General features: G+C 47.0%; 4 protein-coding genes, 1 non-coding gene and 1 pseudogene across 6 annotated transcripts in view; 2 read left to right on the top strand and 4 right to left on the bottom strand.

Annotated features, from left to right (window-relative positions):
* The first annotated feature begins 23,113 nt into the window (after positions 1–23,113).
* LOC119382063 (tigger transposable element-derived protein 6) lies at positions 23,114–23,851 on the top strand. The gene has a single exon (XM_037649797.1). The coding sequence runs from the start codon at positions 23,114–23,116 to the stop codon at positions 23,849–23,851; it is 738 nt and encodes a 245-aa protein (XP_037505725.1).
* A 1,395-nt stretch (positions 23,852–25,246) lies between these two features.
* LOC119381405 (uncharacterized) lies at positions 25,247–26,259 on the top strand (annotated as a pseudogene).
* Positions 26,260–35,330: 9,071 nt separating this feature from the next.
* On the bottom strand, positions 35,331–93,423 carry LOC119383891 (uncharacterized). Of its 2 annotated transcripts, none has more exons than XM_049412704.1 (7): positions 93,083–93,423; positions 70,453–70,524; positions 61,863–62,102; positions 57,101–57,259; positions 51,902–52,037; positions 39,445–39,798; positions 35,331–38,223 (listed from the first exon to the last, which is right to left on the bottom strand). In XM_049412704.1, the coding sequence occupies exons 1-6, from the start codon at positions 93,371–93,373 to the stop codon at positions 39,584–39,586; spliced, it is 1,113 nt and encodes a 370-aa protein (XP_049268661.1). In that variant the 5' UTR covers positions 93,374–93,423; the 3' UTR covers positions 35,331–38,223; positions 39,445–39,583. The 2 variants fall into 2 exon arrangements, with proteins under 2 accessions (XP_049268661.1, XP_049268660.1); XM_049412703.1 differs by lacking the exon at positions 93,083–93,423 and adding an exon at positions 73,815–74,284.
* On the bottom strand, positions 66,657–66,729 carry Trnak-uuu (transfer RNA lysine (anticodon UUU)). Its single transcript has one exon. It is a non-coding gene; the product is annotated as a tRNA-Lys (tRNA).
* Positions 93,424–104,626: 11,203 nt separating the features above from the next.
* LOC119383890 (lysine-specific histone demethylase 1B) lies at positions 104,627–225,910 on the bottom strand. Its single transcript, XM_037652161.2, has 18 exons — positions 225,828–225,910; positions 222,220–222,429; positions 212,362–212,451; positions 197,884–198,109; positions 196,781–196,822; positions 194,389–194,530; positions 178,288–178,368; positions 172,757–172,881; positions 171,789–172,022; positions 159,604–159,788; positions 153,042–153,232; positions 141,552–141,610; positions 127,240–127,440; positions 122,893–123,123; positions 122,333–122,473; positions 119,393–119,515; positions 112,323–112,475; positions 104,627–111,924 (listed from the first exon to the last, which is right to left on the bottom strand). The coding sequence occupies exons 2-18, from the start codon at positions 222,405–222,407 to the stop codon at positions 111,802–111,804; spliced, it is 2,535 nt and encodes an 844-aa protein (XP_037508089.1). The 5' UTR covers positions 222,408–222,429; positions 225,828–225,910; the 3' UTR covers positions 104,627–111,801.
* A 22,405-nt stretch (positions 225,911–248,315) lies between these two features.
* The window catches only part of LOC125757407 (keratin-associated protein 4-11-like), a gene marked incomplete at its 5' end in the record, with an annotated part of 6,372 nt that continues 4,577 nt past the window's right edge, over positions 248,316–250,110 (bottom strand). Inside the window, 1 exon segment of the mRNA XM_049412991.1 lies at positions 248,316–248,512. Coding sequence (XP_049268948.1) covers positions 248,316–248,512 — 197 coding nt within the window.

Here is a 250,110-nt window from a genome sequence, read left to right as displayed (position 1 = left end):
GCTATTAGCCAGTTTTACCCACAGCCTCAATGAATGCCCAAGGTAAACTTAAAATATAACTCTAATTTGACAGTGCATTAAAAGAAAACATGAAGTAAAAAGCATCGAACTTGCAATTGGCAATGCTGCTAGTTTAACACAGCTGTGCAATGAATAGACACGCTTCGGCCAGAACTTGCACCTAAAGTGTTGTGAAAGTTTGTTGTGCATCAGAACGTTGCAGTCAACAGTTGTCGCAAACAACTCGCATTCTTGCACACACATTTTTTTCTTAGAATAGTCGTACAAGAACAGGTGCTTTGACGATGTCACAATTCACAAGAGAGAGCTTGGCAAGAAGCACCTATTCTTAGAAAATAGCCGACACCTTATTTATTTTCTTTTTTTCATCATATCTATTTCCATTCCTAACCTCTCACACTCTGTGTGTATTTTCAGTTTCTTGCGTATCTTGTTTCTATCGCAAATTTTTCTCATACAGTTCATTTGTGTACATGCCCTTGCACTGTTCTCAATTAAATACTTGTTCTTTTGTTTTTACTATCAGCATCTGCTCTAAAGTCCCTCAAGTCCCTCGAGAGTGATACTCGTGCAACCCACACGGGTCGACCGGCGAACTAAAATTTGAAGGGGAGAACTTTGAGGCCTTTTTGAGAATCGACCACGCCTAAGTGTAATGTGGAAGCCTACGAGTCCACTGCGACATCGTCGTGGGACAGTAGGCCTCAGTTAAGTTTGCGTCACATTCTGGCGTCGCACAACAGGACACCACCTGGCACGTACACGTGATTTTGCGACCTAATGTGGTGTCCGCGACAGGGCTGGTTGACCATGCAGTTGTGTATGGGAGATTGACATGGCTGTTCAAGCACTCACTGTGTAGCCATCCAGATAGATATAAATTGTTTTAATTTTGTGCCTGTTGGTAGCAATGGATGGGATGGATTTAGATCAGGTTACTGAGAAGGGCAAAACCTTGGGTTTCCTAGGCAAGCAGATATACAATTTCGTCAAAAGGGAACGAAATAGAGTGCCACTACACGGCTCGGAAAAGCGCAATCAGGAAAAGAGAAAAATCGAGTATTAGGACACAGGGTTTTGGTGGGCTGCAGAGGTGCTGCCAAAGGCAATAAAGTGTTTTGTGCTATTTAGAAAGAGCATTGTGTATATTGCTGCTCGACACTTTTACCAGCCGAGTGCGTGCGGAGCGGCGTACTACATGTACCCAGGTGACAGTGGACACAGCCCTGTGGCTCGCTAAGCATGAACCCATGCGGGTCTTTACTGCGGTGGGTATCGAGGCTACCACAGTGCACACCCCAGAATTGAAGGCTTTGTTGACTTGGTGCGATATATACCTATGGAGCAACAATCACTTTTCTGCAATCACGAGCTTCTCACCATGCTGAGGCCACTTGTAGGTAGCTGGACAAAGGTGCCTGGAACATTTGCAAGCCACGAGAACGTCAAGGGCAACCTATTAGCCAAGACTGTGAGGCAACAGTGCTGGCACAGAAGGCAGGCTTGTGATGTGGCATTGTGGAACAGGACGATGTGGAGAAAGTTCAACATACATGCTTCACCAAAGGAAATCGTCTGCACGACAGTGCAACCTCTTGACAGAAACCACTTGCTTCACTCTTTCTCTGATTTCCCACATCTCGTAAAGAATGTATGCTTGTACATCGCATTCGACACACCTGAGGGACAAGTTTCATTGCAGTTTTTTTAAAGAAGCATTCATGCTTGACAAAGCTTTAGTCGCTTTGAAAGAGCTATTGTGTATCACCACTGTTCTGTTGACACCCAATGATTTCGAGAAAATGAGCGTAAGTTATGCCTTTCAGATATTATGACAAGGTCCACTGCGGGTCTTCTGTATCATGCACAACTGCAGAGATGATTTGGCAAAATCGATGCCAGAAAGAAGTTTATTAAAAGAATGAAACCTTTGACTGCTATTATGACAGGTAGATGTACTCCAAGTGTCCAACCAAACTCTCCTGGTGTAGAAGTCATCAAGGAAATGCTTGACTTCCTAAACAAATGGGAGGACCATGCAGACAAAAGACGTTCCTAAGCCAATCCACAGCAGAAGGGCTAAGAGTCACCTTTACCAGGACACTTGAGCACCTTGACTACCTACAAAAGAGTGTCAGATACACCTATCTGCTGACTTCTTGACTAAACCAAGACAAAGCTAAGAATCTTTTTGGAATTGTAGGGATGTCACCAGGCTGCAATACGCAACCTAAACCACAGCAGTTTCTGCTCACAGTAAACTGCCTGTCATTTTATAAGCTTGCTCGCAGTGTAACAGGTGGAAATGCAGTGGGACATGCAATGAGCTCCCTCCTCGGCATTGAAAACGATGGAGTAAAAGCAAAGCAGAAACTGGTGGATACAGTGAACTTGTACATGAACAAACAGGCACCTTCCACCTGGTCTACTTGAGGAAATGATGCACAATATCAGTCACATGCGAGGAGGAGCGACTCAAGGGTGATAAGCCAAATTGCTGGTTAGGTAGCCAAGAAGTGTCACCAGTCCCGCTCATACTGGCTGCCTTCAGCTTACCGCACAAGATGGGCACCACACACTTGCAACAGAATTCATCAAGCACAACGAACTTGGTGGCTTGCATTGATGGCTTGCATCACTCAAATTGTTCAAGTCCATCACTACTCTCGAAGATGTGTTTACTAACTGCTTCAGTGGACGTAAAGTTCACTGGGAGAGTGCCATGGATGTTTTGCACATGATCCACCATGCTTCCCCCCTTTGCAGGTCATCTGTAAAGACTGTGCTAAGAGCCTAACACTATTGTTAGGTTTACATTATCATGAGACGAGATTATTTTGTGAAAAGCAAAAATGAATCCAATCTGCTCAGGAAACGTAATTCGGCCAAACGCCTTGAGCTAAGCAGGCTAAACTAGGTGCACTGTAACTCACTCATCTTGAGGAGCACATGCACTCCACCATTTCCTAAACAATTATCGCCAAATACTATGGCTCCACCTTCAGAGCAGCACCATTCCCTCCCAATTTTCTTTCCCACATCCACCCTGGAGCATACACCCTGTCCTGTGCTCAATGCGCCTAACTCCATGCGCCTCACCCAAATTCTCCTTGAATGCTCGGCAGACCCACCCCCACGAGGCCCAAAGCTTCTGACCACCCGGGAGGAATGGGAGACCCTGCTGCGCTCGACGGACCTGGCCAAGCAGAAGATCGCCACTGACCAAGCCGCCTACATCACGAAACTCCACAAACACATAAACGTACAGAGCAGTGTGGCTGCGCGGTGACACTGGGACGTGCGTGTCTGAATCCTTTGGATAAATAAATTTGCATCTCTGCCTTTAATTCTCTCATATTGTATATTGCATTATTGCCTGCCTAAACAGCTCCGCTACTGGTTACATGCACTGTCAAGCTATGGTTACCAAGTCACAGACAGAACAGGATGTGCCAATGGCAACACTGATGACTTGCCAAAGCTACCCCTGCCCAAATGCAGAGGAAGCCGAAAGCATATTTCATTTCACACCTCCCGAGTTGCTATGGGCATCAATATAATGGACATCAAGTACCACATCAACTATGCTGACTTCAGTGTACTTTTTCCTGTAAAACCCAGTTGTCAAACATATTAGATGCCTACTAGAGCCACCTATCATGTTTTGTCAGAGCTGTGCCAGAGAGCCCAGCAATAGACACAAAAACATGGCAGCATTCAGTAGAGTGCCATTCTATGGCAAACACTTGAGCAGCAACTTTTGTTTTTAGTAGAGTTTAAACTGTTTTAATGCAATGCGCAACATTTAGTGAAAAGGCAGCAGTACAGGAAATAGCGGCAGCTGACACAACGCTATGCAAGGCCGTACGTTGCTCAGCAGCGCACAGTGGTGTTTTTACCTGCCAACACGACGAGCCGTTAGCAGCCTCTCAACGCTGGTATAATTAAGAATGTCAAACATTTGCACTGGAAGTGCACTGTGCGATGCTTTCTTGCTTGCATGGCAAAGACCGCGGAAAACTATCACTTCTCAATGCGACGCATTACTTAAACACTTTTGGGGAAAAGTATGACATGTGAAACGGTTATTAACAGTTTCAAGAAGTGCGGCTTTCAGCATAAGCCTGCAGCCAAGGATACGGAGTGCAGCGAGGTGGTGGGCCTCTTGACTACGACAATGACATGGATGAGGAATACCTGTCCACCGTCGCCGATGTGCTCTTTGCCGAGTTCATCGCGACAGATGACAATGTTCCAACTTGCGAGCCGCAAAGTTTCGCCAAGATTGTAGCGGAGGTAGTAGCAGACGAGGCAACAGAACACAGCGGCGACATCGGAAGCTTGAACCAATCGGCTACCTTCGCCGAAGCCCTTGTTGGACTGGAAGACTTCCAAAGGTTCTTTCGTACGATAAACAATGAGAATGCAGACAAATGTCAGCAATCTATGCAAAAGGAACTGTTCCTGTCGAAGGGCGAGACACACCAGCAGAAAGCAACTGTCTTTTAGGAAATAAATGTTTTTTTTTGCCCTTGCACCTCAATATGGGCTTATTGGACAATTTTGACTGAATTCCTACCAGCAATGGGCCGTCCAGCAGGCCCGCGAAGCGGCCGCCAGGTATTCCCTGTCGGTCCCTACGTGGGACACACCCGCTATGGGCTAAGCAAGTCCTGCAGGACATAAATAAAATTTTCCCAGTCCAGTCAGACTGCATGTTTTCCCAGAGAGTATGTTTATTTTTCGCACTTTTTTAAAAGAAATGAACGAGGTTCTACTCCCACTGGCAAGCCTGCATGATCCAGATGCTTCAAGGGGAAACAGAAAATACCTGTGGAGTACATGGCAAACGTGAAAGCTTGGATGACACGTCAAAACGTGGATGACAAGTATCTCATCAAGTTCGAACACGTCTGTGAAAGAAATGGCATCGAGCTCTCTCTTTGGGCACAGAACCTGTTAGCTCTGCTTCCTGGAGAAGTATCAGACGTGATAACATTCTTGTCAAGCAAGACGCTTGAGAGCTCCGACTGTGTTGAGAAGGCTCTGCTGAGGAGGTATAAGTTGTCACCCGAGACTTGCCAGCAAAGGTTCCAGTATACAAAAATGGGCAGTGAGCCGCATGCTGACTTTAAGTTTCGTCTCAAAGCCATTTTAATTGAATGGCTCAAGTGCTATGAAGTTTATGACAATCGAGATAAAGTGGTAGAGTGCATTGCATTGGAGTAATTCAACCGCTGCATCAAAGGTGACTTCAATGTCTGGCTCCAGGAAAAGCTTGGAGAACTACAGCTTAGCAAGGCAGCTGACTTAGCTGAAGAATATTACACTCATTGAAGCTTGCACTGTAGGGCAGTGTGTGTTGAAAAAGCTGAGAGACAAGAGGGTTTTTCAAAGAACCCTGATGAATGGAAATCCATTCCGCACCGTAATTTCAGAAAAGACTCGTCTCTCACGAAGGAGACTGTGAGGGAAAGGCAAACAGAAGTGCAGAAATTGAGTGAGGTTCCCAAGCAGCGCACCGACGCTACACAGGCATTTGGGTCACGGAAGCCACTAATCTGTTACAACAGCAAAAAAGGGTACATCGCGTTAAATTGTAAATAAAAGGTTGCTTTTGCAACAATCCGGGAATTAGAAAAGAGCATGCGGTTGTTGGGACCAAATATTCAGGAGATCACTGTGTATGGCATGAGGTGCTGAGTACCTCGAGACACAGCAGCAACCCGGATGTTGTCCATCCATCTTGTTTCTTTGAACAAGTTTACAGGAGGATGTGCGCGGATTACACAAGCTGCCAAGGAGCAGAGTGCTTGCTTACCGATCGCTATGGTGATCACAGAAGGTGCTTCTGGTAAGCTTAACACCGAGACGGCTCTCTACCGCCCTTCCGGATTATTTTGCTTATCTTTTTTCGAAAAGCTCTGAGCAGCTTCTCAAAGGACAGGGTAAATCATTCTTTGCAAGTGTGGCATAAATGACCCTCATGCGAATGCAAGCGCAAAAGCTCTCGCAAGAGCTTGATCTTGTTCAGTTTGGTAAAACACTACCTGCAAATGCGGCTGAGCTACATGACCTAAGCAGCAAGCCAACTAAGCCTCAGGTAGAAAACTCTCAGAGTGTGTTACTCGAGCCACCTGTTGCTGAAGTGGGTAACGTCGGTGGGTGTTTTCACGTGCTTTTTTTAAAAAGCGCAGAATTCTTGCTTGCGTTGATTGTGTAAAAATTTGCACTGCAGAAATCTTCGACCCCGAAAACGAAGACAACACGGAGGAAATTATGAAGATGTTGGAATCATCCGACATTGAATGTAGCAGCGATGATGATGACCCAGACTGGGAGTTACCAGAGTGCCAAGTTGTGACTATCGACGACGACGAGGAGCAAAGTCAAGAAGACTTTAATGATGCTGCTGACACAAGTGTGCCATCAGGCAAATATATCTGGAAGAAACAGCCCTTCAAAGAAAGTCGCTCCCACCCTGCGAGCACGATCGCAGTGAGCTGCTGAGCAAGGTGCGTACGCCGCTTGAATATTTTTATGAATACTTTAATGACTCTTTCTTCCAGAATGCAGCTGAGAAGACCAACATGTACTGCATGTCGACAACTGGCAGGATATTAAAAGCAACTCCACAAAAAATTCCGCAACTTTTTGGCATGCACATAATCATGGGATTCCGAAGATTCACATGTATTGGCGCAGGGGCTTTCAAGTCAACCAACTGACTAACGTGATGCCACGTGAAGAATTTAACACCCTGAGGTCATGCCTTCATTTCGTGGACACAGAAATGCCTCCAAATAAGCCAGAAGGGAACTGGCCGTGGAAAGTACAGCCAATCATTGATGCTGTGCGCAAGCGCTGTCACAAACTGGACAAAGCACTTGTCAGTTATTCAATTGACGAACAGATAATTCCGTTCACCGGCAGATGCTCGCTTCGGCAATACATGAAGGGAAAACCAAGGCCACTTGGCTTGAAAAACTTCGTTTTGACTACCTCTGCTGGATTGGCGATGGATTTTGAGGTCTACCAAGGAAAATCGACTCCTCTTGCAGATACTGCGCTTGGCCTTGATCCAAACGTTGTCCTCAGGCTGGTGGAAACACTGCCAAAAAGCTCATCGGTCTACTTTCACAGATATTTCACGACCATTCCACTTTTGGATGCACTAATCGACAAAGAGATTGACGGGACTGGAACAATCATGACAAACTGCGTCAAAAACATTCATTTTCAAAGCGACACGGCGATGAAGCAAGGCAATTTCCAGGAATTCCAAAGAGCGCATGGGAAGGCTACTATTGTAAAATGGAAGGACAGCAAGTCTGTTACCATTGCCTCTATATGTACAGGTGCGAATCCAGTGGAATCCATGAAGCGCTTGTCCAAGAAAACCAAGGAGTACATTGATGTTCCATCACCAGCGGTTGGCGTCATCAAGTAACTGGTAACGGCCAAACTGCGATGAACGAAATATTTTCCGCAATGGGGCTGTGCAGTCGAGCAATGCATAAAAAGACTTTTCAGCGGCATTTGAAAAATAAGCTGGAGCCCGCTGCTATGCAAGCAGCTGAAGATGCTATGCGGCAGCGCGCGCGTGAAGCTGTCATCGCTCTACAAGGACTTGTGCTTTGGACACTGTGGTAACATTGCAGTGTGTTTTGATGGGAGCTGGATGACCCGGGGTAACTCTTCGCACACTGGCGTCGGAGCTGTTATTGAACTATTCACTGGTTATGTTCTCGACTACGTCGTACTTTCAAACTTTTTTTGGGGCTGTGAGGTGGGACTGAAACCCGGTAGCGAGGGCTATGAGCAATGGCAAGATGCTCATCGCTGCCAGAAGAATACCAGTTGTAAATTTGGTCAAATGGAGGTAGAAGCAGGCCTCATTCTTTTTGAAAGGTCCCTTGAGTGGCGCAATCTTCACTATACAACAGTCTTGTGTGACGGCATTAGCAGAACGTACAATGCTGTAAGGGATGCCAAAGTTTATGGTTTTATCGACGTAGAGAAGGAAGACTGCACAAACCATGTGCAAAAGCGAATGGGGACGGCTCTGAGGAACTTAGTTCGAAAGCAGAAAACCGAAGGCTGTAGTCTGGGAAGAAAGGGGCGACTCACTGCCGACCTCATCACCAGATTGAGCACCTACTATGGTTGTGCGCTCAAGTCACATCAAGGGGACGTGGATGAAATGCAGCGAGCTGTGATGGCCATGTACCATCACATTACATCCACTGACGAAAGGCCAAATCACAGTTTGTGCCCCATAGGCGAGTAGTCGTGGTGCCGGCACAATGCCACAAAGGCCAAAGCTATGCAAGAGCCAAAACACAAGTACAGCTTGCCCAAAGAAGTTGCCGAGGCGTTATTGCCTGTTTATGAACATCTGTCTGACAGGAGTCTGATGCAAAGATGTCTAAGAGGGAAAACTCAAAACTTGCATGAAAGCTTGCATTCAGTTATTTGCAGTCTCATCGCCTAAGAGCAGCACTTCTGTTTTTGCTGTTCAAGCAGCAGTTGCTGAAGCTGTGTTGCGTTTCAATGCAGGAAACAAACACCCTGCAGCATCAATTCTTCAAGAACTGGGAATGAATGCAACCAGCACTGGCAAGATGCGAACAGCTGAGAAGGTGTCTTAAAAAAGCTTAAAGACTCCATGCATCCTGATTACACACCTGGGTCATTTTGAATGACTTCAGTGACATTTACACTATTTTTCTGCTAATAAACAACTTTTAAAACATTTTTCCTAGTTTTCCCAAAATGGCTATTTTGGTAGTTTTGCTATTTAGAAGCGATATTTCAGCTTCTGGTCATGATATTACTCTAGTTCTTGTGTTGACAGCTTGTTAAACTAATGTAGATTGAAATAAGACTGAATTGAATATTGCAAGTAATAGACATAATTTTAAAAATCACTAACGATTTCATGTCAAGCTGGGATTTCACTTCCAAAAGTTTGACATGCCATAACTTTTGTTCAAATGGGCTTGGAACATTCATGTTTGTTTTATTGCATACAGCCATCATTCTAGATTATAGCGGTATGTTGATTTGTTTTGTAACTATCAGAGTTAAAAAAACAGACTTCTTGCTTCCAAGGAACATGAAAAATGTGATACCTCGAAAACTATATAATGCACAAAAAAAAATTGCATATTTGAAATCTGCATATCAAAATACGTAAGGTGTGAAAGCTTCATAAAAATCGACTTGAAGTTAAGCAAAATTTTTAAATAAAAGCCCAACCCACAGATATGTATGGTTTCATTTTGAAAGCCAAAAGCAAATATTTTCATTTGGTGACGCTGGAGTTTACTTCAGAGGTGCAGAGAGAAACACAATTGCAGAAAAAAGAATCTGTTTATAGCGCAGTTTGCGTTTGGGCAAGAAAGGGATAAAGAACATGAATGATTCCTTTTATGAGAAATCTGACTTATTCTGTCATAGTTACACAGATGTGCAAGTTCGCAAGTATGAGCACATGAAAACGCGTGAGAAGGGCATCTTGGCTTGAAAAAGACCAAAGCTAGGATTTCCCTAGAGTTTTACAGGCCAAAATGTTGGAAGGTCATTGGAGACTTTGAGCACCCTTGTGACAAATGTCAGTGGGTGGGGAAGGTGACGCCCATGAAGCTGGTGCCAGTTATAACAGGACCTTTCTAGCATCTAGTAATCGACATTGTAGGACCATTTCCGTAGTCGAGGAAAGGTTGTCGATACATACTGACGACCCTTTTTGTAGCAAAAAAGTTTCCAGAAGCAGTACCATTTCGGAAGATAAATTCCCTTTAGGTCGTGGACACTCTACTCTGGATATTCACGTTTCGGAGTTCCTCCTCAAAATTCAATGCGACAACGGCAGCGTATTCACCAGCTGCCTTACCTCTACCTTCTTGGATAATCGCGAAATCAAAGTGGTGCACAGCTTGATACAGCTTGAAACGAAGCATGTATTCCTCACGCTATGTTTGCTTTGAGGTCTGCTCCCCATGAGAGCACTAGCTTTATTCCTGCAAAGCTTGTATACGGCCAGAGCTTCTTATGTCTATCTGTGCTGTGTGCGCTGAAATTGTGCCATAATTAGGAACACCACTACGAATGCTACACGAATCCTGGGAAGGACACGATGAGGACTCGAATGTAGTTTCTTATGTTCTCGACCTCCTTCAGAGGCTCGGAAAAACAAAGGATCTTGTGGAGAGCCACATGAAGGCTGCACAAGTATTGTCGAAAGAATACTATACAAATCGGCAAAAAAAAGCTTACCTTCGAAGTGGGAAGTCAGGTAATGTTTCTGTGGCCTCAAGTTTGTTTTGAACCTGCTAAAGTAATAAGGCACTGTATATACTCGAGTAAGGGCCACCCTCGTCTAAGGGCTGCCCCCCTACTTTGCAGGAGGAAATTTGAAAAAAAAAAATTCAAGAAGTCCCGCCAGAAAAGTGTAGTTAGTTCAATTGCAGCTACACAGCACTGCCAGCTTTTCCACCTCCGCCGACTGCGACGAACGGCGCCAATAGGGAGTTTTAAAATAGCGTTCACTAAGTTCGCAGTCCTTGCGGTCGCCCGCTATTTCCATCCCTTAATGGGGGCCCGCAAGAGGATAGCGTACAACGCATGTGCAGTGGTGACAAATGCTAACACAAAGCTTTGCGTACGCTGTTCTAAAACTGCCTATTGCTTTGTGTGGCGCATCGTTGGCATTGGTCGCTATGTTGGCTGTGTTTCTTCAGATCGGTGTCGTTGGTGTCACTTTGCCTGTAGTAGTGAGCTGTTTGAGCCAGCGCAGGTGAGGGACAATGGGCTGGCATTTGAGATCATTCACTGCAACACTTAACTCTTTCGTTACCACGCCTATTCAAATCGATCACCGGCGATCGACGAAAAAAGCTGCCGATTTCGACGCGTTAAAAATTTTTCCCGAAATGCTACAGCATCTCGCGTTTAGTTCTGGGACTGCTCTTCTACAATCCGTTTAAATTTTCCCGCTCTGACGACGTTGAGATTTCTGACGGAGTTTTTCGCGAACGAATGCGCATGTATTACTGAAAAAGGGGGCGTGGCTGCCACACTCGGGAACAAAATGCGCTGCTCATGTTTGTGCTCCGTTATTATCAACATTTTCGTATCAAACGATTCCTAAGAAGTCAATTATCAAATTGTGTCGTCATTTTTGCGAGGTAATAAATTTTGCCTGTGATAATTACATGAAAACGACACCTGCTACTCACTAGTGAGCGTTGCTTCCGAGTTTGCGCAATATTATTCAAATAAAGCTCGTTTCTGAAGGTCCGTCGCGCCTCTAACTTGTTGATCTGGCCTTTTTAGCCAGTTTGCAGCAGTTTTGGTTTCGTTTCTCTTTACCTACGTGAGAGGGGCGCATCGGGTGTTAGCGTCGGCGCGCGCGGTAATCTCTCGGCCGCTCCCATGGCGTCGTCAACCCGCGGGGCTGCGTCGCGGGAAAAACACTCCACTCGAAAGTGTGCTCAACCTGCTCACGAATTTAGTGAAGCTGAGTCGAGCTATGAGTCCGAAGACGACACCAGCTCATCTTCAAGCGCTGACAGCGACGATGCTTCGAGCCAGCCCGGGCCATCCTCAGCTGTGTACCGGTAAGTTTCGTTTTCGGCCTTGAGCGGTCTCGTTCGTCTGAAGCGCTTATCTGCCGATCTTGGTGCACGACCTTTGAGATGTCCTGGTTATCTGCAGGATACGCACAGCGCTTGGATAGCATGTGCTGCCGCCGGCAGCCAGAAAGCTTTAATTTTCACCAAGAAGGCCGCCCGGCGCGCATCTCGGCCCGGCACACCGGAGCAGCGCAAAACGTTTCACGACGGCGCGCGATTTTTTTTTCCTGTTTTTCACAGCAGAGGTCATCAGGACCATCTGCGAAAATACCAACAAATATGCTTGGATGCATATCTTGGGCCTTCAGACTTATGCCGAAAAAGATGGCTCGTGGAAACAGGTGACTCCGGAGGAACTGGTGAAGTTCATTGGACTTCTCATTTATATGGGCATTGTGCACGTCCCGCGCATTCACCTGTATTGGAGCACCAGTTCTCTTTTTTTGGGCCTTATTCCATGGAACATCATGCCAAGGAGACGGTTTTCAGCACTTCTGCGCTTTTTAAGTGTAACTGATCCGGAGGCGACTACTGTGGCTTCCCACGGCAAGCTTCACCGGATTGCGTGGCTTTTGGAACACATGAACAGCACATCCGCGGAGCTTTACCAACCTGCGCGGAACCTCTCTGTCGACGAAAGAATGGTAAAATCAAAAGGAAGATCGGGTATTCGGCAATACATGCGTGATAAAATTGTAAAGTGCGGGTACAAATTGTGGGTGCTAGCTGAGTCGCACACTGGTTATTCGGTCCAATTTTATGTGTATGCAGGCAAAAGAGAAACGTCTAGCGCCAGTGGACTAGCATTTGATGTGGTGACAAAGCTTTGCGGGAGGTACTTTGATCAGGGATATATTATCTTATAGACAACTTCTACACGTCGGCGGCACTTTTTGTTCACCTCTTGGAAAAGAAAACCCTCGCTTGTGGCGCTACACGGAAGGACCGCCGGTGTTTTCCGTCCGAATTGAAGGACCCCACATGGGAAAAAAAATCAAAGAGAGGCGAAGTTCGGTGGCTACGCCGGGACAGCATTCTGTACATGCAGTGGAAGGACAAGAGAGCTGTCCATATGATGTCCACTGCACACACTGCCAACAAAAGTGTGACAACCACAAGAAAAGAGAAAAGAGGTGGTGTGTGGAGCCTCGTTCCAATTCAGAAGCCGCTCCTGATTGAAGAATATAATTATGGGATGCAGGACGTAGATCGATCAGATCAGCTGATCGCATCTTACAATGTCTTGATGAAATGTGTGAGGTGGTGGAAAACTCTCTTCTTTCACTGCATTGACATTGCAGTTGTGAATAGTTTCATTATTTTTCAAGAACACCGTCAGCGACACCTCTATGCCCCAGAACTTCAGAGAAACTCTAATTTTGACCAGCTATCCTTCCACTTGGAGCTCGCTCAACAGCTTCTCGAGGTGGATGCAGATGATGTTCCACGAGTGGAGCCTCCGCCAAAAAAAGTGCAGCACCACCCCAAAAAGATGCCAAAAAGGAAAAACTGCCGCAAGTGCTATGAGGAATGCAAAGTTAAAAAAAAAAACAAACGTTCTTTGTGAAACCTGTGGCGTTGTGAAACCCCCTGCCCCTGGTCAATTGTGAGGTAACTTACTGCCTCAGGGCCGGACTGCGAAGCCACGAGAGGTGAGTCGAGCCTTATCGCTCTAAATCTTGTGTGCTTCCCATTTTGTTGTTGTTTTCACGTTGTCATGCGGAACTTCTCCGCCGCTTCGTTTTATCTGTATTTTTGTTGCGTTGGTGGCGCTTTTGGCACAATAAACTGTGTCAGGCAAAGAACTCGTCTCTGTTACCACTGGCCTGAAACCTGCCGTGGTTGCGACTCAACTCGAACCACGGGTCCAGCTCTGACTGTTAGGGCTGCTGCGTAGCACTAGTAGCGAGTAACTACACTCCTCTAGTGCGCAGTGTGATCCAAATTCTGGACAGTTTCGCACGCGCGGATCTGTTTGTTACAATGTAACCCCTATAACGAAAGCCATGTGCATCACGGCAGAAAGCTTCTGCCGTACGTCGTATTTAAGATAAAGGCTCTCGCAAAACAAAAGTTCCCTCAGGGAATCATAGTACGTGCTCAGGAAAAGCGTGCGATGTGCGAGGAACTCGTCGTAGACTGGATAAAGGCCGTTGGACAAACAGACCCGGAGGCCTGTTACAACGGAAAGCCCTCCTTGTTCTGGACAGTTTCAGGGGCCGCTTGACAGACCGCGTCGGGAACAGACTCACCATGACTCGTACGGACTTGGCTGTTATTCCTGGAGGACCGACGAGTGTGCTGCAGCCGCTCAACGTCTGCATTAACCGTCCGCTCAAAGCGAAATTTTGCCAATGCTACTCTGAATGGACGGCTGGAGGCCATCATGAGAAGACCCCTACAGGATGGCTGAAGTGGGCATTGCTCCAACAAGTGTGTGTGTGGATTTTGAGTGCGTGGCGTGCCCTGTCATTTGAAATAGTTACGAAAAGCTTCAAGGTCACTGGAATTTCAAACTGCATGAACGGTACTGAGGATGATTGTCTCTGGGAGGACCCCGACACCGAGGCGAGCTCTTCCGAGAACAAGGACACCGATAGTGAAATGGAATCGTAATAAAAACATTCTTGGCGTGTCATTTGCGACTCTCTTGCACTCTGCTACTGTTGCGGAAACAGTACAACCGGCCGTTTCCCGAAAATCGAAGAGGACCTGGCAGAATTCGTGCGCCAACGTCGCGGCCATTTTCTGCCTGTCAATGCCGAACTCGTCCAGATCAAGGCAAGGGAGCTTACACGTGAGGCTGGCGTGCCCCATGACACCTCTAAGGCCAGTCACTCGTGGGTGCAGAATTTTATGCATTGTGTGGGATTCTCGCTTCGCCAAAGGACTTCGAGTTGCCAGAAGCTTCCGACCGAGTACGAAGAGAAGCTCATTGAGTTTCAGCGCTATGTGATTAAGATGAGGAGAGAGAAGTACCCCGTAGGCCAGATCGGAAACGCGGATGAGACGCCAATCTTTTTGGACATTCCGGCTGGCTACGTGATTGATGAACTTGGCACCAAGGAGGTACGCGTCTGCACAACGGGCAACGAGAAGACCCGGGTAACGGTAATGCTGGCTTGCACGGCGGACGGGCGTAAGCTGCCGCCTTTTCTCATATTTAAGAGAAAGACGCTCCCCAAGAACGAGACATTCCCACTCCGGATGTACGTCAGGTGCAACGATAAGGGCTGGATGGACAGCATCATGATGGAGTGGATCCATGTTGTGTGGGGAAGACGTCCGGGCGCGCTCCCGAACACTCCAGCTATGCTTGCGCTAGACACATTTAGAGGCCACTTGACCGATGAGGTCAAGGAAGCGCTCCGCAAGTCCAACACCGACCTTGTTGTCATTCCCAGAGGAATGACGTCGCAGCTCCAGCCACTGGATGTCTGCATAAATAAGCCCTTTAAGGATCTCGTACGACAGGAATATGAGCAGTGGCTGGAGGCTAGCAATCGCCAACTGACTCCATCGGGTCGCATGAAGCGAGCGTCAGTGAGCGAGGTCACTCGATGGATTCGTAATGCTTGGGAGGCCTTGCCGTCGGCAATAGTGTCACGGGCATGCCTGAAGTGCTGCCTCTCGAACAGTCTGGACGGCACGGATGACGATGCGGTTTTTGCCGACAGCAATAAGGACCCGACCAGCGAGGAAGAATAGTCAGGCGAGCAAGTGGTTCTAGCATTTTCGACGGTTGTAAATATAAATAAAACTCTGCAGACGACCACTTTTTGATTGCTGTTTACAGTTGCATCACTTCGTGTTATAATCGTAATAAACTTTTTTTTTTTTCGTCGAGACCGATAGTACCCCCCTCGCGTTATATTCGCAGTCGCGTTATTTACGTGCAAATACGGTACTTAATGCGCATCATTGTTGAAGAATGTACTCTACTCGCATTTCAAGAACGACCTTACTATACGGACATCGGAAAATGCAAATTCAGCATCATCACCGATAAGTCTGCTGACGTCAGTGCGAGCAAACTTGTAAAAATAGTGACAAGTTTCCTTTCACTCTGTGTCCTTGAGACATGCACTACCAATGGGATCGTTGGAGGCATCAAGCGCACTTTCCAGGAGTTCAAGATTGACTTGAGCAACATGGTCAGCATCAGAACAGACAATGCAAGCGTTATGACTGGAGTGAATAATAGGGTGTACCAGAAAGTTGACAGCAGAAGTGCTGAATCTGATCCTTGTATGATGCGTCTATTACTCCTAATGGTTGGCCATTTTCCGCCACTGTGGCAGACCGTCATCCTCGAAGCCTCGAGTACCTTGTCAGCGAGACATACAGCATAGACTATTTATAACGTAACCGCCTATAGTGCGGGACCGGATATAATGCGGTTTTTTGTGACCACCAGTTCACCTCCCATCGAGTTCAATGTATTAGCATACCGCTCAGTATGCAGGCGTGCACAACGACAGACCGGGTACAGTGTGATTCCTCCGAAGAGCGCACCCCACTGCACCCTCTACAAAAAGAGAAAACGAAGCGATGGAACTCATCGCCAACCCCCCTGAAGGAGGGAAAAAAGAAACGCACAAAGAAAAGAAGTGCGACCAGCCTCTCTTTTCTCTCTCTTTCCTTTTTCTTTTTTAACCGCCTTCATGCGGTGCTGCTGCCTAGCTGACTGAGCGGCCTGTGTGGGCTAGAGAGAAGTCGTCGGGAAGGTTCATTCATTCGTGGGGGGCGGCCAGTTGACACTCCGACACATTTCAATCTTTCACTCTCTGGCTCTCTGGTCTGTGGTGTGTGCATGCTTGCCTCGAAGAGTGTCGCCAACGTCGTATGCCTAGCCATCGGAAAACGTGTGTTTGTGTGCGTTGTGCACGGCCGGTACACGTGTTACGTTATCGATCTTCTAGCTCCTTGTGTCGCGCTGCACTGAGCTGCCATGCCGCCTGGTCCTTCCAACCCATGAAAGCGGCAAGCTTTATCTCTAGAGACAAAGCAGAGCATCGTAAAAGATGTTGAAAGTGGAATGAAGAAGGTTTCCATCGCTCAGAAGTACGGCATCGCCGACACAACAGTGTCGGCTATTTGGAAAAACAGAGAGAAGGTGCAACAGCAGCTTTAAGGGGATGCTGGATCTCTCAGGAAAGCGGATTCGTGTATCAAAATATGAAGACGTGGATGCTGCTTTGTACAAGTGGTTTTGCGAGGTGCGAACCCAAAATGTACTTGTGAGCGGTCCGATGCTGCAAGCGAAAGCTAGGTCATTTGGCACCTTACTGGGAATTGATGGCTTCAACCCGTTAAACGGGTGGATACAGCGCTTTAAGGACCGACATGGAATCAGCTGTCGTGTTATCTCCAAGGAGAGTGCAGAAGTCGATGACTCGGCTGTTCAGGCGTGGCTCAATGTAAACATCGAGACCATGTTGTCTAAGTACGCCGAGAGGGACATTTAAAATGTGGACGAGGCTAGTGTATTTTATAATCTCGTTCCAAACCAAACTCACATTACCCCATGAGCGCTGCTCCGGCAGAAAGGCTTCAAAGGAGCGTTTTATCATTCTCTTCTGCCTGTGTGCGAGGGGGCCAGAGTGAACGGACGCGTATCGTATCGTCTCCGTCAATTTCTGGTTCCTGTGCCCAGCTAAATCCTTCCAAGGGCCCACCAAGAAGCTCAACGGATCCGGGAAGGTACACGGACACTGTCCACGACCATCTTTTGGATGTGCCCTGTGATCTCCGAGAATTATCCAGTGAAATCGCCTCTGACACCCACGCCGCTGCGCCAAGCCGCGCCTCGTTGAGGCGAGCCTCGCAGGCGCACCGTATTCCTCCTCACTCCCCAACAACCATGGAGGAGACAGTGGACGAAGAGACAACCAACCAGCAGGACTGTCACTCTGGTGAGTGGCAAACTGAGCTCCGTGCCTATCGAAATCGAGCCCAAGGCTCGCATTCGGCCCCAAAACCCCTCTCAACGGCCTCGGTTCCAGCACAGCCAAGTGCCACCAACGCCAGTGCACCACTGGATGCTGCCTCCGCGTCCTTTCGAACCACGTTCGAGCAGTAGCCGCAGCTGCTACGCACAACGCATGCGGTCGTACAAAAAAGCAAACAACTCACCGCGCTGCTGGCAGGAACGATCCGGGTCGTCTTTCGCCCGCGAGGCGGGCTCTTCCTGAAACAACACCCAGCAGCAAGTTTATTACAAGCACTGCATACCGGTGTCGACGGCTCAATGCCGTGTGAACTGCACGTCAGAGTTCATCCCACCAACAACACGTTCATAGTGGCGACTGCAGAAGAAGCAACAGCTCTGACTTTAGTAAAAGTACAGGAAATTGCTTTACATGGGAAGCAATACCCTGTAGCTGCGTACATCGCAGCCTCTCCTGCGGCAGTCAGGGGTGTGATTTCAAGAGCGTACTGGAATGAGACACCAGAGCAGATTCTGAACGACTTGCGCTATCGAAACCCGGACGCCAACATCATAGCCGCCAGACGCATGGGAAAATCAGCCTCAATTTTAATAACCTTTGCCTCCGGTCCCGTACCCCAGACCATCAAGTATATGTGTGTGGTACACCGTTGCACCAGGTACAAGGGCAGCCCTGATGCATGCACCAACTGCCGGAAGCCTGGTCACAGGTACGACGTGTGCACGCTCCCAAAAGTGGACTCTGCCCGCGATGCGGTGAAAAACACGACAAGAAAGAGGCCCCTGCACACCAACATGCATCCTTTGTGGTGGAAATAATCTTACCGGCACCGGTTCGTGCAAGGCCAGGACACCCCAGCTCGACAACAGACACTGCCAAAAACTAAGCCACCAGTGTCCACGACAAAAGACTTTCCACCCCTAGCGCCCCATTAAGGTCACCAGCGAGCGTGGACCAAAGCCACAAGTGCGCCCAAAGCATTACTGCGGGAAGAAGAGGTAGCCCTCCTGCGGGAAGAGGTAAGGCACCTGAGGGCAGCCATTGACTATCCCACCCAGCACCCCTGCAACCCCTCTAACTTCATCAACCCAACCCTCCACCCATCCAGTCCCTCTACCATCAACACCCCAATCTTCCATAGCCCCTCCCCAAAAGAAACGCCGCCCAGATGACACTCCAGATATAGACATAGACCCCAAATTTAAAGCATTTTCCAAACGGCTAGAAGCCAATATTATGGCTCAGACTCAAAAATACATTGAAACTGCCTTCGCCACGCTGACAGAAAGGATAATCAGTCAGGTAACCACAGCCATTCTGCAACAACTTCCTCAAATAATTGCTGGAGTGTCTTCCCACGGCCCAGCTGGCACTCCCACAGCAGCTCCCATCCTTCGCCCTCCTACCCTCCAATATGGCGCGGCTGACAGCCAGTAATCTCCCACTACGCATTATGCAATGGAACTGCAGGAAGTTTCACCACAAACGAGACCCCCTGCAGCAGCCACTCTGTTTCCCTCCACGGCCCCGAATATAGTAGCACTTCAAGATGCCGGTACAGCCATATCACTGCCCGGATACGCTTTGGTGCCCTCTGACGTCACTCCAAACCCCAGGGTTACTACTTATGTTCAAAATTCTGTACCATACACTTGTGATTTACTAAACTCTCAGGTTGCCCATACATTCATCGAATTAATCCCGTCCACTCACAGATCCCGTCCCCTCTTTATCCTAAACTGTTACCTTCTTCCAAAGCAACCGGTTTCAGAACTAATTGCTCTCATTAAAGCCGCCTCCACTGCTGCAAAGAAAGACCCCCTAATTATCTTAGGGGACTTTAATTGCGCACATGTAGACTGGGGATATATACGGACAAACAAGAGAGGGGCGGCATTATACAACACCCTTCAGATGCAGGGCCTATCCATATACAATGACTTCAGTGCACCTACTCGAATCGGCAACAGCGTCAGCGCCGACACTAGCCCCGACCTCACTTTTGGCCGCAATTTTCCCACGTTGGTCTGGAGAAACTCAAATGAAACCCTGGGCAGTGATCATTATATGACTACTATAGAGGTTAACTTTGGCAAAACATTTAGAACCCACCGTGTCCGGCAGACTCGCTCGGATAATTGACGTAAACACCGAGAGGCCAAACCACTCCGAGTCCCCTTTTAACCTCCACACATGGATGACAGAGCTCAAACAGGATGTCCAGGCTTTCACGCAAACTTTCGACGCCACCACCGAGACCCCCACTATAGATAGTAGGTTAGCGCACTTACTCCAAGCACAAGCTAGTATACTCACGGGCTGGAAAACCCAGAAACTCAACCAGAAGACAAACTCAAACTGGTCCAACTTCAAAAAGAAATAGAAGAACACAGCGCCGCTCTCAGCAAATCTAATTGGCACCACATATGCGACGGACTCAGAGGTAATGTCTCCTCATCTAGGGCCTGGCATCTTCTTCGACATATGATAGACCCCGGTCAAAATAAAAAGCAAACGTGGCTTACACTCAAAAGGCTTGCCCATCAAAATCGGCATAATCAACAGGCACTGTTAGACCAACTAAAATCAATTTATACTGCTGTGGGCCAAGCGATATCATATCCCGACTATAGTGGTCCCGAACAACGTTCCCTCGACTCCCCGATTCAGGAGGCCGAAGTCGGAGCAGCCCTCCTTAAGCTCAGGAACTCGACCCTTGGAGAGGACCAAATAACCAATGTCATGCTCAGGAATCTAGATGACCGTTCTATTTCTCTTCTTACCGATTACTCCAATGAGTGCTGAGAAAAGGGGGAGATACCAGCGGAGCGGAAGCAGACAAAAACAATTTTTATCCCTAAAACCAATAAGCCCATTAACGTCCACAATCTCCGTCCCATCTCCCTTACTTCGTGCCTGGGCAAACTGTTTGAGCATGTCGTCCTCACCCGTCTCACGCTCCACATGGAATCTCAGGGACTATATCCCCATAGCATGGTGGGATTTCGATCGCACCTTTCTGCACAGGACGCCCTGCTGCAGATTTCACACGCCATCCTCAGTGGCATGGTGAACCTTACAAGAGCAATTATGGCAGTAGACCTCACCAAAGCGTTTGACAGGGTTACGCACAGTGTGATCCTGCAAGGAATCCAAGAGCTGCAATTAGGGCCTAAAACCTATAACTATATCCAAGCCTTCCTAAATGGGCGCACTGCCTCCCTGCATATAGATGACGTAAGAAAGCCCCCCTTCACCCTTGGTAACATTGGCACCCCTCAGGGGGTGGTTTTATCCCCACTCCTTTTTAATATCACTCTGATCCCCTTGGCGAAAATTCTCAGCCGCATTCCACACTTGGGGCATACACTTTACGCCGACGATGTAGCGGTTTGGACTACGTACGGCTCAGATGGTGACATCGAATCGACCCTTCAGGACGCAGCCACAGCTATAGCTACACACGCGGCAAGCATCGGCCTTGAATGCTCCCCCACAAAGTAGGCAATCCTCGTACTCCGACCGCGCCGTGTCCCTACGGCCCCAATCACAATTTATTTGCATAACACTCCAATACCACAAACCCCTACCCTCCGAATCCTTGGTCTGTACTTGCAGGACACGGGAAAAAACAACATTACTCTGAAGGCATTAAGGCAGTCTACTTACTCCATCATCCAGCTTCTTAGACGGGTGTCAAATTCACGCGCAGGTCTAGATGAAGCAGATAACGTCAAGGTGCTACATGCCTTTGTGCTTAGTCGCATTCTATATATGCCTCTCCTTACTTGAACCTATCCTGCACAGATAAAGACAAAATTAACGCTCTAATCCACATGGCTCCGAAAGCAGCGCTTAATCTCCCGAAAAATACTAGCACGGATAGGCTTCTAAAACTCGGAACGCACAACACAATACAAGAACTGATAGATGCACATATACAATCGCAGTACCTTCACCTAGCTGGGTCCGAAACAGGGCGGCATATACTGGATTCGCTTGGAATACGTATACCAGCACATACTTCAGAATTAGTCTCGCTCCCTCGTGCCATGCGCGCCACGCTTATGATCAAACCTCTCCCTAGGAACGTTCATCCAGAATACCACCAATCCCGCCACGTCGCGTGCGCGGTGACTCTGCATAAGGACTACGGTACTTTGGAGGATGTGCGCTGGGTAGATGCCGCGTGTGGTCCAGACCGTTCGGTAGGTGTCGCTTACCATCCTTCAGCCCCCCCACTCACCCACTTTTTGGACAACCCATTGTTGTGTAGGGCAGGAGCGCGGCATAACCCGCGGCGGGCCGACAGAGAGGCCGAACGAGACGCAGAGACCAAGCTTCGGCGAGACTGACGGGAGACTGCTCTCCCGCGTTTATTGCAGGTGGTTTTAAGGACGGGGAAGAAGGGCGATTGGTTAGCGAGGCACGGGTCACATGACCGGCATGGCCACGCCGGATTGGTGATAGCAAAGAGGCATGGGGGAGACCCAGCTCCACCCAGTGGCATGTACAGGGACCTTTACTGCCCTGGTGTTTCCGCGTGCCACGAGGGGTCGTACGACACAACACCCCTGTACCCCGGAGGAAGCAGAGGAGGCCGCTATAGTGTTAGCAATCGCCAAAACCAACGTCACTTACATACTTAGCGATTCAAAAACAGCCATTCTTAACTTTGCCCGTGGTCGTGTCCATCCTCCCGCATGGCAAATATTGAGGGTGTGTACCGTAAATTCCGATAGGCTTATTGAACTCGTGTGGGAGCCAGCTCACTCTGGCAATCCCGCAAATGAGGCCGCCGATAACATAGTCTGAGGACTTTTATCCGGGCAAATGGCGACTCCAGCCGGGATTTCTCGAGAGAGCGGGCACACATGTTCTCTGAACTCACCCAACAAGCACGCCTTGCCTGTCGCCTCTACCCCCTCCCCACCCCCTCCTTTCCCACTCGCAACAAATCACGTGGAGGCGACTGCAGACCCGAACTCTTCCCGGCCCTCAAGTCCTATCGCACTTCCGCCCCATTTCTCCGGAGTGCACTCTCTGTGGAGAATCTCCCGCCACCTTAGACCACATTCTCTTTGACTGCCCTGCCGACCCTCCCCCGCAGGGGCAGCCCGCCATCAGTACATGGGAGGAATGGGAGGTCCTCCTCGCGTCGCAGGAAACGAACGCACAGCTTGTGAACCGGGGTGCCAGTGCCCTGGCCCTCCGTGGTCTGGACACATAGGCGCAGTGCGATGGCCTTGCAGTGGTCCAGGGCCCGTAAAGGGCCCAAACTCACTCGCCCAATAAAGTTTTTCCTTCCTTCCTTCCTTCGTTCTCTTCTGCGCCAATATGGATGGCAGCGACAAGAGGCGCTTGTTTGTGACTGGGAGGTCGGCGTGGCCATGCTGCTTCAAAAAAAGGGAGTGCCTTCCAGTCACATACAAAGCAAACAGTAAGTCTTGGATGACACGAGAACTGTTTGCGAACTGGCTTCAAAAATTTGACGAAGAAATGATGTCAGAAAAGTGGCAAGTCGTCTTGGTCCTTGACAACTGCAGTGCGCTTCATGTAAATTTGAAGCTGAAGGTGGTGAGCCTCAAATTCTTGCCCGCAAACACGACTGCCAAGAGCCAGCCAATGGACCAAGGCGTGATTGCGGCAGTGAAGGCGCATTATAAAGGGCGCATATGCGAAAGGCTGCTGATAAACATTCAGCGAGATGAACCAATGAAGGTTCATCTGCGTAACACCATCGACATGGTCACGGCATCTTGGTGTCAGATAAAACTATCGACCAACGCCAAGTGCTTCGCTAAGGCTGGGTTCGTTCGCCACACCGCAGCCGGCAATCAGGATACGACGAGCAATGATGACGACGAAGCCGTCGACGTGGATGATGCGTGGTCGGACCTAATGAGAAATAACATTGTTGGCCAGGACGACACCTTCAAAGGCTTTGTGAACGACAACTGTGACGACATTGTCTGCGAACAAGCAGACAGGGAAGAGGCAATCGTGGCAGCTGTGCAGGATCACGGTGACGAGGTATCGGACGACGATACCAATGAGGAGGACCGCACACCAGAACTTTCAGCCAGGAATGCTCTGGATTATGTCAGTAAACTTAAGGTGTTCTGCGCGCAGAACTTGAGCGAGAAAGCTCTCCAGCATATCATCGCCGTTGAAGACAAAATGGTGCACAATGCTGTGAAGGCTCGGTGCCAGACAAAGATAACGGCATTTTTCCACTGAAAAATAAATTTTTGTTTGTTTGGTGTGCATTTCAATGCCTTATTGCGTGTTGCCTTGTCAAAGACTTATTAAGATGTGGGTCGAAAAACGCAAGTTTTCTAAAAAATTATCGGTTTCTTGTTTTCACCTGTTGTGTTAAGATTAGTACCTCTACTGTTCTGAAAAAAAAAAAAATCTATGTCCAGACTCAACTGGAAACGCTTTAAAAGTGCGTCTAAAGAGCACAAGGTGGCTGTCAAAAGGCCGAAAGTGTGTCATCTTCGAGCAGCTTGCCGCTGATAATGTGCCGCCGCTCACCATTGTCGACCGCATGAGGCGAAGAGCCGAGCCTCACTCTTCCAATAACGACGGTTTCCCGCGCTGCTGCAGCGCAAGAAATAATAAAGAGAAGCACGCTTTTGCCGCCTTTTTCGAGCGCCGCGACTGGCTTTAAATCACGTAGTACGGATCGGGAGCCGCCATTGGCCGCTGCACACCTGTGTGTGCTGTGAAGCCTACTTGCAGGATCCGTGTCTCGTCGAGCAACGCAGCTAACAATGCTTTTCTCGAGTGCTTATCCGTTATGGATGAAGAAAGCCGTAGGAAGCGCGGTCACCGGCCTGTGATATTTCACGCGGCACACAAATTTTGAGCACGCCGGCGCAAATCAAAGCTGAACACTCAAACCACGAAAAGATCGCCTGCTGCCGCAAGGCGTAGTGGCAGTGACGCCGATGCGTCCCACGAGTTTGCCGCGGCACTCGAATATGTGAGCGCCTCCCAGAAAAAGATCGGACTCTTCGAAGACGAAGAAAAATCACAGGATGAGTCTTCGTTGATTGCTGATATGACAGCACTGAACATGCTTGTGCACGGTGCAATGTGTCCGACGTGTCGCCGTTTGGGATTACGTGTCCGGGAACCGGCCGACAAGCGGAAAGGACTTGTGTCGTTTGTGGAACTGCACTGCCCAAACAGTGAGTGCCCCGAAACTATTCTTTCGGCGACATATACTTCGCGGCGAGTAGCGTCAGGCAGGGAGGCCAGCGTGAGCGCGGCGGGTGACGAACTGACCACGAGGAGAACATACGACAGCGGGAGCTCACGCGATAGCTACGCTGTCAACGTGAAAGCTGTTGTGGCGGCGCGCTCTGTAGGCATGGGCTACGAGCAGCTGGTCTGATCTGCGGCAATTCTTGGCTTGCCAAAGCCAATGCACCATAAATCATTTACTGCAATCAGCCGGAGAGTCCGTGATGCGGCAATGGATGCCATCGGCGCCAATCTTGCGAGGTCGAGAGAGCTGACAGTGAAGGACGTTGGCGGGGACGACATTGCCGTTATGTACGACGGTACGTGGCACAAACGTGGCCACAAGAGTCACGATGGCATCGGCACTGTTGTGTCACTCGACACTGGACTTTCTTTGGATTTTGAAGTCCTGTCAAACTTCTGCCTAGCTTGCAGTAGGCACAAGGCTCTGCCAGATGAAGAAAGAAGTTTGGCAAGCATTTCATAGCTCTGTCTGCGAGCGAAATGTTGAATGCTCAGCCCATGTGATGGAAGCAGAAGCTGCAGTGCGCATTTAGCAAAGGAGCCAAACTTATGACACACCATTGCGATTCAGTAAATTCCTCAGCGACGGCGACTCAAAAGCGTACACAGCAGTTGTTGAAGTGAAGGTATATGGTGATGCTGCGATCATTGAAAAAGAGGACTGCACAAATCACATAGCCAAGTGCCTCGGGACCGCTCTTCGCAAACTCAAGGAGCCACTGCCAAGAGGGGAGAAGCTGAAAGATACGGTAATACAGAAGCTGCAAACCTACTATCAAGTGGCCATCACAAGCAGTAGGGGCAGCATTAAAGCCATGCACCGGGCGATTTGGGCCTCCCATTTTCATTGTCGTTCAACAGATGATGCGAACACCCACGAATTCTGCCCAGATGAACCAGAATCCTGGTGCAAACACGAGCGCGCTAGAGCCTTGGGCGAACCTGCACCGGCTCACACACCCCTGCTCACCAAGGCCCAGGGAAAGGCAATTTTCCCCATTTACAAGAGGCTAACCGACGAGAAGCTACTGACCCGCTGTATTCAGGGCAAAACTTGGAATGCAGCGGAGTCGCTAAACAGTAAAATTTGGCTCCTCTGTCCAAAGACACGATTTGCCTCAAGACATGTTGTGGAGATGGCCACTGCTATGGCTGTTCTCTGGTCTAATCGAGGGCACTCCAGTTTTGAACGTGTTCAGGAAGAGCTTGGCGTACTCCCGCCTCATGATCTGGTTTCTCTTGGCACATCACGGGACAGCACACGCCAGAAAAAAATGCCTCAAAAACTAACAGGAGAAGCAAGGGCTCGTCGGCGTGCGCTGAAAAAAAAATCTCTTGTCGAGGAGTCAGCTCGAAAGAGCCGTGAGGGCCAAACCTATGGTGGCACCAGGAAGCAATGGCCGCCTCACAGAACTTTATGGGTGTGATGTCAGGCAAGAAATTACTCGTTGTACAGCAGCTAAACAAAGCCCTGCACGAGCAAGTTGAAAGGAACCGCCAGAAACTATTTCCGATCATTTCCACCATTATATTTTGTGCAACGCATGACTTGCCAGTATGCGGGAAGCAGTCTGACAGTGGAGTTTTCAATGATCTCCTTGACTTTCGGGTAGAAGCAGGAGATACCCGGCTTCAAGAACACTTTGCATCTTCTCCTGGTAATGCAAAGTACACTTCCGCCCGAGTGCAGAACGAGATCATCACAATCTGTGGCGACATCCTGAGGGAGGAAATAGTGGCTGAAGTTAACACAGCGTTTGCTTTTTCCGTCCTTGCGGACGAAACTGCAGATATTGCAGGAACAGAGCAGATGTCTATAGGCATTCGCTTCGTTGACAAGAGAGGAACGGATGCCTGCGTTCGAGAGCATTTTATGGGATTTGTAGAGTTGAAGCTGAACTCAGCTTGCATCGCCGCCTCAATCTTGAAGTTTTTAAAGGATGCTGGGCTGATTCTTTTGAACCTCGTTGGACAGGGGTATGATGGATGCTCCACAATGGCTGGAAGAGAATCTGGAGTTAACATAATAATACAGAAAGAGCTTCCAAAGGCATTATTTTTCCACTGCGCAAGCTACAAACTGAATCTCGTGATCAACGATTTGAACGAAGACTCTGAAATTCGCAACACAACAGGGATCATCAAGCAAACCATAAACTGCTTCAGTGAGAGCGTACTTCGAAGGAAATTGGTGCCCAACATTCCGATGCTGTGTGAAACAAGGTAGTCTGCAAAATACAAGTCAATTAGGATCTTCTCCCAACATTACGTGGCCATAGTTGAAGCCCTCGAGGAGCTCGCATCAATGGAATCAACCTCGAATGCTGCAGCTAGGCAACGAGCTCACATCCTCTACTGTGCAACGACAAGCTCATCTTCCATTGTCTGCTTGCACATCGTAGCGAAGTACAGCGCACGACTGGAACCTGTTACGAACGTTCTGCAGAGTGTAACCATGAACTTTCATCCTCTACACGACCACATCACTGAGCTGCAGAATATATTTCGCGACCACCGGACTAACGCTGAACAGCAGTTTTCTGACATCATGAGAACAGCAAGTGAGGCAGCCAATCGCTTAAACATATAGTGATATCTGTGCCAAGGCAAGCCTCTCGTCAGACCCACCGACACAACTACGGGATTTTTCATGTTTCTAGCTTTGCGCCACAATTAACACGTTGAGAGCGGTGCTATGTTTACGCATTTTGCTTATTACGTTTAGTTATTTGTTCATTAACAAAATCAAATGTATTTTCCAATCCAATGATTCGTTGTTTAGTTTTTTTTTCGCACGTGCGTAACTCAGACCATAAATAGTGCCTTTTTAGTGCTAACCCACCAATACCCCCCCCCCCCCACCCCCACCCAGCGGTTGCCTCCCCCTGAAAAAAGTTCTGCGGACGCCCTTGAATGAAGGAAATCTATTTTCTAATTAAGTAGACCAGAGGGTGTAATAAGCTCGCACATCGTCCACCGTGGTTTCGTCTCCGGCCTCGTATCGCTCATCTTTCCAATGTAGAAATGCCGAAAGCACAGTCAAAGGTTCAGAGATGAACAGCTCAACGATCTAATCTTACGCAAATGGCTGGTTTGCAAGACAACGAAGGATGGGACTAAAGTAGCAGCAGAGTGTAAATATTGCAGATGTGAGCTTGAGACCAAGTACTCTGATCTTGGAAAGCACCAACTCGAGAGGAGCACAAAGCCACCGCGGAATCTGCGGCAGTGACGCAGTCACAGAACCTTTCCGAGGGCAGCGACCTCTTCGTCAAACATGGCCGAAGGTACAGTGGCATTTTTCATCGCTGAACATTGCAGCATTGCCACTGCCGATCATGTGTCCGGCGTGATCAGGAATTCGTTCTCGGACTGCCATTTGGAGAGAAAGCATCACAAGAAAATACCACATGAAACGTACTTAATGCGCATCATTGTTGAAGAATGTACTCTACCCGCATTTCAAGAATGACCTTACTACGGACATCGGAAAATGCAAGTTCAACATCATCATCGACAAGTCGACAGACGTCAGTGCGAGCAAACTTGTAAAAATAGTGAAAAGTTTCCTTTCACTCTGTGTCCTTGCGACAGGCACTGCCGACGGGATTGTTGAAGGCATCAAGCGCACTTTCCAGGAGTTCAAGATTAACTTGAGCAACATGGTCAGCATCGAAACAAACAATGCAAGCATTATGACTGGAGTGAAAAATAGGGTGTACAGTGCAGACCACTTATAACGTAACCGCATATAGTGCAGGACCGGTTATAATGCGGTCTTTTTCGACTCCCGTTTACCCTCCCATAGAGCCGCATGTATACGCATACCGCTTATTGTGCAGTCCCCAAGATGAAATACCGTTTATAATGCAGTTGCGAGAAAATATTTCTGACAAATGCGGTAGCGAGTGCGGTTCTCAAAGGAGGTACGCCGCTGGGGAGGGAGCGACGAAGTCGTTACGAAGGGCGAGGGCACGCACAGTGAACGAACGAGGGGCGGAGGGAGGAAAAAGACCGCGGCAGCGCTGTGCGGGCTCGCCGACTGGGGAAGGATGGTGGTTGCCTAGGCGACGGAGTAGCCTTTGCACCGGCGGCGGCAAGGCTCCGCGGCCGCTTGCCGGCAGCGCGTTACGCGTGGAACGTACGATCGCGTCCTCATCAAGTGCGCTTTAAAGTAAGTTTCCTGTCGGGAAAAGCGTCGTCGTTATCACAGATATCGCGTTTGCTACCTCGTCCGCAAATTGAAAAGTTTTGCGGCTTCATGACGCGAGCTTTCGCCTTTTCTGCCAGTGCGCGGACTTAAACGAGCTTGGCGGGCTTTTGTCGCCGTTGATCTCCCAGCCGCGAACATAAACCGCGCAAACTTCGTATCATGCGCGCTGTTCTTGGGCTAGTGCTTGAGTGCGATCTTTTCGACGTCCGATCTTCATGTTGTCTTGGAGAAACTTCCCACGACAACATGCTGAACCGCACGCTAGGCCTAATCAGCGTTGGTTGCTTTTCGGTAGCGGGCGATGAAAGTTGCGGTTTGGTGCAGAATCGACGAAACTTTTTGCGATCGCTGCACTTGAAGGGAAGAGAATCATATCGTTAATGAAAACGAGGGCATGGTTGGCACATGCAACTCTCGAATGGTGGTTCCGGATTCGATTGCAATGTCTTGGACATCGCGTGCGCGCCCCGTGAAATCGAACGATCAGTACCGCTCAGCACGTGAAATTTCGGTCACGATTCGACATGGTTTCTGTGTAATGCGCATACCTCAAGGTGGCCTGAAACGTAGTCGGCGAGTTTCCGCGATGGCACTTTGTTTTGTTTGCTTTTTCCCCCCGTGTTCATTTCGTTGGCAATGCGGGTCTTTGGCGGTTAATTTTTGAACATTCGGAGATTTAAGTGGTTGTAAGCGCCCGAAATCGCATATGTCGATTATCGGACACGCGAGGCTACATGCTCAACACGTTTTGCGCAAGTGCAGCCTTTGTAGAAGGTCGTTTTGGTTATAGTGCGGTACCGCTTATAGTGCGGATATTCGCGACTCCGGCGACTTACGTTATAAGCGGTCTATACTGTACCAGAAAGTTGACAGCAGAAGGCTGAACCTGATCCTTGTATGATGTGTCTATTATTCCTTATGGTTGGCCATTCTCCGCCGCTGTGGCAGACCGCCATCCTCGAAGCCTCGGGTACCTTGCCAGTGAGACATACAACTGGTTTGTAAGGTCAGCTTTATGGCTGCTTGCCCTATAAGAGGCTATAAAACTCGTTAAACAATGGACAAGACCCACTGAATATTGTACAGGTATGCTCTACATGCTGGCTGTAGCAAGAATTGTCGATCAGCTCAGCGCAGATGCGGCAGCAAGCTGAGATGCCTAATACCCAACAATATCCACAGGGCCGCAGAATTTGTCTATTCATAGACAACTGTACTGCAAACCATGTCGAAAGCCTTCACCTGTCTAACAGCGAACTCCAGTATTTACCTGCTCACTCAGCCCCTTGACAAAGTAATTATTAACAGTGTAAAATATGTTGCTACCGGCACAGAATAATCAAAAGGCTCCTTCTTAACATTTGTGCTAGGTGGGAAACAAAGGTGCACATTTTTCAAGTCAAGACGCTTGAAACATCCCGGCAAGATACAAGAGCATACGTTATTACGCACTGTTTCAGCAAGGCCCAGATTGCAAAAGATGTTCAGGCTGCGGAAACTGACAGTAGAGAGGGTGAGCCTCCTGGCTTACCAGATTGGGATTCACTGCACACAAATGGAGCAGTCCCACACAATGTACAGCTTTGTGATCTTTTGTATGTGAACGACAACACATTCACTACAAAAAATATGTCAGATGCGGCGCCGATGAAGGGTTCGATATCATGATGACAGATCTTCGGAGGCCAATTCATCAAGGAAATACTGGTTGACACAGGTGCTTGACACCATATACAGTCGATCCCAGATATATCAAACTCAGATATATCGAAGTATTGGCTATATCGAACAGCTGAGAAATACCCTTGAATTACCCATGCAAAAGTATAGGGCTGGTGCACACGTATATCAAACTCCCGCACAGTGAAACATCCAATATATATCGAACGCTGCACCGTGCCGCACCCCAGAGAGTGCATTTTTCCTAACAAATGTTCGTGATTTTTCGGCCAGGTTCTAAGTTCCGATCACTCTTCGTGCGCAGGTGACGAAAAGGCGGTGTCGATACACTACGTTGATCTGGTTGGTTGTGTAGCATTTGTGAGGGCATCGGTTCGTTTGATGTGCGATCTGTAGGTTGCAACGCAGGGCATAGTGTTTTTCGAAAGGGCCGATTCCCGATGGCACCAAAATAACATGAATGCGGAATGACTTGGCAGCCTCATTTCAATGTTCGCATTCCCTTCCCTGTTTTTTCGCACACAATGTCATGTGGGCACAAAAAGCATGGCCTTCGAGATCCTCAACCTCGTGATATTAATGAGAACTAACGGACAGTAATGTCCCTGCCGGTGGCAAGTTATCTTTTCGTCCACTTTACTTTCTTCACAATTATATCCCAATTATTACAAATAACATCCCCTATACTTTCCTTGGCATTACTGTCTGTTAGTTCTCATTACAGTGAAACCTCGTTAATACGTACCTGCCGGGAACGCGGCATAACTACGCACTAAACGGTAGTACGCATTAACCACCATGTACAAATTTGCCTCTCCTGGCGTACGCCATCGCCGCCAGCAGAGAAATAGAGTGCCACAGCAAATATTGTCCAAAGTACCCATCGCAAAGCCTTTTCTTTCTTTTTGCCAAAGTGGAGAAAATATCCTAGCACTCTCGCACGACCGCCCGATAGCGCGCGGTGGCCACGCCAAAGAGCATTTCGAAACTATTAAAGGGTCCGGGATACGCAGTGACCGACATGGCGACAAAACGGACAGTGTCTGCATTCCACAATATATGTGTGTGCGTCTGTACCGCGATCTGCTACTAAACGAAAACTGACACGCTATACGGCCGCGTGGAGCCGATCGTCTCCTGGGTAGTTGCGTGCAGCGCGTCGCCTGCTCGGCTCATGTACGCCGTCACTACCGGGCCGCTTGCTGTACCGCACGCGCGCATTAGTCGTGGGATTGTTCTTCGTGCCCACTTCGTTCCAGACCGTGCACAGATGCGGCGAGTAGCTTGTTCGGTACGCGGCGATGTCGAGCTTCCTCCGCGACGCTGTAGCGGTCCTGGCAGCGAACGGAGGCGCGTTGGGTAATCGCCTAATAAAAGCGTGCACTATGGTTACAACAGCGCTACGCTTGCTGTACCGTACGCGTGCGTTTAGCGTGATAGCGTCAATGCAGCGACGTTTCGCGGCGTCCACGACCCGCAATGCTCAACTCCGCAACAGCGATCTGCTTTCGTTTCTACAAAGCGGTGCGCGCTTGAACACAGCCCCACACGAGGCGGCAGCGATCGGCGGCCCAGCGTATTGAGGTTGTCGCCAAGTAAAAGCGTGCAGTAGGCTTAAAGTAGCACTGTGCTGCACGCGTGCCCGGGCAGATAGCTGAAGATACTTATTGTGATAAGGTTGTCGGCGATAAATCATGCTGGCACGTTCGTCGGTGGCCGCCGCTTAGCCTTCGTTCTTTCCCGATGCTTACCCGCAAAGGCGTCGCCGCAATCGCGCGGAAGTCGGAATCGGTGATCGACCGATCTCCGCACTTTTAGAAAAGACGGAAAACCTTTGGCGGCACATTGTGGCGTCGAGAATTTCAGCGGTGCAGTAAAATTTTATGGCACAAAAAGTTATCTCGGGCGCAGAGTACGCACTAACCGGTAGGCATAGGGCGAACCACTACGGCTTAAGCGGTCAGCGAATGCATTGGGCTCTATGGGGCTCGGTCGGGGATTCCTCGCAACTACGTTTTAACCGTTAGTACGTTTCAAGCGGGTACGTACTAACGAGGTTTGACTGTATTATTGTGTCTAATCTTCTTTCTTTCATTCATAGCGAGGGTCTCGTTCTGGCAGACTTGATGCCTTCGGGTAGCACGCGAGGGATTATTGGTCAGCTGCCAGCTCGTAAAAAGATCACACGCTACGTGACGCCAAAAGGCAGAAAAAGAGTGTTCCACACTCGCCACCATGGCTGCGATCGGCGCTACCACTCCTAGGTATTTTAAATGCACATATATACCCTATTAAGTGGACAGGGGGATGACCGCCACTGTAGCTCAGTGGTAGAGCATCGGACGCGTTATTCAAAGGTCGCAGGTTCGGTCCCTGCCGGTGGCAAGTTATTTTTTCGTCCACTTTACTTGCTTCACATTTATATCCCAATTATTACAAATAACATCCCCTATTCTTTCCTTGGTATTACTGTCTGTTAGTTCTCATTAATATTGTGTCTGACAAAGAAAAACGAGCCCTTAAAAGCAACCTCGTGATGTATTTTTTGGCATTTCCGGTTATAAAACACACATCTCGAAGGCTGCACTTTTTCTTGCTTTTCACACCAAAGCAGTGGCTGCTTGCTACAAAGCCACAAGTGACATCGCCAAGATGTGGACGGTGGGGACTTGTTCCTTTGTTGTTTGTGGGCAGCGTTGTCTCTTGCGACTTGAGGACCTTGTCTACTTCTCGCTTCGTTCGTGACAAATCCTCACTCGGGAGTCGAACTAAACAGCGACACACTCGTAGCAATAAAATAATATCTGGGGTTTAACGTCCCAAAACCACGATATGATTATGAGAGACGCCGTAGTGGAGGGCTCCGGAAATTTCGACCACCTGGGGTTCTTTAACGTGCACCTAAATCTAAGTACACGGGCCTCAGACATTTTCGCCTCCATCGAAAATGCAGCCGCCGCGGCCGGGATTCGATCCCGCGACCTTCGGGTCAGCAGTCGAGCGCCATAACCACTAGACCACCGTGGCGGGGCCTCGTAGCAATAAAAAATGATGACTGGTGCTTGGAACGACGTCAAGCAAAGCACCGTCATGAACTGTTTTCATGCGGGCTTTGGTGCCTCAGTGAATTTTGTGACTTCTTAGCATTTCTGGGCGCCACCTCGGATGGGAGTACAGCAAGCGACTTCATCGGTGTAGATGACATCGCTGTTTCTGACCGCATTGATACTGATATCATGGCTGACGTTGCTGGTGCCGCGGAAGTGGACCGGTGCGATTATGAAGATGCCACCGCCGCCGCTAAACAACCTTTTACCGCGCTCCAGAGCTTGCATCGGCGTTCAGCGTCAATCACCGGTGTTGTGGCCGAAGGTGCTGAATTTGCTTATTTGGAAAGCTTCAATGATATTTAGGATGACTTGATACCTGACAACGCGCAAGAAGCAAGACAAGTTTACGGACTATTTTCACGCGAAATCAAGTGTGGTTACTTGCAAAAGAAGAAGTTGTCACCTTCTAATTTAGCATACTAGTTGTGAGCAAATTGTCATGTTAGTGCTTGTTACGAATTCCGAAAACTATTTCAAGACGTTCAGTGCATTAATATAAGCCTTAACGCATATACGCATATTTTACATTTCAAATTATCGATATATCGAACTATTTCGCGATCCCCTTCGAGTTCAATATATCCGGATCAACTGCAGTGCTAGTCGATGACGAAGCAGCATTGTGTGCCTTGATGTCTTACGAGCGTAAAGTGTTGCCATTTCTCAAAAAAGGTAAAAGACCGAAATCTGAGTTCTCTGCCCCAAAATAAATGTGTTTCAGGTAAAGTCAACCTCCAGCTCTCCCTTTCGTTTCATTTGTGCATTTCTTTTTCGAATTTTCAAGCTAGAACTCCAAATAAGAAGAAGAAGAACGGAAACTTTATTGCAAGGAACCCTGCTTGTAACAAGCATTATCGAGCATTTGTCAATTTCCTTATATTAACAATTTCAGGGTCAATTACGTACATGCACGCATAGAGTTTCTTACAATACTTACTAGAGGGAACTCTGGCGTTAGTGTCTATGGGAGCTGCAACGCATGACGCTTCAGCCAGCATGGGAATGATGGGTAGTACACAAATTTGTCTAAACTTCGTTCTTTCGGCTCCGTTTGGCTCCGCGTCGGCTGCATCTTCTTTGTCGCAAAACGAAGTTCAGCAAAAGTTAGCAGTTCCACCTTCACCACTTTAACTTTCTTAGGCTCACCAAATCAAAGCTGGTCACGAAGTTCACAACGGTCTATTTTTTTACCCGAAACGAGCGCCAAAACACAGCAATAAACAAAGCCACAAGTACGTTTGAAGCCGCAAGCACGAAGACTAGGCAAATTTGTGTACTACCCATCATTCCCATGGTAGCTGAACGATCGCAGCGCCAGAGTCCCCTCTAGTTAATTTTAGGAAACTCTATGCATGCATGTCCTCTGCAAACACCTTCAAGATGGACATGTGCGTCATCGCTCGTCGCTTGTATGTTTAAAAAAGCGCGTATTTTTCGATCATTTCTCTTGGCATGTGCTGCCACATTGCGAAAATACAGGGATTTTTTTTCTTGCACCTATGTGTCTCTTCGTTGTCTCTTCGACAAAACCGAAACTGGCTAGTTTCGGTTTTGTCCTTCGGGTGGTTCCCACTTCTCGTGCCCGAAAAACTGATGGCTGTCTGGTTTAGAATCTCTCAAGGGGTGGCCATTTTGTTACTCTCGTTTATTGCTCCCCGGGGCGTGGTTACGCCAGTTTCTGTGCAGGCGCTGACTGACACAAACGATGCCGCTGTGGTTGCATTTCCTCTTTACAGGACTCGCAAAGACCGCTTCCGTCTCGTTGGTGATAAGACAGAGGATTATTATAGGTTTCCAACTTGTTTTTGCTTTCCAGACGTGTGCACAACCATAGTTTTTTTTTTTCAGTGCGCTCACTCGCGCAGTTTGCTTGCGCTATGGAAATGCGCAAGGAATGGCGTAGGAATCACCACTCGAATGCTGAATCAGAATCTGATTCATTGGATGCCAGTCCATCCTACGAGGAGTCAAGTTCAAACTCAAATGTTGATGAGTGAGTGACATCTCAAAAGCGTGCGCGGCGAGACTATGCTGACTTGATCAAAGGGGACTTTTCTTCCACAGTGTTTCCACTTGACGCCACTTCGTGCACTTAATTTTGCACATGTACGACTACACAGACATTTATTGCAACGGATAATTTTTAGCAGTCATATTAGCTTTCTTTTTTTTTAAGATTTTATCTTGCTGTTACTCGTGAATAGACCATGTGTATGTAACAACACAAACAATTTTTTTGTTGCTTTATGGCTGCCCTAAAAAAATTAGGACACTTTTTTCTGAAATAGATTTACCTGAAGGATTTAAATCAGCCATAAAAAAATTGACCCTAGCGGGTCGCATTTGGCAAGAAAATTGGACCCTCAAAGGGTTAAGGCTTAACTGTAATCCTTTTTTTTTTATTGCAAGACTGATGAATCCATGCAGTAGCGATACTGATGCGAAATAGGCTGGCAAGAGCAGTTGCCGGCCACAAGAACAGGAATGACAAAGTGTGCGGTTGCGGGCATGCATGGGGGTGTCGGCCATCACTCTGCCAAGCTCTCGCTTCTAAGTTGAGACATCCTCAAAGCTCGTACTCCCAAGCCTGGCAACAATATGCCCCTATTCAAAGCAATATTCTTTCCACAAAACTTTTTGAAATTGGATCACGTTCGGTATGTGATTATAGTTTTTTTTTTTCTAGCGAATCTGATGAGCTCTTAGCTCTTGCCCAAGTTGGTTGGGTACATTGATTTATATAACATTCCTTATGACATAACTTACGACATTCATTAAAGTTCAATATGGTTTCAATACTCTGACAACCGTACTGTGGTTTTCCATTTAGAAAATGATTTTGCTCCAAACAAAAATTGGAGTTTACAAAACGCTTTTACAGTATATTACAATCTGCTTGTCTTATGTCCTTATACCACAATTAAATTTTTAGAATCAGGATTCCAAAACACACAAAATATGAAGATTTCATTTAGACCTATATCACAAACAAGAAATCGCCCCTGAAATGTAGCATCCCCAACCCCTAAAGAATACTGGAACGGAAAGTTAAGCACTACTTATTAAACAACTGTGAACAAGAAAGGTCAAGCTGTAGAGCTTCCATAGCATTAAAAACACTCAAGTTTAGCTCATACGAAAACTCTCTCTACTCAATTTGGTTCATTAGGCTTTTGGTATACGCTTTTCAGTTTATTTTTTCCTTCAATCTAACCCGCTTGATACACTTTCACAAGAGCACCTAGTGCAAGATGAACATGCTGGATTTCACTGTGCAGTATCATTACTTTTCGCTTATTTGTTCATTGAGAGCAAGTGTATGCATTGAAAGAGAAGTCCATTTGTCTCGAGGTTGAAGTGGCCCAACCTATGGCTGTGTGGTGGAACAAAGGGCACAATAGAGGTTTAAGAAAGATACACCGCACGTTGTCCAGTTCTGTGCACATATGTGCATGTGCATATGTGTGACAATTCACATGCAAATGTGTGGCCATGTGTTTCAAGGATGCCCTAAAGACATGATCAAGTAACTAGTGAAGCAACAGTACTATATGCAAAGCTCAAAAAACTGCAAATGTGCACGAGTTGGTTATTATATTCTATGCATTGTATGCCCTAAATACTAGTTTCGATATCTAAACATAATTTACGTTCCTGTCAGAAGCAAGCAGCCGCATGGCCACAGACAACACTTGAATCACCATTTTCCCTGCAAATGCGTCCTACTCTAGCCTCAGCCAAAACATTCAGAGAATGCTGGAAGGGTAGCCTTGCATTCGAGATTCATTCAATGTTTTCCTTGGCTACGTTTAGCAAGCCTTATCCTTACTGTTTCACATGAACTACCACATGACACAGCAACAACAACAAAAAAGTTAAAATTAATAAAACCGAGGAGGCTTGTTTCGTGGAAAGTCCTACAGGAAAGGTATTCACAATTTCACGCACGAGGCAACTGTCATAATTGTTTGGTTACCTTAAAAAGATGAGCGCCCTTTCAAGAACAGTCTTACATTGTCCAAAAGCAGCAATGTCTGAAGAAGATTAGGAGTGCACCTGCTGCATATGCAGAACACCTTGGAGGCCACACACCACTTTGCGACCAGGTCGCAGACGCAGGACGTAAAGGGTCACTCAAGCCACAACCACGACGTACAAGGACAATGAGGTGTACGACTCTGGAACTTGGCTCGCTGCAGTTTTTCAACGAAGACACATGCCGACACACTGCACTCGTGGTTGTGCAGGTCCACTAGAGTATGGTTCGGTGGCAAGGCTTCCTCCCAACGACCAAGTTGAGTGACATCACGAGCTAGATGCTGCCAGCGTGAAATCTGCAAAAATGCACACACACACACACACAAAAGTAAGTTAAAGCCCTAAGGCCCTGTTGATCCTGAAAGATTTCCGGTCAGAGACAAATCAGCCACACGTTGCGCATGTCGCACGACACACAAAAAAAAAAAAGCCGTTGTTGTGCCGATCGGTCCAAGACCGATTTTCACCGCCGAGAAAGAGTAGCATCACTTGTCATAAACCAATCGGAACACAGCATTGTGAGACATAGAAAAGGAAGGCCCACAACAAGTAGCGCTGTTTTCTCACTGACAAAAATCTGTCTCGGACTAACCGGTTCGACGAGGAATATTTTTTTCTGTCATGGTCTCATCGGTGACCAGAAATTATGCAGGGTGAGCGGGACATAAGCGCCAACTAACACAACAGCAGGATTACAAACACAAAACATACCTCTACTTTAGCACCCCTGAACTTCATTATAACGAAGAAAAAGGAAACACTGAAGTTACTTCTTTATACACATTATTGCCCTTTATTGCAATATCTGCCGATAAGGTGCAAAACTTGAAATGCACAGAAAAGAGGGCATTGTGACCTGCAAAACTGCGCAACAAAGTACCGAGCAGACAGCTTCGAGAGTACCATGCAAAGTCCCATGTGATGTCACGCTACAACAGCTGCCACTGATCGGGTGATGTGTTGCAAGTTTCGCATGCATAAAAAATAAAGCTGAATAAGAGTTTACAAGGCTCCGATTGACTTGGAAAAATCATTGTTGATTTCCAGATGCGCAAACACATGACAAGCCTGACAGTTCACAATGTCTGCAATGTTCCAGACAATCCCTTTAAGGCCGCTGCATCCATTCGGCAATACACCATCTAGGGCAAAACAATGTGCAGGTTTATTCAACAAAGACAATGACAAAGGCAACACCACACTCCTCCAATGCAGAAAATGGGAAATACGTGGTATCATGGTTGCCTGCAACAAGTGAACTGCTACCACCACATAATGGCAATGAGAATGGTCTGCGATGGAGGCCAGTTTCAGCTTGTACCCAATTCTAACGTGCAAGAGACTGCACGTTAGAATTGGGTTTCAAGCGAGGAAAGACCCGTCCTTATCCCCTGAAAAAGGGGTGTACGGTAAGTGTTTTACTTTAGTGTCTCTCTTGGGGATTGAAAGAAAAAGCAAGCTCCACCAGATACCAAATAGTTTCCACTGCAGGTCAATTCAGAGCACGCTTCACAAACCTCATGTCGCAGCATCCCAGCTCGGACCATCAGCTGCCGACAAGGCCTCTCCTTTCGTCCAGCCAGTGGGTGTGGACCGATGACAAGGTGGCTGTAACTTGATGGGCGTTCAGGGGAAATGGAACACAGTCCAACTCCCTCATTTTCTACGCTTGACGACTCTTCTACGAGAGCCCTTGGCTCCTCTGCGAGAGCCCTTGGCTCCTCTGCGAGAGCCCTTGGCTCCTCTGCGAGAGCCCTTCACTGGTCTGGGAGAATCCTCGACAACTGGTTCGCAAGGGACAACTGGTGGCTTAGGGTCGGTCTGCACTCGCACTGTCACACAAATGGTGGCGTCTAGGCAAACCTGCAAGCCTGCCAACATTTTCTGAGGGTTACCACCCTGGTACCAATCACAAATACAATCCATACTTAAGACGTACTCAAGGTTTACTTAAAGGGAGCGCCATCATCATCAACGGAGGGTGGGACGGGACAGGGGTTAATCCCCTCTCTCCCCAACCCGCCCGAAAGAAACTGCCAGGCTGACATCAATTAAAGTTTATTCATTCATTCTCTTATTCGTAAATTACTCTATCAAAATTCAAAAAACCCCACACTTGCCGCGAGAAGACTCTTGATAAATGAGAAAACACGCAAGAAGAAAATGTCGGTGGCGACGCCACCTTGAAGTTCTCACATCGATCGCCATGACATCAAAAATTTTGACAGTGCCTACTAGGACCTATGTCACTTACAATAAGTCAGAAGGAAGTACATTGTCCTCTGACGGGGCCATACCAAGCTTCAGGAAATTTCGTTGGGAAAAGGTTGCCGAAACACGAAAAATACACTTTAAAATCTGTGATGTCACACGCGGAGATTTCCAACGTCAGATTTAAAAATGACACTTCGACCCTGGTTTTCTCCTCTATTACTGACACAATTTTGAGGCACCCCAAAGGGGACATTTTTTGTTTCCATGATGCGCACTATCAACTCCCTCTACACACTGGAGTTAGACAACACGTATAAAATATTTTACATTGATTTTAAAGGAGTACTGACACAACATTTTGAAGGCAAGACAACTTGTGAGCATGATTTGTGGGGACACACACATGATCTACGAAATATCAATGATAGTATAGCCTAGAACATATCTCAAATCAATTTTGAAGTGCGTGTCGCATCACTACACGCAAAACACGCCTTTGGTTTACATGTAAACAACCAACCGTCACGTGCGTCCCGAGTTAGTGGTGGCTGCCACTATCTTTGCGAGCGCTCTCTCCTAGCAGACCTTTTCAACGAAAAGAGGGAGCAGACTTGCACGGTAGTACAAAGGCTGATGTCCTCACCTTGGCAGTTCATTTCTGGGGGTCACGCATATTTACAACGCCTCAGAGGGGATTATAAGAGCACCCAGGAAGCCTTCCTTGAAAAGAGTTCATGTCAACGCTGCGCTCATGTGCAAACAGTCTTGCGTGCTCACGTAGCCCGCTATGTTCACACGAAAGCCACTCTGGGTCGCGCCTCACTCGGCGCTCTCTGAAACTGACACTGCAACTGAGTGCTATAAAGCAGCCTCTAAATAATTAACCGTCGCACGCTCAAGCAAACGAACTTTCCAGCCGCGATAAGGGGGTCGTTAGCTAGCTATTGCAACAAAAAAAACAAGATGCGTAATTTTTGCGTCAGTGCTCCTTTAAAGTTTTCGTCCACCAGCATCTGCAAGCCAGTCCCACTGCAATGGACATTATCACGACAAGTCAACACAGTTCACTGGGTCTGTGTCTGCGTCCTGCATGCAGCCTAAATCGCAGAAATCGCTGTTGGAGTCGCCGGACCACAATGCACTCTTCGTTGTTTACGTGAACCACGCGTGACTGACAGCAAATGACAGAGCTGGCGCTTGTATTTCGCGAGTTGCAGTGTTCCCGTAACATCAGACTTGTGTTGACACATCACTGCAAAGCCGCTCCGTCAATAGCGAAACCGAAAGTGCTTTTTTATATGGTGGCGATATTCAGTGCATTCTTAAGCACTAGGACACTGTTTTTAGGGTTCTCGACACCCGTGTTTTTATTCAGAGCAACAAGCCGAAAACATTTAAGTTTCGTGCCAGTACTCCTTTAAAGTTATGATGGTGAAATTAACAACATTAGAGTTTTCACAGTAAAATTTGTCAAACAGATTCATTGTTTCACTTTCCTGTCCCTTTAAGACATACTGGTGTAGGGCTAGTTGGGTTAGTCATGATTGAATATGGCAGTGCATATCGAAACAAGGATGACATTAATAGAAGAGACAACTGCCTTGCCTTCCACTGTAGGGACTGCACCTGCTTACCAGAGTTGAAACATATGTAAGCCGTGCGCAGAGAAGAAAAAAGCAAGTTGACACAGGCTAGAAACACCAGAGATTTCTAAATGGAACGAACAGTGCCTTAGTTGTCCCCTGGTTACCTTGTCTGACAAAAAAAAAAAGGGGGGGGGGGGGCTCTTATGTACAATTAAACCTCAATATTGTGACTTCGTCGAACTTAAGTCGCCGACCGTTTATTCGGACACTGAAAATTTGGACATGCTCGTTCCTTCGGACACCTTTGCGGCACCGCCACTCGTTCCATTGAAGTAATGTAAACTCACGACCGAAAATTCGGACGCCCCACAGTGCGCCGTTCGATTTTTCCGGACTCCGGCTGGCAGATTGCGTGCAACATTGAACGCCACGACAAGCTGTCAGCAATGTTTACAATATTTTTGCTAGGTTGCTAGCACTGAAATGCTGCACTGGCGATAGCTGTAGATCGTGCCAGTGTCAAAATCCACGCAGAAATTGCCGATCTCCAAGGCTCTGTTAGCTACACGTAATGGTTGCCTTTTGGCTTTAGCCAGTCAAGTATGCATTGAACGGCTATTGCGGCCAACAGCAGGCCAAGCCAAGCCGAGATCGAAATCAGCTCCATAGAATTAATATACAGTAAAAGCTCGTTAATTCGAATTCCACGGGAACGCTGAGCAATTTCGAATTAAACAAAATTCGAAATAATGAAAGTGAGCAAAAATGGGTGGATTTCGGGGGTGGGGGCACGAAAAATATTTATTGGCCAAAAAAGTCGGTGATGACCATCTGCTTCTTTTCTCTGAATGCCACAGCTGCGGCTCTCTGTTCCAGCGCGCGGACGCGGCGCAGGGAATCCTCTTCACCCTCTTCAAAGCTGAAGAAGAGACGCGCCACATTAAGTGCCTCCATCACCGCAGAAGCTGACGGGCGCACAGGCGCTTCGTCATCTTCGTCTTCCTCACCTTCTGGCTCTTCAGCAACAGGCTGCGCACTGGCTACTTGAGCGATAATGTCCTCATCAGTCAGGGCACCACACACCGATGCACCGGTGTCAACTTCAACATAATCGGCAAAACGTACGCCCCGAAGAGTGTCGCGCAATGCCACTGGCATGAGCTCCTCAGCCCCGTCCACGTCGACGTCACAACTATCCTGCGCACTTCCAGCTGCAAATCCACTGTGGCGGAAACAGTTTGCGATTGTGGTCGCGGTCACCTGTTCCCATGTGCGCACCAACATGTGCATGGCAGTGAGCAGCGTAATGCCGAAGTCCTTCCTGTCGCCCACGCACAAAATCATTCTCTCCAGCATGTGACGCCTATAAAAGCACTTGATGTTCCTTATCACACCCTGGTCCATTGGCTGTAGGGCCGCAGTCGTATTTGCTGGAAGGAACACTAACTTTGTTGCTCTCAGCTCAATGTCGACGACAAGAAGAACGCGTCTGCCGCCCAGTTCCATTCGCCTGTCGAATTTCAGTAGCCACTTCCTGAATAGGTCACCTGTCATCCAGGCTTTCTTGTTTGCGGCGTACTCCGTCGGCAGTGACCGAATGTTTTTGAAGCACCGTGGCTTGAGTGCTTTGCCAATCACAAAAAGGGGGACCTTTTCCGTACCGGTCATATTTGCGGCGACCAGAACAGTGACACGCTCTTTGCTGCGCTTGCCGCCGGCACAGCTGTCTCCCTTGTAGGTGATCGTCTTGTCTGGCTGCAACTTGAAAAATAACGCTGTCTCGTCAGCGTTAAACACATCCTGTGGTGAGTAGCTTTCCAAGTACTGCTGCAGGGTGTCGCTTCTCCAAGTAGCGCATGTTTCGGCGTCCACTTCCTTTGCCTCGCCGGATAACGTGCGGAATACGAGATTGTGCCGCTCCCTTAAACGATGAAACCATCCCTCGGAGGCGACAAAGTCTTCAATGTCCAAGCGCAGGGCGAAATTGGCTGCCTTGGCCATGATGATAGGGCCGCTCAATGCGATACTCTGGGCTCTCGTTTCTTTAACCCAGATAATCAAAGCTGACTCCAGTTCCGGGAACTTCGCTGTCCTTAGCCTTTTTCGACTGGCGCCAAAATCCTCAGCTTCATAGGCGTTTTCAATGGCCGTCCTGTTGCGTATGTAGGTTGACAACGTGCTCAGAGGTATGCAGTGCTTCCTCGCAATTTCGTATTTGCTCGAGTTCCCTTGGTCAACCTCTCGCAAAATCTCCACCTTCTCCTTGACAGTCTTTGCGCAGTAGTTTCCCCGCGGCATCTTGCAACTTCGATGCGGAATAAGACGGCTTGACGGCGTGAACGAACAACATGCTCGAGGAACAAAGTGACGCTGCCGGGTGCGGCCTAGGACAGCTAGGACTACTCCGCCGACTCCTCAGCGTCCCGCGGGTCCCGCGTATACAAGTGGCGCCAGGCGCTGAGATAGCGGGAGGGCTACGGAAAAAAAAAAAAATTGCTCCCTGGATTTCGGAGGCCATACTTTGCTCGCCCTTTGCTCGGAGGCCACTTGAAGCTCGAAAAAACCGGTCGTGCTACCTATCGTTCGGCCGTAAAAGCTTCCACTAGTGTTTGACGATGATGACGCTCGGCGGCGCGCGCTTCGAATTATCCGTAGAGGCGGCAATTTCTGTTCGAATTAACGAATCGTTTTACACATGGTCTCCTATGCACTGCGGACCGGACTGCGGCAACCATTTCGAATTATCCAAAATTTCGAATTAATGAGGTGTGAATTAACGAGCTTTCACTGTACTGACTAAGTCAGTATATTAACTCTATGATCAGCTCGGTGCGGCGTTTGGTTTGAGGTGAATGACAGCGCGTACGAGTACAACGCGGATCCTAACTCGTACAAAGAGAGTACGCCAACACAAGTGCTGCAACATCAACTAGCCCAACGTCGTTCCCTTTTCGCGTTTGAGGGTTTGCGTTGTCAGATGTGTCTGTGGCTAAGCCTGATCTGTGTCCCAAGCTTTGTCTCACTCCCTTGTTTGTTGCTTGGCGTGCGAGGCTTGACTTGCTGAAATTGCTCCAACGCCGCCCGTTCCATGTGCGCCGTAAAAACTGAAGAAACGCGGCAACTACAAGGCCCTGACGATGGCGAAAAATGCAGCAATTATTCACCGGGTGGAAGGCAGCCGACCTCAATCCGAAGTTGCTTGAGAGTTTTCGCCAAGTTGCGCGATGAGATCATCCGTCAGCTAATCGAACCAGCGCATGTGGACAGTGACTGTCGTGATAACGCGCCTCCCACCACAGCGATTAAATGCGGATTTAGCGTGGGCCGTTGGAGTGCTATGGCCGACCCACAGGAGTGGCCAAACATTGGCTGAAATACAGGCCGACTAGCGTGCATGTGTACAGACGCGCATTGACAAGTTTTTTCTGGCCGCTGGGTCAATACAGGTGCTTTTTTCTGGTACTAAATCCTTTTTTTTTTCGGACTCCCGATTATTCAGACTTTACGGTAGTTCCCGCAGAGTCCGAATAAACGGTCAGTGACTGTATAACGAAAAGGTCAATTTAACGAAGTATTTCAATTTGTACATCTCCATGTCCATAGAACACCATGTATTTCAATCTTCCAAACAACGAAGAATGTTTACCCGCAATTTCAATAGAACGAAGTCTGACTGCCACCGCAAAGGAAGATGAAGGCAACAAAGCAAAACTACTTCTGCTGGTGCTCATGGCCACATGGTTGACTTACACGCGTTTTTTGTGGACATGTTTTTCAAAAGGCGCACCACACAAGAAGGAGCGTGCACTGCTGCTGCATGCAAAGGGTGCACCTCAATGCTCTTCTCGCCTTCAGAGCGGCAGAACAGGAGTGTAAGCGACTGATGCATGGCTAGAGACCGTATGCTTGGCATGCAGAAACTCTGGCCACGCTGGCACATCGCATCGCACACAATGCAGTGTCGTTCTGTATGCTGCGTCGCGCATGCCTTGCGTCAGCGGCTGATTCAGTGACAGTTATTCCTGCGTGTCGAGTAACGAGCACGAGTATCAGCAAAGGCGGTACAGTGAAACCTCGGTGATACGAATCTCATGGGACCACTAAAAATATTCATATCATCCGAAATTCGTATCACCAGAAAGCATGGAAAATTACCATGCGACAAAGGAAAGATGGCGTACATTTTCATTTATTGTTTTTCAGGGCCGCAAGAACATCAGGAAGAACCCTGAATGATTTTAATTCAAGTTTTTAGATGTCGGCAATCCTACCAGCACTCGTAAATATACAGCCCCTACGCACGTATTCAACTAATAAACTAGGTGCGTTGTGACCCGCAACAGCAGCAGCCCCTTCCAAATTTTAGTATGCTTTTTAGCATGACACCTGAGTACTGCAGCGAAAGTAACAAAAGAAGTGCTTTGAAGCGAGGGATCAAGGCCACAAAATTACAGAACCACGGTCCTGTGTTATGATGTTGTTATCGCGGAGGTGTTGGGGGATGTTTTTTTGGAGGTCTGCGGCGGTGCCCGCACAAATGCGACCTCGACGGTCGCGCATGTTGACGTTGTGAGGCCTGACCCCTTCGCTAAGACCGTCCTCGCCTTCTTTCAGTCCTCATACACATTTCATAGGATGCCTGATGCACGAGGCAGGCACGTGTAAACACAGTACGACAGCAGCCCGCGTCGACGCGTTAGAAGAAAAAAGCATGATGCTAATGTACTCTGTAATCTAAACGCGAAGGCACACGAAGGCACATAAGAGCCTCAAAAATTTCGCGCACACAATCTCGGAGGCCGTGACGAGTCTCTGAATTCTGACCGTAGCATTTCTGAATTCTGACCATTTATTCTGACCGTAACAAAAATTTCTTCTTACACCGTGCTTCTGACGATTTGGTGGTGCGGCGCGCATGCCCACGCTTGCGTTCCCGCACTCGCACGTGCTTGGCGCGTCTTCCGCGACAGCGTGAACAGCACCTCTTCGTACCTCGGCGGTAGTGTATGTTCGTATCGAACGTCGCTGGGTGAAAATCGGTTCGCAACAACCGTACTCCATTACATTGCAGGCCAATAGGCCTTGGCCGGGACCAACGAAAAATTCGTATCATCCCGAAATTCGTATGAACTGTGATCGTATCACCGAGGTTTCACTGTAGCAGTAAATGCAACAAGCTCTCAGTTATCTTGCAAGCGGTCGCAATTGTTTAGGAAACAGTCGTAACTGACGAGGCTGGTATCTTGCAAGCCATCGCAATTGGCGACAAAGAAAACGTGCCGCCACTTGTTTGGGGATATCGGAGCTCGCTCTCCGTGATCCCAAACTCGAAAAAAAAAAGAAAGAAAGCCTATTCCAAGAAATGCTGCGCGCAGGCTCTCCTAGCAGAGCATTTTTGCATTATGTTCGTGTAAAATTGAAAACCGACAGTAAACGAAGGCTATTAGAAGCTACACCAGTACCTCTATTAAGCGACAAGGGCGGATTTACTCGCCAGCAAGAGATATTTTTGAATAAGGTTATAGCCAATGCAGCATACACACCACATATAATTGACAAATGAATTAGACCCAGACAAGCAATTGCAAAGACTTCTCCTCGATGCCCAAACTGTCAACAATTATGCAGAGCAGATTTACACCACCTCATTTGGATTTGCTCAGCTTTCTCGCGAGGAAGAACACACATCCAACACTTGCCACACGAGGACATAAGCGCTTTAGGAAACATACTACAGTCGAATGATGAAGCACAAAAAGCACTTGCGAACTATGCTAGCATAAGTGGCCTGTTTCAAGTTGTGTAGAAGAGGTCGACCATCTCGCGCAAGAGCGACTCCATTGAACCTCTACCGCAAATGGATTCACGCCAAGTGATGTTTGTTTATTGTGCTTATGCTGTTCACCCAACAATCCCTTCCCCACCTATTCCCAACCTGCGGCCTAGAGCCTCCCTCTCCTGCGAAATAAAGGTTCAATTCATTCGTTTTATTCTGGACTCTGTGAAGAAAAGAATAAATTCCCAGGTGAGAGAAATTTAAGCTAACAGGTGTACTTACCGCAAGTGACAGTTTCTTCAGAAAGTACACTGCTACAACAACTTTTGAGCAGCCGACCAATATTTCTTGGAGCTCCTCGCAGTTACCAGCCGCCCAACTACGAGCTTTATAAAATTATGTGGATGCTTTGCCATGAAACTGACCTGTGAGACTTCTGTTAACCCTCTGTGCATCAGCAAGACACATGCGTCCCACTTTTCCTTCTGCAGAAAAATGTTTCCCACATCACCTGTCGCAATTAGTGCAATGCGAAGTGGCTGCTATGTTACCCAAGTCTACGGAAGTTCAAGAAAAACTGTTTTACCGCGGTTTCAGAACGTGGCAGTAGTGCCTCAGTGCCGTTGAAATTTGTTCCATTTTTTACGGAAGCTTTTGAATTTTCCTTTTGTTCAGATAAAAAAAAAAAAAAAGCTGTCACTCAAAATGCCTGGTAATTTTCTCTTTTCCTGGTTTTCTAGAGAGGCAGTTTCAGCTCCCAGTTATCATGTGTTTTTGTAGACTTGTGCAGTAACTTGACTGATAACTGCACCGAAACAAAGTCCTTTGCAAAATCGTCACGCTCTTCGCTAAGCCTAATTGTGGATAACGGTGCATGGGAATCATTTTCTTGCTATTATATACCCCTTGAAAAGTGGCCAGATAGTCAGGGACAGCATCAGTTCTCGCCCGTTTCGACAGCAGTAGAAGGGACAACAAAATCAACAAAAAATGGTTGGTGTATGCGGTGAAGCAAGCTTCACAAGAACAGACCACAGCCCTATGAGGGCTCTAGACGAATGTGCAGGTGCTGTTCTGCTGCTGGATACGAGGTGCTCACAACGCTCCTCTGCACAACTGGAGACGTGCCCTTCTGTGCCACTTGTTTTGGCCGTCTCATCCCAGATACCAGCTCATGTGATCGCATGACGGCACCTTCATGAGTCAGTGGGGTATGTGTGTCACACTTTTTTCCAGCAAAGTACTGGCTTGATTTTGGTGAAATTTCTTTTGAACTAATTCTTTGTGTTTTATATGTATATACCACAGCCGGTTTTTAGAACGTCGTGTCAAAAATATAGGCAAACCTACAAAGGGTTAAACCAATTAATAGCAGCTGCTGAAATTTGCAACACCAGAGCGGCTCATAGCTTGCTCGATTCAGCATGCAATGTCGCAAAAATGGAAACGTGGCCACCAGAAACAGAGGTGCATAATTCAGGTTGTCCCTATGCTTTCATGCGATCTTAGATTTCACCTTTATTGCTTTTGTAACGTGCAAGGATTTTGATGATGTGCATTTAATGGACTGAGTAAAACCTAATGATTTGGTGAGGTGAACAGTACAGCATCTGATCGCACGACTCTGGGTAACACCAGAAATTTTGATGACGAAAGCGTCGGCAGAACGAGCGTCATAGCTTTGCTTAGCCCACCTGAAATTCCCTTGGCTTTCTGCGCGACGCAAAGAGCAAAAGGATTCACAGCTGCGAAATCCCCTTTGCAGCTGTGAAGAAGCTGAGAAGGGGACTTCACGGACACAGCATCAAATCGCCATTGCCGGATCTCGGGTTCAACAAAATTTAATGTAAACGACTGATTTTTTTTCAAACTGCCATATTATTCCAAGCATTCTTGTGGCGCTTTCAATGTCTGAAATTCTTGGGCGACTGTACTTTGCATAAAAGGCCAAATTTTAATTTGACAAAGTAAACTGCCAATTTTACTGACTTCCTTTATATAGGGGTTTAATTGTATCTGCACGCAAGCCCACATACACCTGACTGCTCTTTTGGCAACAGAAGAAGGCCTCAAAGGTCTTACTTTCACCCAATTGTGCACACCAAAGCCAATTTCACGGCCAGAACATGTCATAGTGATTTGTATTTGTTATCCCCATGTTTGGATAACAAATACACATTTCAAAAGCCGTGCTTTTGCTGGAAGTGACCAGAAACATATCATGGGGGTCACATCCACCACTTGGTCTGGCTAATCACTTCGTCAATCCAGGCCAAGCTGAATGAAAAGTCGGCACTACCCTCCATGACTAATCAGCGCAGCTTACAACGTAACAGCGGGGTTCCCAGTGCACTGGTTCCTAGTGGAGCTACACAGGAACCGGCCGAAAACAACACAACAGCCAGAAAGACACGATAGCTAAGACCATAAAGGCAGAGCTACACTGTTAAGATGGCAAATACCATTAACATCTCACCACAGTTCTGGCATGCGGGCCATATGCTAAAAGACTGCAGCAGGTTTGTCTTGTGTGCCTTATCCTCAACGGAGGAAGCGGTTCTCCGACATTAAGTGTTCTATTATTTAAGCTAGGATGATGGAAAGTTTAGCGATTATGTATTTTCATGCGCCGATATCGAATATAAACACAGTTTTAACGTACACTGTGTCATAATTTGAAAATTGGCAATTACTGAAAACATCATTTATCACATTTTTATGGAACCAGCAGCAGAGATCTTGCCGTATCAAATGTTGTCGTTGGATTCTATCCATGCCACAGAGTGCGACAAGTGTAGTTTTATGGTTCTAGTTTTTCTAGAACAACAGTTGCAAAGTTTGAAATTCCCCACAACTTTTCTAAACATTCATGACTGCAGAAAATAATCGTTGACACCCTTTAGCACTTTCTAAAGTTCAGCTTCATTTGCACAACAAAAATGATCAAAATTGAGTGTTCCAAGGCAGAGAAAAGCTTGCCCATATATGTAGGGTTACAAAAAATGAAACAAAAAAATCAAAAGTCTGTTCGTCACTGATGCGACATAAAAGGCCGCTATGGCTAAAATTATGTCCTAGAACACATGAAAATTAGTGAGGTTAAGCACCAAAAGTGGCAGAATCTGAAAAAAAAAAAAAAAAAAAAAAAGCTTTCTAAAAATGTATTTCTATTTTTTACAAGCTTTGGTCCCAAAGAGCACCTTCCCCCTTTAAAGGGCCCCTAAACCACCTCCAATAATTTTTTAACGTTTCAAGTAAACGTACACATCCAGTTCAGAATGCAGTCACAACGGATAATGACAAACGCAGCAGCGCTACGAGCAACAGGCACACCACAACTTCCAAGAAACAATCCCCTGTCCTCTCTGGGCCTCTATAGTTAATCCACAGCGTTCACCGTGACGTCAACATTCACGCATGGTCATGTCATCCACAAAACGAACATGTTTGTCCACTCGCAGGTATGCGTGCTTGCCGCTCTTCCTCCTCGCCATGCGAGGAAGAGCACTCGGCCAGGAGGAGAGCCGAGCCGATGAACGGTATTTAGCGAAAGAAAGAGAAACCAGCCGGGCTACTTTTGGATCATCAAACATGTACATAACTCTTATTATGGCCCCATTTCGAAAAATTCTCATGGCTATGTGTTCACTGTAGACTCGAGCACAACTGCAACACCACAACTAAGTTTCGACCTCCGGGTGGTTTAGTGGCCCTTCAAACGGCAAAGGACACCTTCATAAAATCTCTCTTTATGACAAATGTGCCATTAAAAAGCAGGCTTGAGTAAATAGAGATCACGTTTTTTTCCTTATTCACAATTCAATCTACGTCTCTCGATTGCAGCACAAGTGTTAGGCCAAAAACATGATGAGTAAAATATCAACGTAAGGGAAATAAAAGTTGTGTTTTGGAATTTATGCGCCAATACTCTGTTCATAGTGAGGAACTCTAGATTAATTATGACCCCCTGGGGTTCTGCAATGTGCACCTAAACCTACATAAACGGGTGTTTTTGCACTCAGCCTCCATCAAAGTGTGGCCACCATGGCCAGTAAGATTGAATCCACACCCTCATGCTCAGCAATGCAGCTCGCGCTCAGCACCTTAGCCCTCTAAGCTACCATGGTAGGTAATATGAAAACTTCCCGAGGACAAATTCTCACAGAGTGACTCTTCACTAAAACATCAGGGCAGGTGACTTTTGCTAAAGCAACCAAAAAGTTAACAACACTGACGCCTTGTCCATGAAACCCAATTGGTCCCATGCTTCCGTGACCCTTTTAACTACTCATTACAAAAGGCCCCCGCCAACATACGAGCACTCGAGTCTCGTTGAAACTGGCGAGTGCAGAGTTCAGTGAGACGAGCACAAGTGGTCAAGTGAGAGGTGTGCCTCACCAGCATCCACGTGAGTCGCTTTAGCATAGAGGAAGCTGTCATCGGTTTGTGCACAGCATGTACACCTCGCAATCGGGGTTGTCTGCACGGCTGCTGTACTCATCACACAATGGCAGCTGCAACGGCACGTGTTGACCTGAAAGAGCAAACAACCGTCACTGCACTGTTACGTGCACTGCTCAAACATTAGCAATGATGTATACAGTGAAACCTTGTTACTGTGGAATTGCATCAGACATGGCGGTGCCTCCGTTATATCCAATATTCATCACAGGCATGTACTTCTTGCACAGTAATAGTATCAGTGAAAAATATTTCAGATTTTTGTCGTTATATCAGTGTTGGTTCTACTGAATTCCAACTGTAAACAAAAAGTGAGGAAATCGCAAAATATAATTCTGCATAGCCAAGCTCTGTTGCACAATATTACACCTGTAAATCTGGAGCTGCTCCAGCTGCAGCAGCTTATGCACGCATCAACAGGCCGCGACCTGCTCCTACGCCTAGGCTATACCGGCCAGCATCACGAAGCAGCTCGCCGCAAGTTCGCTCCCAACCACCTTTGTACAACTAATAAGGTCACCCCCCTACCTCGCAATACGGATCCCCGACTACATAAGGGCAGGCGCGAAGCCAGAGTGGAAGCCCTCGAACGAGAACACTGGCACAAGAACATTACATGCTATGTTGACGCCACCCACTACAACACTGCGAACACCAAGGCTGTAGCCACTGTTGTGGACCATTCGCTCCTAGAACGTACCAGCACCTCTGTGCGGTGCCACAATATCACCGAGGCTGAAGAAACGACCATTGCACTCACTCTTGCCCTCGGCTACAAACAGAGACGGTTGCTGACAGCTATGACGGACTCTCAAGGGGTTTGCCACACTTACCTACGTGGACGCATCAGCCAACCTGCCCTCAATATCATCCTGAACGCTACAGACACTGGCGAGCATCCCAATACACACACACATCCCCGGATTTGGCATTGGATCACACGTGCCCCGGGTCAAGTAGGCCTGGAGGGAAACCAGGCAGCAGATAGGGTAGCTCGATGGTATGAGAGCGGAGCACCCTCCAACACTGCCGTTCCCGTCCTGTGTGACTACTCGGCCATCTTCAAGGGGTCGTGAACAACTCCTCGGTCTTGGTCAAAAAATGCATCCTTCGGAAAGCAGACACTGCTATGAACAGCTCAGCCAAAGCTTGCAGTTTAGACGCGGAGCGTTAAGTCGCCATTTTCTCAGGTGCCCTCTTTTTACACAGAGGACCGTCCCGACTCTCTTCGTTAAGTGAGGCGCCTGCTGTTTGACGTCACACGACAGACAGCATGCTATTGGCCGATAGCCGACATAAATCGAGAGCGGCGTTCGGATCAGATGCACTTCTTGCCACGGGGTGCCGCCACTTGCCGGTGCCGCACTCCTACTCGCGTACACAAATCACAACGGGAGAGAGTGATAGAGTTTCATCGTGCGCGCTCGAGGGTCAAGACGCGTGCTGACGTAACTTCTTTCCCCCATGCCATCCATCCCTGTGTAGCTTCCAGTGCGCTCGTCGGGACAAGAGAGAAAGCGCTGGGGGCGTGTGCCAAACCCCCGTAACTCTGCTCGTTCTTGACGGATTCGAGAAATTTTTGCGGCACTCGATTCGGGAGGCAGTAAACTCCGATACTGAGGTGATTAGATCATTACTTGAAAAAGTGGTTCATGACCTCTTTAAACCATTAGAGGACTTCGGAGAACCTATTCCCTACCCCACCGAACACTAAATAAAGAGGCATTGGTCAGTTGGAGATGAATTCCAAGTGGCGCGTTTTCAAATTTGCACACCCTCTGTAAGATGCATCCTTCAGCATGCTCTCCTTGCTGCCCATGGTGCTCAGCCAACACTACCCTATACAACATCACATGGGCATGTCAGACCATTATTATTACTATGTTTTATTGGCGCAAGGACATCTAAGGCCAAAGAGCGCCAGCGCAAGTCTCATAGTTTCAGTTTAGTTGTCTAAAATCACTAGTTATGATAACTGCTGTTCAGGGGCATATCTATAAAATATATATAGCTACGGTGTCTCTAAAAATGAATGTCTATTCCATTACAAGGCCTTGAATTCGTTGGCTGCAGGTTCTCACAGTAGATGAGTCAGCAAGGTCCAAGTACCTCACAGCCGAATTCTTGCCTGCGCAAGAACTGCGAGGGCTCGGACGTACTTCAACACGCACGGCAACAGGCTGTACCTCACATGTGAGGCCCAGCCTGGTGACTAGGTTGGAATGATACCATTTCTAAAAACGTGATTTTTGCAAGGTATTTAAGAAGTCGCTTATGGTAAACATTGGCTCGAGTGATAAGAATAGCGCGGGATGAGGTGGAATATGATGGCGGTAAAGTTCTCTAAAATGGGTCAGTCGCTCTTGGTGAAGTGCGGGGCATTGAATTAGGACATGCAGAATGGATAGATTCTCTGCACAGTGTATACATGTTGGTGGATCACTGCCTGTCAGGACGTGTTTACATGTGGCATAGGTGTGGCCTATCCTGAGCCGTACTAGGGTGACTTCGGTGAATCTGTTGAGTTTTTGTGGGATAGGTTTTGTTATTTGCGGTTTTACTAGATGGAGCTTGTTGTCAACTTGTTTGTCCCATTCAGCTTGCCAGTGTCTACGTAGCGCTCTCCATACAACAGGTTTTAGGTCCACACCAGGAACAGAATTTACATCTATAGTGTGCCAACTAGCTGCTTCTCGGGTATTCTTGTCCACTATTTTATTGGCTGCGATCCCAGAGTGACCTGGCACCCAGCATAGAACTATAGAAAGGTTTAAGTTATAAGCTGCATTGATAGTATTAAGAAGCTTGTTGAAAACAGTGTTTTTGCTGTACTTGCCACAGGACAAGGCCGTGTCAGACCATTACAGCTTTACCCCCAATACAACATCCTGCAGAGGAACGAAGGGAAGAGCTGCTGGCCAGCAAGAACCTGGAAGATCAGCAGAAATCTGACTGACCGAGCCCGCAGAGCGCGTGCTGCAAACGAAGTCCTGGACTGAGGGCCCCTCCACCACAGGCCAAGAACCAACAACTATCTGGAGCTTCTCCACAGAAATTGTACTGCAAAAAAGTTTTCACCACCCCTACCCAAATACACCTTCCCACAACATATAGATCCCATACAGATTACCTAACAGAACTATCACAGCAGCCATTACATCGAAAAACACAGAACAGGATTATAAACTGATACACACTAAGCACACTGTATGATTTTTCGTCCAAACGCAAGACAAGTGCACTCTATCAGCCATGACAAAGATTGGTGGTGCTCGTAGATGCCAACGCATGTCCCACCAAAATAATGCGAGAATCTCGTCAAAGTTGTTGCATCCCCAAAAGTGGAGAAAGAATAATACTGACCCTGTATGCAATGAAGTTTTGGAAATAATTTGTTGCCTTTACATAGGATTTCAGACTGCACAGTTCCTGCTTGGTCGCTTGTGGTTTTCCAATATAAAGCCACTCACTTCAATAAAACTTCCTCTTATGCTCCTTCGCAAAACAATGCATTCTACATCATTACAAAAGAACATTAATGTAGTGCATAGTGCGCATTTGCACCCAAACTTGAATCACCAGCAGATTAGAGTAAGATCAAGAGAATTCACTTTGCCTAAGACCTCCGCTTTTAATCTCGGACGTTAGTTCAGTGCCACGTTAATAAATACAGCAGTACTTGCAGTAGCTTTTGATGAAAGTTATAAATAACGATTTTCCATATCACTATTTCATGGATATCATAAGCTAAGGTTCCTTGAGTATGTGCACCTAAGGAAAGAACAGGTGTGCTAAATTCGCATGCAGAACAAAAACCAAAACTGCCTGCAAATAGACTACTTGGCGTATTAAAGGGACACTAAAGGCAAATATTAAGTCGACGTTGATTGCTGAAATAGCGGTCCAGAAACCTCGTAGTGCTGCTTTTGTGCCAAGGAAGTGCTTATTTTGAAATAAAATCACGTTTTTAGTGGTCCGCATCGCGTTAGCGCGCTTCAAATCTCCCGCCTGAAAATACGACTCTCATACGTCACTGCTGCCGTGCCCAACGTTGCCCGCTTTTACTGCGCGGCCGCCGACACTAGTAGCAGCAGAGCGGAAGTAGCGGGACCCACAGTAGCAACAACGGCGCTGCGGCAAAGACTTGATCGGATGGGCACATTCAAAGCCGTCACCAAGTTGCGGTTGGTCTCGTAATCCTCAGTACGAAAGTGCAGCGAGCACACACGCAGAGGTTTTGACTGTTTAGCACACTGGCGCAATGGCATGACACTAAGCCACTTCGAGCGTAAGGGTTCATTCCGCGGCACCCAGTGAAAAGACACACCGGTTTCCTTGCTTCAGCACTGGCATCGTGCACCATTCGAGCATCCGGCAATATCACACGCATGCGGCATTTCGTCGAACTTTCTGTCAGAGCGACTTTCACGAGCGCGCAAAACACGCACGGCAGTACGCGATCCCGAAACTACCACTGAGACGGGCGAGGCACAGTTCGGCGAAAACGGAACCTTTGAACCATGTTTGAACCACGCGCGCCGTTCCCCATGGCAACGCCACGGAGGTTTTGTTTTCCATGAATCAAGCGGAAACGAACAAACAGCATTTTATTACGTCTTTTGGTGCTCGGAATGTTCTTTTTTTACTGCTGCTAGTTTGATTACTAGTGATTTATTGTAGGCCGACTTCCCTACGTCATCGGGATCACTTCGAAAATGTCCCACTCGTGGCGCTCATCATGTGATACATTTAGCTTAATTTCTCGGTAAGTAGGGCACTGCTGTTGATAATATTGCCGTTTTAGAAGTTGTCATACATTGGGCTTTCACTCTGACATAAATTGTTATTTGCCTTTAGTGTCCCTTTAATATATGTACAGAGCTCCGCCCACACAGCTTTGGCTGCACTTGCACAGAAAGTTATCACTGGATGCATAAAGGGTATGACTACAAGTGAACGATGTAGCATGTAGTACCATCACATTCAAGAATACACAAGTGGAGATATCGTTTTCAGTGAGAAATGGAAAATTAAAGCACCAGGTAAAAGTAACACATATTTCATCAAGAGCCTACAGAGGGACCAAAAAGACAAAGCTTGAACTGAAAGGTTTAAAGCAAGTGGATGCACACTCACCACCTTAGTGACATGTGTCAGCATGCTGGGGACACATGTCTGTGTGATGGAGACATCTGTCTGCGTGCTGGTTGTGGATTGCCTCTGCACACCTCTTGAGTAAGTCTGCACAAACTTCGTGCTTGTCTCAGGATGGCAGCTACAGTAGCATTTCGAAACCTGCAGAATAAATTAAATGTACTGACAATAAGCAATGCAGAGTACTGCAAGAAGAGAGTAGTGGCAACACCCTATCAACACAATGGTAAAATGGAACGCAACGTAACAATGCCCCCCCCCCCCCCAATTCCGTTGCACTGAAACTGCATCGTCTCCTCTTTTTGTCCGGTATTGCTGGATACAACGGACACACGCGTCTAATTTACTCAGGATAAAACAAGCCATGAAGCCAGATGACTGGCTTGTAGGCTTTCGTGACCGCACCTATTCCCATCGATAGTATGTTATCGATGGACACAATTCCAAATTTTGGTGCTCTCCAAGCGCCTTTGTACAGCTAGCGCCATCCAAAGCGTAAAAAGGGGAAGTATTTTATCAGTTTCACTTTTCAGTTTCTTTTCTCCACCGCAGGGGGATTTTTAAGGTTCCTTCACAGTCGGGGAGGCGAGTGCTCGTGGTTTCGGTTACGGCATCGACGTCACTCGCTGATGCTCCACAGGAACAACGAATTTCAACAGATTCCAATGAATCCAAGCTGCAATCTCTGGATGATGGTAGTAGCACAGACACGGAAGACAACTTCGATTCGTCAGACTTCAGTACGAACCGCAAAAGTGAGTTTGACCGCCCCCGGAACATGAGCAGGTATCCACCAGCAAATATTGCTTTCTCTCGGGCTGTTTTATCGCTGCCACGCATGTGATGTAAACATAGCTAGCATGTTCTAAAAGTCAAAGCTCTTATCTGCAGGGTGTCAACTTCGTTCGAGCGTGCTGCACCGGCTGCACAAAGAGTGGAGTTCCCTCGCAAAGATTGCTTGGAGTAGACCTTGGCCTAGTACTCCGGAGTGACGCACATCAGTTTCTTCGCGTTGTTTTTCACCGCCGAAGTCACCAGAGAGATATGCAACCACACAAGTAAGTATGTGTGGATGGATATTTTCAAAAAGCAAACGAACAGTCACAGGGACGGATCCTTGAGGGAGGTCACTGAGGAGAAGATGCGCAAGTTTGTCGGACTTTCGGTGTAGATGGGAATCGCCAAAGTCCCGCGCCTGCATTGTTATTGAAGTCGACACGTATTTTCAGGCATTCTTCCACCGTCAGTGGTGCCAAGGAAAAGGTTCAAGGCATTGCTCGCCTTCTTGAGTGTCTCTGATCAGGAGAAAACGATCGACGCGTCCCACGGAAAGCTTCACCACATGTCTTCTTTACTTCAACACACGAACTATTCATCCTCGCTATTTTTTCAACCGCGTCAACTTTGCCATGGATGGCAGAATGGTGAAATCTAAAGGTTGATCTGGTCTTCGACAGTACATGAGGGACAAAGTGGTCAAATGGGGAAAAAAATTATGGATTTTGGCAGGTTCGGAAATGGGGTACACGATTCATTTCAGCGTATACAGTCGCCGGCCGATAATTCGGACATGCTCGGTAATTCGGACAGTCGCGCGGCACCGCCGATGATCCCATAGAAGTAATGTGTAAAGACGACTGATATTTCTGACAGCTGCGAGATGTACATTCGATAATCCGGACCCTGTCCGAGACTGCCACGCGCGCCAAATCGCCAGCCATTATCTCCTCCGGCACCCGTACCATACAAAGTATGGCCTCAGAGATCAAAACGAAAGCTAATTGGTGATCTATGAGGCTCTATTTCGATCGCTACTTTACGCCTCAGATTTGTGATTGGAAATGCTGATCTTGGAGGCACTGGTCAACTGTGGGAAATCGTATCGACATCGCGAACATCCGACATTCCGGTTCATGTATCCCCACGCTGCGCTGCCATGTGCTGCTATCACCGCCATTTTATCGAATGCGTCTGCGGTAAAGCGTTCTGCGCGCGCGTTTATTTTTATCTTGATACTTGCTTTATTTTACGCTCTGCTGTCTCAAAAGATCAGAGTTAAATGGTGCCAACGGTGCCCTCACAGCCAGCGCCGAAGGCCGCGCCGATGACAACGAAAGGCGGCAGATAGTACATGCAAAGGCGCCTCAGGGCCGGCCCCCAGCACCAACCACAAAAAATTGAAAAATACCTGAACCGCAAACTATGCTACGAAGAAAGGAAAGTTGAGCAAAAAAATGTTTTCTGTAAAACATGTGCAGCCAACCTTCGTTTCACCACATCGAGAAGCTGCTTCACGCAGTGGCATGATAAGCACCAGTACTCATACTTCTGAGTGTATGTAAATAACTTTTGTACTTACAGAGCTTATTTGCAGAGTTATTGTATAGGGCCTTATATTCAAAGTGAATATTTTGATTTTTTTTGCTTACTTTGTGTTACTTTTTTTTGCTTACTTTGTTATTTTTGCTACTTTTTTTGTCTTTATAACCTTTTTATAAAATTCATAATAAATCTTTTGCTTGAAATTAAAGGGCCAGTTACAACCCCGAGGTCCAAAAATTGCAATGAAGAAAAATATGGGCACTTTTGCGATGTGAACATGCTGCCGCAAGAATTTTGCACGTACGTGCTATAATAAGGAAGTTACACGGGTTAGAACGTCCGTTTCAGCTGGTTTCAAATTTTCACGCGGCCTCGCCACCCTTCTCCGCCGGGGAAGGCGTAGCCCGTCGTCACGACTCCGCCCACTTCAGCAATGTGACAGGACGTCAGCAATTGACGTCATCGGCGAGCTCGATCAGTCGCTATGCATTTCCGCTTGCTGTGGCTCCTGGTTGTTTATTGTTTACATTGTCGCACGTGGTCCATAACATTACGGGCAGTTTTCAGCTCTTCAATATTTTTAAACCTTTGTGACAGTTCACAATGCAGCAGGAATGCGTGCTTACTTTCCAAGACGACGAAGGGGCGCGAGAGAAAAGAACCCCGCTTGCCGCGCGTGTAATGGGAAAACCAAGCAAGCACGAACCGTCCGAGCTACAGGAGGTTCCCCGTCTCTTCGCTAGATTTGCAGCAGACAAGTGAACAATGCTTCCTCTATGTGTTGCTCATGTCGAAGGCCAAGTGCGTGCAGGTGCTACGCAGTGCGAGGAATATATGCGCAACAACCTGACAACTGCATGGCCGAAACCACATCACCACAGGGCCAAGAAACAAAGCGCAGTTTCGTAGCGGTGGGTGGGAACAGGAACTGACGTTGCTGAGGCCTGGTTTAGACCAATTGACGAGCTCAGTGGTACGTCAAGTTGCCCATGGGCAAGTTTGCGTCACTGCGCGTACAAGTGGGATCGGTCAGGCGAAGGAAAGAGGCGCGGGAATTGTTTTTCGAAATGGAGGGTCTGCGCGGTGCGCAGCGCTGTAATATTCGGAAAGTGTGATCACCGCGCTATACGAATTGGCGAGCTTGTTTGGAGGGCATAAAAAGAAAGATGGAGCCTGTTTACTGGCCCCTTAATACAGTTGGAATGAAGAATTCTTCCTTTATCATTTGGTACCCTATACTTCAGCATCAATCATTTTCTGCGGCAGGAAAAAAATATTTCCTGGACTACCCAAAAACAACAAATTTTTTTCACGGTAACGAAAGTGTTAAGAGAGACACTAATGCTGGATTCCAACAGTGCATTCCAATGGCGGAGTCTGAGCAAGTTTGTTCTAACAGAGTGAGGGCGTCAAGTGTTCAGAGTTTGGGTGGATTCAGAGCAAGAGTCACTCAATAGAGCAGGAAAAGTTGCTCCACCAAACTCAGTGGAGTGGTCCAGAACTTGTGGAGATAGGTTTAGCACAAAGCTTACCCTACGAGGCGACCGGCAAGGGACGCGACGCTCTCCACTGCCGCAGCGAACAAAGACGCTACAGCCGGGTTCGTCGACTCCGGCACGGCGCAGAAAAGGCACGCGAGGCAGGATGTCAACAAACAACACGGGTTTATTAACCCAAGGTGCAGCACAGTACGACAGTCACGGGCTTGCAGGCCGTAAGGGGAACTCCGCAAGACCGATCGAGTACGCTTGCCAGCGGCGCTACGACTATCACACAAAGGGCAGCAGTCGAGCACACGAACGAGAAGCCGCCTGCTAGAGCAGCGCGTCAACCTCACGTGCTAGCCTGGGAGCATCTCACGCGGGCAAGCCCGCGCGAGACAGAAGCGAGCTCAAGGGGGAAGGGGGTTGTTACTGGCGGCCAATGAGGACAGGCGTCGCGCAGTGACATAAGCTAGCTTGGTGGCGTGAGCATGTCGAGGCATGCCCGGACGCGTGCCCGCGCGCCGGGAGGCCGACGCATGGCTCGCACCAGACAAAGAGGCCTGGCGCTGCCGCTGTGGTCACCATACCGCCGATTAGCGGCGGTCCCCGGCGCTCGAGCCGCGCGGGGCCAACACGCGCGCTAGCTGGGGAACGAGGCGCCAAAGGGGAGGGCGCGCTCGATTCCCACATTCCCCCCTCCTAAAGACCGAGGCCAGCCTGTGAAAGAGGCTGTCTGAGGCCAACTGGCAAGGTCAGCTCAGCCGCAAGGGGGCTGGCCAACGGGGCAAAGTCCAACAGGAAAGGGGGTGTCGTCTTCCCGAAGGTACAAGCCCATTGGTCGGCCATGGCCACACAAAAGTTCCATCGAAAGTTCCACCACTCGGAGGAACGGGGGCAAGACTGCACAAGGGCGGGCAGCCAGCCCGCTTGAAGCTCACCGGACTGGAGAAGTTGGCAGCCGGGAACGTACGAGGCGTGGCTGCCAGTTGCGTGCGGCAGCCAACCGCCGAAAGTCGCTGGGACGGGGGCCACACAGGAACGGCAGGCAGGAACAGCAGGCCGCCAGGAACGGAAGCCGGAGTGACCACGCTCGGGCCTGGGCCAAAGCTTGAGTGGGGGGACCAGCCGCGGAGGGCGGCTGCCGAAGCTGTCAGGTGGGCCAGGCAGGATGGAGGTGGCTGCAGGGCAGAAGGCAGGAATCAGGCCACAGCTGGGAGGACCAGGGAACGGCAGGCCATCAGGTCTGGAACAGGCTGGTGGCATGGTAGGCGCAGGGAGACGACGGGGCGATGCAGGAGTGGACAGAAATGCCCCCGGCATAGCCGGCTTGCCAAAAAGGGGTGCCTGCCTGACAGTGCTGCCCAACAAAAGGGGGCGCTTGCCAGGTTATGGCTTGGACAACACACCAGAGGGTATTTTCGGCCAAGAGGGCATTCTACCACTTCCAGACGTGTGCTGCCGCACCTTAGCGGTTATCTCCATTCACTGTCAAGGTATGGAATAAAGTCCAGCTACCTGTTAGTGGGAGAAAGGTTGCTTAAGTGCGTTTCCACAGGTTCTACTGGTGGCGTGACTTGGGGCCAGCCTTACGGTTTTTCTGCGGTTGTGTGACCGCCTCCCCCCCTCCCAAGTCGCTGCTGCGGGCAACGAAAGGGTTTGAGGGCGGCTGCATGAGCCCGGGGGTCTTGCCCGCACGAGACTGCACGCATTGTCACATGAGGAGTGAAGAGTGTCACGTTTATGCCTGGCCAGGTAGCAGAGCGGCACAACTTTTAGAAAGTCTTACGGCCACTCGCATGTCCGGCCAACCGCGAGTCGTGGAAATAGCCGAGGGTGACTTTCCTTAGACTGCGGGGTACCCCCACCTTAAAATACTCCTTGGGAGGCTTCTTCCGGTGGGATGTGGAGCGCAGGCGAACTCCGCCGGCGACAAACAGATGCGAATCCAACGTGCCCGCAGCAATACCAGACTGCGTAAACGGCACACGGCGCCGACAGCAATACCAGGCTGTCAATAAGCGCCCGCTCCTTGGGAGCACAGCTCTTGGAGCCCACAACGGGTCGCACTCTGTGCCTTTGGTATCTCTTCTCTGCTTAACACGATACCGGTTGAAGTGACGTGCTCACCCAAGGCGATCGACTCAAAAGTCAATTCGCCGTCGGGGTTCGCTCCTTTCGACCCATTGGAGCCAGAGGCCCCGGAGTCTACTCGACGCGACTGCTCTCGGGAGTGGCGAACACAAGTGTCACACCGAAACGGGGGCACGCGGCAAGGCGTGAGCCACGAAGTATGAACTCCCTTTCTGGTAGCGCAGAACAAAGTTGTATCGCTGCATAGTCAACGCCCAGCGCGCGAGGCGGCCCGAAGGCTCACGCAAGCGCTTAAGCCAGACGAGCGCCATGGGGTCCGTTTCCTCCACCAATGGCACTACGTTGACAGCAGTCAAGCTACCGGCGAGCAAAATCTCGAGTGGCGTCCCGTACTTAAAGGCAGCGGTAGCCACTACGAGGATTGCAAGTGGTTGTAGGGCGCCAAAAGGGACGACCCCGTAGCCACCGATTAGGAAGTCATTCACGATACCCGTGCGCGCGAGAAAGACGCGATCGAGAATCACGGGTAGCGAAAGACCAGGGAGATGCACAAAGCGCTGACGGCGCGCGCGATTCTCCCAGCGCACAACCAACCGCGAAGCGCCGCACGAAACAGCGGTTCTGCTCGTGAGATGGAGGGCAATGTTTTGCCTGGAGCCGTGCCGCAATTGTGTGCAGCGGCTCCGAGGCAGGCGCCGCCGTTCGAGGGTCGTGCGCCTGTATCTCCGCCATGCACACCAGACCCAAAGGGGCCAATAAACGGCACTGAGAAGAGTAGGGTTTCCGCACCGACGCAACCGACGGATGCATGACGCCTCACGCGACGGGCAAAGAAATCGACAAGGGAGCACGGTGGCTCGCATTTGCCGAAAGCGTCGCCCAAGCGCGCATGAGGAAAATGATCGTCGGAAAACGCGGCGACGGTGTCGCCTATGCGAGCTGGCTCGCGGACGACACTGTCAACCCTTCACGCTCGTGACAACGATGGGGCAGCGAGCGTGTGAATGCCAGCACCATGTGGCCTAAGTAGGGACGCTCCGGTGAGGCGGTTTGGTCACTCAGCTGCGCTGCTAACCATAGGCGGAGAGTTTTCATTTTACCGGAGGGGGCGGGGGCCCGACTTGTTCTTCCACATTTCTCTCTCACTCTACCTATATATATATATATATATATATATATATATATATATATATATATATATATATATATATATATATATATAGAGAGAGAGAGAGAGAGAGAGAGAGAGAGAGAGAGAGAGGAGTCCAACTTCCAAATTAAAGAATTTAATGTAACTTTCGTCTCTTAGGTGCCCGCGATATCATAATGAAGATCTGTAAGTGGAAGACCCTAGATTTCCACCTCGTAACTCTTGGCTCGAAGCGAAAAAGGTCGCCTTCGTTGACTGCGTCGCGTAAAATCGATTCACGCAATGCGTGGGGTTAGGCTTTACTTTGTTAAAACATGCGCCACACAGGAGACAGTAGGCTAACGATATCACGGGAAGCTTTAATTATATGCCAGTGAGTTCAGTAGCAAATACCATTTGTACACCTTGTGCGAAGCTGCGGTTATGAATCTGGGCGAGTAATGGAGTTGCTCATTGGTGGCCGAACTTTTAGTAAAACCCTTTACTGATAAATCAAAAGTGCGTACAATCTTTTCTCGGCCCTTTTATAAGCAGGCATGTCGAAGGGTACCGATATGTAGGCAACCAAGAAATTACCCGCTTTCTTTTTTATTGGCGAGTAAGCTTGTGCCAAAGCGTTCACTGACTGACTGTGTCGTGATTGCTTTGTATTCTCAGTATCATTTTTGTGTTCTCAAAACCATTCACTACGGGGTTCAAGAAAAGTAGCGCAGCTCTTAGGTGACCGTTCCTGCGTTGAGCGGCATCGCCGTTGGCGGCGGCGGCGTAACCGATAGCGCGAACGACGACGAAAGAGAGCAAACGCGGAGTTCATCGATATCACGAGATACTGGCCTCTAACCTCGCTTTCTTCCTCTGTCGCGCGCGCTGGCCCCTCGGTCGGAGCTCGTGCGCATGCAGGGCTGGCACGTGCACTGCGGCTGGCTTCGCTTGTTGTAACGGGGCTGTGGGCGTTTCACTTGGTTCACGACAGCTGCAATGCACAGAGTATATAATGTGCGTAGCACTCAAGCGCTGGCAGTTTCTATGGCAATATGTAATTAATGTTAAATTGCTACAACTGCGGATAGTCAAAACTTCAACCAAAGCTGGCGTTGCCCGAACACGAGGCTGCGTTCAGAGAATTAGGCAGTATCGTAATCGCCGGTGAATTTTTTAATTTGTCGTAGCTTAAGTCGTCGCTTCAGTTGTTCGTCAGCACAACATATTCTGCACGTAAAAATCCGTTTGAGGGGCATTTTTCCATTGAATGTTTGACTTGTCACTGGCCCATGTGCCGAACTTTGAATGGCTGAAATTAAAAAGAAGCGTGCATGAACAGCCTCCTGTGAAATAGCTGCCAGACAGGACGACCCGGGGACCTAAGCCAAGCTCTTAAAAAATACCCTGGGCCGGCGCCAGGGGGGGCTCAGCCCCCCCATGAGGCAGTCCGGGGGGGGGGCCCAAGCCCCCCACCCCCCCGTACTCTCCGCCTATGCTGCTAACAAAGGAAGGCACGCGAGCGGAGACGACGCATTGGAGGGGCCCGAAAGCACGTGCTCCGCGTGTGTCTCGACCAGCTAAGAAAACCCGAAACTGGCTAGGCTAGGACTGTAGTCCACATTCGAGCGGCCATCACCAAAGGAGGCCCCAAAGACGGGATCTCTCCCGGTGGTCGAGAGCCGAGGGCCGCTAAGGCGAGCTTACCTCGTGCTGCCGGCGTCGTCCGCATCGAACGAGATCAAGTCTGTCGCCACGGGATCGAGCAGGAACGAGCGCCTCGAGGGGGACTGCTCTGATGCCATGCCGAAACCAAGTTGGGCGCCAGTTATGTGGAGATAGGTTTGCGAGACGCTTACCCCTTTGGCGCCTCGTTCCCCAGCTAGCGCGTGGGCTGGCCCCACGCAGCTTGAGTCGTGGGAACCGCCGTTAATTGGCGACATGGCTATCGTGGCTACGCCGCCAGGCCTTTTTGCTCGGTGCGAGCCATGCATTGGTCTTCCCCGGACGAACCACACGTCCAAACATGCCTGAACAATGCTCACGCCACCAAGCTAGCTTACGTCACTGCGCAACGCCTTCATTGGCCGCCAGTGACAACCCCCTTCCCCCTTGAGCTCGCTTCTGTCTGGCACGGGCTTGCCCGCGTGAGATGCTCTCAGGCTAGCATGAGAGGTTGACGCGCTGCTCTAGCAGGCAGCTTCTCGTTCGTGTGCTCGACTGCTGCCCTTTGTGTGATAGTCGTAGCGCCGCTGGCAAGCGTACTCGATCGGTCTTGCAGAGTTCCCTTTACGGCCTGCAAGCCCGTGACTGTCGTACTGTGCTGCATCTTGGGTTAATAAACCCGTGTTGTTTGTTGACCTCCTGCCTCGAGTGCCTTTTCTGCGCCGTGCCGGAGAATCGACGAACCCGGCCGTAGCGTCTTTGTTCGCTGCGGCAGTGGAGAACGTCGGGTCCCTTGCCGGTCGCCTCGTAGGGTAAGCGTCTCGCAAACCTATCTCCACATAACTGGCGCCCAACGTGGGGCCCGAACCCACAACCCTGAGATTAAAAGTCTTATGCTCTACCGACTGAGCTAGCCGGGCTGGTGCCGTGACCTATCTCCACAAATCCGACAGTGTTTTATGATGGCTTTCACGCATCAGTGAGCAATGCTTGGCTGCAAAAGCGGCGACTGGAAAAACGAAATGACGCGACGCATGTCACCATACGAGTCCATCATGTTGGTGATCCTTTGAAGGCGTGCGTGCAACATAGGGTTTATACTGGCAAGATTCGTACGAGCACGGACCGGCACGGCAACAGCGGCAAGAAGCACGGAGTTCACGGAGTCGCGGTGACCGGAAATGCCCGCTGTTTCGAAGAGCGTGTCCGTGATGACGCTATGTCACGTGAGATTGGAAGAGGCACTCAGCGAGGAGGGCAAAGCGGCTTTGGGAGAGGAGACCAGCAGATGAGTGGAGGGTAGCGAAGGAAAGAGTGAAACGAGCAATGGCAGCGTTTCAATCATAAAACGCGTGTAACTCAGCTATTACGGCACTGTTTCGAAAAATTCTCACGGCTACGTGTTCGTTGTAGACTCGTGCACAACTGTCACACCACAACTAAATTCCGAGCTCTGGGTGGTTTAGGAGAACTTTTAAGTGAAGGACAGCAGAAGGTAATTGCTATGTGCAAGATATTCTGGTTAACTCAACACATGCAAGATAGAACTTCCACGTCTGCCTTGCTCCAGCCACACAGGCTGTGTTCCAATCACGGATTCGGAGGCGTTACTTTATGTCAGTGTTAACTCATGGAGTCTATCAGTTATCAGACACAGGAATTCAACATCAAGAAAAAAGCGATTTAACTTGTCGTATTAGTGAATTGCCCTTCCACAATGCCAAAAAACGCCATTGTCATTGAAAAAAAAAGGTGCTTAGAAAGCAAGAAAGTGCGCAAGGAGGAGGTATAGGTGGCAAAAAAGCCTTGACCTGCCACGACAGTAGAGGTCTTGACGGCAGGCTGCTGGGGTATAACACCTAGCAGCAAAAGTTTACGGGACATGGGCACCATTGCAAATGGCAAATCCTGCTATGCTAGTGCATGACGCTTCTAATCTATCGGGTAACTGTGCAGGTGGCAATAACTACTACAGGCTGGAAGTTGACTGGAGGCTATTTTCCGCAATAAAAAAAAAGCAGGAATATAGGTTTCTCTAAAATTTCACGCCCCGCAAGCATTTGCTGAAGAGTTGACATATTTTTTTTTACTTTTTGTAAAACCCAGTTACGCTGTGTTCTAAGGTAGCCAGACACTTAAAACAGCAAGTTTGAGAAATCTTATTGAGCAAATGTGGCCGAAATACAAGATAAATACTTTGAAATCTGTGATGTCACAGTGACATTCATGTACTAGAGTTTCAGCAGGAACATAAAGGTGAGACACTGATTTTCTCTCTCAATAATGAACATATGATGCAAAATTAGCAACAGAGTTCGCAAAGATAATAATCCAGACTAAATTAATTTAGCATTTCACTTCGGTTTCCCTGCTTAGCTGGAAGCTCTCGTGGTTTCATGCACATCTCGCACTCTCAGCAACTGTTGGGGTGTGTTGGTCATGGCGCGCTAGGTCGAAGCAGTCGTGGGACCGACACAATCCAACGCTCTCTTCAATAAGCGATGGCGTGCACTCTCCTTTGTGTATGCACTCTTCTGCAACAGTGCACACTAAGACACTTGCTGCATCTTTCTTTTCCAGAGCAAACAGAGACTGGAACTGCCTTCCCTGCAACATCGCTGCTATTACAGTTGAACACCTTTATAAGAGACAGTTGGGTGTAAGAGACGCCTGTGTGCCTACGTAGAAATAGAGCTTGGTCAGAAAACGAGAACATGGTACCCTGCTTATGAGAGACTTCTCCCATAAGGGACAAGAACTGCTTCCCAGTGCGTGTCTCTTATAAAGGGGTTCAACTGTACCTGGCCTTTGAGCTTCAAAGCAAATGTGAGCAACCATTGTTTGCAAAACAATGCGATGACTTACATTTTACGTAAATGTGTAACCATCACCCCCCTTGCAGGGTCTTTCAGAAAAATGAAATAAGAACTCGCAGGGCATTTGCCCGAGACGACTCAAAGGTGAAAACCATTTTTTCAGTTGATGTATTAATCCCCCCCCCCCCTCCACCTCCTACAGCTTTTTGCACCTCTCATGGTTTCACACGACTTCTGTGATTGGCCAACCTTTGATCAAGCAATGATGTCATCATGTGACACCATGTTATGTGACGTCATGATGATGTCACAAATTTTGGTGATCTGTGATGTCGTGATGATGTCATCACGAGACGATTTTTTTGCATCACTCGTGTTGACGTCGCCAATGCCGACAGTCAAAACTCGCGTTTGATGAGGCATATAAGGTGTTCGCCTTCACCCTTATATGCCCAGTGTCCTACATATAGGATGCTTCTTTGATGCACTCTAACATCACTATTTCTTGAGCTGATGACTAGCGCCACCTACAGCACATCAAGCAGGTCTCATTCTAAACGTGTGCAAGCCTAGACATTGCTTGCTTTTCGTGCCGACCGCTTTTCTCCAGGTAAACGCATGCTTTGTATGAAAGACGTCACGGATGAAGAAGTGCAATGTCGGTATGCACATGAAATGCCGACCGCTTTCTTCTGGCAAACACATGCTTTGTATGAAAGACCTCACGGATGAAGAAGTGCAATGTCGGTGTGCACATGAAATGCCGACCGCTTTCTTCTGGCAAACACATGCTTTGTATGAAAGACCTCACGGATGAAGAAGTGCAATGTCGGTGTGCACATGAAATGCCGACCGCTTTCTTCTGGCAAACACATGCTTTGTATGAAAGACCTCACCGATGAAGAAGTGCAATGTCGGTATGCACATGAAATGCCGACCGCTTTCTTCTGGCAAACACATGCTTTGTATGAAAGACCTCACGGATGAAGAAGTGCAATGTCGGTATGCACATGAAATGCCGACCGCTTTCTTCTGGCAAACACATGCTTTGTATGAAAGACCTTACGGATGAAGAAGTGCAATGTCGGTGCGCACATGAAATGCCGACTGCTTTCTTCTGGCGAACACATGCTTTGTATGAAAGACCTTACGGATGAAGAAGTGCAATGTCGGTGTGCACATGAAATGCCGACCGCTTTCTTCTGGCAAACACATGCTTTGTATGAAAGACCTCACGGATGAAGAAGTGCAATGTCGGTGTGCACATGAAATGCCGACCGCTTTCTTCTGGCAAACACATGCTTTGTATGAAAGACCTCACGGATGAAGAAGTGCAATGTCGGTGTGCACGTGAAATGCCGACCGCTTTCTTCTGGCAAACACGTGCTTTGTATGAAAGACCTCACGGATGAAGAAGTGCAACGTCGGTGTGCACGTGAAATGTTTAGAGGCTTACTACACTCGCACACAGCACCCCTAAACGCCCAGTGTCCCATACGTAGGATGGCTTGAAAAACAGTGTTGCGTCTAGCTGGCAGTAAACAAAAAACTTGTGCTTTCTTTTGAGGGTAGAAGTGAACTTTTCTGGAAAAAAAAATATTTGTTTTGTCATTTTTTTCTGAGTTTGTACATATATGGGTTAAAAGATGCCCACACTTTTGAACAGCCCAAGCACTAATAATGCGTGAAAAAGAGTGCTTCTGACAACCTACTTAAGTGGTACCAACGTCCTCACTATTTTGCCCATAATCTAGAAGGCACAGAACACACAGGAGGTGAAGTATTCCTGGCAAGGTACTTCCATGGCACAGAAATGGCACGACTCACCCTGGTTAACTTGTTACCAGGATCATCACTTGCCACAGCTCCCTCCGTCCCCTGGATCTCAGAGTGCTCGGGCTGCAAGGTTTGAAAACAGTTAAGACTGGCCTTTTATTAAGCTTTTTTTTTTTACAGCTGACTGCCATCAACTGTGGACTTCTATAAGACATCAGAAATCAGAACAGCAAGCTCATGCACATCTGAAAATCAAATGGGAAAATTGCTGCAACGCCTGACAGGGCACTAAAGGCAAATAACAGTTAGGGCTACACTGATAGAATAGTAATCCGTGACGGCAATACTGTGTTGTGTAAGAATTCACCATTATGTGTGCCTCCTCAGGGAAATAATGGAAATAATGACATTAAACTTAAGAACATTTAAAATGTCAACACTATCGACAACAGCTCTTTAGTAGCAGATATTAAATTAATGGCTCAAGATGTCTACGGTGTTTGATTGTCTGAATGTGCCGGCCCTTCTGGCTGATTATTAATGGCCAACATTGCTTTAAGATATTTTAATTTCTTTTAATCGGCGTGAGGGCTCATCTCAGTTGGCAGCACTTGGCGACAAAGTAACAGCTACAACACTGTTAGTGGATGCTCAGGCCATCTCCAATGTTTCGTTCGTTCCACGAGTACTGTTGATGTCGCAGACAGGATGTTGTGGGGCGCACACAGAGGGGTGCAACAGCCGAAATATAATTTGGAACAATTTTTGGAGCAGGAAAATATATGTTGCTTTTAGAACGCAAAAGTCCAAATTTGGAGCAGCTTACGGGGAAAAAAAACTCCATTTTTTAGCACTAAATTCCAAATTTGGAGCACTATAACAAGGAAGGCTTACTTTTAAAAAAGAAAAAAAAACTGTTCAACATGAGTCAACTCGTGCACAGCCCACATGAGCACCGCTATTTCAATAAAAGCAATGCGTTGAACCACCCCACAGGGCAAACAATTAAGTCCACATTAGCATTCGCCTGTCAAATCATTTGACAGGCACTGCAAATGCTAATGGGGTCTTGCTAACCTGGCAACCTGAAAATCTGCGAGCTTCGTAAAGCAGGAGAAAGTAGGGGTGGAAAAAAACCCTGGCATACGTCTTTGTTTGTTTCTCGGGCTGCAGAAACGTCATACACAGCTCTGAATGATTGCCAGTAATTTTTATACACGTCAGCAATCATACTTGTACTGCTAATTACACGGCGCATGCACGCAATAAGGAACAAAATGTGTTGTGTTTCGTGACGGCTAGTACTAATAGCCCCTCGAAATTTTAGTATGCTTTTCTACAATGCAGTGGTGTACTGTGGCGAAAGTGGCTTAAAAAGCGCTTTGCACGTGATATAACAAGGCCAGAAAATTTCGGAACCACTGTCTTTTTTTTTCCTTTCGTGGAGGGATTAAGGTAAGGTTAGGGTTTGGCACTTCTGGATTGCACTTGATGGCCAAACTGCAAGTAGGGTGGGGGGGGGGGGGGTCTTGCCCCCCTGCAGGTGGGGGGGGAGTCTTTATCCCCCCATGAGGGGAACCTGCTCACACCTATGCTTGGCAGGCAGGTGTGCCACGTGTCACAGACAAGCTGATACCATCCTCTCCCCCCCCCCCTTTGATTTAAAAAGCCCACACTCAACATCGCCAAAGCTTGAATGTGTTGCCTTATGGTATTCCCCAGAAGAATGCGTCACATTTTCATAGTCTGCTGGGGAACCGTATAACGATTTCAGAAATGTTTGAAACGCACGAAGAAATATATAATCACAGTAACTGAATAGCAATATTTGGGGATGTTATTATGTAAGCTAGAAGCTGAAGAGCGTGTGACTAACAATTTATCTGTGTTCATGCTTCGTTAAGGTGCTAGGTGGTGTTGCAATTTCAGAAGACCTTTGGTGGTGGCGCTGGAAGCCATTTTCGCTGTCAGCGTGGCACTAGATTAAGTCAGACAGAAAGCAGTCCAATTCCCTTCTCCAGGCCTAGTGTTTACATTTCAATCCAATCCAAGTCGTCCGGAGACCATTCTATGAGACAGAACGGTGTCTCCGTCCATTCTTTGCACGGCAGGCGATAAAATGATTGGTTTCTGGTCTAACATCTGACCGTCACACATATGTGCATGAGCCTCGACCAATTTTGTGTGGCACAGCAGAATGAATACAAGATTGCGCCAATGTTACAATTCCACTGCACAAAACATGTGGCCAAGAGGAAAGATTGGCCAATGCAAGGTCGAATTTACATGTGCATAGGTAAAGCCGCATTAAAAAAATAGTGCAAACATTGGCCTGCATGGAAAATATTTCACGCAAGAACCTATGATCATTATTGGCGATTTTAACGCATGTACTGAGGAGCTTTAGTCACGAATGTAACTGGAAAACTCCTTATAAACTGGGCAGAGAAAATGGAGTTCGCCATAGTAAACGCCACAGAGAAATGCAAGGCCCCAATAACCTGGGTGGCACAAAACGGCACTACATGCATTGACTACTGCCTGAAATTATCAGGCCTCCTTTAGACAGCTAGCTGACACAACTATGTATGAGAACGAAGAGTACACACGTATAGCGATCATCACAGTGTCTAATTACTGTTTGCAGCACTATGCCAGTCCTCCTGTACCACACAACCGTAGTCAGACACAAACACGAGCGGTGGCACTGTGGCTGAAAGTGGAGGCAGACCGGAAAGAGTTTAGTGAATCGATAACTTCCTTCTTTGGGTGAGGACCACAACTGAAAAAGACAGTCAATCAGCACAGGGCCTGAGGAAGCCAACTATGCTTGCAGCATAGACTTGTTCTCAGACACGGTGCTGATGAGCCAGAAGTTTAGGCCCCATTCACCGAGATCTCCCTGCACTGGGTACCATTGCATGTGAGAACCTCAGGAAATGAGTAGGCAGGTGCACTGGCAAAGAGGCACACCACACCAGCACAGCAGTCAGTCGCTTCGACCGCTACTGTGACTACTGAGTTGCCACTCAGACCGATGAGTGGCCAGGTCGGAACCACCCACACTGCTGTTGGACTGGCGTCTCTTCTCCTGCGGCTACACATCGGCTGCTTATGGCCTGCTGCCCCGGGGCCACTGTCTTACCAAGGCTCAGTCTCCAGACGGAGGTACGGAAAGTCGGAGAAACGGCTGAAGTAACGTGCGTTACTTTTTATCCGGTAGCGATAACAGCAACGCGTTCCTTTCCTTTTGTATTTTTGTAGGCAACGCCGGGCGGCAACATCCTGTTTCGTTAGCGTAACGAGTCACGTAGTACTTAGCTACTTCTACGCGGTAACGGCTCGTGAAGTAATTCCAAAGCTGTTCTTTCGTTATTCTTTTTTCTTTAGCGAAACCTCTACACCACGCTTACCGGAGAGATCGGCAGAAATAGTGATGGCACGGCATTCCTCAACAGCAGATTTCGATACTGGGCCCCGAGACCGAGACCTTGCACCACGTCCGGTCTTCGCATGTAGTCGTCACTGGTGAAGTGCCGTCCGCAAATGGCGATTTTACTGTGTTTCGGAGCATACGGCGGCAGGCCCATGAGCTTCAACCACGCTTTCCGCCGCTCCGAATCCACAGGCAAGTAATGGAAGTTCCTCTGGTCGCCCTCCTCGCCTGTGCAGCCGACGACCGCACAGCGGTATCGACACGCCGAACTCATCGCCGCCTCAAACTTCGTATGGGAAAAATGAACAAACACACCTGCTGGTTCTCTCACGTAGCGCACGAAATACGCCTACTCCACAAACACAACGAAAGTCACAACGTTGCCACGACGCGCGCCAACCCAGGCACCTGCGCACGCCCGCACGCCTCTGCAACGCTTCCTCTCTCAAAAACACAGAGGAGACGTTGGCGCAGCCAACGTTGGCGCAGCAAAACAAATCGTGGCGCACTTTTGCGACGACGCCACCAAAGGGCGCTGCAAGCGACCAGTGTGTGTCAAGCGCGCGAAATTTAAATATGCAGGGCGAAAAACTGCATTTTCCCAAATAAAACCCCTTAACACAACTGCAGCTAAGACAATATGAAGAAGAAAAAAAAATTGACGCCACGAGCCATTAGCTTGCCTTATGCTGCAATAAATAAACAGCTTAGGAGTGCTGTTTCTTAGGCGAGTTGGAAATTGATACTTGGAAGGGTAGCGCTAGTGGACACTGACTAAAGGAAGACACTGTGTGTCCGTGTGTCTTCCTTTAGTCCGTGTTTACTCGCGCTACCCTTCCAAATAAATAGCTTCCACGTTTCCTTCAGAGATCAGAGTCCTGGACCTGGATTGTCTGTGAGCTTGCAGCTTGTTTCGCCACAGAGGAGAAGTAAACGCTCCTCTGGTCCTTGCATACGTGTGGCCTGTTTGCTTGTCATAGTGCTTTGAAGTTACACAACATAACACTAGAGAAGGTTCACTGCTTCAGGCAGATTGCAAAAGCACCCTTAGTCTTTGGTACATCAGACAGAGATGTGCTCACCAAGTTTTGCTTAGAAAAGATACAAACATTTTGCGAAGAGTGCTGCCACATTTCATTGATACAGTTCTACAAAGAGGTGCCAAACAGCAGGAGTATGTATCCAATGTAAAGAAGCCTGCACATGTAGTTTTCGTTCTGCAAGAACTACAATGCAAATAAGAAAGCTTTCGCAAACACAGCATCTGCCATGCATGCAAGAAAATTCGTGTTTGCAAGGTCATGCGAGTTCTGCACAGACATGACAGACTAAAGGGACTTAAAACAAGAATGTATACAATCATTGCATACTGCTAACACAGCATTTTGGGCTGCAACTTGAAGGATAACAAAGAAGCTTGAAGAAAAGTTAAGCATGTTAGGCAGGCAATGGAAAGAAAGATGACCGGCATAACATTAAGAGATCAAAAGACAGCATAATGGGTCCGACAACAAACTGGGGTAGCTGGCTGACACTAAGCAAAGAAAATGGACCTGGGACGGCTAAGTGACGCACAGGACAGACAACCGGTGCACAGTCAGAGAAAACGTAATGTATACCAAGGGAAGGGGAAAGGAGCAGAGGACAGCAGCGACTTAGATGAATCTACGAAATTAGGAAGTTTGCAGGGATAAATAGGAATCAGCTCTCACAAGATGGCATAAGTTAATAAGAGACCATTGAGAGGCCTTTGATCTGCAGTGGATATAAGATAGGCTTAGAATCAGTCTTGGGCAGTAACTAGTAACGTGTAACCGGTAACTAGTTACTTTTTTCATTAATTTCTAACTGTACGAGGGGCGTTCAATAAAGATTTCCCCTGACTGACTTCTATTTATTGCAGGATGCTGAAACTGCGCGTGTGTAATGACATAAGTCACTGTAGGTCACGTGCCAATGTGCAACTCTAAACTAGCAACGGTCTATCTTTTAGAGATGCTGAAGTGGTGTGAGGTGTGATAATGGATGCAGTGGATGACAGAGCAGCCGTCAAGTTCCCGTGCTTGAAAGGCCGCTCTCCAAGGGAGACGTTCGATGAGATAAAAGAGGTTTATGGGGAGGATTCCCCACCATAAGATGTAGTGAAGAACTGGCATCGTCAATTCAAATAGGGTCTGATTTCGGTGGAAGCGGCTCCGATTGCAGGGCGACCTCACTCCGCTGTCGATGAACACACCATCCAGCAAGTGGAGGCCGCCATTTTGGAAAATCGCCGCGTTAGCGTTCGAGACCTAACCCATCATGTCAAGATTAGTGTGGGGTCCATGGAAAAAATCATTCAGGACCATTTTCATATGCGTGAGGTATCCGATCGCTGGGTTCGCCGGCTGCTCACACCTTTCCAAAAGCAGGAACGAGTCGAATGCTCCCAGGCTCTTTTGACCATGTGCCATGGAAACCAGCAGGACTTTTTCAACAGACTGATTACACATGATGAATGCTGGGTCCATCACTATGATACGGAGACTAAAGTCCAGTCGATGCAATGGAAGCACTTGGACTTACCGCCTCCAAAGAGGGCACGCACCCAGCCCTCGGCGGACAAGGTCATGCTCACAGTCTTTTGGGACCAGCACGGAGTAGTCTTGATGGATTTCCTAGCAAAGGGTGCCACGATTACTGAGGCATACTATGCTTCACTGCTGCGGAAATTGCGAGAGACCATCAAAAACAAGAGACGTGGCATGCTCACCAAAGGCGTCCTCCTTCTGCAAGACAAAGCCCCAGTTCACAACTCACATGTTGCCCAGACGGAAGCATGCTCCTGCGGCTTTGAAATTCTACCGCATTCCCCTTATTCACCCGACCTCGCACCCTCGGACTTCCACCTCTTTCCAAAATTGAAGCCATATTTGAAGAACAAGCATTTTCCAGGTGATGAGACTCTGATTTCTGAAGTTATAACATGGCTTTCGCAGCAACCTGTCGACTTCTACAAGCGAGGTGTTTACAGTTGCATAAAAAGATGGGAGAAGTGTGTGTCCCTGGTTGTCACCTATGTAGAGAAGGACTAATAAATCTGCAAAGTTTCGTTGCTCTCCATCCCCAGGAAGTGGGTCAGGGGAAATCTTTATTGAACGCCCCTCGTAACTAGTTACTTTTATGTTAGAGCAACTTGCAACTGTAACACTGTTACTTTTTTACACAGTAACCGTAACGGGAAATACCGTTACAGTTAATTCTGTTTTTATAAACAAATTATCCAACAGCAGCAGTAGTGAAAGGCCAACGTTAAATGCTTTCCACTTTTTCAAACTTCCTTCTTTACCATATCCTCTCCACCATTCAACTTTCCACAATAGGGCTCTCCTCGCAGTTTAGGAGAGGCGGTCGCTAAGAGGCTTATCTTCACTGCAGAAGACCGAGGTCGGACGTTGGTCTTTAACCCCTTAACTGCTTTGGACGAGCAGAGCTCGTCCTGCCCAAACTGTCCCCAAACTGCTTTGGACGAGCAGAGCTCGTCCTAGCGGAATAGGTACTCCCCTCTAGCGTTCAGGGCAAGAGGCGGTCTTCTACAGCTTAGATTGCGTGTAATCCACCAGATGGCAGCATTTACTTGGCAATTTATAGTTCTCCTGCGGAAAGAGCGCGGTTTTTGTATGAAAAGATGGCTTGCGGTGGCGGGCACCTATGCATAACTGGCTCGTCAACAAGAAAAGAGGCTTTTCGTTTTCGTCATCTTCTTCGAGTGATACAGATGTTTCGGATACAGATGTTTATCTTGTGTCCGGAAGTGAAGACAGCGAAGGCGGTGAATTGAGCATCTCCTCCGGTGATGATGAAAACAGCTCGGAAGCGAACATCGCGAGTGCTCGCCAGTGGATCCTGCTTGATGCGGACAATCCTCCTGTGAAGCCTCCTCGCTTTCTATTCTTAGTCATTCCAGGCAAGACTTTCAACTTGTCATTGCCAGATGACCTTATGGAATATATTCAGCAGCTTCTTCAAATGTGCTTCGTTTGTTCTCGGAATCAAGGAGAAAACGGGAAAAAATTGAGAAAGGAAACTCGCTTTTGGTGCAGGAGCTGCAACAGGCCCCCTTGCGTTATTCCGTGTTTTGATTTGACTAAGTATGTGGTACAAATATTTTTTTAACATCGACTAGCTATTTTTTAGTTCAATCAGAGTCGAAATCAGCAATAAAAAAAAATAGGCACTTTTGGTTGGGAAATTTTCAAAAAAATAAAGCACTTAAGGGGTTAACGCAAATTCAAGTTTACTTGTGAGCTATATATAGTAAATCAATCATGTTGCAACTGAACAGCTTGCTAAGTTCACGTCCATTTTTTGTTTCGGCATATATATATCCTTTTTGTCACTTGAGCTTCTAGCTCTGTTCTTGGTGTACCGGTGGAGCATTAGGATGCATAGTCTCCTTCGTCCGTAGCTCTGAGCTAATCATGTTTGACAGGCGGCCAGAAAGCTGCAGCGCGTGAAACGGCCGAGAGTCAGCTATACCGTGAACTAGCGAAGTAATTTTTTAAAACCTCCTTGGAAGTGAATGTAAAAGGTTTACTCCGACTTGACACAACAATTATTAACAAAATGACAGACGTTTCGCCTACAACGCAGGTGGCATCCTTAGGTTGTTGCAAGCCGATGCGTTGCGGCGAATGAACCACGATTTCATGAGTTTTTTCCCCTGCCTTCGTTCACGAGCCAGCGCGTCCCATTGGTTAGGTCAAAGCTGTGCACTGTTGTCCAGCAGTGTTCAACAAGCCCTGTCCTAGAACGCGTTACATGGCTTGCTTTAGCAACATCCCACTTTTCCTGCCTGTTTCGTCCATGTAAGTCGCGTCATAGTCCCCGCATTGTACATGTATATAACCCCGCTCTGATCGTCTGCAGGTGTGTGGTCTGGGTTTCGCAAACACATGTCCCAAGGTATAACGGGGCTTAAAAACAGTTTGTATGCCCAGCGGACGCAGAGCTCTCCGAACAGGGTTTGACACACCTTGAACATAGGGAATACACCCAATGGACGTAGTCCTCACCCGTGACGCACTCCGTTCCTCTTTGCATGCATTTCTAGGTATCGTTAATAAGCTTCATACTGCTGTTGTTCCAGTGCATCAACCACGTTTTCCAGTTACAGTATCCTAGGACGTTTATTGATGCGACAAAATAAGGCGTACACAACGATTGCTTGTGTTGGGCCCCGTTTTAGGTTTCCTTCGTCTAGGGTTTTACCACATGCAATTTTGACTACTGGCATGCAATTTTGACTACCCGCATGCCTTTGCAAGTTTTTATCAAACAAATTCCATCATTTGTTTTGTGATCTATCACTTTTTTTCATAAAGTAACGAAAAAGTAACGACGTTACTTTTTGACTTAGGTAACTGTAACTCTGTTACCTTTTACTGGTAACATGCCCATGATTGCTTAGAATGATGACTATGATGATGAGACATCAAAATCTTCTGTGGTATCGAGGAACACGGGAGAAGATTCATTCAACCTGAGTGGTACTCCAGGTGACTCAATGTGCAGGTCAAGGGTGTCTCACACTCCCCGAAAGAAAGTGTGCTTGAATTAACTAAGAAACTTGCAATATTGCAGCACCCTTTGTGGAGAGTGATGCTGAAGCACGTCGTTGCGTTTTATCTCCGGGATGGAAATCAAGCATCGAATATAACCATAGTTTACGCATCATGAAAAATGAGGGTGTCCTCCAGAGAGAGCAAGAATACGGTTACTTCATCCAATTCCACATTCGATACTCATGTTCCAATATTAGTGAATGAACACTTGTGCCCAGCACGGAAACGGCTACTCAGAATGGCACATGCCAAATGGAGAATCCGACCGGAAGCACATCTGGTTGTCCAGAAGGAACATTTTTGTCCAGAAAGTCGGACACGTCAGAAGTGGTATGTATTGCCCACATTGAAGACTTGTCTAGAAATCTTCCTTCCAAAAAGAAAGTTCAGCACCCGACCTTTGTGCTCCTTCAGTCTGTTTTCTCGTCTGCACGAACCGGTTAGCCCAGCAACAAGTCATAAGAAACAAACGACACTTCATTTTCTACAGGCAGCTATTCAAGAGAGGAAGCAACAAAGACCAGTGAGATGTGTGTATTTGTTTTACTCTATAAGTTTTCATTTCACATTTTTGCATGTGTGAGGTTGTTGCATCTTTTAAGTGTGCCTCAAAGACTAAATGGCATCTGTGTCTTCAGGTAAGCACCCGTCACCTTCTGCCTCTCCTACATACTCAGAAACTCGTGCCAAATGCCACCCACAAGTGGATGTCTGAGCTGACAAAGCAATGTTTATGTCACAGAGCCATCACTTTCCAGAGTAGTACAAAACGCATGCCAGACCGGCCCACTTTCATGCAGTAGTACATGTGCCGAAGCTCTGGCTCCCGCAGCTTTTCCTTCATTGCCAAGAGGAGTTGTCTATGAGTATATCTCTTACTAGGAATACTAGGAACCACTGGACTAGACACCCATGCTTGCAGAATGTGAATACAGTAAAAGCTCGTTAAAATGACCAAATTAATCGAATGCCGAATTATCGAAAGTATCAAGAAAATAAAAAAATGTCTGTTACATCAATTCACTTAAATTTTCTTAATGAATACATAAATACTGCACTTATTTTGCATAAGAGCAGTGTAAAAGTCGCAATTTTCGTCATCCTGCGACTTCGTTCTCAGTGCGACCATGGAGCCAGACACCTGTGTTTAATTAGCCCGAAACGTGCTCTGCATCCATCCCTTATTACGTACTGCCACCACCACGCTAGTTCTTTCGCATGTGTGACAGATCCGCATGTGGACAAAAACCGTGGTCACTAACTGATGAAGATAGCAATGCGGACAGCGCTGCCTCATTTCGGCTGTCTGCGAACGCTGTTTTTGCTCTTTTGTGATGCACATTTATGGCGCTTAGTGCTCGCCGACGGTCTTCTGAATTAACCGGGTTGCGGGCACATATAACCGAATTAATGAGAGTTTGATGCCATTAAACAATGCACATGGCAAACAATGTACGTGGTGTCATTCATCTTCTTTCTAGCTTTCCTCAGTTTTCGGAATGGTTGCATTGAAGGTGCATCTCGGGACCACTGAGACACAAGCTTTGCAGTAAATTTTTGCAATATCTAAATTTTTCCTAGGTGTACAGCCCTCCATCTTGGCTGTACATCATGTCCTAGAGAGGGCTTTTATTCTGCTATCACGAAATCCAACGAAGCCTTCACAAAAAATGTCTTCTTTCCACATTTGGTCTGCATTGTGAATGCAACGCATTGATATGGTTCAGACATATCGACATGCTGCAAGTGTAGGTGTGTAGCCCAGTAGTCAAAACACTCATGGATTCCTGGGTTCAAATCACAAACCCATCGAGAATATTCTTTTTTTTTATACATTTATCTCCTTATAATGATGATACTCTTTCATGAAAGTGGAATGGACGGTCATACAGTTTTCTCGTTGAGTACACGTAGAAATGCTTACGCACCCAAAACAGAAATTCAAAAAAAGAGAGAGAGAGAGAGTTGCAAGTGCGGTGTCATGTATGCTCACAAATGGCTCAGCAGCATTACGCTAACCCTGAAAATATTTAAAACTCAAATCCATTCTCGCCACCTCCTCCAACTAGCTGTTGCCAAATTATTATTGGGGACGAATCTATTTTTACTCATTTCAAAACAAGACACAGTCCGATTACACCAAAAAAGTTCAGGCACTGTTCGGCATATTAAACATAATGCACTGTTCAGTGCATACACATCATTCTGATGTTGGGAGTTTTTGTCCTTTTGTGACGTCACGTGAAGGACAGGAGATAGCAGAGGCCCTTGCAATGAGTGGCAAGCTTTATGCCCCTCGCTCGTTGTGCAATTCACGTGGTGTGATGCCTGGTGAGATTCTATGCTTCTGCCACGCAATATAACGTCCGTTAACGTGAACTCTCAACCGACATGACACCGGTATAGGGTGTATTTCCAAAACAGTTTCAAGTACTGGCATAGCTCTGTGATAGAACATTTTACTGTCACGCAGAATACCTGGGTGCAATTCTGGCTCAACCTCTGATTGTTAGCAGATTTTTACTGAGGTTACATGACTTTTTGTGCTGCACGCCATGTTACCAAGGCCAGCCTCTGATGAGACACTAACCCCTTTATGGGACATAATGTTGCGAACAATGTACACCACCTATTCAGGGCGGCATTGTTGTTTCTATCAGCTTCTTACAATATGTACAAAATTTGAACTCTCTATTGTTAAGGGTTTTCGAGAAAAAAATTGGGCATATGTGTCCCATTGACACTCAAAGACGGTCGTTTCGGGGAAAAAAAGTACTTTCATTTTTTTATGTGAACTTGCTGCTGCCTTATAAACAAAGGACAGATCCTACAAACACCTACTCTCTATCACAAAAAATTTGGCAGATCCCATGCACTGTGGGAATCGATGTAATGCGAAGAAGCCAGCAAAAAGCTCTATACATTGCCTTGTTTGTCTTTGAGGCAAATGAAGTCATTTACGTCGTGAGATCTAGTTCACTGTATTTGACATGTTTGTCATGCATTCGTGCATGTACAATCTTTAATATAATGAAACGTATATTCTGGTTTATGCAATGTATGATCTGTCGTTTAGGTTCGTCACGCACTCATGCCATGCCATACCAATTTTGATGTATATCCAGTTAACAAAACGGCCGGAAGCGCACCAAGACAGTATATAAATCATGCCGTACATGATACGTGTTAGGATTGGTCATTTATGTTCGTCATACAGTCGCGTCACGCAAGACCGAACAAAAAGCAAAACAAGGTAACATACAGGGCTGGGCAAAGATACTTTGAAATTGTATCGCGATACGATACAAGATACTGAGGCAAGAAGTATTTGAGATACAGATACAAGATACTGCAACACTGATTGTATCCGATACGATACATTCCAATTGTATCTTAAGATACTTCGATACATTCTCAAATTTGTTATTATAGGTACATCTATATAATGCAGAATTAAACGCCTATGCACATCAACGTTCGCTTGCAAATTTATTTACTGCAACCAATTGTATTTCACTTGAATGGAAACTCTGTTAGTATCTCAAAAGTTTTGTACTTGCTCAAGGTATATCTGCTTCATTCCGAAACAACTTAATGGCGTTGTGTTAGCTGCTTAACATGACTGCTCATTATACATTTCGCTGATAGCGCTTCTTGCTTGTAGCTTTTGTAATTGATGGGAGTCGCTGCTCTGCTTGTTGACCAGTAAGCGGGTTGCCAAGTAACCATATGAACTTCAATAAGAAGCCTGCGCACGATGGCGCAAATACCGTTGTGGGGTTCTACCTTGCCGGTAAACATATTACGGCTTTCGCAATAACGGATCACTGGACAGGTGTACGTCATCAAGAACATGTGCAGCCCAGAAACGTTTCAGACGCATTGTGCAGTTGCACAAAGCGCTGCAGGGCACCACCGCTATTCACACTATTGCCACTTATACTAGATCCGATTACCTGGTGATCAGCAACAGTAAAAGAGTTCAGGGAAGCCTAAACAACGAAGACAAACATATCTAAGTAAAATAGAAAACCGGTGCCGTATCAAACACAGCGAATAAGTACAGAAACATGACACACGAAGCACCACTAAGAGCTAATACAAATTGTTGCGTTTTACGTCGAAAAACCGCGATATGATTATGAAAGACGCTGTATGGAGGGCTCCGGAAATTTCGACAACCTGGCGTTCTCAAACCTACATATAAACACACGGGCCTTTACCATTTTCCCTCCATCGAAATCCGGCTACCGCGACCTTCGGGCCAGCAGTCAAGCACCCTAACCACTAGACAACCGTGGCGGGTAACCCCTCATAGCTATGACAATTAAATTCAGTGCCTATGGAACATGGCGTAAAACGACTCTTTGGGACGTTCATGAGAAAAACGAAGCATTTGGTATAACTATGGTGGCTAGATGGGGAGGTGTGCGAAACGGAGCGCCGTGGAGAGAGCGGACCTTCAGGACGCTGCGGCGGCGCTGCTGTCGGCACGGAGATGCAAAAGACGCGCGACCGGTCGCCTCCGCTGCGAAATAGCGGACTTCGCACGCTCTGTAATCGAGCTATCTCCCAGAAATTTGTAAGATCAATGGCAGCGCGCATGTCGTACAGTTCATCTTCCACTAAATACACTTTCACGTCGACATCATGCGAGGTAAAAAAAGCATACGGTCGCCTTATTCTCCGTGTGTTAGACAACGGTGAAACAAGGGTGGTTGGAACCCTGTCGTAACTTTCAACTTCGCATGAGTATATATACACGCACGGACCATTGGCGTAGCAGGGGGTGGCACACCGGGCCCGTGCACCCCCCCCCCCCCCCCCGAATTTTTTTCTGCCATGGGATACGGAGCACAAAATGACGCTCGACCACATCTGCCTGCCCGGTACGCACATCATTCAAGGAGGTGCCTCCCCTCCTGGCACGGACAAGGGTGCTTGAACACCCTTACCCATCCCGGAAAAGGTTTCTGGCTACGCCACTGGTGTTAGACAAGCTGGTCCTGTACACTAGGGCTGTTCCTTGAAAATATTACAACAGGGTGAGAACGCCTTTTAGCCATTAAAGTGGTGAGTGCATGCCATTCTCATAAAATTAAGTTCTGGCAAGGATTGGCTGCCTTACCATTCAAAGTACACAACGAGCAACATGTTCGCTTGGAAGATCTCAGGACAGGGCCATGCTTAAAATGAACATTTATTCAAAAATCTATAAATCTTTAGCAAAGTACAAGTACATAACATAAAAAAAATATTTACAAATTCATATAATGCACAAAATTTTAACTGGTACAACTGGAATAATATAGCAAAACATCACATTTATGAGGTAAGACTTCACATTCGCAGTAAGGAATGTTGAATGCTTCTGGGCAGCAGAACTTCTTAATTATCAACTCTTCGAGTACACATAAAATAAGGCAAAATGGAACTTCATATTTATACAAACATTGAAATGTTCACAAGATAAATGCATTCCATCATGTTGTTCGCCTCATCTTAAGGTGCTTCATCTTGTCTCTTTTAGCCTGTCTTGATGCGTTCTCATCTGCCACTAGAAAATGAAGCCTAGTTATCACAAAAGAATATGATCACTTATTTGTGACCTATACATTGTGCTGTGCGTAGCCAACCGTGTTAAGCTTATTAATAGAGAGGCAGGAGATGAGATCTCTTATGCTGTTGCTCTTCAGCTTGTTAAAGCTAAAGCAGTGCGTAAAGGCATCTTCCATTTTCAAGACCAGCTCAGTGCTTGTGAAGGGTACATCAGTCCTCTATCCATGTGATTTGTTAAACATGACTATCTTGGACGCGGGCCCTGGCTGACCCCTTGTAGCAACAACTCTGCACAGTCACCACATTTGGTTTTCTTTAGCATTCTTCGAGCTACATACCTACAAACATAGTATGTTACACGCGAGTCACTTTTTCCCCCAACCAAATCACGGTGGTCTGGAAGGACATCACATGCATTTAACATCTCATGGACCTCATTGAGCTGCCATACATCTAAAAGATCATCAAGCTTGTTTTGCACAAATTTTAGGTCGCAACTGTTGCTTGGACCCAAAAGGCTATTTAACGGGCCCTCTGAAACATTGCCACGCAAGGGAGACCGTGCCAAGGTCTGAAAACTGAGGCAACCATTCGAAGCTGCTGTTTTCCTTTTCGGTGGGAGCTTCTTCGTAAGGTACGATGGAACATTCGGGAAAACAGTCCGTATGGAGTCGGGAGTCAGGCAGGGACGGTCTCGGCGAATTTGTACGGTTTCACCATTGATCACATGTTTGTACGTCCGAACGATCAATCGCTCATCTAAATGCGCTTCGCAAACGACACAGTTTTTCTCCAGTGGCTTGTCTGCACGCGGGATCAAGCCTTGCTTCGTTCGTCGTCTTCAGGAGCGGTGAAAAGGGACGCCTTGTTACCTTGCTTTCTGGCGGAAACATACCAGTGCATCCTGGAGCAAAGCAGTGTCTGTCTCTTTTCAATCACCGTAGCTATAACGAGCACAGCCACATTGCAAAAAGAAATCATTGAAGGCAGCGGCAGCACGGCAGCATTTCGCTAAAACATACGTGTTCCCCGATGCACCACGAGCATGAAGGCATCTCCGTGGCGACAAGCGCGCCACCTAGCAGCGTCATGAAGCACTGGCGCGCCTCCTCTTGCAGCACAGGCTGCCCGATGCTGACACCTCCCCATCTAGCCACCATAGTATGACAGTGTATATCGAATACCTTTGCGAACCTATTTAAGATGGCGCCTAATAATTTACGTTATTATAATGCCAACTCAATTTTGCTATTTTGCTTAGCAGTAAGCTGAATTATTGTTACTGTATACTCGAGGTGCGCCCAGATTATTATATATTTGTTGTAAACATCACCATTACATAGCAGTAAATTCAAGTGGAATATAAATATGTAAACAGTCGCAGAAATGACGCAGACAGTTAAAACTGGGAATAAAGCAGAGAGCTTACCTTGGCAGCACGCCATATTGCAGTAAGCAGACCGGCAGAAAAAAAATAGTCAAAGGTAATGTATGGAATGGACAGCTAAGAAAGAACGTCTGCTAACACTCAAATTACGATTTCAAAAACTCTTTGAATAATAGAAAAAAAGACGTACGCCAAGATAATGTCTGTTAGGTGAATGCTTGTTCTGTGAAATCCAGCATCGGTACCGTTGGTGCTATAGCTGTTGGAATCTTATTTGCATATTAGTCAATCTCTTCGCATGTAATGCAAACTTACATCCATGAGATCCATCAAATCGCCGATGTGTGAAAGCCACGAGACGCAAAGCAACACGCCATTCTTGCATTCTTCAGACTTCGTAACGAAGCACCACACAAGAGGAACTTCGATAATGACTCTACAGCGTCATCAGCATCTGAGTGAATGGCGCCGCACGCATTATAGTGTGCAGTACAGGAGAGTGGCTAAGTGCCAAGTGGTTATGGCACTGACAAAACTTAAAAAAAAGCGATTAAACAAAAATTCGGCTGGGCGCAGATATTCACGCGCTCGTCTGTCGAGACGTCACGAGTGCCACCTCGTAACTCGGCTCAACCAATATACAGGGACGCTCAGAGCTTATCGCATACCCTCGCTGGAAAACTCTTGCGGAAATATCAAATATTTTCACTGCCTTTAGTTTTATTCGGGTGACTTAGTGGCAGCAGTATCAGCTTGAGAAGCAAAGCTCAGCCAGCGTTTATTGCTTCGCACGGGGGTGGGGCGATCGCAGTATCTGGTATCTTAAGATACACGATACATTCTTCAAAGTATCGAAAATACAGATACAGATACTTGTTTTGCGAGACTTATCGCGATACAGATACAAGATAACCAAAGAGTATGTAAGATAGTATCGAAGATACATGTATCTTCGATACTGCCCTGCACTGGTAACATATAATGATTACAGCCAAAAATTGAAGACTGGCAAGTACCTCTATTACTGAACACAATTATTAGCTAACGACTTTTTGACATCAAACAATGCTCTCTAAATGGTTTTACTAACTGTACTACTCGGAAGGACACAATTAACATAAGCCTGTAATTATTCACGAGTACACTTTTTAGAATTTTTAATACTTATTGTATGAGAAGTGTTGGTTTTACACACTGACATGCATTATATGCACGATAATGTTTGTCTCAATGTATGCTATATAAAGTGCATGGTGCTTTTTTTTATCATGTTGCTGTACTTTGCCGCTGTGTGTGTAGGGTGCCCAATCTTCTCAAGCTATCTTTGGTAGTGTGTAACATAAATGCAAAACAAATTTAAATTCTCTCCCTCCCCTCTCTCTACACACACACACACACACACAGATAATATGAAGTGCAGGCACACATACACAAACAATGTACATCTGATGGTTCAACCAAGGACCAGTCTTCTTCAAGAGAGGAAGTGACAGTCATTCATTTCGTAACCGTTTGCTCAGAGAGAGCTGCGAGGAAAGAGTGCTATTACAATAGCAAGAAAATGGCCCCTGCAGCCACAGAAAAAAAACACGTTCACTCACAGCAAGAGGTGGGGGAAGTGCTTAAGCAGTAGTAAGAATAACCATTCTGTAGAAACGCAGGACGTGTCAGCAGCACTTAGTATTTTCAGTCACATGTCTCAGCAGCGTAGGTTGGCCAACTCACTCATGAGTCAACTCACTCAGACTCAGATCGGGCCATGCATGAGTGTGAGTTTGGGTGAGTAATATTTTGGCGAGTTTGAGTACGTGTGAGTGAGTCCGATTGAGGAAAATTTTAGTGAGCCTGAGCGAGTGCGGTTCACGAAAATATTGGCGAGTCTGAGTCCAAGTGAGCCCTAGCACAAAATATATTTCGTGAGTGAGTGAGGTCCACCTTTTATTGCCAACGTATGGTCCTATCTACTCATCTTCAGCATTACTATCAGCATTATATTGGCTTACGTTTATACTCAAGTATATTCACACATATCTCAACGGACCATCGTTCATTCACCACCCCAATATTTATAGATCAGAGGTATGAGATAGGGTGGGGAGGGGGGTGCGTCTTGATCTCCCCCCGCAAACTCTTTCAAAGAAATTTTAAATGCGAAGCATTTCTTAGTGATCTATCTATCTATCTATCTATCTATCTATCTATCTATCTATCTATCTATCTATCTGTCTGTCTGTCTGTCTGTCTGTCTGTCTGTCTGTCTGTCTGTCTGTCTGTCTGTCTGTCTGTCTGTCTGTCTGTCTGTCTGCCTGCCTGCCTGCCTGCCTGCCTGCCTGTCTGTCTATTTATCTGTCTATCTATCTATCTATCTAGCCGCCTACGTGCGAGTGCTCTCATGATCGCCTCCTTAACTTGGTGTCTACCAAAATTGGCATGGGAGGGTAAGAGGATTTGATGAATATGACTGTCGGGTCATGAGATCAATAACGTGAAAATACTGTCATGCACGTCATCAAACCCTTTCCTCCAGACACGTGTGGCACATACCCGTTTACCACGGGCCACAGTGTATGGGTATGCGCCACAGATGATTGAGAGTTTGTATCGACCCAGGAACGGCGAGAAGAGACATTGGTAATTTAAATGAGAAAGCGTTAGGAAAAACCGACATCGGCAGCGTTGACCCAACAAATGGAAAGAATAAGAATTAGGATCCCAGCAGGAATCGAACCCAAGCATTCTGCGTGGCAATCGGGCATTCTACCACAGAGCCACGCCAGGTCTACAAACTGGTTTCGAAAAAACAGCTTATGCAGGTGTAATGTCGGTGCAACGTCAGTTGTGGTTGTGGTGCTGGGTATCTAATTTTACAAGAAAGCAATAAACACTACATATGTAGCCCTACGATACAGGCGTCATATCAGATTAACGTCCGTGGTTCCAGTGTTGGCTCCGCTTTTATAGCAGTCTAATAAACATTACATTTGTATTCCTATGATTCAGCAAAGCTATGATTTTTCAAGGGCTCGTTTATCTTTGTTAGACACAATATTAATGAGAACTAACAGACAATAACGCCAAGGAAAGTACAGGGGGTGTTATCTGTAGTATTTAGAATATAAATGTGAAGAAAGTAAAGTGGACGAAAAGATGACTTGCCGCCGGCAGGGACCGAACCTGCGACCTTCGAATAACGCGTCCGATGCTCTACCACTGAGCTACGGCGGCGGTCATCCTCCCGTCCACTTTCTGGGGTATATATGTTGATTTAAACCTAGGAGTGTTAGTCAGCGCCAATCGCAGCCATGGCGGCGAGTGTGGAACACTCTTTTTTGCCTGTTGGCGTCACGTAGCACGTGATCTTTTTACGAGCTGGCAGCTGACCAATAATCCCTCGCATACTACCTGAAGGCATTAAGTCTGCCAGGACGAGACCCTCGCTATGAATGAAGGAAAGCTATGATTTTTCAAGGGCTCGTTTATCTTTGTTAGACACAATATTAATGAGAACTAACAGACAATAACGCCAAGGAAAGTACAGGGGGTGTTATCTGTAGTATTTAGAATATAAATGTGAAGAAAGTAAAGTGGACGAAAAGATGACTTGCCGCCGGCAGGGACCGAACCTGCGACCTTCGAATAACGCGTCCGATGCTCTACCACTGAGCTACGGCGGCGGTCATCCTCCCGTCCACTTTCTGGGGTATATATGTTGATTTAAACCTAGGAGTGTTAGTCAGCGCCAATCGCAGCCATGGCGGCGAGTGTGGAACACTCTTTTTTGCCTGTTGGCGTCACGTAGCACGTGATCTTTTTACGAGCTGGCAGCTGACCAATAATCCCTCGCATACTACCTGAAGGCATTAAGTCTGCCAGGACGAGACCCTCGCTATGAATGAAGGAAAGCTATGATTTTTCAAGGGCTCGTTTATCTTTGTTAGACACAATATTAATGAGAACTAACAGACAATAACGCCAAGGAAAGTACAGGGGGTGTTATCTGTAGTATTTAGAATATAAATGTGAAGAAAGTAAAGTGGACGAAAAGATGACTTGCCGCCGGCAGGGACCGAACCTGCGACCTTCGAATAACGCGTCCGATGCTCTACCACTGAGCTACGGCGGCGGTCATCCTCCCGTCCACTTTCTGGGGTATATATGTTGATTTAAACCTAGGAGTGTTAGTCAGCGCCAATCGCAGCCATGGCGGCGAGTGTGGAACACTCTTTTTTGCCTGTTGGCGTCACGTAGCACGTGATCTTTTTACGAGCTGGCAGCTGACCAATAATCCCTCGCATACTACCTGAAGGCATTAAGTCTGCCAGGACGAGACCCTCGCTATGAATGAAGGAAAGCTATGATTTTTCAAGGGCTCGTTTATCTTTGTTAGACACAATATTAATGAGAACTAACAGACAATAACGCCAAGGAAAGTACAGGGGGTGTTATCTGTAGTATTTAGAATATAAATGTGAAGAAAGTAAAGTGGACGAAAAGATGACTTGCCGCCGGCAGGGACCGAACCTGCGACCTTCGAATAACGCGTCCGATGCTCTACCACTGAGCTACGGCGGCGGTCATCCTCCCGTCCACTTTCTGGGGTATATATGTTGATTTAAACCTAGGAGTGTTAGTCAGCGCCAATCGCAGCCATGGCGGCGAGTGTGGAACACTCTTTTTTGCCTGTTGGCGTCACGTAGCACGTGATCTTTTTACGAGCTGGCAGCTGACCAATAATCCCTCGCATACTACCTGAAGGCATTAAGTCTGCCAGGACGAGACCCTCGCTATGAATGAAGGAAAGCTATGATTTTTCAAGGGCTCGTTTATCTTTGTTAGACACAATATTAATGAGAACTAACAGACAATAACGCCAAGGAAAGTACAGGGGGTGTTATCTGTAGTATTTAGAATATAAATGTGAAGAAAGTAAAGTGGACGAAAAGATGACTTGCCGCCGGCAGGGACCGAACCTGCGACCTTCGAATAACGCGTCCGATGCTCTACCACTGAGCTACGGCGGCGGTCATCCTCCCGTCCACTTTCTGGGGTATATATGTTGATTTAAACCTAGGAGTGTTAGTCAGCGCCAATCGCAGCCATGGCGGCGAGTGTGGAACACTCTTTTTTGCCTGTTGGCGTCACGTAGCACGTGATCTTTTTACGAGCTGGCAGCTGACCAATAATCCCTCGCATACTACCTGAAGGCATTAAGTCTGCCAGGACGAGACCCATTCTTTTCGCCGATGCTCGTCCGTACATTCTGCTTTTGTCACCGCTCAAAAAATTTTGCCAGAAGTGCGTTATGGCCACATGTTCATCCACATGCATAACGGCTATTGTTTGCTCAAGTCACCTCATCTGAGTGCGTACTTATGAGGACCGTCATCTCAACATTGCAATATGTGGCATGAATGTTGTCTACTCATGCAAGGGCAATGACAGGCAAGGGTGAGTGGATGTCGCGTCGTCTGCTCGAGTTACCGGCGGCTCAGAGATGTGCCGCTGCATGTTGCAAGAATTTGCCGCGAGAGGCTCAAGCGACTCCATTGAGTAAATCAAAGGACTGTGGGACGCCTCGCATTGGGCGCTCACGGGAAGACGACAAATGAGGCTGTAAAGGGCGATATGGGACGGGCAAGTTGTGAGGTGAGGGAAGCTCAGAGCAAAATGAGGTTGGAAGAAAGGCTAAGGAATATGAAAGAGAGTAGATGGGCAGAGAAGGTGTTCCGGTATTTGTATAGAAAGAGCGTTGGCACACAGTGGAGGAAAAGAACTAGGAGGCTCACCAGAAAATATAGCGTTGGCAGTGTAAGCGAGTATTTACTGCAGGACGGCAGCTATGGAGAAAAAACCGGCTCTGAGTGACTACCGAAAGGGCAAAAGGGAAACAAGGAGGGAGGCATTTTATGATAATTTGAGGGGAAGCACTTTACTGCTTGAAGCGAGGTCAGGCTGGTTGCCTTAGAACGCGTAGTTATAAAGCGAGAATCAGTAAAGAAGAACAATGCACATGATGTGGGGAAGATAAGGAAACGACGCAGCATGTTCTGTTTGAATGTGGAGATATCCACCCAGGTGTACGTTTGGGCACGAGCCTACATGAAGCCTTGGGTTTTAGGGACAACAATGGAAAGCTGAACAAGTCCGCGATAGAAATAAGTAAGACACGGTTAGAGTATTGGTGGCAGAAAACTAGAGAGAAAGGATAAATATAAATAGTGGGAAAAGTATTAACCTTCTGCCGTAGGAGAACTGGACTGTGAATTTTTCTTTTTCTCTATATATAGTAAGATTGATTTAATTGTAGTTGACGAGACATTACGCCAACTTAAGGGGAAAAAAGAAGCTTTTTCTTTTTTTGTCGAGCCTGGTGGCACACGTACGTCACCGCCCCGTTATAAAGGGTACGCTCATAGCATCCATCCATCCAGTGGAAAGGAGGACAACGGCAATGGTAGCTAGGGCAGTGCTTTTGCGGCTCACGTCCTAGGCATAGTTTTCTTAAAAGGAGGCGTTGCTTGGGTGCGAGTATAGTGAACTAGAATAGATATATATATTCTAGTTCACTACAGGTGCAAGACTACAACCGCACAGTGCACCATCGCGCCAGCACCGTTCGAGCGAGAGCACATCCCGGATCGACGGCTCAGCTGGCAGCCCGACTACAGTGGCCGTGTCTCGCATACGCTTGCTTACCGGCGGAGAGTTCGGGAGGAACAGGCTCGGTACCGCACCCTTCTTCAGACGTATGCGTTCGAATTGGAAGCCCGAGGATTGCATCACGTCCGGGTTTCGTGTATAATCATCGGGAGTAAAGTGCCGTCCACATACGAACATCCGTGCGCGCGTTGTTGTAGCAGGCCAACCCATGAGCCGTAACCACGTTTGCCGCATCTCTGCGTCATCGGGAACCCGATGTGTCGATTCGCCAGTGCCGCCCTTGCAGTTATCAATATCACATCGTACATAAACTTTCTTCCCCGACATCTTCAGCTTAAACGTAGTAGTACGCAGTGAAGGCACGCTTCGTACCAAAGATACGATGCGCGATGCCCGCCTGCGCTGCCCTACCAGGCCCCGGAAAGTCTCAAGTTCCAGCGATCGCCACAGAGGGTGAAAAAATCGACCGCGGCGAGTTCCAGCTCCAAACACCGGGAGTGGATCTACTAACCTCTGCGTTAGGATAACATGGCGACCTTGTGGTGGCCGCCATTCGCGCTATTTGACTTTTTATGTAGGGGCGCCCTCGTCGGGCCCAAACTTCAAATTAAAATATTCTTGAAATAAGGAAGTTTAGTTGTTTGCTTACTGTTACACTTCAATAAACAAATTGCTGTTTATACAAAGTGGCCTTGCCTCGCCAGGTACCACGTCATCAATCTTTTGTAATAGTTTTTGCTCCAACAAACTCGTAGTTGTCAGCAGCCTATCGGCATCATTATCTTCATTTCAAAATATACCGCGGCGCAACGACAGGTAACGGTTCGCGGTGCATTGGGATGGGTCTCGCGCTGTTTCGTTTCGCTGTAAATGTTTCGAGCCACTGCCGGCCGACACTCGCTTTTGTTCTGTTCGTTTTGACTCAATAAAATCCCTTCGCGAAGTGCATTCAGCTGACTTCAGGGGAACGAAGGGACCGTTGAAGCTTTCACCGGATGACACTCGTTTCAAGCCCGAGAATACACGGACCGGTGAGTAAAAACCCATTGCTTCAGTTTTTTTTTTAACCAATGGCTTTGTGCGGGTGTCACACGGAGGCGACGCACTGCAATATTCAATTTTTCAACGTCATACTCTGTCGTTGAGAAAACGTGCGTTCCTTGCGGCGTGGCTTCACGTGGGAGCGGGTTGCTGAGTTTTATCGTTCGGTTAACATTAACCAGGCCACTGCAATAAATAAAGGGAGGCAATTGCATCACCAACGCCTCGCATGTATCTTCGTAACTAGCCCGTATATCAGTGCAAAAAACATATGAGTTATAGTTTGCCGGATCGCATTTGAGAAGCCAGGGAGGTCTCATTTCTCCTGCTGTTAGTTTAGGTTACCTTTACTACACATTTAGTGTAACAAAAGCTTCACATAATTATGAGTGTACTTTCACTTCAGTGTGATAAAAAACCGTCACTATAATCAGAAATATTTTTTTTTCTGCTGTAGCCTCCTGGCCTGACAAGGAAACAGCTGTGTGCAATGAGCAAGGCACCTGTTACATGACACGCCTTGTAAAGAAGCTAGCCCGAGTGATACAACATGCATTATGAGGTACGTTTACATATATGTATAACAAACCACTGTTTTTGTTCACTATGTTCATATGTTTACTTTTGCAAAATTTAATATTTAATTGATTATGCTTATCAATATCTGGTGATGTCATTACTTGTTTTTCCAGGATTGTCAGGCAACGACAGGGTGACTACCCCCGAATGTCCACTCTGCAAGTGCGGGGAAACATGTGAACGTCTGCTGCTACAACAGGTCATCTTGAACCTCACGCTTGCAATGCTGTATTTGTGAATGGTTTACCAGGCATCTCATGGAGCTGTGCCTACAATCGTCTACAAGTATTAGCTGTCTACTGTGTCATGCAATCTACACCGCAATAGCGCTGAAATTGAGCACTAGCTCCGTGCATTAGTTACGTTACCTGGCACTGCTGAGGCGAAATGCAAAGACACTCGTGTGCTTAGATCTGCGTCTGAAGTTCAGGGAAAGACAGAAGCTTGAAGAGACGAAAAATTTGTGAACAAGAGGTGTCGCTGGAGCAAATGTTTCGACAAGCAGTCCTGTCTTCTTCAAGGCTACAACTGCGTTTGTTAAACTCCAGTCAGTTAGAATCAATCTAGAGTTGCCCACTACTGTATGACTCATAATCATATCATGGTTTGCATGTGAATCATCAGAAATTATAAATTTAAGGGTAAATATATAGAAGTCTGTCTGGCAGCCAAGATGATAAGAATAGAAAGACTCTCCAGCCACATTTAATCATTAGTCTTCTTAATTTAAAAAAAACTAAGAGACCAAATGAGTCTCGAAACGTAGGGTCAGTTTTTTTTTAAATTATAAATCACATTACAAAACGAACATCACGGCAGTGAGGGGAATTAACAGTCTTTCCAACGTCTAATAATATCTGGGGTTTAACGTCCCAAAACGACGATATGATTATGAGGGACGCCGTAGTGGAGGGCTCAGGGAATTTCGACCACCTGGGATCTAAGTACACGGGCCTCAAACATTTTCGCCTCCATCGAAAATGCAGCCACCGCGCAACATAAATGGAACATTTAGTTGTGTATTATGAGACAGTTTACAAACTATGCTCAAAACTGTTTTGCCTTAATTAACTGTGTTTAGATCATAGAAGTTTACAAAAAGATACGACAAAGCTTTACAAGGCTGTGCTCAATTACATTAGCCTTTGTACATATGTTCAATGGGCTCCTTCAAATTATTTACAGCTAATAAACAAATTATAAGTGTGACGAGCACTTCTTCCAGCACAGCTTCACCAAGCACGTTTACGTTGTCGTGATGAGTGAGATTGTGTTCAGTGAGTATGGTAGTGTTTTCTTTTTACATAGCAGAGAAACGTCCCAACTTTGTTTGAACACACCTAGTTCTGCTGTTTGATTAAATTAACATGTCACAGTTGTAGCACCTACCACTATGAAGTGAAAGTCTGTGAACTACTGTCACGAAAAAAACCTAGGAAATCGAAGAGGTAATTTAAAACATACATGAACTTGGACTTATCCACAGCCACACTACAAGATTTTACGTATTGTCACGGGGTCGTGACGTCGACGAAAGCAGCAGTCGGTGTGTCCAAGATGAAACTTTTTATTCGGCCGAACTTGTGGCCGGGAAACGAAAAGTCAAACTACAGCAATACACACTGCACACTGATAGCGGCGAACAGGCGTCGGCCGTCGATAAACTGATCTGTGGCAAGGCGCGTCGGCATTTGTACCTGCGGCATCGAACATTTGAGCATTATCACTGGTGGCTGCGTTAGTTCGACATAAAGTGAGCTGTTTGCAGTTGCACGCTCCAGCCTAACAGAAGATCCTAAAATAATCTGGAATGTTCCCAGACATTCTGGCACGGTTTGTGCAACGCAGTAACTACACGTGCAATTGGCCAATAACATAAAACATAGAAAGAAAGGTGCGCATGTGGCAGTATTTCAAGCCGGAGCTTCTAAAAGTGGCAGAGAGAATACATACTTGAGCTCCCAAGCCCAAATATATTGAAAAAGTAAATAACACAATAACAAGTATGCAATATATATATGACCTTTATTTATCCAGCATTGGCACAGGTTCACATCATGCCCCACAGCTTGATTTCGTGAGTCTGCTTGCAATAGAGTGCTCAAGTTCTATCGACATGTCTATGTGATACAGAGATTGTGCTTACGGCTGAGCAGTTGTTTAGTGTTCTGTGCGAACACCAACAAAGATGTACACTGCTTGCCTAAAGCTTATTTTCTTAGAATTGTGCTTCTAGAATCTGTAAGCACTCGCCTTATATCTCTGTTTCTTTAGCATTCATCTATGCTGCATACTCAGCAGTCCGATTACTACTAGCGCCAAGAAATTCTAGCTGTAGAAAACTGTGTAACTGAACTATATCGAGGAACAAAACGAGCCTGAAATATTTTCTACCTATTACCTGAATACGTAATACCTATGGTATGGCTTCACGGCCGAGAATATAGCCGAGAAATTCGTGCCTGCCCTGTAGACACAACGCGATATTCTTTATTTGTAACGCATTCAAGGTGACATCGCAGAGCGAGAAGGATGCAGAACTGTACGCATCCGCGATTGTTTACGTAAAAGATTAATCAAAACTACATTGCTCTCACTGCGCCAACTATCTGTCGGCGTAGCGCACGTTTCGTTTCCGACTCCACACCATGCACTCAAAGATCAACACAAGCTGGCAAGCGCCGCATAACTAACGGAAGGATAAGACCCTTGTCCTAAAGCTATGCTGTTAAAACTCGGACGCTGCTACACAACGAGAGCAACGTTCTTTCAGCGATCTCGGTGTTCAGTTATATGCACATATTTGTCAGCTTTCAGACTGATTACACACGTACGGGTTGAAAGCTTTCGACGTGTATGAGTGACTTGTTTTGCTTGGACCTGACTGTATACATTGCTTGTACCAGCTTGGGCACTCACAATAAACGATGCAAACCTTACTTGATTGACGTTGTTTTTGCCAGTCGAGGCCAGTTTGGTCACCTGGCGATAACTATTACACACGCGAGCAGCGATTTAGCAACGACAAAGAACAAAATACCATAGGGAACAAAAAGCGCAGTAGCGCGACCAGGGCGAACCAACCGTAAAAACGCGTTTTTCTAATGATGATGATAGTACTTGCAGCGCCATCTCGCCTCGCTCTATTGCAGTTCAGTACGCCGCCGCTACCCTTATTTCCGTACTACAGTCAAAGGTACAGTTTCCGTTCTCTAAAGTGGTAGATGTTCTCTGGCCCTACCTCCTCAATGAATTGGCGACCTGCCCGCACCACTGGTACCACGCCGCTCCTGCGCACCGGAATCTTAGTTCTGTTAGCTGCCACCTAAAAGTGTGGCGCTACTACTTTGTATTGCTTGTGCTGATAATGTGCTTAACATAAGTGTGCTAACACAGCATGACCACTCTATCTTTGTCGTGATCGTGAGCTTTTAGCAATGGTTCACAGTTGCATTCCGTTTTGCAAATCGAGCGGACGGACATCATTGAATAGGCATCTAGCGCCAGCATGTGGGGACGCGACGTTTTCGATGTCACATTAATGTTATCACAACATCACACGCAGGTTCTTTCATTATTCACGCACTGAGACGTTCCTGCCGCGTCGTTTTCACACAGACGCAACTTGTGTCATCAAAGCCGCCATCGTGGACCGTAGTCCCAGTTCCGTTCAGAAGCTGCGTCCATGACGTCACGTGAAAGCCATCATCTATTAGCATTATTAGTAAAGTAAATTTGTGAAACATTATCGATGGCTAACGAGGATGCGTTGCTCACTGTTCTAGAGTGTACTAGTAACTGTGCCGACTGTGCTTCGATGAATCGTTCAAGGTGCCAAGAGTTAGAGCACGGTGCAGGAAGGAAGGAGAGGTGACTCAACGCGGCGAGCGAGCATGGCCATGGCGAAATTTTGTTCGGTTTCACGTACTTGCTCGTAGGTAGCGCTACGCGAGCGGGGGCTGCCGACCACTAAGAGCATATCTGGATTTCAGACTCTTCTGCGCTGCTTCTTCAAAGGCGCGGTGTGTCCGAGCCTCTCAGCTGGCCTCTTTCGTTTTTTTTTTTTTTTTGGGGGGGGGGGGTTGTTTTATTTAGACAGATAGCCTGGGCAGTCTGGAAATATAGTGGGCGCTGCATCTTTCGAGAGGAAAGCTTTCCAGCAAAGGCGGAGAATTTCCATTTCCCCGGAGGGAGCGGGGGCCGCACTGGCTCTTCCACATTTCTCTTTCACTCTCTCTCTCCACGCACACACACACACACGTACGTATATATATATATATATATATATATATATATACGCACACACAAGGTGGGCGAATATTCGGGCGCTTCGAATACTAGAACGATTATTACGGTATTCGAATTCGCTTCGACACGAATTTTAATTCGTATAATCCCCCTGTAAAGGTGGTTTCGCTGCAGCGAAGGGGCGCTATGCCGTGAAACCACCCATTCAGTAGAAATCCGCACTGCTGCGAAGTCACACTTCAATGTACATATATTACCTTAACCTCAATTAATTATCTTTTGCAAGGTGTGTGACCGGGCTAGTTGGTAGTATACGCGCTGTTCACGTGACTATAATAATCTTTTAATGCGATAGCAATGATGTGGACAGTCTCGGCTGGTTTTTGTCCGTCCCCGTCGCCGTCATTGACCGTGTATATATATATACACACACACAGATATATATATATATATATATATATATATATATATATATATATGTGTGTGTGTGTGTGTGTGTGTGTGTGAAAGTCCCAAAGAAAAATAATTTAGAAAAATGCTTCCGAAGCGTGGAATCGAACCAGAGACCTCTCGCTCCGCAGCCCGTGGCGCTAGCCACTACGCCACGAAACGCCGATCCTCTAGAATTATTGCCAGCGAGATGGCGCGAGGAGCGCAACGAAGGTCTTTCGCTCGCTGCAGCGGCCGCGTTTGCGAAAGGAGCGCGCTGTTCAAACAGAAATAAGTAACAACTGCGACATTTAGTTCGCGCTCGTCCTGTGTGTACCTGTTTGTTCGTTTCGTGCGTCCTGCTTTATGTTTTAGCAGTGCGCTTCAAATATCGAGCTGTGACGCATGATAGTTCGCGCTCGTCCTGTGTGCGTTCTTTTCGTGCATCCTTTGGGCTCGAGCGACGCGCTGGCAATTTCGAGCTTCTTTCCGTTCTTCGCGGTAAATTCCAATTTGTTGCTATCGCATTCATTGCTTCGCCGTTGCGGCGAAATTGTTACTTTTTTTAAGTTCAAAAGCGTGTTATACAGGCTTATATATGCGCTAAGCATAGTAACGTAACCTTTAAAACATCACAATCGCGTCCGTGTTTTCTGCGTGAGATAAAAAACAACAACATTACTTTATTTTCTACGGGGCGCTCTTTGTGGCGCGCCCGCGGCTTCTAGCGCTGCCGCGTGTGGCATCGTTGACCGTGACGGCATTCTGCACACGATGCGCGTGTTTGCATGAAATGTTTGAAAAAATATCGGAGGTGGTTTGGGGCCCTTTAAGTCGACCCATGCGCTGCTTCGCATCCTCGCATAGTTCCCTTTGAGCAAATGCAATACCACGTCGTGTGTTTCTTGGTGCAGGGATCAGGGCTTAAAGTCTCCCTTCATTAGAGGGGGGCCCTCATAAAGCGGCAATATATATATATATATATATATATATATATATATATATATATATATATATATATATATATATATATATATATATATATCGAAGAAAAGATCGCCTAGCATCGATCTTTTCGCCACAAAACCGATGCTGTTGTGGCCTCAGCGGCTCTGCAACGTGCATATCGTGGGTTGTTGGAACACGGTGCGAGCTGGCATACCGAAGAATAAACGCAGGATTTCTAGATATATCGGTCAATAAGATCCACTTTCGTGGTCGTATTATCCAATTTTGGGCAAAAATGTGATCGTATTAAACGCATGAAAATGAATTAATTCCAAGGGATGTTGGCCGGGAATATAACAAAAACGTATTAGGCTGAAAAACGTGTTATGAAGAATCGTGTCAACGAGATTCCACTTTAGATTAAGCTTTAAGAGAGGTGTTTGTGATGATCACAGTGCAGTGAAGCCAACTGTCTCTAGAACTGAACTATACAAATGCATATATTCCAAATGTATTTCGGTCATTTATTTAACGTATCAAGCATTAAATGAAATTATTTTGGGAACGATTTTTCAAAAATAACTTGGGATGTAAGGCTTAAAGATACGCGAGCTCAAAGTAAGTAACATTAGTTGACTCACTGCATGGTTTCAGAACCTCAGGCACGACAATGCTATATTTTATTTTCACTACCACTTGCCTAATAAAGTAGACAAAATACATGCGTCTTTGCAATTACAGCAGACTTGTGATGCAGATCTGAAAGAAGGAAAATTGACTGGCAAAAACAGACCAAGGTGAACTATTACCGATTCTCGAGCAGGTATACCTTCACACTCAGGTGCCTCGTGAAACAGTACGCTCTGCCAAGACGCTCTCTCAAACAGGTTGGTGACCCGTGGTTTCAGGAGGCGTTGCCCGTGGTGTTCAGTGTCTCAGTGAATTGCATTCAGCAGTATGACGATACACTTGTTTTTTTTTTGTTTGTTTTGCTGACACCCCGTCAACCAAACTTTCGCAATTAAATCATTATTAGAAAAATTGCAGAGTATAATTTCCCCGCACAAAGCACCACTGCCAAAAGATTAAACTCCAGCGCTTGTCAAATAGGTGCTGCAGTGCCACCGTCGGACTGCCGAGGGGGTGGGGGGTGGGTGGGGGAGCGTTAAGCTTCATAAAAGCAATCCTCCCTGGTCCCTCTACTTTACTACAATAATCCAACCCGACTGTTGAGGCATCATGCTGCTCACGCTAGACATTTACAGCGTGGTCATTAGTTCAAATTTCCCATTTGCTTGCCTTCTTTTGTACGTACATTTCTCATAATAAACTGCCCATTACAACTACTGTGGTTGGCGTGCACCCTACAACGCTGAGTAGCGCACTAAAAAGAAAATGGCTCGTCTATTTTATATGGGTGTGTCCAGATAAGATAGAACACGAGGTCCCGGTCACCATTCCCGATTTTGATGAAATTTACTGCAGGCCTAGGCATTAGAGCCAAAACAAGGGTCTCGAAGTTAGTTTTGCGAAAAAAAATTTTGTGCGCCTCAAAAAAAATATGTAAAATTTTGGCCGCAAAAAACCCTTTTATTCTAATTTCGCGATTTCTGATATTTGAACGCACCTAGAGAAAAAACGGGTGCACTTCTTGGCCACAATATTTATTCCCGTCGAAGAACAAGTGAAGAACAAGTGAAGAACAACCTTATAAGCTTATTATTTTCCTTACCTGTCGAAGCACTTTTGAGTAAAAAAATCACAAACATGGCAATTAAACCGCACAAAATACCTGCAGTTTAGGAATTTATTGCTGCAAACAAGTTAAACTGACGATAATAAAACTCGGTACAGATTAGCTTTGGCATTTTCGCTGTCGTTTAAAATAATTTTCGTAATTTTATAGCGCCGTACTACTTTATAATTGTGCTGAAACCTAAGTGTTTTACCGAAAACGCTGAAGTTTGAAAATTGTTTTCTCAAAAAGGCCATTTTCAATTTTTTTTTTCATAATCGCTCTGATTGAAGCCAAGGACCTCATCTACCATTCTGCGTAAAAAAACGTTGCATTATTTTGGTTGCTAACAAGTTTTAATGGTTGAAATTTGACCATGTCAGCCTAGCGGCCGCGCCGTTCGTTATCTGCTGGAAATAGGACATAAGTTGTTAAAAATAATTGTACGCGACATAATCACAAAGGAGAAGCTCCACAAAAACGAATGCGCAGCCAGGTTGCATGGTACAAGAAGCTTTGTCTTGCGATCAGTCGCTTGACAAACCCGCAGCAGCGGCCGCTCGATGCGGCGGGCGCTAACATTACATGCGTGCCGCTTCGACTGCAGACGAGCTCCGCTAGCGCGTAAAAACTACACTCAGAGGACAAATGAAATAAGGAATGCATTACTGTCGAAGGTAAAGGCTGTTAAGTGCTAACAAGGGCCATAATATACAACGAAAACTCTGCCGGCAATTTTGCAGTGAGCGCCTCCAGTAGTTTGCTTCTGTGTTTCTTCCTCTAATCTGATTTCCTCAAAATAATTAGGTCCACTCCATCAGCAGCATATGACATAAAAGCAAGCCTATGACATCTAAAGAAAGCTGTCAAATGTGATCACAATGCTCAAACAGCTCAAACTGCAGTTGTTCTCCTCCTCGTGCCAGAACATTGGGTCCAAGTGCAGTGCTTTATTAAAGTACCGCTTTTTAAATTCTGTATTCTTGTGTGTCCGCAGATATAATCTTCAACGTAAGCCGCGCATTTATCACGATTTTTTGCGACTTCGCTCATAACAGGGAAAAAAATATATGCGTTTTGTGTATATTGAAGCGCTCACTGCAAAATTGCCGGCAGAGATTTCGTTGTATATTATGTACCTTGTTGGCACTTGACAGCCTTTACCTTTCACAGTATTGCATTCCTTATCTCATTCGTCCTCGGCAGGGGCGTAGCCAGAAATTTTTTTTCGGGGGGGGGGGGGGGGGGGGGGTTCAACCATACTTTATGTTCGTGCGTGCGTTTGTATGTGTGCGTGTATATATACGCAAGCCAAACTGAAAAATTTCGGGGAGGGGGGGTTTGAACCCCCCCAACCCCCCCCCCCCCCCTTGGCTACGCCCCTGGTCCTCGGAGTGTAGTTTTTACGCGCTGGCGGAGCTCGTCTGCAGTCGAAGCAGCACGCATTTAATGTTAGCGCCCGCCGCATGAGCGGCCGCTGCTGCGGGTTTGTCAAGCGACTGATCGCAAAACAAAGCTTCTTGTACCATGCAACCTGGCTGCGCATTCGTTTTTGTGGAGCTTCTCCTTTGTGATTATGTCGCGTACAATTATTTTTAACAACTTATGTCCTATTTCCAGCAGATAACGAACGGCGCGGCCGCTAGGCTGACATGGTCAAATTTCAACCATTAAAACTTGTTAGCAACCAAAATAATGCAACGTTTTTTTTTACGCAGAATGGTAGATGAGGTCCTTGGCTTCAATCAGAGGCATTATGAAAAAAAAAAATTGAAAATGGCCTTTTTGAGAAAACAATTTTCAAACTTCAGCGCTTTCGGTAAAACACTTAGGTTTCAGCACAATTATAAAGTAGTACGGAGCACTATAAAACCATGAAAATTATTTTAAACGACAGCGAAAATACCAAACTTAATCTGTACCGAGTTTTATTATCCTCAGTTTAACTTGTTTGCAGCAATAAATTCCTAAACTACAGGTATTTTGTGCGGTTTGCCTTGTTTGTGATTTTTTTACTCACAAGTGCTTCGACAGGTAAGGAAAATAATAAGCTTATAAGGTTGTATTTCACTTGTTCTTCGACGGGAATAAATATTGTGGCCAAGAAGTGCACCGTTTTTTCTCTAGGTGCGTTCAAATATCAGAAATCACGAAATTAGCAAAAAAGTGTTTTTCGCGGCCAAAATTTTACATATTTTTTTCAGGCGCACAAACTATTTTTTTTCGCAAAACTAACTTCGAGACCCTTGTTCTGGGTCTAATGCCTAGTCCTGCAGTAAATTACATCAAAATCGGGAATGGTGACCGGGCCCTCGTATTCGATCTTATCTGGACACACCCTATATTACCATGACTTTTTCATCAAGTGCAATGGCCTTAGAGATTAAAGATAGCACACCAGAATGTGGTGGTGGTGGCGACACTTGGCCGGTCAAACCTAAAAGCACCCTCCCCGCATTTTGTATATGGAGGAGGGGGTGTAGCCAGAGTGCAGGGGAACCCCTCCCCTCTTTCCACCTGCCCTACTTCACTGAAATCACTATCAATGCTTCTTGCGTGTTAGTAACAAATAAAGTACACAAAGAGAATCAGCATTTGTTGGCTCAGCGAAGATTTATTTACAATGCCACGAAGGTGTGACTTCGTTTATCACGATGTGGGAAGGAAACACAAAACTTGGGCAGCCTCATCACGTTAACACATTTGTGGGCATTCACATTCTGCTCCATGGCAGTTGGTAGAGCTAACAGGCTCAATATGGAAAAGAAAAAAGAAAAAGCTTAACTCCTAATAAGAAGTGGTAGATACAACCAGCCATGCTACCAGGATCGAAAAATGACAACAGCACAACACATTTAGAAAAAAAAAAAAAAAAGATGCGCTTACACTTACACCACTTGACTGGAGTAAGCATCAAACAGATATTGAACAAACATCGACCTAAGAATGCTAAGGTAGTGGTTTACAATAGGGCCACTCCCAACTTTGATCTATTTTTTTTTAACATGGCACAGTCAACGCATCCATTCAGCTTAGTATGTAAAATGTCATAGGCAATGTGCAAGTGCAGTGAGCAGAATCACTCCACCCCGTTTCTGCTTTGGCCATGTATGTCCCTCCTTACGAGGCGAAACATTTTATGCCTCGTAAGGAGGGACACTGGATCTGATGCAAAAATACATCATGTGGGGAACAAAAAGAAAAAATTAAAACACAGAAACTTACAATGCACAAGATTTCGCTTTAGGTAACAGTGGTGCTGCACATAAAGATGCTATGCAGACATGGATTGACAGTGGTCTTCGACAAAACAGCTGGTTTTGGTCTATGACCGCATCTTTTGCGAATACATCTAAGCACAGGCGTGGCTCTGCACAAGAAACAACGAGAGAGAGAAAAATTTACAAGCGCTTTCACGATCACATGAACCATTAGAAGAACAAGTTTTTTATAAGTGTATGCCTTACATTTCCAACTGACTCGGAAGGTCAACTGTTAATGTCAAGAAGATTCGTAACTGAAGGTTGATAATGGAATAGAAAAGCACAACATGCTTCACAAGTCCCTCTTAAGATGTTCTGAGTGTTAAACCTGTCCAATTTCCACAACCCTTTCGCACTGTGCTGGTTAACATTCTAAGTGACTCAAGTTTCGATCAGCTAACAGCAGCCAGTGTGGCACTCTGGATACTTGAGAAGTCCTTAAACCATGAGGTGACGCTGGAGCTGTTTTGCCAAGCAGTCTTGCCTTCTTCAAGGCAACAACTGACAAGACCGCTTGTCAAAACGTTGGCTCCAGCGACATCTCGTAATCCATTTCAGGCCTCCATCTTCCCCTGCACTTCTACTCAGAGTACCTGTTATTCACCATACTACGCATATGCTTGATTCAAACTGTTTCGATGGTTCCCCATCAGCCAACAACTCTTGCCTAGGCAAAGTCTGTGAGGTACTTTGGGTGTGCATCAGGTGATGTGCCTACCTTGTTAATGTGCTAGGTGGCTTCGTGGTTTCCCATCATTTAAACTTTGTTTTGGTAAGAGACCGAATGGCCCTCTGGGTGCCAATCTGCTTGCATGCTTTTAAGTGTCCTTCTGGGTTATCAGGTGACCCATTTTGCTCAGGGTATAAATTTTATGTGGCCCTCCGGCTTCTTCTAAGCTGACATTCTTCACGTGCTATGAACAGATGCAGGGAAACCGGTCGCACTATCAATGGGAGCTGGACATAGGTCACTGTTCGTTCTCTACAAACTGCCTGGTGTACATGAACGTGCGCTTACAAGAGAAGTATTCACAGCTCTACATTTCATGGGAATGACATAAATACGCAAGCACAACACTCACATGTGGGCTCTATTTACACGGTTGGCAGGCCACACGCAATCTGCAGGTGGAGTGCTTCTTGGTGTTTGTACAAAGTTTCTTAAACAAAATGAATACAATGAATGGGTAGCATTGTTTGCCTCGTGCAACCTCCACAACTTTTCATGAAGAAAGCAAAGTCCAGGAAAAAGCAGACAGATTAAGATAGCATATTGAAACATGACTCAGCGTACAGCAGACAGAGAAAGATGGCCATCACCTGCGAATGAGAGCTACATGCACATCACATTCGGAAAAAGAAAGAAAACAAAGGACTGCATACAATCTGCAAACAGGAGAACCAAGCTGCAAATGGGTGCCATAACAAAAACCTAAAATGTGCAGGAGATTATGAGCATGAATGTTGTACCATGAAAGGAGACATCAGCCACGGTGGTCTTCTGAATGGCAAGAATCTGATGCGTTGCATCAGCACGATCAGCAGCCATCGAACATCACACGAGGTCTTTCGTGACAGTGAAATACCAGTGTCACACTACAGTGCCCGGTACCTTGCCACACAAGCATGTGACAATAGGTTTATGTGCTTGCATTTACAGACGTGCCTTCATTGACTCTTCTTTAGGACTACATGAAACAGAAAGTTATGCCAACCCATTAATCAATGGGGTAGTTAGTACCATACAATAGCTTTATGCGAACATGCGTGACTTGTATTTCGACTTTTAAACCGAGGTCACCAGGAAACTACTCAACTAAAGCTTTCAACTGGAATGGTGTTTTGTGGACAACTCTTGTTTGCAGCAATATCCAAAGATTGTTCCTAAAGCGCTGCGGCTACGCCAGTCTTAGCAATGTACTGACTGTAATGAAGTTAATAAAAACATTGGAATTAAGTTGCACTTGAGTAAACACAGGAGCCAACAATGCGCACATGCTTTGTCCTGTTCACGGACAACGGCATACGAATAACGCTGGGGCCTCATCCATGTTACGCATACTTTACGGTGCAGAAATATGCCGTTCTTCGCAGGGTGGACAAGTGAGTGGTGCTAATCTATCACAGTCATCAGGTCTTGTGTCCTCCAAGCTTTGCGAATGCACAGTTCAGCGAGTGCACAGTTTAACGCATGAAGTACGGTGTAAGAGATGATTCAAAATGGGAATGTAAAGCCATGCACTCATTCTGTGCAACTTAAAAAAAAAAAAAAAAAAAAACCCGTCGCTTTACAGATTACCTGCATAAGAGAAAAATAAAGTCAGGCAAATAATCAATGACATGAGCAATGAAGGAATGGGAAACAGGACCAAGGACACTTTGTTCCGTGCAGCGCATAACAGAAGGCAGACAGACAACAAAAGGTAATTTTAAGTTACCCTTTTAGTGAGACTCTCACCATATCCACTTCTCAAATAGTTGATTACTGCTGCTGCTTTGGCATACCTGCATCAATATCCTCCACAACGACTGGTTTTAGTGGATGATCTACAGACCAGAACTAAGCAAAAGACGTTCAGTGTCGTGGAGAGTGGGCGGTTGCATCCCAAGCGTGCCTTGCTCATATCATAGCAGGTTTCAGTTCCTTCCAGCAAGATGAAAAAGGGATTCGAAGGGCAATTTAATGCAGACTATAAGGGCTCTTCATCAGGTCTGGGCACCTCAAGTGAACGAGTGTGGGGCTCTTATAGGGACACTAAAGTGAGATGCCAAATAACAACTTTTAGACTGATGAACTATTTTATCAGAACCCTATTGTCCTTAGCTTTGCCAACATAGGCTAATTATAAGAAAATGGCAGGTAGTTCCATCACTGAATTTCGCATCTAAACTGGAGCAGCTGTGTGCCACTGTGATGACATGGCTATCAAAAAAATTTTTTTTTTCGTATTTTGCCGATTGGCTCCATAAAAATTTGCTGAAACTTGCTCCATAAAGTCTCTGGCTCACCTAGAACCAAAACATAAAGGAGTACTGACACATACATTCAATATTTTTGAATTATTGCTGTAAATAAAAAAAAAACTGGTGCCGATAACCCTAAAAAGAGCATCATGGTGCCCGGGAATGCATCGAATAGATTTATAATACTGCTACCTTAAAAAAAAAAGACGCTTTCGGTTTCGATATCAAAGGGGCAGTTTCACAATGACATGCAAACACAAGTCTGACGTCACGGGAAGATGGCAACTCACGACGAACTAGCAGCAACTATGCCACCTGCTGTCAGTTGCATGTTCTGCAAGTGAACAACGATGAGTGAATTGTTGTCCAGCAACTCTGGCAGCGATTTCTCCAGTTTAGGCTGTGTGCAGGATGCAGAGTTCGCAAACTCATTGAAACTGTGTTGACGCATGATAATGTCCATTGCAGTGGGCCTGCCATGCAGATGCTGGGCAGCAGAAAGTTTAAACTCAAAGTAAACTATTTCATACGTGTTGTCTGATTTTGGTATGTGGAGAGCGTTCATAGTACATACGAAAGAAACGGAAAATGCCCCGTTTGCAATGCCTCCAAATCGAGTCAATACTCCTTTAATTCATTTTTACCAACAAAAAAATTATGAATGTGCTAGTAGGTCCCATCGAAACCCACGACATTGTGGCAAGTTGATGAGGCAACAAACTTTGAGGAATTGTTGCCACCTGTGTTTTCCATTTGCCCTCCTCACTTATCGCGCATCTTCTCGCAGCAAAACCGATGCTTTCGGCATTGTGAAAGGGTGGTTTTCTAACACGGGAAAAAGCATTTTTCTTTTTAGGGCAACAATGCTTCACCCGGCTGAGTTGTTTGCAAACAAGCAATACGTACAGAATTCACGGATTGAAACGCGAAAATTTAAGGCTAAGTAACGTATGTATTTTACAGTCCATCTCACAAGCTGGTTGCAGCACTGTGGAAGCTATAGGGCTGCTTAGCCAATAGGAAGAGCGAACACCCCTACCGATGCGTGAATCTGTGCTGCGTCATCTGCTCTGTGTTCCCATGACATCTGCGCCCACGCGTTGGGCGAGTAGAGCGAGCACACGGCAGCAACCAAAGCTCTTAGCATTGGGCAGCAATGGTAGTGCCCGGGACGGGGGCGAGGGGCCATGGTGGCACCAATCAAAGCTGGTTCCTTGCACCTCGAAATTATGAAGTTGCTGTCATGACCTGTGTGGCCCGCGAGTTCTAACCGACACTTCTGTTTGCGTTATATTTGCGTCTTGACGCTTTGACAGCAGTGCATTCGTGTCTATTTTGCACTGTTTCCGAGATTCATTCTCAAATTCTCAGGGTGAAGGCTCAGCAGGCGTGGCTGAACAAACAGCTGATCTCAATAATGAGGACAAAACGTACCTGATACTTTGTCCTCAGTGTGAGATGACATAAAACGATAGCCAATTCCACCATTTATTTGTTGCTGTCAGCAAAGTGTGCCAGTAGCAAGGGTGAGTTCGGATCGAAGCGGGTGATTGCATCTGCGTGGACGCTGCCATGTTGGTTTGCCATCACAATCGTCGGAACTTACCGATACAATAATGAAATGCTATGACGTACATGCGCATCGTGATTAATATATCACGTATTGCTGTGGTGTAGCACATGTCAAACAAACGCAGTTGTCTTAACCTTTTCCAATTATAATGCAATTACAAACAACTATGTTTTGCTGTGCAGGCATGTGGTTTGCTCATGCCTCGTAGCTCCTGCTGCAACCAGCTTGTGAGATATAGTTTCCAGCGTCTACAGCTGTTGTCATAACGGCGCCATTTTTTTTACTCAGACACCTACATCAGAACCAACATTAATGCTAACAGCCAGATTTGCAGTGACATGACGCAATTATCACGAGTAATTTCTTTGTTGCAGTTGTTATACGGAAAAAAAAAAAAGAAAACGTTGCATTTCAATTTGTGGAACCAATGTAGAATTAATGTTGCCAAAGTTGCAGGGCTGTTAATTATTAAAAAAAAAAAAAAAGATCAATAGCCTCTAATTGCAACTGCAATGAAATTTTACTATGGTTAATGTAGTTTGGAGTAGTACATAACTACTGAGGTAACCCTGGCAAAGGTACAGGGCTGGTAAACACCTCAAATATCTTCATAGCATGTCAGAAAATAGCATATGCACTGGGTAATAAACAGATATGACATACAGTCCCAGCACATTGCCTCCAAGATACTTTCCTGCGCCCAGGCTGTCCCTAATCTCGAAGGTCACGTCAAGGCATCGCACATTCTGGGTAACCTTTTATCCCTTACAACTGGCAAAGATGGCATTTTTTTTTTAAAAAAGAGGCTTGGATAAAACACGCTTCTGTTTACACAAGTTTTTCCCAATGAGTGCGTTTGTATATCAAATGCAAAGTCTTGAGCAAAAACTGCTCAATATATAAGCTATCCGAGAATATGTTTTTCATCCATTACAATATTTTGGCGCATCATGCGTCTCAAATTATTACTGTTATTATTTGAATATCTCCGGGTAACACTTATGTTGGCCATGTAATCGATTGTTAAACGCAGTGCTCAAGAAAATGCACACCACTTAGCTGAGCCAGCATCTTTTTCTCAAATTCAGAACTCTCCAAATCACCACAACATCGTCATTCTTACAACTGCGCGGCAAATAGGAATTACTTGATAACAACATACTTACAATTAAACTTACCATCGAGGGGTACACCTACAAGGAGCGAACTATAGGCCGAGAACAAATGTGACAAAAGCTTTTCAACCTGTTTTGTTGGCATAAAAGTTCAAACACAAGACTACTGAGAACAGAAACCACCCCGTGCATGCTGAGCCTAGGGGTGAGTTCAGTTGTGTTTTAAGACCTGCACACAAGTCACAGTGACAACTTCCCTGCAACCACCACATCTGCACAATCGCCGGTTGGTTCAGTCGCTGTGTACCGTTGAATTGCTCAGGGCCTTCTCTACAAATAATCGTCACAGCACCCTAAGTAGGTAGCCACTCGGTCTTCGTTTGCGATCTGCAACATGCGTTATGGTCATTTAATTTCTGTGGCAACGCGCACACGCAGATGGACAGCTGACATAGAAGCAAAAGCAAAACTGGAAGTACATGTTCGTGGAAGCAAAAGGTAACAACCAAAAGTTGCGAAACCTCGCGCACTTAGGGAAGAACTGGGACCATCCTTCCTTTCTGTCTCCATTCGAAATCCCCGGCTTCTTAACTCTCTGCCCCGAAAGATAACCCTGTCACTGAACGTACCATCGTGACAGCCTCCTAGGTGAAGTCTTGTAATTGGAGCTCAATTAAAATAACACAGATAATTAACGAAGGGGACAAAGCACTGTTGCTTCTTGGAAGTTCACTCCGTTGCCTTGGCAATCCACACATTGTTTTGACGCACAGAAACACAAAACAGGCTGAGACGTCTAGTAGGGTGGCTGCCGACCCCCAACAGTTGGTCGACTTGGCAGCGGGATTCCGGTGGCCGGTTCAGATGTCAAGCAAGAGGTCGGGCTCGAGGCCCAGTGGCAAGCGGCAAAGGATGTTCCAGGCTTCTCGCAGACCGCTCATGTAAGCCCCGCTCACGGTCTGTGGAAACATCCGGCTTGTACCCTGGTGAAGGGAGAGATGGGATTAGCTTTGCAGTGACACACTGTCGAGTAGCAATAACAAAGCATGAATTCGTTTTTTTGGACGATTTCACGGTCCCTAGGGAGTTTGAAAAATCGGACTTTGACTGTATTTATCTTCTGGAAGTTCGAATACTTCAAATAGTCAAATTCCGGTGCGAATTGAATCTAATAGCAAACACTATTCAAAAACAATTTGAAAGTTTGAATATTCGCACACCCCTAATAATTGTCTATTTAAAATTGGTACATAAGTATGCATGAGCAGTCAAAGTTTAGTAAAAATGTGCTAAAATAAAGAAATATGTTTCTGAAACAAGGTCAGCCCTCAAACAACAAAGGCATTGCGGAATCTGATAATGCATCGTTGGAGACACCTACCTCGCCAGCGAAGAATAGCCGGTCAGCCAGTGGCTCAGCCAGGGTCGTGTAAGCGTCGCCGGAGCCCCCACAGCGCATGTAGCTGTAGACCATGCGTGAATAAGGGCTATCCCGCCAGTGGGTCACAGAGTAGCCCTTTGGGTCAGGTACTTGCTGCACACACCACAAAGCAGGTGGTCATGACACGCTCTGCCAGGTGTGGCGGAAGACAACAGTTTCACCTTTAAGCAATGCTACTACAGTTGAACAAGGATCTATCGAACATGAAGGGGATTGTAGATAACCCAGTATATAAATAAACAGAAAAACAAAATATGCCTGCCTGAAGGTTACGTAGAAATTTCAAGTCTCTGAAAGCCTCCCGAGATAGTGAACTTAGCAAATTGTTTTCTCTAAGGCCACGTTACCGAGTTTTTATGGTACATGGCTGCGTTGCAGTGAAGCTCACTGAAGCAAATTCGTAATTATAGACAAGTACTGTATTACCCAGTGTATAACGTGCCCCGCCCCCCTGCTTTCTTGCAGTTTTTAAAGAAAAAGCTTGCGTAACTGAACAAGCTTACTTATTTTCCATGCATGTATTTTTGTGGAACATGCATGTTGGACTGGGAGGCCCTTTGTGCCACAGAACCAGTGTGGCACCAGTCTTTCCGACGACAAATGCTGCAGGTGGTATGCTACACTGCCCGATGATTAGTTCTCTCCACAGCCAGCATCTTTCACCGCATTAGAGAGATGTGTTGCGATGAAGCTTGTTAAAACAAACGAATCATTACGGAGTGCAAGTAAAATCCTGCAAGAACGAGTCAGCTGAGCACATTGCACCCGGGTCTCCCTATCTTGCATGTGGCGAGTCGAAAAGGCAGACTGCTTCACGTCCACAGTTGTCCCGCAAGCCTAGGGTCGGTGATTGCGTTACTTCACAATTGAAGCAAGAGGCAACACGTTGCTTTTTTTTTTTTCCTGGAATGAGGCCCTGTTAGAGTGAAAATTTTGTTCGAAACAACCGTTGCACGGTTCTCAGGGTTTAAATCCGTGAAGGCCTTTCCCTTCTCAAATACACACAACTTAGCACATGCCTCAGAGCAAGCAGGCAGGCCGGGCGGACTGTCGAAGGCTGGCTGTCTCTCTTGCACTTGATTCGTTTAGGTGTGCCGACACTGGTTTGGTCAGCTCAACAGGGCTATCACTGAAATCATGCGCACCTGATACAGTAAAAGCTCGTTAATTCGGATTTGACAGGACCAGAAAAACTGTCCAAATTAACCAAATGCTGAATTATCGAAAGAATCAAGAAAACTGTTGCACGTCTGTAAAAGAAACCAACTATTCTATCAGATCTGTCACAATAATCTAGGAATCGATAAAAGCAAATATATTGAACCTTCGAAAACACAAATTACACGGTCACACCATAGCAAAAAAATCCAAGAATTCTCAAGCAAAACCACTACTTTCCAAAAATCATTTTTTCCTCGAACAGCACCTAGTTAGAATGCCCTGCTCGATGAAGCTATGTCATCCACAACCGTTTCTTCATTCATGAATGTGATAGCGAATCTACCAGCCATCCTTTGAATGTTTCCTTTTTAAGACATTGTATGAACAGTTAAATCCCGCTACAACGAAATTGACGGGACGCCCAAAAAAGTTTGTTGTCGCGGAATTACGTTGCAGCAAAATTTCATGCATAGACCACAAAAGTTCGGAAGATCTGATGGTTATGACTCGGTCCCGGCAAGCGCATATCTTTTCCATTGAACTCTCGCTAACACGGACGTACTTGGTCGCACACTGAGTGAATGTATTTTCTCGCATATAACACGCACAAAATATACAGAAAATTTAGCGCTAAACTCGGGGTGCGGGTTATACGCGAATTTCAGTGCGCAAGTTGGCTTCATGGTAATGCAAGGAAGGCGACTTTGCGTCAATACGCGAGTTATACACGTGGGTTATACACGAGCAAATATGATATGCAGGGTACCCTCGAAGTGTGCCGAGCGCGTAGCACCGCGAAGGAGCGTGCCAAAGTTTGCTAGAGGCTAACTGAAAATGAAGTGCCGAAGCTCTGCACTACCAGTCATAAGGGAGTTAACGGAAAGCCGAAACGCTTTGTGCCGTTTTAAAACTTTATTGCTTTTAATCTTTCTTCCGATGTGTTAGCTCCATAGGCTTCCCAAGCAACGCTTAGCGGCGCTGCTGCTCTTGACAGGCAGCGCCATCTCTGGCAGAAAAAGAGAAACTGGGGTGTAAGCAGCGCGTGTTTTCCCTTCTCTCCACCGTGTTGCTGCTCGCTTCTGTGCATGTGCAGAGCTCTCGCGGTGCACTTGCGGCGCCTCACAATGTACCGCTCGCAGTGCGGCTTCAAAACGATTTTCAAGCTTGACTGGCACTTCCGAAAAGTGAACTTGATAAAATGAGCAAGGCTCGTCAATCACGTTAACGGTGAAAAGCAGACGATCGACGACAACGACGCCCGACCCAAAGCGAAATGCATTTCCCAAGTCGCGATTACACCGTGTAGGACGTATACCTCGAGGGAAGTCTCATTCTGTCATGTTAAAGATGAACAATGGTCCACATGCACTCCGAAATGAAGCCGTACACGCTATCGATGTTCTGCGGCGTGGACTACGAATCATATGATTGTTGTTTTGATATGGCATGCTTACAGTAGCAGCCGTGTACTTTCGTGAACAAACGTTTGCGGCGTGCGAAAAAAAGATTATACGGCCATGGCACTGCTTCCTGAGAAGGTTTGAGTCAAGTCCTCCGTGCCGCTGGAGAATCACCCGCCGATTAAGACGCGAGGCAGCTAGCTGAGCTTCAACCACTGTGAAGCAAGATGAAGTGCTCGCCTCGTTTTTTCGGCTCTCGCGTCATGCTTGCAGTCTCTTTTTATGATACTGACTTGACAGGCGTATAAAACCCGCTGCGTGAACGCGGCTAGAAAATCGCACAAAATCAGAAGGTGGTTACTTCAAGGTTGCAATTGCAAAGCATGTATTAAGTGCCAGTTATATTTAGCGGCTTAAATATATATCACCCTAATAAAGTGACAAAAACAAAGCAAACCTGCAGAACGATGTCAAAGCTTGCTGAAAATGCACAGACGTCCGTTCCGGCGTGATAAAGCAGCCTTCCCGAGACGTGAAATGCAGGCACCGAACTTCTGACAATGTGCCGAGTTCAGTTGAATTCAACCAACCGCGCAACGCTAACGGTATAACGCGAATGTGAACGGTCAACAACGACGGGTAGGTCTCACGAGCACGGGGAATCAAAACACAAGTTGCTTCACCTACAACCGTAACTGGACTTTAACAATGCGAGAAGACAGCGAGTAATCATTACTGTAGTCGCTGCGTGCATGCGCCGCGTTACTTACTGATTCAGGTAGCCGGAATGAACGAAAGCGATGAACTCAGACAAACAAAATAGAAGGCGAGACAGCGCTGTCAGCTATCCACACTTGCCGCCTTTATTTCTCGTGCGACACGCCCGGGAACCGATACGGTTTAACACGTGAATTGTGTGCCTTGGTGTTGTCTGCACTGTTGTGGCTGGCCACTAAACCGCAATATACTTCGGACCACGCTTGCGCTTCCGCGGGGTCGCTTCTGCCATCGCGGAAATGCGCAGCTTCGCACAGCAAGCCTCTCGGTTCAACGTACCCAGCTGACGGCCCCCGAGTTGCCCGCACCGAGAGAAGAACGCGTGCGCACGTGCGCTACCGCTACCGTGAAAGGGGCTGAGTCGGCCGCGCCTAAGGTTCAGAGCTTTCCGACAGAGCCGCAGCGCGGCTGGCGCGGCGCTGTCGTCGCGCCGCGAACTTGAGCTTGGCTTCCCTATACCTGAGCATATTCGCAATCGATGATCGCGACGATAGCGACCGCAGTTACTGCGCAGCGGTTGCAGCAAATGGTGGTTCCGTTATCAATCTCTGCGTGCTGGTCGTGCGCGTGCCTTCACAACTGTGTCGTTGCTATCTGTGATTGCGTCTACTGCGGCTTTGACCACAGCATTGCTTTGAGTCGGTGCGCGTACGTTGGATGTACGCGTATTTTCGTGGTTATCGCATCGACATAACCGCATTTGTGTTCGCAGCGGTTGCGGCAGAATGTAGTTATCCTTGGACTAGGTGCGCGCTGGCCATGCGTGTGCCTTCAAAACGCCGTGTATTTCATTCACAATTGCAGAGCTTGTGACGACGGGCAGAAGTTTTCTTTTGAGTGCTACATCAAAAACATGGCGGGAGTTATTGAAGAACGATTATTCCACGTCCCGCATGCACATCATGGCGGATGGACGATCTGTCGCCGAGCATCTCAATGGCGAAAAATTTACCGGGATGCGTGTATGGTGGCAGAAAGCATGTCTCCGACGAAGACATGAATCTTGCGATGCGGCCGCACGGCTCTGGCAACGAGAAACGGTAGTTTCTAGCGGAATTTTGCGGCAATCCTAGACAAGCTTCTTTTCCTTACCTGGTGGCACTCGCGAAAACTTCGTTGAAGTGGAAATGCCCAGAAAAAGTATTCGTTGTGGCGAGACATTTTTCGCATTGTTTTCTATGGGTGGCTGATGGGGAATCGAAAATTATTCAATGTGGCGGAAATTTCATTGTAGCAGTATTTATTACAGCAGGATTAGACTGCAATCTACACCGTGTGTACCCGAGTTGTATGTCTCTGCTATGATCTGCGCTAGCTCGTTTGTATATTTGTGCACACTCTGCTCACTGTGTCGATGTATTTGTTATTCTCGCCTATTTTTTAGCAAAACTCGCTCATTAAAAATGACAAAAAAAGGGAAAGGCAGAGGGACAAAAAAAAAAAAAAAAAGAGGGGGCGGAAGAAGTGCCGCATTGACTGTTATGTTTATCATGTTTGTAATTTCGTGTACTTCTACATTTTCCCCAATGCTCTGTTTTTGTTTTAAGCCTCTTTTGCTGTTTTCTTGCATTGGAAAACGTACTGTCAAATGTATCTGGAATCCACTCTGCCTATGACTTTGCATAGAAGTCGGCAGTACTGACTAGATAAAATATATAAATGAAAACAATAAATAAATGTCTATGACATCAATACACTTTCATTTTCTTGTGGAATACGTAAATCCTGTACTTATTTCGCATAAGAGCAGTGCAAAGCCGCGATTTTCGTCATCTGCGACTTCGTTCACAACGTGAACCCTCGTGTCCTAATCTGAAATGTGCTCTGAAACCAAACATTATTATGTACCAAAACGAGATTGCGGATGGCGACCACATATTTCTGAAAGCCGGCGGCCATTTCAGCTGTCCACGAACGCCATTTTCGTTTCTTCGCGGCACATATTTGCGGCGCTTTGTGATCGGCGTGCTCCGAGGATTGTCCAAATTAACTGGGGGGTTGCGGCCAAAAATATGACCGAAGTAACGTGAGTTTGGTGCCATCAAACAATGTATATGCTGGCCAGGACCAGGGAGCACGTTTGAATTACCCGATTTTCTGAGTTAATGAGTGTCCAATTAACGAGCCTATACTGTATAACTCCAACAGCTCGGCCGCCACCACTGTTGCTCGAGCGTTCGTAATATCAACAGCGGCACAGAAATTTCTTGGGAACAGCCAATCTTTTCCACATTGTAAGCAATTCATTTCGGTTGAGGAATATTATGAACGTGTATTATACAGGACAGTGTTGGGCGACTTGGTAATCCATGGTGAACAGCATTTGCGCGAAAAACCAGGCAGATGAAAGAAAGAAAACACAAGCCTTGTGGGGATTGAGGCTTGCCCGTCGTCATTGCGCGGGTTTTTCACCTAATTCTGCCGATCCGCATGTTCTATCATGATTCTCCCCTCCTCTGCCATCCTATGGCGTTGGGTGAGCGGGGGCGACGTTAACCTCCCTCACCCTGACGCCAGTTCTAGACTGTGGTGCCGCGCTCGAGTCTTGTGAGACGTATCGCGCGGCGGGGCGAGTGATATTCTCTCCGGACAGCGAGGGGTAAGCACGTCTTTTCTTTCCTGTCCATCGGCTCCTTTGTTCTTGGGGCTCGCTCGGGCGGAGTTCACCAACAGTGCCTTGCGCCCGTGGCGGATGCTTGCCTTTTGTTGCCCTTTCTGAACGCTAGGCCGAAGAGCTGTGCGGTGTGTTCGTGCGTGGTCATACTATGCCGAAGCCGTACCTATCGAAGCCAACGCGAGCGTAGTTTGCCCTCGCTCGAGCGATCGGGCCCTGTGGTCACTGATCGTGATAGCACGCAGCGTAGTCGCGAGGGACCGTTTTTCTCAGCGGCGTGTTGCCGTAAGCCCTTTTGCCCGCGGAGACGTGCTAGCGGCACCCTTTGTGTTGTACATTCGCCCATGGCATATAAGCCTGTTTTGCTTCTCCCGCTGCCTTTGGGAGTGGGCATTGCACTGCGTTTGTGGTGTTGCCGCAGCCAATGAAGTGTTGCAAATCTCCAGAGCAGTACTGTGTACTTGCCGCGCTGCGCTCGGCGCCTTTGTTGCGCTCGAACGCAAGTGTGCAGCGGCGCACTAGTTCACGCGAGGCGACGGCAAACGTGGCCCTGTAGCTCACTAAGTCCGAACCCACACTAGTGGCCGTACTCCTGTGAGATACGTGCACACTACAGCCTTTGCTTGTCTCGTGTTTTCTATCTTTCATGTCCCTGCAAATGCTCTTCACAATGTATCCAACAGAAATTCTTACCAGCTGCAATCTTATCACTGAGGTTTTGCTGTATTTATCTAAAATAAGATGTGGAATTATAGGGATGTTTCAAAAATGGTTGCCTTACTATTCAGAAACTATTTGGATGTTGATATTCGATTGGGTTCTAGAATATACTATTCACACACCTCCAATAAATAGTGACATTAGATTAAGCACCTACTTATTGGCTATATCACTGCAATTTGAATGTTTCATCTTTGTATCTGGGCATGAGGCTCAGCCAATGTAAAATTGACTCCCGACCCACATTTTGGATAGAATTCTGCGTCTTTGCCATTCTAATGTGAAATGCTTAATTAAGCAAGACTAGATTATGTCTTCGTAAACGACGTGGAGCTTGCCTGGTCTCGGAAGATGTTACGCAGCACGTCCATGCACATGGACACCACTTCCTCGTCCTTCTTGTCTGCAATCAGGTCGATGGCGTCACCACTCACATAGGTCATCAGGACATACGTCGGGTTCTGCACATGGGAGAGGAAATCAGAGGCACTGATTGGTGTTTCGTGGGTTCCCCTACACTTGCCATAGATGACCTAGGGATTCAAGAGTAGCCAAATTTTGCTCAAACAATTTGGGCTCCAACAACGCGACGGACATAGACAAAACAAAATTTTCTTTGAATACCCCACAGAAGCCATGCGATGCTTTTTGAAAATAGCCAGAAAATGCTATCGATCTGCAGTCAATGTTCCTGTGAACACGAGAGCCAAATATTATTGCACAGCGTGCAGCAGGTAATTTGCAATTCTGCGTCACAAACAATGAAAAATTGCATGCCATTTGCTCGGGTATGTCATTATTATATTTTGCCACGGAGCAAGAAATATTTAGGAGGTAAAACTCCCATTAGAACGGGCCCATCTGAGTGTGTCCAGATAATGTCACAAAAATGGCATGCGCTGATAGAGACACTTCAACTGGCGGCGCCTTGCAACACTGAGCTGGTACCATGAAGCAGGAAATCAAAAAATGAAAAACAAACAAACAAACAAACAAAACAAAACAAGAAACCTGTACCGGTTGTGCAAGCAGCCCCTAGGCGAGCACATGACAGCGGCATTCGTGTCAGCGGACACGCACTTTTTTTTTTGTGTCAGTTTTTGTGGGTTTACGCAGAGAGTCTGCAGTGTGAGGCGAGAAACAAATGCATCCAAATGCGCTTCCTGACTGCAGCAGAATGGGAGCAACACACTCGACCGGTTCCCTTGGCAACCGAAATGGTGGGAATTTCCTTGTCTGCTACCAGATGCCGCTAGCATGGAAGGGCAACACTATTTGGTTGCCCGAAATAGCGGAGTTACACCTCCTAAATGTTTTGTGCACTGTGTCCATTATGCAGTGAGTGGGGGCAGGTGGGCATGATGGGTATGGGCCGATATCAGAAACCATGTGCCAGCATATGATCTCAGAGGCCACATGCTGCGTCATGTAGGTATCGTGGCCATTCGTGGGGTGACACCACAAACCTGTGGTGTCACCCCACAGCTGTGGAGTGAAAATAGTAGAACATAAAAATATTAGAGAAAACACTCAAGGCCGTGGCCGCGCACCAACGTAACTCATGGGCAGTGCAAAGCACCCCCCCCCCCCGTGTAGCTTTTAACTCGCTTGTTTGTGACCACAAAAGGAGAAAAAAAGAAAATGTCTTGTCTCATGCGATAACTTTGCTCATACTTGATGGACTTGATAAGAATTTCCACCAGGACATTCGTGCAGCCAGAGAGTCCAATCAGGTAGGGATGGGCGAATATTCGGGCGTTTCGAATATTACAGTATTCGAATTCGCTTCGATACGAATTTGGGTTATTCGAAATTTCAAAGTACTCAAAACGAACGAATATATGTATACATTTGACCGCTCATAACCGCCTGTAAAGGTGGTTCCGCTGCAGCGTCTGGTTGCCGTGCCGTGAAACAACCCACCCAGAGGAAATCTGCGCTGCCACGAAGCCACACTTCAAGGTTAAATGTACATATTTTTTAAAGTTTAAAAGCGTATTATATGGGCTTATATGAGCTAAGTATAGTAATTATTAAATTGTAAAGTCCATTTACAACCCTACTGCTATTCAAATCTTGATACTATTCAAGGCTGCTTCCACTTCATTTCAAACCAAAAAAGTGACATTCACTCGTACCTAGTTCCAATCCTTAAAAATATTGTGCAAGGGTCATGACAAAAATGCCTGTTTTTCGTAATAATATGCGGTAAATACTATTCGAACTATTCGATTCGAAATTATTGGACCAAATCACTATTTGCTTCGGATTCACTTCGAACCTCAAATTCACTACCGTATTTACTCGAATCTAACGCGCACCTTTTTTCCGGTAAAACGAGTCCATAAATCGCATGCCCATTAGAATCGAGTACCGGAAAAAAAAAACAGAAACTCGGCTATCGTATCGCCATCGGCATTTCACAATGGCCGCCTCCTATGCGCCTTGCCATTTCTGCCATTATTGTTTCAGTTCGTACGTGTGCTGAGGAGATTGTCATCCCGTTCTGCGTTCGCATCGACGGCATGGAAGTGCCGACTCCAAATACTCGACGAGTGCACCACGTTGCAGCATTTAAAAGAATAGTTATCACATGTGCTGAGACGGGCGGAAATCGGGCCGCATCGTGGTCGTTCGGAGTTCCCGCAACGTGCATGCGAGACTGGCGCAAATAGAAGCAGAAGATTTTTTACAGCAAAACTTCACGAAAAGGTTTCAGTGGACCAAGGCAGGGCCGGTTTCCCGAAATCGAAGAGCGTTGACAGCGACAAGGAGTTGTCCGACAGCGACGAGGACTGATCCATTACGCGACTCGTATCGCCGCCGTAGTGGTGACAGTTTTAGCGGCAAGGCCCGCTTTTTGACTTTGTGTTTTACTTTTTTGAAACTTTAGTTCTTTAAAACCCAAATACTTGTTCTTCTGCATGTGCGAAGTTTGACTCCTACGGACTTTTTTGTTCTTTTCTCTCACGAAAAAATGGATGCGCGTTACAATCGATGTATTACTCTTTTTTTTTTGGTCACGGAAAACGGGTGTGCGTTACAATCGAGTAAATACGTATTCGCCCATCCCTACAATAAGGTCATTCTACAATAACAGAGCACCCCATTGCAGGGCCCCTTTAAGGCCTCCCTAAAACAAATGGAACCCTCCTCTATGAGTGGGTATTACAAACTATAATTTCCCTAAGAAAAAAAAAAAACATTCTGAAGCACATTCAAGTGTCTTTGAGGGCTTCATGAGCCATGATGAACCCTGAACACAAGGGCGCCCTGACCTTCTTTGGCTGTGTCCTTGGGCTGAGGTCGAAGAAGACGCTGAAGAGACCACGCTGCTCGGGTGATGATGGCACGTGACCGAAGAAGTCTGCGGACCTCACCTCGGCAGACCAGAATGGCCGAGTGAACTTGAGGGCCACCTGTAGAGAGGGAGCAAGGTGCACACTGCAGCACAGCAAGACTTTCGTGTCTAAAGTACTTCAACATGGACAACAAGTGTCACACAAGCAACACAAAGAAAAGCCGCTCATCTCCCAGTCATCTTGAGGACGTTCAGAATGACCTTGAGGACATTCAAGCCTCTCCCGGTCATTTTTAACTGGAGACTACCCGCATCAGGTCTGCACTGCCGAAGCAGATGAGCATTACAAAATTTTTTGCAAGAAATAAGAAAATAAATTTTGTGCTTTGACTAGCAATCTTTTTTTTTTTTGCTGTGTTTACTTTGCCATGAACCGTGGGATGCAATGGACAGGTGCCGTGTGATGCTCAGGACAACCGCTGTACTCTGCATGAAAAGCCCCTGCACTGTGGCAAGAGTAGCAGTGGTCTGTCTCACCTTTTCGATGACACCTGCACCCAGATCTTTGAGTGCATCCGTCTTGTCCTTGGGCAGAGGCGGTGAGAAGCTGATCTCCTGTCGCTGGAGGATGGTCAATGGCACTGTCACCAGAGCAAAGTCGGCCGAGAACTTCCCTTCTTCCTCCTCATCGCTGCTGTTCTTGGCACCAGACTGCTCCGTGAGGACTCGCACTCCACCCTCCTCAGAACCGTACTCTATAGCTGTCACCTGCATTCACAGAAAATAAAACAAGCAGGGGTGGAAAGGTTAGGCTGACTATGTTGAACAGTGTATTCCCTAGCAAGCCGCAAGCCGGGGAGGGGGGCGGATCTTGCGCAGTGCCTCAGTGACACTGCTGCAACTGCCAAGGAAAGCGCACATCTTTTTTATGCACTCCGAAATGTCAGTGTTAGATAGAGACTCTTTGCATCGATTTGAGTGCACTGTTTCAGTATAATCTTTGCTCACAGTGTCCTCATCCCTGTTCCTAAGTTCCAAAGGCAGAATGGCACCATACACTTGTTCATTTAAGAGCCAGACCCCAGCGTTTGCTCTTTTGAATGACAGCAGTGGGAGAGTCAACAAGTTTTGTGGTGCGGGTTGCCACATTCTTCGAGAAATGACAGCATGGTGCGTGCAGCGCACCAGTCTGCTGCTGCATTGTGGCCGCATACGCTAGGCAAAGCCTAAGATTTGTCTCGCAAAGTGGTAGCAAACAACTGTGTCCACATGGACGAGTGCACAGTGTAGTGTGGTGCAGTTTTGTGGGTTATGTTGTTGCAAACATGTACAAGATTGTGGCTAGTATAATCTTCAAACATACAGTTAAACCTGGATATAGCGAAATTGACAAATGCCCGAAAGAATTTGCTATAAACAGGTTTTCGTTATATCCAGTTTCAGCACGAAAATTTGGAAAAGAAACACAAAAATTAAACACAAGGGAAATTGAAGGCAGAGCTCACCCAAAACACATATTTAGCGGCAAAAATCTGCATTATTTTGCTCTATTGCTTATTTGTGAAAGATGGCAATACTGAATGTTCGTAAGACATCAATACAACGCTGCTCCTTCATCGTCTAGTTGTGACCTCCGAGACTGGCTCCGGCTACGCGCCGTCGCGAACCTGCGGCGCGGCACAAGACTGCAAAGCGCGTGACGACAGTGACGAGTCGACCTCCGAAGATCCACCGTTGTCACCGTGGTCGCGGACAGTTTCTACCAGCGCCTAATCTGACATCTCCTCGATAGTGACGACACAGTTGTCGGCATTAAAAAAAAATGCAAAAGCTGCACGTTGTCAGGGGCTGCTCCATGCGAGTGCAGTGAAACCACGCACGCGCGCACGGCGCCAAAAACGAAGTGCGACCTTTATATGCGGCGCGAACTCGAAGCGTAACGACACGGAGCAAGGATTTTTTTTTAGTGGTGTCACATGGTGTCATGTTAACGAAGTGCAGTTCAGAGACTACTGCACCGACTGAAGTGTGGCGCTGCCAATGCGAAGCCGATTTTTCCTTTTCTTTTTCTCTTTTTTTCTTTTTTAAAAGAAAGCTGGCACAGTTAGCGTGGTGGCACCTGCGAACTGCTGGATGAGGTCTGAAGGGAGGGAGGAGAGGATGGACACGCGTGCGCACGTGCCTGCGGCGGCAGGAGAGTTGGCTCGAGGAGCGTAGGCCTCGCCTGCCCGCCTCACGCTCACCTGCATGCACAAATGAGCGCTCGCTTTCTCCTCGCTGGTGCCGGGGCTTCGAGTGTGCCACGCGCGCCGCTGCCACCAACGTTACTGGAACAAACTCAGTTTAAAAGCTACGCTGGAGAGGCGGTCGTGAGAACCAGTGGCGCTGCAGTCACGTCTAGCTCCCGCGGCTGGGGCTTGTTGTGATCGGCGCCGCCGATGTACGAGCGCACGTGGGTTACAGCGACGTGTGCGCTTTGTTAGCTCGTCATTTTTGCGACTGTTCTTGACCAGGCTTAGCGTCTTGTACGAAGACACGTGCATGATGTACGAAGCGTAACGAAGGCGAACAGATTCACAGTGCGGTATGCCAATTTGCTTTGCCCGGGCTGCAGGAGCGGCTACCGCAACGACGACTCCGCTTCACGACACTTCTTCGGACCTCCGAAAGACCCTACACCATTCAAGCTTTGCATCGCAAAGATAGAAAGCTTACTGCGAAATGCAAGGTCTGTGACGTTCATTTTGAGAGTGACGACACTGTAAAGCACCATCGTCGTGTCGTTGCGGCACAATAAGCTTTGATCCCACGTGGAAAGTGGGAACTCGCGCCCGGTGGCGTGCCGCGCCGCGCTTGTTCCCAGCACTTCCACCCCACATTTCAAAGCCAAACTGTTCGGGACCAAGGCGCAAATCCCCCCAAAACGCACGGCGTCCCGTGAAAGCCAAGTGCCCAGTTTGGAGGAGCCGCCAGAAATAAAACAGCAAAACAAAAGGCAGGCAATTACCTATATACGCTACCGAGACTGAGAGTTGCATCACACTGACATTCGATCATTTGTCAACTGTCCATGCCTTCAAAGAAGCGGATTTTCGAGAGATTTTACGACGAGGTATCGAATGAGATGTGCGGAATATTTTACACTCGCCGGCTCGGGAACGGACTGCTCAGCGCAAAAATTTGACACAGTACATAGAAAAGACGAGGACCAGCGCTGGTCCTCGTCTTTTCTATGTGTACCATGTCAAATGTTTTGCGCTGAGCAGTTTAATAATGGAATACCAACTAGCCCAATCCCACACTTTGCTTCGGGAACAGAGACTTACGTGTGCAAAAGATAATTGTAGTTGACGAGCAGTTTAACTGCGTAGTGAACGGCTACAGCACGAAACGCCAACGGCTGTCGTAGAGTGTAAGAAGTGCTGCAGTCATGGAACATCTGCTCGGTGAAGTTGAAAAACTGAAGTTGTGCGAAGGAGTCAATACTGACGACTCTTCTAGCGACAGAGCACGCGCGAATAACTGCACGGTGCTCACATCACGGCCGATTTATTCGAATTGTTTAAGGCACCGTAGAAGGATGCGACATAGAAAGATGAGACACCGAAAATACAACTATCCGCTGAAAAAATTGCTCAGAGACGACATCTGTTCAATGTAATCGCACACTGAGATTTCATTTACAGAGTTCTTGTAAAATTTTCCGATTTCGGGCCAGTATCCCTTTAACCATTGTGAAAACGTATCTTGTAAACATTGCAAAGCATTGGTGATGTTTTTCGAGAAAGCTTTTTTGAATAAATTGTAGACAACATGGGTACTGTTCATCTAGAACGTTTTTGCATCTCGAGTAAGTAAGCTTCTTTGTACACTACAAAGGCTTTTACAAATGTGCTGGGTTGTTCTTGGTCTAGTTAAGACGGCAGCGGCTAAAATTGTGGTGGTAGTTATAAAAATTACGTTGAAAACCGTCATTCGCTTAGAAACTTCTATGCATGGAAGTTAAGCGCAATGTAGAGAGCTCAAATATAGACCGAACATCGATTCTTAGCCAATCAATGAACAACGCACGCGGGCCAATGCGTACTGACGACCTTATGCATATCCACCTAAGTAGTCCGCAAATGAGATGCGGGAACGTCGAATGAAAGAATGATAAATGTTTGAGTTTGCCACTAGTACAATAAGAAAGTTGCCGCGCAGTTGCCGCGAGCAACTGCGCGGTGGACTGCCGCGTTACGCCGTGGCAGCAGACGACGCGCCGATAGTGGCACAAGACGGGACTGCAGCGCCGCTAGTTCTCGCAACCACCGTTCGGACCACCCTCCTCCGCTGGCGGAGATATGGAGCTTTGAAACTGAGTTTGTTCTAGTAACGTTGGCTGCCACTTTGCGCTCTCATCGGCGGGGAAACCGCAGACGATACATGTGACTCCTGCTCGTGCCAATATGACAAAATTCGGGGCAATATCCCAAGGCTGTTGGTGGAAAAAATTCGTTATATTAAGGGTGCTTCCTGCTGCCACTTTGTTACATAGAGGTCGCAAATACATGTGCTTCTATGGAGTAACGGCGAGGAATAAAAGAACTACATAGTATCGAGGAATTCTTCGTATGGAGGTTTGTTATAGGCAGGTTTAACTGTATAATCTCCAACCAATCTGCTTTGCCGGTGGACATTTCATGCTTACATCTACTCTCGATTACGGGAGAGCCAGCCATATTTTTTCCCCTCATTACGTGCAATAGTTGTTACGGACACCAGTGGCGGACAACTATGCCACCAAGATTGGCAGTTGTGACCAGATTACGGCTTTCGCTGTAAAACTCTTTTGGTGTTGGAATGCCCTTTAAGAAAAGCAAGCAGAGGGAGCAGCGTGCAGACCTTGTGGCCATAGCGGATATCGAGACCTTCGGCCAGGGCCTGCAGGAGACAGCCAAAGCCGTCCGGGACGAGGGCGTGCTGCCCGCTGAACTGGGGGAACCGCTCGTTCTGGTCCCACTGCAGGGCCGACACCTCACGCAGGTGTGCACCACACGCATACTCCAGGTTGCCTATGTGGAACTGGAGCACGTTGCTCTCTTCCTGCACGACAGCATCCACAGGCACAACTGAAGGAAGGAAATACGAAATTACCCTAGCAGGAATTAAAGATAAAACCTATTACAATGACCAACCATGTATGCCAACTTCGGAAAACTATCATTTCAAAATAATGAAAATGTACTAATTTATCATTAAATGCCTTTTAGATGGTTTGCAGTGCAGGATAAGGCCAGTCACGTATTCTTTTATGACGTTTCTGTAAAAATGTCATCACTCTAAAAGGGAAGATAACCTTCTTTCCTGTCAGTGCATGTCAGACATCGCTAATGTTTTTTTTTTGTTAGAAAATACTTGGAGATCAGAAAAGTATTTTAGCTTGTTCTTGACAAAATTTCAGTATAAAAACCACCTTGAAAGCAGCCATTGGCGAAGCAGTTTCAGTGATGGAAGCAACATTTTGCTATTTGGAGCACAGTCTGGAACAGAAAAAATGCTAGTTTGGAGCAGCAAAGCAATGTGTTATTTTCATATTTCACCAAAATAGCCTGCATTTAAAATTCAAAAAAAAAAAAAAAAACCCAAGTGCAGATAGGTTGGAAAAACAGCCTTGCCATTTCTTGTGGCAAAAATGAGGTACAGCTGACAAAGTGATGTGATCAGTCACACATCACAGTCATCCCACCAGCAGTTAGTGATCAGTAGGATATCGAACTAATCTCACGCACATTATACCAAAATAGTCTGCCTGTCATGTACAAATATACAGCTAAATCGGAGATATATCCACAATGCCACTACTTGTGGCATTGTCGATATGCTAGTATGAAGCTAGTGTAGCAACTCCATACTAGCATACTATACATACTATACTCATGGAGAACTTTTCTTGGCAATGAAGGAAAGGCAATGAAGGAGCAGCATTTCTCTTTTGGAGCAGTTTGGAGGAATCGGAACAGCACTTCCATCACTGCAATTTGGAAATTAAATAGTTTTCCTAACAGGCTCGTTCTCTCCAAAAAGTAAACCAAGAAAAATGAGTTTAAAGATTTCACAACATGCTATTTATTTTGATAGCCAAAAAAAGAATAATCAAAGTGACCTGCTGCATAGGTAGGGCCTTCCTCTTCAACAAGACTTCTGTGACAATTGCATGCAATCGTCTTCAAATTTTTGCAGCTTTCGAGCCATGAATGTTGCTCACAACACGGCCTGTGTTGGTTAAAAAAACGAACCACCCGCTGGTCGCAATGATCTCGCAGGAGAAAAAACAGATAAGCCGAGTAGCACACAAACACAGCAGGAGTAGCTCAGAAGTGGCACAAAAACAGCAGTGGATGTGCGCTATATCTTTGATATCTTTGCTTGGAGCTTTGGTTCCGGCTTGCCAGCGACTGAGAGTGCCGGTTCTGGTTTGCCAGCGATACGAGAGTGCACCGCTCATAAAATTCAAGGATTTTCAAGGACGGGAAAAAATTCCAGGACTTTCAAAGGCCTTGAAAATGCATTTTTTAAAATTCAAGGGTTTGCAACGATTTCAAGGACCTGTACGCACCCTGTAAGATGCTTTTCAACAGCAAATGCTTGCCACCATCTCATGAAAAGAAATCATTTTATTAGAGCTGTGCGAATAGCAAAATTTTTGGTGCGAAGCGAACTCGAATGTTCAAGTGTGAGTGCGAATCGAATCGAATATTTTTTGAATACTTCTCGAATATTTCTAGAATATTTTTCGAATACTTCGAAGTGAAATTGCAGTTAGAGAAGATTCCTAAGCATATTCTTATGAGATAGCAACATGAAAGTGTTTCTTTTCGCTAGGTTGATAAGCACTGGAGGGGTGGTGTTTCATAGTTGTCTTATCAAGAATGAGGCAATGTAGAGGCCGAATTCTATTTATGTGCATGATTTGGTGCAACCAAAGTGTTGCCGACAACACTTTACACGTGATAGGCAAACATGTCATTTCCTCAGCCTCTCCTCCTCTTTCAACTTCTGTGGAAGCCCAACTGATGTGGCGGACAAGGGCGTGCTCCCTTCAAGTCAGGAGTTCCAAATCTGCCTCGTAGACGTCGATATATAAGAACATCTTAAATTTTGGATGCTAAAAAGCTTTGGTGTCCGATTTTTAGGACTTCCTGCCCAAGTTTCAGGTCCAGAACAGCATTAATTGAGCCCCCACCTCTGCCACATCTTTCATCTCCATGTTGGAACCAGCGTTTTCTTGAGTTAGTACATTTGCGACCGTAGCAGAGCTTGAAAGGCAGTTTTGCCGCAATGCCGGGGTGTGATGAGGTGAAGCATATTGAAAATCTAGGGGCCACTTTCAATCAGACGTTGACTGTGTCTTGACAAAGTTCGACTGTAACGGAGCTTGAAAGGCAGCTTTGCCGCAATACCTGGGTGTGATGAGGTGAAGCATATTGAAAATCTAGGGACCACTTCCAATTAGACATTGTTCTTGGCAAAGTTCGACCGTAACGGAGCTAGAAAGGCAGCTTTGCCGCAATACGAGAGTGTAATGAGGTGAAGCATATTGAAAATCTGAAGGGGTCACTCTCAATCGGAGAGAGAGAGAGAGAGAAAGAACTTTATTTATAAAGTCCAGCGAACTTGACTTGGGGTAGGCCTCAACCCCGGCCTAGGCATCGGCCGCGAGCCCTTGGGCTCGGGCGGCTTCCTCGGCTCGCTGGACGGCCCAAAGTTGTTCTTCGATTGCGGAGCTGAGCAGAGCCTCCTCCCAGCGCACCCTGCGGTTCGATACTGCCTCCTCATGGTTTCAGTGTGCTTTGTCGTCTAAGCTCGAGCACTCCCATAGTATGTGGCCCAGTGTTGCCCTTGTATCGCACATCTTACATTTGTCTGTCAAATAGAGATCAGGGTAACAGAGACGAAAGATAACTGGGTTTGGGTAAGTGTGTGTTTGCAGCTGCCGCCATGCAACTGCCTGCCTTTTATTTAATCTATTGTGTGGCGGTGGGTATTTGCGTCTTCCTAGCTTGTAGTGCTGCGTTATTTCATTGTAGCTAGTCATACGTTCCGCCCACTACCACTCTTCCCCGCGTGGGACCTCGGTCGAAGCGGCGTCGGCGTTCGCAACGGCTCGGTTCGTGAGCTCTCGAGCCGCCGCGTGTGCCGCCTCGTTGCCGGCCAGCGGAGTTTCTGTGTGTGCGGGCGTCCATATAACGAAAGTGTAATTTTTGTTTCGGATTTTTTGCTCGTTATTCGTTAGGATTCGCAGCGCCTCTCGGGAGACCCGGCCGTTAGCATAGTTACGTATCGCCGCTTGCGAGTCACTAATTACTACTTCAGCCTCGGTGGTGGCCACTGCGAGGGCGATGGCCACCTCCTCGGCCGTCTCGGTGAGTGTGGTTTGCACCGTAACGCTCGTCTTGCATATTCCTTCGCAGTTGACCACCGCGGCCACATAGCCACACCTGCGCGCGTATCTGGCCGCGTCCACGAATACCGCTTCCTTGCTATTCCCGAATTTCCTGTGCAAGTCCTGCGCCCTCTTATTTCTTCTACCGGCGTGATGATCCGGGTGCATGTTTTTGGGCAGCGGCGGAACTACTATCCTTTCTCTCACCGTCGCGGGTACGTCTGCTTTTTCACCTTGCTGCGTGTGATAGCCTATGCCTAGCTTTTCAAGGATGTGCCTACCTGTTTTTGTCTTTGAAAGTCGTTCGTATTGTGCTATGTCGTGCGCTTCTATTAACTCATCAAGCGTGTTGTGCAAACCTAGTTCCAACAATTTCATCGTGCTTGTGTTCTTCGGTAACCCTAAGGCGTGCTTATAAACTTTCCTGAATAAACAATCTAATTTCGCTTTCTCGGCTACCTGCCACTTTAAGTAAGAGGCAACGTACGTGATTCTACTAAGGACGAAGGCTTGCACAAGCCTAATGGTGTTGCCTTCTTTCATACCGCTGTGTCTGTTTGTAATGCGTTTTAGCAATCTGATGGTCTCATTTACCGCTTTTTCCAACCTACGAATGGTTTCACCATTGTGTCCATTGGCTGCGAGATGCAAGCCTAACACGCGTATAACGTCTACTTTGGGAATTGCGTGTCCTTCCGAGGTTGTCAGCCGTATCTAATCTTGTGCGTTATTTCCGCTTTGTTCGCTTTCTTTGGGTTTGCGACCTCTGCGCGTAGGTTTGTAGACTAATAGCTCGGATTTCTCAGCCGAGCAGGTAAGGCCCGTGCCCTCTAAAAAACTTTGAACCGTGTCGACAGCTCTCTGTAGCGTTTGTTCGACCTGGCCATCACATCCCTGCGTTACCCACATGGTTATGTCGTCTGCGTACAGACTGTGGCAGAGCCCGTCAATCTCCTCTAATTTAGGCGGTAACCCTATGAGTGCGAGGTTAAAAAGCATGGGCGAAAGCACCGAGCCCTGAGGGGTGCCGGCGCTGCCCATCTCTATCTCTCCGGACTCGAGAACGCCCAGCGTGATCTTCGCTGTCCTGTCCGTGAGAAAATCGCGCACGTAGTCGTACGTCCGTTTACCGAGTCCTAATTCCATTATTTGGATCAGTATAGCTGAGTGCTTGACGTTGTCAAACGCTTTCTTAAGATCTAGGCCTAATACTGCTTTGGTGGATCTGGTCTATTACCTGGTGCTTGATTTGTAGCATGGCGTCCTGCGTGGAGAGGTTCCTCCTGAAACCCAGCATGGTGTGAGGAATCAGGTCGCGGTCCTCGAGAAAGTTGGTTAGTCTCGTGAGGACCACGTGCTCCATGACCTTACCAACGCAAGACGTCAGCGATATCGGTCTTAGATTTTCCAGCTGTAGGCGCTTTCCCGGTTTTGGTATCATAACTATGCGGGCGGTTTTCCACTGTCGTGGAATCCGTCCCTTTTCCCAGCATTCGTTAACAAAATTCGTGAGTTGCTCTAACGACGCGTCGTCTAGATTTCTAAGCGTTTTGTTAGTAACCCCATCCGGTCCGGGTGCCGACTTTGTGTTGAGTTTGTGCAACACCGCGCGTATTTCAGCAATGCTAAACGGTCTATCTAAGTCTTCGTTCACAGTGCCTTTGTATTCGGGGTGGGGTACGTGTCTAGCCTCATTAGTGTATCTCGTTTTGAGCTCGTGCAGGAGTTCTTCGTTGGTCCCTTTGTATTCATTTATGATCTTATTGACCTTTTGCCTATGTGCCGTTTTTGTCTCTTCTGGTTCCAGTAGGAACCTGAGGAGATTCCACGCCTTGGTTAACCCCAGCTGACTATCCATGCTGTTACACGTTTCTTCCCACTGTGACTTGCAGAGCTGTGACGCATATTCCTCGATGTCTCTATTTAGTTTGGCAATTTTCCTACGTAAAGTCCTGTTGTGTCGTTTTGCCTTCCATCGGGCTTGTAGGCTACGTTTAGCCTCCCACATGTGCAAAAGTTTGCTGTCTAAGACCTGGAGGTTCGCCTCGGGCGGGACCTCATGCGTTGCCGTCGCGACATCCCGCTTCAGCGTTTCAGTCCACCTTTCGATATCGTCGATATTTTCCGAAGAGTTAATCTTATCTTTTCTGATCTGTCTGAACTTATCCCACTCGACAAGTTTGAGTCGCTTGCTTCTTGTCTTGCGCGGCCCCGCGTCGACTTGAATTTCTACAATGGCGTGATCGCTGCCTAAATCCTCTTGTGTATTTGTCCACCATACGTTTTCTATGTTTTTAACAAACGCGAGGTCGGGTGAGGTGTCTGCACAAACGCTGTTCCCTCTTCGCGTAGGTGTAGAGGGGTCAGTAACGAGAGTGAGACCTTCCTGTTGCGCGTCCTCCCATAGATTCTTGCCTTTCAAGGTTTCATATTTGTAGCCCCATGCTGTATGGTGAGCGTTAAAGTCTCCCGCTACGAGGAGAGCTCGGTTACCCGCTATGCCAGCCGCTTTCTTGAGTAACGTGCGAAAGCGGTGCTTAAGTCGGGGGCTGCTGTACACGTTAAGAATGAAAAGACTGTCGTTCCAGTTCTTCGTGGGTACTATCTCCACCAGCAAGTGCGGTATCGTGTCGGCCTTAATCTCGTGTTGCGTTACGGTCAGGTTACGTTTGACTAGCGTCGCGACGGCCGGTTTGTCCCGAGGGGCGGTATCGTGAAATGACCTGTAACCCGATAATTTAGCCTTAACGTTAGTCTCCTGTAGGAGTATCACGTCCGGTTGCTCCTTGTTAATTAGGTACTGTTGCAGGTTTCCCCGCTTTCTAGCGTATCCTCTACAATTCCACTGCCAAATTATGTACGTTTTCGTGTCGTGTGTAGCCATGGTGCCAGCGAATGTTAGTGTTTTCCAGTGCTATCCCAAGTCTCTGTTTCCACTGATCTGTGGTACGGTTTCCCTGTCGGTTTGGCGGGCCCACAGTTGCTAGCTGGCAATCTTCTTTCTGTGTTTTCGACCCTCATCTGTAAGGCTGTGAGTTGTTGCTGTATTTGCTGCATTGTAGCAGTTATCTGCTGCATCGAGCTAGTGAGCTGGCTAAGCATTCCTTCCATTTCCATCTTACGCGTGTTCTTTTCCTCCTCTATTTCTTTCCGCATTGTCCTTATGTCTTCTTCGACTTGAGTTTCTTGTCTATCCTATCTTTTCCTACTCTTTTCCTCTATTTTCTGTGTTTTACTGTCGGCACGAGCCGAATCCACTTCTACTGCCCTGCGTTTCGTGGGTGTGGGTACTGTTTCTTCCCCAGGTAGTACCTCCCCTGTATTTTCCGCAAATTGGATGATTACGTCCTTCCTAGCTACCTTGTCCTTTAGTTTGGCATTTTCCTCTCTGAGTTCCTTTATTACGTTGGTGTATCTGGTGTTATCGCTCTCCAATTGCTCGAGTCGTTTTTGGATTTGCATGATAATGTCGTTTTCCCCTTCACTGTTAGTAGTGGCAGTGCCGAACCGCGCGTGCGCCCCGGAGGCGGCTTTTTGTGCCCAGCTCACCTTGAAGGCTTTGGGTAGCCCGTCTTTATCGCCGTTTCCGGTAGCTCGCGTCGTTGTGGTGCCGGTACTGGTGGTAGACCTGCTCCGGGAACTGGGTCCGGCCTTGGCTCCGGCTCCGGGCGCAGGCCGTCGCTTGGCGTTCCGCGAACGAGAGCGGGAGCGGGAGCGCGAGGTGGATCGCCCTCGTCTCTTTCCCTCCAGCACCGAAAAGTCGTTTCCTCCTTCCTCGTAGTGTCTTTGGTCTTTGGCTGTTTCTTCTTCTTCTTCTCGCTGTCTCCTTTCCGAGAGTCGTTTCTTCACTATGTAAGGAGTCCTGTACTTGGCGTGACATTTTCTGTCTCCGGTCGGGTGATCCTTGCCGCAAAGTCGACATCTGGGTTCGCATTGGTGGTCTTCCGTTGGATCATCGCAGCCACAACCTCTGCATCTTTTACTCTGTGGGTTGGGGCAAACATCGGATCAATGTCCGAGTCGGCCGCATGCGTAGCACGTCTCGTACTGCTTCTTGTATAGCACGCAACGATGCTCCGTTCCATTGTAGTAGATGTAGTGCGGCACTACACTTCCTTCGAATACGACACTGGCGTTTGCCGTCTTTCCCATCCTCTTCGCGTGCAACAACGTTGGGTTATGCTCGTTGACCAGATGTCTCTCTATGTCGTCAGGGGAGTCTTCGTCGGGTATCCCACGAATGATGCCCTTGGTTGTATTTTCCGGCGCCGCTGCGTATGCACTCGCTTCGTACTCTTTGTCTCCCATGCGTAGTTTGCAGATTTCACAGTATCTTCTGGCTCTCTCTTCCGATGGAGTGCTGACTACTATTATGTTCTGCCTTTCGTTGACACGAAAGATATCACCTCTTGTTTCTTCTTGCGTCAGTCCGGCCGCGTTGCGCATGCTGTCGCCGATCCGAGCAGCACGATGCGTCGCGGTACAGAAGCCATCTCTAGGGCGCACGATGATTTTGATGTCGTCCGCCGGCAGGTTCGGTTTCTTGATCTTCATGTTCAGTCTTCGCACGTTTCTGGCTGCCCTTCTTATATATGTTTCTTCACTAGCCAGCGTGTCAACTGTCTGCTCAACTGGGTCAGTGCCCTCGACGAGCGTCTTGCGTTCCTTGCATTTGGCGCGTACGTCGAGCCATCCATTCTCTTTACGGAGCTCTGTCGGCGATATTTCTTCGCCTTCCACTTGTACCACTTCCATTTTGGTCGTAAGCAAGGCCGTAAAGCGAAGAGTAGTGAGGGGCGTCGCACTTCTCGCCGCGTTCGGCCTGGTCGCCGGCCGCGTTTGCGGCGCAAGCAACGGCGTCGACCAGTGCTGCGTTCGGCTTAGTTCGTCTGCCGGTGAGGCACCGCAATAACGTCGCTGCAGTGACCAGAAAAATGGCTCACCCGCGAAAAACTTGGTATCGACAGCGTTCGCCGACCTTCTCGATGCTGCTGAGAGTTATGTCGTTGATCGAAGATCTGAATTTCCGCCACAAACATCGAAAAACTGCAGAGCCGACGTGAAACACGTCCGCACTCTCTGGCCCCCTAGTGGCCTCCCTCTCTCAATCGGATGTTGACTGTATTTGTTTTTGGCAATTTCGAATAGTTCGAATAGTAAAATTCCAGTGCGAATCGAATCGAATAGCAAACGCTATTCGAAAAATATTCGAAATTTCGAATATTCGCACACCCCTACATTTTATTCTTTTCTGCTGTACAGTTAAACCTGGATGTAACGAACCTGCATGTAACGAATTCCTGGATTTAACGAATTTTTTTCAATCCCCAATACCATCCCCATAGGAGCCCATGTATTTGTTACCTCCATGTAACGAAGGTGTTGCGGTAATTGACCTGAATGTAACGAATTTGCGGCACTGATCATTTATTATTTTGAGTCGTAACATTGCTAAAATCTTGTATTACAACGTGTAAGTTTTATAATACGAAAATGAATAATACACGGGGGCGGCTGCGGGTGGAACGCATACCATTGCAGCAGGCAAGTGCGTGCTGCGATGATGATACAAGCGTCGCTAGAATAGCTTGTGCCGCTTAGCGGCAAACGGAGTTTCCTCGTTGAAAAGCCTTCGAGATGGCAATGCGGTGCGCATCTCGAAGGCCACGCTATGCAGCTTTTGCTTGCGGCTTGCGACGTCTGGTGGCGCTACTGTGCCGAACGGGTGAACGAAGCGGTGGTGCGAGCGTCAGGCCGTTGTAACTTGTCAAGCCTCTCTTGTTAGGCCTCTCAGCTGCTCTCGCTGTGACAATGAGCTCCGTGCCGAGAAAGTGCAAGGTTTTGTCTTTTAAAGAAAAGTTTGCGATTGTAAATGCGGTTCCCGCAGGTGAGAAAAAGGACGTTGCTGCACGATTTAATATCCCAGCCAGCTCCCTGTCGACGATTATTGAGTGCGAAGGACAGTATCCGTGAGGCAGCAGAGTCGGGCACGGGTTCGACGAAGAAAAGACTGAAGAAGTCAACGTACGCTGATGTGGACAAGGCCGTCTTCACCTGGTTTCTGGACACACGGGCCCGCAACGTGCCCATAAGTGGCGCAATCCTGCAGCAGAAAGTGAAGGATTTTGCATCTATTCTTGGCCATGACGATTTCAAGGCAAGCAATGGCTGGCTGCGAGGGTTCAAGAGCCGGCACGGTGTCGTCGGTAGAGTGATTAGCGGCGAGTCCGCATCTGCTGACAGCGATGCCTCTGCCTCGTGGGTGGCCGAGAAGCTGCCTGGCATCTTGGACCGCTATGCGCCGGCAGACTTGTACAACGCCGATGAAACGGCGTTGTTCTACCAGATGTTGCTGAATCGCACGCTGGAGCTTAAAGGGCACGATTGTCGAGGCGGAAAGCAGAGCAAACTACGCGTCACGGTCTTGCTTTGCGCAAACAGTGACGGCAGCGATAAAAGAATCCCATTAGTTATAGGGAAAAATGCCCGGCCAAGGTGTTTTAAAGGCACGAAGCGGATGCCAGTCAAGTACGTGGCCAATTCGAAGGCCTGGATGAGCCGAGAAATCTTTACTGAATGGCTGAAGGCATTCAACGAAGATGTCAAGCGTCAGGGTCGCCAAATATGTCTATTGCTGGACAACTGCTCCGCGCACCACATCGAAGGCCTTCAGCTATCGAACATCGAGCTGCAGTACTTCCCTGCCAATTGCACGTCCCTAATACAGCCGTTAGACAAAGGGATCATCAACAGCTTTAAGTGCTGCTATCGTCGTCGCGTCATTCAGAAGATCCTCTTGGATATACGCTTTGAACGGCTGACTAAGATAGACATTTACGAAGCCATCGAGATGCTTGCTGCTTCCTGGCAGGAAGTAAGAGCTGACACAGTCGCAAATTGCTTCATGAAAGCCGGGGTGTCAGTGGTTACAGAGGCTGGAGTCGACGAAGAAGAACCCCAGGAACCTTCAAATCCATCCGATGTCAGCGAAGCGTGGGATGCACTTTGCGCGAATGGTGGAGTGCCCGACGACGTTGCACTTGTCGACTTTTTGTACGCTGACAGTGATGCTGTATTTACTGAAGAAATGTCGGATGTGGCACTTGTAGAAACTGCCCAAGATCGCGGTGATGGTAAAGGTTCGTCAGAGGCAGAAACAGTGCCGTTGCCTACCGCGAAGGAGATCTTGGACGCGCTGGACGTTCTGTGCCGTCACGTTGGCTCACAGGATGACGAGGCAGCATTGGATGAGTTGGTTTCTCTGAACCGCCGCGTGACGTCATCTTTGATGCGAAAGACACAAGCCAAGATAACGCAGTTTTTTTTGTGCTAAATAAATATTTGAGGTGAGTGGCACTGAACTGGCATCCGCCGCGTCTTCGTTTGGTTTTCGCGATAGTTTCTCTAGTCTTTACTCGAAAACTGCATGTACAGTAGAACCCCGCTGATACGTTTTTGAAGGGACCGTAGGAAATAAACGTAAGAGAACGGAAACGTAAGAGCCGAAAAACAGGAAAAACGGCAAAATATTTAGTGGTACTGAATTTTATTTCAATTCTTACGAGCAGAACGAAAATTGGCGCGCTCAGCCGCGATGTAGTCGATGGATAGAAACGCGAAGCTTAGGACGGCCTCATCCACAGAAATGTAATCAACGTATGTGATTTTTTTAACACCAACAGCTGTAGGCATGAAAGAACTAAGCACACGCAATCACGGCCGGCGCGGCGAGTCCGACCGCGAACCGCACGCACGACCATGCGAGCTCCAACCAGCTCGAACTCCTCCCGTTCTCCGACAAATAACGATGATGATGAGTCTACGCCAACGCGATGGCAGAAGTAAATGCCAACCTCGAAGGCCTTGCTTTCGTAAGCAATTACGTCATACACGCCATGTTTGTGCAATACAAATATCAAAGGCTATGCTTTTGTCAATAGTAAATGCCAATCTCAAAGGCCTTGCTTTCGTGAGCAGTTACGTCATAGATGCCATCTTTGCAATTTGAATCTCGAAGGCCATGCTTTTGTTTGCATCAATTGAAAGATTCTGTTGCTTGCGCCTCTCATGCGGCTAATATTACGGTCAAACGAGACCAAGCTGCGTGAAAATGCACCATGGCCGCTCTCTTTGGTAGTCACTCGGTCGGCTCCGAGCGCACTTCGCGACGTATCATACGGGAACGGTCCGACAGTTACGACGTAACAGCGGGGTTCCCAATACATTGTATCCTATGGGAGCTATGCCGGGACCGGCGGAAAACGACGTAACAGCCGGGAAAACGCAGCAGTGAGGAACGTAACAGCGGGGTTCTACTGTAACGAAAACCTGGATGTAACGAAAATTCGCGAATTTTTTCCAATTTTGATACATCCAGGTTTAACTGTACAGGTAACAACAAAACTTCGTGAGCACGTTTTTTAATGAATCAGCAATCCAGAACAACTTGAATGTACAATTTTTTTTTTTTAATTTTGTTTTCAGCCCAGCCTGCCCCCTTAAACAACTTGAAGAAATAAAAACTAATCTGAATCCCTGCTTTACAGTTTCACAAAATGCAGTTTTAAATCCCACTGAAACTGTAAACGCCACAAATAAAGCTGCTGCAATTCAGGTCATCATCTCACTTTCATGCAATTTCAACGCAAAACTTTGTCTTTGTCCATCACCTAATGGGTTACGATGCTGCATTAAAAAAACTGGGTTGAAGAGTTGCAGTTTGCTAAAAGGAGTACCGACACAAAATTTTAAAGGCGACATAACTTGTGGGATAGATTTGTGTAGACATACACGCATCATCTACAAAATATAAATCGCTAATATACCCTAGAACATCCTTAAAATCAATTTTAAAGTGCATGCCGCCCAACTGCAGGCGAAATGCCCCACCTCAAGCCATCGACGCCAACTTGGTTTTAATGTAACCAAACAACAGCCCCGTGCATCATGAGTTTGGTTTGGCTGCTGCCGTGCTCATTGCGAACGTTCTCTCCTCGCAGACCTTTTCAGTGGAAAGAAGAGGCACCTCCTTCATGGACTTGCATGGGAGTACAAAGGCTGACATCCTTGCCTAGGCAGTGCATTTTCTGGAGAGTCATGTATATTTACAACATTTCAGACGAGATTATAGCAGCACCTAGGGAGCTTTCGTTAAAAAGTTGTCAACACGGTGCTCATGTCACATGTATTCGGTTATGTATGCTCACGAAGCCAGCTATGTTTACACGAAAACCATTCTGGGTCCCGCCTCACTCGGCACTCTTTGAAATAGAAATTGTGACAGGGCACTATAAGCCGTCTCCAAATAATTAACCATTGTGCGCTCGAGCAAACGAGGCTTGCAACCGTGATAACTGGGCTGCTAGCTACTTATTGCAACAGAAAAAACGAGATATTAAATTTTTGTGTCAGTATTCCTTAAACATAGCACAGTGTTGTTGTGATGATGAAGACTTCAGCAGCAAAGGCATCAAATAATGATAGAACCCTTAAATGGGCGTGTTCATGTCCTGCAAAGGAAATAAAACTTATGCTACGACAGCACCGAGCACAACTGTGGGTCGCCGGCAAGTGTGAATCACAGATCTAACATTTTCGTTATCTATACACGAGTCGAGGAATATTCCCAAATAATCTCGGGTCGCACAAGCTCTGCCAGCTCCATTGAGATGCTGCCTTCACTGCTTGCTTGACTGAGGTCGCAGACGTGTACGCTCGCTCTGGATGTTGCTTAAAATTTTTAGGGACGGGCGAATATTCGGGTGTTTCAAATATTCGAACGAATATTACAGTATTTGAATTCGCTTCGATACGAATTTAGATTATTCGAAATTTCAAAGTATTCGAAATGAATGAATATATGTATAAATTTGACCGCACATAACCCCCTGTAAAGGCGGTTTCACTGCAGCGTCTGGTTGCTGTGCCGTGAAACAACCCTTCCAGAGGAAATCTGCACTGCCGCAAAGCCACACTTCAAGGTTAAATGTACATATTTTTAAAAGTTTAAAAGAGTTTTATATGGGCTTATATGCGCTAAGTATAGTAATTTATAAATTGTAACGTATTGCACCACTTATAATCCTACTGCTATTCAAATATTGATACTATTCAAGGCTCCTTCCACTTCATTTCAAACCAAAAAGTGACATTCACTCATACCTAGTTCCCATCCTTAAAAATATTGTGCAAGAGTCATGACAAAAATGCTAATTTTTCCTAATAATATGCAGTAAATACTATTCGAACTATTCGATTCGAAATTATTCGACGAAATCACTATTCGCTTTGGATTCACTTCGAACCTCAAATTCACTATTCGCCCATCCCTAAAAATTTTCTCTTTCTTTAATAGCCCTACTGCATTTACATCACCTTTACTTTATCTAACAACAACCACTTTCCCTTTTTACATAATAAACTTGCCTCTAGTTAACAGCCCCTCTACACCACCTTGCCTGTGTGTGCCATGAAAGCACAGGCAGTACTTGCCCAACAATACGGCTCAGGTCATTGGCTTCTACATTCAAAGAGGCTTCTCTAGTTTGAGCACAGTTTCGCGCAAGCAAACTCCTGGGCCCCTTAAAGTTCGTACTATTGATGTTCTATTGCACGGGCATTACAAGTGACAAGTGTCGCAAAGCTCCATACAGTTTTTCATGACCGACGTGCACCCCAGAAACGCAGTCCACATCCCTAAGAAATGAAAATTGCTGTCTATGACACAGACGGAAAAGTGATAATACACAAGAAGTGAGCTGGCCAAACTTACGTCACTGAACTCCATCTGTGTGTCCTTGAGGAAGCTCTGGTGCATTTCCATGAGTTTGTCTGCAAAGCGAAGTTCACACGCCTTAGTTTATTACAAGCGAAGTAACAACAGCAGAGAGCAGTTTTGTTCCCAAGAGAGAGAGAGAGATAATAAAACGAGAGAAAGGCGGGAAGATCAACCAGAATTATGGCATCCGGTTTGCTACCCTACACTAAGGGGAGGGGAGAAAAAGATGGAAAGGTGGAAAGGAAAGCGAATTGATTTCCGGTGTGAAGACAGTTTTGGTCGGCATTCTAGCACACATTTAATAAAAAGGACGCTGATGAGAAAAAAAAGATTTCTATAACATTAGTCAACTCATATTCCACAATATCGAAAGCACTATTTGTTGATTCATGGGTTGAATAGATGCCATTTTGCCATTTTGGCTGCGTGAAGTCACCAGAGTTAGCACTGTAGCCTGATGTCAAGCTAGTGTCGATGTCGGTAGGTGTGCCATGGAAATATTGACTTTAATATCAAAATAAAATATCTTATCAGCATTTGCTGAGCTTCACACTTGCTCAGAGCCATCTCAGCATACAGGACATTTGTATGGCAGAGTAAACTCGCCTTCGAAAAAAGGTCTAAGAACCCCTTTAAGGGGGGAGGTGGCATTGAAAAAAAACTTTTTTGTTTGTTGACCTAGAGCAATGAAATTTGGCATGCATACTAATAAGTGCCTCGTATAGGGAAATATGCAGTTTCATCATGATACCTTGAGTAGTTCTCAAGTTACATCATGCTACATGGTCCAATTATATGGTCTGCTTGTGGAAAGCCTAACGCTGTAACAAAACATACCAGGAAGCTGCAAATGGTGTTGATCTTTACTCAAAAGAAGACTACAAGGTATGACACTCTCAGAATTGTTTAGTAAATTCTCTTTTTTTTTTAGAGATCATCATGGCTGCTGACACACATTGTCAGAAACAGTGTCATGGACAAATCATCATCTAGAAAAAAACTGGGCCATAAACAAGAAATTGAAGAATGTCATACCCACAAGCAGTGTTCAGGGATTCAGGAAAAAGAAACAGAATCAAAATCGGTCCAGTCGTTCCCGTGCTACTCTTTCCACGAGCAATGCACAATGTCCAAAACACACTTGTGAGAAAAAGCCTATCAAAGTTTTCGAAGTTGTTTGCATTTGTTAGAATGCACCAGCACTGTAGTCCTTGGTGTCCTTGTGTAGAGGCAACCTTTTGTGTCTCTGCCCCTTCACATTATGCATGTGCAATGACTTCCTTGCTCGCTGAGCGTCTTTTTAGCAGCCCTGTGGAGGGTAAGGGCCCCAGGTTGCACACCCATTGCAGCAAAAATCTTGGTGTAAGCTTGAAAGTTGCCTGCATTGTACCTCGCAACTGCCTCATGGACTGCTACTTCCACAGTGAAGAGGGAGGCATGCTGCTGCTTAGAAATTAGTGACCAAATCACCGAGTGAAGGCTTTCAGCGGCATTTTGTGTCTTGTTGCCACTGCAACGAGCCTGCAGTTGAGGGTCAGACAGGCGTTGGTACACTGGCCGCAACGCTTCAACAACTTTGTTGGGCAGGTTATACGTGTGTGGAGGTTGTGGCTTCCCCTCTGCCTCTGCTGCACGGTGCCTGCACCAGCTGCGGGCACCGGAAGGACAGAGCTCGTGATGAGGTTCTGCATCTGTCGATGAAACATTATGAAAGGTGGCCATCACTGCTTTCTTCATGTCTTCGACGTCCGTGTTGCTTCGCAGTGCTAGGCCATAATAGCTGGTAAGCCTTTTGATCAAGTCCTGCGTCAGGCCAATGTTGTCACGAATAGCCATGCCATAACAACTAGTCAGTCTTTTAATCAGGCTGCCCCATCCTCCTAGTCGATCCTTCTTGCTTCTTGACATGTGTTGGAGAGCTGTACCCATCCTCTCTTTGACATGATTTATACAGTCTTCTTTAGCCAGTGGAATAAATATGTACGTTCTTTCTTCAGAAAGAGTGAGGAAAGTATCACTGTCTCCATCACAAACAATGAATGCGTACCGGAGGTCATTCTTTCCAGTGACCTTCTGAATAAAATTAAGGTGGGGGACGTGGCATTCAGTACCAACTTTCTTATTCCTTCGTAGGTTTTGATGAAAATTGGCACAGTTATTGCAAACATTTCTGGGATCAAATATCTGAGCAGTTTATTCAATAACGCGAGTTGGTCAGATATAAATTCAACTCCCTGCTTCACACACGCCACGCTCAATTGCAAACCTCGCCTGTGATGCGTTTCCTCATCCACTCGGTCACGGAAACGATAATTTGCGAGGCATTCGTTATCTTAGAAGATTCATCAGAGCTAGCGGCGATACCAAGCACGAATCCAAGCGTGCCTAAATTGCGTCACCAGCGCTTTCTTTCAAGCCGATGTACTCGGCCGCAGGGTCCGGGAAGTCGGCGCACGATATGCTGGGTGGCGGCATTCGGTGACAATGCACAAAGCTCCTAGCCGCGGCGACGAAACATCGGCGCGCATAACGTGCTTGGTCTCGTATTTTGCGGCGCCGACGCGCAAAATTGCTAGCGTTCCGAGCGGTCGATGCGCGACGAGCTTGGCCGGGAGGTCCGCTGCCAATTCGTAAAATGCCCATCCGCACTTTCGAGGAGCCAGCGGACGATGCGATTTGTTGCTTGTGACGAAGCACAGTGCGGCTTGTCCGCTAGCGCGATGTCCTTGCCCGCAAAGTTCGGATTCGTCTCGTAAACCAGCGCCGTGAGCGGAGTTAGGCCTAGCCACGACTCCGAGCAGTAAGCTCGGTCGCGGTGTGCGTGGCCGCGGTGCCCGATGTTTCAAAGCAAGTCATGTTCGATCGCGAGTACAAAGAGTAGTCCCGCGAAGTTATTCGTCACGGAGTACGAAGTGCTGACAAGCTGAACTTCTACCCGAGACGCGCATCTGCGATGTTCGCGACGAGCGCGGCACGCTATCGTCTATCGTACACTGATGACTGCGCTTCCGCTTGCAGCTGTCAAACTACAGGGTAATCATATTCTAAATTATCGTCGACCCGTGCACACAGAACGAGTGAACGCGTACTAAGTAGCGCGATTTTCGACAGTCGTAACATCAGGTAACATCGCGACGCGTAAGCAGCAGACGGCTGTCCTCTCGGAGCGAGCATCGGACCAACGACGAGGCGTGCTGGAGCAACATGGCGGACGCGGCCAATCGGAGGCCTCGAAACGACCTTCAGAGATTTGCTTTTTGTGCGCTTGTTTTCAAAGGGAGGAGCCAGCTGAGGCGGGCAATTTGAAAACGAAGAAATGATCCTTACGGCGAGCTCAAAATGGCGGCGCCCGGTTGTACCGTTGCGGAGCAAGACTTTTTTGAAAACCACCATTTTTTTGCGATCTCCACAATAATTTTCGCCACCTCAGCACGTGCAACAAATTTTTTAAAGCACTTCTAGGTGGTTTTCAGTGAAGATATTTTGGAATCAGATAGAAAAAGGGCTACAGAAACCGAAAATGTGATTTTCAAAAAATTGATTTTTTTTGCCATTTTGCGCGATACGAAAGCCGCGTCCCCCCTTAAGCTAGTCTTCAAAGTCCGGATATTTTCCTGTTCTCGGCCTTTAAAAACTTTTCCCGATCGATATGCAGCTGAAGAGCTTCTCTGTTAGTGCTGCTCAAAGTCACAGTCCTTGAGCACACAAAAATGGCAAGACGCAGCTATCTTTAGCGTGAAAAATAGCTTTCCCTTGAGATGAGCTTTTATATGAAAGCAGCACGCCAATTGCACTTCATTAGAAACAGATACGATGCATACATGTCACAGTTGTGCATAAAATTAACCTACTCACAACAAAATGTGTTCTGTCCCCATCTTGTGATGTTCATGATACTGTACCTGATCCCTCTGAAAGCTTCTGCCAATTCAGTTTCAGTTTCGTACTCGCGTCTTACGTGCGGGCAATGTTTGGACTCATTTTATCAGAAAAGAGGTGTGCGTTAGATTAGATTTTTTTAAAGGTCAGAATAATGATTCGCTCATACTACCTCCAATTAAATGCTTGGCTGTCATCTTTTAAAATACAGCAAACTCATTAATTTAAACTTGAAGGGACTTCAGGATTTTGTTTGGATTATCAGAAGTTCTCACAAACATGACTCAAGGCAACATACCAACTAGTAGTGTTGTGACTGTGGTGGACCTCAAGGTCCGCCGGCTACCAGACTGTCGTTTAGAAGAATAGACGGCACGTCCGAACGAACACCTTTAATGGAACATGACGAAAAAAAAAAGATGGCTTCGTGCCCTTGAGCAAGCGGCAGCTCGTGAGGAGCAATCACAATGATGATAAAACGTTCGTCTGCTAGGTTGGTGAAGACGAAGTTACAACAGTGATGTCTATTGTTTCCCAATGCTGCAGCAACATCATAGACAGCTCTCCATGATTGTCAGTAAAGATTTTAGGCATAAGTGATCATACTGGTACTTGTTATTTTGCAAGCTGTGCATGCGAGTGTAAATAAGGGATGAAATGTAGGCTTGTGCAAATAGTAAACTTTAGGTTCGAAGTGAATACAGTCGACGTCCGATTTCCCGGACCCTCAAGGGACCGCGAAAACGTCCGGAAAATCGGGCAGTCTGGAAACACGAATGCACGTGAAAATGCACCGTTTAGGTAGGTATTTTTCGCTGACGGAGAGGGTCACGGCCGGAGTACAAGATTCCCATTGCAATTCAGCCAATGCATCGTTTAGGTGGCTCTGAAAAGAGCCGTTTATTAAAAAAAAAAAAAAAAAAAACCACGACGTGGCCGGCACTACCTCATAGGTCAGCACTTGGGCGCAAAGAAGTCGCTTATTTTCTTTTGCACGGCGTTCCACTTGCCCGCGATCATGTCTGCCTCAATTTCAGTCAACGTCATGTTGCCGCTGTACACCGATGACAGTGTCATCAGTGCTCGCGGCAACTCCGAGCTCGTTGGCTGTGTAGGAGCTGGCTCTTCGTTCTCGGTGTCGGAGTCGCCGGAATCCTCCGTAACCTGACGAATGATTTCGTCATCGGTCAACTCTGCACATAGCTTGCTTCAAGTTAAGAATCACGCCTTGGTCCATCGGCTGCAGGATTGCTGTGGTGTTCAGTGGCAGAAATTCAATCTGTACAGCCTTCAGGTCCTTGATGTGGCCATGCACAGCGCAGTTATCCACAAACAGCAGAACTCTTCGAATAGCTGCTGCATTACCCATGCCTTCTTGTTAGCTTCATAGAGAACAGGCAGAGTTACTGCCCCCTTGAAACATCTTGGATGCTTCGACTTGCCTATTACTAGTAACGGAAGCTTCTCGCTGCGTGACATGTTGCTGCCAACGAGGACAGCGAGCTGCTCCTTGCTGTGCTTGCCGCCGTGGCAGGGGTCACCAGCAAATGCAAGCGTTTTCTCTGGCAGCAGCTTGTAAAACAGTCCAGTTTTGTCGCAGTTGAAAATATCATTAGGTGGAAACTGCTGAAGCAAGGACTGCAGCTTTCCATCCCGATATTTGGCGACAACGGAATCGTCGACGGCGCCGCTTTCTCTGCACATCTTCTTGAACTTTAAGTTATTGCGGCTCTTGAAAATGTGAAGCCATCCATCGCTGAACTTGAAGTCCTTCACGTTCATCTGAAGCGCGAAAACCTCCGCCATCTGCTTCAGGATGTCGCATGACACCGGGATTTTCTTAGCGATCATGGCACTGAGCCACACGAGGAGCGCTTCCTCAAGCTGCGGGTAAACACCCTGACTCGCATTCTTCTTTCCAGCCCCGGTTGATTTGGCAGCCACTTCCAAGATCTTCGCCTTGTTTTTGATGAAGTCCGAAACAGTTTGCTTCGAAATTCCGAACTCCCTCCCCACCTCTGTCTGCGACCGACCGCTTTGGACTTGTTCAATGATGGCGGCTTTCTTCTCCATCGTGAGCCTACGGGGGGCTTTGTGCACTTCGAAGGCGCGGACGAAGACAAAGGAGCAGTCGGTGCCATCGCTGTGATGCTGAAGGTCGGGAAACGTGATCACTGAAGGTAGTGCGCAGCAGCAAACGATCAACCGCAGACACGACCACAGAGCTGGCACAGCTGACAAAACAACACGTGAACGAACACAGTGAGGTTTGGCTTGGCTAAGCTACGGCTGGCAACGGATTGACACGTGCGGTTTCGAGGTTACGGCAGCCGCGGCGCGGTGCGGCGGTGCTGCCGGCCACACCTGCGATGCGAGTATGGTGGGTTTGAGGATATGAAAACAACCAAAATGGCGGCGTCGGTGGTGACTTTGGGTCGGCAGTTAACAGTAAAAAGTCCGGGAAATCGGATGGCGAAGACTATAAGCGTCCGGAATTTCGGACTTTCTAATACATTGACTCTATGGGGAACTTGACGGTGCCACAGATGGGTCCAGGAAATCAGGCATGTCCGGAATTTCGGGCGTCCGGGAAATCGGACGTCGACTGTAGTGATTACGTCGAATAATTTCGAATCAAATTTAAAAGGTATATCTGACATATTATATAGAAAAATGAGCGTATTTGGCATGACCTAACTAACCTGCACAATATTTTTTAAAATTGAAGCTAGTCATCTGCAAATGTCATTCTTTTTGGCTGAAAGGGGAGTGTAACCAACTTTGAATAGTAGCAGGATTTGACTTTCGGTAGAATGCCAGTGATAACCTTTACTGTAAAATACATTACGGTTTTAAGTTTACTATACTTAGAGCATATAAGCCGGTATAACGAGCTTTTAAACTTAAAAAATGATGAATCGATGTGAGGGTAATATGTTCATTTAACCTTGAAATGGGGCTTCTCGGCAGTGCGAATTTCCCCTGGACAGGTGTATTCACGGCATAGCACCCCTCCACAGCAGTGAAACCACCTTTACAGAGGGTTACATATGGTTTATATACTGTATTTACTTGCATAATGAACCCACCCCCCACTTTGGTCCTCGGAAAAAAAAAGTTTTTTTTATTGTGTGTATATGCTGATTTGATTTTGGTTTGATTGATAATGTCGTTGAAGATCGAAACAACGTTAAATCACGCCATTATATCTCAAAACGACGACGCTACAAAAGTTAAAAACATCGCTTAACAAGTTGAAAGCAGCGCGAACGCAGACAAGAGTCAAAATTTGAAAGTCGCGCCATTTTTGCGGGCGAGCGCCATCGGTCAAACGCACAAGAAACCTTATTGCTTATAGCGCCACGCAGGCACAGCGGCATGCAAACAAAGCAGCAACGGCGCACCCGTGCATTCGCAACGTGGTTCTGTCAGTAAGCCTTCAATAGCTTTAACTGACAAGGAACTTTCATTCTTGCGCCCGCACATGCGCTCTTGTTCTTGAACGGGCTCTTCCGATGGTTTAGAGTGCTTGCTCATGTTAGCCGGTAAAATAAGGAGGCCGTCCAACGAGATCCTGTTCCGCCGAATTCTGGAGGCGTGGAGCCAGGTTCCGAGCGATATGATTGTCCGATGCTTCAAGAAGACTGGGATCTCCAATACTCTGGACGGTGCAGAAGACGATGTGCTGTGGTCTGGTGATGACAAGGCAGCAGCAGCAAGCGAGATAAGCGAAGAAGACACTGACGGCGATGCAAGCGAGTAGGAGCGCCAAAAAGTGGCCGGTTGGTGTCATCAATAAAGCTTTTTTTTTTCGCATACATTGCGTGCAAACGCTTACTTTTTAAAGACTGAGGTATAATTATCGAATTTCTGAACACCGTCATGCGAAATTTCAACTTTTATACCTATCGCAATTTTTTTCCCTGTGTAATGAACCCTCCCCCCAAATTCGCATCAACATTTCTGAAAAAAAAAAAAAAAAAAAGTGGGTTCATTACGCGAGTATATATGGTATGTCTATTCATTCATTTCGAATAGTTCGAATAATTTAAATTCGTTTCGAAGCAAATTCGAATACTGCCCTTGATAGACCAAGACCTGGTTGCCTCTTTTTTCTTCCTCAGTCAGCATGCGATTGTTGGTGGACACGGTTTGGCTAGTTTGGCCCTCTTGTAAGCAGGCAATCGGCTTTATCTGTGACTGTTGGTGACATAAAACGTGAATGTTTAGCTAGAAGCAATTGACAAAGGCAGCAGATATTTTCAGGCATGGAGAAGCAAAAAAAATTTGAATTCACCGAATTTGTGCAATGGCAGCTTTAAAATACATCAAAAACATAGCAGGTCAACCAAAAATTTAAGATATGTTTGAATTAACAGATAAAAGTTTGAACCAGCAAAGTTTGAATTATCAATGATGCTACCGAGGACTTCTGATTTGGAGCAATTTTTGGAGCAGCAAAATTTCCGTTTTGGAGCACTTTGGAGCAGCAAAGTTTTCATCTTGGAGCACTTTGGAGCAGATAATTTTGCATCTGGGAGCACTTTGGAGCAGCGAATTTTACATCCTGGAGTGCAATACAGAAGCATATTACATTAACATTCAAGCACCTCAGTATTATTATGGGGCTCTTATGAAGGCTAGAAATTAGAGCTGTGCGAATAGCAAAATTTTGGGTGCGAAGCGAATTCGAATATTGAAGTGTGAGTGCGAATCGAATCGAATATTTTTCGAATAGTTCTCGAATATTTCTAGAATGTTTTTCGAATACTTCGAAGCGAAATTGCAGTTTCTCGAATATTTCTAGAATGTTTTTCGAATACTTCGAAGCGAAATTGCAGTTAGAGAGAATTCCTAAGCATATTCTTATGAGATAGCAACATGAAAGTGTTTCTTTTCGCTAGGTTGATGAAGCACTGGAGGGGTGGTGTTACATAGTTTTCTTATCAAGAATGAGGCAATGTAGAGGCCGAATTCTATTTATGTACATGATTTGGTGCAACCAAAGTGTTGCCGGCAACACTTTACATGTGATAGGCAAAAATGCCGTTTCCTCAGCCTCTCGTTCTCTTTCAACTTCTATGGAAACCCAACTGATGTGGCAGACAAGGGTGTGCTCCCTTCAAGTCTGGAGTTCCAAATCTGCCTCGTAGACGTCGATATATAAGAACATCTGAAATTTTGGATGCTAAAAAGCTTCGGCTTCCAATTTTTCGGACTTCCTGCCCAAGTTTTAGGTCCAAAACAGCATTAATTGAGCCCCCACCTCTGCCACATGTTTCAGCTCCATGTTGGAACCAGCATTTTCTTGAGTTAATACATTTGCGACCGTAGCAAAGCTTGAAAGGCAGCTCTTCCGCAATGCCGTAGTGTGATGAGGTGAAGCATATCAAAAATCTATGGACCACTTTCAATCAGACGTTGACGGTGTATTGGCAAAGTTCGACCGTAACGGAACTTGAAAGGTAGCTTTGCCGCAATACCGGGGTGTTATGAGGTGAAGCATATTGAAAACCTAGGGACCACTTTCAATCGGATGTTGACTGTCTCTTGGCAAAGTTCAACCGTAACGGAGCTTGAAAAGGCAGCTTTGCCGCTATACGAGTCTGCAATGAGGTGAAGCATATTGAAATTCTGAAGGGGTCACTTTCAATCGGACGTTGACTGTATTTGTTTTTGAGAAGTTCGAATAGTTCGAATAGTAAAATTTCAGTGCGAATCGAATCGAATAGCAAACCCTATTCGAAAAATATTCGAAATTTCGAATATTCGCACACCCCTACTAGAAATATTTCGATTCATTGCAAATCTCATGGAAAAAATCATCCCAGGAGCATAGGCGTGCGCACAGGGGGGGGGGGGGGCTTATCACCTAAGAGGGAGGGCGGGGGGCGCAAAATCTGCCCCGTACATTGACCCTTGCGATAGCAATTATATGGACACTCTCGGCGGATTTTTGCCGTCGCCGTTGCCGCAATTTTCCGTATAAAATCCAAATTAATAACATCACCACGCGCATTCTAGCCGCGGGTAAAAGCTCGCGAGCGCTGGCGACGAACGCGGCTGAAGCGGAGATTAAACTAGCCGGCCGTCTGTCTCCGCCGCACGGACAGCGCATGCGATAACATCTTCCCGCGTGCGGGCCTGCCGTGGATTGCTCATCAAACAGAGAGGAAACGCCCCGCCCGTCTTTCGTAAGGAGCATGAAGGGTCGCCAGGGGAGCGGTAGGGGGGGGGACCGCATCATTCGAAGGGCGCAGTCGCTTGCGCGTGCGCTATCTCGAGACATCAGGAGACGGCTCGTAAACTCGCTGTGCTCTCAACGCTTACTTCGCGTTTAGAGAACTCAGAGCAAGGAAACGCTTCGGTTCCTGGAGGGGCCATATTCCCTTAAACCAGCGTTTTGTTGAGTTACGCGAGATCGGATCCAAAAGAGTTAGCTGCTAGTCTTACTTCGTTTCACAATACAATTTTTTGGTATCGCATTCATTGCTTCACTCTTAAGCGAAACTGACTTTTTTTAACCGTTAGCTATTGACCCCCGAAACCGATGGGCGGACGTGTAACATGGCGTAACCGCTTCACTGTGGGCCGTCAGCGACGGGCCCGCTACTGACAGCTGCGCATTTGCGGCTGCTCCGACCAGGAGATATGATTTTACTAATGAGATGACGTTTTTAAAAAAGCAAGCAAAAAAATTCGAATTGGAACCCTAGCACGTGTGCTCGAAACGGCAGGGCCTTTTAGGGGGTATTTACCGCAGAGTGATTACAAACTCGGACGTGCTGGCGGAAGGAATTACGAAAAAGCTGTTCTGGATGAAGATCCATGGATAAAGTATATCTGAGGAAAAGTGTCAACGCGTTTCCACCGTTCGCGTGCTCTTCCATAAACGCGAAGCAAGGAAAATTCTATATTGTCCCATATATCTACTGCGAGCGATCCCAGATTTCATTCCGCGATGTCCGGAAACAGAAGTGACAGACAGAAGTGACAGACAGACAGACGACGTCCGCCGATGAATCGCCGTCGCACTTTCTCGCTACCGATAGGCCTAGACGTCACGAGCCTCTGCGGAGAGCGCGTTTTGCTGTCGAGCCGACTTGCAGAACAGAAGCTGCGTCGGCACCGTGCATGGCATCGTGGCTTACTCGGAACGCACGCGCGAGCGCTATTTATTCAGCGGAATAATTCTTGGTCTATGATTGCGACTTTATTGGCAGCCCCAAGATCGAGCTGCACATGTTCTGACGCGCCGGCGGTGCGATTGCCGGTGATAGACGCCTCCAAACCCGAGACTTTGGCGCAGTTTGGCGCAAATTTCGTCGATATTATCAGGATGGCGCAGTAAATCTTATTTGGCGCACTTTGGCGCAGTTGGCGCAGGAGTGGAATCACTGAATTATTGAGAGCCTACTGTAGTTCAATCAACCTTCCTTGGAGCAGTGCAGGTTCGTGCAGCAGGCTTATTCAGGCCGTCTTGTACGTGTATTTTTGGCAAGACTCAGTGTCAGTGCCTACATTGTACGACAGTTTCACGTGACCCCTCAAAGTTGTATAATCGGTGTTCCAGTGAGTAAAGTTAAGAAGGGAGCCTTGCCGTACCGAAGAGGCAGGTGTCCTTGGTCTGTCCCAGACGCCACTGTGCCACAGCATCCAGCATGGCATTGAAGTGGAACTCAACGCGGCGGTCACACTCTGTCGGCACCATGTGCCCCGCCGTTGTGTACAGGTCACAGTGGTCGCGAATGAGCCGCATGCCGTGGCCAGACTGCAGACACAGCGTCGTCAAGGGGCTGCAAAGGATAAACATAAACGACAGTTCACATCGAACCCGCCCATTCTTGTATAGGCTATAGTTGGATACAGCTTGACCCTTTCCTTACCGAAGCCGAGCTGGTCTCGTCTGCACTCAACCAAGCATTTTTTTACAGTGCCACAACCAAGCTACCCTGATCCATTTTGCCGAGTTCTCTTTGACAGATGGCAAACACATGCATTACAGTAGAGAAACAACTTAATTCTGGCAACCGGAATTAAAAATGGTGTACTCCTGTGTGTGTATGCACGTATCGGCAACAGCTGCACACAGGGGTAAAAAAAAAAAGACACTAGTTCACTGAAGTTTTGTCAGACTCTGAGGATGAAGAATGATTTCTGTTTTCCCCTAAGTGCGGCCGCAACGACACAGAGCAGTATATCTTCTCTGAACCATCTAATTCAGATAATGACTGCGTCTCAACGTTTCGACAGTGAATGCCGATAGAGGTAAACGTAACGCCACAGGGACGTCCAAGGTTTCTTTTTACAACTTCGCTTGTCACATCCCCTTATCTTTTAAATTTTGAAGGTGCATTTTCTGCACGAAGGACTAAACAGGCTCTGACACACTCCGTGTCAGAACCAGAGTACTCTTCCGGTAAAAAAATGTTCGTGCTCCCCAAAACAGGAAACGCAACCACGGCGGTATCGTTTGTGTAATTTGGCACTGCACGAAAACAGATGTAATTGTGCACCGGGGAGCAATAAACGAGAGTAACAAGCGGTCACCCTTCAAGAGGTTAGAAACCAGACAGGCCCCAGCTTTGTGGGCGCGAGAAGCGATAACAACTCGAAGGACGAAACCGAAACCAGCCGCACCACGTGCGTGCATTCTGATGTGCAAGTGAAAACCACCACGCCGTTTTGGAAAGGAGAACAAAAAAACAACAGAGAGACATCGATGCACGGAAAAGATTCCACGTATTCCCATAGCGTGGCAGCACATTCCAAGCAAGAAATGATTGAAAAAAGCGCGCGTTTTAAACCAGCTGTACCGTGGGTGCGTCACTTTGCGAAGAAAAAAAAAAAAAGCAAAGAAAACTGAGAGACATCGGCACATGAAAAAAATTCCCTGCATTCCCAAAGCGTGGCAGCACATGCCAAGCAAGAGAAATGATCGAAAAAGGCATGCGTTTTAAACCAGCTGCACCGTGAACGCACTCGGATGGGCAAGCGATAGCCGATGCGCCACTTTTGGGAAACAAAAAAAAAAAAAATACCACGTACATATTCTCGAAGTGTGGTAGCACATGCCAAGCAAAAGAAATGATCGAAAAAGACGCGCGTTTTAAACATACAGGCTATGCCGTACATGTACGATGAAAACCCTCAAAGGATTAAACGTAAAAAATGATGAATCGATGTCAGGGTAATACATTCATTTAACCTTGAACTGGGGCTTCGTGGCAGCTGGGGCTACGTGGCAGTGCAGATTTTTTCTGTAACGGTGTATTCACGGCATAGCACTCCTCCACTGCAGTGAAAGCACCTTTACAGGGGGTTACATGCGGACTAATGCACACCTACCTATTCGTTCATTTCGAATACTTCGAAATTTCCAAAAATTTAAATTTCAATCGAAGCGAATTCGAATACCGTAATATTCATTGGAATATTCGAAGTGCTCGAATATTCGCACAAGCCTACTCAAGACGGTACACGTGTTCAGTGCGCTGAAGCGTTACATAAACCTTGCTCCCGTGGTGAAGCGTGTTGTCAACAAGGATTGTAACGTTCCTTTTCTCAGCAAAGTAGTTTATGTTCTATTGGTATAGACGATTGCATAGACGTTGCCAGCACTTGTATCTTCTGCACCATCGGTATGCGAATGCGTAGTTGCGTAGTTGAATAGATCGAAGTGCACCTGGCGTCTAGAACCTACTTTGGCGATCGCAACCCTGACATGAAGAAAGGCAGAAAACAAAACCAGGAGAGGCGGCAAAGGACAGAAGTTCATAAATATGCATTTAATGACACTGCAGGGTCATTTTAGGCCCAAAAATGTGCTGGCAACTTGCAAGGCCTGTTTTCTCAGAATGGATTTTTTTGCTAGTTGTGCTGAGGAAGGCGATATCTCAAGAACTACACTTCATATATTTGTGCCGTTTTTTTTTTTTATTCTGTTCCTGAATTACTTTGCCAGGTGTAATAAGCTTCTTTTTTTGAAAACTGGTGCAGTTAACTTACAGTAAACAATGAATTTTCGATGAATGTGGTCATTACTGGCTACATCAAATTCAAAGTCGTGCTAAAATTTTTGGAGGGGAAATTAGAAAAAAAGGGCTTATTAGTAGGGGGTGTGCGAATATTCGAAATTTCGAATATTTTTCGAATAGTGTTTGCTATTCGATTCGATTCGCACTGAAATTTTACTATTCGAACTTCCCAAAGACAAATGCAGTCAACGTCCAGTTGAAAGTGACCCCTTCAGATTTTCAATATGCTTCACCTCATTACACTCTCGTATTGCGGCAAAGCTGCCTTTCGAGCTCCGTTGCGGTCGAACTTAGCCAAGAGACGAAGTCCGATTGGAAGTGGTCCCTAGATTTTCAATATGCTTCACCTCATTACACACCCGTATTGCGGCAAAGCTGCCTTTCAAGGTCCGTTACGGTCTAACTTAGGGCCAAGAGACAGTCAATGTCCGTTTGGAAGTGGTCCCTAGATTTTCAATATGCTTCACCTCGTCACACCCCCGTATTGCGGCAAAGCTGCCTTTCAAGCTCCCCTACGGTCGCAAATGTATAAACTCAAGAAAACGCTGGTTCCAATATGGAGATGAAAGATGTGGCAGAGTTGGGGGCTCAATTAATGCTGTTTTGGACCTGAAATTTGGGCAGGAAGTCCGAAAAATCGGACACCGAAGCTTTTTAGCATCCAAAATATCAGATGTTCTTATATATCGACGTCTACGAGGCAGATTTGGAACTCCGGACTTGAAGGGAGCACGCCCTTGTCCGCCACATCAGTTGGGCTTCCACAGAAGTTGAAAGAGGAGGAGAGGCTGAGGAAATGACATGTTTGCCTATCACGTGTAAAGTGTTGTCGGCAACACTTTGGTTGCACCAAATCATGCACATAAATAGAATTCGGCCTCTACATTGCCTCATTCTTGATAAGACAACTATGAAACACCACCCCTCCAGTGCTTCATCAACCTAGCGAAAAGAAACACTTTCATGTTGCTATCTCATAAGAATATGCTTAGGAATCTTCTCTAACTGCAATTTCACTTCGAAGTATTCGAAAAATGTTTGAGAAATATTCGAAAATTATTCGAAAATATTCGATTCGATTCGCACTCAATCTTTATTATTCGAATTCGCTTCGCACCCAAAATTTTGCTATTTGCACAGCTCTACTTATTAGTGCTCTGGGATATCTATCAAGGGATGACCACAATGAATTTCAGCTTCCTACTATGTCTGGGATTTCTCAAGGCTCTTCCTCAGGCACACATGTGAACCACTCAGTTAGACCTCAATAGCGCTGGAACTAATTAACACAGCTTCATGAAACATTGCAGTTCCTTGAGTTTTTATGGTGCATGCAGACGACGGGCCAAACTGCCGCCCGCCGCGGGCGGCTGAGTCACGTGACGCCGGGGCCGCGAGGGGCCCGGCCGCTTGCGCCGTACACACGCGAGGACCAAAACGAGAGGGAGATGCATGGGCCAGGCTAATTCAAGCCTCTCGCCGCAGCTTGGTGGGCGACGCTGCGACAGTGACTTTCACATGCGGTGCGCGTGCCTCTCACACGCCTCAAGACCCCAGGCTCCGCTCAGCCGCTGTCTATTCGCGCAGTACACACAGAGCTGGCAGAAACAGAAAGCCTATTTTGCAAAAGAAGCAAACAAATAAAGCCAGGAATAATGGTACAAAAAAAATTGACAAACTAAGCAAACGAACAACATCAACAAATGCGTGTAAAAGCGGGCAGAGCACAGTGTGTGGCTTCCCAAGAGGTTGGTGGCGTCAGTCAAAGGGTTGGCGTGTGGTTAGTCGCTGACAGAGGTCACAATAGGGGGAGGGGAGAGCTGCAAAGGCTACGGAGCTAGACAAAAGAGGATAGGAAGCGCCGGAAAATTGGAAAAGGCACTGCCCACAGGCGAAAGTCGGGAGCGCTTCGCATGCGAACAAGAAAAAAAAAATGCCGTGACGGAAAGAAATGCACTGAGAACCGCGCGAGATGCGCGAAAGACCTAATTGATACCAGGTGACAACACGAAAGCTAAGAGGAAAGAACGTACCGCTACGGCAGTTCTCAGTTTGAACATGGAGGTTGCGCGAAAGAAATCCCTGGCGGCTATGGCTCTCGCGCTATCGGTTGAGGACGACGAGGATCTGCAGATATATTCGTTCAAAATTGTCGGGAACTGCTCCACCAATGGGAGAAAGTATAACGTAGCATCGTCGCTCCACGTAGCCATCTTTACACAAGCATGGCAAAACGAATACTGGGCCGCAAAAACGACGCGAATGATCCCGCGTGCTTGTTTTCAAACAGAAACACGTGTTCGAATAGCCGCCGGCGTGCCCAGCTGCCAAAAAAAGATGATTAAAACCCGGTTTTGTTGACACACCAACCCCGCGAGCGCGCAGGCCGCCGTCGAGGGCCGGTACGGGCGGCCCGTGAAAATGTTTTCGGGATTTCTCGCGCCCTCCCTCCCCGGGCCGCCCGCGGCCTCTCCCAACCGGAAGCGGAGGGTCACGTGACGGCGAGGCCGCGGGCGAAAAGAGCGGTTTGGCCCGTCGTCTGGATGCACCATTAATTAGGGGTGTGCGAATATTCAAAATTTCGAATATTTTTCGAATAGTGTTTGCTATTCGATTTGCACTGGAATTTTACTATTCGAACTTCCCAAAAACAAATACGGTCAACGTCCGATTGAAAGTGACCCCTTCAGATTTTTAATACGCTTCACCTCATTGCACTCGCATTGCGGCAAAGCTGCCTTTCAAGCTCCGTTACGGTCGAACTTTGCCAAGACACAGTCAACATCCGATTGGATGATGATGACAAACATTTTATTTATGTACAGGCAAAGCTCCTGTGGATTGCCTCGTAGGGGCCTTGCGGATGGTCGGGCCCTTAGTCCAGAACTTCGCGTCTCTAGACTTTCAATATGCTTCACCTCATCACACCCCCGCATTGTGGCAAAGCTGCCTTTCAAGCTCCGTTACGGTCGAACTTTGCAGACGGTCAACGTCCGATTGGAAGTCGTCCCTAGATTTTCAATATGCTCCCCATCACACCCCGGTATCGCGGCAAAGCTGCCTTTCAAGCTCTGTTACGGTCGAACTTTGCCAAGACACAGTCAACGTCCGATTGAAAGTGGTCCCTAGATTTTCAATATGCTTCACCTCATCACACCCCCGCTTTTGCGGCAAAGCTGCCTTTCAAGCTCCACTACGGTCGCAAATGTATTAATTCAAGAAAACGCTGGTTCCAACACAGAGGTGAAAGATGTGGGGGCTCAATTAATGCTGTTTTGGGCCTGAAATCTAGGCACGAAGTCCGAAATATCGGACGCCGAAGCTTTTTAGCATACAAAATTTCAGATGTTCTGGTATATCGATGTCTACGAGGCAGATTTGGAACTCCGGACTTGAAGGGAGCACGCCCTTGTCCGCCAAATTAGTTGGGCTTCCACAGAAGTTGAAAGAGGAGGAGAGGCTGAGGAAATGGCATCTTTGCCTATCACGTGTAAAGTGTTGTCGGCAACACTTTGGTTGCACCAAATCATGTACACAAATAAAATTCGGCCTCTACATTGCCTCATTCTTGATAAGACAACTATGAAACACCACCCCGCCAGTGCTTCATCAACCCAGCAAAAAAAAAAAAAAAAAAAAAAGAAAAAAAAAAACACTTGCATGTTGCTATCTCATAAGAATATGCTTAGGAATCTTGCCTTTTTTCCTGCAATTTCGCTTCGGAGTATTCGAAAAATATTCTAGAAATATTCGAGAAATATTCTAAAAATATTCGATTCGATTCGCACTCACACTTCAATATTCGAATTCACTTCGCACCCAAAATTTTTCTATTCGCACAGCTCTAGTTTTAATGTATTGAACACGCCCTGAAAGTTTCATCCAGATATCCTAAAAAATAAAAAAAAGTTGGTCTCCAATTTCTACCGTTTTCACACTGTGCACACGTGTCCCATTTTGCAGACACGATGACCACTGACACTTCACATGCCCTGCTTGTTTGTTCGAAATGCAAAAACCTAGTGCAAGGCGTTTTAAAGCAACCACATTCAAATTCATGCTACTATTACCCAATCAGCGAATGCATTTGAGCTGCAAGAATGACCCTAAATCGGGGAAGTCAATCGCACCTGTTGGTGACGCCCGTGACGATGTGGGCACCCATGCCGACGCATACGCCGAAGGATGTGTCGTCGCGCACTCGGCCCCCAATACGGTCCGAGGCCTCGAGCACCGTCACCTGCATGCCTAGCCGGTGCAGATGCCGCGCTGCCGATAGGCCAGCAGGGCCTGCACCCACAACCAGCACACGCTTCTGCACAGAAAAAGGCACCACCACAACACACAGCTTGTAAAAAGCCAACCACATTAACTTGCTCACACTGTCACCCAAGTGTCGCTATAACATAAAACTCTTTCATTCTTTATAATACGCTAATGCCACTCCTTGACTGGTCGGAATCTTCCGGGGTAATGCCTACTGTGTCATGCGATGCAACGAAAGCCACAAAAATGCCCTGTAGTAAATACAGTAGAGTCCACTTATAATGATACCGTTTATAGCAATATATCGGATGTATTGATGAACAACGATGGCAACGTCCACTTCTGTATGCTTTCTATGGTGAAATAAGCCGCTTACTACGATGCTCCAGTACCACGATATTGGATATAACAATTGAATCCAACTATAGCGCCGCGCCGACAGCATGCGTCGCGATGCACCTTGCACCCCATCCACCCGCTCATAAAACAAGTCGACTTCACCGCCTACGAGGAAGCGAGAGGAGGAGTTTTCCTTCCTAACTCCCCTCCCAAAGCCGCCTCTTTGGCCTCGCTCGGGCGCCCAGTCCCACCAATGTTGGCTCGCACTGCTCACTCGCCTGTTATGAGCACCACACTTTGACTGTTTTTCTCCACAACTGCCTCCATTTTTACGTTTTGCCGCAGACGGGACATCACGGCCGACGTCCCGAAGTCCCGTCAAGGGGTGCTGAAGTTATGGTCAGCGCTCAATGAAGATGCGTTGGGTCTGGACTTTTTTCATGCAGATGATATTGTGGGAATGCCCGAGTGAGTGCCTCAGTGATGAGGCGATTGTTGTGCGTATACGTGATGCGGACAGCGGTGAGAGCGACAACTCGAACGACGCGAGCCTACCCAGGTCTTTTTTTTTCGGCCTGCTTATAACAATTATCGATTACAGTATAACCTCCCTACAACGTATCTGTTTACAACAGACATTTTGATATTACACACCTATTTCCGGCATTATGCCGACCTCCGTATTTGTTCCATCGATCGAGCTTTGTTTACACAGATTCGGATATGATTGACTAAAATGTCAGGCCAGGAAGGTGGTCAGGACTCCTTTAGAGCGGACTTTTCTACCACGGACATACCAAATTCAATAACTTCAGACTTCAAACATTGCTTAGCATACTTTCGGGACGGGAACAGCGTGCCACAGATATCAACGTACCGATTTAAGAACGAAGGCCTCCGATCTCTGGCCTGTCAACGATCAGCTGTGCCTAGCTGTAGTGACAAAAATCACACCATCTCCCGCTAAAGGGGACCATGAGGCGATGCGAAGCAGTGTTTCGGCATGTAGAGCCCGCGTTTCAGAGGTGAAGTGGTGAGGGGGTGTGGTGAAGTGTAGTGACGCGTTGACGCGGTGGTGTTGTAATGTGGTGGCACCGTAGTGTTGTGAGACGTGTTCGGAGGCAACGGCAGCGACGACTAAGCAACAAAGGGAAGACGACGACGGCCGCGCGAAATATCACGTGTGAAAACCAGGCCCGCCAAACGAAGAGAAAGTTCGCGGGGAAAAGCATGGTAAAGGCCCTTGGGGAAGACCAATGAGAAGAGGGCACCTGCAAGAGGAGAAAAAAGAAGAAACGTTCGAAGACTGGTCGAGGCAGAAGGGTTGGAACAGTCTGGAGCGAGGATCACTGGTGTCGCGCGACTGCGAGTCGGGTTCAGGACCCGACGCAAGAAGTCCGACAAGGCCATGACGCTCCAGCTGCCCACGGTATACCCGGAGGTATACGGTCTCAAGGAGTCCCGGCAGTGACTGCTTCAGGTCACGTCCTTGGTGCTCGAGCTCGACTCCCGATCCAAACTGCCCGTGGAAGGGCAGAACCTCCTGTGTGGCTGTTCCCTGCCGGAAACGGGCCCGTGTGACACAAGTGGAGCCTAGGAGCAGCCACAGATCTGGCGAGAGCAAGCAGCCTACCACGTCTTCGGGCAAGCTCCGACGTGCTGGTCAGCGACGGTGACGTCGTCAGCATCGCCGCCTCATCAGACGCCTGCCTACCAAGCCATCGCCGCCCTCAACACCACCGGTGACATTTTATCTTTATGAGTGTTAGAGCGGGACGGTAGAAGACTCGTTTTAGGTTGTAATTAAGACAGATCTTCTAGTTTGTTATTTTTTCATTTTCATTCTCATTCCTACTTCAAGTTTCTTACTTTTCTTCTTTCCTGTTAACACGGCTTCGTCATTTCTTTTCTCTGAGCCTCCGTCTCAGAGTAACGACTTAGAATACCGTAAACCTGCATGACAGGGGGAAAGGGGGAATGGAGAGGTGGAAGGGGGAGGAGGGGAGGGGAAGGTGTGGAGAGGGGGAGGCGAGCGGGGGAAAGGGGAGGGGAGAGGAGGTTAGATGGGTGGGGAGAGGGAGTGGAGAGGGGGTGGGAAAGGGAAATGAGAGGGGAAAGGGGAGAGAGGGGAAGTGGAGAAGGTTTGCACATGCGCAGTAAGGGTGGTCACGCCGCACACCACCACCACCACCGGATTGAACTCCGCTATAAGATGCTTCACATCTAAAAAATCGGTGCGCAGCATGTTTGGTGTTGCGTTTTGGGACGCTGACGCATGAAATTGCTAGCTGCTGCCGCTGATTCTCTGTGTGGTCGCTGCATGGCGAGCTTGGCTGGGGGGTCCACTGCTGATTCGCGAAGTGCCCATCCGCGGTTCTGAGGAGCCAGTGGGCGATGAGATTCGTTGCTTGCGATGACGGACAATGCGGCTTCTTCGCTTTCGCATGTCCGCTAGCGCGATGTTCTTGCCCACAAAGTTCGGATTTGTCTCGTACATTGGCACCGTGAGCAGAGTTAGGCCTAGCCACGGCACCGAGTAGAAAGCTCGGTTGCGTTGTGCGTGGCCGCGGTGCTCGATGTTTCAAAGTACGTCAAGCTCGACTGTGAGTACAAACAGTTGTCCCGCGGTGGTCTTCGTGATAAGCTCCGAAGTGTCGATGAGAGAGAAGAACCTCTAACAGTGGGTCCAATGAGTCAACGCTATTACAGTCGCACGTCTGCGATCTTCGCGACGAGTGCTGCGCGCTATCGTAATCTGATGACTGAGCTTCCGTTTGCAGCTGCCAAACTAAAGCGTTCTAAATTAGTGTCGACCCGTGAACACAAGACGAGTGCGAACGCGTCACTAAGTAGCGCAATTTTTGACAGCCACGACCTCGCGACAAACAAGCAGCAGACGACGATCCCGAAGCGAGCATAACGGCAGAAGCAGCCAATCGGAGGCCTTGAACTTCAAACATGTGATTTTTGTACGCTTGTTACTAAATGGAAGAGCTAGCTGAAACGGAGAACTTGAACACGGAGAAATGCTCTTTACGACAAGCCCAAAATGGTGGTGCCAATATTGAAAACGCTTTTTTTTTTTGCTATTTCCGCAGTTTTCGCCTAGTCGGCAGACGCAACAAAAATTTTATAGCACTTCTGCGTATTTTTCAGTGAAGATATTTTGGAATCGGATAGAAAATGGGCTACAGAAACTGAAAATGCGGTTTTCCAAAAATCGCCTTTTTTTTGGTCCCCCATTAAAAATAAGACCACATTTGTGACTCGTAATTCTCGCCGGTTATAACAGACCCATTACGTGCTTCCATAAAAAACTGTAGTAACAGTACTTGGATTTTACATACTCCCTTTACAACAGACCAAAATCCTCTTCACTATGAAGGTCTGTCGTAATGAGGTTATACTGTATTCAATTCGAATTCGAAACTCGAATATTCGCACACCCCTAAGAAAAATACGTTGTCATCAGTCGTCTGTGCATTCTACTGTGAATGAATGTGGACAGAAGGACGTCCACCTCGAACAGCGCGTAAACACAAAATTTCTCGCCAAGCACAGCATTACTGTACTTCCCCATCCGCCATGCTCGCCTGACCTCTCCCCATGCAATTTCTTCCTGTTTCCTAGTGTGAAGAGAGCCCTCAAAGCTCGCTGGATGGAGAGCGTTGAGGCCACTCAAGACGGCACGACAAAGGAGCTGATAGCCATGCCAAAAGAAGCGTTTTCGAACTCTTTCTAAGACCTCAAGAAGCGTTGGAAGCTGTGTATAGACTGCAAGGGAGACTATTTCGAAGGGGTGCTTGTGGGGATTCGAGGCGCGCCCGAAGCCACTGCGCGGGCATTTCACCGTTCCGCAAATCCTTTCCCTCTCCCGTTCTCCCGCGACGGCAAGTGGCGTCATCTTACGCTACGCGTCGGCTCTCGTGGTGGCGCTGCCCGCGGTGTTGGAGCTGCAAGATTCGGCGACTGACGCACGTGCACGCCGGGACGAACTCTCTCTCTCCTCGGACGCCGCTGGGTAAGCACGTATTTCCTTCCGGTCCAACGTCCACTTTGGGAATCGCCGGATTGTAGCCTGCCTGGGTGCCTCGGCATCCTTGCAGGCGTGTTTACCTCAGTGTTAGCTCCGGTTCGTACGTGAAGCCAAAGAGCGGTGCCTAGTGCTCGTGCGCGGTCGTACCACGCCGAGCCGCACTTGCCGGAGGCCCACGCGTACGGAGATTGCCCTAGCTCTCGCGACCAGGCCCAGTGGTCATCGCGAGAGTGCGCAGCATAGCCGCGAGGGACCTTTTTCCCGAGCGGCGTGTCAAAGCTCGCCATTGCCAGCTGCGACGCGCTCGCGGCCCCCCTTAGTGTATCGTCCGCGCGGGAAGCCCTTTGCTTCCCCATGCCCCGGGAGCGGACGCTGTCTGTGTGTGTTGGGGTGCCGCAGAAGGCAAATAAAGTGTTTGTGTGTGTGTTATCTCGAACACTGTTTATGCCGCGCGGCACTCAACGCCTTTGCTAGCTGAGTGCGTGCGGAGCGGTGCGCTAAACATAAGCAGGCGACGGTAGACGTGGCCCTGTGGCTCGCTAAGCCTGAACCCGCGGTAGTCTTCAGCTCCGGTGAGCATCGAGGCTACCACATGCTGCACAAATGATTTCAATGTTAAGGGGAGATGCGAGTCTTAGAATAGTAAAAAATGGACAGAAAATCAGTTTTGAGAAAAACGCATTTTAGGCATGTTTGCACCCCTAAGCAACTGCCCTCAAAATATTATCGCCTATTTCGGCCGGGAAATGGGTTAAAACTTAGAGTAATACCTCGTTAACTCGAACTCGCATATCTCAAAAAATCGGCTAAGTCGAAGTTTTCCGCGGTACCGAACAATTTCCCATAGGTGCAATGTATTTATTGCCCTTTATCTCGAAGTATTTCCGTGCCCACTTTCGGTTATCTCGAAATCTCGACTGATAATGAAACCGAAACTTCGCCGCCGAACCGTTTCACAAAATACTAGCGGCAAAATGTCATACGTTTCACAAGGTTCGCGCGAGGCTGCCGCGTTTACGACGAAGTGGACACTGTTCCCGAAAGTAAAGTCGGAACCTAGCGGCATACTAACTTTGTCGAGCAACCCTGTGTCACGTCATGTGACGCTATAGACGTGCACATAAGCAGGCCCTGCAAAATAGCTCGGGTCGTACACATTTTGTTTACCGTCACAGATGCGATTTGAGCATTTTATTTACGCAAGGCACGTCGCGCGGATTTTTCATCGGCCGTGCGATGTGGTGAGGATAACGCCACCAAAGCAATGCAAGTCACTGATGCTGCAAAGAAAGGTAGCCCTAATCAAAGAAACGGATTCGAGGCTCGAAGTTTCCGGACGTCAAAACGGTGCTGAATGTGTGGCATCGTGCGAGAGGAGCCCCTTCCAGTCACATCGACAGATAAGGCCGATTCTCTGGACTTAGCGGTGGGCTAAACTGACCTAGCCTGCAACATCGGCTGGTTTGGCCATTTTCTTAAGGGGGGACGTGGCTTTCGGTACCAACTCTCTTATTTCTTCATGGATTTTGATGAAAATTGGCATACTTATTTGAAATGTTGTTTTAATGCTACTGTAGAAATTTCATGAATATATCTTTACAACTTTTCGATTTACAATATATTTCACCTTATGCTCTTGTTCCAAGTCTGACTCGCTTAAAAAATGCGATAGGAAACTCGTTCAAAGTGCTATGCATTCTAATATGTCTGATTGCGGGCGTGACATTCTTAGATTTTTTTTATTTGCAACAAAATTTTTTTTAGTTTTCATTTTTCATGAGGTGACTGCGCAACAGGCATCGAGGCTTTGTGCAACTCGTCAAATAGCTAATTATCAAAACGCCATACTGAAAAAGCAAGAATGTCACGCCCTGAACTGTGCTTCAAGGAATATAGAACAAAAAACGGAACTGAAATAGACCCAGCGGTCAGTGAGAAATCAGCGGAACAAGCGAAGCAGGAAGCAAGAAAAGTCGTTTTGAGAAAACGGCTTTTAAAGTTGTACCAACAATATTACTTCACCAAAAGGCACTGGGGTCGTACTCTTTTGAGTCCTTCGTAATGTGCACTTTCTTGAGTGCCCTGTCTTTAGTTTGAGGTGCCTTGCTTCTCTAAAACACAAGAAGATTGTGATCTTTAAGGTGTTTTATAAGGTTGGACCTCCTGCACATGTGGCCTTTCATCGGTTGTGCCTTTGTTTTCTTTCTTTTTTCTTAAAATCCTTTTCTGATATACAAAGAACATGTAGCATGAATTTTAAACGAAGTTATGAAGTGGTGTAATAGACATGACAAAAAACAAGATATTGTAATTCAGGTAGGTCATGTATGATGATGATTTGCCAGCTTTCTTGTATTCATGCTCTCATTAACATAATTAACAGCCTTGATTGCAATTGATCATTGAATCATTTTTATAGGATACTAAAAGCGGCTCTCATCATGGCAACCTATCACTTCCTCCTAAATAACAGGCAGTTATGGCCAAGACATTGGTGGAATAGGAATTCCTTAGCAGTTTATTCAAGATGCGAACTGGGCAGATATGAATTCATCTCCCTGTTTCACTCGTCAAGCTAATTTGTAAACCTCGCCTACGATGCGCTTCATCATTCACCCGGTCGCGGACACGGTTTTCTGCTAGGCTTTTATTTTTTCAGATGATTCATGAGTGCTTACGGCGATACCAAGCACGGCCCCAAGCGCGCCTAAATTGCATCACCAGTGCTTTATTTCACCTCTAAGTGCTCGGCCGCATAGTCCGGGAAGTCGGCATGCGATGTGCTGCAAGCCGGTGGCATGATGCGAGCTTCGCGTCCGGGCCTTCAGGTGTCGCCCCCATCGAAACAACGACAGCGCACCGCCGGCAGCAGTAATCGAAATGCCATCTAAGCCTTTTTTTCGCCGATTTTATTTGTAAGACTTCAGGTCAATATGCACAAAAAACCGTTTCTGATTAAATGTTATGCTGTCAGAAGCGTGTACAGCGCGGAGGCTAAAAAGATTTGAAAGTGACGCACTTTTGTGGCAGCGCAAACCAGAAAACAAACAGTCACGCCGCACTGGTGGCCGTGAAAGGGACGCGGATGTGTTCATATCAGTTACAGACAGTTTGCTGAATACTGTGAACGAAGTGGTGCGACATCTTGAGCAGCAGAAGTGCAGGGACTTTAGCGGTATACCTTTCTTATACCAGCGAAGGCTTCGTGCAGTTGGATCTATTTATCATCCAACCCTGGACAGCTACTGTGCTCCGGACATCTGTGGTGGGGCTATGCGTAGTACGTACTACCTTCTTTGCATATAAACGCTTATGCATACATGTTATTCGCTGGTCTACATGCGTTGGTCTACAACATCTGGTCGATGGTCTACAACATCTGCATCGATGGTCTACAACATCGATGCAGTCGCAATAAAATAATTTATTGCAGCAAGTTTGTGTGATCAGCGTTGTCATTTCGCTCGGCCTGTATGCGGCAGCACTGCCCTACTAAAGTAAGTATGCAAGATACTTGTGAGTACCAAATGAGTAATTGACTACAGTGTACATTATGGAAACGAGAAAAATTCAGGTAGGGTGGAGAGGGGGCTGCCGGAGCGAGCGGGGGACAGCGGCGGTGCAAAAGCAGACGACGATGGCGTCGTCTGCTATGCGGAACGCCAGCCGCCATATCAAAGTGCCCTTGTGCGTTTCAAACATATTTCATTTTATACAAAGCTATAAAATCTACAAACAATATTCGTAGTTCTTAAAACTAAATTGCATGTGAAAAATGATAAAAGCTCTTTCTGTTGAGAGCAAGATAACATTTTTAATTGTTTTTGCAGCTACCGTTAGAATCCAGGCGGCGCTACCATCGTGTCTAAATTTTCGTCCCCATTGGCTCTATGGACATGTCACTCGCTTGATGTGCTGGGTGGCGGCATTCGGTGACGATGCGCAATATGCCTAGGTGCGGGCGACGAAAAAGAGGCGCGCAACGTGTTTGGCCTCGCATTGCGGGACGCCGACGCGCGCCCGCTGCGCGACGAGCTTGGCCGTGGGGTCCGCTGCCGATGCGTAAAATGACCATCCGCTGTACCGAGAAGCCGGCGGGGGAAGCGCTTCGTTCCTTGCGAAGAAGCACACTGCCGTGAATCCGCTAACGCGTTGCTCTTGCCCGCAAAGTTCGAGGTTCGTCTCGCGTGCCGACGCCGTGAGCGGAGTTAGGCCTAGTGACGACTCCGAGCAGTAGACACGCCGGCCGCGGTGCTCGATGTTTCAAAGTACGTAATGCGTGGTCGCGAGTACAAAGAGTCGTCGTGAGATCATCTTCGTCACGACGTCCGAAGTGCGCATAAGCACAACCTCCAACCACGGATCCGACGAGTCATCGCTAGAAAGTCGGTCCGAGACGCGCGTTTGCGATGTTCGCTACGAGTGCGGCGCGCCATCGTAATCCCACCGAGCTTCCGCTAGTAGCTCCAGACTAAAACGTAGTTCTTGTTCAAAGTTATCGTCGAGCCGTGAACACAGAGCGATTGCGAACACGCAACAAAGTAGCGCGACTTTCGAAAGCCGTGAGCTCGAGACGCACGAGCTGCAGACGATGATCTCCCGGAGCGAGCATCGGACCAATGGCGAGGCACGCTGGGGCAACATGGCAGAGGCGGCCAATCGGAGGGCTCGAAACGACCTTCGAACATTTGCTTTTTGTGCGCTTGTTTTCGAAGGGAGGAGCCAGCTGCGGCGGGGAATTTGAAGACGGAGAAATGCGCTTTCCGATGAGCCCAAGATATCGGCGCCCGGTGGCGTCATTGCGGAGCTATGATTTTTTGAAAATCAGTGTTTTTTTGCGATTTCCCCAATAATTTTCGCCACCTCGGCAGGCGCAACAATTTTTTATAGCACTTCTACGCGGTTTTCGGTGAAGATACTTTGGAATCGGATATAAAAAGGGCTGCAGAAACTGAAAATGTGATTTTCAAAAAATAGATTTTTTTGCCATTTTTCGCGATACGAAAGCCGCGTCCCTCCTTAAGCCAAACAACGTGGTGTGACGCACAGTGATCGCGGCAGCGTCGACGCAGCTACTCGAGGGGTGACGACATCCGCCGAAACAAGAAACATGCTTCGCTTCATGCGAAATAAATTTGAGTGCAGCGGTGCGGATGATCGGCACATGCGATGTGTTAAGCAACTCGAGAAAGCTTTGCTAGGTGCAAGTGTTACTTAGAGGCAGACCAGCCTTAGTCGGTCTCTCTGCACTAAATAAAAAGGCAGTGCCGAAAAACACAGCTGGTTAATAGCGCTGGTATGTCATTATTTTTCTTCAAAACCTTTACAAAGAGCCAGTTTGGCGCTCCTGTTAAGAAACTGGTCAGTAGGGATAACGTTTCTAGATAGAACTGAACTTCTCAATGGAACTTGTCAATTATCGCGAAATTTTTTCTGGTTTTTACTACTTCGAGTTAACGAGGTATTACTGTATTTTTAAGACGCCACGGGAGCCGCAAAATGCATCTCAACAGGCAAAATTTGTTCAAACTTCCCGCGCGCGCCGCAGGCGCAGCAGCTGGCTGATCACCGCCATCTTTGGCTTGTTTTGAAGCTGTTTTCTTTGTGTACATTTTGCGGCGTTTCAAAATGGCGTCGCTGCAACAGAACGGCCGCTATCGGCGCTTTTCCGAAGGATGATTGTAGAACGCTCATTGGCCAGAGCACGCGCGCGCAAGGCGAGCCACTTCTCTCGTGTTTCCCATTGGCTGGCGCAATCCGAGGCCGCCATTTTGTTTTTGTATTTTTGTTCTGCGCTCACGGCTGCCGTGTTGCTGGTGTCGTGTGCTCGTGTGTTGTTACAAGTGTCATCTTCCTCTGCTTACGCTCGCGTTCGTGTGGCCCGCCGACACACAGTTACCTTATTTTGTGCTGGCACATCCGAAGATTCTTGTGTAAAGAAGATGCGCCAAGCGTACGAGGGCGCGATGCCGAAACTACTTGTCGCTACCGGTGCGTCGAGTACGAGAACCGCACGGTTCCCCTTGGTCAAGCTGGAGCCATCGGATCATTAGGCAACGCTTCAGTGGCATTCGAAACCGCGTTCGTATGGCATACTATGCGGGACTGCCGAGTGCGCGGGAAATACGGCGACGGGAGAAGTGCTTGGCATCGCAGCGCGCAAAGAAGCAGCGGAAGTTCAAGCCGTTGGATGTTGGTGAACGGCGGCAAGGAAAATGGCACAGAATTTATCCGCGTGGACTTATCCGTGATAAAAACGTTCTTTGGGCTTGTGCTTCGTTCCGAGTTTGGCTCAAGCAGTGACCTTTTTCAAGGCAGAGGGTATAGGCTGCTTTCAAAGCCTGTGCTTCATTATCATAGGTGCGACTCGCGCGAGAAGCGTTTCTCGTAGAAGGTAGCTGGTGATAGTGGTGCAAAGATAATTAATGTAATTTGAAGTGAAATGCATTAAATTAGGGCCACCAATACTGTCGACAAGGGTGCAACGGTAGTCGCTTCAACCACGACCTGACAGAGAAACACCGGAATTGCAGAGACACCGTGTTACACTTTGGGAAATTGATTTGTGCTCCACAGCCTTCAGAAGGTTAAAAACTGACATTGGAAGTTGCAAAAGAAGCACTTATACAGTAGTGACACCAAGCACAGGCTTTCAAAATGACACAAACCAGCAGGGAACCCTGAGTACAGCCCTTGCCTGCTGTTGAGCAAAGTGCTATTGCTGGACAATAATAACTGATTTTTGGTTTAATAAATAACCCACATGCTTTTTAGACTTAATCTCTCTGTCTATTTTATTTGCCTGTTGCAAATCCACATTCATAGACAAATTTTGTATTTGTTTAGCTTGCAAGGAATCGGTACAGGCCTATGAATTGCTAAAGGTGGAGTTTATCACTCTGGTACTGGGTGCACTATGTGGCTTTACAAGAAGATTTTGCCAGTACATTGGCAGGTCACGGTCACATATTTGGTATGGCTGTTCTCGTGAAGAAGAAACCTATCAAATGATATAACCACTAGTGCTGTGGCTGCACTTCCACAAAAGTTACAGTTGTCTAAAACTTCAAATGCGTTTTTCTCAGTTTGATATTTTTGCTCAACGCACTCAGCCTTACGGGGTTTTTTTCAATGTTGTTGCCGAGTAAAAATCACAAATTTGGTATCATTTTACTCGTACTGAAACGATCTGGGGGGTGATGCTATTCGCATTACTCTAGCACCATTTTACAAATTTTAATTATAGATACTAATGAGAGTGAATCAGAAAAAATAACCACCAATGAGTGTTCATCTGTTTTCTGACCTTCACAGTGCTCTCAAGTGAATAAAAATAGCATCACCCCCTACAGCATGATCTGGGCATTCGGCCCATGCACTTACATATTGGTTTTAGTACGTAGAAATTGCCTAAAAGCCCCGTAAGAAGCAGGCACTAGTTATTTTTTCGAACCTCGAGATCTTTTGAACTAGTGCAGTTATTAAAAACTAGTAATAGATTTGAAATCAGCATAAAAAACTGGTCAAGACAGTGAAGTTTGGTTCATATTGACTCAAAAATAAAGAAAGAATTTTAGGACCCACGTCCCCCCTTAAACACATTTTTTTTCATGGATTCAGTCTCGGAACTTTAGGGACGAAGGTTGCACTTGCAGCACATCTGTTTTAGCTCACCTGCCGAGAAGACAGCGGCAGTGGCGGAGAGCTACGTGGCGAGGGCAGTGTGCCGTGGTTGATGAGACCTCGAGCGGTGAAGAACCGGAGAATCCTGTGCGCCTCCAACAGGCACCGGATGCGTGCTAGGCCTCGACACAGAAGGTGCCGCGACACCCACGCCAGGTCCAGCCACTCTTGGGGCCGCAGGGCCCACAGCGCCAGCACCACGTTGCGCACACCTAGGTACATCACCTGCGGTGACAAGCAGTGTATCACTGATGAGGAATCCGCTTAACGCGGGGTAACTGGTACACACTGTCTCTAAAGATGGTTTATGAAGTGCCTGCGTACACTTCTTGTGTCCACATATGCATATCCAACTGCAGGAAGAAAAAGGGAGCCTCAAGCCAATTATGCTGCACTGGAAAGAGTGATGCAATTTCTTCGCAAAGGATTACTGGGGGTGCTGGTACAAAAGATACACATTTCCATAGCAACCACACCCATGAAGCATTCACATCTCCGAGCTTCTGGAAAATAAGAAAACAGTTTGTTGCTCTAGGCTCTTCTCACAGCACATTCTATTCACAGCAACTGCTCTGCTTCCAGCATGATGTATGAGCCTGAAAATTGTACTTTGAGTCTGTGAGGCGTGAGTGCAAGCATATGCAAGCCAGTGGGCAACACAGGCACTCTACCATACAATCTCAGCACAAGCCTCAGCTGCCTTCGCCAATGGACTACGGAAAAACACCTGTGCTTCATCGGTGCTTTTGCAGATGTTTTGTAGGTTTCATTTCGATGTGCATCAGTGGCACAGCGCTGCCAGCTCATTGTGCACAAGTTCGATGAATGCACTGATATGCTCCAGTGAGTTCAGTGGAGAAGAGCCAGGGCCTCTTCTAATGTTTCGCTTTCCTCCGATTCCAAGCAAGGAAAATCTCACATCCCATCCCTCTACTTTAGAGCTATGTGTGGGTGCTCGCCTGTTCTCGTGCGTACTCCGGGAAGGCATCCATCTCGTAGGTCTCCATTATGTCCGGGTGGAAGCACAATGCCTTGCCCTGCTCTCCAGGCCGGTAGAAAGGTTGCAGAAGCTGCGCCAGCTGCCCTGCAAAATGCACGCAACATCACACACAGGGGTCAATGCCATGTGCTGTTGCATCTCTAATGTGAGACAGGCAATCCTGTACCTGCCATACAGTGAACTTTAAAAATTCTGACAAGTGCTGCGGACTTAACACCCAAAGAAAGAATAGGCGGATAGCACTTTATTTAACACTTCCTGTCCGTGGGAAAATAGGCCATTTTCGGGTACTCTAGTAAACAATCTTTCTACTACCACAAAAAATTATCGATACTATAATATATGGTACGAATTTGTAGAACAAAGAATGCGCTTTCTAATGGTATTAAATTTAATGCAAATCTTTAATAGGAAAACTATTAACAAAAAGGAGAACACTCTGTAAATACACAATACTGCTTTGCACCAAGTGAACACAAAAAAATTTCGAACTATATATTTTGACCAAAAATGCTACATCCGATATTCCTGCAATTACTGTAGACTCTCAGTAAACGTAAATCTCTTAAATGGAATTGCTGCTTAAATGGAACAACTGTCTGATATTATTGATTTCGTACCTGAATTCCGCACCCCTGTTCGTCTCTCAGTAAATGGAACTCCTGTTAAATGCAACACATTTTCCTGGTCCCTTCGGGCTCCGTTTAATGAGTCTACTGTATAAGCACTCTAGTTGTAGCTGTTATTTAGGTACAAAAGAAAAGGTTACCCCATGACTATAGTGCCAATGCGCAAAGCAGTTACGTGATGCGGTGAAGCACAGGTTTGCATAGTATGTCTTGCAGAAAACCTTAATTTTCTGTTCTATTTTTGGCTCAAGAGTATGTATCAATGCATATTCATTAGTTGTGTTTCATACCTCGGCGATTATTTCTCAGCTAAAGAACAGTACAAAGAAATCGACGGGTCAGACGAAACGCCACACGGCGCTACGGAGCGCAATGGCGAAGTCCACTGCGGATCACCGTCTTGCACTAAACTCAACTGTTTGAGAAGCCGCCTGCAAGTGGTCCCACCCAAACGGTGTTGATACCCTGCAGATAAAGAGCTGTGACCTTTAGACCACGTCGGATATCTTTAGAACGGAGTGCGGCAATGATGACTCAGTTCAGAGATAAAAAACTAGTTGGTGGATACTTGTTGATGTTCTATGACTGTCTAACAAACGTTCGCTGTCTGTGCTGAAGTCCAATGGGTCAAAATCATCTTCTGAGTCTTCACTCTTGCCGTCATCAAAAAATTATGAATCACACTCGTTCGAATCCACCGAAATTCGCTGTTTCTGAGAGGCAGATGCGCCCGATGTCAACACCATCTTTGAAGCTACGAGCGTTCCGATTCTCTCAACTTAAAAGGCACTTCAAAACTCCTCTGTGGCGGAAAAGGTAAATGAAAAAGCGAAACTAGAAAAATAGTTCCTGTTTTATACAATGGATAACGTTAGCTGTTCGTAAGCGCTCCCAGTGTGGCAAAATTTGAAGTCGAAAACCCTCGACAGTGGGCTATCGATGGCTATAGGCGTGGTCAGGAAACTGTTAAGACGGGATGTGGCAATGAAATGTTATTTATGGGGATAAATTGATGACATTTTGCACACAGATGTAATCTGTTATGCTCATTGATAAATTAAATTGGTTTTGAGCTATCCATTATAATTTTTGAATTACTACACTTTACTCATCTCAAAATTGGTGAATTAGAAGTTCGTCAACATTTTTGCATACAATACACACATTCAAAAAGGGCCGCTGCGTGTCATAAAGGTACTAATTTATTTTCCAAATGGCCAAATCAGCATTTCCAAAAGAACTACTGACAGAACTGATACACATCGTCTTGCTAACAACTTTTGCAAAAATACAACTATTGAAATTTGTATGATGACCAGATAAATATAAACAGCTTTAGAGCATTCACCAATGTTTCAGAATCTAAGTGTGAAAATCAGTGCGATTTCATGTCCTATAGTTACGAAACGGCACTTTCACCAAAAATGAAAGCAGAGAAAATGGGGCTCGAAGTTTTATTTCCTAGAAATAGTTAAACATTTACTTTAAGCATCTAAAAACCCACCTAGGGTGTAGTCTTTTCCCTCTGAGGACACATTTTCTTTAGATCTTGATTCACTTTTAAGCTTCTTTGGAGCAGTTTTGTGCAGTGTGGTTGCCTTTTTGCGTGCATTCTTTATTAACAGCACGCTGCAGTGAACAAATTCCTGGAATTTATTGCCGTTGTAGAGAAATTTCTTGCAGTGCTTTTCTGCAGCCAGCGTTGAAACAGCAAAGTGAATCTGCCACAGCACTTTCGACACTCACGAGGGAGGCAAACTGGCTTTCTGACTGGGTCAACCAAATCACATTTATGAGTGACTCATGGCGTTCTAAGATTTGACCTACTGGCATCTTTTCAGGAGTTCTCTTGGTGAAAGGCATTTTCATATAGGCAGGAGCGCTGCCCAAATACGTGCAGGTGCTGGTTCCCCTGAGGCTGCTAAAGAACTGAACTTGCATCAAGAGTTCACTCCAGTGCTTGTGGTGTGGCTCATCATCAGTCGACGTTATACGGCAAAAAGTAGCCATGATGGCATTTTTCATGGCAGGCCCATCATTTAGAGTTGTTTTTGATGGCCCGCCCATAATAATTTGCAACTTTCTTAATTAAGCCATGTGTCAGGCAGCCTCTTCCAATCATGCATGACTCACAGTCCTTGCTCTATTTTCTTTACACGGCCGCACAAAGCTGTGCCCATTCTTTTTTTCACATGGTTTACACATTCTTGCTTTTGTATGGGTATGAAACCATGCACATTATCCTCACTGAGGGCATATACGTACGAATGTGCCCATCACAAGACATTTGCATAGAAGAGATGACGTTTCTTAAGCGACCGTTGGGACGTGGTTTTTGCTCCAAATGTTTCCACCTGCTCTGCATATGCCTGTTTTTTTTTGTTTTTTTTTGGCACCGTGGTTCGTGTTTTTCACATCACTCCAAGTAACCGCTGTCTTAAGGGCCCACAGCACAGCCATAGCAGTAGTTGGAGAGGACACAGTGGTCCAAGACAAGGCCAGAATAACACCGATGGGGCTTGTGTGGCCCTTTGTCATCATGAATGATGTCTCTAGTACATTCCCTGGGGCACATCTAAAGATCTGATGCAGCTTCTCTGCACCTTCAGCCTCTATTGTAGCTGCTGATGCAGTGGCAGGGTGACTACGCGTGGGGCTTACGATACAGTCCTCTATGTGAAACGTCAATGTGGGAAATTTATCGTTCAGGGCAGCCTGAGTTTTGCCAATAGACTAGCTTTCATTGCACAAATGTTCATTTCACAAGGGTTTATCTACTGAGGACCGGCACATCTTGGAGAGGACCACCCTTCACTTATTGAACCAAAGTGGTCACACAACAGTTCCATTTTATTCTTGTTGTTAGCCCGAGACAGTGTCCAGTTCCAAACCGAAATGGGACCTTCCTGCACTAATTGCAGTTAAATTTACACAGCTGCTTGTTCAGCATCAAGTTGTTTGCGAAAAAAAAAAAAAAAAAAAAAAGATGCCTCAGGAACCACGGTGTCGTCACTTTCGTCATTGTTCAAAAGCTGAAATTTCCGCTTTATTGCCAGATTACCTGATAGACCACTGAAAACGTTTGCTCACATCTCCTCTTGCCACACAATCTCTTCATTGGGGAGCGAAATTTGCCGTTGAATATTTGACACGTAAACATTGCAGTTGGCAATGTCACGTTGCCAATGCGGGTTACGACTGCGCGCCGACACGTTGAAAACAATGAATGTGGGCGCACTGTCAATGCAATATGAACTGTCAACATGGCCCATGATGGCGTTGTAACATCACATAAAGATATGCTGTCCCAATCCTCCACAAGCGCCGGTCTTGCCTATTCTGTGTACAGCTTTCACCCTTTATTCCATGTCTTTTGTCATTTTCCGTATGTGTGGACCGTTCAAAATTTGAATCCTCTGGGGCTCAGCACGGAACACACATGCACTCAACTACTGTAATCAATATGAAATGAACAAAACGTACAACTTGCTGCTCCAATGCGCTTGAAAGGGGCTGTTCAAATTTACGACAGCGAATAGAAGCACGACATGTACCCACACACGTGACTACCGTGACTAATCGCAATGCCACTTTTGCCCTTTTTCACTCACTTTTGCTGGTTTTGCTTTCCATTGAAGAAATACGGTGCTGTGGCTATCATGAGCTCAGATTTCTCATCTTTATGATGATACCAAGGTGGCGGTGCTGTACTGAGGGAAAGCTGTGGAATTTGCATCACAGCAGCACCTTCTGAAGCCAAATTTTCTCGTGGCTCTTGATGACAACATACTAGGCTTATGCGAATATTCGAGCACTTCGAATATTCGAACGAATAGTACAATATTCGAATTCGCTTTGATTCGAATTTAAATTATTGGAAATTTTGAAGTATTCAAAATGAACGAATAGGTGTATTAGTCTGCATGTAACCCCCTGTAAAGGTGGTTTCACTGCAGCGGAGGGGTGCTGTACCGTGAATGCACCTTTCTAGGCAAAATTCACATTGCCGCAAAGCCCTACTTCAAGGTTAAATGAACATATTACCCTCACATCACTTCATAATTTTTTTACGTTTAAAGGCTTGTTATACTGGCTCATATGCTCTAAGTATAGTAAATTTTAAAATGTAACATATTTTACAGGTCATCGCTTGCATTCTACCGAAAGTCAAATGCTGCTGCTATTCAAAGTTTCTTCCACTTCCCTTGAACCAAAAAGAATGACATTTGCACATGCCTTGTTTCAATTTTTAAAAAAATTTGTGCAGGTTAGTTGGTTGAAGACAAATATGCGAATTTTTCTTTATAATATGCGATATATACTATTCGTATTTGATTTGAAATTATTCGACCAAATCACTATTCACTTCGGACCTAAAATTTACTATTCGCACAAGCTTACAACATACTAATCAAGCACTGCTTCCTTGATTTGTACCACGTATTTCAATATATTTCATGAGTAAAATAAGAAAGATAGAAAGTAAAACAAAAAATAGAAAGTAAAAAATATGAAATTTTGACCATTCCCATTGCCGCATATCCCCCTAAGCATTTGATGGTAAAATATTTTACCAAATCTGACTTCACAGGGTCGAATTTTTTAACTGTAGTTTAAAAATGCAGTGACTTATACAGAAAAAAAAATGATTAGCCCAATTTTATTTAGAGCTAGCATAAATTGACAAATATATTTTCTATAGGTGTAGATGCATTGCTTATTTATGAATAATTAAAATAAAAATGAGAACACAACTAATATTAAGAATAATAGAAGTATTATAGGTATTACGAGGAACAACTTTACTCCAATTTTTCCAGTTTTCTGGCTCAAAAGAACTCGTGCAGCGCAGAGGCCTCACCTGGCTCAAGATAGCATTCAGAGGTGCTGGTGGTGGTCGTATCACTGTTGCCATTTTGTTGCCGTGTGCTTTTCTCGGGAGCTGTGGGAAGACAACAACAAGTCTCACTGCACTCTACAAGCAACAGCGTACGGGGCAACTGAATGGTCAATACGAAGGAGGGTCGTGCAAATACTAAAACATTTTTCGAACAGTTAACAAATATTTAAATTACCAATGTGAAGAAGTCAAGGAGAGCAACTTGAAGGGAGGAACAAGGGACCTCCTCAACAAAGTAAAGGAAATGGCCGGAGTTTTCTGAACCAAACTTAATGTAGTTACTAACACGAATGGAAAGCATATCACGATTGGAGAAGACATAGAGAAAAGCTGGAGGGAATTCACTGAAAATCTGTTTAAGGAAAATGAAACTGAGGAAGAGCCGAGTATGGAGAAGAACCAGCGGCTTTAGAATATTAAGTAAAATGGGTCGTACAGCAACTACCTAAAGGTAATGCAAGTGGGCCAGACAACATTCACATGGAGTATATGAGGGCACCAAGACAAGAATCAAATGGGGTCATCACTAAACTATGTCAACAAATTTTAAAGGCAGCATAGTGGCCAACAGACCTAATGAGATCGTTGTCTACCCACTGCATGAAGAAAGTGATGAGAGACAATGCTCAGGCCTTAGTATCCCATTTTAGTACAGGAGAATCTCGGTAAACAGGTATCATTAAAAGGGGGGAAGCTGCCGTTTGGCACCTAAAACCGAAAAAAACCCCCTCGATTTTTTTGTAACTGTTATTTTTGGACTCGGCCAGTACTGATGCATAACCTCAACAATTTTCATGCATCCTAGATCATTATTTTAGCCATACCAGCCTTTCATATCAAATCAGCTATCGACGCAGCTTTGTGTGGCTATTTTCCCTGTCTCGTTTTTTTTGTAACCTTACAATCTTCTGAAAAGCCTTTCTCAGTTTTGGTGCACTTAATGTTGGTCATTTTGGTCTTGCTGAAAAGCTGAATGTTGAATAAGTGCCAGAGGATGCAATATGCTACTTTGGGAAGTTATAAACTTTTAAAAAGGGTGAAATAAGAAAAGTCCTTTTCCTCAGATTCAAATGAGGACTTTGGAGATTCAAAACTTTTGTCCTAGGAAAGCTGGAACCACAAAATTAACCACGTTGCACACATTGGCCTCTGTAGAATCCAACGAGATTTCATTCAGCAAGATCTAAGCAGCCAGTTCATTAAGAATGTGATCAAATGAAGTTTTCCTGAATAATTAATTTAAAAATTCATAGTATGGTGTACACAGGGGTGCAACAGCCGAAATAGGATTTGGAGCAATTTTTGGAGCAGCAAAATGTTGCTTTTGGAGCACAAAAATCCAAATTTGGAGCAGGTTACGAAAAAAATAACAACCTGAATTTTTTAGCACAACATCCCAAATTTGGAGCAGTATAACAAAGAAGGCTTACTTTTAGAAAAGAAAACAAGAATACGTACAAACCATTCAACATCAGCTAACTCGTGTACAGTGCATGTGAACACTGCTATTTCAATAAAAGCAGTGTGTTGATCCACCCCACAGTGTGAACAATGACTAAGTCCATATTAGCATTTGCAGGGCCTGTCAAATAATTCGACAGGCACTGTAAATGCTAAATGTGGACCTGCAAACCTGGCAACCTCGAAATTCGAGTTTCGTAGAGCAGGAGCAAGAGGGGGCAGCGAAAAAATAAAACTGGCGCACGTTTTGTCTATTTGTTTCTCAAGGCCGCAGAAACGCCATACACAGCAGCTCCAAATGATTGCCAATAATTTTTTAGATGTCAGCGATCATCCTAGGACTCGTAATTACACGTCGCGTGCATGAATGAGTAATTAACGAACAAAAATGTGCTGTGTCCTAATAGCCCCCTCTAAATTTCAATACACTTTTCCGCAGGACACCAGTGTACTGCAGCAAAAGTGGCTTAAAGGGATGCTGAAGTGGTTTTACAATTCGGTAAAACTTTGTTAACAAGGACCAACATTATTGTCGACGATGGCGTAATTTTTTTCGCTGTTGTGGCAGCAGGAGCTTTAAAATACACGAAAGAAAAGTTCATCTTGCTCCGTCCACGCGAACGCGCCGAAAGTGTGGGCGTGACCCAAGGAGGTTGAAAAAAAAAACGCCAGGCCTTGGCTGAAACCGTAGCACAGTCACAGCGAAAGCTGGAAGAGCGGCGTTTCTAGAGCCCCTTTTAGCGCTTAACCACTACGCCATAAATCACAATTTTTGTGAAGTTGGGAAGCACTTACTACGCCATTATTCGTCATTCTGCGGAGAAGCGAGGCACCAGCTACATGTCTGTAAGGCATTATGTGCACTTTGTTGACGCGACGACTGATGGCGATGAAGAATTATGGCTCAGCCCTTTGTAATGGGTTGGAAGCTTTAACCGGCCCACCAGTTATGTAATTTGCAATGGGTGACGCCCAGTCGCTATTTCCCTCTCCCGCCATGCTGTATAACATATGTTGACACGGCAGAAAGAGGGGGGGGGGGCAAGAACTTTATTGCGACCCCGAGGAAATAGATCATGCGCTTATGGGCTTCCTTGGCAACCAATACAAATGCACTTGCGAGGAACCCACTACGCTATAAATCATTGTAAGTTTTGAGAAGTAGGAAAGCAGGCATTATGCCATTTTTCGTCATTCTACGGAGAGCAGAGGTACCTGCTAAACGCATGTAAGGCATTATGCGCACTTTGTTGATGCTGTGCCTGATGACGATGAAGAATTATGGCGGAGCTCTTTGTAATGGGTTGGAAGCTTTCAACAACTTTCTCGTTGCGCAATGCGCATTGTGTGACGCCTGGTTACAGAATTCGCGTTGCGCGACGCTTGGTGCTTATTTTACTCTTATACCACGCTATATTGCATATGTTAATGTGGTTCCTTCCCGACATGAAGCCTGTGTAGTACCTTTTTGCAAAGCAGTTCCAAGCACCGGCATGGCTCAGAGGTTGAATACTGGGCTCCCACGCAGAGGGCCCAGGTTCGAACCCCGTTGCATCCTGGAATTTTTTTCTTATTTCGTTTTTTTTTTCTTATTTCGAGCGATAGTGGTTACGGACACCGGCGGCGGCGGACAACTACGGCACCAAAAACGGCCGCTGAAATGATCTCATAACAGCTTTCGCTGTAAAAGACTTCTGGAGTGGAGGCGGGGCGCCGCCGCTGAAGCCGACGACCGCCGTATTGCTCCAGGCAGAAAACGTCTGGGTCGTCGCTTGAGCCCGCGCGGAAGTTCCACAGATGGCGAATTTCTCCACTCTTTTGGTGACAAGCGAGTGTTGTGGATGTACCATTTTTTAGACTGCGATCCACTCGATAGTCACATTTACAATTTGTCGAAGATTGCCAAGCTGCACATAAAAATTGCCGGCCTGCGCGGAGCGCGCAGCACAGTCACAGCGAAAGCTGGAAGAGCGGCCTTTCTAGAGCCCGTTCTAAACTCTCTTGGGGAAACTAATACAAGTACACTTGCAAGGTACCCACTACGCCGAAAATCACAATTTTTGTGAAGTAGGGAAGCAATCACTATGCCATTATTTGTCTTTCCGCAGATAAGCGAGGTACCCGCTACACATCTATAAGGCATTATGTGAACTTTGTTGATGCTGCCTGTGGCTGATGACGATGAAGAATTATGGCTGAGACTTTTGTAATGGATTTGAAGCATTTAACGACCCGGTCCCTTGTTGCGCAATTAGCATTGTGTGACGCCTGGTCGTTATTTTACTCTTCTGACACGCTATATTACACATTTTACGCGATTCCTTGCCCGACATGACGCCTGTAAGGATGTTTTTGCAAAGGAGTTGCAGTCACTAGCGTGGCTCTCTGGCAGAATACTCGACTGCCACGCAGAGTACCCGGGTTCAAATCCCACCTGCGCCTGTTTATTTTTATTTATTTCATTTTTCTTATTTCGCGCGATAGTAGTTACGGACACCGGCAGCGGACACCCCACTGCTGTTGTGATTTGATAACAGCTTTCGCTGTAAAATCAGGCTTCACCACATTTCAAAAGAAATCAACTGGAAAAGAATTCGGCAGATCCCACGCGTTGTCGGAATCTGTTTCATGCGAAGCAGTCAGCGAGTACTGCTATGCTGTATTTTATGGCTTTGAGCCAAGCGTTACGAGGTGGATCAACGTGTTTTTGTAAGTGTAGTAGCTATGTGCACATCGTGGGCTTACCAGGCACGTTGACAACACTGGCGTTTAAAGGGTAAATTGATGGTGAAATGTAACGCCAGCCCTCACGTTAGAGTACATACGTCCGCATTACCGAAACAAAGTGCACATTATGGTGTAACCATGTGGATATCATATGTAACTTTCGTTAATGTATTCCTCTGGGGTCGAGCAATGCTTCAATATAGCTGAAACATAGGAATACAAATGTAATGTTTATTACACTGCTATAAAAGCGGAGCCAACACTGGGACCACAGACGTTAATCTCATATGATGCCTGCATCGTAGGAGTACATGCGTACTGTGCATTGCTTTCTCGCAAAATTAGACAGCCAGCACCACAACCACACCGACATTACACATGCATGGGCTGTTTTTCCAAACCAGTCTATATACCTGACGTGCCTCTGTGGTAGAATACTTGATTGCCACGCAGAATGTTTGGGTTCGATTCCTGCTGTGATCCTAATATTTATTCTTTCCATTCATCGGGTCAACGCTGCCGATGTCGGTTTTTCTTACGCTCTCGCATTTAAATTACTAATGCCTGTTTTCGCCGTTCCTGGGTAGATATAAACTGTCAATCCCCTGTGGCGCATAACCGTACACCGCGGCCAGTGGTAAACGGCTATGTACCACACGTGTCTGGAGGAAAGGGTTTGACGACGTACACGAGAAGGTTTTCCCGTTATGCATGTCATGATCCGACAGCCATGTTCGTCAAATCCTCTTACCCTCCCATGCAGATATTTTGGTCTACACCAAGTTAAAGAGGCGATCATGAGAGCACCCAGGCGTAGGCGACTAGGTAGACAGATTCGTAGATAGAAACGCTGAATGTGCCAACGTTTCGCTAAGAAATGCTTGGCATTTAAAACTCCCAGAGCGGAGTAAGAACGCTGCTGACAAGGACAGTTATTTTTAAAAATTTGTAGACGAGCGTAAACAAGAACTGCAGCAAGCTAGTCAATCTGCTTTCATATCTCTTCTTTTGCTGTGTTTACTTTTTAAGGGCGCGGGTTTCATATGGTAGTTTCGTGATTGTCGCATTATGCGTAAACAAGAGCTGCCGCAAACTGGTCAACTAGTCTGCTTTTGTATCTTTTCTTTTGCTGCGTTTAGTTTTTAAGGGCGCGTGTTTCATACGGTTAGTTTCATGACTGTCTGCATTATGATGCATTTTGAAGTTATTTTGGATTTGTTGCATTATCGATTCACGTATAAACCACATTGTATATGCTTCTTTTTTCTTTTGAAATTGTATAAAAGCCGGGGATGAATGAACTTTTATGTACCACTTATTAACTCCACCATATGCTTCATTTCGGGAATGCTGGAAGCGAATTCTACGTGTTATCAGGCATGCTTCACCCTATGTATTATGGCGTAAAAAGCTGCCTTCTTTAATCTTGCACGACAAAAAAAAAAATTCGGCCAAATAAGTGACACTAACTATCCAGTTCTCATGCTGAAGTGCCCCCGCGGAAGCTCACATTTACGCTGTCCACGCACAAGCTGCGCTGCCTCTTGCCTGGAGCAAGATGGCTGCCAACCGGTTTCCCAGGCTTCACCCACTCGCGTGGGCGCGCATAGGGGACCTCCACTCCAGAAGTTTTTTTTAAACCTCCTTGGCGTGACCGGAACTACATCATCGTCGATAGTTTTGGCCACGGTGGTAGAATAACAGGTGGCCCGACGCGCCGCTCCACCAATGCGCCGCGCATGTCACGGAGGTGCTCGAGTTGCCGCCGCATTTCCGCAAGGTGGCAGTAGGTATACTCTGGGCCGATGTCTCCGCACCGGCGCATTTGAAAGCATGTGGCCAGCGTGCATCGCGAGCATTTAAACTACAATTTACATTTTTAACTTTTGAGAAAGAGATCTGCGGTGTATTTATTACACCAGAGAGGCCTTGAGCAACACTGAAGAGTTGCCGTCGCTTAGAACGGATGCGCAACTAATGAAAGCATGCAACGCCACCAGCGTTGCTGCCGCGTCTCTTCCTTTCTGCTTGGTCATCTTCGATAAATGCGGAGGCGTCCGTGGGTGCAAGCGTCCGAAGAGCAAGAGCATCCCTATGTGACGCAACCAGCATCGCAAAGTCGCAATAAGCCTTCGAGTCATGATCACGGCCAGATCACTGTGGTCGTGATTAGGTGATCCCACGGCTTGAGGTCCGCTCTGATGCGTCACGTTTGTTGCGCTCTGTCAAACCAACGCGCGCAACCGCATCGGTGTTTCCGCTCACTTTGTAAGCTGGAACTACGGCTGAAACCACGGTGGCTCGATCTTTGCCGCAGATGCGGCGGCCACCATGAGACGAAAATGCTTCGCTCCAAATTGGAAATCTGGCTACAAAACGTGCAAAGAAAAACTGTGTCTTTTCTCCGCGCCGAAAGACGAAAAGCGACTGCAATTGTGGAGAAATGCAATTCCATGGAAAGACCGCCAGCTACAGTCCTCCGACATGCATACAATAACGTGAAAACCAAATGCTTTTTTTTTACTCTGTACACTCGCCGGTAGGAATTTTCACGCTTTCGAAAAAGAAAAAAAGAATATGCGCACGTCTCTTGCAATCGCCACGCTGTGACAGTCATATCGGGACTACCCGCGTCGATTAAAAAATTTTAAGCTTCATAAAGCATGGCGCTCTTACTTTTGCGGTCGAAGCTGGCAGACAGCCACTACAAGCTAGTAAAAGCACAAAGAACCGTTTAAAGCGACAAAATTAGCTAGAGAAATCGGTTTTTACAGTACAGCGAGAGCTTGCGGTGCGCGTCTTTCGGCCCAAAAGCTCGTCGCGAACCTAGCGGCGGCTGCGAGCAACTCGAGCAGTATGGCGACGCGCTCGCGGCACTCGATGGGCCACCTGTTTTATTCTACCACCGTGGTCTTGGCGGAGCCGTGGCCTCCGTGACTACTTCTGGCTGCGCGCATTGGTGGAACTGATCGCGAAGGCCATGCTTTTACAGAGCTGATGGCGACGATGACGCGGCACACCGAAGTTGACGTCACCGCCTTCGCTCAGCAGTTCAAGAAGCCCTGCGGCTGCAGCCACTGCTTTTTTGCCAAGAAATGTCATTTGCGTTCACTTCTGCGAACACTTACATTGGTTTTCGAATTCAGCAAGGATCCAACTACGATTACACATTCCAAGGTCATTTTTTTAAAAAGTGCTTCAGCTTCCCTTTAAAAAGCGTTCTGCACGCAATAAAACAAGCATCAGGAAATTTGAGAACCACTGTCCTTTTTATAGCGATAGCAATTATAGGGGCACTCTCGACGAGTTTTTGCCGTCATGTCCCGTATAAAGTCCAAATTGATAACGTTCCCCCACGCATAGTGTGTTCTACCGCGGGTAAAAGCACGCGAGTGCCTGTGACGGTGCATTGAAGCAGAGATCAAACGAGCCAGGCCATCTCCCTTGCTCGGAGGGCGCATGTGATAACACCACTCTGTTCGGGAGGCCTGCCGTCGAAGCAGAGAGGAAACGACCCACCCGTCTTGAACGAGCATAAGACGCGAGGGGGGGGGGGGCTGTCGCTCGAGCAGCAATTTTGAACTTTGATTCTAAGGGCGTGGTTGCGATCACTGGCGCGCGTGCCATCTAGGCAGCCATCAGCGGGCGGCTCGTATATCCTGCTACGTACGTGCTGCGCTCTCAATGCGAAGACACTGCGCACAAAGAGCATCTTTCCCTGGAGCGGCAGTATTCTCTTACACCAACGTTTTGTAGAGTTATGCGAGATCGAATACAAAAGAGTTTGCTGCCAGCCTCACTTCGTATAACATTACAATTTGTTAGTATCGCATATATTGCTTCGTCCTTGCGGTGAAACTGACTTTTTTCTTTTCTTTCGCTGGGTGGTTAGGTCTAGGGTCTGCGTGTCTGTATTGGATGATGATGATGCCCACACTGCAGATGACCAACGCGGCCTCCATTTCTTGCTAAAATTTGTGCAACTGAGAAAATTTTGAAGCTGGTTGGGCATTTTGACGCAGTGTGGCGCAATTTCAACAAATTTCATGGTTTTGGCTCAGCTTGGCGCAAAAATACGGAATTGTATCAAATTGGCGCAATTGGCGCAGCTGTTGCATCACTGTGTACATGAAAACTGAGCTCATATCTAATATGAGCACATGAAAATACATAATCACAACAGTTTTCATCCTGCTAACTTCAATAACAAGGCACTTTATGTCAAAGCCCCCTTGCCCCCTTAAAGGAATTGCCTCTTGGATGAAACTGCCTCTAATTTGGTTGGCTTTTCATTTAACTGATGAGCATGTCTCAGTAAAGGAAGACCATACAGTGGACTGCCAGCAAACGGAAGTATTAAGCGGAACAGCTGCCTCTAATATGGTTGGTTTTGTACCTGTATTCTGCAGCCCTGTTCATCTCTCAGTAAATGGGACTCCTGCTAAACGGAGCATATTTTCGTGGTCCCGTCAGGTTCCGTTTAATGTATATTTTCTAGGGGTGTGTGAATATTCGAAATTTCGAATATTTTTCGAATAGTGTTTGCTATTCGATTCGATTCGCACTGGAATTTTACTATTCGAACTATTCGAACTTCCCCAAAACAAATACAGTCAACGTCCGATTGAAAGTGACCCCTTCAGATTTTCAATATGCTTCACCTCATTACACTCTCGCATTGCGGCAAAGTTGCCTTTCAAGCTCCTTTACGGTCGAATTTTGCCAAGACAGTCAATGTCCGATTAAAAGTGGTCCCTAGATTTTTTAATATGCTTCGCCTCATCACACCCCCGTATTGCGGCAAAGCTGCCTTTCAAGCTCCGTTACGGTCGAACTTTGCCAAGAGAGAGTCGACATACGATTGGAAGTAGTCCCTAGATTTTCAATATGCTTCACCTCATCACACCCCGGTATTGCGGCAAAGCTGCCTTTCAAGCTCCGTTACAGTAGAACTTTGCCAAGACACAACGTCCGATTGGAAGAGGTCCCTATATTTTCAATATGCTTCACCTCATCACACCCCGGTATTGCGGCAAAGCTGCCTTTCATGCTCCGTTACGGTCGCAAATGTATTAACTCAAGAAAACGCTGGTGCCAACATGAAGATGAAAGATGTGGCAGAGGTGGGGGCTCAATTAAAGCTGTTTTAGACCTGAAATTTGGGCAGGAAGTCCGAAAAATCGGAAGCCGAAGCTTTTTAGCATCCAAAATTTCAAATGTTCTTATATATCGACGTCTATGAGGCAGATTTGGAACTCCGGACTTGAAGGGAACAACCCATGTCCGCCACATCAGTTGGGCTTCCACAGAAGTTGAGAGGGGAGGAGAGACTTAGGAAATGGCCTCTTTGCCTATCGTGTAAAGTGTTGTCGCAACACTTTGGTTGCACCAAATCGTGTACATAAATAGAATTTGGCCTATACATTGCCTCATTCTTGATAAAACAACTATGAAACACCAGCCCACCAGCGCTTCATCAACCTAGCAAAAAGAAACACTTTCCATGTTGCTATCTCATAAGAAGAATACATCAGAAATCCTCTCTAACATTTTTTTTCTGCAATTTCACTTCGAAGTATTCGAAAAATATTCTAAAAATATTCGAGAAATATTCGAAAAATATTCGATTCGCACTCACACTTCAATATTCGAATTCGCTTTGCACCCAGAATTTTGCTATTCGCACAGCTCTAGTATTTTCTCAGTTCATTCAGGTTCTGGTCAATGAGAATGCTGTAAACTACTCCTCAAAGTAAGGTGGCAAATTGGGCTAGTTGGAACGTACTCGCCATGTTCAGCGCAAAACAGGAACACGAAAACACAAGGAAGTGCTTGTGTCGTGCACTTCCTTGTGTTTTCGTGTTCCTGTTTTGCGCTGAACATGGCGAGTACTCCTCAAAGTATTAAAGAAAAAGGCCGCACATCCAAGTCAAATCAAGTCAAGCCATAGCCAAGCTGGTCTCCACACGATGTGCTCCACTCGATGCTTTGCTTTTGACTTCAACAAATCTGGGTACATTGGCATACCCCTCAGCCGTCATTGCATTGTTTTTCACAATATGTGTACGTTAATGTGCCAACATGGGTGTGAAACTTTTAGAACGGCTAACTACTACGCGTACTTATTATTTCATTACATCTGCTTTCACTGCATCAAGGTTTAAAGGGATGCTATTATGAAACACCAGGATAAACAGTACTGTCATCAATTGTGACATCATAGGTTCATTATTAGACAAGCAGACAAAGTATCATTTCTTGAATTTTGCACCGAAACCCCAGAACCTCAGTGTCAGTGTGATGTCACAAATTTCAATGTCTTTTTTTGTTTTGTATCTCACCTACATTGGTGCAATAGCAATTCAAACTTGATATACAGTCAAACCCACTTATAACGATCCCAGATATAACGATCTATCGGTTATAATGACCATATTTCAGTGCACTTACGATTTTCCTATGCTACCCATTGAAATTGCGTCCACATATAACGAACACATCAGACACGATCGCGGTCAAAATATGGCACATACGAAGCGAAAAAAAGTTAAAGCAGGCCTTCTAAAGCATGAGAGGCGCGCGCTCGCGCGTGCCCCGGTCCAGTTTACTCGTGACGAAGATACCCGAGATCGGCTAGCACTGCACGCGCTGCTTTCGGACGCTACAAGCGAGGTCGCTCACTTTCCAGTCTTTTCTTCAGTGGCAGAATGGCAGTGGGGAATAAAAAAAGAAAGAAAGAAATAGGAAGCAGCATGAAGCCTTGCATTCAGCTTTCGCACAGCAACCTTTCCTGGCGCCGTTCTCTGCAGATATGACCGCCTACGATGAACCTATGCCTTGGAACGCAAGAAGCCATAAAATGCAATAAGCGATGACCGCGATAACTTTTCGGCGCTTAAATGTTCACTGCGTCGACGTCACAATGTGCTGCAAAATGTCTTTCATCTTTTCGGAAACGGCAGAGACCGGCCGAATGATTACGACTTCCGCGCGATTGCGGCGATTCCTTCACGGATAAGCATCAGAAGAGAGCGAAGGCGACGTGGTGGCCGGCGATGAACGTGCCATTATGATTTATCGCCGACAACCTTATCACTCATCTTCTGCTATCGGCTCGGCTGCACGTGTGGCGTAAATTGTTCGGAGTGACGGCGGTACAAGCGCACGATGCCATTGCAGTTCGCAAGTTCGCCGCCGCCGCGCCGTGCGAGATAAAGTGCACGTCGATTTGTATAAACGAAACTAGCTCGCTGGTGTTGAGCGACACGGACACCGAGAAACGTTGATGCACTTACAGTGAGCGTATACAGCGTGTTTTATTAGGCGACAACCCAAGCGCGCCGCGCCTGTCGTGCAGGACCGTCAGAGCATCGCACGGAGACGTAGAGTGCGCGTTGCTTTGCAAAATGCTTGTCTTCGGCCGCTCGCCGCACCCGTAGACGGCCCGAAGTGAAGCGGGCACAAAGAGAGCACAAATGCGCGTACAAATGCAAGCGGCCCGGCAGTGATGGCGTGAGCCGAGTAGGCGACGCGCTGCATGCAACTAGCCAGGGATGATCGGCTCCACATAGCGGTACCAAGGTTCAGAGAAACGGTGTTGGTTCACTGCAAAGGCGGTTTAAGGGGAGACGCGGGTCTTGGAACAGTAAAAAATGGTCAAAAAATCGATTTTTCGCAAAGCTTATTTTCGAGGCGTTTGTACTTCTGAGCACCTACTCTCAAATTGCTAACGCTAAATTCGGTCGGGAAACGCGATAAAATCGGCTTTCAAAGCACCCCGGCAGCATTAAAATGTCCCCAAAAGGACGAAATTTGTTCGAACTTCCCGCGCGCGCCATGAGCGTTGCAGCTGGCCGAGCGCCGCCATCTTGGGCTAGATTTGAAGCTGTTTTCTTTGTGCACATTTTGCGCCATCTCAAAATGGCGTCGCTCAAGCACAATGGCCGCCGTCGCGGGTTTTCTGAAGGTCGTTTCCAGGCCACTGATTGGCTCTCACGCGGCGCGCGTCTTTCAGTCTCTCCCATTGGCTGGCGCGACCGACACGTCATTTTTTTTTCTTTGTGTTGGGTTCTCCGCCGTGGCTGTCCATTTGTGTGCGCCTGCTTTTGCGATCGTGCGTGTTTCTCGACGGACCGTGTTTCCACTTTGTGCCGGTAGATTTTCCAAGTGATCGAGATGCCTGGAGACTCTCGTCTGAAACCATCGACGCAACGAGCTTTTAGAAGCCGTAAAAAACGGGCTTGGAACAAGAAGGCGCCGGCTCCAAGTGCACCGTCGGCAGCGGAGTTGGAGTCGCGGCCGGACCCTTTGGATCTGCCGGGAACTTCAACTGACGACACCATGGGACCAAGTTCGACTAGCGAAACACTTCGGGTTGATGCCGTGTACTACTCAATGGCGGAGCAGGCGCAGCGAGTTGAGAGATCGGCGCAAACGAAGACCGTTCTCTCTGGAAAGTTGGCTACCCAGCGCAAGTACGACCTTGGAGTCAGCGCGGAGTGCCAGACCGGTGACGCCGGGACCGATTTTTTGCTCGTCAATATGAAAGTTTTGAATAACTTTTTTGCACAAGCGAAGTGCGACAAATGCGACGCAAAAAGTCTCAGCGTGAGGAAGGCAACGGACAAGGAGTACGACCTTGCGGTAAAGCTTATTTTTTCTTGCAGCAGTTGTGATTTCGAGAAGAAGCAATTTTCTTCTCCGAGAGTGAGCGGGACTGCCACCATCACTCCCTTCGAAGTCAACATGAGGGCCATGAAGGGGATGCAGATGATAGGCAAAGGTGTTACTGCCCTTTCAGACTTTTGTGCGTGTATGAACCTTTCGCACCGAGGCTTGCACCACAAGACGTTTCAGGGAAACCTAAAAAGTTTAGTGAAAGCCTGCAAAAACACAGCGACTGAAAGTGAAGCTGCTAGTGTGGCAGTAATAAAAGATCTGTATACAGACTTCTTGAACCCCATAGGGAACATCGATGTTGTGTTTGACGGCTCATGGATGACGCGAGGTCGGAGCTCACACATAGGTGTGGGCTGCATCATTGAGCTCTACACTGGCCTTGTAACTGACCATGTTGTTTACTCGAACTTTTGTCTCGGCTGTGCCCTGGGACCACAGCCGCAAGACGAAGGGTACACCGACTGGCTGGCAACCCACGAGTGCCAACGAAACATCGAGTGCAACTCTGGCATCGTGGAAGTAGAGGCTGCGCTGACCATGGTTCAAAGATCCTGGGCCAAGCATGGTCTGCGCTACACGACTGTGCTCTCTGATGGAGACAGCTGCACTTTTCATGCCTTGTCCGAAGCCGAGGTGTACGGCTTTATCCAAATAGACAAAAAGGACTGCATCAACCACGTCCACAAGCGAATGGGTGCAGTTTTACGGAACCTTGTGGACAAAATGAAGGCTCAGGGTGAATCTCTTGGGGGTAGAGGAAAGCTCACACAAGAGAACATCAAGAAGATCACGAATTACTACGGATATGCCCTGAGCAGCAATATCAATGATGTGCCAGCTATGAAGAGGGCAGTCAAAGCTACACTGCTGCACATGACATTGACAGATGATGCACCAAAGCACTCAAAGTGCCCCGAGGGTGCTAGCTCTTGGTGCAAGTACAATAGAGCCTTGGCCAATGGGGAGAGTCCACAAGAATGCCCTGCCGGCTTGTGTTGGGTGTGCTCTGGAGCCAGTCTTTGCGAGGCTCAGTGATGAGAGCCTGCTGGCACGGTGCTGTGAAGGGAAGACCCAGAACGCGAGTGAGAGTCTTCGTTCAGTCATCTGGACCCAAACTTCAAAGAACGGGAACGCTTCGCTGGAAAGCGTGAAGCGATCTGCCGCTGAGGCTGTTGCCATCGACAACCAAGGAGGAAGGGCAACCAACGAGTCCATTGCTGCAAGTTTGGGCTATGTTGCTGGGGATTGCCTTGTTCGACGAAGCATAGAAAAAGACTCTCTGCGTTTACGCAAGGCAAATGCAACTCATCTGAAGAGCACCAACACAAAAAAGACTCTTGCAAGGCGACACAAAACTGGTGCAACTGAAGATTACAGTCCTGGACTACTTTAAAGGTATTCTCTCAAGCACAGCAACCTATTACCCAGGGTAACATGCTGCCTAACATCTAGAAGGTTCTTCCTAAAGACTGAAAAGACATGAGCAGCCAGTCGCTTGAGCCTCATACCCCATGGCTTTTCCAGAACCCCCCAGCCGCTTGTCATGGTGGGGTTTTGATCATGCTTTACACATTGGAAAATTTTTTTAGATATGATTCCTTGGGTGGAACAAGACACTCTCTGTTTTGTTTTGAAGGGAAACAGATGGGGAACATGTGAATAAAATTTATGGTTAAAGGTTCCTTTTAGAAATTTATACAGTGCGTGTCAAACTTCAAACGCAATTTTCTCAGCTTCACATTTTTTGCCAACTTGACCAGCCTTACGGATCTTTTCATTATGTTTCTGAAAGGTAATTTTGATAAATTTTATACCGTTCAATTCATAAGAAATAGGACTGTGGAGCTGTGCTATTTTTTTGTGGCTAAGATGAACATATGAAATTTTGTGAACAATAATGTGAGCTAATTGCATTTCAAGATTACACAATGTCAATACAATTGAAAGTTCTTATATGGTGATATATCTCAGTGACAATATAAATAGCATAGCTCCACATGGCAGGTCTTTGGCTACAGCTGCATCTTAAACAGAACCTAAAAATACTGAGGGAAAGTGTCTTAATGACCCGTAAGAAATTACCTAATTAGATTTCACTTATGCTCTCACAATTTGATAACTAATTGAAGTACATGAAAACTAATTATATTTTTGAAAACAGGAGGAAGAAATACATATACACACCCAATTTCATTACAATATCTCCAATAATAAAACTTCGTTTCGAGGCCAGTGTCTCCCCTTAATTCACTCGTGCACGGAGCGGGCATTCGCTTCACAACACGAAAAGGCCTAACTTCTCACCGGAGGAGTTGTTAGCACTTTTCAATAAAAAATGCGCAGAAAAAAAAAGCGGCTCGGTCGCTAAGTGCACGTTTTTGAGGGCGAGTCCATTTACAACGAACTACTGATATAACGACCAGTTTTCGCGGCACTTTCAAGTTCGTTATAAACGGGTTCGACTGTATTCAGGTAAATTTCTGGTTCTCTTAGAACATGGTGACATTCATTTTTACCGACAAGGAATTATGTGGGCCCTAACATACACCCTCAAAATCTACGATGTCACAGAGTTGGTGCAAAAACTGCATGGTGGCATCGCCACTTGTGTTTTCCTTTTTGCACATTTTATTGTTTACCAACTTTTCACGGCAATGAGTGCCTTGTTATTCTGAAAGGTGCTAATGCATTCGAAATAGCTCCTCTCTTTAGAGTCCCTTTAAGGACGTCAGCTGAACCCTACTAAACATGCCTGGCCTTGCAGCGCATTTCCATATGCGAAAAACCGCAACAGCCCACGTTTTGGTTGCAGTCACATGCAAGACAGTCATGTGACCTGACCAGAAACGTCACACATGACATCGCACTAATGCCAAAATTTGAATGAAAGTCAAAGGTTCTGCCTGGGGTTCCACAAGTATCGCCATTTTGTTGATGTCAGTGGCTGTCCCGTGTTATTGTGGGGCCTATGCTGTGCCACTTTGCCGTTCTATTTTGCCAGCACCACTACTGCCAGAACAAGAGCCAACAGCGACGTGCTGCTCTACCAACAACTTCATACGCGATGTTTCTGATCAGGTCACATGACCACCTTACTGCACGTCACAGCAATTGGAAGTTCTGCAATTATGCTCTTTAGGGCATGAATATGGGCTATCTTGCGGCAGCTTTAATGAGGAATGAAATGTGTCTCACCCTTGGGGCCCTCGGAGGAAGGGCTGATCCCAACCCCGTCGGCAAAGTAGTCGCCCAGGAACTGTTGCGCCGGGGAGCCGATGAGAAACGGTGGCTGTGTTAACGTGCAGATCCACTCGGGCTGCATGGCAGCTGCAGCGTTCTGCGCAAAGCCGGCGGTAGTAGATGAGGATACAAGCAACCGCACGGTTTCTGCAGTACTCTGCCGCTCCACCAGACGTGTGAATACAGTTGCTGACCGATAATTTGGACTTGAAGAGGAACGTGAAAAGCCAGGAACGCGAGTCTGAAATACCGGAACTGCCAGAACATAAGCAACTTTATTCAACAAGTGCCCATCCAACAAAACTTGTGTGCTGTGTCCTCACGTCATCACTACCCGGATAATGTAAATTTCGAGTGACTAGTGTAAGACATAATTGCATCTACGAGCGAAGGAATTGTTGGCACAGTGCCAAACATGCTGCCTCATCTTACGACAGTGCCGTAATAGCCAACGCTCATCGACGCATCTGGTGCCAGTCACGTGGGCTACTGTGAAGAGGAAAGTACAGCCAAACCTACTTATAACAATACTCAAGTGCCATGAAAATTTCGTTGTTATAACCGATAATTGCTATAAACGAGTTGCACGAAAAAAAATCAAAATAGGGGACAGCAGGCTGTTGTGAGAAAACTATATAATCGGATGGGATATAGCAACAGGCATCAGTGACAAGGATGACTAAGCTACCGATTTTTTGGACACGCTTGAAAATTTGGACGCTTTCACGGGACCGCCACAACCCTCATACGGCCAATGTATGACAATGTCTGAAGTTTCGTATGCTGAAACTCTTCAGTCTCAATCTTTTTTCTCAAACTGCATGTCCGAAAGTGCACAAACAGAAGCCACCGCCACTCCCGTGCCGCAGCATATTTCAAAAGTCAGCTTTGCTGCAATGCCACGGCCCCATGCGGTGAAGCATAACACGAATCCGAAGGGGCACTGGGGGACATTGGAGTTGTAAGTGAGGGTTCAGCAGTTTGAACTTCTCGTTTTCTTCTTTCTTTTCAAGGATTTCGCACTCCATTATCTGTCGGCACAGACACCCAACAGCCAGAATTCATTGTTATAACCGATAATGTGGCATGCAAGCATCGCTGCAAGCAGGTTATTTCAAGTTGACTGTGCAGGAGCTTCTCATCGTTATAACCGATATATTGTTAAAACTGGTATTGTTATAAGTGGGTTCAACCGTATCTTTGAACGTGACTGACAGTGAACGCACCTGAGCTTTGTCAACACCATGCCGCTTACACGTGCGCTTACCTGTGGCTTGGAAAGTTCATGGCCACAATTCTGTAGCAATGCAATTTCTCACACTACTTCTTTAGATGCTTCGTCACTGGTCGAAGCGGAACCCTGCCCGCATTATCAACGGGGCCAGTTGGTCGTGAACAGTGGACGAGTGGTGGATGATAAGAGTGGCACCGTGTTGAGTGGAAAGCATTGCGACATAATCATGGCAGGCTGACTGCCAAGAATGATTGCCAAATGACTGTGTATTTCCTCACAACAGTCACTGTGCGCAGCTTCCATGCCGCCTTCGTGCCTTTTTACGACTTTACTGCCTTAAATCTACCGCTGCATTGGCCACATACCTCCAGAGCTACATGGTCGTTATCGATGATTGCGCCAACAGCGACCGCAGTTTCGTGCGCAGCAGTTCTCGCAAACAGTAGTTCCATTTTCAATCCCTGTGCGCTGGCCATACAATTGCCTTCCGAACTGCACTGTTGCTATCTATGATCACGTCTACCACTGTTCTGTCTATAGCGGTTGTGGAAAGCAGCCTCACTTTGACTCTGTGAGTGTTGGATGTGCGTGTACTTTAGGATTTTTGTTGTCGCCACACATGATAGTGTCAAGAGTGACAGCGGGTTCGTCCACTGCGGTTGTGGCAACCGATAAGCACAGTTTTGACTCTGTGTGTGCTGGCTGCGTGCGTAGTTTCCTAGCCTCTGGAGCATGCTGCTGTCGGCCGTTGCTAGACAGTTTCAGCACACAAGTTCGTATCACCCAATGCAATGTAGAAGAGTGTTCGAAACATTGTAATTTTGGCCCACTGAACACAATGAATTTCAGACAGGGAATTTTACAAATTCGTGCCAAATCAAAATTCATATCACCAAGATTCTACTGTATCTCTCCCGAGTCCATTAATAAAAGTGTTTGCAAGCAACAATGCAGTACATTTACCTGGAGGAACCACGTCTTCTACAAAAACTGCAACATGAACGGCACAATGCGTCAGCAAAGGAAAGAAAGAAGGATGAAAAGCGAGTTATGCAGGAAGTAGAGAAATATAACAGTTAAAGCTGCAGGGAAATACCATCATGCATGACTCACCGGGTCTTCAGGCACCGAGCAGTCGTCCGTCTTTGTGTCTTCCTGCGAGAGAAAAACAGAAGCACACAGAATGTGTACACACAAGATCAATGTTGACAACAACCACAACAAAAAGGGTCCACTATTACTTCCTATGCAATAGCAAACCACTTTTTTAACCTTTCCCATAATGTGGGCAACGGCGCAAATTTTACCGAATTTCCAAGAAATGTAGAGTGCAAGAAAGCGTGTTTCTGACAAAGGCACTCAAGTAACCGATCAATAGAGAGACTACATTTAATGGCATTGACAATAGCGTTCTACTTGCACCGCTACTCCCTGAACGATCATGTGGTACAAAATGACGTCAAGTGTTCCACTGTACCACTAAGAAGTCAACCTTATGAACACAACGGCACTAAGAAACATGTGCATTCTGTTCCGCTAGTTGCCAAGTGTAGAATAGTGGCACTACCATACCAGTGCAAAAGGTGGATACGCTTGCACCAGCATGCTAAGTTTGGCTCCTGAACGTGAATGTAGCGTCCTTACCACACAGCTTTGGAACGAAATGGCGGACTTATGAGCAACTCTGCTCCCTTAGCGAACACATACAGGGGCACTAACAGTACATTGGGTGGGTGCTACCATGCTACGACATGGATTGCAACAATGCAGAGCCTGCTATTGATTCGATCCAAAGGAAGCGCGTCCGAGCTGAACGTACAGCTGCAAACTAGAGCAATCGGAGGCTGGATGAGGACACACCACTGGGTTTTCTGTTGCAAACAAAACGTGTGTGCACACCACCGCATGCCACCGTGGCCAACATCATGTTAGAATGCAAGCTGAAGGAGTCACACGATCAGATCTCGGTCGCACTCTGAGGTTGGAGGTGGGACCTCAGAGCTAGAGAATGGTGTGCCGAAAGAGCCAGCCAAAAGTTTTCAGAGTGCTCGATTTCGATCAACCAAATGTACAACATTAACAAGTGCTGCCATCTAGTGTAAAAAATTTATTAGAATCGAGCTCATAGATATACTTGTCAACACTAGCATAAATTACAGAAAACTACAGTGCCCATGGAGAAACCATCAGAATCTGCATTAAGCCAATGCACCTACCGTGCTGTCATCGTACGATGGGATGTCGCCACAGGTGAACGAGCCAACAAACTCTGGTGTAAGGTCGTCCCCCTTGGGTAGGCGGCGCCACTTGCGGCAGCGCACGCACTGTGCCCAGAAAGGCAGGACCTGGTCGGCCATGAAGAGGCGAAGCGAGGCCTCCGACCGGGCATTGCGCGACCAGTGCTCCCGCCAATTCCAGTACTCCGCATAGCCGGGCTTGGTACTGAATGGAATGATAGCAACGACGTCAGTACTAGACCATACACTTTCACAGTGAAGTCAGTAAACGAAGACGTGGTGCGTGTGTCAACTTACAGCACTTCAACATGGGAATGGTGGGCAATGCATGGATTAAAACTTTTAGCATTAAACGTCTTGTTTCTACCAAATACAGTCTATTCTCACTCCAACAGACGCATACAAGAAATTTTTGAATTTAACAGACCATCATTTAACCTTAGTTTGGTCTATCTACGTTTTAATTGCAACAAACTTCACTTTTAATAGATAGTGCTATACGGACTACCAGTTTAAGTGGACGAAATTTTTGGAAATTATTTTTCCAAGTTAGGCGAGTAAAATGTACTTTTTCCTGCACCAGCGTAGGCTGTCAACAGATTTGACCATCGGATGTCTGCTTAAACACGGAGAGCAGGATGCGGCTTTAGTTGGAAAATCATGAAAAACTTGATTTTTGCGAAACTGCATCCCATAAAACCTTGGTGATACGAATCTTGCGGGGTCACCAAAAAATATTCGTATCAACAGAAAACACGGAAAATTAGCATGTGACAAGAGAAAGCTGGTGTACGTTTTCATTTATTGTTTCTTAGGGCCACAGCATTATCATGGACAGCTCAAAATGATTGTCAGTGAAGTTTTTAGATATCAGCGATCTTACTTGTACTCGTAAATATACGCCGCATGTGTAATTAATGAACCAGATGTGTTGTGACTCGTGATAGGTAGTAGCTCCTTCCAAATCTTGGTACGCTTTCCCGCATGACACCAGAGTACTGCAGCGAGAGTGACTTAAGGAGCGCTTTGCACGTGACGGATGACGGCCAGAAAATTCCAGAACCGTTGTCCTTTGTGGTTATTATCTTCTTATCGTGGTGGTGTTGGGGTTATCTTTTGGGAGATCTATGGCTGTGCCCGCACGATCGGGAAGTTTGCTCAAATTTCGAGAACCTCCCGTGCAAATCGGAGAGTTGGCAGGTGTGCGCGTCCCCCACAATCGTGCATGTTAATGTCGTGAGGCCTAGCTCCTTTGCCAAGACCGTCCGCTTCCTTTTTCAGTCCTCGCCCACTTTTCACGGGATGTCTGATTGCAAGTACATGGCGTGCCCCAACAGGAAGGTACAGTCGAGCCCGACTATATCCAACCCGTTTATATCAAATTATCCCGTATATCGAACAATTTCTAAACACGGTAAATTTACATTGAGAATATATAGCAAAAGTTACTGTTACATCGAACGAAAATAGCAATGACAACCGATATATCAAACTCCATGTGCCTCAAAAGTGCCCCAGCAAGTTGGCTTTCCCTCGCGGTGGCGGGGAAAACTGCCGGCGCCACCCTAGAAAAAGTGGTTTAGCCCGGTTGTGCACGGGCGAACATCCCCCTGCAAGAAATGATCCTGGCCCGTTCGCAGTGCTTACAGCCAATCAGAGGCCGTCGTGCTTTCTCCGAGGCGCGGAGGCGGTAGAAGTGAGCGCAATTTTTTCTTTCTTTATGCTTGTGTGCCTGCTGCTGCCTGTTTTCCTCGAGTCCTCATTCAGCGTGGTCCGTGCTGGTGGTGTTGCCTGTTGGTGCTCTGTGAACTTTATTGGCGCGCTGTCGTCATGGCTTGTGCAAAGAGGCAGAATTTGCCGTTCGCCGCGAAACTCGAAATCATAAATCGGGTCAAGCGCGGTGAAAAGAAGTCCGACGTCACCACCGCGTACAAAATTCCAAGGAGCACCTTGAGTTCCCGGGAGCTATCGACGGATCGACATTCGACGAGTTCATCAGTGCGGACGATGATGTCGCCATCATGGGTGAGCTACAAGATGAGGGCTACGTTGCAGACGTCGTGCCGACCACGAGCCAAAGCGACAGCAATAAGGAAATTGACGATGGCCCATTGCCTACATCCTCCGAAGTGATTAGTGCACTTGCGTTGGTCCGGTGCTATTGCGTGAATGTGGAAGGCTGCTCCGACTCGTTGGACAACGTGGAGGCGTGCGTGCTGTCACAGGCAGCGAAGTCGTTGACACAGAAGAAAATCCAGGACTATTTTGTTCCAAAGTAGAGCACGCAAGTAAGCCACCATATTAATAAAGTACTTTTCTTATTGTTATGTGCCTTTGTGTCAAAATACTATAGCGGGCCTATATCGAATTATGCCATATATCGAACTAATAAACGTTTTTTTGCGAGTTCGATATACCCAGGTTCGACTGTATGTGTAGACACAGTAGAACGACGCTGTCTCGAGCACAGCAGCACACATCCACAAGTTAAAGAAAAAAAAAGCGCAACGCCATCTGTAACCTAAACGCAAAGGCACATGAAGGCGCATTAGGGCCTCCAAGATGCGCGCGCATAATATTGGAGAATGTGACGCGCCGCTGATGGTCGGCCTATTTGGACAAACTGGCAGTTCCCGTGCCCGTGAGTGATTTCGTCTTTTGCGACAGTGCGGGCAGCACCTGTTCCTACCTGTGCAGTAGCGTATGTTCATATCAAATGTCGCGGGGTGAAAATCTGTTCACAACAACCGTACTCCATTACATTGCAGGCTAATGGCACTTGGCCGGGACCACAGAAAAATTCGTATCACCCCGAAATTCATACGAGCCGTGAGCATATCACCAAGGTTCTACTGTATTTGGGCTCTTCTGTAATTATCAGAGCCTATTAATTAGTTGTAAAACAATCTGAGCACAAATATATAACACGCAGTGGCTTCTGCTGCACCAGCCAAAAGAAGCACCGAAGCAAGCCCAACTTCGAGAAAGCACCATTCATATGCCATTCAACCAACCAACACTATGCTAAGTTTTAAATGCGAAGCATTTCTTAGCGAACCTCAGGCACTTTGGCCGTTTCTATCTACGTATCTATCTATCTATCTATCTATCTATCTATCTATCTATCTATCTATCTATCTATCTAGCCGCCTACGTCTGGGCGCTCTCCTGGTCGCCTCCATAACTTGTAATATACCATAATTGGCATAGCAGGGGATCAGTGTATGACGAACACGATTCACTGGTTATGACATGAATAACGCAAAATACCTGTCGCGTACGTCATGAAACCCTTTCTCTCAGTCACGTGTGGCACATACCCGTAAACCAGAGTTAATGTTATGCGGGTATGTGCCACAGGTGATAGAGTTCAACCAACGCAGTAACCGCGAACAAACACACATTGACACGCAAGGAAAGTGATAATAATAATAATTGTTGGCGTTGTATGTCCCAAAACCACGACATGATTATGAGAGACGCCGTAGCGAAGGGCTCTGGAAATTTTGACCATCTGGTATTCTTTAACGTGTACCGAGATCGCACAGTACACGGGCATCCAGCATTTTGCCTCCATCGAAATTCCACTGCCCCGGCCGGGATCGAACCCACGACCATTGAGTTAGCAGCCGAGCACCATAACCGCTACTCCACCGCGGCGAACGCAAGGAAAGTGAGAAAGCTGTAGACAGAACAGTCGTGGAAGACGCTCATCTACCATACACACGTCCTCGTGGTCCGCAACGTGGACCACGTGGATTACGCAAAAAACGAGATCAATGCCCCCTACAATAAATCTGCCGAGAGAACCAGGCCTCCCATCGTTACCGGTGACTTCAACATTGCTTTATCAAGACCCAACAATGCCTGGTCCTTATACTGCGTGAAAGACGGCTTGGATGTGGACAGGGCATCAAAAGACATTGCTGCCACGTCCAGGACAGGAGGCATCAGAGATCATTTCATCGTGAGAGGCATCCAAGATTTCCACCAGCTGTGCTATACGTCGCAGTTCACTGCACTTAGACCCATCCTAGTCGCGATCATGAACGGATCAGAATACCAAGTCAGGTCCAGCTGCTGGGGCTCACTGATCACGGTGATGATGACCTTGTTCAAGAACTCTCAAGAACCCCTTCCACACATGCATACGGGTTCGTGCGTGCGTGTGTGCGTTCGTTCTCCGTGCATGCGTACGTTCTCCGTCATAACGGACAAGTATAGGCATAGCAACTGTAACAACTGCAACTGTAACGTGCGTGCAGTGCGCCTGCGCGTGCCACTCGGCTGTGTATATATCTAGCGAAACTTTCCTGAATGAAGCTTAGTTGCGAGTAACGCATGTCCTATGCATTTGCGTTCCTTCGTTGTCTTGTTCGGATTCGCGCTATCTAGTATTGAATAATATAAGCAATACATATCAGCTTACCGCGTCTGGTGTTGGTAACACCCATGTTGCTGTTGGCATAGTTACGCAACTGTAAAACAACTGGTTATCTAATACATATGCAACTCTTCAACACGTGAGTGTGCGTATACCACTACCACAGTTCTATAACGGCATTCCGTAGCGTTTCGCTCAATGTGAAAAATTACGCCACAGTCACCATCCCCTGCATGCTTCGCATAACATCGATTCCCATGGTACGTGGGATCTGCCGAATTTTTTGTTTGTGAATTTTCGTGCCTTGTCATACCACCTTCGGCAGTAGGAGTGTTGATGTGGTCCAAAAAATGATTTGCTTGCAAGTGGGGGCTCATGAGGGCTTTCGAGTTTCCCGCATATCAGAAGCGAAGCTGTGATTGGACTACAGTCACGCTCCTTGAGGAGGCGGGGAAACACGCGGCTGCTATTGGCTGCTACGCGCAATGAGGCTGAGGTCTGCTATGATGGATGCTGCTCCAAGTGTCGTCTGCAGCAGCTAGTGTTAGCACTTGCTTCAGATCTCGTGTTGTGCCGTCTACTTGAATGAAATCACGTGTGCAGCCAGACATGCCGGTAGACACCCTCAAGACGGTGCACGCACCTGGAGTGTGGCCACTTTCACTTGGCGTGGTCAGTTTCAGGGACCGATGGCTGGACCATTTCAAGGTGAGGCATGAATGACATAACAGGCATGCAAGTCTGTGTTTCAGTACAGCAATGCACGTGCCATGTTCAAGTGGAAAACAAGCATGTCACTGATCGTGATGTGTGCGAATTGCGATAAAGTCTACGTTGCTGTGGTGCGGGTGGCAGTACACTTCATGAAACTTGTCCCATCAAGCCTGTGGCAAGCATGCATGCACTTATTCGTGAATGGTTATTTTTACTTCTTCCATTTTGCAATTTTTCTTGCAGCATTCCTCCAGTTGTTGAAACACGCAGCATCGATTCGACAATCTTTAGACGTTTCGGCTGTGGCCTCCTGTTTCTAATAGTATTCATACTTGGCGACACAAAATCTGCCTTTCTTACCATCAAGGTACGAACACAGTAGTGGAGAAACATGTGCGGCGCAGCTACACCAACTAGCACCTAGCCACTGTAGCAGTCACGTGACAGCATGGAAATTCCACCTCCTTTGGAGTCTTCAGCAGATGGCACTCTTTCGTTTGACTGCTGCCAAGTGGACACTGTGTAGTTGTGTGTTTCTAATGAGTCATGCCACTTGATGATGCCCATGCCGTTACCATGTTGCCATAATAATGCCTGTGTGCTTGTTTCTGTATGCAGCACTGCTGCGTTCAGAAGACAAGAAGGCAATACCGAGCGAGACAATGCCGGCGCATTCTCTAATTTGAAGCGGCGGTCACCATCCGCCCGGTTAATTAGAAAACTTTGGGTGCTATGAGGCAATTCTTGATCCAATTTCACCATGAATCCACGCAAACGACGGCCCTTAGGATCCACAAGGCAATGCAGTGTAGCGATTCTAATGAGTAAGGGGTGAGGCACCCCAGCGTCACTGCTGCCAGCGCAAGAAAAAAAAATTCACTGACGATTACGCTACTTCATGTTAAAAATTTTGTAGTGCACACAAAAGACGGGGACACACAGAAAGAAGGTTCTTGAAGGTTTTCAGTGACACAGACATTTTCTTTGCTCACAGTGATAAACTTACAGGTGAAGTCATGGAAGCGTTCCATAAAAGTAGGTGTGGGAAAAACTGTATCAGTCAACCATCAGTAGCGCTTACTCATCAAGAAATGTCTTTTTTGAATTGTGGTTAACTTGTATTCTGCTCATATGCCTCATGACTTGCTCCGCGCATGCTTTGTGCTGAATATTTGTGCTTATATGTTTAGTCCCTTTAACAAAATAAACCAGTATGAGTAAGCGCTCGTTTGTACTTTCTTTCTGTGAGCCCCGTCTTCTGTGCGCGTCAGAAAAATTTTAACATGACTTCATACCAACTCACCAAGCTATCAGCTTTACTGTGATTGTGATACTGCCTAATGCGAATTCTGAGTGCAGCTTCATGTTGGGGCAAGGCCAACTGTGTTTGAAGTTTTGGCTTTCCACAAGGTATCGACTACGCCATTAATCACAATTTTTGTGAAGCAGGACAGCATCCACTACGCCATCATTCGTCTTTCTGCGGATAAGCGAGGTACCCCCTACACATCTGTATGGTATTATGTGCACTTTGTTGATGCTGCATGTGGCTGATGACGAAGAATTATGGCTGAGCACTTTGTAGTGGGTGGGAAGCATTAAACCACACATTCGTTGCATAATTAGCATTGTGTGATGACTGGTTGTTACTTTACTCTTCTGCCACGCTACATTACATAAGTTAACGCAATTCCTTGCCCGACATGACACCTGTATAGGGTCTTTTTGCAAATTAGTTTCAAGCACCAGCGTGGCCCTGAGGTAGAACACTTGACTGCCACACAGAGGGCCTGGGTTCAAATCCCATTCAATCCTGGGTATTTTTTCCTCATTTTATTTTTTCATGTCTATCGGTTACCCCACAGATGGTGACGCCACTCAATGCAGGAACAGGCGCCTAAGAGCTGCGCTCTAAAAAAAATGCGGTCTCATGGTCAGCTGAAATGTGTGCCTGCAGAAAAGATGAAGTGTTTCACTGCAACACAGTGGGGCTCTTCGATTTTCCACTTCTGGCTACCCGCGGGCTGCCAGAGCCAGCCAGAGCGCGCTCGTTTTTCTCGGGTTGCTCCGACCCCCCCGCGGCGCACTTCCGGTTGGCGTTCGTTTTTCTCGGGTTGGACGGTTCTGGCGACCCGCGGGGAGCCCGAGGGTCGCCAGAACCTTCCAGGACAATTTAGTCGTGGAAGCTCTCTGGAAGGTTTCGGGCTAGCAGACGCCGAAAAGAGACGATACGCGCTCGCCGCCATCTTTGTGAGGACTCGACGGATTGCAATGCGGGCGCTTGCGGGCTACACCTTTGCTTGTCCTTGCGCTCGGGCCGCTCGGCGCCGTTCCGCCGTGCGAGATGGCGCGATTGCGAGTGGTGGCGAGCATTTGGAGCTAATGTTTATTGCTTTTCTTATGTGTCCCATGAAGTTTCCTTCCGTGAACAACGCGGCGAACTGTCGCGTTCTAACCATTCTAACTGCGTCGTGCACATGTCCCAAAAGTTATGTGCACGTTCGTACGAACGCATGGAGACCGCTTTCGAGTTCATGTTTTCGTAGTAGTATTCGATTGTGGTGTTTTGTGTGCTTTATGTGCATTTAGCTGAGACGATTGTGATCGATATATTTCGCTCCGTCGTATGTTTGCGTGCGTGAACCCCGTCAGAACTTAACTATTTCAACTAGGTCATCGATGTTGATAAAATGCACTGATCGAATAAAAGCGATCGCGACGTTGTTTTTTGTGTGATGCTCGTTGGTCGCGAACGGCGTGCGAGCGTACTTCGATCTATGGGCCAGTACATGAGGTATGGTATAATGTTATGCTACGACGCGTCGATGTGAAAAAAACGAAGATAAATTCAGAAATGTATACATCCTTTTGTTGGTTATTTCATCGTCGGCTCTGTCTTTTTCCACCTCTTAGTAATAATTCCATGCAGTATGTACGCGGTTATCACTAGTGGCTCAAATAAAAGCTGAGCTAATACATGAGATTTTTGGAGTGCCACTTAGGACTGGAAAAGAGGCTCAGGCAACATCTGCCAAAACGAGTCCAAGACGCGTCACACGGAAGTTTATTTTAGATATAACACGCACTCCGCCGCACGTCTCAAGTTATGACAAAACGCAAGCTGGTCAACGCGTGTGTGCGACGTAGTACGCGATAGATCCTCGAGCTCTTTTGGGGACACGATCACTTTCGCGAGATTTTCGCGTCGTGTTGTGCAGCGACTGTTACACGTACTAAGCAGACGTGAGCTGGTTAAGCCGTTAGCGGCGCGGCAGCTCACCTTGCATCGCTTTCGTGGCGCCGTGCGCCAGCTGGCTGTTTTGTTCGCGGACGGGGCGAGTTGCGCACGATTTTGCGAACGTACGTGATCGTATCCCAAATCCGTATGCTCGAGAATATCACTTCAGCTCTTCAGCAAACCTAGCCACATATTTTCAAGCGGGCAATGCAGAAAAACCAACGCGCACGCGGCGCAAAGTTTCGTTTGCTGCCACGGCGGTAGCGTTTGTTTACGTTTAGGCTGGCTGTCCCAGCGTTCGATTTTGTAATCTTGGGGCAGCTTCGGGTTGTCTCGGGTTTCCCACACACGTGACCAAGACGCTGTTTCCTGTCCCGACCGGAACTAGCTGGCTGACCCTCTGGCTATCTCTGGCTGCCAGAAAGCTGCCAGAAGTCCGAAAATCGAAGAGCCCCAGTGGTGACAAATGGGCTGCATGTCACATGCTCCTCACAGCGTCAGGGCGTCATGATCCACCCATTCTTTCGGGAAAAATAAAGAAAATCATAAAGCATGGTCTGACAGAATTAGTGATGTATGAAACCTTTCATTGGTGTTTGCTACGGCAATTTGTGCACTTAAACTGCTGGCGCAGTTTTTGCAACGATACCCACTTAGAAAACTCATTTCAAAAACTTCTATGATAATGTTTTCCAGCCAGAACACTTCAAGAATTCTGTCAGACTGACCATCGTTATTTTTTATTTTCCTGGAAGGAATCGGTGAATGGTCGTATCACGACATGCTGACGCTGCGAGGAGCATGTCACATGCTGGCAATTTGTCACCACTGTTTGCAGTGAAGCACATCTTGTTTTCTGCAGGCACGCATGTCAGCTGACCACGAGACTGCTTTTTTTTTCTTTTGTGCTGACAACAACGAGGCTGAGGTGCTACACCTACGAGTCATCAGCGTCAGTACATGACATAGTCTTACCCCTGCTCCAAAAAGCCGCCATATTTCCGGGTTTGCGGCAAAATCGGAATTGGGTATTGCTGGAAAACTTACCGTATTTACTCGCACATTGATCGCACCCCTAAATTTTGTCGTCAAAATTCTATTTTTTCCCCCCGCGTAATGACTGCACCCCGAACTTGCCGCAGCGACATGTCGTGTGCCAAGTCTAGCTGATGACCGTCATGTTTAACGTTTGTCGAACATTACATAAATAACTCTTCAAGACTCACCAAGTGAACTGCACGCACCAAACAGATTCCTAATTTTTGCCCACTCTTGGCGGAAACGTATCGTATTAGGACAGCAGTAAAGACAAATGCCGTAGTTTTCCCCACATGCCAGCCATGTGTTTCTACGTCTGTGGCAGCCGAACACGCCCATCTCTGTTTCTGTCCTCTAAAAGCGGACATGGCTATGCTGTTGCCGCAAATTTACCGATCTAAACGAAATAATTCATTATTTAGACGGAAGAAACTGTTTTGATGCACGTGACGCACTCACAACGCTCACAACCTCCATGACCTATACGAGAAAAAACACGTTCACATAGCTCCGTCAGCCGCCATGTTTGTTTTGATCACATGGTTTTGATACCTGCAGTGTTACAGCGGCAGCCACCTGTTGGTTGACTTGTTGTCATCCCGCAGCAACAAGCTGCCGGCTCGTTCCCATAATTCCTGAAAAAGCCGCGTCGCCGCCATCATCTCGTTTTTTTCACTATTCTGTAACGTGGTGGTATGCTTTGTGGTTGCTTGTTTGAGTGCCGGTTCACGATAGGCGATACGCGAGTTTCACTGCCGCCTTTAAGCTGAAGGCGGTTGATTACGCGCTCGAGCACGGCAATCGCGCTGCCGGCAGGCATTTCGACGTCGATGAAATCCGAACTAGATATCGGAAAAATCAGCGTGAGAAGCTCATGGCCACCAACAGCACGTGCCGGGCTTTCCACGGACCCAAGACTGCCAAGTTCGCTCACTTTGAAAAGGCAGTCCTCGAATACGTGCGGGACATGCGCAAAGACGGTTGTGCGGTGCCGTTAGAAATCATCCGAACGCAGGCACGCACAATTTCCCGGAAGCTGGGAATTGCCACAAAGGACTTCCGCACTAGTTCTGGCTGAACGACACGCTTCATGCAGCAGAATGGACTGTCACTGAGGCGACGGACGTCGTTGTGCCAGCGACTCTCATCCGTGTAAGAAGACAAAGTCATCGACTTCCATAGGTTTGTCACGAGAATACGCGAGAAGAATGGCTTCCTGTTGTCACAAATAGGCAACGCGGACCAAACACCTTTGACATTCGACATGCCTCGAAGCCCTACCGTTATCAAAAAAAGTGCTCGGAGTGTCCTCGTAAAAATGTGTGGTGCGGAGAAGCAGCGATGCACCGTGATGCTCGCAGTGACGGCAGACGGGTGGAAGCTGCCGCCATATGTCATTCTAAAGCGGAAAACTATTCCGAAGGGAAAGTTTCCACGTGGGATCCACATCCGCGCTCAAGAGAAAGGGTGGATGACGGCAGAAGTCATGGTAGACTGGATAAGGACAGTCTGGGGACAAAGAGCAGAAGCGCTTCTGCTTCCTTCACTGCTTGTGCTTGATAGCTTTCGAGGCCATCTCGTTGACAGTGTCAGTGTTGAACTTAAGGAGCGGCGCACGAACTTGCAGTGATCCCTGGGGGTCTAGCGTTGCTGCTACAGCCTCTGGACGTGTCACTGAACAAACCGTTCAAGGACAACGTTCGGAGGCTGTACAAAGAGTGGATGGCAGCGGGCGACCATGATTTCACGCCAGGCGGGAAAATCAGGAGACCGTCCGTGGAAGTTCTTTGTGCATGGATTGTCGAAGCGTGGAGTAGCATCTCCGACGAAGTGGTCGCCAACAGCTTTAAGAAGACAGGCATCTCTAACGCGCTCGATGGAACGGAAGATAACCTTCTGTGGGACTGCGATGACACTGCCGGTTCCGACAGGGAATCGAGCGGCGACGACACTGACGCCAGTGACGCTTCAGACTCGGAATGAAAGTTAGGGGGTCAGTGAGCGAAAAAATCAAAGGGCAATATGCAATGCATGTAGTTCCTGCGTAATGTGCACGTTTATTACAAAGGTAAGCCTTACTCCCCTTTTATTTTTGGTTATGTTCATGATAGCTATCGTAAGAATTCTGATGTGTGACTTGTTTGCATTTTCGGTGCTCGGAATATTATTTCGCGGAAAATTTACCCCGCGTAATGATCGCACCCCAAAATTTACGTAAATTTCTCAAAAAAAAAAAAAAAAAAATGTGCGATCATTATGCGAGTAAATACGGTAACCTTTGGAGGCACTAACTAGCAGACACAACACACGACCACCTCAGATTACTTTCAGTAATTCAAAGTTCCTTGCATTGCACTTTCTGTATGTTTTGATTGAAGATTTTTCCACAGTCCCAGTGACTTTAAATTAACAAGGTTTTACTGCATGTAGAAGCGTTCCTTCAACCCCCATCCTCAAGCTTAGCACATTAGCTGCTGCGGGTCATCTTAAAAGTGACACCATGTGGCATCTGTGAAATCAGATTGTGAGCAACTAGCATGCCCTTCAGTTAACCCCCAATCACTTATAATTTAAGGGGAGACGCGGGTCTTGGAACGGTCAAAAATGGTCAAAAAATCGATTTTTCGCAAAGCTTATTTTCGAGGCGTTTGTACTTCTGAGCACCTACTCTCAAATTGCTAACGCTAAATTCGGTCGGGAAACGCGATAAAATCGGCTTTCAAAGCACCCCGGCAGCACTAAAATGTCCCCAAAAGGACGAAATTTGTTCGAACTTCCCGCGCGCGCCATGAGCGTTGCAGCGGGCCGAGCGCCGCCATCTTGGGCTAGATTTGAAGCTGTTTTCTTTGTGCACATTTTGCGCCATCTCAAAATGGCGTCGCTCAAGCAGAACGGCCGCCGTCGCGGGTTTTCTAAAGGTCGTTTCCAGGCCACTGATTGGCTCTCACGCGGCGCGCTTTTCAAGCGCGCCTTTCCGAGTCTCCCATTGGCTGGCGTGACCGACACGTCATTTTTTTTTTCTTTGTGTTTGGTTCTCCGCCGTGGCTGTCCGTTTGTGTGCGCCTGCTTTTGCGATCGTGCGTGTTTCTCGACGGACCGTGTCTCTACTTTGTGCCGGTAGTTTTTCCACGCGATCGAGATGCCTGGAGACTCTCGTCTGAAACCATCGACGCAACGAGCTTTTGGAAGCCGTAAAAAACGGGCTTGGAACAAGAAGGCGCCGGCTACAAGTGCACCGTCGGCAGCGGAGTTGGAGTCGCGGCCGGACCCTTTGGACCTGCCGGGAACTTCAACTGACGACACCGTGGGACCAAGTTCGACTAGCGAAACACTTCGTGTTGATGCCGCGTACTACTCAACGGCGGAGCAGGCGCAGCGAGTTGAGAGATCGGCGCAAACGAAGACCGTTCTGTCTGGAAAGTCGGCTACCCAGCGCAAGTTCGACCTTCTTGGAGTAAGCGCGGAGTGCCAGACCGGTGACGCCGGGACCGATTTTTTGCTCGTCGATATGAAAGTTTTGAATAACTTTTTTGCACAAGCGAAGTGTGACAAATGCGACGCAAAAAGTCTCAGCGTGAGGAAGGCAACGGACAAGGAGTAGGGCCTTGCGGTAAAGCTTATTTTTTCTTGCAGCAGTTGTGATTTCGAGAAGAAGCAATTTTCTTCTCCGAGAGTGAGTGGAACTGCCACCATCACTCCCTTCGAAGTCAACATGAGGGCCATGAAGGGGATACAGATGATAGGCAAAGGTGTTACTGCCCTTTCGGACTTTTGTGCGTGTATGAACCTTTCGCACCGAGGCTTGCACCACAAGACGTTTCAGGGACACCTAAAAAGTTTAGTGAAAGCCTGCGAAAACACAGCGACTGAAAGTGAAGCTGCTAGTGTGGCAGTAATAAAAGAGCTGTATACAGACTTCCTGAACCCCATAGGGAACATCGATGTTGTGTTCGACGGCTCATGGATGACGCGAGGTCGGAGCTCACACATAGGTGTGGGCTGCATCATTGAGCTCTACACTGGCCTTGTAATTGACCATGTTGTTTACTCAAACTTTTGTCTCGGCTGTGCCCTGGGACCATAGCCTAGAAAAAGACTCTCTGCGTTTACGCAAGGCAAATGCAACTCATCTGAAGAGCACCAACACAAAAAAGACTCTTGTAAGGAGACACAAAACGGGTGCAACTGAAGATTACAGTCCTGGACTACTTTGAAGGTATTCTCTCAAGCATAGCAACCTATTACCCAGGGTAACATGCTGCCTAACATCTAGAAGGTTCTTCCTAAAGACTGAAAAGACATGAGCAGCCAGTCGCTTGAGCCTCATACCCCATGGCTTTTCCAGAACCCCCCAGCCGCTTGTCATGGTGGGGTTTTGATCATGCTTTGCACATTGGAAAATTTTTTTAGATATGATTCCTTGGGTGGAACAAGACACTTTCTGTTTTGTTTTGAAGGGAAACAGATGGGGAACATGTGAATAAAATTTATGGTTAAAGGTTCCTTTTAGAAATTTATACAGTGCGTGTCAATCTTCAAACGCGATTTTCTCAGCTTCACATTTTTTGCCAACTTGACCAGCCTTACGGATCTTTTCATTATGTTTTTGTAAGGTAATTTATATAAATTTTATACCGTTGAATTCGTAAGAAATAGGACTGTGGAGCTATGCTATTTTTTTGTGGCTAAGATGAACATATGAAATTTTGTGAACAATAATGTGAGCTAATTGCATTTCAAGATTACACAATGTCAATACAATTGAAAGTTCTTATATGATGATATATCTCAGTGACAATATAAATAGCATAGCTCCACATGGCAGGTCTTTGGCTACAGCTGCATCTTAAACAGAACCTAAAAATACTGAGGGAAAGTGTCTTAATGACCCGTAAGAAATTACCTAATTAGATTTCACTTATGCTCTCACAATTTGATAACTAATTGAAGTACATGAAAACTAATTATATTTTTGAAAACAGGAGGAAGAAATACATATACACACCCAATTTCATTACAATATCTCCAATAATAAAACTTTTCGTTTCGAGACCAGTGTCTCCCCTTAAGAGCACATCCTTACTTGCGATAGTAGTAGTCGAAGCACTCGTTGCAGAAATGTTCCCCCGAGGAGAGATGGTACCATCGGGAAGTGTAGCCGTCACCACAGCACCTGCACATCACACAAGTGCTCTCTTTATTGGGCTGCTATAGAAGGAATGAACCAAGGAAGTAGCGTCGACAAGAATTAATTTATTTTTTCTTGGCGAATTGTTCTCAACACTGCAACTACAGTATAATGCCTCGGCTCTTTTGTAAGCACAAATACACGAGCATGTTTTCTCTTTTAAACACAACTAGTTCAAAACATGCACAACAGCAGTGTATAGCTGTTGCAAGGAAGCATCACCAGCAATCAGAATTACATTGGAAGTTGCAAGGTGCTGTCTATGGATAACTTTGCTGAAAGAATTCTTAAATCAGGTCTTTATTGGATGAAAGTGAGCTGTCCCATCACGATGGTGTCAGGAAGGGGGAGCCATTGTCAGCAGATGCACTATCCCCCCCGTGCCTTGGCCAGCAGCAGCATCAAGTGGTGCGTTGGTGCATTTGCTCCATTGGCGCATTTTCAGTGATGGTGTCCAGTGTGCCACAATGGATGATGATCCAAAGTCAGGTGTTTCAAGCAGTGTGTGTTATATGGGGAATTCGTGTGTGACTCACTTTTTCACGAAACACAGGTCCCTTGAAAACAAGCTCTGCGTTTCTATCGTTTTCGTGCCATGCAGACATTTCATACTTTGCAGATGCAACAACTGCCACTGAGCTGTCTATGTGTCCCGCTATGTCCAAACCTGGTTCAATGCTTTTTAAAGAGACATTTAAGGCAAATATCAAGTCAACATGCATTGTCACGTCATGTCCGTCCACTTTTTGTGCTCTTACGTCAGTGTAATATCAAATGCTACACAATCACGAGTTGCAACACAAGCCCCTTTCGTTGCTCTATTTAGCCATTCCGGAAACCTTGTAGCGTGTATTTCGTACCAAGAAAATTTCAAAATTAGAAAAAAGATAGTGTCTCAAGGGTCTGCATAGCCCTGTAGTTGGGTACAACTTCACAAGTTGGCTCCATTTCTTTTTCAATCAAAGGTGGACGCATACAAGCCTATGCTAATAGGCACACACTCTCGACTGACGTCATGAGCCGGACTGCTGGTGACCCTGCTTTCAAAGAACATTGCAAAGTGCATGAGTGGGACTATTTCTTTAGTCACAGAGGCAATCGACTACCACGCTTCGGTCATGTGCGCGAGGGGCCTCTCCTAGAAACTGCCCACTCCCCAAAGGGACAGAATGACAGTGTAAACACCATCACTGTCCTTTACTGCCCGATGGGTGGCACTATGGCTTAAAGCTTCCCCAAAAAGCGAGCCGACGACATCAGTGTAACTGCATCATTTCTTTTTTCTTTTATTGCGATAGCAATTATATGGACAGTCTCGGCTGGATTTTGCCGTCGCCGTCATGCACCGTATATGTAGAAGTATGTATATATATATAAAAGCCCCAAAGAAAAATAATTTAGAAAAATGCTTCCGAAGCGTGGAATCGAACCAGGGACCTCTTGCTCCGCAGCGAGTGGCGCTAACCACTACGCCACGGAATGCAGGTCCTCCACGTAGCTAACGACGAGCGTTATATACACACCTTTACCGATGGACGGACTCAGAGACGGCCGGCGCTTATAAGCGTTTCTTCATTACCAGCGAGATGGCGCTAGGAACGCGACGGGCGCATTTAAAAGTTGTCGGCGAGCTCGCTCGCTTCTTATATTTGCGCAGGGAGAACCTTGCCCTTCCGCTGTCTGCTCGCGCGGTTTTCTCGTGGTGAGGGCAAGAGGGATGTTTCAAGCTTTCACCGTGATGCCCGCGCTCATGTTACGGAGCGCACGAAAGTCACTCTAGCTCAAGAGACGCCGCTAAACGAACAAACAGAAGATGAGTGCGAACTATCAAGTGTCACAGCTCGACACTTGAAGCACGCTAGTTTCCTTCGCTGCTTCAGCCGCCTTTGCAACAGGAGCGCTGTTCAAACCCATTGGCGAGCCTCACTTCGTATAGCATTAGTTTCTTGCTATCGCATTCATTGCTTCGCCCTTGCGGTGAAACTGTGATTTTTTTTGCAGTTGAGGTGAGTTTTGTGATAGCAAAGCAAACACAATTTTTTGTTAATGCTTTGAGGCACAATAACGTAAATATATGGTGCCACAAACAAGTCCCAAATGGTCAATGCTGTACATTTATGGCACCGTTTGCATGCCTGAAAAATGTGTCAATTTTTCAACTTTTATTTTGCCCAGGCCAAGAAGTGCTGTTGCCCTGAAAGGAATTTTTGTTTCTCGCACCACTGACCTTTAAGCTTTCATCCCAAGGTTTGTTTACATTGGCATGTCAGCAATCACTTCCACATCACAGGTGCGTGGTGGTAAGCTTTGGTTACGGTTCATGACTGGTATATTTGTTTGTTGCAGTTGCAAAAAGTGATGTATTAATGTTTACCTGGTTTGTAATCTCTCAAAGGGTGATGGCATAATACTAAAGCTATGCGAATAGCAAAATTTTGGGTGCGAAGCGAATTCGAATATTTCTAGAATATTTTTCTAATACTTTGAAGCGAAATTGCAGAAAAAAAAGTTAGAGAGGATTTCTAAGCATATTCTTATGAGATAGCAACATGAAAGTGTTTCTTTTTGCTAGGTTGACGAAGCGCTGGCGGGGTGGTGTTTCATAGTTGTCTTATCAAGAATGAGGCAATGTAGAGGCCTAATTGTATTTATGTACATGATTTGGTGCAACCAAAGTGTTGCCGACAACACTTTACACGTGATAGGCAAAGATGCCATTTCTTCAGCCTCTCCTCCTCTTTCAACTTTTGTGGAAGCCCAACTGACGTGGTGGACAAGGGTGTGCTCCCTTCAAGTCTGGAGTTCCAAATCTGCCTCGTAGACGTCGATATATAAAAACAGCTGAAATTTTAGACGCTAAAAAGCTTCGGCGTCCAATTTTTCGGACTTCCTGCCCAAATTTCAGGTCCAAAACAGCATTAATTGAGCCCCCACCTCTGCCACATCTTTCATCTCCTTGTTGGAACCAGTGTTTTCTTGAGTTAATACATTTGCGACCGTAGCGGAGCTTGAAAGGCAGCTTTGCCACAATACGGGGATGTGAGGAGGTGAAGCATACTGAAAATCTAGGGACCACTTCCAATCGGACGTTGACTGTGTCTTGGCAAAGTTCGACCGTAACGGAGCTTGAAAGGCAGCTTTGCCGCAATACCGGGGTGTGATGAGGTGAAGCATATTGAAAATTTAGGGACCACTTCCAATCGGACGTTGACTGTGTCTTGGCTTAGTTCGACAGTGACTGAGTTTGAAGGGCAGCTTTGCTACAATACGAGTGTGTAATGAAGTAAAGCATATTGAAAATCTGAAGGGGTCACTTTCAATCGGACTTTGACTGTATTTGTTTTTGGGAAGTTCGAATAGTTCAAATAGTAAAATTCCAGTGCGAATCGAATCGAATAGCAAACACTATTAGAAAAATATTCGAAATTTAGAATATTCGCACACCCCTACATAATACAGTAGAACCTCGTTGATACGTTCCCGCTTAGTACGATTTCCCGGCTCCTACGCTCGAAGTCGCGAAAATTAAAACTAACCCAATACAACACGTTCCGGTTAATACGTTCCCGGAAAATACGATTATTCGGCAGCAACGTTCAGCACCGCGGAAAACTGTGGTCGTATGATACGTTTTGTACTCAGAAACTCTCCTTGAGGTGTGCAAAAAGGGCCCTCTCGTGTACTTGTGAAGCGCGAAGTGGCAGACAGCTGCCGCGCGGCGACGACAGCTTCTCCGCAGTGCTTTTCCCCCCTCCGCGCTTTCTCTGCTTTGCACAATTGTCACCTTCCGTGTCTTCTCCGAATTGCTCGATCGCTGCTCTGTCAACCACACACCGACCCGAAGGTAGGCGGCGACGCTGGCCGTCAAACTCTTCAAACGGCTTGCCGCGGAAATGCACGCGCCGCCGCTGCACAACACACTGCGACCCGTAACTATAGCAACGCCGCCATTGTGCCTAGTGAATATGGCCGATAATTTCCCCCACACTTTTCTCCCGGAGCGCATTCGTTTTTGGGTTGCTCCGCCCGGCACAATTCCAATCGGCATTCGTATTTCTCTGGCCGGGCAATTCTGCCTACCAGCGGGTCGTGAGAAGCTGCCAGAAAAAAATTGTTCTGGAAGATATCTAGGAGGTTTTCGGTTATCAGACGCCAAAACGTGACGATGCGCGCTCGCCGCCATCTTTGTGAGGACTCGACAGATCGCAGTGCAGGTACTGCGGGCACTTAGGGACTTCACTTTCGGTTGCCATTACGCCAGGCGTTATCTTTTAAAGCCCGTTCCGCTGTGCGAGATGGTGCGATTACGAGTGGCGGCGACCAGCACATGTCACAAGTTAAGACAGAACGCAAACTGATCGGCGCGAGTGTGCGACGTAGTACAGTGTTCTAGAAGTTTGTAGTGCGCTGAGCGGCGGAGTGTGACGCACCTAGCAGCATCATCTGAAACTTTCCGGCGGGTTGCTGGGGGCGCGTTGCTGTTTTGTGCGCAAGAAAAGTCAAATTTAAGTTACGGTGCGCAACACACGGAGCTTCTTTTCATGCAACTTTTCTGTGAGTTGTGAAATAAATTACTGTCGTTGTGACTGATTTACGGAGGGTGGGCGATCTTTTAAGCGGATATTGCATAGATGAATGCTCCTCCACGTAGCCGCTGCAGTAACAGATAGGGCATGTAGTTGGGGCGTTGAAGTTTTTTTTTTTTTTTTTTGTCCTGCTGATCGATACGATTTTCAATGCCCTTTCGCGACTGTAGCGATCATAGCGACTTCACTCTCGCCTTTCGAGCCCCACAACAACGCATCACTTTTTAAAAAATTTTTATTCCCATATATGAGCTGGTCTGTGTAACTAGGAGAATCTGTTGCTGGGCCTGTTGGTACATACTTGAAGAAACAAAAAACCAGCTTATGGACGCGTACACAAGAAGAGAAGACAACAGACACTCGCTGGAACTAGCAACAGGTTTAATGAAACCATCGCACATAACGTTCCCAGGAAAGCCAAGCGCGAATAAAACACATATGATTCACAATAAAAGGGAATGACATCAGTAACCACATTTTTCTAAATAAGCAATCTCTTTCTTTGACAGTGACAGCTACACTAATGCATTTGTTCAAACCATGTTTCCAGATTTGCGCTTCAATCACTTCACGTTCGTATTAATTGCGTGGTTCCCTTACCAATAATTTGCGTGCCTTTCACATCAGGAGAACAGCCGGCAATGAGCAGGCACATTTGCTCCTCCTCCTGACCTGATGGACGAATGATCTGATTTTATTGCCACAAACCCCTGCCTATGTATGTGCAAATGCTTGCCATGATTAACAATGCAGAAATGGTCATTCGTGGTCGAACAATAAACAGCTGACGTCGATCTAACAGGCACTGGAGCATTCCAAAAGGAGCCCAATCCCTACGGGTCTCCCGCTTCCCACAGCTACTTCAGTCTCCCCTCTACATCTTATGTACATCTCTGTCCAGCCTGTTTCATCCGTCCGTAGTTCTGAGCTTAGGACTCCGATAACGAAACAATCAGCTACGTACCAGCGTTCTTGCTTAATTTTTTTTAGAAGTACCCTAACTGCCCCCCCCCTCCCCTCCACGAGTATGGTTTTGCTGTCACCGCCCTCCTGTTTTCTTGCTTTTATTGTTACCGCACTTGACTATGCGATCACCTAGCTTCGTTGGGTCCAGCTGTTTTTTGTTGTCAAACGCTGCCCCAGCAATTTCTCTGCACATGCGCTGCATGCCCTATGTGCACGACCGCTGGAGGCTGTAGAAAGTGCGTCTCTCCCATTCAGATGCAGCGGCGGGCCGTCTTTGAGACAGTTGCAGTTTGCGGATAGACACAGATGCCGATCGTTCAGAAAAACAAGCATACGTAAGTGCAGCAAAGCGGCACGCGTGGTGCCAATCAACAAAGGTCTTTCAAACGAATGAATGGCGTGAACATGCGCTGCAGGGCATACATGAATGGAGAAACAGCATAGCTTCACTAATCAGCTTTAAAAAATGAATAAAATGCTCGAACCCCTACTCCCTCTATTTTTTTTCTTTTTGTCTCTTGTTGTGTCAGTGTGGTGGCCCTCTTACCGCCTTCAACTCCGCGGTTGTTGGTCCCCCCGGAACTACATCGTAACCAGCGTAACCCCGACCAGGGGGACGCGCTTCGCACCCCGCAAGAGAAGTTTTCAGGAGAAACTGGCGGCAGCGCCCCTGGCGGGTGCCAAGGCAGTCGACGCGGAGAGGGCCATGGCGGTGCGGCGCAGGGATACGGCAGTGAGACCACTGCCCCATTCTAGTACACTGTAGATGTAGCATGCGATAGCCGCGAACAGCTGTCGCTTTCGGGGACGCTTATCACTTTCGCGAGATTTCGTGTATTGTGTTGTACCGCGATTGTTACGTGCACTGCGAAGAGTTGAGCTAGCTTGTTAAGCCTTTAGCGGGGCAGCACTTTTCTTCACGGACGGGGCGAGTCACGCGTGATCTTGCGAACGTACGTGATCGTATCCCAAATGCGTATGCTCGAGAATATCACTTCTGCTCTTCGGCAAACCTAGCTCCATATTTCCAAGTGGCAATGCAGAAAGAACCAACGCTCACGCGGCGCAAAGTTTCGTCTGCTGACACGGCGGTAGTGTTTCGTTACGTTTACGCTGGTTGTCCCACTTTGATTTTACAATACAGTCAAACCTCGTTACAACGAACACCACATTAACGAACATTTCAAATTAACAAACTTTAAGAAATCCCGTGCCGAGTGCTTATACACTCAAACCTCATTATAACAAAGTCGCATCTGCCACAAAAATAACTTCGTTATATCCGAAAATTCGTTATAAACGTTTATTTGTAACACTGTAGCTATGACAAGACTATTCTTCATTTACTTCGTTATAACCGATAATTCGTTATATCCGTGTTCGTTATAACGAGGTTTGAGTGTAGTTTCAATGTAAAAATATTTCACTACTATGAACTCCAGAATAACGAACATTTCAGAATAACGATCGTTATTTAATTCCCGTGTAATCTTAACAATACCTCAGTACTACGAACTTATATCCCGAAATGCGAGGATTCTTAGATTTCAGTGTAGCAGACAACGCAGCGCGAAGAGCGGACGCCCTCCCACAAAAACCTGAGATGGCGCAGGAGGAGAAAGACGCGAGCGGAGAACTTTTTTTTTTGTTCCCCTCCTTTGCGGAGGCGACAGTGCATCAGGTTTTGTAAAGGCCCAACCACATGCATTGCACGCGACTTTCGAGCGAAGGTGACTGCGACAAACGGGCTCTGTCGCGACGGGAGCACCCACATGTTCGCGGCAAAGTGTCACAGTTGCTCGATTGAAAACTATTGCGTGCACGCAGGCAAATTACGAAAAAGAATTACAGAGTAGATGAATGACAACATGCCAAATTTATTATTGTCTTGTTTGAGATAAGGATGCCATAAAAGCGTTTCGCGACTTTCTTTTTTCGCAATCTTATGTTTAACCGCGACAGTAGTATCTGCTGTGATCCCATGGGGCACCCGGAAGCGTACGCTGCCTACACTACGTCGCACTTTGCAAACTGCGTTATGTTGGCGTTAGTCCACGAGGCGCATCTCGACAATGTTTCCTCTTGCTGTCATAGAACGTTTAAGAAAAGCCACGGCGCCTCACATCGTTGCTTCGCAGGGAGAAGGGCTACCTCACACGACAACGATGTTGTCATTGCAGCAAGCTACCACCGAAACATCAAAACGAACCGTCGATCGAAATTAACGACAAAATACGGCCGCTGCCTCGCTCTCCGCGTGAGATGGAGCTGTAAAGAAGGTAGTCTATAACTTGCATTCCTTGAAGTACGCGCCGACTGGAAGCATCACGAGCAAATTGCAACCGAAGCGAAGGTCAGAGATGCTGCCATGTTGCCGGATATCGTCATGCTCACTTCTGGCCGACAAGCGATGTTTCCTGGCTTTCCAGAAACCTGCGACGCGACAAGCGACGGCAATGGATGGCCCTCCGCGACAGCAAATCCTGTCGGCCGTCGCTCAAAACTCGCGTGCATGCAGTTGGGCCTTAAAGGATTGCAGTGATGACATGGACGACGATGTCACGGTAGCACCCGAAGATTGCGACGAGTCCGTGTCGGCCACAGATGGGTTGGACTACTTGAGGACACTCCGCAGATTCATAGAAAAAAGCGGAACAGCGACCGAAGCGGCGCATAAAAATGCGGATGGTCCAGAATCGTTCGTGACGCAGAGTTTGTGCTGCACCCGTCAAAAAACGATATTTCAAATAAACGTGCCTTGTCTGACGTTCACGTGTGCATTGTTGTGAGAAACGAGTTCAAGGACGTACCACTGCAGAGGTAGGACGTTTGCGTTACTGAAATTCTATTGTTATGGTAAATTTTTGGGCTTTCACTATAACGACCTTTCAGAATAACGAACATTTTTTCGCGGTCCCCTGAAGTTCGTTATACCGAGATTTCACTGTATTCGTGTTGTCTCGGGATTTCAATACACGTGACCACGACGTTATTTTCGGTCAGGACCGGAACTAGCTGGCTGACCTCTGGCGGCCAGCGAGATGCCAGGAGTTCGAAAATCGAAGAGTCCCTCCATGTTTTTTGAGAAATAAATGTTTTTTGCTCTTGCACCTCAATATGGGTTTGTCAGCCTCAATTTTTACTGGATTCAGATCGTACGTTTTCCCGGATCGTACGTTTATCTTACGCGTTTTTTCGGAAACGTATCAACGAGGTTCTACTGTACTCGCTTGTTTACTGCCTTCAGGACTGCGATTTCAGCGGTTCAGAGGCACTTCCTAGTACATACAAATGACGCTGCTATATATACAAACCATTCTATGAGGCTCGCTAATTTTTTTTACTCAAGAATAATGAATAATGATTGTCTTTAAGTGGCGATAAGACGGAGCATTACTGGCAGTTTTTCTTTTTCTAATGGGCACACAGCGACAGAGTTTTCTTGCGTGACCTTCCCATACAGTGATTACGCCATCGGCATGTGCACCAGTTTCTCAGCTGTGAGTGGGCCAAACGGGAATCCCTTCGATGCGGGCTACTGTGGACACTATAATGACCAATTTCAACAAAATTTCACTTTGGTCAAATTGGTTACACAGGAGCGCTATGTATTACAGAGGCAATGCGAGCAAAGCTGCAGTAAACTGCCTGCACATGCAGTGCATGATGCTCCAACCTTGGAGGAGGTCCCGAGCAGTTTTTTTTTGTCTTTAAAATGGTGTATTAATCACGACCGGACAATGCATAAACGGGGCCACTTCTTGTTTCCAATTCCACTGCCAAACATGTGAATTTCTGCTGAGCATTTAGGAATTCATAACTTCATATTTTAACCCTTTGTGGACCGAAGCCTTTACTCCCTTCTGTCCATTCAGGGCAGAAGCTAAGAAATGCAGAGCTCGTGTAAAAGAAGTTTACTTACGCTTTTAAAAGACGGGATATAATGCAGGGAGAAAATGCACACATGAATCAACCATAAAAGAGCTTGTCCAGCAGTGCCTGCCAACAAACTGCTCCGGTTGTATTGCTGTTGAGAGGGGCCCGAGAACAGCCCGCAAGGGGTTAAACATAAAATTTTGTGTAGAGGCTGCTGTCAAATCAGGTTTTTTTGTTTGTTTTCAGTTGTCCTTTAAAAGTATTAAGCGAGAGATCTGGTACATTAAAGGCTCCGTTTCGAGTATTTGTGGAAGAGAGGACTCGCCTCTTGGAGGTGCGGGCGAAGCAGCTGGGCCGTGTCTCGTGGCAGCTCACTTTCTCGCACTTGCGCACCATCGTGTGGTTTTCGTCGGACGACTGCTCGCTCAACATCTGCCGCTTCGCCACCCGCGGAGAGGCTCGCGGAGGCGGTGCTGCCTCGCCGTTGTTCTTGATGCGCGCCCGCTTGGGCATTCTGCTGCTACTGTGTGCCCTCCTGCGAAGAAAACGAGCACAGTCTCATGCCACGGACTGCACAATTGGATGACAAAGAGGTAAGAAAGAGTGCAACAACACTGCACCCGGTTACAACCTAATGAAAATGTAAAATACCCCCACAGCCATTGTGACCCCTCCCACAGAGAATTCGCATAAGTGCTCCATGAAATAGAGTTTACTCATTCTCGTGCTGCCAAGCACTTCTCCAGTGTTTCAGATAGTCGACTTTCGCAAACAGACCCTCGTTAGTGTCGCTGGTTTTGTGCAAGAAACTTGAACGTTTTAGAAAATTTCGTTATAGATTCTGACACCACTGCTCAGCCGAAAGTAATGTTTTAGGTAGAAACAACGAACCTTTAACGTTTAATATGCACAGTATTTACATTAGCCGAGAAAAAGTATTCATGGTTTGACCGAAAACCACCTAGCACGGCTGTCTTTCACAGGTGAAGGGCAGGTGCACCCCGGTTCTGTGGATGCAGCTGCCATTTTTTCTTAGGTTGCAACTGAGTGTAGCTTCGCTTCCGTCAGTGTCCACTCCCCTAACCTAAACCTTGACCTCTCTTCTCCTTTTATAACCTTGGCTTGTCAGCCAAAACAAACGAACAAGGGCACAGCCAGGATTTCATTTTGGAAGACGGGGTCCTACACCTCATGTGTGCGTTTCTACATGTACAGTGCTGATGGAATGGAACGCATCAATGTAGGGTAACACACACACTTTCGTTTCCCTCGCCTTCAGATCGTATAGTGTCAACTTAATATTGCCTCGTCCACTTCAAAGCCCAGATTACCTTTAGCAGCCAGGTGCGGCGTGACATCATGTGGATATCTTAAGCACTTGTGCACAGCTGTTGTTATGCTTGACGTTTTGATGCCATGTTTCATTCTGTGAGCACTGCACATACAATGGCTGTAAGAAAGTTCGGCCAGCCACCTAACATGGCTACGCCGCTGAGAACAAGCTTACTTGGCGGGGAAATCCCTTCCTTTTATAATTCATGTTTTCTGTAACACTGCATTCCACCCTCTTCCATTGTTTAACTCCATGGAACTAAGTTTAATTGCAGAGATTGTGCAGTGTGTGCAACGAGCTTCCATATGACAAGATCTGGAGTTCCTCTAAACTTCTCGTCAGCATACCGAGATTGCCAGGGCACGATGTAGCATGCACCTACATTGCCAGAAATTTGGCATTTTACCTCAGAGATGAGGCAGAAGATTTGTTCTCCATGTGCTTTACGTTCGGATGAAAAACGATTATGGTGAGGTGCAATTGATTATCTGCGCTCTATCCAATGTGGGGAAGAACAGGTGTAAGTTTCCAACATTTGACACCTGTAAAAGCTAACATTGTCACACTGCCCTTATGCAATTTTTACTTCCACAGGCAGCACCAAAACAGCCCCTATTCTTCTGCCATTAACATAATGACACACACTCACTCGTATGAACCACAAAAAAGTGATGGTATGAATGTGCTTCATGATAAACCAACACAGACCCGATGTTCACTATGCTGTCTCAGAGCTCTGTGCCTCTGGCCATCTCACAAGAACAAGACTGTCTTTCTGTAGGTTTTCTCAACTCATTATATTGTCAAACTACTTTTCGAAGAGCAACAAAGCAAGCACCACACCATCTGAGGTTCGTGACACAAATCATTCTGAAGGCACCTACATACACTGCAGACTTGCCCGCACGTTGCCCTTATCAATGCACACAGACGTAAAAATACTGTGGCCCGTGTGAAGAGACCATGCCTTCTGCCGCAACGGTGTGTAGTTTATCAGATAAGCGGACTTCTTTTCTTTGTGCTACCCAAGCAACGTAAGTATCTCACTTGGAACAAAAAGAGAAAACGGCAGTCAGGGAAAACGTGAGCGCTAAGAAAGCAGTTGCTAAATTTTTCGAGACCCTGATACGGTTGCTGCAGACAAGTCGTTGCTACATGCTGCACAGGAGCTGTAGGATAACGTCAGCCAGCGTTGCAATTGGAAATGTGTTTCAACATTAAGAACTTCCATATTGTCCCGTTTTCTTCCAATAGTAAAGACGAATATTATGCTGTGTCGTGGGTCATTTCATCAGCACGCACGTTTGAAGAAGGCAGGAGGATACACGCCTCCAGAAATACGACAAACTCTCACAGCACTTAACCTGCCCAACTAGGCCATCATAATTTCACACAGTCCACTGGGCCACACTTGGAGACCCGTATTCCGTCACGACACCTGCAGTAAGAGCTTTCCTTGGGCAGAATAACACTTCCTACCGTTTTCTTAACATTTACAGCTAGTAATGGTTACAACATTGGCAACACCAGTACCCTTCGATTGAACATGTGGTCGGCTTAGTTGCAGTTTAACCAGTCTGTTTTGAACATAGTTACACAGTAGCTTTCCTGAATGTGAACACATTGGAGAAAGGTGTGATAAGCACCCTTTGCTACATATTAGCGTGAGACAGGACAGTTCTATGACTGCACTTCCAAAGCTGCTGCGCTGCAAGTGGTAAAGAACAAAAGAATTCACCGTCCGAGTATCGATTTTCTGGCAATAAGACAGTCCTACGAAACGGCGTGGACCAATACTGAATGTTCAGAACGATAAAAAAATAATACATAGGGCGATCTGTCTTCCCAGACGCCAGCAGCACTCGCGGTCATGCGTCAACAACGGCTAACGGTTTTCCAGTACTACGGAGTCGTGTGTTCCAGCGAGCCGATAAAAGTCAACGTCGCTCAAGTGAATGCAGCCAGGGATTTGAGGTCACGCGCATTTAGCCGCGCCTGTGCCTCTAAGCAGGCACGAAGACTCGAGACAAAAGGTGTACTACACCGGCGCATTGTGTTCCCGTCTTGCCCGCCAGTTCGTCAATGCACGAACGCCGGAGAAGGTACGAAAAGGTCAAAGAACCTCGCAAGGTTCCACAATCGGGCCCTGTAAATACGCACGCGGAACTGCAACGGCGAAATGTGCGAAAAAAAAAAAACAAATAAGGGAAACGCGAGTACAAAAATAAAACGAAGCGGCGCCTTTGACAGGCCATTTTTGCGACAAATACACACAAAAGCAGCGGTCTCCGCCGTTTTGTTTGTTGTGCAGCCGTTGGAAACGCTCTTTGGGCCAGTCGTGCGTCGTCGCGTTCGCAACGACCGCTTTCTCGGCGCATTCGGACATCTTGGCCAGACAAAGAAAGAAAGAAGAAAAAAACCCGCGCCGCACAGACGCGCCGATGAACGCGCGAAAGAAAAAAAGAAAGAAAACCCGAGTCCGCGGCAACGCGTTCTTCTTTTTTTTCCCGCGCGCGCCGCTTCGACACGAGAGTTGCATTAATGAACGCGACTCATACAGTGATACCGGTAGAAACAAGGGCGCTAGCGTGGATACGTACTAGGCACGGCTTGATCGAGAAAACAACGGCAACACCGACGCGGCGTCCAACGCGGGAGTCGAAGCAGAGAGGGCCGCCATGTTGGTTGTTTGCGAAGTAGGGAAAAGCCGGCACGGCGTGCGCCGCTCGTCACCGCGAAAAAAATAGCACCGCATGGCGCGTTGGCGCGAAATTCGAAGTTAGACCATGGCAACACTGTAACCATGGCAAACATTGCCGACATAATATTTTGAGAAGGTTAGACATCGCGAGACATGTTCTGTTTGGCAGATTGGTAGCCCTCCTGATTGCAGGAACACTTTTCTTGAACAGCCGCAGAGACGATCTGCGAAAGAAGTGGCGGAAAACAAAAGCAGTACGCTTCGCTAAGTGTCGATTACGATAGTGTTCAGCATGGAAAATACGACAGAACAGAAAGCAGCGCCAGGATGGACAGTTTTTTTTTTCCCAAGCGCGCGCGCTTGGAGGCGCGACATGCCAACTTCCAATGAGAAATAATAATTCGCAAGAGGTTTAGATAATACCGGTGTCACACGGCATTATCTGATCGCGATTGGGCCTGATCCAAATCGAATTTCGTGATCGGAATTGGCTCCTTTACGCAAGCTGGAGAAGGGATCCAATCACTTTTGATAAACTTGATCGTACAAATTTAGTCGAGTCTACAAAATTTACTCGACTCACGCCAATGCGACTAAATTCTCAGCACAGGCGGATATCACATCACACAAACCAGTGCTGGGCAGTATCGAAGATACATGTATCTTAGATACTATCTGAGATACTCTTTGGGTATCTTGTATCTGTATCGCGATACGTCTCGCAAGACGAGTATCTGTATCTGTATTTCCGATACATTCAATAATGTATCGTGTATCTTAAGATACAAGATATTCCTATAGAAACACCAGCGTACGAAACAATAATCGCTGGCTCAAGTCCGCTTCTCAAGCTGGTACTGGTGCTACTAAAGCGCCCCAGTAAAACTCAGCGCAGTGACATAATTTTATTTTTCCGACAAAGTCCACCAGTGAAGGCAGGCAATGAAGTGTGCGCGTCCGTTTTGGTGGAGCAGAGCAACTTGACAGCGCTCGCGTAGTCACGACAGAACAAGCGCGCGAACGTCCAGCTTAGCTCACGTGCCTTTCGTTTTCTCGATTTTTTTTTTGTTTTTTCGTGTGCCAGTGCCATGATACTTACCCTTATCCACTGTCCAGCGCCGCGTACCACAATGCGTGCGGTGACTATCGCGCATATTCTGATGCCGCTCCCCTGCGCAGTGCTTCGTTACGCAATCTGAAGTATAGGGTTGCGTTGCTTGTCGTGGCTTTCACACACAAGTGATTTGAAGGATCTTGTGGATGTAAGTTCGACTTACATGCGATTGACTTATGTGCAAATAAGATCCTAACTGTAGCACCACTAGTACCGATGCTAGATCTAATAGATGAAGCGCTTTTCTAACAGAATATATGTTCGTGTACCGTATCTTTTTCTTCCTGCTGTCGATCCACTTCCGGCCGGGGCGGTCGCATTTTCGATGGAGGCGAAAATACTTGAGGTCCGTGTACTTCGATTTAGATGCACGTGAAAGAACTCCAGGTGGTCAAACTTTCCGGATCCCTTCACTGCGGCGTCTCTCATAATCGCATCGTGGTTTTGGGGTGCTAAACCGTAACAATTATTATTATTATCTTCCTGCTATCTTTATTCAAAGAGCTTTTGAAATCATAATTTGATCGTTAGCACAAGTTCTTTCTTAGTTGTCCTTCTTTTGCATCCCGTACATTGCCTAGGGCTCTGAACTTTTTTTTCCGGTCTGGTCGCACAAATATGCCTCTTGTAACGTGCTGCCAAAATAAGTTCTCTGCTTTACTCTTACATTGAACTGTCTGCTTTATTTCTGCTACTGTTTGCACATTTATATTTCGCTTTAGCTTACTGTTCTGCGAGGTGATTTTGAAAACAAATATGTAATCATATGGGCGCGCACTGAGTATGCAGTACCAAACATCCTGCTTACTGCTTAGTAAAAGAGCGAAATTGAGTTTGCATTATAATGATGAAAATAATTATGAGCCATCTTAAAGTTGTTAGGAAGGGGATTCGAGAAACATTGCTCTACCAAATGATCTGTTTTTCTTATGAGCGTCCCAACCCCAGGTGGTCGAAATTCCTGGAGCCCTCCACTACGGCGTCCATCATAATCATGTCGTGGTTTTAGGATGTAAAACTGCAACAGTTATTATTAAAATTATGCGCAGGACGCGAGCACTGTAGTTCATTCGGGAGCTTACGCGAGCACCATCGGTAACGCTGGAAGGTTCGATCGCAGATGTGACCACGCGTTCCGTCTGTGATCAGAATACCGAAGGCCAACGACAATGATTGCCGCTATCAGTGTACAGAGTGCTTTGCTTGTATTATGAGTTGCTTAGTATTCTGGGCACAAGTTTGCCCAGTGAGCAGTTTAGTCTCTACCAGAGTGACTGCCTCCTTCTATCCTTAGCACCACGTGACAATACAATTTCTGGGGTGAACATATTCTCTCGTTGAAGAAAAATTGTTAAAAGATTGCACGTTAGTGAATATATTGATAACGAACCCTTTGCGCCTGCAGATAAGTAGAACATGAAAAGTCATTGCAGTTGTATGAGCTCTACGCATACACAGTGCGTCACGAAAAATATCGCCAGCTACTGTACACCGGTGGTTCGGTGTTGCGTGAACGGTCTTTTACAGACAAGGTAAAACTCCACACCGGTATTTGCGCCATCGTGCGAAGGCTTCGTATTGAAGTTCTTGCGATTAGATCGCAACCCGCTAGCTGGTCGGCAAGCTGAGCAGCGACTCCCATCAATTACAAAAATGATAAGCAAGAGCCGCTATCAATGAAGAGCTGTCCTGTTAAGCAGCCACAACAAACCCCAATAAGTTCTGTCGGAAGTAAATTAATGCACTTGGAGCAAGAAGGACAATACTTTTGAAATACTAACGCACATTTCATTAAAATTAAACAAAATTGGTCACATTAAAGAAATTTTCAAGCAAACCTTTTCTTGCATAGGCGTTCGCTACTGCATTAGGGGGTCTATAATAACAAATTTGCGAATGTATCGAAGTATCTTAAGATACAGTTGGCAAGTATCGTATCGGATACAATTATTGCGGTAGTATCTTGTATCTGTATCTCCAATACTTCTTGCCTGAGTATCTTGTATCGTATCGCGATACAATTTCAAAGTATCTTTGCCCAGCCCTGACACAAACGAACAAACAAGAACAAATTATATCGACATTGTCCTAATTACACTAATCACGTGAAATGCCTATCTAAATTAAACTGCTTCCTTCTGCTCTAGCGGCCTTGTTGTACACGCGTTGTGGCGAGAATAGTACATATGTTTATGGTATTAAACACGACTTACACACACACTCACGTTTGTTATTCACATTCCACGTCTCCTCCACCCACGTAACTTTATACTTCCCTGCTATACGCATAGGCGTATCTACCGGGGGGCAGGGGTGCAACAGCCAAAATAGGATTTGGAGCAATTTTTGGAGCAGCAAAATGTTGCCTTTGGAGCACAAAAATCCAATTTGGAGCAGGTTACGAAAAAAAAAAAAACCTGGATTTTTTAGCACGAAGTCCCAAATTTGGGGCAGTATAACAAAGAAGGCTTACTTTTAGAAAACAAAAATACGTACAAACCATTCAACATGTGTACAGTGCATGTGAACACTGCTATTTCAGTAAAAGCAGTGTATTGAGCCACCCCACAGTGTAAACAATGACGAAGTCCACATTAGCATTTGCAGGGCCTGTCAAATAATGCGACAGGCACTGCGAATGCTAATGCGGACCTGCGAACCTGGCAACCTCGAAATTCGGGAGCTTCGTAAAGCAGGAGCAAGTGGGTGGCGAAAAAATAAAACTGGCGTACGTTTTTTGTCTATTTGTTGCTCAAGGCCGCAGAAACGCCATACACAGCAGCTCCAAATGGTTGCCAATAATTTTTTAGATGTGAGCGATCATACTAGGACTCGTAATTACACGGCGCGTGCACGAATGAGTAATTGAGGAACAAAATGTGCTGTGTCCCTGACAGCTTCTAAATCTTAACACGCTTTTCCGCAGGACACCAGTGTACTACGGCAAAAGTGGCTTAAAAAGCGTTCTGCACGCAATAAAACAAGCATCGGGAAATTTGAGCACCACTGTCCTTTTTAATAGCGACAGCAATTATACGGACACTCTCGACGGGTTTTTGCCGTCATGTCCCGTATAAAGTCCAAATTGATAACATCCCCCGCGCATAGTATGTTCTACCGCGGGACACCCAGTCTTTCGGTCCCCGCGTTCTTTTGTGCTCTCCCCGCTTTCTTTTGTTCGCCAGCCGCGCCAAGGCGGAACACAAAGGAACGCAAGGGTTTGGGTATGAAAGATGCCCGGGGGCACCGGCACTAATCTGGTGGGGAGCCGCCACCGTTTCTTGCTCCGCGTGTTCGAGCAAAAGTTCACACAGTGTCTCAACCTTGCTAACCTTGCTGGTACCCAAAGATGTCGGCCATGGTGACGTCAATGCAAGGCTGTCCGCAAATAAGACAGTATTGTCAGCACAAAATAAACCTGGAAGCTGCTGCTCGATCCCCACGCCGGCCTGTTTGTGTGACAAATTAAACCAATGTTGCAACCTGTTAGCGCTTTTTCCATCACCATGTACAGCTCGAATAACAGCGGGGACAAAGGACATCCCTGCCTCAGCCCCTTGCTAATATCAACGTTCTCTTCGTTCTCTTTGCTACTTATTGTTCCTTCCCATTCCATGCAAACTGTATTTTCTCGGTATATTCCCACGTGCGTTTCTTATCACTTTTGCTGTATTCGGTTTACGCCCACAAAGACTGTTAGGAACGCTCAGCGCAAACCGCGCCTCATTGTTCGAGAAGCTTCGCGATTATTGTAGATCGATTGCGCGAGACGCGAACACTCGAGCTCATTCTAGAGCTTGCGCGACAACCAGCGATAACGCTGGAATATTCGACGACACATGTATAAATGTCGACGATCTTCACAACTTGTCAGTTGATCGACGGCCGACGCTCTGTTCGCCGCTATCAGTGCGCACCGTGTGTATTGCTGTAAATTAACTTTCCGTTTCTCGGCCGCAAGTTCGGCCAAATAAAGAGTTTCATCTTGGACACGTCGCCTGCGGTCTTCGCCGACGTCACGACCACGTGAAAATATCGTCCTCGAAAGGTGTATACAGTCGCCGCCTATGCCCACTACAAAATTTCCTGATTAACGTTGTCATTAGGGTTACCAACCGTCCCCGGATTTGAGCGAATGTTCCGACTTTTCATACAGCATTCCGCGCCGTTCCTGTCGGGACAGCTGAATGCCCCGGAGTTGTTCCGGACCGTCCAGTTGGAAATCTTTATGTGATCTAATGTACGCCCAACAACGCGCGTGACGCTACGGAACTTTTCGGAGTACATTCTCGAGCAAGAGGAAATGTTGCGAGCTGCACGTGGCCAGCTCAAGTACCACTTCAAGGGGCCGCAACAACAAAGGAACAATGATTATGTCTGGAAGATACTGATATAAAGAAAATTGATGTCGCTGGCTTCCTGTGTTAGTGTAGGGACACTTAAGAAAAAAAAATCAATTTTTCGCGCATTAGTAATTCACAATAACGAAAACGCCACTCTCACCGCGAGAAGACGCTTGGTAAGCCAGAAAACGCACGAAACAAAAATGCGGGTGGCGACGCCACATCGCAATTCCCGCACCAAACTCCGCGACTTCACAGATTTTGACGGCGTCTACTAGGTCATACGTAGTTGCTAATGGGTAAATATGAAGTACACTGTACTGCGAGAAGGCCATAGACATAACATACCAAGTTTCAGGAAATTTCATTGAGCCAATGTCGCCAAAATGGGAAAAATACTTTGAAATTCGTGACGTCACGCGTGGAGATTTCGGCGCGAAACTTTGACCTTGATTTTCTCCTCTATCAATGGGCATATGATGGTGAAATTAACGACATTAGCGTTCTCAGAGTAAAATTTATTAATCTAAGTCGACTCCTCTCATCGCATGCGGCGCGTTGAAGTGTAATTGCTTGAAACGCGACAGAGGGGAACCAGTGTTCTTTAGAAAGGACTCTGGTGGAACGCATTTGCACGTGCAGTAAATGTCGCAAATGCAGGAATAATTACACTGCAGATTTCGCTGTAATTACCATCGCCGGTTTCAAGTGTACACGAAACAAATTCAGTAATGATCGACTTACGTCGCAAGGCCTCCCTCGGTGAAAGTTCTTCCTTCCGCGTGGAAGAGCAAAAAAGCTTGTCTCCTTTTGCAACGTCGTCTGAGCAGCCAACAGCTTAGCAAGTCGGCGCCACTCTGCAGCTGATGCCACCTTGCAGAAGGCAGAGAGCGTAGTTTCCCTGGCAGGCCAAATGTTTGCCTGTATGGTTATGCGCTCCCTCGTGGCGTCGCTCTTCGGCGAATCAAATTCACGGCTGACACCGGAGGGAGGGGAGGACGGTCACGCTTATTTACAGCAGCTCAGAAGGTAGGCGCTTAGCTGCATCCCCACTTGGGAGACAGAAATGAGCGTTTTTTTTTTCTTCTTTCTCAGAACCACTCACCAGAGTATTGTTGGAAGTGGCGCCCTGTGTTCTCTCCACTCGTCCGTCGTCGCCTTGGATCAGCAGCACACCTATAGTGTAGAGAGAGCACGGGGAGGATATTCTCCTTTCCCCTTTTCACAATTGCGTACTCTGTCTTAGAAAAAATTCAGAATTTACTTGGCAGCACGTGAGGGCGTACAACCCTTCCTGAAACGAATCATTGGAATGCTCCTCACTGTTTTTCATTTTTTTACGAATTGGTCTCGCGCTCCTCGGGTCACAGTAAAATCTCCCTTGTACTCTCGGGAGCGTGACGACGATCAATATATGGGCTTTTGCCGTCACACTCAAAAAGTTCACGCTCACTCCCAAGAACGTCCTTTCAAGGTCATTTAAACCCCACTGCACCACAGGATGTACCGAATAGGACGAGTGCTGAGCTTTGCTGAATGGCCTCATCGGGCACTGTCAGGACTCGCCTTCCGGCCAGAAGCCCTTGAGGCAGCAGTGAGGAAGACGTACGTACGGCGATGTCGGGAGATAAAAATCAAATAGCTGGGTGTTCACCTAATGACATATTGGTAGCGGATGCCTCTTCCAGCGGGGCCCGGCTGATATGCCTTTCGGGCGACTGCTAGGAAAAATATTGTTCACTTCATTTGTCCAATAATAAAGGTAACAGACTCAACACGATGCCCCGAAGGGAAAGAACGTATCGAACCACCTCTGTTCCACTCCCGGGAAAGGGCGAGGCTTGCCCGTCAGATCCCCCAAAATAAGCACCACATCACTGCACCAAGAAGTTCCAGGCGGATAGCTCGATGGAGCCGATCGTTGCCTTCTTCGTAGTAGGGGCGACAATGCGACATCGCCGAAGAAGTAATCGCAGACGCATGGTTCCCTGCACCTGGAGACGTAGCCCAAGAAAGGACTGAGCGCGTCATCAGTGCCAGCCCCCTCCTCTGGCTCGCTGCAGCTCAGCCACAAAGCTTACCTAAAGTCCCTAGATTTTTCCCTGCTAGGGAAAAATCTACGGACTTTAAGCTTACCCGCTTTTCTGTGAATATTTCGAAAGAATTTCTTCGTTTCGTATAGCCCCTGGTGGTGACCTGTGTTGCTCTCTTTTGGAACACAGTCTGTACGACGAGTGCAATTGAATGCCTTCCACAGATACTGACACTGAAAGGTGACCCGTGCCAGCTCGGACACCTAACACAGCAGGGAGCATCTGTATCTGACTAAAGAAAGGAGAAGGGAAGGCTCCTTCCTTTCTTCTGCTTAGTAGACTGGCGTAAACTGGCGGTTTGAGCTAGTTTGTTTTCCGGTTTTGCTAAAGTGGCATAGAGCGGAGCAAGAGGGGGAACACATCAACAACGAAGACGAGCGCTTATTCCCAGGTGAAGGCTTAATGTTTCTTACAGACGCAGGAAAAGCAGAGAGAAGAAATAACGAAACAACGAATGCGAAATGAAATACAAAAAGACCCCCCTTCAAACGCCGTGTGGCCGCCCTACCACTGACACATGGGCAAAAGTTAACAGAGAGTTATTTGAGAAAAAGCCAGCAAATTCACGGGACGTGAGGACGAAGAAAACGCACACAACGCTAAAAGAGGGATTATTTCAAACTGTTTTTAAATGCGCTGAAGAAAAGTTGCCCCCACCTCAAGAAGACAAGCTTAGACAACTACAGGTTTTCCCGCTCAATTTAATCCAAGCGCCAGCCAAATTAATCTAGGCGCCAGTCAATTTAATCCAGCCGCCACTCAAATTAATCCAGGTGCCATTCATTTTAATCCAAGTGCCACTGAAATTAATCCAACCGCCAGCCGATTTAATCCAGAGGCCAGCGAATTTAATCCTGACGACATCGTGACTTCAAAGCGACCCAGAATTTTCGGGAACGCGTGGAGTGAATAGCTTCGGAGTGAATTTAAGAGGAAATATTATCAAGATGCGTAGAATAAACAATGAATGAGTCACTAGTGACACAATGTGACTCGCGCGACTTCATCACGCCTATCACCCGCGTACGCACTATTCACACCTTCGACATGTATATCAAAGGAAAGGCCGTCCACACAGTAATAACTTGATACCTATTGCCCAGGCCTATGATCTGATCACTAGTGACTCAGGTGACGTCATCACGCATATTACCCACGCACGCGCTGTCTTAACCTTCCGTCATGCATATCAAATGAAACGTCTTTGAGAGAGTAATGACTTGAAACCTGTCACTTGGCCTAGTGATGTGATCACTAATGACTCGCGTGACGTCATCACGCCTAACACCCACGCAAGCACTCTCTAACCTACCTTCATGCATATCAAACGAAACGTCTTTGAGAGGGTAATAACTTGAACGCAGTCACTCGGCCTAGCGACGTGATCACTAGTGACTCGCGTGACGTCATCACGCACACGCAGTACAAACCTGTCTTCATACATATCAAACGAAACGTCTTTGAGAGGGTAATAACTTGAACGCCGTCACTTGGCCTAGTGACGTGATCACTAGTGACTCACGTGACGTCATCACGCCTGACACCCACGCACGCGCTGTCCTAACCTGTCTTCATGCATATCAAACGAAACGTCTTTGAGAGGGTAATAACTTGAACGCTGTCACTCGGCCTAGTGATGTGATCACTAGTGACTCGCGTGACGTCATCACGCATTTGAGCCACGCACACGCAGTACAAACCTGTCTTCACACATATCAAACGAAACGTCTTTGAGAGGGTAATAACTTGAACGCTGTCACTCGGCCTAGTGATGTGATCACTAGTGACTCGCGTGACGTCATCACGCATTTGAGCCACGCACACGCAGTACAAACCTGTCTTCACACATATCAAACGAAACGTCTTTGAGAGGGTAATAACTTGAACGCCGTCACTCGGCCAAGTGACGTGATCACTAGTGACTCGCGTGACGTCATCACGCCTAACACCCACGCACGCGCTGTCCTAACCTGTCTTCATGCATATCAAACGAAACGTCTTTGAGAGGGTGAAAACTTGAACGCTGTCACTCGGCCTAGTGATGTGATCACTAGTGACTCGCGTGACGTCATCACGCATTTGAGCCACGCACACGCCGTACAAACCTGTCTTCACACATATCAAACGAAACGTCGTTGAGAGGGTAATAACTTGAAGGCCGTCACTTGGCCTAGTGACGTGATCACTAGTGACTCGCGTGACGTCATCACGCCTAACACCCACGCACGCGCTGTCCTAACCTGTCTTCATGCATATCAAACGAAACGTCTTTGAGAGGGTAATAACTTGAACGCTGTCACTCGGCCTAGTGATGTGATCACTAGTGACTCGCGTGACGTCATCACGCATTTGAGCCACGCACACGCAGTACAAACCTGTCTTCACACATATCAAACGAAACGTCTTCGAGAGGGCAATAACTTGAACGCCGTCACTTGGCCTAGTGACGTGATCACTAGTGACTCGTGTGACGTCATCACGCCTAACACCCACGCACGCGCTGTCCTAACCTGTCTTCATGCATGTCAAACGAAACGTCTTTGAGAGGGTAATAACTTGAACGCTGTCACTCGGCCTAGTGATGTGATCACTAGTGACTCGCGTGACGTCATCACGCATTTGAGCCGCGCACACGAAGTACAAACCTGTCTTCACACATATCAAACGAAACGTCTTTGAGAGGGTAATAACTTGAACGCCGTCACTCGGCCAAGTGACGTGATCACTAGTGACTCGCGTGACGTCATCACGCCTAACACCCACGCACGCGCTGTCCTAACCTGTCTTCATGCATATCAAACGAAACGTCTTTGAGAGGGTGAAAACTTGAACGCTGTCACTCGGCCTAGTGATGTGATCACTAGTGACTCACGTGATGTCATCACGCCTGACATTCACGCAAGCACTCTCTAACCTGCCTTCATGCATATCAAACGAAACGTCGTTGAGAGGGTAATAACTTGAAGGCCGTCGTAGGCAGCGTCTGCTAGTAGAAAACTGACTGATCGCGCTGCACAGCCGTTCACCGGCCAACCCGTATATGTAGGCACCGGATCGCGCGTTTCGAATTCAGTCAAGGGCGTCTTCACATGGCTTTCGCTTGACTTGACGCTTTTCTTGACTCGAGTAGATGCGATGGAAGCAACAGTACCTTCAACCGGTAGTGGGGTACAACCCAACATTAGCGTCCCACCACTCGTTGAAGGCAACGCTTCTTCTTCATTCAATAAATAGGAATAATAAAGGCGAAATAACAATTAAGCATTTCCAAACCATACTCAATTACGCAACATTCACCCGAAACCGTCACCACTATGCGACGCATTTACTCCAGCTCGTCGTGTGGGAAGATGTGGGCGGCTTTCTTGTTGCTTCTCGTATTTCGCAGCCTTGGAAACGCGGGCAGCCAGGCCGCACTACAGTGAACGAACAGGCGTTCACCACCAAACAGGCACGCTTATTCCAAGCACACTAACCTATAAGAAACGGCGTGGCGTAGAAGGTAGAAAGAAAGGCACGAGTCAGGCACAGCGTTCAACGGCGCATCAGCAAATGGTCACCTGCAATTAGCAATAGTATGTATCTCAAGTACGAGGACTGCCCTGTATTACAACGGATTTGTTTCACAGGATAACCAGATGAATTATTATTTGAGCCGAAGGAGTGGTTGACAAATCCTTTTGTAGCATGTTTTGAAACAGGCAGACCGTGCGTCTTATGCTTGATTATGTATATACAGTGTTATGACTTACCTGGCATGTTATCGCAATGCCGAAGCAAAGATGATGCCCGGTTAAAACACCCACCCGACCTTAAGAAACAATCGTTGTTCTTATAACGTCGAGCTCGTTAAATCGGTTATGAAATGGGTGATGAAAGAGAACCGGGGCAAGTCCGTGGAAAACGAAATTTATCATTATACAGGCAAAGCAGTTTTCATAAACACGCAGCCGTACTTGTGCTGCTGAGTAGTGTTTCACATATCAAGGCAGTCGAGGGCAGCTTGTACGAAAGTGTAATTGTGCCTATCATAAGCGGCACAGTCCACACGCTGGATGTGCTGCATAGAGCGCCCCGCGGCCTCAACCAGCAGAGCACGGCGATGTTCTTTCTTGGAGATCCCTCCCGGTGTCGTGAGGAGATCATCCCTCCGCTCGCTTAGAAAGCCCTTCACACCTGCCTTGAGCTTTGAGAAAAGCTCCTCAATTGGATTGAAGAATGGGCTGTATGGCGGTAGCCACTTGACTGTGTGGTCGCTTGCCGCGAGGACAGCCTGTTCGGCGCGGCGGTGCGCTGGTGCGGTGTCAAACAGGAACACTGCCTGTATTCCCGGTTCCTGCTGAGAAACTTTTCTCGACACTTCTGCGAGAAAGTCGTTGAAGACAGCCCAGTGGACCTTGTCCGCAATTGTCCAATGGACAAGGCCGCTCGCGGACATGCAGGCTATAACATTTATATTCGCCCCCTTTTCGCTAGTTGACAAACGGCACGCTGGAGCACCTCGTTTCGCCCTTCCGAAACTGCGCGAGCACCATACGTTGAAGTTGGTCTCGTCGATGTAGTATCGTGTTAGTGTAGTTCCCTCGCTCTGAAGCCACTGGGCATATCGGCGCCGCAGCTGCTTCACGTCGGCGCGATTTCGATCTACTGGCCTCTGGGTCAGCAGCTTCACCGAATATCCATGGCCATCGAGAAGCCGATCAATCGTCGACGTGCTCACTTCAATATTAGGCATCTCTTCCTTGAGGGCCCTCTTTATTTGTTCCAGCGTGAAGGATGGATTTTCCTGTACGATTTGTTGCAGGGCGTCCACCACGTCCGGTCCAAACTTCTTCGACGAACCACCACGTGTTTTAGCTGTGTCACGGTCAGTAGCGGCAATAGAACGCACGGTCTTTATATTGATTCCCAGTGTTTCGGAGAGCACTTTCAAATCCCCTCCGCGCCTGTGAACATCTATTATCCGGCAACGATCTACAGGGGAAACGCGAGCGTACTTTTTCTTCTGTTCATCAGGTGCCTTCCGCGGCCTTCCGGGGCGTCGAGTGTCTCGGTCTTCCATAGCACCAGTGGTCGCAGCGCAAACTTTCACTTATTCCAAGGCCTGCAAAAGCGCTCACATAACGATGTCACCAGCAGAAACTTAGAACTATGCTGGCTTGTCGCTCGCGTCGCACCACGTCGTCCCGTCGTCTGCGTGAAACAGACTCGGCGAAAACAGCTGCGACACACTGTCGTCTGCTTCAGTTTGATGTAAAACGTATCTTCAATTCAATATTTCGTGTGATTGTCGTCTGCATTGTAGAACGAAAATTGAGAATTGAAAATGCGTTTTAAATACGTTTTACATTCTGCGAGAATACCATAATGCTGGTTATTTATGATTCGAAGCAATTGCTTTAAATCAAACTGCAGCAGACGACAGTGTGTCGCAGCTGTTTTCGCCGCAGCACACTGTCGTCTGCTTCAGTTTGATTTAAAGCAATTGCTTCGAATCATAAATAACCAGCATTATGGTATTCTCGCAGAATGTAAAACGTATTTAAAACGCATTTTCAATTCTCAATTTTCGTTCTACAATGCAGACGACAATCACACGAAATAGTGAATTGAAGATACGTTTTACATCAAACTGAAGCAGACGACAGTGTGTCGCAGCTGTTTTCGCCGAGTCTCACGCCGACGACGGGACGACGTGGTGCGACGCGAGCGACAAGCCAGCATAGTTCCAAGTTTCTGCTGGTGACATCGTTATGTGAGCGCTTTTGCAGGCCTTGGAATAAGTGAAAGTTTGCGCTGCGACCACTGGTGCTATGGAAGACCGAGACACTCGACGCCCCGGAAGGCCGCGGAAGGCACCTGATGAACAGAAGAAAAAGTACGCTCGCGTTTCCCCTGTAGATCGTTGCCGGATAATAGATGTTCACAGGCGCGGAGGTGATTTAAAAGTGCTCTCCGAAACACTGGGAATCAATATAAAGACCGTGCGTTCTATTGCCGCTACTGACCGTGACACAGCTAAAACACGTGGTGGTTCGTCGAAGAAGTTTGGACCGGACGTGGTGGACGCCCTGCAACAAATCGTACAGGAAAATCCATCCTTCACGCTGGAACAAATAAAGAGGGCCCTCAAGGAAGAGATGCCTAATATTGAAGTGAGCACGTCGACGATTGATCGGCTTCTCGATGGCCATGGATATTCGGTGAAGCTGCTGACCCAGAGGCCAGTAGATCGAAATCGCGCCGACGTGAAGCAGCTGCGGCGCCGATATGCCCAGTGGCTTCAGAGCGAGGGAACTACACTAACACGATACTACATCGACGAGACCAACTTCAACGTATGGTGCTCGCGCAGTTTCGGAAGGGCGAAACGAGGTGCTCCAGCGTGCCGTTTGTCAACTAGCGAAAAGGGGGCGAATATAAATGTTATAGCCTGCATGTCCGCGAGCGGCCTTGTCCATTGGACAATTGCGGACAAGGTCCACTGGGCTGTCTTCAACGACTTTCTCGCAGAAGTGTCGAGAAAAGTTTCTCAGCAAGAACCGGGAATACAGGCAGTGTTCCTGTTTGACACCGCACCAGCGCACCGCCGCGCCGAACAGGCTGTCCTCGCGGCAAGCGACCACACAGTCAAGTGGCTACCGCCATACAGCCCATTCTTCAATCCAATTGAGGAGCTTTTCTCAAAGTTCAAGGCAGGCGTGAAGGGCTTTCTAAGCGAGCGGAGGGATGATCTCCTCACGACACCGGGAGGGATCTCCAAGAAAGAACATCGCCGTGCTCTGCTGGTTGAGGCCGCGGGGCGCTCTATGCAGCACATCCAGCGTGTGGACTGTGCCGCTTATGATAGGCACAATTACACTTTCGTACAAGCTGCCCTCGACTGCCTTGATATGTGAAACACTGCTCAGCAGCACAAGTACGGCTGCGTGTTTATGAAAACTGCTTTGCCTGTATAATGATAAATTTCGTTTTCCACGGACTTGCCCCGGTTCTCTTTCATCACCCATTTCATAACCGATTTAACGAGCTCGACGTTATAAGAACAACGATTGTTTCTTAAGGTCGGGTGGGTGTTTTAACCGGGCATCATCTTTGCTTCGGCATTGCGATAACATGCCAGGTAAGTCATAACACTGTATATACATAATCAAGCATAAGACGCACGGTCTGCCTGTTTCAAAACATGCTACAAAAGGATTTGTCAACCACTCCTTCGGCTCAAATAATAATTCATCTGGTTATCCTGTGAAACAAATCCGTTGTAATACAGGGCAGTCCTCGTACTTGAGGTACATACTATTGCTAATTGCAGGTGACCATTTGCTGATGCGCCGTTGAACGCTGTGCCTGACTCGTGCCTTTCTTTCTACCTTCTACGCCACGCCGTTTCTTATAGGTTAGTGTGCTTGGAATAAGCGTGCCTGTTTGGTGGTGAACGCCTGTTCGTTCACTGTAGTGCGGCCTGGCTGCCCGCGTTTCCAAGGCATACTGCGAAATACGAGAAGCAACAAGAAAGCCGCCCACATCTTCCCACACGACGAGCTGGAGTAAATGCGTCGCATAGTGGTGACGGTTTCGGGTGAATGTTGCGTAATTGAGTATGGTTTGGAAATGCTTAATTGTTATTTCGCCTTTATTATTCTTATTTATTGAATGAAGAAGAAGCGTTGCCTTCAACGAGTGGTGGGACGCTGATGTTGGGTTGTACCCCACTACTGGTTGAAGGTACTGTTGCTTCCATCGCATCTACTCGAGTCAAGAAAAGCGTCAAGTCAAGCGAAAGCCATGTGAAGACGCCCTTGACTGAATTCGAAACGCGTGATCCGGTGCCTACATATACGGGTTGGCCGGTGAACGGCTGTGCAGCGCGATCAGTCAGTTTTCTGCTAGCAGACGCTGCCTGCGACGGCCTTCAAGTTATTACTCTCTCAACGACGTTTCGTTTGATATGCGTGAAGGCAGGTTAGAGAGTGCTTGCGTGAATGTCAGGCGTGATGACATCAAGCGAGTCACTAGTGGTCCCGTCACTAGGCCGAGTGACAGCGTTCAAGTTATTACCCTCTCGAAGACGTTTCGTTTGATATGCATGAAGGCAGGTTAGAGAGTGCCTGCGTGGGTGTTAGGCGTGATGACGTCACGTGAGTCACTAGTGATCCCGTCACTAGGCCGAGTGACAGCGTTCAAGTTATTACCCTCTCGAAGACGTTTCGTTTGATATGCATGAATGCAGGTTAGAGAGTGCTTGCGTGGGTGTCAGGCGTGATGACGTCACGCGAGTCACTAGTGCTCACATCACTAGGCCGAGTGACGGCGTTCAAGTTATTACCCTCTCAACGACGTTTCGTTTGATATGCATGAAGACAGGTTTGTACTGCGTGTGCGTGGCTCAAATGCGTGATGACATCACGCGAGTCACTAGTGATCACATCACTAGGCCGAGTGACAGCGTTCAAGTTATTACCCTCTCAAAGACGTTTCGTTTGACATGCATGAAGACAGGTTAGGACAGCGCGTGCGTGGGTGTTAGGCGTGATGACGTCACACGAGTCACTAGTGATCACGTCACTAGGCCAAGTGACGGCGTTCAAGTTATTGCCCTCTCGAAGACGTTTCGTTTGATATGTGTGAAGACAGGTTTGTACTGCGTGTGCGTGGCTCAAATGCGTGATGACGTCACGCGAGTCACTAGTGATCACATCACTAGGCCGAGTGACAGCGTTCAAGTTATTACCCTCTCGAAGACGTTTCGTTTGATATGCATGAAGACACGTTAGGACAGCGCGTGCGTGGGTGTTAGGCGTGATGACGTCACGCGAGTCACTAGTGATCACGTCACTTGGCCGAGTGACGGCGTTCAAGTTATTACCCTCTCAAAGACGTTTCGTTTGATATGCATGAAGACAGGTTAGGACAGCGCGTGCGTGGGTGTTAGGCGTGATGACGTCACGCGAGTCACTAGTGATCACGTCACTTGGCAGGGTGACGGCGTTCAAGTTATTACCCTCTCAAAGAAGTTTCGTTTGATATGTGTGAAGACAGGTTTGTACTGCGTGTGCGTGGCTCAAATGCGTGATGACGTCACGCGAGTCACTAGTGATCACATCACTAGGCCGAGTGACAGCGTTCAAGTTTTCACCCTCTCAAAGACGTTTCGTTTGATATGCATGAAGACAGGTTAGGACAGCGCGTGCGTGGGTGTTAGGCGTGATGACGTCACGCGAGTCACTAGTGATCACGTCACTTGGCCGAGTGACGGCGTTCAAGTTATTACCCTCTCAAAGACGTTTCGTTTGATATGTGTGAAGACAGGTTTGTACTGCGTGTGCGTGGCTCAAATGCGTGATGACGTCACGCGAGACACTAGTGATCACATCACTAGGCCGAGTGACAGCGTTCAAGTTATTACGCTCTCAAAGACGTTTCGTTTGATATGCATGAAGACAGGTTAGGACAGCGCGTGCGTGGGTGTCAGGCGTGATGACGTCACGCGAGTCACTAGTGATCACGTCACTAGGCCGAGTGACTGCGTTCAAGTTATTACCCTCTCAAAGACGTTTCGTTTGATATGCATGAAGGTAGGTTAGAGAGTGCTTGCGTGGGTGTTAGGCGTGATGACGTCACGCGAGTCATTAGTGATCACATCACTAGGCCAAGTGACAGGTTTCAAGTCATTACTCTCTCAAAGACGTTTCATTTCATATGCATGACGGAAGGTTAAGACAGCGCGTGCGTGGGTAATATGCGTGATGACGTCACCTGAGTCACTAGTGATCAGATCATAGGCCTGGGCAATAGGTATGAAGTTATTACTGTGTGGACGGCCTTTCCTTTGATATACATGTCGAAGGTGTGAATAGTGCGTACGCGGGTGATAGGCGTGATGAAGTCGCGCGAGTCACATTATGTCACTAGTGACTCATTCATTGTTTATTCTACGCATCTTGATAATATTTCCTCTTAAATTCACTCCGAAGCTATTCACTCCACGCGTTCCCGAAAATTCTGGGTCGCTTTGAAGTCACGATGTCGTCAGGATTAAATTCGCTGGCCTCTGGATTAAATCGGCTGGCGGTTGGATTAATTTCAGTGGCACTTGGATTAAAATGAATGGCACCTGGATTAATTTGAGTGGCGGCTGGATTAAATTCACTGGCGCCTAGATTAATTTGGCTGGCGCTTGGATTAAATTGAGCGGGAAAACCTGTAGTTCGAGAGGCTAGGGGCTGCTGGTTTCCCTAAGGAGCTTTTTTACGCGGTGGCAGAATCTGTACTTCAGAAGATTAAGAGGCCGCAAGCTACTAGTGGTATACCAGTAGAAGGCTTCCGGCAGAAGCCGTTTGAAGCCCTACCTTACGTACATAGGTCTCGCATAACATCAAAAAAGGAGCTGGGCGACAGGGCATAAATATTGTATTTTCAGCCCCCTGCAAACTTATTGCGAGCCTATGCTCCCGTGTGGCTCGTGGAAAGAGTAGCAATCCAGTATGCACCACAAAACAGGAGTGTTGTTACACTAAATGTGCCACACGTGTGGTGTACAGCATTCCGATGACCTGTGATAAGGTATACGTCGATCAAACCGGGCGTTGTATCGATGCTAGACTGCGTGAGCACTGCGCTTCCTTGAACTCGAATGACGGCGCTAACAGCTGGACCGTCATTGTCGTGCATGTGGTTGCCACCTGCTTTTCGGTAACGTTAGCTGCCTGGGAAGAGGAAAGTGCAAAGAGGAACGTGAAATGGTGGAGGCATGCCACATTAAGAAAAGTGGAGATAACTGTAAAGCATACCGTCGATTTGCCTCATTGACAAGGAATTTGGTATTTTGCAACGATGGCAAGGAGGATGATTGTGGCCTTTTACACCTGGTGACGTTGTAGGCGATAATTATGTACGGTGCCGCACATGCCTTGTGAGGTTTCATGGGTAAACGCGTCCTTTCAATAAAGACACAGTTGTTAGTTCCAGCGTTGTGTGCGTTTGCTTCTTCCTCATGTCCCGTGAATTTGCTGGCTTCAAGTAACATGAACCAAGTGGCCCAGATACCGACACTTAGCAAGTTAGAGAAATACGGTACGCAAATACGGTAAGGCAGTGAATAGCGTTCCTCATTTCCGGCTGATTGTTCTTTTGCCGCACCCCGTTTCCGTGACAGTGCGTACCCCGAACGAAAGGTGTCTCGTCAACAATGCGTAGATTGACGGTCAACAATGAGGCGTGAAAGCCCCGCAGTGATTTTTGAAAAAAAAAAAAAGCTTTTGTGGTGTTGAGTTGCCTTCACCGGCAAATGGTCGACGACCGGGAAAGGAGGAGCGGTACCGTCATACGGTACCGTATTTTCGTACCGCATTTCCGTAACTATAGCTAAAACTCTCTGATACTTCGCAATAAACCGCTTTTGTTGCTTTGAAGGACGCTTTGGAGAAAGAAGTTGCGCTGATGACACACGCCACCGCACCAAGTTCTTTAAGTGGTTTGTGGCTCCGCGATCACCTCCGGTTTCTCAGATGAGCCAACGTTTTTAGAGGTGAGCACAGAAAAAAAAGAGAGAGAGAGAGAATAAAAAATAAAGGTTCTGCTCGTTAAATCGGCTGGATAGAACACGCTTTAAAGATCACGCGGTTGGTTGATGCCCACTGTGCAGACTACAATGCACCACACTATCGGCGAAGCAAACGACACTGCGGGAATTTGACATATGGCGGCGCTAGCGACGTGATGCGGGCGCACAAAGGATGGCGTCACTGCCTCAGCAGTGCATTTCTTGGGGGGCCGCTCATATTTACAGCGTAGCCGCCGCGGTGGTCTAGTGGTTATGGCGCTCGACTGCCGACCCGCAGGTCGCGGGATCGAATCCCAGCTGCGGCGGCCGCATTTTCAATGGAGGCGAAAATGCTTGAGGCCCGTATGCTTAGATTTAGGTGCGCGTTAAAGAACCCCAGGTGGTCAAAATTTCCAAAGCCCTCCACTACGGCGTCTCTCCTAATCATAGCGTGGTTTCTGAACGTTAAACAACATCAATTAATATTGCTACGGTATGAGCCGGGCTGTGGTATGAGCCGGCATGTGGAGGAGGAAGACGAAGTGGTCGGGTGCGGCCTGAGGTCGTGTCTCATTCTCATCCTGTAAATAAACACAGTCAACGTTTACTCAACCGTAACAATATTATATTTACAGCGTCACAGGGGGGATTAGGCGACACCTGGTGAGCATTTGTTAAATGGCTGCATTGCTGAGTTTTGCACACTGTATGCGAGAGAATACCCCTTAGGTTCGAAACGTGGATAACGGGGATGCGGAATCTGGTTTTCCGAAAAGGAACATTGCCGGGAGGGAGATACTTAAATTGTACTGTGCTATAGCACATGAGCGACCTTCCAGAAGATGCCATTGAGTAAAGGGCCTTACAATGCCCGTGTGTCAGGGGTATAACATTGTTGGCACGCTCGAGCAGGCGATCATTCACACACATTCAAGTTCTTTCTGAAGGTGCATAATATGGGATGCGGGTTGGAAGCGATTAGCTCGCTTTCAAAAAGGCGGGGGTTAGTTAGCCAGCTTAGCGCCCAGCAGAGGTTGAAGTGCACTTCTCGCCGCGGACAGCCAAGGTCGCCGCAGCGGCATCAAAAATTCCGCGTGCCGAAAGATTGCTGTCGAGAAGGTGCCGGGGGGAAGGGGGGAGGGGCGATCGCCGAATCACCCCTCCCCCCTTGGATCTGCCACTGTTCCAGCTGATATTGGGGGTGAGGAGTTACGGAGTCGCCCTCTATGGAACGCGCCTCGGCGAGCTCTTCGGGGGTTGTCTGATCGGGGTTCTCCAGGACCAAATAAAGTTCATTTCATCATCATCATCATCGGCACGCTCCCCATAGGTTCTGCTGTCGGCGCTCTACAAAAACACCTCGCGGAAGCCCTCCAGGACATTTCTGTAAGTACTTGCGAAACGAAATATGTTCTTTACTGTCAAAATAATAATTTTTGACGAACAGAAAGCACATGATAGTCTACAGTCGTCGTCTTTTTGGAAAAAAACGCAGCGCCCGCTTCACACGGTCACCGCGTTGGAGACCCTTGGACCGGCTTCTTGCGTGAAAGCTAGACAGTCGCTGAATGCAAACTAAGTGAAATATCTTGAGAATAATAGAAAAGGAGCATAAAGCCAGCGATCGCAGGGTGTTCACGTCGACTGACGTCTTTCCGCATGTATGAACGTCTGCATCTATGTCCGTACTCATGGTTCTTCTTTTGCTACGAGCGCGTTTTGGCATATTGCTGTGAACTTTAGGCTGTAAAATATGAGGATTTGTGATTACACAAACACCTATTGTTGCGCGGACGCTATAAGAGCAGTTAAAAAGCGATTTCGTTACAACCACGACTTCGGTGCGCCTATGGCAACTTTGTGATGTGCCGTCCCGACGTTTCAATGCTTTTTTTCGGTCTAAATTCGTGTACATTTCAATGTAATTTGACAAGTTATCTCGCACTGCATATTGATCGGTCTTCTCAGCGAGCAAATGCCGCTGCTTCTGTTTCTTAATTCAGCGCAATCGTTTCGTTTGGTGCTCACACAAAGCGTGAGCAAATGTGATGCATTTTTTAATACGCCCCTTAATTATCGTTCCCTTTGCATTCTACTGAACTTGCCAATCTCAGCCATCAACAAATTCGTAGACCAAATCTTCACTACTTCGAGATTGCTGGTGCCAAGGAGAAGCGGTCTACGAGGCCACGCATGTAGTAGCATGCAACGCCAAGGAAAAGAAAAATACAGTAACGTTCGGCGGACTTGTTCTGCAAGCGTCGGCTGTGAACAAGGACCCACATGAACTTGAAATAGCGGTGAAAGAAATAGAAGTTATTGCAGCAACCAGTAGCCGCAAAGCAGGGTAATAACAACGCGTAAAGAGTAAAATGCAAAATATTAAGGCGCAGCAGGGGCCTAGCCAGAATTTTTTCCGTGAGGCGCAGCATTATTTGCAGAGTACCCCAGCAATTTTGGCAGCAGTGTCGTGTTTAAGGCAAACAGCACGGCATCTTTCCCACATAAATAAGGCTCCAAGAAAGTACACCGGGCTGGACAGGCCTAACTGGAGTTTGAGAGTGGCAAAATTAATTTGGGCTTTTTGGCTCATAGTGTTTGCGTCAGGAGAACGCAAGCTTGACAGAAAGAATGTTATTGCCAACATAAATGCAGCACAAATCAGCCGCAGCATTTGACTCGCTCGCTATATGTACATCCACCAGCAAACGTCGTGCAGCTCGTGAAGGAGGCCTCATCAAACGGGAAGACTGGCCGTCGGCTTCGACACGAGTGATACAAACAATAATCGTCACGTGTTGACGTCATGATATGAAGTCATCATAACGTCAGAGATCGCCAGAACATGTAAGGTCATTATGACGTCACATGGCATATTCACACGACATGGTCGCTTTGCATTGCCTTCGCGCGCCTAACGCGGTGCAAAGCCGCGTTAGGCGCAGAAGGCTTTTGGGGGGGGGGGGGCTGAGAATCAATACATTGACTGACAAGAAGAAGGTGGCTTTCGCCTTAACGTTATTTTTGGCGAATTCATAAGGGACCCTGTGAGTTTTTAATTCAACGTATCTAAACATTGACTTGTTTATCTGCAGCCTATTTTGTGCAAGCTGAGCACGGGGCCGACGACAAAGAGGTCGCACGGGAAGGTTCTGAGATGGTATCGCACCTGTCAATAGGTAGCGTCTTTTCCATACTGTGGCAGATATGCATCATTAGCCGGCGGGAAGCGCGCGCGAGCCATCGTCTCAGTGCGCGCTGTCTGCTACTCACCAATTACCACAGCCCCGGCTCAGTAGCGAAAGTCTCCGTCGCGGAAGTGCTTCTTGCACACAGGACTCGTAGCCGATGGCTGCTTGCCGGTGGTGGGACTCGCGTCCAATACCGAGCAGACCGCAGGCGGAGAACATTCATGCGTCTGATGAGTGGGAGGAGGTCGATATGCTCTTCCACCGTGCTCACTTTCGGTCGTTCGAGAGAGCGTCCGATCTGCAAATGAAGAAAATATAACTTTAGCCTGCAACATCTTTAAATGCGAAGCATTTCTGAGCGAACCAAAGCCACTTTGACTCTCTCTCTCTCTCCGTCCGTCCGTCCGTCCGCCCTTCCTGTAGACATACTGGGACATCGTCAGAGTCTGCCCATCTTATCTCTCTGATATTCCGTAGCCTCTCTTCGAACCTCAATTTGGTCTGAGCTTCCCTCACCTCAGAACTTGCCCATCCCAACCGCCATTAAACTTTGCAGCGGGATATCTCGGGGCACAGACATGCTAGAATTCTTCCGACTGGAACTTTGTTGAAACGCGACTGTCTCCAACTTTTAAATACAAATATGCCCGCTTTCTGCACTCATTAAAAGTTCATTACTTAATCTTGGTTAATTGGGCGGCTGACAGCGATAATGACTGTTGCACTTTGTGTTCCCCTGGATAAAAAAATATCCGCAAAGGTTGTTTTCAGGAACCTCCCAGTGCTGAAGTTTAAGAAAACCATAAAGCTTAGTGATGAACACCCCGCATAATCAACACACTTTACCACGTCACATAATATCAACTACTTCTATTATATGTGCACACAAGCTATTCTTCGGAGGTGTACGTGCCCGCCACAGCCGCGTGGTGTCATAGATAAAACAAAACAAAAAGCCAAGCTAGAAAAAAAAAGCAGTACAAAGTAATACGCACAAATATCTCAATGAAGATTTACGTTCATAGTCTATGTACTGATGAAGCTACTGATAAAGGCAAGTTGAAAGCATGCAAAAACACTTATCTGCCGCTGTCGTTCCGGAGCCCTCGAAACACACATCCTTGCACCATATTGCCCCGATTCTGCTGAGGCCCGCAGTTTGTCGCGCCATCTGGGAGCAACAACACAAAACCTACAATTACCATGAGTTTCCTAAAATCAACTACACGGAAATGCGACGCTATTGTACGTAAAGCCGCTGCATCTTGTAAAAGTGGCGAAAGTATTTGGTCCAGCCGTCGTGCGGCGATGGCCGGTTGGCGACACGTGAACTTTTCGCCTTCGCGCGGTGATACACGGCCGCTGCTATTCACCCAACCGCTCTCATCCCCACAAGGGTTCGTCTCAAAGCAGTAGTGTCCCTCTGTTGTTGCTGTTGTGGATGCTGCATTTTGGCTTCTTGGGCATTTTTGAATGCGAAGCATTTCTTAGCGAACCAAAGGCACTCTGACCATTTCTATCTATCTATCTATCTATCTATCTATCTATCTATCTATCTATCTATCTATCTATCTATCTATCTATCTATCTATCTATCTATCTATCTATCTATCCATCTATCTATCTATCTATCTATCTATCCGCAAAGGTGAGGGCGCTCTTGCGGTCGTCTCCTTAACTTGGTACCAAAACTGACACAGTTGGACACAAATATCTGACGAACATAATTTTCAGTTCATGGCAAGATTAACGTGAATATCGTGTCGCACACGTGATGGAATACTTATAACCAGTAACGTGTGCCCCATACCTACACATCACGGCCCGTGGTATGCGGGTATGCGCCACAGGTGATTCACACTGTATACCAAGGACAGCGACGATATACTCTGGAAA

Source organism: Rhipicephalus sanguineus, chromosome 2 (genome assembly GCF_013339695.2).
Source record: "Rhipicephalus sanguineus isolate Rsan-2018 chromosome 2, BIME_Rsan_1.4, whole genome shotgun sequence".
Classification (NCBI taxonomy): Eukaryota; Metazoa; Arthropoda; class Arachnida; order Ixodida; family Ixodidae; genus Rhipicephalus; species Rhipicephalus sanguineus.
The sequence above is the reverse complement of the archived record's forward strand: the minus strand, read 5'-3'. Positions and strand labels throughout refer to the sequence as shown.

Coding starts and splice junctions, on each gene's coding strand:
- LOC119382063 (XM_037649797.1), top strand. CDS start 23,114: ATGTCAGAAAAGTGGCAAGTCGTCTTGGTCCTTGACAACTGCAGTGCG.
- LOC119383891 (XM_049412703.1), bottom strand. CDS start 74,111: ATGAGTTCGGCGTGTCGATACCGCTGTGCGGTCGTCGGCTGCACAGGC. Junction 57,260..61,862: donor CTGCCAACTTCTCCAGTCCG/GTGAGCTTCAAG, acceptor TTTATTCTGCAG/GTTTCGAAATGCTACTGTAG. Junction 39,799..51,901: donor AGCGACTCACGTGGATGCTG/GTGAGGCACACC, acceptor AAATGTTGGCAG/GCTTGCAGGTTTGCCTAGAC.
- LOC119383890 (XM_037652161.2), bottom strand. CDS start 222,407: ATGCCCAAGCGGGCGCGCATCAAGAACAACGGCGAGGCAGCACCGCCT. Junction 122,474..122,892: donor GTGCAGGTGTCATCGAAAAG/GTGAGACAGACC, acceptor CCCTCTCTACAG/GTGGCCCTCAAGTTCACTCG. Junction 111,925..112,322: donor GGCTATTCTTCGCTGGCGAG/GTAGGTGTCTCC, acceptor TCCCTTCACCAG/GGTACAAGCCGGATGTTTCC.